This window comes from Macaca nemestrina, chromosome 2, assembly GCF_043159975.1.
Source record: "Macaca nemestrina isolate mMacNem1 chromosome 2, mMacNem.hap1, whole genome shotgun sequence".
In the NCBI taxonomy this organism is placed as follows: domain Eukaryota; kingdom Metazoa; phylum Chordata; class Mammalia; order Primates; family Cercopithecidae; genus Macaca; species Macaca nemestrina.
In genome coordinates, this window is record NC_092126.1 from 114,998,444 (window position 1) to 115,248,357 (window position 249,914).

Consider the following 249,914-nt stretch of genomic DNA (forward strand, 5'->3'; position numbering starts at 1 on the left):
TTGGGACTTCCCCCTAATAGAACCCATCTTTCTACAGGTGAATTTTGGGGTACCATGAATCTCAGAGGTTGTTGTGAGGGTGTGACATCATCCAAGTAGTCAGGGAAGCTCTAGGAGGGTGAGGAAACAGATGTTACAGAAGGGCAATGGCATCCTGGGAGGAGGGAATGGAAGAGGCTTCCATCACCAGGGGAGCTAGCTCTGGCCTTTGTGGCTCCAACTTTAGTGATATGAGAAATGTAAGTGCCTATGTTTTGGTGGTTGTGCCTTAAGTCTTTTAATTGGGGGTCGGAGGATGGAGGTGGGGGGATTAACAATAGGAGTGTTTTTTTTTAATCTGACCAACCTGACTGGTTTCTTTCTTCTCTCTTTGGTAGTCTCTGGGGCTCTCATGTGAACCTGTTGCAATTCTTGAGGCCAAATCTGCTCTCTGTGTCACCCAGAGAGTCCCAGCTAAGAGGCCAAATGGGTAAAATGCAAGACGTGAAGCTGGGAGGGATTGGAATGCTGATCTGACCTCAGGCTGCTTGAGAGAAGTTAACTAGCCTTTTAAAATTTTTATTTATTTTTTTAAGAGGCAGTGTCTTGCTATATTGCCCAAGCTGAACTTGAATTCCTGAGCTCAAGTGAGCCTCCTGCCTCAGCCTTCTGAGAAGCTGGGACTACAGAAATGTGCCACTGCACTTGGCTGGAACCAGCTTTTCAGGCATCCTTTGCCTCTGAAGAACCTAGGATGAAGTTCCTCTCACCTGAGGGAGCAGAGTATCTTCCAGAGGCTTTGACTGTGCTGTTTTCTAACCCATGAGCCTGCCGTTTCCAGAAGGGACACTCTATTAGTCTATTCTCACACTGCTATAAAGAAATGCCTGGCACTAGGTAATTTATAAAGAGGTTTAATTGGCTCATGGCTGTACAGAAAGCATGATGCTGGCATCTGCTAGACTTCAGGGGAGGACTCAGAAAACTTACATTCATGGAGGAAGGCAAAGGGGGAGCGAGCACCTCACAAGGCTGGAGTAGGAGGAAAAGAGAAGTGGGGGGAGGTGCCATACACTTTTTTTTCTTTTCTTTTCTTTTTTTTTTTTTTTGAGACGGAATCTCGCTCTGTCACCCGGGTTGGAGTGCAGTGGCCGGATCTCAGCTCACTGCAAGCTCCGCCTCCCGGGTTCACGCCATTCTCCTGCCTCAGCCTCCCCAGTAGCTGGGACTACAGGCGCCCGCCACCTCGCCCGGCTAGCTTTTTGTATTTTTTATTTTTTTTATTTTTTATTTTTTTTATTTTTTATTTTTTATTTTTTTGAGACGGAGTCTTGCTCTGTTGCCCAGGCTGGACTGCAGTGGCCGGATCTCAGCTCACTGCAAGCTCCGCCTCCCGGGTTTACGCCATTCTCCTGCCTCAGCCTCCCGAGCAGCTGGGACTACAGGCGCCTGCCACCTCGCCCGGCTAGATTTTTTTTGTATTTTTTAGTAGAGACGGGGTTTCACCGTGTTAGCCAGGATGGTCTCGATCTCCTGACCTCGTGATCCGCCCGTCTCGGCCTCCCAAAGTGCTGGGATTACAGGCTTGAGCCACCGCGCCCGGCACTTTTTGTATTTTTTAGTAGAGACGGGGTTTCACCGTGTTAGCCAGGATGGTCTCGATCTCCTGACCTTGTGATCCGCCCGTCTCAGCCTCCCAAAGTGCTGGGATTACAGGCTTGAGCCACCGCGCCCGGCTTTTTTTTTCTTTTTTAAAGACGATCTCACTGTTGCCCAGGCTGGTGTGCAGTGGCACAATCGTGGCTCACTGCAACCTCCACCTCCTGGGTTCAAGTGATTCTCCTGCCTCAGCCTCCTGAGTAGCTGGGATTACAGGCACGCACCATTATGCCTGGCTAATTTTTGTATTTTTAGTAGAGACAGGGTTTTGCCATGTTGGCCAGGCTGGTCTCAAACTCCTAACTTCAGGTGATCTACTTGCCTCGGCCTCCCAAAGTGCTGGGATTACAGGTGTGAGCCACTAGGCCTAGTCGGCACCATACACTTTTAAGCAAACACATCTTGTGAGAACTCACTCACCATCACCAGAAGAGAACCAAAGGCACGGTGTTAAGCCATTCATGAAGGATCTACCCCCATGATCCCATTACTTCCCACCAGACCCCATCTCCAACATTGGGGATTACAATTCAACATGAGATTTGGGTGGGGACACAGATCCATATCAGATAGCAAAGTGCCTTTTGACAGGCAGAACCCTTTCATTACCTCCAGAAAATAATATACATGGAAAATCAGGCATATATGTGTCTCAGAAGCCAAGGGGATATGTAAAAATGGGAAATTTGAGAACACCTGAAATCTAGGATTTTTTTTGGGAACACCTTCTGCAGACCTAATTCCCATCGATAGTTAGCTCCAAAAATAACTGCATCTGGTGTCTTAGAGGTGTGAAGGCCTAGAAGAAAAGGGAAGTGGGGACGAGAAAGGAATTGTTATCCTCTTGATTTCATGAATAAAATACAAAATCTTCAAAGAAAGATCCACTTTCATAATTTAAAACACCATTTTGTGGGCCGGACGCGGTGGCTCACGCCTGGTGGCCCAGCACTGTGGGAGGCCGAGGTGGGCCGGATCACCTGAGGTCAGGAGTTCGAGACCAGCCTGCTCAACATGGTGAAACCCCGTCTCTACTAAAAATACAAAAAATTAGCCGGGCTTGGTGGCGGGCGCCTGTAATCCCAGCTACTCGAGAGTCTGAGGCAGGGGAATCGCTTGAACTCGGGAGGCGGAGGTTGCAGTGAGCCAAGATCCCACCACTGCACTCCAGCCTGGGCGACAAGAGCGAAACTCTGTCTCAAAAAAAAAAAAAAAAAAAAAAAATCATTTTGTTAACATTCAAGTCTTGGGAAGAGGAGAAGAGAACCTGAGGCTGTAGCGGAGAGAGCTGTTATAGTCCCATCAGTAACTGGAGCCCACATGGCAGTAATTCCCAACTTGAGGAAGGAGAACCTGCATTCTTAACCTCCACTTGAGTGTCAACAATCAAGAAAGCCCCGTTTTGCTTCTGCTTCTCTTCCAGGGAATTCTGAAGACAGCTTAACAGGAAACAGGATGCTAGGTGGGGACCGAGGGTGAAAAAGGAAGAGTTACATGGTGCGCATAATTTCAAGGGCCCTTGAGGGCTGAGCACAACCTACGTTGGAGGCAATAGTAGCAGCAGCATTGGCAGGATCAGTAACGATCGTAACCCCAGTGTAGAGCTCCCTATCTCTGAGCGAGGTATTCGCATCACTTCATTCAATTCTAACAAGCCGCCTAGATTATTCCCAATGAGAAATGAGGAGAAACTGCGGCTCAATTGAGGCGCTAAATGGCTGGCGAGTGCAAAACCATTCCGTTGGACCCACCCCTAGAACCATTCTCAGGCAGCTTCTGGCTTGGGATTTCCGTACGGCATTCACTCCAGAAACGGTCCCATCCAGGCAGGAATCGCCGTACACCCGGCGCGGGGGAACTGCCTTCAGTCGGCTCTCAGCGGAACTTTCCTCTCCGCGGCGCGTGTTCCCGTCCGTGCGGTCGGGCGCGCGGGCCGGGAGGGGGACGCTTTCTGGCGCGGACCGCGAGCGGAGGCTGGCGAGCGCCGCCGCCGGTGGAGACCGACGCTCGGCCAGAGCCAGCCCGCTGCGCCCGGGCCTGGCCGGCTGCTTCCCGCCTCAGCCGCCGCCTCCGCCTCCGCCGCCGCAGACTTTGCCTAGGCGGGCGCAGCGGAACGTGAGGTCCCTCGGCCCTGCGCGGTCCGGCGCGGCCCGGAGCCGCGGCGCAGGAGGTGAGAGCCGGTGCCGGTTCCTCGCTCCCGGTCGGGGCCGCCGGGTCCCGCAACAATGGGGACCGACTGGAGACGCGGCCTGGGCCCCTGGCGTGCAGTGGCTCGGGGCAGCTAGATGGACCCAGCACCCCGGGCCTTCGGGACACGGGGTCCCACCCGGGAAACTCCAGTGACCGGAGGCTTGGCGGGGGTCTTGGGCCTCGACCCGGGGCCTCAGAGGCTTGATATTTGAGGATTTCGTAGCCGGGGAAGGGAGTCATAGGGACACGGAGACCTAACTGTGGTCGCCCTGCGCTTTTGGCGCTGGATGCTGGCGCCCCGGAGGATGACCAGAGCGCGGTGTGGGGTAGGGGAAGTATTTGGAATTTTAGGGGCCTCTGTGTGTCTAATCCCTAAGGCGCATCTGGACGCGTTTCCCGGCCACCCTCTCCTGAGGTCTGGGAATTTGGCAGACTGCGGTCGGGCTGGGGCAGAAGAGGCATTGAGAGTTTAGCTTGTCTGAGGTAACTGGTGATTAGTTCCTGGAAAGGCAGGAGCTCAGCTGGGCACAGGAGAGTTAAGCAGAGAACTGGATCCTCCGGGGCCTTGATGCACCCTGACGAGGAGTGGTTCTCAGGCAAGGAACTTATCAGAAGAGTGAGTAGTGACACACGGTGAGTAGTGCTAGCTGTCTTGTCGTTAGGGTGAGGCTGGTGGGAGTTGTGGTTTGGGGAGTGTAGACGAGGGTTGATAGGCTACTGAGATTGGAGAATCAGCTTTATTTGGGTCATGGTGGTGGCAGCCTGGGAGATGAACAAGGAAACTTTGCAGAGTGGGCTTCCTGATGGAGAATGACCTCTTACTGCGTGGGAGTGGGTGACTCATTATCTGTTAGGATTCCTGTTGCTTGCTAGGGATTGTGGCTGACTATATTGGTGGCTGAACATTGAGGTGTATGCAACTGGAAGGGTTATGTGGGGCTGGATGAGTTTGTTCCCATGTAGAGGACAGTGTGGACCTTTCTTTCTTACTCCAAGTCAGAGTGGTGGTTGTCGTTTGACAACATTTTAAGTAAGGAATTTCTTTGTGGTATTTGGATCCACAGCTTTTCTTTGTTCATTTTTTTCTTTCCTCCGTTGTTTTTGAATTGTGACTCATACTTTCTTTTCAGCACTGTGGCTATTGTTTGAAATGATAGACAAACTTAGACTTCATCATACATGTAAGTTCCAGGCGTTTTTAGTCCAATTCTTATAAATCTAAATTAATTTAAAAGCTTCTTTTCACTAATTTGTGTGCCATTGTTTAATGTGTGCAACACTAAAGAAGGATAGGAAAACCTTAACATTTATGTTGTTAAATGGTCTTTCCATGCTTAAATCCATGAAATTTCATCTTCTCTTACTGCCATGAAGTGAGTTTGTTGAATCTGTTAAATCTTAGTGACTCTCATTTCAGCATCCTTGTTTACTCTCACAGGACATTGTCTTCACTAGAAGTATTATCCATCTTCAGTGAATTTGGCCTGTACACTGTCTCCCTGTGACAATCTGTATCATTGAAAGACAGTACGCAAACTCCAACTCTGAGGCCTGCAGCTGTGGGCCAGAGCTCTGTATGTATTATTCAGGCAAAAGTTGGTGTGTTGGCTGTAGGTGAGGTATAAAGGGAACCCAACATGTACAGAAACAGTATCAGAATCATTGTACCTTCTGAGTTTAGAGTGGTAGGAAGTATAGCCTAACTGGAGTCTAGTATAAACTTTCAAGTGCAATGTTAGGTAATTCTGTTTTTGTTGTACTGAGAGTTCTCATTATGGTAAACATTATCTTTTTTCTTAAGCTTTAAATAATTATTTTTCTTCAATGGTATTCTTTCTCTCTTGGCTGGGTGTGGTGGCTAACACCTGTAATCCCACCACTTTGGGAGTCCGAGACAGGTGGATCGCATGAGGTCAGGAGTTCGAGCCTGCATGGCAGAATCCTGTCTCTACTAAAAATACAGAAATTAGCTGGGTGTGGTGGCATGTGCCTGTAATCCCAGCTACTCTGGAGGCTGAGGCACAAGAATCACTTGAACCTGGGAGGCAGAGGTAAAAATGAGCCCAGATTGTGCCACTACACTCTAGCCTGGGCGACACAGCGAGACTCCGACTCACAAAAAAAAAAAAAAAGTGGTATTCTTTCTCTCTCTCCATTCATTGTTTCATAAACCAACATTTACTGCATTATGCCAGGTACTGCTTTGGGCACCTCCAAAATGCTGATGGTATTTTTAACATTTTATTAGTGGTAGTTCCTGGTTTACATGTGGTTATAGGTCTTTGAAGAAAGAAGTGATTCAGGTATATCAAGCTTGTAATCAGTAAAGCCATTGAATAAAGTTTTTATAATGTATTAATTTTGACTGGTGACAGTTAATTATCTTAACATCTTCATGGAAAAAGTTTAGCTATCACTGTGAGTTCATGTTGATATGGGATTATTTTTGCATTATTTTATACACCTGTTAATTTTAAGTACTCCTGTAGACAAACCACAGGTAAAACATTTTGTTTTGGTGTATGTCTCAATGAGCAGTGATTTACAAATACTATATGTGTTCAGATTCCCTAGGAAGCCATCACACTCCTTCCCACTGTGGTTTTGGGAGCATGAAGGCGTTGCTTATCCCCTGTGTCTGGTTCACTGTATGTAGGCTGGGAGTGTCTGCTGATCACCTGGAGTGCTGTCCCTTGGAACAGGAGGAGTAAGATTGAGGTAAGGCTCAGTCTGTTTGAAGGTCACTTGTCTCTTCATTTTTACTGCATAAAATATAACGTAAATCTGAATGTTTTTGCTTTGTTACTCTTCATTCTGATTTAGTAAAATGAAATTCTGCCTTTTGCTGTCTTCTCTATCTCTCTGTGTATGTATCTTGGGCAAAAATAAATGAAGAAATATAAAATCAAGGTATTTAGATAATAAGTGAATTCTTCAAAATATCTCATTTTCTATCTGGACTATTCACTTGATCAAAGAAAATAAAAACTTGTTTATTTGTTGCCTTGAAGGCAAGGTGATTGCTTAAATAAATGTTTTTGGCCACTTCTTAGTTAAATGGATCAACTTCAGAAACTCTTGGAAATAAGGCTTAGAGTGTTTCTATTTCTTTAGAAAAAGCCTGAGAGAAGAAATGTCTGGTACAATGGGAAGAGCTTGGTTTTTGGAGTCTTCGCACTTTTTATTGCTCAATTTTTAACCCTGGATAAACTGTTAACCTCTCTGAGCTTTGGTTTTGTTTTGTTTTTCCATCTGTAACATAGGCCTAATACAGCCTTCTTTGCAGATTGCATTGAGGACTGGAGATGAGGGCCTCAAGCTTTGGGGGTGGTCAGTGCTGGCTGTCAGTAGTAGTTAATGTGTATTATTATATAGGACCTCTAATCTCAGTAGTATTAATAGTAGGAATGTGGCTGGGTGCTGTGGTGCTGTGCAGGGTTCAAGTGCCCAGTTTCTTTGTCTGGTGAGGAAGGCAGCTGTCTGTACCTCTTGGCACTCCGGACAGGTGAGGGAATTTTGAGATTGTCTTTATTCAGTGCTGGTAGGCAGGAGTCCACACTATAAAGTCCAAGGTGATTCCTGGCAGTAGAAGGTTTTTTTCCTGACAGTTCGTATGGAGAAACCAGGAGGTAACCGTTTGGCATGTTCTTTGGGAACTGTGGGCATTCCCATTGATAGAACACTACGGTGTACCAGGCAGCATTGTGTTCTGTATCGCCCCGATCAGGACATTTTTCTAGCTTTCTTCTGCTGGCACCAGAGACCTGGCTTTGGTGTTTTTGCCAGGAATTCTCCAGATGCAGGAGAGATTTGTCATCTTCTTTAATTGGGGCTACTTTGGTAGAATCTAGCACTCTGTTCAGGCATGTTTTTGATGAACAGACGGCTTACAGACTTAGTTATAGAATTTTCAGTTTTATTTTTTCCCAATAAGAGAGGAAAAAAAAAAGTCCCACTAATATTTAAGAGAAAAATAAGTAGAGGCCAGAAGTGATTTGAAATAACTGGGCCGGGCGCGGTGGCTCAAGCCTGTAATCCTAGCACTTTGGGAGGCCGAGACGGGCGGATCACGAGGTCAGGAGATCGAGACCATCCTGGCTAACACGGTGAAACCCCGTCTCTACTAAAAAGAATACAAAAAACTAGCCGGGCAAGGTGGCGGGCGCCTGTAGTCCCAGCTACTCGGGAGGCTGAGGCAGGAGAATGGCGTGAACCTGGGAGGCGGAGCTTGCAGTGAGCCCAGATCGCGCCACTGCACTCCAGCCTGGGCGACAGAGCGAGACTCTGTCTCAAAAAAAAAAAAAAAAAAAAAAAGAAATAACTGGTCTCTAATTTCTTGCAGTCTTGCTGTAGTCAAATGCCCCCTCCATTCTGGTGGTCTTTAATTCCAGATAAGAGTAAATAATATACCTCTGGTCTTGAACATCTAGACCCTGGCCTGTATCTGCTTCAGCATCTCATAAGGACCTTTATCACCTGGCCACTTCTTTATCTTCCTTTCTCCCCTGCCACAATTACTCTGGCATGTGAGGCTCAGTTATAGTGAACTCCTTGAAGGTCCCAGCATTCTCAGGCTATTCCTTCTGTGATACTTTGCTCTCCATTCTACAGCTTGGCTGACTCTAAGGCTTGAGCCAGGAGTTCAGGCACCACCTTCTCTTAATAAAAGCCTTCCTTGATTCCCTCCAGGTTCAGCAGAATGCCTCTCTTCTGTATGACATTGCAGTCTGTGCAAGCTTTTATAATCATTCTGTCCTGCTAAGGTTTTTTTTTTTTTTTTTTAATTATATTTATTTTTATTTTTTTTCCTCAAATTCCTTTTTACCATGTTTTGGTATTTTTTTGTGTGTTTCCCATACCTAGTTTATTACCTACTTGAAGGCAGGAGCTTGCCTTGTTTATATCCCAGCACCTGACCATTTCTGGCACAGGGTAGCTACTTGGCAAATGTTTGTTGAGTGAACAAATGAATAACCTTTGCTTATGAAATAACAGGAAATAATTCACCGTGGAGCTAGTGATGTGATGAGAGTTCTGACTTCGTGGCTGCATCTGATCCTGGCTGAAGCAGTATCTCCGCTTTTGTATTTCCAGGTTGCTAAAGGCAACACTTTGTTATGAGAATGTGTTGCTTATTCATATGTTTATAATTTTGAGGCTGGAGGGCTATTACTTGCTTTTTTTGGGTTTTGCAAACATTTCCTTTGGGAGAAAATGTGACAGTTCTTCATTGGTATTGTTTGATCTTCTGCAGGCCATTTATTGCTCTGAGTGCTTTGTCCTCATATGTAAAGAAGTGACTAGTTTGGGCCACAGGGTATCTAGACAACTAACTACTGGTGAGCCACCACCTGCTGGGAATGGGGAATGACCTGATTGATTGATTGATTGATTGGAGATGGAGTCTTGCTCTGTCGCCCAGGCTGGAGTGCAGTGGCGCAATCTAGGCTCACTGCAACCTCCACCTCCTGGGTTGAAGCTATTGTCCTGCCTCATCCTCCCAAGTAGCTGGGACTATAGGTACGCCACCATACCTGGCTAATTTTTGTGTTTTTAGTAGAGATGGAGTTTCTCCATGTTGGCCAGGCTGGTCTTGAACTCCTGACCTCAAGTGATCCGCTCATCTTGGCGTCCCAAAGTGCTGGGATTATAGGCATGAGCCACTGCGCCTGGCCTGGGAATGGGTAATGGATTTAACACTAGGATATTGTGACTTTTGCTGCCTGGTTGGCCTTTTGGAGACCTATCTGAGCTCAGTGTCACCATATTCAGGAAATACAATTATTTGAACAAACTTTATTCAGGGGTTAGAATTCAGTGACTGTAAAATTATCTGTATCCGTTTTCTGCTCAGTCTAATACTGTACTAATTCTGAAGTGTCTGGAGCTGTATGTTCTGAGTTACTTACCTAGAAATTACAGAATTGTGCCAATTTATTTACCCTCCTGGATCTTTTTTGTTGTTGTTTTGTTTTTGAGACAGAGTCTTGCTCTGTCACCCAGGCTGGAGTGTGGTGGCGCTATCTCAGCTTACTGCAACCTCTGCTTCCCGGGTTCAAGTGATTCTCCTGCCTCAGCCTCCTGAGCAGCTGGGATTACAGGTGCGTGCCACCATGCCTGACTAGTTTTTGTATTTTTAGTAGAGACGGTTTCACCATGTTGGTCAGGCTGGTCTCGAACTCCTGACCTTGTGATCTGCCTGCTTCTGCCTCTCAAAGTGCTGGTATTATAGGCGTGAGCCACCGCGCCTAGCCACCCTCCTGGATTTTAGTGGTAAAATAACTTGAGTATACTACCTAAATTACTTTGAATTAGGTTTTTTAAGATTTTTTTTAATTTTTAATTTTTTTTTTTTTGAGACAGAGTCTCTCTTTGTCACCCACGCTAGAGTAAGTATAGTGGCATGATCATAGCTCACTGTAGCCTTGACCTCTCAGCCTCAAGCAATCCTTTCACCTCAGCTTCTTGAGTAGCTGGGAGTACAGACATGCATGACCTTGCCTGGCTAATTTTTATATTTTTTGTAGAGGTCGGGGTCCCACTATGTTGCCCAGCCTGGTCTCAAACTCTTGGGCTCAAGTGATCTCTCTGCATTGGCCTCCCAATCAAATTAGTTTTTTTTTTTTTTTTTTTTTTTGAGACAGAGTCTCGCTCTGTCGCCCAGGCTGGAGTGCAGTGGCGCGATCTTGGCTCACTGCAAGCTCCGCCTCCCGGGTTCACGCCATTCTCCTGCCTCAGCCTCCCGAGTAGCTGGGACTACAGGCGCCCACAACCGCGCCTGGCTAATTTTTTGTATTTTTAGTAGAGACGGGGTTTCACCGTGGTCTCGATCTCCTGACCTTGTGATCCGCCCGCCTCGGCCTCCCAAAGTGCTGGGATTACAGGCGTGAGCTACCGCGCCCGGCCTCAAATTAGTTTTTATGGGTGATTAGACTGCATAGAAATCCCTATTGAAGGCTGGGTGTTAGGAAACTTATCAAAGCCTACATTAATTCTTTTTTTTTTTTTTTTAGAGACAGAGTCTCTCTCTGTAGCCCAACTGGAATGCAATGGCATGATCTCAGCTCACTGCAGCCTCTGCCTTCTGGGTTCAAGTGATTCTCCTGCCTCAGCTTCCCAAGTAGCTGGGATTACAAGCATGTGCCACAACGCCTGGCTAATTTTTGTATTTTTAGTAGAGACAGGGTTTTGCCATGTTGGCCAGGCTGGTCTTGAACTCCTGACCTCAGGTTATCCCCGCCCCCACCCCCCACCTTGGCCTCCCAAAGTGCTAGGATTACAGGCGTGAGCCACCACGCCCAGCCAAATGCAATTATTCTTTCATGCAAGTGATAAAATAGCAGACTGCAGAAAATAAAAGCATGTAAAGTAACTGTAGTTAGGTTAAAGATAAAAGTTGATATCAGATAAAAAGGAAAACTGAGGGCCAGGCACTGTGGCTCACGCCTGTAATCCCAGTACTTTGGGAGGCTGAGGCGGTCAGATCACCTGATGTTGGGAGTTCAATACCAGCCTGATCAACATGGAGAAACCCTATCTCTACTAAAAGTACAAAATTAGCTGGGTGTGCTGGCACATGCCTGTAATCTCAGCTACTTAGGAGGCTGAGGTAGGAGAACCGCTTGAACCTGGGAGGCGGAGGTTGTGGTGAGCTGAGATCGCGCCATTGCACTCCAACCTAGGCAACAAGAGCGAAACTCCATCGCAAATAAAAACAAAAACAAAAACACTGAGGCACTTTAAATTTGGCAGTAGCTGTTAAAAATCGATGACATTTTGTGAGCAGCGTCGAGATGTTAGGAGGAAGTTGTTGAGGCTGGGGGCGGTGGCTCACGCCTATAATCCCAGCACTTTGTGAGGCCGAGGCAGGCAGATCACCTGAGGTCAGGAGTTTGAGATCAGCTTGGCTAACATGGCGAAACCCCGTCTCTACTAAAAATATAAAAATTAGCTGGATGTGGTGGCGCACGCCTTGTAGTCTCAGCTACTTGGAACGCTGAAGCACGAGAATTGCTTCAACCTGGGAGGCAAAGGTTGCAGTGAGCCGAGATCTCACCACTGCACTCCAGCCTGGGCAACAGAGTGAGACTTGACTTTGTCTTTAAAAAAAAAAAAAAAAAAAAAAAAGGAAGTTGACATGGGAGGGTTGCTTGACCCCAGGAGTTTAAGACTAGCCTGGGCAACATAGTGAGACCTCATCTCTACATAAAAATTAAATAAAAATTAGCTGGGCAAGGTGACACACACCTAGAAGTTATGGGCCACATCTGAGCTACCAGTGTCCCAGTTAGGAGGCTGAGGTCGGAGGATTGCCTGAACTCCAGAGACAGAGGCTGGAGTGAGCTGTAATTGTGCCACTATCCTCCAGCCTGGGCGACAGAGTAAGACCCTGCCTCAAAAACAAAAAAAAGAAGGAAGATGTTATCATATAGGTTGAAAGTGATACAAACACAGAAAATTTCAGCCAGTGGAGGCACATTGGAGGTACTAACATGTGCTTATGGTTTTGTAGTACCATCAGTAGTAGGCAGAAATGAAAAATGTTTGCTTTACTGTGATAAGTATACTTTGCATACGTATTCTGTTTATAAAACACTTTTTTTTTTTTTTTTTTACATTTGAGACAGGATCTGGCTCTGTCACCCAGACTGGAGTGCAGTGGCATGATCTCAGCTCACTGCAGCCTCCACCTCCTTTGTTCAAGTCATCCTCCCTCCTCAGCCTCTTCAGTAGCTAGGACTAATGGCATGTGACACTGTGCCCAGCTAATTTTTGTATTTTTTGCAGAGAGAGGTTTTTGCCATGTTTCCCAGGCTAGTCTCGAACTCCTGAGCTTAAGCAATTCACCCACCTTGGCCTCGCAAAGTGCTGGGATTACAGACGTGCCCAGCATGTAAAATACTTCTTTTTTTTTTTTTTTTGAGATAGAGTTTTGCTCGTCCAGGCTGGAGTGCAGTGGCGCGATCCCAGCTCACCACAACCTCTGCCTCCTGCGTTCAAGTGATTCTTCTGCCTCAGCCTCCCGAGTAACTGAGATTACAGGTTCCCGCCACCTCGCCCGGTTAATTTTTTGTATTTTTAGTAGAGATGGGGTTTTGCCATGTTGGGCAGGCTGGTCTCGAACTTCTGACTTCAGGTGATCTGCCCACTTTGGCCTCCCAAAATGTTGGGATCACTGGTGTGGATCACTGGTGTGAACCACTGTGCCCAGCCACTTCCTTTTTTTTTTTTTTTTGAGACGGAGTCTTGCTCTGTCGCCCAGGCTGGAGTGCAGTGGCGTGATCTCAGCTCACTGCATGCTCCGCCTCCTGGGTTCACACCATCCTCCTGCCTCAGCCTCCCGAGTAGCTGGGACTACAGGCGCCCGCCACCTTGCCTGGCTAGTTTTTTGTGTTTTTTTTAGTAGAGACGGGGTTTCACCGTGTTAGCCAGGATGGTCTCTATCTCCTGACCTCGTGATCCGCCCGTCTTGGCCTCCCAAAGTGCTGGGATTACACGCTTGAGCCACCGTGCCCTGCCACTTTCTTTTTTTTGAGATGAAGTCTTGCTCTGTCGCACAGGCTGGAGTACAGTGGTGCGATCTCAGCTTACTGCAACCTCTGCCTCTCAGGTTCAGGTGATTCTCTTGCCTCAGCCTCCTGAGTAGCTGGGATTACAGGCACCCATCGTCATGCCCAGCTAATTTTTGTATTTTTGTAGAGATGGGGTTTTACCATGTTGATCAGACTGGTCTTGAACTCCTGACCTCAGGTGATCTGCCTGGTTGGCCTGCCAAAGTACTGGGATTACAGGCGTTAGCCACCATGCCCGGCCAGCATTTTCATATATATATTTACTTCATCCTCCCAACAACCCTGTGAGGCAAGTATCCCCATTATACAGATGAGGAAGCAAACCTGAAAAGGTGAAGTGACTTGCTTTCCAGTACACAGAGCTGATAATAAGAAAAGCTGGGAATTGCTGCCTGTTTTCTGATGCTAAGTTTAGATCTCTTTTTATATCCTTATAGGATATTGTTAGGGCTTCAGTTTGGCATGGCAGTCACCCCTTATTTCAGGCTGCTGGCCAATAGGGGATACTCACAAGGAAGATAGTGCTACACAGTGAGTAGAATCTCTGCTCTAGCGGCCCAGTAACTCTGCTTTTTTTTTTTTTTTGAGATGGAGTCCTGCTCTGTTGCCCAGGCTAGAGTGCAGTGGCGCTGCCTCCACTCGCTGCAGCCTCTGCTTCCGGGGTTCAAACGATTCTGCCTCAGCCTCCCAAGTAGCTGGGATTACAGGCACAGGCCGCCACGCCCGGCTAAGTTTTTTGTATTTGTGTTTTGAGACAGAATCTCGCTCTGCGCAGGCTGGAGTGCAATGGCGCGATCTCAGCTCACTGCAACCTCCGCCTCCTGAGTTCAAGCTATTCTCTCTGCCTCAGCCTCCCGAGTAGCTGGGATTACAGGCACCCACCACCACGCCCAGCTAATTTTTGTATTTTTAGTAGAGATAGGTTTTGCCATTTGGCCAGGCTGGACTCAAATTCCTGGACTTCAGGTGATCCACCTGCCTTGGACTCCCAAAGTGCTGGGATTACAGGCGTGGATCATCGCTCCCGGCCTAGCAGCCCAGTAACTCTGGAAGAGCTGGCTGCTGGAGGAAACTAGAGGGAGCTCTACTGTCTTCACAGATTGCTTAGTGGTCAGGAGAAAAATCCAGAACCAGGTGGAGATAGTTCTGCAATTGAGGCCCATGAAACAAGTAGGAGCCTTTCTCCTAATGTATATTGTATAGAAATTGGAAGAAAAAGACTGGGTGTGGTGGCTTATACCTGTAATCCCAGCACTTTGGGAGGCCGAGGCAGGGGAATCACCTGAGGTCAGGAGTTCGAGACCAGCCTGGCCAACATGGTGAAACCCCATCTCTACTGAAAATACAAAAATTAGCGAGACGTGGTGGCGGACACCTGTAATCCTAGGTAGTCGGTATTGCTGAGTCAGGAGAATCACTTGAACCCGGGAGGTGGAGGTTACAGTGAACTAAGATCACGCCACTGCACTCCAGCCTGGGTGATAGAGCGAGTCAAAAAGAGGGAAGAAAAATGGATGTATTCTGGCTTGAGCTCTGCTGTCATTGTGCCTTCCAGTACCACTGTCCCCCACACCCTATCTCTTCATTTTTCTTTCTCTGTGTTTCACCTACCTCCCCTACTAGCTTAGCTCTGGTTGGTCATGGTCCACAGTTCCAGTGTTCCTTCCCCAGGTATTAGAACCCTTTGCCTCCCTTTGTGCTCTGCCGGCTATGCTAGTTGCTATCTCTGAATTCTTTTGCCTGGCTGCTTTTCACTGCCCCTAGGCTGCCCATTCCTAGTGTTTCTGGACAGTCAGGAACATGTGCTATCTTGGTTGCTAGCAGTTCCTACTGCCTCACTTGAGCTGAGCTCTCTCTGCCCCTCAGGGTGCTCCTGTGCTGCCTCCTAAGGATCCCATTTCCTACAGCAGCTGTTTGCATGTTTCCCAAAGGTGCCTTTTCCCCAGGCGCTGAACCAGTGACCTCATTTTAGGGCTTGTGTTCGCAAATATTTTCCCCATTCTTTCTCTCACCATACTTTCGTCATCCAGTCTCTTGCTTTTAGAAAGTCCTTGACCTTTTTTCTCTGGTCACATAAACAATGTATGAGTACAGTAAAATTCAGGCATTTTTAAATAGAGAAAGGAAACCATAATTTGATATTTCATTGTTAACTACCTTGAATTTAGGCCTGCTGGGTGCAGTGGTTTATGCCTGTAATCCCAACACTTTGGGAGGCTGAGACGGGTGTATTGCTTAAGTCCAGGATTTCGAGACCTGCCTGGGCAACATAGGGAGGCTCTATTTCTACAAAAACACAAAAATTAGCTCAGTGTGGTGGTGCGCCCCTGTGTTCCCAGCTGCTCAGGAGGCTGAGGTGGGAGAATTGCCTGACCATGGGAGGTAGAAGATGCAGTGAGCTGCTATTGTGCCACTGCACTCTGGCCCAGGGCAACAGAGTGAGATCCTGTCTCTAAAAATAAATAAATAAATAAAGTCCAGGCACGGTGGCTTACACCTGTAATCCCAGCATTTTGGTTTGGGAGGCTGCGGTAGGCAGATCACTTTAGGCCAGGAATTCAAGAACTGCTAGGCCAACATGGTGAAACCCTGTCCCTACTAAAAATATAAAAATTAGCCAGTGTGGTGGTACATGCCTGTAATCCCAGCTACTTGGGAATCTGAGGCACGAGAATCCTTTGAACCCAGGAGGTGGAGGTTTCAGTGAGCTGAGATGGCGCCACTGTACTCCAGCCTGAGTGATAGTCATATTAACAGATGTGTGTACATGTGTAAGAGAAAGTAATTCCTTTGTACAGAAATGGGGTCACAGTCTATCTACCTTTCTGTGACTTTTTTTTTTCATTTAATCTTTTTTGTTGTTGAGACAAGGTCTCAGTCTGTCAGCCAGGCTGGAATGCAGTGGTGTGATTATAGCTCTTTGTAGCCTTGACCTCCCAGGCTCAAGCAGTCTTCCTGCCTCAGCCTCCTGAGAAGCTGGGGACACAGGTGCATGCCACCATGCCCAGCTAATTTTTGTATTTTTTGTAGAGATGGGATTTTTGCTATGTTTCCCAGGTTGGTCTTGAACTCCTGGGCTCAAGTGATCTGCCTGTGTTGGCCTCCCAAACTGCTGAGATTACAGGCATGAGCCATCGTGCCCGGCCTAATTTAATTTAATTTTTTTTTTTTTTTAGGTGGAGTCTCACTTTATCATCCAGGCTGTAGTGCAGTGGCGTGATATCGGCTCACTGCAACCTCCGCCTCCTGGGTTCAAGTGATTCTCGTGCCTCAGCCTCCCAAGTAGCCGGGATTACAGACGTGTACCACACGCCTGGCTAATTTTTGTATTTTTAGTAGAGGTGGGGTTTCACCATGTTGGCCTGGCTGGTCTCGAACTCCTGACTTCAAGTGATCTACCTACCTCGGCCTCCCACAGTGCAAGGATTACAGGCATGAGCCCCTGCACCCAGCCTGTAGGATACATTTCCTTTTCTTTCTTTTTTTTTTTTTTGAGATGGAGTCTTGCTCTGTTGCCAGGCTGGAGTGCAGTGGTGAGATCTCGGTTCACTGCAAGCTCTGCCTCCCGGGTTCATGCCATTCTCCTGCCTCAGCCTCCCGAGTAGCTGGGACTACAGGCGCCCGCCACCACACCCAGCTAATTTTTTGTATTTTTAGTAGAGACGGGGTTTCACTGTGTTAGCCAGGATGGTTTTGATCTCCTGACCTCGTGATCCACCCGCCTCGGCCTCCCAAAATGCTGGGATTACAGGCACGAGCCACCGTGCCTGGCCTTTTCTTTTTTTTTAAAGACAGGGTCTGACTTGCCCAGGCTGGAGTGCAGTGGCACAATGATCATGACTCACTGCAACCTGTCTCCTGGGCTCAAGTGATCCTCCCACCTTAGCCTCCTGAGTAGCTGGGATTACAGGCGCTCACTACTATGTCCATTTTTTGTAGAGATGAAGTCTCACTGTGTTGCCCAGGCTGGTTTTGAACCTCTGGACTCAAACAATCCTCCCCAGTTGGCCTCCCCAAGTGTTGGGATTACAGGTGTGAGCTACCATGCCAGGCAGGGAATCAATATTTTGAATCTTTGCCAATTTGAAGCCTAGGTAACTAATTTTTATTTATATTTCTTTATTGAAGAGGATGAGCATCTTTTCACGTGTTTATTTCATCTGTGTATTCATTTCTTGTCCTTTGTCAACTTTTTGGCTGATTTAATTTATTTTGTTGATTTGTGAGAAGTTTTTGACTATTACGAATTTTAACTTCGTTTTTTTTTTTTTTTTGAGAGGGAGTCTCGCTCTATTGCCAGACTGGAGGGCAGTGGTGCAATCTTGGCTCACTGCAACCTCCGCCTCCCAAGTTCAAGTGAGTCTCCTGTCTCAGCCTCCCGAGTAGCTGGGACTACAGGTGCCCACTACCACACCCAGCTAATTTTTGTATTTTTAGTAGAGACAGGATTTCACCATGATGGCCAGGATGGTCTCAATTTCTTGACCTCATGATCCACCTGTCTCGGCTTCCCAAAGTGCTGGGATTACAGGTGTGAGTCACCGCACCCGGCCTATCTTTGGTTTTAATAATAATAATAATAGCAGCTCACATACTGTATACAGGCATGCTTTGGAGATATTGCAGGTTGAGTTCTAGACCATTACAATAAAGCAAATATTGCAATAAAGCCTGTCACACACATTTTTTTGTTTCCCAGTACATATAAAAGTTACTGGGAACCCGGGAGGCGGAGCTTGCAGTGAGCTGAGATCCGGCCACAGCACTCCAGCCTGGGCGACAGAGCGAGACTCCATCTCAGAAAAAAAAAAAAAGTTACGTGTACAGGCTTGGCATAGTGGCTTATGTCCATAATTCCAGTACTTTGGGAGGTGGAGATGGGAGAATCACTTGAGGCCAGAAGTTCAAGACCAGTCTGGGCAGCATAACGAGACCCTGCCTCTACAAAAAAGTTTTTAAAAAGCCGAGTGTTGCAGTGTACAACTGTTTAGTCCTAGATACTCTGGAGGCTGAGGTGGAAGAATCACTTGTCAGCCCAGGAGTTTGAGGCAGCAGTATGCCATCATTGCACCACTGCACTCTGGCCTGGGCGACAGAACAAGATCTCATCTTAGAGGAAAGAAAGTTATGTTTGCACCATACTATAGTTTATTAAGTTCCTAATAGCATTATGTCTAAAAAAAGCAACGTACATACCTTCATTTTAAAATACTTTATTGCCAAAAAATGTTATCAATCACCTGAGCCGGCCAGGCGCAGTGACTCATGCCTGTAATCCCAGTACTTTGGGAGGCAGAGGCGGGCGGATCACGAGATCAGGAGATCAAGACCATGGTGAAACCTCATCTCTACTAAAAATACAAAAAATTAGCCAGGCACGGTGGCGGGTGCCTGTAGTCCCAGCTACTTGGGAGGCTGAGGCAGGAGAGTGGTGTGAACCCAGGAGGTGGAGATTGCAGTGAGCCGAGATTGTGCCACTACACTCCAGCCTGGGAGACAGAGCAAGACTCCGTCTCAAAAAAAAAAAAAAAAAAAAAAAAATCAATCACCTGAGCCTTCAGGACTTGGAATCCTTTTGCTGGTTGTGGATCTTGCCTAGACATTGATGGCTGCTGACTGATCAGGGTGGTGATTGCTGAAGATTGTGTAGCTGTAGCAATTTCTGAAAATAAGACAACAGTGAAATTCGCTGCATTGATCAGCTTTTCTTCTCATAAAAGAGATCTCTGTAGGCTGGGCGTGATGGCTGTAATCCCAGCACTTTTGGGAGGCCGAGGTGGGTAGATCACGAGGTCAAGAGACCAACATGGTGAAATGAGATCGAGAGCAGCCTGACCAACATGGTGAAACTCCGTCTCTACTAAAAATACAAAAATTAGGCCGGGCGTGGTGGCTCACGCCTGTAATCCCAGCACTTTGGGAGGCCGAGATGGGCGGATCACGAGGTCAGGAGATCGAGACCATCCTGGCTAACACGGTGAAACCCCGTCTCTACTAAAAAAAAATACAAAAAATTAGCCAGGCGTGGTCGTGGGCGCCTGTAGTCCCAGCTACTTGGGAGGCTGAGGCTGGAGAACGGTGTGAACCCGGGAGGTGGAGCTTGCAGTGAGCTGAGATTGCACCACTGCACTGCAGCCTGGGCGACAGAGCGAGACTCCATCTCAAAAAAAAAAAAAAAAATACAAAAAATACAAAAATTAGCCGGGCTTGGTGGTACGCACCTGTAATCCCAGCTATTCTGGAAGCTAAGGCAGGAGAATCTCTTTTTTTTTTTTTTTTTTTTTTTTGAGACGGAGTCTCGCTCTGTCGCCCAGGCTGGAGTGCAGTGGCGTGATCTCGGCTCACTGCAAGCTCCGCCTCCCGGGTTCACGCCATTCTCCTGCCTCAGCCTCCCGAGTAGCTGGGACTACAGGCGCCCACAACCGCGCCCGGCTAATTTTTTGTATTTTTAGTAGAGACGGGGTTTCACCGTGGTCTGGATCTCCTGACCTTGTGATCCGCCCGCCTCGGCCTCCCAAAGTGCTGGGATTACAGGCGTGAGCCACCGCGCCCAGCCAGGAGAATCTCTTAATCCATGGAAGCGGAGGTTGCAGTGAGCCGCGATCACGCCACTGCACTCCAGCCTGGGCGATAAAGCAAGACTCTCTCTCTCAAAAAAAAAAAAAAAAATTAGCTGGGTGTGGTGGTGCACAGGTGTAATCCCAGCTACTCAGGATGTAGGAGAATCACTTGAACCCGGGAGGCGGAGGTTGCAGTGAGCCGAGATCACATTATTGCACTCCAGCCTGGGCAATAAGAGTGAAACTCCATCTCAAAAAATAAGTAAATAAAAGTCAGATGAAGAAATCAAAATATTTTACCCAAAATATATTTCTTCGCTATATTTTGACATCTGCAAAGCCATTATTTGTGGTGGAAAATTTGCATCTGTAAAGAGTCTCTATGAACACAACTAGATCTTTTCCTTTCCAGGTTCTCCCAGTCCTGGAGAGATTACCTGAGAGTCTAGTACCTTTTAAAGGTCTGACTAGGAAACATTTGCCATCTATTGCCTCTAAGGGTACCACCTTTAAGACTTCATCTACATAATAAGAACCTTGGTCTCCACCTCCCTTGTCTTAACTCAGACACTCATTTCGTTTCTTTTCTTTTCTCTTTTTTTTTGAGACAAGGTCTCCCTCTCTCTACCAGACTAGAGTGCAGTGGTACGACGTCTGCTCACTATAGCCTCTGCCTCCTAGGTTCAAGCGATTCTCTTGCTGCAGCCTTCTGAGTAGCTGGGATGAAAGGTGTGTGCCACCATACCTGGCTAATTCTTGTATTTTTTGTAGAGAAAGGGTTTAGCCATGTTGGCCAGGCTGGTCTCAAACTCCTGGCCTCAAGTGACCCGCCCGCATCAGCCTCCCAAAATGCTGGGATTTCAGGTGTGAGCCATTGTGGCGGTCTCAGACACTCCTTTCTATTGATTCCAGGTTTTTAGATGATAACTCTTTCAGCCAAATGCCAATCAGAAAATCTTTTAATCTGTGATCTGTAAAGCCTCTCCCCTCCCCCACTGTAGTTGTGCTACCTTCTGGACAGAACTGATACATACTTCACAGATACTGAGATGATGTTTTATGTTTCCCTCAAATACATAAAACTGGCCGGGCACAGTGGCTCACACCTGTAATCCCAGCACTTTGGGAGGCCAAAGGGAGCAGATCACCTGAGGTCAGGAGTTGGAGACCAGCATGGCCAATATGGTGAAACCCTGTCTCCACTAAAAACACAAAAATTAACCAGGCATGGTGTTGCACACCTGTAATCCCAGCTACTCGGAGGCTGAGGCGGGAGAATTGCTTGAACCCGAGGGAGGCGGAGGTTGCAATGAGCTGAAATTGCACCAGTGCATTCCAGCCTGGGTGACAGAATGAGACTCCCCATCTCAAAAAAAAAGTATAAAACCAAGCTGTAACTCAACCACCTTTGGCACATGTTTTCAGGACCTGTTGAAACCGTGCCTTGGGCCATGGTCATTCATTTTTGGCTCAGAATAAATCTCTAATTATTTTACAGTTAGATTCATTTCATTGACAGTAATGAAACAGCATATGTCTGTATTTACCCCCAGACACAAGTACTTTACTTATGTCAACTTCAGTGACGGTGACAAGCTGAGATCAAAGTCAAATGGTTGAATGTCAGAGCCTCCTCCCTTAACTGTGGTATTACATGGCCCCTTTTGCATTCTAGTTTCAGAATGTTACCTTTCTCTATATTCATTCTCCCAGAAGAGATGGTCTTCATTGTTTTTTCAGTCTAACCCCTTGAATTGAATTTTATCTATTCCTGTTTTTTCTGTAACCTTGATTTACCTGTTACATCCTTTCTAAGGTCCTCCTATAGTTTTTCCTAGCCTTGATCCCCTCCCCTTTTGTTTTTCCTACATAACAGTAGGACCACAGTAACTGCTTAGCTCTGTGCCTCTCATGATAGCCTAGCCTTCTCCTTCCTGTCCTCCTTTGGTTTATTTTTTATCATCCTCTCATTAAGTTTTACTGCCATTTCCTTACCAACTGCTTTTTTGTTTTGTTTTGTTTTTGAGACAGGGTTTTGCTCTTTTACCCGGGCTGTAGTGCAGTGGTGCAGTCTGCTCCCTGTGGCCTCAACCTCCCTGGCCCATGCTATCCTCTTAGGCGGGTGTCACCATGGCTGGCTAGATTTCACTTTTTATTTTTTATTTTGTAGAGACAGGGTATCCCTATGTTGCCCAGGCTGGTCTCAAACTCCTGTCCTCAAGTGATCCTCCTGCCTTAGCCTCCCAGAGTGCTGGGATTACAGGTGTGGGCCACCTCGCTCAGTGCCAACCAGAAGCTTTATCTCTCTCTCTCTCCCTCTCTTTTTTTGAGACAGAGTTTCACTGTTGTTGCCCAGGCTAGAGTGCAGTGGTGTGATCTTGGCTCACTGCAACTTCTGCCTCCCGGGTTCAAGTGATTCTCCTGCCTCAGCCTCCAGAGTAGCTGGGATTACAAGCATGCGCCACTATGCCTGGCTAATTTTGTATTTTTAGCATAGACGGGGTTTCTGCATGTTGGTCAGGCTGTTCTCGAACTCCTGACTTCAGGTGATCTGCCCACCTCTGCCTCCCAAAGTGCTGGGATTAAAGGCATGAGCCACCACACCTGGCCTATATATCTCTTAATCCTTTATTGTCTGGCTTAGTCCTACATTCCTCCTGAGCAATATCTCTGAGGTGAGTTCCTAGTTGCCTGTACCAAAGATTCTTTTCCTGATGTTTATTCTCCCTTGTTCTGACTAACTTCCCCTTTCCCATCATCCTTGCTGGGAGGGATGTTGCACATGTGTGGCATACATGTACAGCTGTGGAGAGTATAGCATCATGAAGCCTCATGTACCTGTCACCCTGTTTCAACAATTTTCAATCCTTCCCCATCTTTTTCAATATATTCCCTAATTTTTGTTGTTGTTGACTTTTTTTTTTTTTGAGACAGGGTCTCACTCTGTTGCCCAGGCTGGCATGCAGTGGCATGGCTTACTGCAGCCTTGACCTTGCAGCTCAAAGGATTCTCCAACCTCAGCCTCCTGAGTAGTTGGGACTACAAGTGCACACCACCATGCCCAGCTAATTTTTAAATTTTTGTAGAGATGGGGTCTCACCACATTGCCCAGGCTGGTCTCAAAACTCTTGGGCTCAAGCTATCCTTCTGCCTCAGCCTCCCAAAGTGCTGGGATTACAGGTGTGAGCCACTGCACCAGGCTGTTGTTGGCATATTTTATTTTTTATTTATTTATTTTTTTTTGAGACGGAGTCTCGCTCTGTCGCCCAGGCTGGAGTGCAGTGGCGCGATCTCGGCTCACTGCAAGCTCCGCCTCCCGGGTTCACGCCATTCTCCTGCCTCAGCCTCCCGAGTAGCTGGGACTACAGGCGCCCACAACCGCGCCCGGCTAATTTTTTGTATTTTTAGTAGAGACGGGGTTTCACCGTGGTCTCGATCTCCTGACCTTGTGATCCGCCCGCCTCGGCCTCCCAAAGTGCTGGGATTACAGGCGTGAGCCACCGCGCCCGGCTGTTGGCATATTTTAAAGCTAGATCCTAGACATTGACACTGAGTGTTTATCTTTAATTAATAAGAATATTCTGGCTGGGCACGGCAGCTCACGCCTGTAATCCCAACACTTTGGGAGGCTGAGGTGGGCAGATCACGAGATCAGGAGTTCGAGACCAGCCTGACCAACATGGTGAAACACCGTCTCTACTAAATATGCAGAAATTAGCCAGGCGTGGTGGTGGGCACCTGTAATCCCAGCTACTCAGAAGGCTGAGGCAGGAGAATCGCTTGAAACCAGAAGGCGGAGGTTGCAGTGAGCCAAGATTGTGCTACTGTTCTTCAGCCTGGGTAACAAGAACGAAACTCCATCTCAAAAAAAAAAAAAAAAAAGAACATTCTATTTTATTTTTTTGAGACAAGGTCTCGCTCTGTTGCCCAGGCTGGAGTGCAGTGGCTCAATCTCTGCTCATTGCAACCTTCACCTCCCAAGGCTCAAGTGATCCTCCTCCTTCAGCCCCAGGAGTAGCTGAAACCACAGGCGTGTGCCATCATGCCCAGCTAATTTTTGTATATTTTGTAGAGAGAGGGTTTTTACTGTGTTGCCCAGGCTGGTCTAAAATTTATAAACTCAACCAATCTACCTGCCTCAGCCTCCCGAAGTGCTGGGATTACAGGTGTGAGCCACCACCCCTGGCCGATTTGTTTATGAATCTTATGAAGTCTGGCTTGTAAGCTGATTAGGGCAAAGTAGAATTTACTGATTGACCTAATCTGTGCTTTCAGAGCCAGTTTCTCCACCAGAGACGTGTGACCTGGTCTTATCTGTCAGTTGGCTCCTGTTTTAAATGTTTTAAATTTTTTCTTAGATTAAATGTTTGAAAAATTTCTTAGATGTTTAGAGGAAGACTATTTTTTTCTAATCAAAATTATGTGCCATATCAGCATCTTAAAGATCAATTTCATTTCAAAGTGATTTTGGCAAGCTTTTTTCCCTTGAAGGTCCACTTCTCTCTCTCTCTCTCTCTCTCTCTCTCTCTTTTTTTTTTTTTTGAGACAGGGTCTTGCTTGCTGTGTTGCTCAGGCTGGAGTGCAGTGGCATGATTATGGTTCACTGCAGCCTCAGCTGCCTGGGTGCAAGTGACTCCCCCCACCTTAGCCTCCAGAGTAGCTGGGACCACAGACATGTACCACCATGCCCGACTAATTCTTTAATTATTGTAGAGATGGGGGTCTTGCTATGTTGCCCAGGCTGGTGTTGAACTCCTGGGCTCAAGCAATCCTCCCACCTCTGCCTCCCAAAGTGCTGAGATTACAGGCATGAGGCACCATACTGGTATTTCTTTTACTATCCTATAAGTGGAATAGCAAAGAATGCCTTGTGAAGTATACAGTCAATACATTCCTTAATAGAAATCAACTGTGTAACAATAGCAGCATTAACAAATAGCCTATTTATTTTTGAGACGGAGTCTCACTCTTGCCCAGGCTGGAGTGCAGTGGCATGATCTTGGCTTACTGCAACCTCTGCCTCCCACGTTCAAGCAATTCTCCTGCAATAGCCTCCCTAGTAGCTGGGATTACAGGCATACATCACCACACCCGGATGATTTTTTGTATTTTTAGTAGGGAGTGGGTTTCACCATGTTGACCAGGCTGGTCTCGAACTTCTGACCTCAGGTGATCCACTCTCCTCGGCCTCCCAAAGTGCTGGGATTACAGGCGTGTATTAATGGCATGAACCACCATGCCCGGCCAACAATAGCCCACTGAAATGTGTCTAAATTTTATCTCCACTGATATTCTCCCCAGGTTATGCTCTCCAGCTTCCTAACCTCTCATAAGGAATCTTGAATCTTAATGAGGATAGAACGTTGGCTTTTTGTGCTTGCATAAATCTTTCATGTTACATAAATAACATGTAGAATATTTATGTCCCAGATATCTTAAATTTAGTAAGTTTGGTGTCTTATACTTGGTAACACAGTGCCTCCCCTGAGTGCTTCATCAGATCCAAACTGATTCATCCCACTGCCTCACTTGATTCCACTTGATTCTGAGTGGGTCTTTCCATCTGGGTTATTCTAGCTGTCTTAGAGCTCTTCCCTTCCCTACTGTTTTATCCACTCATTGTAGATTTGGTTTATCTAGTTTTGTCTGTGAGGAATGCATGTTTTCTGGGCTTGGGGCCAAATTTTTACTTAACTTTTGGGTAAAACTGTATCCCAGCTGCTGTTCTAGAGATGAACTCTCTGAAATCAGTTTTATTTGTTTAGGAACCAGATAGCACATATTATGGTGGAAGATATACCTATATTGAAAATAAAAACAATCTTGCTCTAAATGGAACACCGGTTGTCTGTATGAGAGCCAACATACTGATGAGTACTGGGCAGTTTCAGCTACAGGAGCTTCCAAATGGACTACAGATATGATAAGGCTATGTAGTATTTTCATAAGAGACACTGTTTAGTATGTTTCACATCTATATAGGATTTGTTTGTGATGTGCTGCTATTGAATGATTGCCATGTTGTATGCTGTGTGAATCCTCACAGCACAGAGCTGTGGATGCCATTATGCCAGTTGTACAGGTGAGAAACTAAGTGATTTGCTCCAGTTAAGTGGTGCTGTTAAACCAGGTGTCTGACACCAAAGAGCTCCCACCCCGTGATATACCTATGGCCCCTTCAGCAGCGTTGATAGTAAAAGCTGAAATATGTGTGGCGTCTGGTCTTCAGCCTGGGCTGGTGTTTGAGGAGGAGGTGACAATAGCACTGTAGGCCCTGGTTAGGGAAACCTGGAAAAGAAACCTCATATGTCTTTTACTCTTTTATTGAGGCTTGAAGAGCAGTACTTTACTAGCGTAGTTTATTTTACCTTCCAAGTAGTTTTCTTTTATTTATTTATTTATTTATTTATTTTTGAGATGGAGTCTCGCTCTGTCACCCAGGCTGGCGTGCAGTGGTGCAATCTCAGCTCACTACAAGCTCTGCCTCCCGGGTTCACGCCATTCTTCTGCCTCAGTCTCCTGAGTAGCTGGGACTACAGGTGCCCACCACCACGTCTGGCTAATTTTTTGTATTTTTTAGTAGAGACGAGGTTTCACTGCGTTAGCCAGGATGCGATCTCCTGACCTCGTGATCTGCCCGCCTCAGCCTCCCAAAGTGCTGGGATTACATGTGTGAGCCACCGCGCCTGGCCGCCCAAATAGTTTTCAAATCTGGCCTTTCCTCTGGCTTTTTAACTGGCCTTCTATTTTCAATCCCCCTTTATTCCGCCTTCCACATTTCTTCCAGCAAATTTTTCTTCTAGGCCATGTTTTGAATACAATGTGCTAAATACTGAGCCAGGTATCTTTATTGTACAATTTATATTCATTCACCACTTGATCCTCTTAAGAAAATTTGAAGGTAGGGAATATCGTCATTTTACAAGTGAGGAAACAAACTGTGGTCCAAAGAATTTAGGTAGCTTGCTGAAGCTCATGTAGCAAAATGAGCTGGTACTTGTTTTCAGTTTGAAACTGCTTTTAAGCATTAACATTCTGTGCCACAGAGTGACCTTTATAAAAGACAGATCTACTTATACCATTCAGCTCTTGCTTGGAGGCTAAAATCCTATCTCCTTAGCAGGTCTCCAGTTGCTCTATGTTCTTGACCCTGTTACTTCTCCAGGCTCATTTCCTACTCTAATCCCATACTTCCTACTTTATGCTTTAGTAATACAGACTTCTTGGATTTCCTTGAAAACATTCTGCTTTCTTGTTTCTGAATCATTGTTCATGAAATTCCCCTCCCCCCCCTTTTTTTTTGGTGAGACAGTCTCGCTCTGTCACCCAGGCTGGAGGGCTGAAATGTGATCTTGGCTCACTGCAACCTCCGCCTCATGGGTTCAAGTGATTCTCCTGTCTCAGCCTCCCAACTAGCTGGGATTACAGGCATGCACCACCACGCCCCGCCGAAATTCCCTTTTATCTTTTTCTTTTTTTTTTGAAACGGAGTCTCACTCTTTTGCCCAGCCTGGAGTGCAGTATTGCAATCACAGCTCACTGCAGCCTCAACCTCCCAGGCTTAAGCAATCCTCCCACCTCAGTCTCCTGAGGAGCTGGGACCACAGGAGCATGCCACCATTCCTCGCTAATTATTTTATTTTATTTTTTGTTCCCTATGTTGCCCAGACTGGTCTTGAATTCCTATGCTTAAGCAGTCCTCCTGCCTCAGCCTCCCAAAGTGCTGGGATTGCAGGTGTGGGTCATCACGCCTGACTTGGCTGATTCTTTGATTATTTATTTATTGTTGAGACAAGGTCTCACTTTGTTGCCTAGGCTGGAGTACAGTGATGCAATTGTGGCTCACTACAGCTTTGACTTCCTGGGCCCAAGCAATCCCCACACCTCAGCCTCCCAAGTAACTGGGACTATAGGTGTGTGGCACCCTGCCCAGTGAATCTTTTTTTTTGTCCCAAGACCGAGTCTCACTCTGTTGCCCAGGCTAGAGTGCAGTGGTGTGATATCGGCTCACTGCAACCTCTGCCTCCTGGATTCAAGCGATTATCATCCCTCAGCCCCCCAAGTAGCTGGGACTACAGGCGTGAGCCACCACACCCAACTAATTTTTGTATTTTTATTCTTTAAATATTTTAAATTTTATTTTTTTTGAGATGGAGTCTCGCTCTTGTTGCCCAGGCTGGAGTGCAGTGGCGTGATCTTAGCTCACTGCAACCTCCACCTCCTGGGTTCAAGCAATTCTCCTGCCTCAGCCTCCCAAGTAGCTGGGATTATAGGCGCCTGCTACCACATCTGGCTAATTTTTGTATATTTAGTAGAGACTAAATATACATGTTGGCCAGGCTGGTTTTGAACTCTGGACCTCAGGTGATCTGCCTGCCTGGGCCTCTGAAAGTGCTGGGATTATAGACGTGAGCCACTGTGCCCTGCCAATTTTTGTGTTTTTAGTAGAGACAATGTTTCACCATGTTGGCCAGGCTGGTCTTGAACTCCTGACCTCAGGTGATCCACCTGCCTCGGCCTCCCAAAGTGCTAGGATTACAGTTATGAGCCACCACGCCTGGCCAGCTAATTTTTTTGTTTGTTTTTTTGTAGAGATGGGGTCTCCCTATGTTGCTTAGGCCGGTCTCGAAGTCTGTGCTCAGCGATCTTTCCACCTTGGCTTCCCAAAGTTCTGGGATTACAGGTGAAAGCCACCACACCCAGCTTGATATTTTGTAGAGATGAGGTCTCACTTTGTTGCCCAGGCTGATCTCAAACTCTTGGACTCAAGCCATTCTCCCACCTCAGCTTCCCAAAATGCTGGGATTATAGGCATGAGCCACTGAGTCTGGCCAGAAATTTCTTGTCTTTGAAGTTCTTCCCAGTCATTCCCAGTCAGTACCTCTGCCTACCCCATTCCCTGGACATTACCTAACAGTCCAATTCTTTCTTCAAAACTCTCTTTGAGCCTCACTCTTAGTGTTTTTAGCCTTTCCTGACCTGACCTGTGTATCTTTGTGTCTCCAGTAGATAGTAGTTGTTTAATAAGTCTTTGTTGAGCTGAACAGAATCTTTGGAGATGTGACTCTCTAGAAGCAGACATTCCAGAGACCACCAAAGCTTCCACATTGGTAAGCTGTTTTGTAAATTTAAAAAACCTGAGTAGGTAAGGGTCAATTTCTGACTTGAAGGATATAAACCTATTAATAAGAGCATGTTTAGATTTTGGCACCTGGATGTGTTAGAACTATCTTTGTAGAACCATCTCTTCCTCCTTTTTAAACTTCTATTACTATTTAGTCTTCATTTTTGGACTAGTACCCTAGGAGACTGTCCCTTATTTTAATGGCTTTCATTTCATATGGTATAAGAGCTTTCCAAGTATTGGTTCTCATCCATCCCATTTACTTTTTCTCTGAAGCTTCATAGAACAGCCTGATCCATGCCTTGAGAGCCTCTTTATGTCAGGGTGCATAGAATGTGCATTTTAGTAGAACGACCTTCTGGTTTTTGCCACGGTTCCCTCCCCGGTGTGTTTATCAAAGATCATCAGGGTCAATAGTTAGAAAGTAATAATACCGTAGTATTTGCTTTATCATTTTGCAGAGAAGGGTTTATTTTTTATTTTTTTCTGTGTTTAAGCATTTGGTAATACATTTAGTGAGTTTCAACTGATTGTTAAGCCTGCAGATAATGAAAGTGTTGACTATCACTGACACTGGAAAAGGCCCAGGTGTGGGAGGATTAGTTATTAGGTGGTAGACTATCAGCTTGTTCTGCACAGATCGTGATCCCTTTTCTTTCACGGAGGTTTCTCTTAAATAATTCCCTAAATGTCCTGTGGTTATTTGTAAATCTTTCTTAAAACATGCCACTTCCTGTCAAGTTTAGAGGCAGCCCAGAGGGGGACAACTTATGGAAAGCAAAATTGAATAATTGATTTAGGTATCAATGGGCTTTTCAAGGTTTTGAGTCTGCTGGCTATAGTATTTTAATTCTGATGTTAATGACTTGTATAGATACAAACCCTTCTGAAGGGTTTGAGGCTGCTGCCAGTGCCTGGTAAAGCCTTAGGAAATCTCAGGCCAGGCTTCTTTTGTATTCTTCTCTTAAATTGCAATGAAGCAATATGTCTCTGCCTTACACAGGAAAACAGGGAATGCTTCACTCTGGGCCACAGAATACATTAGATTTGGAGTCCTGTAACTGCAGATAGGAGGTTTGTTATCTACTACTACTATGTAAACATAGACTCAGGAGTTAGGAATGGAGAGACTGGATAGGAGGAGGTATAAGGGGAGCTCTTAGGGGTCTGCCCTTTCCTTTAGCCATCTAAATAAGGCAAATTAGTATTATTAGGATTCAGCAAAACTTAGACATTGGCTTCTTGGCTTAACTATACTAGCCTGTTGAAGACACTGGCTCAGGCCAGGCGCAGTGGCTCACACCTGTAATCCCAGCACTTTGGGAGGCTGAGGTGGGCGGATGGCTTGAGCCCAGGAGTTCGAGACCAGCTTGGGCCACATGGTGAAACCTCATCTCTATTTTTTTTTTTTTTTTGATTTTCTGTTTATTAAGTTTTTAAAATTAAAAAAAAAAAAAAACTGGCTCAAATATAATAGGGGAAAAAGAGTTAAGAGAGAGCAGTCACAGCTTTGCAGGAGCATGTAGTACATGTTATTTATATGTTAGAATGCTGGTAAGAAACAGCTTTTCATTTGAAGATCACGTGTTTGATTCTTTTCTGTAAGTTCAAATGAGGGAAGCCTTATTTCTTCCCATTTTGTTGATGACACTCTGAAGTCAGTGTCTAGACCTGAGATTAGAACAAAGAGGCCTTTTCACTCCTGTACACTACTCACTACTCAGTCTAATTGCTAGTCCTCAGGTGCTTGGAGAAGCCTGCATGAGGTGCTAGAATGTCAAAAACATACTGTATAATTATTGTAGCAAAGGTAAATAGGCTTTAAAAAAAATACTTTCCAGCCTGGGCCACATAGACCCTGTCACTACAAAAAGTGAAAAAAAAGTTAGCTTAGTGTGGTGGCGCATGCCTGTAAGTCCTAACTACTGGGGTTGGGGGTGGGGTTGCTAAGATGGAAGAATGGCTTGAGCCTGGGAGGTAGAGGCTGCAGGCTGCAGTGAGCTGAGATCTCACCACTGTACTCCAGCTGCCTGGGTGACAAAATGAGACCCTGTCTTAAAAAATATATATATGTGGTGGGTGCGGTGGCTTAGGCCTGTAATCCCAGCGCTTTGGGAGGCCAAGGCGGGCGGATCATGAGGTCAGGAGATCGAGACCATCCTGGCTAACACGGTGAAACCCCATCTCTACTAAAAACACAAAAAAGGCCGGGCGTGGTGGCTCACACCTGTAATCTCAGCACTTTGGGAGGCCGAGACGGGTGGATCACGAGGTCAGGAGATCGAGACCATCCTGGCTAACACGGTGAAACCCGTCTCTACTAAAAATACAAAAAAAATTAGTCGGGCGTAGTGGCGGGTGCCTGTAGTCCCAGCTACTCGGGAGGCTGAGGCAGGAGAATGGCGGGAACCCGGGAAGCGGAGTTTGCAATGAGCCGAGATTGCACCACCGCACTCCAGCCTGGGTGACTGAGCAAGACTCTATCTCAAAAAAACACACACGGCCGGGCGCGGTGGCTCAAGCCTGTAATCCCAGCACTTTGGGAGGCCGAGACGGGCGGATCACGAGGTCAGGAGATCGAGAGACCATCCCGGCTAACACGGTGAAACCCCGTCTCTACTAAAAAATACAAAAAAAAACTAGCCGGGCGAGGTGGCGGGCGCCTGTAGTCCCAGCTACTCGGGAGGCTGAGGCAGGAGAATGGCGTAAACCCGGGAGGCGGAGCTTGCAGTGAGCTGAGATCCGGCCACTGCACTCCAGCCTGGGTGACAGAGCAAGACTCTGTCTCAAAAAACACACACACACACACACACACACACACACACAAATTAGCTGGGCGTGATGGCGGGCGCCTGTAGTCCCAGCTACTTGGGAGGCTGAGGCAGGAGAATGGCCTCAACCCAGGAGGCGAGCTTGCAGTGAGCCAAGATGGCACCACTGCACTCCAGCCTGGGTGAGAGAGTGAGACTCTGTCTCAAAAAAAATATGTGTGTATATATGTGTGTGTGTGTGTGTGTGTGTTTATACTTGTAGGTATTGACTACATAGAAATAAAATAGATTTTTATTTTTTGAGATGGAGTCTCGCTCTGTCACCCACTCTGGAGTGCAGTGGCGCCGTCTCGGCTCATTGCAGCCTCTGCCTCCCCAGTTCAAGCAATTCTGCCTCAGCTTCCTGAGTAGCTAGGATTACAGGTGCGTGCCACCTTGCCAGGCTAATTTTTATATTTTTAGTAGTGATGGGGTTTCACTGTGTTGGCCAGGCTGTTCTTGAACTCCTGACCTCAGGTGATCCACCCGCCTCAGCCTCCCCAAGTGCTGGGATTACAGGCGTGAGCCACTGTGCCCAGCCTAAAATAGATTTTTCCTTATTGATCTTTCATGTAGCCACCTTACTGAGCTTCCTTTTTTTTTTTTTTAAGACGGAATCTCGTTCTGTCACCCAGGCTGGAGTGCTGTGGTGCCATCTCGGCTGACTGCAAGCCCCACCTCCCGGGTTCATGCCATTCTCCTGCCTCAGCTTCCCAAGTATCTGGGACTATAGGCCCCCACCACCACGCCCGGCTAATTTTTTGTATTTTTAGTAGAGATGGAGTTTCACTGTGTTAGCCAGGATGGTCTCGATCTCCTGACCTCGTGATCTGCCTGCCTCGGCCTCCCAAAGTGCTAGGATTGCAGGCGTGAGCCCCTGCGCCCGGCACTGAGCTCCTGTTGTGTCTAGTAGTTTGACTGTGGATTTTCTATGTTGAGATAATGTAGTCCTTGACACTACAGTTTTCTTTCTTTGTTCCAGTCCCTTTGCCTTTTTTTTTCATCTTACGTATTGTAGACTCCAGTTTGATGTTGAGAGAAACACTCTGACTGACTGCATGCAACCTTATCTTGTTCTGAATTTAAAGGGTACGCTCCCAGTCATACTGTGTGGGGCTTGTTTCTAGTAGACTCCTTTTATCCAGTGGAAGTTTTCCTCATGTTTGCTAAGGGTTTGTTTGCTTTTGTAATCATGAATAGGTTCTGAATTTTATCACAGCCTTTTCTGTGTTTTTTTTTTTTTTTTTTTTTTTTAATGGCAGTCTCACTCTGTCACCCAGGATGGAGTGTAGTGGTGCCATCACAGCTCACTGCAGCCTCGAACTGCCAGGCTTAAGCTTTCTTGAATAGCTGTGACTATAGGCATGCACCACCATCTTTTCTGCATTTTTAGAGATAGTTATGTCTGTTGACCCTGTTGGCTCTTTCTTCTGTTTGATTTGTTCCTCGTGTGTTTGTATGTTTGGATTGTGAGCAAGACTTTATCTGTGGGAATCTCACATGGCCTGAGTCGAGATATGTGCCTGAGCTATTTTGCATTTGCTTCTAGGCAACTAAGATGTATCATTTGCCTAGGACCACTTTAGTTTTGGTTAATTTCTTGGACAGTGTAGGTAAGTATGTATTTAAACCTCAAACTGATTTGAGGGCCGACTGATGATTACAGGCTCCCATTTTGTCTCCATCCTCCAACCTAGGTTGACGCAGCTTTTATGTTGTCTTCTGTATTGGCTGGCAGATTTTTTTCTAGTTCATTCTTTCTTGAGATTTTAACTCCTTAAGGTCCTGGCTTTAGGTAGAGGTCATAGTTACTCCTTTTTAGCTTTTTTGAGCCCAAGGCATTATCTCTTACCTTTTATTTGTTCCTCAAGATTGGCAACCTCTTCTCCCAGAACTGCTGCAGTGTCAGCTCTCAAGAGTATTAGTCTATGTTTTCAGTTTGTTTTTCATTCTTGGTCCTTGGGGGTTTATATTACCTTTTTTATAAGCCCAGCTGTGAATCATTTAAAAAGGACAGTTACTATAATTTTATCCACATTTCTAGGTGTTTTGCATTGGGATAAGTTGCATGTTTTCTTTAACTGCCAAGGTACCAAGTAGGAAGTTCTTGTCCAACTTGTTAGATGTACCTTTTTCATTGTGTTATCTTGTTGGTTTCTACCAGTTATTCAAGTACTTCCTCTCAGTACTTTTTTTTGTTAACTTTTGCAATTTTTTTGTTTTTGCAGATAATAATTTTATAGGCTTTTGCTGCAAAAATGGAATCAGTAGGGAAGCTATAAAATGACATACTTAATCTTGGTTTGTGTTAATTCTGAAATTTGAAATGGGCGTATTTCATACTCATTGATCAAGACAGCAGCAGCACTAAAGGTGTTTGTAAAACGACATGGGTCGTTCTCATCCTTTTATGTGAATGGTGTTTTTCAGATTCTATCCAAGCTCAAAATACGTAATTATTCTTTTAATTTTAATATTTTAATTACTGTAAAGAGTAAACTCCAGTTGGTATAGTATTAATATGTAGTCAGAAATCTAAGTAGAGGCCTTTTCAGTGTGTCATATCCAAGCTAGCACAAAAAATAATTTAGTGCAGGAATAAGGCAGGAAAATCCCTTGAGCCCAGTTGGTTGAGGCTGCAGTGAGCTATGTTGGTGCCACAGCACTTGAGCCTGGGTGACAGAGCAAGACCCTGTCTCAAAAAAAAAAAAAAAAAAAAGAACAGGAATATCTTAAAAATGGGGATATTTGGATGTGAAGGTGCACTCCTTTCGAATTGTTATGGTAGCTCATGTTTTTTAGCTTTAGTGGGAGAGATGATGAGATTCTAGAAATAGAAGTGGCTGTGGTGTGGGGCATTTGGTAGTTTACTACTTCGTATGGCTGAGTGGCAGTCTCCAGCCCTGGTTTATAATGTTCTGCAGCTGTCATCATTGACTTAGCTGGGCCTTTTGTTCAGCTTCACTGTTATGTAACAGTGAGTTGCAGTCCTCATTCTTGTATGCTGTGGTGAGCAGAAGGGAGGATTAGCTCCTCATCCTGTCCTTTTTCTGTCATTCACTCCTCTTCCCTTTTTTGGACAGACATTTTTATTTTGGCTACAGTGCTGGGGAAATGTTCACTTGAGACTAGGTCACAAGAATGTTTAATAACTACTTGTTGACTGAATAACCGGAAGATTGTAACTTCATGAACCCTCCTACTCAAATGCAGGCCTAAAGTCTCTGTCCTTGAGTTTTGGCAGTTTTTTCTAGGTGTTCCACTTTTATTTTTCACTCTTAGTTAGCTAGATTGTCTGAGACAATGATTGGTTGCCAACTGTTATAGGTTGACACAGTGAGCACTGGTGAGGCAGGGATTTGGGGTTTAATTCCAGGCTGCGGCCCCATGGTTAGAAATCATGCAGACCTACATGGTACTCTTAACTGAGTATCCTTGAGCAGTAGGGTACCAGGTTGGAGCCTGTAGAAGTGTTCAAGGCAGGATGTGTAATTAGGGAAGAGAAAGGATTATAAATTTTCTGGTGGGGAATGTAGTGTTATCTTTCATTTTTGTATTAGGGATATAATTTTTTTTTTTTTTTTTTTTTTTTGAGACGGAGTCTTGCTCTGTCGCCCAGGCTGGAGTGCAGTGGCGCGATCTCGGCTCACTGCAAGCTCCGCCTCCCGGGTTCACGCCATTCTCCTGCCTCAGCCTCCCGAGTAGCTGGGACTACAGGCGCCCACAACTGCGCCCAGCTAATTTTTTGTATTTTTAGTAGAGACGGGGTTTCACCGTGGTCTCGATCTCCTGACCTTGTGATCCGCCCGCCTCGGCCTCCCAAAGTGCTGGGATTACAGGCGTGAGCCACCGCGCCCGGCCAGGGATATAATTTTATATTATGATATGTTTTAATTTGGTGTTTATTCAAATTGTCAACCTTAAATAATGCATTTCAGAGGATATGATTAAGTATGGCGTTTATTTGAGTGCAAAGCTTGAGGATGGCCATCTGGAAACACTGAGTCCAAACAAATGGGGTCAGCATTCCAAAGTGGAAGAGTTAAGGTTTCACTTACGTAGGTAGAGACAGAGAAGTTCCAGTAGGATTATAACGTTTTCCACAGAAGACCAATGCATATCTACAGCCATTTGATTGGTTATAGATTGCTACATTTCAAGCAAGATTACTTTATTACTTAATAAGTAGGGGCAGGGATCTGAGAGATCTTATCTCTAGTGCCACTGGTCTTCCTAATTGTTTATAGAAAAAAATACAGTAGTTATAGCTGCATGCCAAGTCACTCAGACAGCATAGCCACATTCCTCTCAAGGCTCAGAATAACTTAAAATTCTGACAGCTTTAAGTTTGAATTATTTATTTTCACGAAATGATACAGACTTCTTTGATGACCAAATAGGGTATTTTTGTTGATTCTCTCTCTATTTTTTTTTTTTTTTCCTAGATGGAGTCTTGCTCTGTCACCCAGGCTGGAGTGCAGTGGCACGATCTCAGCTCACTGCAGCCTCTGCCTTCTGGGTTTGAGCAATTCTTCTGCCTTAGTCTCCCAAGTAGCTGGGATTGCAGGCGCCCGCCACCATGCCCAGCTAATTTTTGTATTTTTAGTAGAGACGGGGTTCTACCATGTTGGCCAGGCTGGTCTTGAACTCCTGACCTCATGGTCCACCCGCCTTGGCCTCCCAAAGTGCTGGGATTACAGGCATGAGCCACTGTGCCTGGCCTAATTCTCTCTATTTTTGAGTCAAATAGGCTTACTGCTTTTTGTTCTTATCTGAGTTCTTTTATTTGATGCTTATATTTGTGCATCATAGTGGCTGGCACAGTGTCTTTTTAATTTATATTTTTATAATATGCTAGCATTTTATTTATCATTTGTTTTATTTTATTGTATTTTCAAGACACAGTCTCGCTCTGTTGGCTGGAGTGCAGTGATATAATCACAATTCACTGCAGCCTTGACGCTCTAGGCTCAAAATACTTCCACTTCACCTTCCTGAGTAGCTGGGTCTGCGGACATGCACCACCATGCCCAGCTGATTTTTTAGTTTTTTATAGAGACAGGGTCTCACTATGTTGCCCAGTCTGTTCTCAAACTCCTGGCCTCAAGTGATCCTCCTGCCTTGACCTCCCAAAGTGTTGGGATTACAGGCGTGAGCCACTGTGCCCAGCCTTTTTAATTTTTTTTTTTTTTGAAGACAGAGTCTCACTCTTACCCAGGCTGGAGTGCAGTGGCGCGATCTCAGCTCACTGCAGCCTCTGCCTCCTGGGTTCAAGCAATTCTCCTGCCTCAGCCTCCTGAGTAGCTGGGATTACAGGCGTCCACCACCATGCCTGGCTAACTTTTGTATTTTTAGTAGAGACGAGGTTTCACCATCTTGGCCAGGCTGGTCTTGAACTCCTGACCTCTCGATCCACCCTCCTCAGCCTCCCAAAGTGCTGGGATTACTGGCGTGAGCCACCGCACCTGTCCATCTTTAAAATTTTTATTTTTAAGAATCAGTGTTTTGTCATTGGTGTGGTGTCTTTATACAGAGAATGCATAGGCTTTTGTTTATTTATTTATTTTTGAGATGGAGTTTTGTTCTTGTTGCCCAGGTGGAGTGCAATAGCATGATCTTGGCCCACTACAATCTTTGTCTCAGGGGTTCAAGCGATTTTCCTCCCTCAGCCTCCTGAGTAGCTGGGATTACAGGCGCCCGCCATCGTGCCTGGCTAATTTTTATATTTGAGTAAAGACAGGGTTTCACCATATTATCCTGGCTAACATGGTGAAACCCCGTCTCTACTACAACTACAAAAAATTAGCCGGGTGTGGTGGCGGGCACCTGTAATCCCAGCTACCCGGGAGACTGAGGCAGGAGAATGGCGTGCACCTGGGAGGTGGAGCTTGCTGTGAGCTGAGATCGCACCACTGCACTCCAGCCTGGGCGACAGAGTGAGACTCCATCTCAAAAAAAAAAAAAAAAAAAAAAATGCTATGAATCTTTTTTTTTTTGAGATGGAGCCTCGCACTGCCACCCAGGCTGAAGTGCAGTGGTGCCATCTCGGCTCACTGCAACCTCTGCCTTCCGGGTTCAAGTGATTCTCCTGCCTCAGCCTCCCAAGTAACTGGGATTACAGGCGCCCGCCACCACGCCCAGCTAATTTTTTGTAATTTTAGTAGAGATGGCCTTTCACCATGTTGGCCAGGTTGGTCTCGAACTCCTGACCTTGTGAATCGCCTGCCTCAGCCTCCCAAAGTGTTGGGATTACAGGTGTGAGCCGCTGCGCCCGGCAAAAGGTGCTGTAAATCTTAAGCTCTCTTATTTCTATAATGCTGAGTTGTGTATGTGTGTGTGTATGTGTGTGTGTAGGAGCCTAAAACAGAAACAGAAAATGTGGGCACAGGTTAGAATAACTTTGTCCATAAAGTAATAGTGAAATATGTAATCTAGATGGATACATAAGTCTCTTTACAAGATTCTTCAGAACTGGGCCACATCCATACACAGAGGGAGGGCAAGCTGGTGAGTACAATTTCTACCTGCATGTGGGGTGCTGTTTATTTACATCATTGATCATGCCTAGAGCCTTCCAAAGACAGGCCAAGTGAGACTTTTTCCTCAGAGATGGTTCTAGTTCCTGCTGTGCTCAGAGGAAGAAGGAAAGAGACTCACCCCTTTAGAAGGTAGGCTTAATTAGCCTTTTTAACCCTAAGTCATTGTGTCTTAAAGGAAGTTTGTTACTAATTTGTTATTAACTAACTATAGAGAATGGTCAGTTAGGTTATATTTCAAATCTATCTTTTTTTTTTTGAGATGGAGTCTTGCTCTGTCGCCCAGACTGGAGTGCAGTGGCACAATCTCACTGCAGCCTCCGCCTCCTGGGTTCGAGTGATTCTCCTGTCTCAGCCTCCAAGTAGCTGGGATTACAGGCATGCACCACTACACCCGAGTAGCTGGGAGTATAGGTGTGCCAACACGCCTGGCTAATTTTTGTATTTTTAGTAGAGATGGGGTTTTGCCATGTTGGCCATGCTGGTCTTGAACTCCTAACCTCAGGTGAGCCACTGTGCCCAGCCCAAATCTGTACTTTGAAATGAGATGTTTTGGGATTTTTTAAGTGTTTAAATCTTTGGAGAACTAGGGACAGAAATATTTATTTTCTTCCTTGTAATTGTCTTTTAGAAAGTTATTTATTTTTTATTTATTTTTTAAAATTATACTTTAAGTTCTAGGGTATATGTGCACAACGTGCAGGTTTGTTACATGTGTATACATGTGCCTTGTTGGTGTGCAGCACCCATTAACTCATCATTTACATTAGGTATATCTCCTAATGCTATCCCTCCCTCCTTCCCCACCCCATGACAGGCCCCGGTATGTGATGTTCCCCACCCTGTGTCCAAGTGGGGACATTGTTCAATTCCCACCTATGAGAACATGCTGTGTTTGGTTTTCTGTCCTTGTGACAGTTTGCTCAGAATGATGGTTTCCAGCTTCATCTATGTCCCTACAAAGGACATGAACTCATCTTTTTTTATGGCTACATAGTATTCCATGGTGTATATGTGCCACATTTTCTTAATCCAATCTATCATTGATGGACATTTGGGTTGGTTCCAAGTCTTTGCTATTGTGAATAGTGCTGCAATAAACATACGTGTGCATGTGCTTTATAGCAGCATGATTTATAATCTTTTGGGTATATACCCAGGAATGGGATGGCTGGGTCATATGGTATTTCTAGTTCTAGACCTTTGAGGAATCGCCACACTGTTTTCCACAATGGTTGAACTAGTTTACAGTCCCACCAACAGTGTAAAAGTGTTCCTATTTCTCCACATCCTCTCCAGCACCTGTTGTTTCCTGACTTTTTAATGATCATCTTTCTAACTGGTATGAGATGGTATCTCATTGTAGTTTTGATTTGCATTTCTCTGATGGCCAGTGATGATGAGCATTTTTTCATGTGTCTGGTGGCTGCATAAATTAAATGTCTTCTTTTGAGAAGTGTCAGTTCATATCCTTTGCCTACTTTTTGATGGGGTTGTTTGATTTTTTCTTGTAAATTTGTTTAAGTTCTTTGTAGATTCTGGATATTAGCCCTTTGTCAGATGGGTAGATTGTAACAATTTTCTCCCATTCTGTATGTTGCCTGTTCACTTTGATGGTCATTTCTTTCACTGTGCAGAAGCTCTTTAGTTTGATTAGATCCCATTTGTCAATTTTGGCTTTTGTTGCCATTGCTTTTGGTGTTTTAGTCATGAAGTCCTTGCCCATGCCTGTGTCCTGAATGGTATTGCCTAGGTTTTCTTCTAGGGTTTTTATGGTTTTAGATCTAACATTTAAGTCTTTAATCCATCTCGAATTCATTTTTGTATAAGGTGTAAGGAAGGGATCCATTTCAGCTTTCTACATATGGCTAGTCAGTTTTCCCAGCACCATTTATTAAATAGGGAATCCTTTCCCCATTGCTTGTTTTTGTCAGGTTTGTCAAAGATCAGATGGTTGTAGTTGTGTGGTATTATTTCTGAGGGCTCTGTTCTGTTCCATTGGTCTATATCTCAGTTTTGGTACCAGTAGCATGCTGTTTTGGTTACTGCAGCCTTGTAGTATAGTTTGAAGTCAGGTAGTGTGATGCCTCCAGCTTTGTTCTTTTTGCTTAGGATTGTCTTGGCAATGTGGGTTCTTTTTTGGTTCCATATGAACTTTAAAGTAGTTTTTTCCAATTCTGTGAAGAAAATCATTGGTAGCTCGATGGGGATGGCATTGAATCTATAAATTACCTTTGGCAGTATGGCCATTTTCACAGTATTGATTCTTCCTATCCATGAGCATGAAATGTTCTTCCACTTTATTTCATTCAGCAGTGGTTTGTAGTTTTTCTTGAAGAGGTCCTTCACATCCCTTGTAAGTTGGATATCTAGATATTTTATTCTGTTTGTAGCAATTGTGAATGGGAGTTCATTCATGATTGGCTCTTTGTTTGTCTGTTATTGGCGTATAGGAATGCTTATGATTTTTGCACATTGATTTTGTATCCTGAGACTTTGCTGAAGTTGCTTATCAACTTAATGAGATTTTGGGCTGAGACGATGGGATTTTCTAAATACACAATCATGTCATCTGCAAACAGGGACAATTTGACTTCCTCTTTTCCTAATTGAATACCCTTTATTTCTTTCTCCTGCCTGATTGCCCTGGCCAGAACTTCTAACACTATGTTGAATAGGAGTGATGAGATAGGGCATCCCTGTCTTTTGCCAGTTTTCAAAGGGAATGCTTCCAGTTTTTGCCCATTCAGTATGATATTGGCTGTGGGTTTGTCATAAATAGCCCTTATTATTTTGAGATGCATCCCATCAATACCTAGTTTATTGAGAGTTTTTAGCATGAAGGGCTGTTGAATTTTGTCAAAGGCCTTTTCTGCATCTATTGAGATAATCATGTGGTTTTTGTCTTTGGTTCTGTTTATATGATGGATTACGTTTGTTGATTTGCATATGTTGAACCAGCCTTGCATCCCAGGGATTAAACCAACTTGATTGTGGTGGATAAACTTTTTGATGTGCTGCTGGATTCGGTTTGCCAGTATTTTATTGAGGATTTTTGCATCGATGTCCATCAGAGATATTGGTCTAAAATTCTCCTTTTTTGTTGTGTCTCTGCCAGGCTTTGGTATCAGGATGATGCTGGCCTCATAAAATGAGTTAGGGAGGATTCCCTCTTTTTCTATTGATTGGAATAGTTTCAGAAGGAATGGTACCAGCTCCTCTTTGTACCTCTGGTAGAATTTGGCTGTGAATCCGTCTGCTCTTGGACTTTTTTTAGTTGGTTGGCTATTAATTATTGCCTCAATTTCAGAGCCTGTTATTGGTCTATTCAGGTATTCAACGTCTTCCTGGTTTAGTCTTGGGAGGGTGTATGTGTCCAAGAATTTATCCATTTCTTCTAGGTTTTCTAGTTTGTGTAGAGGTGTTTACAGTATTCTCTGATGGTAGTTTGTATTTCTGTGGGATTGGTGGTGATATCTCCTTTATCATTTTTTATCGTGTCTATTTGATTCTTCTCTCTTTTCTTCTTTATTAGTCTTAGTAGTCTATCAATTTTGTTAATCTTTTCAAAAAACTAGCTCCTGGATTCATTGATTTTTTTGAAGGGTTTTTTGTGTCTCTATCTCCTTCAGTTCTGCTCTGATCTTAGTTATTTCTTGCCTTCTGCTAGCTTTTGAATGTGTTTGCTCTTGCTTCTCTAGTTCTTTTAATTGTGATGTTCGGGTGTCAATTTTAGATCTTTCCTGCTTTCTCTTGTGGGCATTTAGTGCTATAAATTTCCCTCTACACACTGCTTTAAATGTGTACCAGAGATTCTGGTATGTTGTGTCTTTGCTCTCATTGGTTTCAAAGAACATCTTTATTTCTGCCTTCATTTTGTTATGTATGCAGTAGTCATTCAGGAGCAGGTTGTTCAGTTTCCATGTAGTTGGGCGGTTGGGAGTGAGTTTCTTAATCCTGAGTTCTAGTTTGATTACACTGTGGTCTGAGAGACAGTGTTTTATAATTTCTGTTTGTTTACATTTGTTGAGGAGTGCTTTACTTCCAACTATGTGGTCAATTTTGGAATAAGTGTGATGTGGTGCTGAGAAGAATGTACATCCCGTTGATTTGGGGTGGAGAATTTTGTAGATGTCTGTTAGGTCCGCTTGGTGCAGAGCTGAGTTCAAATTCTGGAGATACTTGTTAACTTTCTGTCTCGTTGATCTGTCTAGTGGGGTGTTAAAGTCACCCATTATTATTGTGTGGGAGTTAAGTCTCTTTGCAGGTCTCTAAGGACTTGCTTTATGAATCTGGGTGCTCCTGTATTGGGTGTTTATGTATTTAGGATAGTTAGTTCTTCTTGTTGAATTGATCCCTTTACTATTATGTAATGGCCTTCTTTGTCTCTTTTGATCTTTGTTTGTTTAAAATCTGTTTTATCAGAGACTAGGATTACAACCTCTGCTTTTTTTTGTTTTGTTTCCTTGACAGATCATCCTCCATCCCTTTATTTTGAGTCTCTGTGTGTCTCTCTCTGCACATGAGATGGGTCTCCTGAATACAGAATACTGATGGGTCTTGACTCTTTATGCAATTTGCCAGTCTGTGTCTTTTAATTGGAGCATTTAGCCCATTTACATTTAAGGTTAATATTGTTATGTGTGAATTTGATCCTGTTATTATGATGTTAGCTGGTTATTTTGCTCGTTAGCTGATACAGTTTCTTTCTAGCATCGATGGTCTTTACAATTTGGCATGTTTTTGCAGTGGTTGGTACCGGTTGTTCCTTTCCATGTTTAGTGCTTCCTTCAGGAGCTCTTGTAAGGTAGGCCTGGTGGTGACAAAAATCTCTCAGCATTTGCTTGTCTGTAAAGGATTTTATTTCTCCTTCACTTATGAAGCTTAGTTTGGCTGGATATGAAATTCTGGGTTGAAAATTCTTTAAGAATGTTGAATATTGGCTCCCACTGTCTTCTGGTTTGTAGAGTTTTTGCCAAGAGATCTGCTGTTAGTCTGATGGGCTTCCCTTTGTGTGTAACCCGACCTTTCTCTCTGGCTGCCCTTAACATTTTTTCCTTCATTTCAACTTTGGTGAATCTGACAATTATGTGTCTTGGAGTTGCTCTTCTCGAGGAGTATCTTTGTGGCGTTGTCTGTATTTGCTGAATTTGAATGTTGTCCTGCCTTGCTAGGTTGGGGAAGTTCTTCTGGATAATATCCTGAAGAGTGTTTTCCAACTTGATTCCATCTTCCCCATCACTTTCAGGTACACCAATCAGACGGAGATTTGGTCTTCTCACATATTCCCATATTTCTTGGAGGCTTTGTTCATTTCTTTTTACTCTTTTTTCTCTAAACTTCTCTTCTTTCTTCATTTCATTCATTTGGTCTTCAATCACTGATACCCTTTTTTCCACTTGATTGAATTGGCTACTGAAACTCCTGTATGCATCACATAGTTCTCGTGCCATGGTTTTCAGCTCCATCAGGTCATTTAAGGTCTTCTTTACGCTGTTTATTCTAGTTAGCCATTCATCTACTGTTTTTTTAAAGGTTTTTAACGTCTTTGCAGTGGATTCGAGCATCCTCCTTTACCTCGGAGAAGTTTGTTATTGCCGATCGTCTGAAGCCGCCTTCTCTCATCTTGTCAAAGTCATTCCCTGTCCAGTTTTGTTCCACTGCTGGCGAGGAGTTGTGTTCCTTTGGAGGGGAAGAGGTGCTCTGATTTTTAGAATTTTCAGCTTTTCTGCTCTGGTTTCTCCCCATCTTTGTGGTTTTATCTACCTTTGGGCTTTGATGATGGTGATGTACAGATGGGGTTTTGGTGTGGATGTCCTTTCTGTTTGTTGATTTTCTTTCTAACAGTCAGGACCCTCAGCTATAGGTCTGTTAGAGTTTGCTGGAGGTCCACTCCAGACCCTGTTTGCCTGGGTATCATCCATGCAGGCTGCAGAACAGCAAATATTGCAGAACAGCAAATGTTGCTGCCTGATCTTTCCTCTGAAAGCTTCATCTTAGAGGGGCACCTGGCTGTATGAAGTGTCAGTTGGCCCCTACTGGGAGGTATCTCCCAGTTAGGCTACTCGGGGTTCTGGGACCCATTTGAGGAGGCAGTCTGTCCATTCTCAGATCTCAGACTCTGTGCTGGGAGAGCCACTACTCTCTTCACAGCTGCCAGACAGGGATGTTTAAGTCTACAGAAGTTTCTGCTGCCTTTTGTTCAGCTCTGCTCTGCCCCCAGAGGTGGAGTCTACAGAGGCAGGCAGGCCTCGTTGAGCTGCGGTGGGCTCCCCCCAGTTCGAGCTTCCTGGCTGCTTTGTTTACCTACTCAAGCCTCAGCAATGGCGGACACCCTCCCTCAGCCTTGCTGCCACCTTGCAATTCAGTCTCAGACTGCTGTGCTAGCAGTGTGGAAGGCTCCATGGGCGTGGGACCTGCTGAGCCAGGCGCAGGATATAATCTCCTGGTGTGCTGTTTGTTAAGACCACTGGAAAAGTGCAGTATTAGGGTGGGAGTGTCCCTATTTTCCAGGTACCATCTGTCACAGCTTCCCTTGGCTAGGAAAGGGAATTCCCCGACCCCTTGTGCTTCCTGGGTGAGGCTGAGGAAGTGTTGCAGTACTCTCTTAGCTTTGTAATCTGTGGATGGCTTACGTGTTAACAGCTCAGCGGAGGGTCCGTGTGACAGCCTCTTGCACCCACCCTCATAGTACCTGAGTTCTTGTTCGGCGTCCAGGAGGAATGAGGTTGCAGGAACGAATTGAAGGTGGTAAATGCGGGGGCTTTTATTGCTGAGGAAAGTAGCTCTCAGCCAGAAGGGGAGCTGAAAAGGGGACAGAGCGGGACTGTAATCTTTCCCTGTAGGCCTTCCCTGGCTGGACTCCTCTCCGAAGCTACACCATCAAGCTATCCCTCTGAAGTCAAACTGCTTTTCTGTGACATCCAAACATAGTCTCTGATGCACACCTGCTTCTCTCTCTGCTGGCTGAGCCTGTTTGTTTTTTTTTTTTTGAGACGGAGTCTTGCTGTGTCACCCAGGCTGGAGTGCAGCTGCATGATCTCGACTCACTGCAAACTCCGCCTCGAGCCTGGGGTTTTTATGGGTGCAGGATTGGGGGCAGGGCAGGCCTTGGTTGGTTTTGGAAAAGCATACATTTGGTTGGGAAAACGGATGTAAGTTCTCACTTTGGGCCGTGGTTCCAGGCTTGAGGGTGGGGCCCTTGCCAGGGACCTGCCCTCTTCTGCCCAGAATTTCCCTTCCTCCTGTTTCCATCAGTTTTCTCCTAATTCTCATTATCAGTTTTATTATTATTATTATTATTTTTTTTTTTTGAGACGGAGTCTCGCTCTGTCGCCCAGGCTGGAGTGCAGTGGCGCAATCTTGGCTCACTGCAAGCTCCACCTCCGGGGTTCACTCCATTCTCCTGCCTCAGCCTCCCTGAGTAGCTGGGACTACAGGCACCCGCCACCACGCCTGACTAATTTTTTTTTGTATTTTTAGTAGAGATAGGGTTTCACCTGTATTAGCCAGGATGGTCTCGATCTCCTGACCTCGTGATCTGCCCACCTCAGCCTCCCAAAGTGCTGGGATTACAGGCGTGAGCCACAGCGCCTGGCCATCAGTTTTATTATTACTTAAAATATGGAAAACAGTACATCTGAAACAAATTTGGTTCATGTGAGATTCTTGTCCTCCTTTGTGAATTGAGGGGGTGAAACTCACTACGTATTTCTATTTACAAACCCCTGTACCATTTAATGACTAAGTCATTAAATTAATAACTAGAAATGTGACATTTAGTAGTTTAAAGGTACAGTTTAGGGGCATGTGTTCTCAGGATCTCTGAGGCTGTATCACAGGCAAACAAAAAAGTTAAATAAGTAGTATATAGATAAAAAAAGGTACAGTTTACCTGTTGTGTTCCATAGTTTATTTTTACATGTGGGAAGTCAAGAAATTAATCTTCAAACTTTCTGTTGCACTTTGCAGATAGAAACTTTTTACCCTTATTTGCCACTTAAATCCTTGTACAATCACTTCTCCAAACAGCACCGTGGTGTTTCCAGCGTTAACAACCAATTGTCCGATTCTCTGGACAGCGACTAGATGTTCAACAGTCTTCAATTCTGACACTGCCGGGAGTTGGAGCAGATACCACAGGCTAAGGGCTCAGTCTTACAACACCCCCACTTTAGACACTAGTCTGAAGTCTTGGCCCACCAGTAACTTCTGACCAACCAGCTATGAATAGGGCATTCCCAAGACCCCTCCTCAGGTTTAATAATTTGCCTGAATGGCCCATGGAACTCAGGAACGCACTTTACTTAGGTTTACCTGTTTCTCATAAAGGATACAATTCAGGAACAGCAAAGTGGAAGAGGTGCCAAGGACAAGGTATGGAGGGAGTGGAGGGCAGAGCTTCTGTGCCCTATCCTGGAGTGTCACCCTCCCAGCACTTTGATGTGTTCTCCAACTTGGAAGTGCTCTGAATCTCATTGTTCAATAATTTTTATATAGCTCAATTTCCAGCCCTGACAACCCTACTTCTTAGAGTTCAGTGGGTGGGACTGAAAGTTCCATCCTGTAGTCCCTGGTCATTCTACGGACAGGGTCTTTCTAGGACTTTCCAGTCCCATCCTGAGGCTATCTAGGGGCCCCACCCCTAAGTTTATTAGCATAAACTCTGGTGTGATCCAAAGGGGCTGATTATAAATAACAAAAGACACTCCTATCACTTAGGAAATTCCAAGGGTTTTAGGAGTTCTGTGCTGGGAACCTGGGACAGAGACCAAATATCTTTTGTCTTATACCCAAAGCACCACAAAGGGCCTGCAGCTGACATTACCATTGATTTTAAACTGTGAGAAGCAGAGCCAAAAGAGTTTACTCCTGTCTTGAAGCTAAGTGCATAGAATGCCCAAGTCACTGGCAAAGTCACAGTAGAGAAGCGTTAATAACTATACAAATGCAATAATATTAGTATATTATTTTCTGTAGAATATTTTGAAAATACAAAAGTATGTATCACAACTTAGTAGTCATCCATTAGAACTTTTATTTGTAGTAGATACCAATTAAGGAAAAACTATAGTCTAGAAACAACCTGTATACCATGTAGGTGTAGCTATTTTAAAAGAATTAGTAATTGAAAAGCTAAAGTGACCAGTGTCAGCTCAGAAAATCAGCGGTGGTTGTTATTATTCTTATCGAGACGGGGTCTGACTCTGTCGCCTAGGCTGGAGTGCAGTGGTGCAGTCTGGGTCCACTGCAACCTCTGTCTCCTGGGTTCAAGCGATTATCCTGCCTCAGCCTCCCAGGTAGCTGGGACTACAGGCACCCAGCACCACACCCGGCTAATTTTTGTATTTTTAGTAGAAACGGGGTTTCACTGTGTTGGCAAGACTGGTCTCGAACTCCTGGCCTCAAGTGATCCACCCACCTCAGCCTCCCAAATTGCAGGGATTACAGGCATGAGGCACTGTGCCTATTTGCATTATAAAAGGATTCATGTAGAATTCCTGCAAGTCTTATTTAAAAGCTTTGATTTGTTGAAATGCTATTTCCACAGAGCTTTTTGGGATCATGTCTGGTGAGTAGTTTGACTAGATATAATCTTTGTCATGGATTTCATACTGAATGTTTGTGCGGCTATGAAGGGCAAAACATTTCCTCTGTGCACAGCTTGTATTGGTCTGGACTTGAAAGCACCCAGACTGAGCTCTGTGGCTCTGTGATAGAGCTCTCAGGAGAGGGAGGATCCTCAGAGGGCTTGAAATTTGAGAAGAGACTGGTAAGGGAGAATGGAGGCAGTGGTGATTGGGGAGTTGGAAGGATGAGACACTGAGCGTGGCTTGGCTTTTTTCCAAGCCTCTTCAGTCTCATTGTCTAGCAGATAAACCTGATCTGCTTTTAAGCTGTTCTGAACTCAGGGCTGATTTAGGCTTAGGGAATTCTGAGGAAAGTGGGCCCTCCATGTCCCTGCCATGTGGGTTCTTGTTTCTGTAGTCTTCTGTCCTCTTTTTTTCCTTCCTTCCTTTCTTTCCTTCCTTCCTTCCTTCCTTCCTTCCTTCCTTCCTTCCTTCCTTCCTTCCTTCCTTCCTTCCTTCCTTCCTTCCTTCCTTTTCCTTCCTTTCTCTCTCTCTCTCTTTCTTTCTTTCTTTCTTTCTTTCTTTCTTTCTTTCTTTCTTTCTTTCTTTCTTTCTTTCTTTCTTTCTCTCTCTCTCTCTCTCTCTGTCTCTCTCTCTCTCTCTCTCTTTTCTTTTCTTTTCTTTTCTTTTCTTTTCTTTCTTTTTTTGAGTCAGGGTCTTACTCTGTCACCCAGGCTAAAGTGCTGGGGTATGATCATGACCCACTGGAACCTTGAACACCTGAGCTCAAGTGATCCTCTGGCCTCAGCCTCCCAAGTAGCTGGGACTATAGGTGGGCACTAGCATGCTGGCTAATTTTTAAATTTTTTTGTAGAGATGGGATCTCACTATGTTGCCCAGGCTGGTCTCAAACTCCTGGGCTCAAGTGATCCTCCCACCTTGGCTTCTCAAAAGTTCTGAGATAATAGACATGAGCCACTCTGCCTGGCCAGTAATCACCATCTTAAGAAGTTAGAGCTGTGTGGAAAGACATAGGACTCACAGGTCAAATGGTAACATACTACATACACAGGAGGAAACACACAAACAAAGCCTTTGTTCACATGCAAAGAATTTCTTTCTCATTCTTGCGTCATCCCCTGTATCCAGAGATCTTATTTTTTTCCTCTTTTTATCACTTCATATTACACTGGTCTGATGTTTTTTGTTTTGTGTGTGTGTTTGTGAGTGAATTTTTCAGAGCTCAGCTTTCTAGAGGGTGGAGCGGTGTCTGTCACACAGGCTTCTTATAGCTCAAACTGTTGTCCCTGCTTTAGCTCATCTCTTCCTAATTGTTCTCTACCCTCCACCCCCCACAACTCTGCTGTTTTTTTTTTTTTTTTCCTGCTGGCCATGATTCCATGGAGAAGGAAACGAACCTTTCATTTGCTCCCCTCAGAATGGCCTTCTAGAACTTTACGTCTATTTACTCAAAATATCTGGGAATAATCCCGTAGGGGTGTGCTATTCAATGACTTCCTACTTGAAGGGCCTAAGCCAGGGAAGTCTTGAGGGGGGCCACAGAGAACCTCTCAGCTCTTGTCCATTTTAAACCAGTTGTGGATAGCAGATTCAGTGGTAAAGGTAAAAAGTTGACTTTGCAAATACAGCATTAACTTCAGTCATTGAGAAAGCTTGCCTTTGATGGCTACTTACGTATATAAAATAACCTATCAATAACACATTTGTAAAATACATATATCATTTATGTATCAGATTAATCTTATATTTTGTTGTTGTTGTTTTTGTTGGTTTTTTTTGGAGATGGAGTCTTGCTCTGTTGCCCAGGCTGGAGTATAGTGGTGTGATCTTGGCTCACTGCAACCTCCGCCTCCTGGGTCTCAGCCTCCCAAGTAGCTGGGACTACAGGCGCCCGCCACCACGCCTGGCTAATTTTTTCTATTTTTAGTAGAGATGGGGTTTTACCATGTTAGCCACAATGGTCTCGATCTCCTGACCTCGTGATCCACCCGCCTTGGCCTCCTAAAGTGCTGGGATTACAGGTGTGAGTCATCGCGCCCAGCCTGTTGTTGTTTTGAGACAAAACACTATTTTGTCTCACTGTTTCCCAGGCTGGAGGGCAGTGGCACGATCACAGCTTACTGCAGTCTCAACCACGGGCTTCCCAGGCTGGTCTTAAACTTCTGGACTTAAGCATTCCTCCCATCTTGGCCTCCTAAAGTGCTGGGATTGTAGGTGTGAGCTACCATGTCCGGCCTATTTGAAGACAATATGGAACAGTTCAGATATTTTATGATGTTCACATGTAATTTGGTCCTCTGCATATTAGATTTTTAGAATGTAAAAATTCTTGGTTGGGCGCGGTGGCTCATGCCCGTAATCCTAGCACTTTGGGAGGCTGAGGTGGGTGAATCACCTGAGGTCAGGAGTTTGAGACCAGCCTGATGAACATGGCGAAACCCTGTCTCTACTAAAAATGCAAAAAATTATCCGGGCATGGTGGCAGGTGCCTGTAATCTTAGCTACTCAAGAGGCTGAGGCAGGAGAATTGCTTGAACTCGGGAGGGGGAGGTTGCAGTGAACCAAGATTGTGCCATTGGACTATAGCCTGGGTGACAGAGCAAGACTCTGTTTAAAAAAAAAAAAAAGTAAATTTTTTTTCTTTGTGACACCTGAAAATTTGAGGGAGGAGATCATAGATCTTAGAGTTTTGTAGTCTTAGAACAGCAAAGACTAAGTTTTTTGTTTTGTTTTGTTTTGTTTTTGTTTTTTGAGACGGAGTCTTGCTTTATCTCCAGGTTGTAGTACGGTGGAGCAATCTCTGCTTACTGCAACCTCCACCTCCCGGGTTCAAGCGATTCTCCTGCCTCAGCCTCCCAAGTAGCTGGGATTACAGGCACGTGCCACCATGCCCAGCTAATTTTTGTATTTTTAGTAGAGACGGGGTTTCACCATGTTGGCCATCTCGATCTCCTGACCTCGTGATCCGCTCACCTCGGCCTCCCAAAGTGCTGGGATTACAGGCATAAGCCACCGCGCCCGGCTGACAAGTGGTAGCTTCTTAAAGGTTAATTGTAATACAGAGTTTGAAAAAATTACCTGAAGAAATTTTTTTGTACTTTGTTAACATAAAAATCCATTTTTTATCTTGCGCTTTGAATGGCTTTTTTTGTTGTTGTTGTTGTTTTTTTTTTTTTGAGACAGAGTCTTGCTCTGTCGCCCAGGCTGGGGTGCAGTGGCCGGATCTCAGCTCACTGCAAGCTCCGCCTCCCGGGTTTAGACCATTCTCCTGCCTCAGCCTCCCGAGTAGCTGGGACTACAGGCGCCCGCCACCTCGCCCGGCTAGTTTTTTGTATTTTTTAGTAGAGACGGGGTTTCACCGTGTTAGCCAGGATGGTCTCGATCTCCTGACCTCGTGATCCGCCCGTCTCGGCCTCCCAAAGTGCTGGGATTACAGGCTTGAGCCACCGCGCCCAGCCTTTTGTTGTTGTTTTTTAATTGGGGTAGCCTCTTGAGCCAGAGTGGGCTCAGAGATGCCCTGAATGTCTCTTTAAACTATAATTTTGACATTGTAGTTCCATTGAAAGGGTCTTGGGGACTCCCAGGGGTTCCCGGGCCATACTTTGAGAATTGCTGTTTTAGAATCTGGAAGAGATCTTGAAGATTAACTCAGGCCCATTTCTCCCTGGGTTGGAATAAGAGGAGTGATTGAAGCTGAGGGAGGACTGACTTGCACAAAGTCATGCAGCTAGTTACTCATAGAGCTATGGCTGGATTTAGGTTTCTTGACTGATTCTGTAAATATGTGTCTAGTGCTATGCAAGGTTCTGATTCCCTGGGGCCAGGCTCCATTGTGCTATCTTTTGGAGGTAGTTGTCTCCTGTGGAGAGAGTTGTCTCCTGTGGCCCTGGTCCAAGTCTTGAATGCATTTGTTCACCTTTTGTTTCTTATTTTCTCTTAAGTTTCAAATTGCCAAAATCATCTTTATATTTCCAAGTAAAATGTTGAGCTGTTATGTCAGTTTAGCTCTGTGGCTGCTTTGTGTGATCTAAATTTTTTTTAAGTAACTGATAGACACTCAAAAGGCATTGGGCTACTGGAGGTTTGAAGTATGCATTGGGTGTGATTGGAGTAGTGTCTGTTTTGCATAGGAAGGTGTTTGGAAAGAACTTTAACAATCCATGGTGGATCTCTCAGCAGACTGGAAGAATTCTGTGGGTACTTGGTGAGTACTATATAGTACTACATACACTATATATATATATGTGCTATATATACTATACTATATATACTCTATGGAGTAACTGAACTCTTTCTTTTGTCTTTAAATTATATAAATTCCTTGTCTAATTTTTTAAGGGTATTGACCAAAGCTTTGGACTGAATGTTTTCCTGATGTTCTTTTTAAAAATTATTTATTTATTTATTTATTTATTTATTTATTTATTTATTTATTTATTTTTTGAGACTGGCTCTATTACCTAGACTGGAGTGCAGTGGTGCAATCATGGCTCATTGCAGCCTTAACCTTCTGGGCTGAAGTGATCCTCCCATCTCAGCCTCCCAAGTAGCTGGGACTACAGATACACACCACCATGCCTGGCTAATTTTTGTTGTTGTTGTTGTAGAGATGGGGTGTTCCTATGTTGCCCAGGCTGGTCTCAAACTCCTGGGCTCGAATGATTATCCTGCCTCAGTCTCCCAAAGTGTTGGGGTTTTAGGAGTGAGCCACCATGCCTGGCCTGTTTTTCTACTCTTTTTTTTTTTTTTTGAGATGGAGTCTTGCTCTGTCACCCCGCTCTGTCGCCCAGGCTGGAGTGCAGTGGCGCGATCTCGGCTCACTGCAATCTCCGCCTCCTGGATTCCCGCCATTCTCCTGCCTCAGCCTCCCGAGTAGCTGGGACTACAGGCGCCCGCCACCAAGTATGGCTAATTTTTTGTATTTTTAGTAGAGACGGGGTTTCACCGTGTTAGCCAGGATGGTCGCAATCTCCTGACCTCGTCATCCACCTGCCTCAGCCTCCCAAAGTGCTGGGATTACAGGCGTGAGCCACCTCGCCCGGCCTGTTTTTCTACTCTTAAAAGACTTTCTTCCCCTTGTAAATTAGCTCAAATCCAGTGTTTTGTGTAGATATTCTTCAAGAAAAAAACAAGTCATTTGCGCTTGCCGTGGACTTGCTTTGAGATCATTTGACAGAATTTAGTACTACTCAAGGTCACCAAAATTAATGAGGACATGGCAGTCTGGGAAGGATCCTTTTATTTAAAAGGAACAATCATGATGCTATCAAGGACCATAATGACATCTTTGAAATTTCATGAGCTGCCTCACAATGATGAGACAGCGTGTATGCTCGGAGTCTTATGATTTCAATGTGAACTCTGCAAGTCTGGTGGTCTGCGTTGTGAACAAAGGCTTTGTTTGTGTGTGTGTTTCCTCTTGTTTATGTCCTAATATCCCCACCTTGCCATGCCTCATGTCTCTAAGGGCTGTGCCTGCATGATTAATTCTGCTGATTCTTGGCCAGGTACCACTCTACTGACAGGTGTTTTTGTCTTTGAACTTAGCAAAGCCGAACAACATTTTCCTTCACTCTCAAGATTGCCATGAGGTGCTAGGTTAGGATTGTCTGTGGGTTTCTTAATAATTACAGCCTCTTTTTAACAAACCCAATATATTAAACTGCAGACTTATTAAAACACTTAGGGGTTGAATATTTGCTTTTCAGAGTGGTCCTCTTTAGAATTCCTTTAAATAGCTAGTTCTCCAGTTTCATTAAAATATAATTTGATTCCCAGAATTTGCTTTGTAGGAACACAGGTCCTCATTAAGGTGCAGCATACCCATTATTGCTCTTGTGGTTTCTATGCATTAGAGGCAGAGCTCCTTGTCACTGGAGATTGAAGCAGTGTTTTCCCTGGAATGAGGAGCAAATGAGGGAGATGGATTATTTTCTTTATCACCCCCCCTCCCTCCCCCCACCAACCGTGTCTGTCTAACAGTTCTAAGAGCTGAGTACTGAATCAAGGCTGCCTTGTGTTCTGAAAGGCTATGCCCCCATAGAGGTATGTGTGTGTGAGGGTGGAGCCCCTTAGAGACAGAATACAGTTGACTGCTGCTGCCCACCAAGGCCAGCTTTTCCTCTGCCATTTTCACTTGTTGCCTGGGCCCAAGTGATCCTCCCTCCTCAGTCTCCTAAGTAGCTGGGACTACAGGTGCACGCCACCATGCCCAGCTAGTTTTTGTATATTTTGTAGATATGGGCATTGCTGTGTTGCCCAGGCTGATCTTGAACTCCTGGACTCAAGCAGTTCCCCCACCGTGGCCTCCCAAAGTGCTGGGATTACAGGCGCGAACCACCACACCAGGCTCTTTGTTGCCTTTTTTTTTTTTGGACAGGGGCCTGGGAGTCTCTCTCTGTTGCCACCACACAATTTCTTCCCTAGAATGACAGGCATTCAGATTACCTAAAAGTACTTGCTAATTAAAAATGGTTCTCTAAAATCAGCCAAGCACACTGCAGAGAAAACACTCTTTTTTTTTTTTTTTGAGATGGAGTTTCACTCTTGTTGCCTAGGCTGGAGTGCAGTGGCGGGATCTCAGCTCACTGGAACCTCCGCCTCCTGGGTTCAGGCGATTCTCCTGCGTCAGCCTCCTGAGTAGCTGGGATTACAGGCATGCACTACTATGCCTGGTTAATTTGGTATTTTTAGTAGAGATGGGGGTTTCACCATGTTGGCTGCGCTAGTCTTGAACTCCTGACCTCAGGTGATCTGCCCACTTCGGCCTCCCAAAGTGCTGGGGTTACAGATTTGAGTCACCGTGCCCGGCCAAAACACTCTTATCTCAAGGAGTCTAGGATGAAAGAGAGGGGTTATGCTGATTACAACTATTGACTTCCAAACACAGAGTAGTTATTGATGAATATACTAACATTCAGAAATCAATTTCACTGCAAATATTAAGAAGTAAATTTTACTTCCAAAGTTGTTGATAGCTAATTGATTTACTACTTCCTTTATGAACCAGTGACACAGGATAGTTAGTTATTACTTTCTTTCTTTCTTTCTTTTTTTTTTTTGAGATGGAGTCTCACTGTGTCGCGCAGGCTGGAGTGCAATGGCGCGATCTGGGCTCACTGCAAGGTCCGCCTCTTGGGTTCACGCCATTCTCCTGCCTCAGCCTCCGGAGTAGCCGGGACTACGGGTACCTGCTACCACGCCTGGCTAATTTTTTGTCTTTTAATAGAGACGGGGTTTCACCCTGTTAGCCAGGATGGTCTCCATCTCCTGACCTCGTGATCCGCCCGCTTCGGCCTCCCAAAGTGCTGGGATTACAGGCATGAACCAACTTGTCTGGCCCTTTTTTTTTTTTTTTTTAAAAAGACGGAGTCTCGCACTGTTGCCAAGGCTGGAGTGCAGTGGCGTGATCTCGGCTCACTGCAACCTGTGCCTCTGGGGTTCAAGCAATTCCCCTCAGCCTCCCGAGTAGCTGGGATTACAGGCATGTGCCACCATGCTCAGCTAATTTTTGTATTTTTAGTAGAGACGGGGTTTCACCATGTTGGTGAGGATGGTCTCAAACTCCTGACCTCGTGATCTGTCCGCCTCGGCCTCCCAAAGTGCTAGGATTACAGGTGTGAGCCACCACGCCCGTCCGGATAGTCATTTCTACAGAGATTTAAAATCTGCCAGGTCACTAAGTGAATGGTAGCTCAGCATTAGTTATATGAATTTGTATTTGTTGATCACATTTCTCCCCTGTCCCTTAATGCCCTTTGCAGATGTTTTTGAAAGTGAGTTATTGGCCGGGCGCGGTGGCTCAAGCCTGTAATCCCAGCACTTTGGGAGGCCGAGACGGGTGGATCACGAGGTCAGGAGATCGAGACCATCCTGGCTAACACGGTGAAACCCCGTCTCTACTAAAAAATACAAAAAACTAGCCGGGCGAGATGGCGGGCGCCTGTAGTCCCAGCTACTCGGGAGGATGAGGCAGGAGAATGGCGTAAACCCCGGAGGCGGAGCTTGCAGTGAGCTGAGATCCGGCCACTGCACTCCAGCCCGGGCGACACAGCGAGACTCCGTCTCAAAAAAAAAAAAAAAAAAAAAAGAAAGTGAGTTATTAATGCAAAAATTTAAATTTTATTACTAGATGCTTTCACAGCTGTTTTTTACTTTGTCTTAAGAGGCTAAGTACATGAACCATCTGGACACACGTACTCTTAATTCCTGTTATTTCTAACTCTGAACAATCCTAAAGTTCTAGTTTTCCAAAACTCTAAATAATCTAGTTTGCTTTTCTTTTCTTCTTCTCTGTTCACGAGAAGATAGATGTTATGTTTCAGATTATCTGAAGCTTAGTAAGAGATTGCAGTTCTGCAGTACTTTTTATGTTAAATGACTAGAGACTTGTACTTCAGTTTTTATTTTGGGAGATAGGAATTTGAGGATGATCTGATTGTTGATGTATTTATCTACAGCAGTTTGTCTTATAAAAGATGATTTATGGCCGGGCTCGGTGGCTTATGCCTGTAGTCCCAGCACTTTGGGAGGCCGAGACGGGCGGATCACGAGGTCAAGAGATCGAGACCATCCTGGCTAACACGGTGAAACCCCGTCTCTACTAAAAAATACAAAAAACTAGCCGGGTGAGGTGGCAGGCGCCTGTAGTCCCAGCTACTTGGGAGGCTGAGGCAGGAGAATGGCGTAAACCCGGGAGGCAGAGCTTGCAGTGAGCTGAGATCCGGCCACTGCACTCCAGCCTGGGCGACAGAGCGAGAGACTCTGTCTCAAAAAAAAAAAAAAAAAAGATGATTTATGGCCGGGCTCGGTGGCTTATGCCTGTAGTCCCAGCACTTTGGGAAGCCAAGGCGGGCGGATCACGAGGTCAGGAGATGGAGACCATCCCGGCTAACAGGGTGAAGCCCCATCTCTACTAAAAATACAAAAAATTAGCCGGGTGTGGTGGTGGGCGCCTGTAGTTCCAGCTACGGGGGAGGGAGGCTGAGGCAGGAGAATGGCGTGAACCTGGGAGGCGGAGCTTGCGGTGAGCCAAGATTGCACCTCTGCACTCCATCCTGGGTGACAGAGTGAGACTCCGTCTCAAAAAAAAAAAAAAAAAAAAGATGATTTACCTCTTCTCTGATTTTAGTATGAAAATTTGAGCCTGGGTGCAGTGGCTGATGCCTGTAATCCCAGCACTCTGGGAGGCCAAGGAGGGAGGATCACCTAAGGTCAGGAGTTTGAGACCAGCCTGGCCAACATGTTAAAACCCCGTCTCTACTAAAAATACAAAAATTAGCTGGGTGTGGTGGTACACACCTGTAGTCCCAGCTACTCGGGAGGCTGAGGCAGGAAAATCACTTGAACCTAGGAGGTGGAGGTTGCAGTGAGTCGAGATCGTGCCACTGCATGCCAGTCTGGGCAACAGAGTGAAACTGCATCTCAAAAAAAAAAAAAAAAAGAAAAAGAAAAAAAGAAAAAAGAAAAATTGAAATATACAGAAAAAATGGAAAGAATTGGCCAGTGAACTTACTAGTTAACATTTTGCTATATTTACTTTATCACAGAGCTACCCAACTAGCCATCTCTTTACCATGGTTTTTTTTTTTTTTTTTAACCCTCAAGAAGGAGTGACCTTTATAGCTAATGGTAAAGTGATGAGAGACAAACAGACATGCACAGTACCTGACACATGGTGGACATAATATAGCAGGTTAACAAATGACGGACTGAATGGGAATGAATGAATAACTTGGGTAAAACATAATTCTAGCTCCTGAGTACTCCCAGCCACTCCTCCTCTGCCGTTGGTGCTCACTCTACCTGGAACACACTCCCTCCAGATGTCTGTATGGCTTTCTTCCTTTCTTTTGGTTTCTGCTCAGTGAGAACTTCACTGACCTCCCCTATATAAACTAGCAGCTCCTCCTGCCACACACCAGCCTTGAGTACTCCCTGCATGCTTTGTTCTGCCTCCTTCTGTGTCCCCAAACTCTAGAATAGCACCTGCGATTATATACAGCTGTTCCTCCACGTACAGTGGGGTTACATCCTGGTAAATGCATCGTAAGTTAAAAATATTGTAAGTTGAAAGTCTGTTTAATACACCTACCTTACTGAACATCATAGTTTGGCCTAGACTACCTTAAAGATGCTCAGAACACTTAACACTGTCTTAGCCAGGCATGGTTGTATGTGCCTGTCATCCTAGCTACTCAGGAGGTCTTAAGCAGGAATATTGCTTGAACCCAGGAATTTGAGACTGCAGTGATCTATGATTGCGCCAATGTACTCCACCCACACTCCAGCCTGGCCAACAGAGCTGGACCTTGTCTAAAAATAAATAAATAAAATAAAGAGCACTTACATTGTTTACAGTCAAAATCATCTGGCAGCACAGAAAACTGCATACTTTATGATAGCATGGTGGATTGGAAGCTTCGGCTCGTTGCCGCTACTCAGCATTGCCAGAGAGTATAGTTTCATATGTTACTAGCCTGGGAAAAATTTAAAATTTGAAGTACAGTTTCTACTGAATGTGTGTCATTTTCGCACAATTGTAAGGTAAACCATTGCAGGTTGGGTACTCTGTGTGTATATATATGTACATATATATATATACACACCCACACATACATATATATATATATATACACACATATATGTATATGTATAAAGAAATATAGAGAGTTGGTGCTTAGGAAACAGTTGATGCAGGAAGGAATGAACAAATGGGAATTTTAAGGTTTATAGTTTTATTGTTATTGTTACTTTAAGGTGTTTTCTTGTCAAAATAGCCAAGAGATGTTTGAGCTATGCAGAGTCACCAAAACATGACTCAGAGCCAGTACACTCATAGAGAATGTTGTGATTTGGGTACGGTTAGCTTTCCTTTCTTCTTTTTTTTTTTTTTTTTTTTTGAGACGGAGTCTTGCTCTGTGCCCCAGGCTGGAGTGCAGTAGCGCGATCTTGGCTCACTGCAAGCTCCGCCCCCCTGGGTTCACGCCATTCTCCTGCCTCAGCCTCCCGAGTAGCTGGGACTACAGGCGCCCGCCACCTCGCCTGGCTAATTTTCTTGTATTTTTAGTAGAGACGGGGTTTCACCGTGTTAGCCAGGATGGTCTAGACCTCCTGACCTCGTGATCCGCCCGTCTCGGCCTCCCAAAGTGCTGGGATTACAGGCTTGAGCCACCGCGCCCGGCCAGCTTTCCTTTCTTAGAGAAGTTCCAGGGAATTCATGTTCAGCATTTTTTTATTTGTTTTTATTTTGGAGACAGAGTCTCACTCACCTCGTCGCTCAGGCTGGAGTGCAGTGGCGCCATTTGGCTCACTGCAACCTCTACCTCCCTGGTTCAAGCAATTCTCATGCCTCAGCCACCTGAATAGCTGGGATTACAGGTGTGTGCCACCATGCCTTACTAACTTTTGTATTTTTAGTAGAGATGGGGTTTCACCATGTTGGCCAGGCTGGTCTCGAGCTCCTGACCTCAAGTGATCCACCCACCTTGGCCTCCCAAAGTGCTGGAATTACAGGCGTGAGCCACTGTGCCCAGCTGGCAGTTTTTTCTTTGAAAGACTTGTGCTTCTAAGCAAAACCCTTGGTGATTCTGATGTCTCTTATCCTCCTCCTAGCACCCCTGCAGTGGACCATGAGTCGGTAATGCCCACTGAGGACCTCTGGGAGCCATGTCAGACGAATCTGCCTCAGGGAGCGATCCAGACCTGGACCCGGACGTGGAGCTGGAGGATGCGGAAGAGGAGGAGGAGGAGGAGGAGGTGGCAGTGGAGGAGTGTGACAGGGATGATGAAGAAGACCTGCTGGATGGTAAGTGGGCTCTACTGAGTGGCAGAAATTGCCTTATATTTTCCTCCAATGGAATTTTTGCTGGGAGACTTTGGTGTTTCCAGTGGGATTTCTTAGGCCATCCATAGTGAGAAGACACAGACTAGGAACTGAGATGCAATGAACTCAGCTGCTCTTTCCTAGGAAGTGGATTGTTGTTCCTCCACATAAGCTTTGTTTTACTGCTGAAAGAACCTTTAGCCTTTAGCTTGTCTCTGACAGATTTATGGACTCAGGTCCAGAGATTCGAGTGTTACATACTTGCCCAGGTTATGGAGGAGTCAATGGCAGAGTCCCTATGGTAAGACTTTGCAGTCTGGAGGCCATGGGCTCTTCAGGTAGATGTGAGGGTAACTGTGAGTGGTCTGTAAGTTTTCTGAAATTATACATACAATTCTGCTTGTGTGTACATGAGAGAATTCCCCAGGCAGAGATTCTCAGACAGTTTCACAACTTCAGAAAGGTCACTGCATCTCCTGCAGTGCTGCTCTACCTCTTAGCCATTCCAGTGACTATAAATTGCTCCTACTGGGAGGGCACTGCATCTCCATAGCTGGTAGGCCCCCTTTTGATGCCTTCTATTTGGTTTGCTCAGCTCACTCCTTTCTTTGCCCTCAGCTTCTTGAAATGGCATTGGACTTTTAATGTTCAGTCTAATGTTAGGTCATTTGGCCAGCCACAAGACTTCTCAATTAATTCCAGCCTTTTATGGCATGGGATTTAGTTGTTTGTACGCTTCCTACTGACTGAGGAATAGGGTTTTTGTCTGTTCATAGCAGACCCCCTAGTGGAACTGAACCTTGCATTAGATCATCTATTTACTTGAATCTGAAGGAACATAGGAAAATGCACTCCTGCCATTCTCCAGATTCCAGGAGGATGAGCACTGATCCTCCGTCTTTGCTGATGTTTACTATCTTCAGTTCTCATTCATCCTAACAGCTGTTATGTGGCTTGGGATCCATTTGCCCTCCTTTATACTGTCTAGAAGCCTCTCTCCATTTCTGCAGGGAAATGACCTTTCACTTTTATCCCCCCAATAGCATTTGCTGTCCATTGCTAGCTTATTCAGTTGGAGTCTTATTTCTAGAAAGTAGAATGAATAGAAACAATGGAAGACAGTAATGTTTGCTTGGTTCTTATTATTCCTGAGATGATGTTAGAGTCCCTAGATGTCAACATCACTTTTTGCTTTTCATCATTTGGGTTCTCATAACTGTATTTACAGACACCCTTAGAACTCCCATCAGGTTTAGATTGGATTTTAGATGCTTCTGGTGAATGTAATGGATTTATACACACTGTCTTCCCTGTTGGCTTCTTGGAATTCTCTTTTCCTTGTAAAATTGTTAATTATTCAAAAATTATGATATGCTTCTGCGGACTTTACTATTATTTAGAAATGACAACAATTTAATTGTGATTTGTCTCAGAATAGTGTAGCTGTGTAATTTGATTTTTTTTTTTTTTTTTTTTTTTGAGACAGAGTTTCTCTCGTTGCCCAGGCTGAGTGGAATGGTGCCAACTCGGCTCACTGCAGCCTTCACCTCCCGGGTTCAAGCGATTCTCCTGCCTCAGCCTCCTGAGTAGCTGGGATTACATGTGCCTGCCACCATTCCTGGCTAATTTTGGATTTTTAGTAGAGATGGGATTTCTTCATGTTGGTCAGGCTGTTCTCGATCTCCTGACCTCAGGTGATCTGCCTGCCTTGGCCTCCCAAAGTGCTGAGATTACAGGGGCGAGCCACTGTGCCCAGCCTTAAATACTTTTTTCAAATTTTGAAATGACTCATTTTTATTGAAGTTCAGAGTGATAAACAAACGTCCCATTAGGCACTATGTCCTGCTGTGCTCTGCTAGGTTAACTGACTTCTTGGAATTTGACTCATGGACCATCTTTTATATTTCACTACAGTGTTAGAGCCACAAAAGTAAAAGTGATACTTCTGTTACTTGTAGTGTCTTTTATCCTATTTTACCTCTTAAAGCCTTTTTTTTTTTTTTTGGTCGGCCCTGGCTGGAGTGCAATGGCGTGATCTTGGCTCACTGCAGACTCTGCCTTCCAGGTTCTAGCAATTCTGCTGCCTCAGCCTCCTGAGTAGCTGAGATTACAGGTGCCTGCCACCACGCCCAGCTAATTTTTGTATTTTTAGTAGAGACGGGGTTTCTCCATTTTGGCCAGGCTGGTCTTGAACTCTTGACCTCAGGTGATTCACCCCCCTTGGCCTCCCAAAGTGCTGGAATTATAGGTGTTAGCCACCAAGCCCGGCCTAAAGCTTTTCTTTTCCTCTCATGTTGAGCACTCTATGCAATTTTCCTGAAAAATCCAAGACCTGCCTATGTCTTTAGTCTTGTCCTTGCTGCCATCCCGTAGTCATGGGTAGAGCAGCTAGCTATTCTACCCTTAAGAGTATCTGTGAATAGGCTGGGTGCAGTGGCTTACACCTGTAATCCCAGCACTTTGGGAGGCCAAGGTGGGCGGATCACGAGGTCAGGAGATTGAGACCATCCTGGCTAACACGGTGAAACCCTGTCTCTACTAAAAATACAAAAATACAAAAAAAAAAAAAAAAAAAAAAGCCAGGCGTGGTGGCGGGTGTCTGTAGTCCCAGCTACTTGGGAGGCTGAGGCAGGAGAATGGCGTGAACCCGGGAGGCGGAGCTTGCAGTGAGCCGAGATCACGCCACTGCACTCCAGCCTGGTCAACAGAGCGAGACTCTGTTTCAAAAAAAAAAAAAAAGAATAGCTATGAATAATCTAGTTTTAGTTGGCGTAGTGTGATGTGGCCTTTTTGTTTTCTTAGAGCAGTGGTTCTCATCCTGGTATGATTTTGCTTCTTAGGGAACAGTTTACAATGTATGAAGACATTGGTTGTCAGGATTCTTGGGGATAGGGTAGGGATGTTACTGTCTTCTTGTGGATAGAGGCTGAAGATGCTATTAAACATCCTATAATGCATAGGAGAGCCCCCAGCTCACCTCAAAAATTATCTGTCCCAAATGTCAATAGTACTGAGATCTGAGAAACCCATTTCACAAAGGAAATTTACTTCAGCCCTTTTTATTTGAAGTTTCATTTCTTTTTTTTTTTTTTTTTTTTTTTTTTGAGACGGAGTCTCGCTTTGTCGCCCAGGCTGGAGTGCAGTGGCGCAATCTTGGCTCACTGCAAGCTCCGCCTCCTCGGTTCATGCCATTCTCCTGCCTCAGCCTCTGAGTAGCTGGGACTACAGGCGCCCGCCACCACGCCCGGCTAATTTTTTGTATTTTTAGTAGAGAACGGAGTTTTATCGTGTTAGCCAGGATGGTCTCGATCTCCTGACCTTGTGATCCGCCCGCCTCGGCCTCCCAAAGTGCTGGGATTACAGGCTTGAGCCACCGCGCCCAGCCTGAAGTTTCATTTCTAATGGATAACCATAGCTTACTTTTATATTTTTTGTCATAGTTTACACAAGCATGTGAACAATCTTATTCTTTTCAAAAAACTGTCTTTTGGCTTTGGTATATTGTGTTTGTTTTCTTTTTAATTTCTACTTTATTATTTTCTTTTCTATTTCTTTTGGGTTTATTTTGCCTTTCTTTCAGACTTCTTATGAATGTGTGTAGCTCATTAATTTTCAGATGTTTTTCTATATAAGTATTTAAAGCTTTCTTTCAAACTTCTTAAGAATGTGCATAGCTCATTAATTTTTAGATTTTTTTCTATATAAGCATTTAAAGGTATAATTTTCCCTATAAGCTTTAGCTCCGTTCCCCCATAAGCATTTTGACACACTTTATCATACTTAATTGTCTTTCTTTTTTCTTTTCCTTTTTTTTTTCTTTTGAGATGGAGTCTTGCTCTGTCGCCCAGGCTGGAGTGCAGTGGCGTGATCTCAGCTCACTGCAACCTCTGCCTCCTGAGTTCAAGCAGTTCTCCCACCTCAGCCTCCCGAGTAGTAGCTAGAATTACAGGCATGCACCACTATGCCTGGCTAAGTTTTTATATTTAGTAGAGACATAGTTTCACCATGTTGGCCAGGCTGGTCTCAAACTCCTGACCTCAGGTGATCCGCCTGCCTCTGCCTACCAGAGTGCTGGGATTACAGGCATGAACCACCACGCCCGGCCCATACTTAATTGTCTGGATAATCTTGTGTGTTAGGTAGGGTAGATACATTTTACATATGGGGAAACTGAGACTCAGAAAGGTGAGTGGCTTACTCAGTATAACTTAACAAGAAAGTGGCAAAGCTAGACTTTTGATCTTGAAGGCAGTGCTCTTTTTTCAAACCAATGCTGCTTCTGAGACCATAGATTCTTACAATACCCTTTCCTGTGATAATTTTGCTTTCTTTCCTAGTTTCTGCTTTGAGGGAAGAAGGTGATTGTTGATTATTGTAGAGCAGAGGTGGAAGGACAGTTAGAAGTAACTGCAGGTATAAGGCAAAGTAGAAGGCAAAGTATGGCAAATGCTAAGGAATGATGAGCTGTCTTATTAATGCACTGGACACAAGACGGGGATCACTGGAGTGAGACTGGAGAGATGACCTATGGTCAGATAGATCATGGAGTAGTTTAGAATTTGCTTTATAGGCAACATGGAATTGATGGGTGCTTTTCTTTTTTTTTGAATGGAGTCTCACTCTGTCATCCAGGCTGGAGTGTAGTGGCACAATCTTGGCTCACTGCAACGTTCACCTCCCAGGTTCAAGCGATTTTCCTGCCTCAGTCTCCTGAGTAGCTGGGACTACAGGCACCGCCACCACACCCTGCTAATTTTTTGTATTTTCAGTAGAGACAGGGTTTCACCACATTGGCCAGGCTGGTCTCAAATACCTGACCTCAATTAATCCACCTGCCTCAGCCTCCCAAAGTGCTGGGATTATAGACGTGAGCCACTGTGCCTGGCCGATGGGCACTTTTACTGAGGAGCATCCATCAGACCTTTGACTTCAGGAATGTTACTCTAGCACTGCATCAAAGACATGGACTGTATTGTAGATAGGCAGGATCAATTAGGTCTGTAGTAGAACTCTATGGGAAAGGGTAATGAGGATTAGAACTGTTTGTGTCAGTCAATCACACAGGAGAAGTAAATGGTCAGACTTGTTGCATTGGATTTTATAGGACTTGATGACTTATTGGATTTGTGGGGCAGATTGAAGAGGGATGGGTAAAAGCCTAGGAAGATGATGAGATCTTTTACAAAGGTGGGATGAACAGGATAGAGAGTGGATGGGGGAGTGAAAGCTATTTTTGGCTTTACTACAATAAGTCGGGGCATTGTTTCCTCCTTGATACTGACCTTTGTATGTTGAGTAGTGGGATAGTAGTGCAAGAACTGGTTATTATAGAACACAGAGGTTTGGCTGTTGGAGAATAGCACCATGACTTTTATCTTCAAACCAACCTTCAAGTGAGGAGAAGATAGTTCTTTTTGTTTATAACATGTTAAAGGACCCATGACATGTTGTGAGACATTTTAGATTTGGTTTTTCACCCCCCTCTTTTTCTTTTCTCCTGATATCTGTCCTTAGCTTTCTCTATTCTTTCAGAATAGTAGGGAAAGTAGGGTGTTAACATCTTTAGGGTCTGTTGTTATTAAAGGTAGAGGTTCAAAATTTGATACCTCTGGGATTGGCTTTCCTTATGTGATGGTTTTTCTTTCATTCATTCATTCTTTTTTTTTTTTTTTTTTTTTGAGATAGGGTCTCACCCAGGATCACTCAGGCTGGAGTACAGTGGCATGATCACGACTCACTGCAGCCCCCCCAGGGTCAGGTGGTCCTCCCACCTTAGCCTCCCAGGTAGCTGAGACTACAGGCGTGCGTCACCATGCCCAGCTAATTTTTAAAATTAAAAAAATATATATTATTTTATTTTGAGATGGAGTCTCACTGTGTTGCCTGGGCTGGAGTGCAGTGGAGCTATCTCAGCTCACTGCAACCTCCGCCTCCCAGGTTCAAGCGATTCTGCTGCCTCAGCCTCCCAAGTAGTTGGGATTACAGGCATGTGCCACCATGCCTGGCTAATTTTTGTGTGTGTGTTTTTTTTAGTAGAGCTGGGGTTTCACCATGTTGGCCAGGCTGATCTCAAACTTATGACCTCAAATGATCCACCCACCCCAGTCTCCCAAAGTGCTGGGATTACAGGCTTTTAAAATTTTTTTAAAAAATAGAGACAGGGTCTCTCTATGTTGCCAGGCTGCTCTTGAACTCCTGGCCTCAAGCAGTCCTCCTGCCTTGGCCTCCCAAAGGTGCTAGCATTACAGGCATGAGCCACTGCGCCCAGCCTGGCTAATTTTTTTTTTTTTTGCAGAGACAGGGTTTTGCCATGTTGCCCAGGCTGGTCTCAAACTCCTGGACTCAAGCAATCTGCCTGCCTCAGCCTCCCAAAGTGCTGGGATAACAAGCGTGAGCCACCGCACTTGGCCTGGTAATGGTTTTGGGGCTCCATATTTTCTTCTAGCTTAGCTTCAGGTCCAGTCTATTGCCCCACATGAGGTACTTTGGAATATTTAGATGAAAAGAACTCCTGGAATAATCCAGCCTTTATTTTAAAAAGTTTATTTCCAGTTGCTGCTTAATGTATGTTCCAGTGGATGTGAAAGTGTGGAATGATTGGATACATGTCGCAGGTAGAGTCCTATGTTTTCGTGGCTTTGTAAAGGGATTTTCCAGTGTATTGCTGGTTCATTGGCACGTTTATTTATTTCCTTGATGTCACTTGACTCTTTTTTGTTTTTTTTTTTTTTTTTTTTTTTTGAGACAGAGTCTCACTCTGTTGTCCAGGCTGGGGTACAGTTGCAGGATCTCGGCTCAGATTCCCAGCCTCCACCTCCCAGGTTCAAGCGATTCTCCTGCCTCAGCCTCCTGAGTAGCTGGAATTACAGGCACACACCACCACACCTGGCTAATTTTTGTGTTTTTAGTAGAGACGTGTTTCACCATGTTGGCTGAGCTGGTCTCAAACTCCTGACCTCAAGTGATCCACCCACCTCGGCCTCCCAAAGTGCTGGAATTACAGGCGTGAGTCACTGCTCCTGGCCTTACATCACTCTTTAAGCCTGCAGTAGACTCTTCCTTAATGGTTGATAGCTCTGTCAACTGTCCATGATAGGGAGCCCAGACTAAGAGAGTTGTCCAAGGGTCTGTCAGTCTGTACAAATGGCAAAAATCCTAATATTATTTCTCCAAAGTAGTTTCTTGCCCTCCTGCAGCAGAAAAACATGGGAGAAAAATAACAAGAAGAAACCTGGGCTTGAATATGCACTAAAGGTTGGAGGGTAAAGGAGACTGTTAGAATTTAATATGTTTTCTTTGTTTAACAAGAATTTTATGTTTCTTATTCATGCAGACTTATGGATCCAGTTCCTAGTTTCACTCCAGAATTTCAACTACTTTCCAGATATATGTCAAATCTTAGTTAATAATGAGATTCCCCTTCCCAGTACCACTTGCATTTCTTTTAGGCTACCCTTTTTCTCATGTGAATATTTGCAAGGAAAAGCCAGATGTCCCAGTTCTTTTCCTCCATTGCTTTTACTTTATTACCTGCGCTGGTTTCTTTGGTCTTTGGTTCTCCAAGAAGGTATCCTGAGCCACCACCATCCTTGTCTTCTGAGAACACTCTGCTCATCAAAACTGTTTGGCCTACATTGTGGATAGCCATGTTCAGCTAAGACAAGAGTAGGGCTTTTCTCGGCCAGGCGCAGTGGCTCATGCCTGTAATCCTAGCACTTTGGGAGGCTGAGGTGGGCGGATCACTTGAGGTCAGGAGTTTGACCAGCCTGGCCAATATGGTGAAACCCCGTCTCTACTAAAAATACAAAAATTAGCCGGGCGTGATGGCAGCTACTCAGGTGTACTGAGGCAGGTGCACCTGTAATCCCAGCTACTCAGGTGACTGAGGCAGGAGAATTGCTTGAACCCGGGAGGCGGAGGTTACAGTGAGCTGAGATCGCGCCATTGCACTCCAGCCTGGGGTACAAGAGCGAGACTTCATCTCAAAAAAAAAAAGAGTAGGGCTTTTGTCAAGAATTTTATTGTAAAACAAATCAAAGCCTAGACCAGAAACTACAGACATAAGTAACTTACTGGTTATTCTAAGAATGACTGCTTGCCATAGGGTTTTATTTCCAAAGTTAGTTCCTTCATTTGTGGTTGGGGATAACTGGGAGTTTATGGAGCTTTAGGATGAACTTGACAAACTTGTTGGAACGTCAGTTTTACCGGAAGATTGGTGAAGTGGTGTCAAGGTTAGGAGGTTTGGTACTTTAACTGGTAAAGAATTTAAATGTTTTTTTTATAATGAAAATTATGACATAGAAATAAAAATTCACATATATTTTTTAAGATGAAGTAAGATATTTTGGCCGAGCGCGGTGGCTCATACCTGTAATTCCAGCACCTTGGGAGGCCAAGGAGGGTGGTTCACCTCAGGTCAGGAGTTAGAGTCCAGCCTGGCCAACATGGCGAAACCCAATCTCTACTAAAAATACAAAACTTAGCTGGGTGTGGTGGCCCATGTCTGTAGTCCCAGCTACTTGGGAGGTTGAAGAACGAGAATCACTTGAACTCGTGAGGCAGTGGTTGCAGCGAGCCAAGATTGTGCCATTGCACTTCAGCCTGGGTGACAGAGCACAGTGGTGCTCGCCTGTAATTCCAGCACTCTGGAGGCTGAGGCAGGAGAATTGCTTAAACCTGGGAGGCAGAGGTTGTAGTGAGCCGAGATCACGCCACTGCACTCCAGCCTGGGCTACAGAGCGAAACTTTGTCTCAAAAAAAAAAGAAAAAAGAATGAATATCAAAATAATTATGCTGAGTGAAAGCCAGAACTCCTGAGAGAGAAAGAAAAAGAGCAAGAGAGTGAGAGAGAGAATAAGGAAGAATGTGGTATTAAGCCTAAAATAGCCATTTTTTATATATATATATATGGATAGCCATATGTGTGTGTGTGTATATATATATATATATTTCTAGGCATATATATGGATATGCCTAGAAAATACAAACCAATCCTTAATGACAGAAAGCAGCTTAGTGCTTCTCTAGGGATAGGATTAGGGGCTATATATATGTGTGTGTGTATATATATACATATGTGTGTGTGTGTGTGTATATATACGTATATATGTGTGTGTGTATATATACACACTGTTATATATATCTAAAAATGGCCGGGCGCGGTGGCTCAAGCCTGTAATCCCAGCACTTTGGGAGGCCGAGGTGGGTGGATCACGAGGTCAGGAGATCGAGACTATCCTGGCTAACATGGTGAAACCCCGTCTCTACTAAAAATACAAAAAACTAGCTGGGCGTGGTGGCGGGCGCCTGTAGTCTCAGCTACTTGGGAGGCTGAGGCGGGAGAATGGCGTGAACCCGGGAGGCGGAGCTTGCAGTGAGCCGAGATCACGCCACTGCACTCCAGCCTGGGAGACACAGCGAGACTCCGTCTCAAAAAAAAAAAAAAAAAAAATATATATATATATATATATATATATATATAAACCGATATATATATGGCTATATACATACACACACATATATACACATATATATATAGTGCCATATATATTAGTTTTCTTCCACAGTTCTTGGCTTCTAACTCCCATAGTCTTTGTTGCAGTCTTTTGTTATAATGGTGCATGTGTTAGGCCTCAGGGGGATATCTCAGGAAACAGAATCTCTCTGACCTACTCTTGCCATCCTTTTACCTGCCCCAAGGCAGGACTCTAAAATTCCAAGCCCCCCTTTCTAATTATGGCTCATAAGACCCTCATTCCAGAGAGGGTCCCACTTATACACTGGGGAAGTAATACTGACGTGAAGCTTCCATAAAAACCCTAGAGGGGATGGGCGTGGTGACTCAGGCCTGTAATCCCATCACTTTGGGAGGCCGAAGAAGGAGAATCACCTGAGGCCAGGAGTTCGAGACCAGCCTGGTCAACATGTTGAAACCCCATCTCTACTAAAAAATACAAATATTAGCTGGGCGTGGTGGTGCACGCCTGTAATCCCAACTATTCGGGAGACTGAGGCAGGAGAATTGCTTGAACCCAGGAGGCAGAGACTGCAGTGAGCCAAGATTGCACCACTACACTATAGCCTGGGTGACAGAGTGAGACTCTCCAACAAACAAAAAACCCTAGAGGACTGAGTTTGGAGAGCTTATGGATAGCTGAACATGTAGAGGTTTCTGGAGGGTGTCACACAAAGGGAAGGCATGGAAGCTCTGCACTCCTTCCCCCATACCTTACCCTACCATCTCCTCATCTGTGTCCTTTGTAATATCCTTTATAATACCAGTAAACGTGTTTCTCTGAGTTCTGTGAGTGGTTCCGGCAAATTAATTGAACCCAAGGAGGGGTTCATGGGAACCCCAACAGGAAGCCTATCAGCTGGTGTGTGTCAGGGGGCAGTCTTGGGACTGAGCACTTAAATGGATTTGATACTATCTGACATAGTGGGATCTGACATTATCTCCAGGTAGATAGTGTTATAATTGATTTGGAGGGCACCTAGCTGATATCTACTGCAGAATTAATTGGTCGCTTGGTGGTGGGGAGAAATCCCCACACATTTGGTCACTAGAAGTCTTCTGTGGTGGTGATTGTTGTTGTAGTGGTGTGAGAGCAGAGGAAAACCATGGTTTTAGAGTTTTTCCAAAAGAGAGTGAGAGAGCAAGAGAGAGAGAATACATCATGTGATTTCATTTGTATTAAAAGTCTAGAAAATACAAACCAATCCTTAATGACAGAAAGCAGCTTAATGCTTCTCTAGGGATAGGATTAGGGGCAGAGAGAGGAGAGAAGGACTTTAAAGGGGCATAAAAACTTTCAGGGTGACACATGATCATTATCTTGATTTTTATTAGTTTTATATAAATAGTATACAATCAAACCTGAATAAAGGTGGGAAAAATGTGAAAAAAAATTAAAAAAAATCCAAGTATCTTTTTTTTTTTTGAGACAGAGTCTCATGCTCTGTCACCCAGGCTGGAATGCAGTGACGCAATCTTGGCTCACTACAGCCTCCATCTCCCAGGTTCAAGCAATTCTCCTGCCTCAGCCTCCCGAGTAGCTGAGATTGCTGAAATTGTAGGTGTACCCCACCACACCCGGCTAGTGTTTGTATTTTTTACAAAAAAAAAAAAAAAAAAAAAACCGCTATTACTTTTGCACCAATCAAATAGTAGAGATAGGATTTCACAATGTTGACCAGGCTCGTCTCAAACTCCTGGCCTCGAGTGATCCACCCACCTCAGCCTCCCAAAGTGATGGGATTACAGGCATGAGCCACTGTGCCTCACCCCAAGTTAACTTTTTTTTTTTTTTTCCCAGACGGAGCCTCACTGTCACCCAGGCTGTAGTGCAGTGGTGTGATCTTGGCTCACTGCAACCTCCGCCTCCCAGGTTCCAGCGATTATCCTGCCTCAACCTCCCCAGTAGCTGGGACTGACTACGGGCACCTGCTACCATGCCTGGCTCATTTTTGTATTTTTAGTATATTTTTAGTAGAGATGGGGTTTCACCATGCCGGCCAGGCTGGTCTTGAACTCCTGACCTTGTGATCTGCCTGCCTCGGCCTCCCAAAGTGCTGAGATTACAGGCATGAGCCACCATGCCTGGCCCCAAGTAACTTTTAATATAGTACTCTGTCTATACCACTCAGTGGAATATATTATATGGGGAAAAAAACTGTAAAAAAATAAAAATCTTATTGCTGGCCACAATGGTTTACACCAATAATCCCAGCCCTTTGGGAGTCCAAGGCAGGAGGATCCGTTGAGCCCAGGAGTTCAAGACCAGCCTGAACAAAATAATGAGACTCCATCACTACAAAAAATTTAAAAATTAGCCAGGCGTGGTGGTGTGCAGCTGTAGTCCAAGCTACTCAGGAGGCTGAGACAGGAAGACTCATTGAGTCTAGGAGGTCAAGACTGCAGTGAGCTGTGATCATGCCACTGCACTCCAGCCTTGGTGACAGAGTGAGACTCTGTCTCAAAAAAATAAAGTAAAACCTTGATCTTTACTTAGATTTATTGTTTGTAATGAAACTATTTGAAACTATTTTGAGGCTGGGCGTGGCAGCTCACGACTGTAATCTCAGTACTTTGGGAGGCCAAGGCGCATAGATCACATGAGGTCAGGAGTCAAGAGACAAGCCTGACCAATATCGTGAAACCCCGTCTCTACTAAAAATACAAAAATTGGCCGGGTGTGGTGGCATGCACCTGTAATTCCAGCAGTTTGGGAGGCTGAGACAGGAGAATCGCTTGAACCCAGGAGGCAGAGGTTGCCGTGAGCCGAGATCGCACCACTGCACTCCAGCCTCAGTGACAGAGCAAGACCCCATCTCAAAAAAACAAAAACAAAACCCACCTATTTTGAGTAGGACTGGGCAAATAAGCAAATGTATTGATGCTGTTGGAAACAAGGTTCTCACTGGGGGACAGAAGAGATACAGATATGGAATAGGAGAACTGAAATTAAGAGTATTGTTATGAACACATGATTTTTAAAATAAATGTATTTCCTAACTAACTAATCACCATGCCCAGCTAATGTTTTTGTATTTTTAGTAGAGATGAGGTTTCACCATTTTGGCCATGCTGGTCTTGAACTCCTGACCTCGTGATCCACCCGCCTCAGCCCCCAAAGTGCTAGGATTACAGGCGTGAGCCACTGTGTCCACCTTTTTTTTTTTTTTTTTTTTGAGACGGAGTCTTGCTATATCCCCTAGGCTGGAGTGCAGTAGCATGATCTTGGCTCACTGCAACCTCTGCCTCAGGGGTTCAAGCAATTTTCCTGCCTCAGCCTCCTGAGTAGCTGGGATTACAGGTGCGTGCCACCATGCCCTGCTAATTTTTGTATTTTTAGTAGAGACGGGGTTTCACCATGTTGGTCAGACTGGTCTCAAACTTATGACCTCGTGATCCGCCCACCTCTGCCTCCCAAAGTGCTAGGATTACAGGCATTTGCCACCACGCCTGGCCAGAGATTCATTCTCGTATATTTGAATAGCTTATTCCCTTTCATTACTCAGTAGTATTCCACTTTATGGATATATATACCAATTTGTTTATCCATTTGGGTTTTTTTTTTTTGTTTTTTTTTGTTTTTTTGAGAAAGAGTCTTGCTCTGTCGCCCAGGCTGGAGTGCAGTGGTGCGATCTCGGCTTACTGCAACCTCTGCCTCAACCTCCTGAGTAGCCGGGATTGTAGGCGCCTGCCACCATGCCCAGCTAAGTTTTTGTATTTTTAATAGAGATGGGGTTTCACCATGTTGGCCAGGCTGGTCTTGAACTCCTGACCTCAAGTGATCTGCCTTCCTTCACATCCCAAAATGCTGGGATTACACACTTGTGCCACTGCACTCAGCTTCGTTTTCTTTCTTTCTTTTTTTTTTTTTTGGCCCAAGACGTTGCTTTTTTGTTTTTGTTTTTGTTTTCAGTTACAAATAAGACCACTATGAACATTCAGGTACAAGTCTTTGTGGGGCATGTGCTTTAATTTTGCTTAGATAATGGATTCTGCCACACTACTGACTATCCACATTATGGGGAAAAAATGGAATAGATTAAAACTGAGAATAGAACTTAGTGGCACTTTGCTAGAGATCTCCCTTTAGCTGAACCATTATCATTCAGTGAATAAGGTTATTCATCTGTCTCTGAATCTATGTGACTACTCTCCAGCTCACAGATCACCATATGATCTATAGGACTATCAGAATAGACTTTGTCAAAAGCATTAGTTGAAATTAATTTCTTGTTAGGTATGTACCTGGTAGTTAAAAGTCAGCTTGGAGTGAAAGTTGCTTGAAAAGCTGTGTAGCCCCATGAGTATCAAAGAGACCAGTGGGCATTAGGAAAGCAATAACAGTGTGTGACAGCAGCAGGGGAAAGAGATACATTCATCCAGGCATTCAATAATAATTATTGAGCACCTGTTCTTTGCCAGGCATTGTCGTGGGCATTGGGAATGGGGAACAAAAATGCCTGTCCTCATGGAATTTTCATTTTAGTAGGGAGAGATAGATGGTAAACAAGTATATAAACAATATATCAGAAGGTGTAAGTGTTATGAAGAAAGGGAGAGTAGGTAAAGTCTGGGGTGGTGCTTCTTTTTTAGAGACAGAGCTCACTGTAGCCTTGAACTGCTGGGCTGAAAGGATCCACCTGCCTTAGCCTCCAAGTAGCTAGGACTACAGGTGCATACCACCACTCCAGCAATTTTTAAAAAACTTATTGTAGAGAGGCTGAGACTAGTGGCTTATGCCTGTAATCCAAGCACTTTGGGACACTGAGGCGGGAGGATCACTTGAGGTCAGGAGTTTGAGACCAGCCTAGGCAACAGAGTGAGACCTCATTACTACTACAAAAAAAAAAAAAAAAAAAAAAAAAGCCGGGCATGGTGTCAAGCACTTGTAGTCCCAGTTGCTTAGGAGGCTGAGGTGGGAGGATCACTTGAGCCAGAGGTTGAGGCTGTAGTGAGTCAACTTTGTGCCACTGCACTCCAGCCTGGGTGACAGAGTGAGACTTTGTTTCAAAAAATAAATAAATAGGCTGGATACAATGGCTCATGCCTATAATCCCAGCACTTTGGGAGGCCGAGGCAGGTAGATCACTTGAAGTTGGGAGTCTGAGACCAGCCTGGCCAACAAGGTGAAACCCCGTCTCTACTAAAAAATACAAAAATTAGCTGAACATGGTGGTAGGTACCTGTAATCCCAGCTACTTGGGAGGCTGAGGCAGGAGAACTGCTTGAACCTGGGAGTGGAGATTGCAGTGAGCCAAGATTGTGCTGTTGCACTCCAGCTTGGGTGACAGAATGAGACTCTGCCTCTAAATAAATAAATAAATAAATAAATAAGTAAATGGGGGTCTTCAAGCCTACTGTGGCTTGGAAGGCTGCCTGAAAAATGAATGAATGAATGAATGAATGAATAAATAAATAAATAAATAATTTTGGGGGTAGAGGTGGGGTCTTGCTCTATTGTCCAGGCTAGTCTTGAACTCCTGGCCTTGAGTAGTACTCCCACCTCAGCCTTCCAAGTGATGGGATTACAGATATGAGCCTCTGCACCTGAGGGAAGTAAGTGGGCTACTCAGGTGGTTGTCTGGGGAAAAAATATTGTAGACAAGTGGAATAGCAAGAGGTTGGAGAGTTTGGGCAGAGGAGTGACACAATCTGACTTTTAAAAGATCATTCTGATGGCCAGGGGCCCCCGGTGGCTCAAGCCTGTAATCCCAGCACTTTGGGAGGCCAAGACGGGCGGATCACAAGGTCAGGAGATCGAGACCATCCTGGCTAACACGGTGAAACCCCGTCTCTACTAAAAAAAAATACAAAAAACTAGCCGGGCGAGGTGGCGGGCGCCTGTAGTCCCAGCTACTCGGGAGGCTGAGGCAGGAGAATGGCGTGAACCTGGGAGGCGGAGCTTGCAGTGAGCTGAGATCCGGCCACTGCACTCCAGCCTGGGCGACAGAGCGAGACTCCGTCTGAAAAAAAAAAAAAAAAAAAAAGATCAGGCCGGGCGCGGTGGCTCAAGCCTGTAATCCCAGCACTTTGGGAGGCCGAGACGGGCGGATCACGAGGCCAGGAGATCGAGACCATCCTGGCTAACACGGTGAAACCCCGTCTCTACTAAAAAATACAAAAAACTAGCCGGGCGCGGTGGCAGGCGCCTGTAGTCCCAACTACTCGGGAGGCTGAGGCAGGAGAATGGCGTGAACCCGGGAGGCGGAGCTTGCAGTGAGCTGAGATCCGGCCACTGCACTCCAGCCTGGGCGGCAGAGCGAGACTCCGTCTCAAAAAAAAAAAAAAAAAAAAAGATCATTCTCGCCGATATGGAGATAATTGCCTGTATGGGGGATAAGGGATCAAGCAGGGAGGCCAGCTAGGAAGATATTGCAGAAATCTAAGCAGGAGGTGATGATAGCTTGGTGGAGGTGGTGAAAGTAGTTGGATTCTGGATATGTTTTGAAGATAGAGCTAACTGGATTTGTTAGTCAAATGGATATAGATTGTATGAGAGAAATTAAGGATGAATTCCATGGTACTTGGACTGATAAACTGGAAGATGCCATTTTCTGAGCTTGGGAAGATTGTTGGGGAGGTACAGACAGGGAGCAGATAGGAGTTTGGTTTTGGAATCCATCGTTTAGGTTTGTAATCCATCAGGAATTGATTTTTGTGTGATGTGAGATAGGGGTCGAGGTTCATCCCCCTTTGCCCCAGTATGATTATCTAATTGATCCAGCACTCTGCATTGCATTTTTGTTGTACCCTTTGTTGTAAACCAAGGTATAGTGCATGTGTGGATCTGAACTCTCTATTTTGTTCCCACATAGCTTTCAGGGAAATGGGAGTAGAGGGGAGGTAGTGCAGTGTGGTGAGTTAGAGCATGGACTTTGTAGACAAATCAACCACTTGGAATCAAATCTTTTTTTTTTTTTTTTGAGATGGAGTCTCGCTCTGTCGCCCAGGCTGGAGTGCGGTGGCGCGATCTCAGTTCACTGCAAGCTCCGCCTCCTGGGTTCATGCCATTCTCCTGCCTCAGCCTCCCGAGTAGCTGGGACTACAGGCGCCCGCCACCACGCCTGGCTAGTTTTTTTCTATTTTTAGTAGAGACAGGGTTTCACCGTGGTCTTGATCTCCTGACCTTGTGATCTGCCCGCCTCGGCCTCCCAAAGTGCTGGGATTACAGGCGTGAGCCACCGCGCCCGGCCTGGAATCAAATCTTATCTTTACCCCTTAGGGCTTTGTGCAGTAAATGTCCTCATCTGTAAAATGGGAACAATTAGAGCATGATCTCCTTAATATGATTGTTTGATGACTGAATTAGTTCATGTTGTAAGGTGACTAAATAGCTGAAGAAGGATAATAAGCATTGCTGATGGGCTGGACCCAGTGCTCCTGCAGGAGTGACTGGAGTAGTTGGATGGCCTTGGATATGAGTGGGAATACAATGGAATTCCTCTCTAGAAGGGCTCATCACAGACTTGGGACTGGGGCTGTAGGCAATAGTCTGTTCTGCCAACCTTCCTGAAGGGAAATTGGTTAACTCTTCTTTGAATTGTTATCTTCTGAAGTCTTCCAGTGGTCTTCTTTTTTCTTTTTCTTTTCTTTTTTTTTTTTCTTTTTTCTTTTTTTTTCTCTTTTTTGGAGTCTCACCCTGTCGCCCAGGCGACAGTGGTGTGATCTCGGTCCACTGCAATCTCCGCCTCCCAGGTTCAAGTGATTCTTCCTGCCTAAGCCTCCCAAGTAGCTGGGATTACAGGTGTGAACTACCATACCTGGCTAATTTTTTTTTTTTTTTTTTTGAGACTGAGTCTTGATCTATCGCCCAGGCTGCAGTGCAGTGGCGCGATCTCTGCTCACTGCAACCTCTGCCTCCTGGGTTCAAGTGATTCTCCTGCCTCAACCTCCCGAGTAGCTGAGATTACAGGCCCCCACCACCATGCCCAGCTAATTTTGTATTTTTAGTAGAGATGGGATTTCACCATGTTGGCCAGGCTGGTCTGAAACTCCTGACCTCAAGTGATCCACCCACCTCAGCCTCCCAAAGTGCTGACTGAGATTAGAGGTGTGAGCCACTGCACCTGGCCTTCCAGTGGCTTTTGATACAATTAAGATTACAGAAACAGGATGTATTTGCTTGAATTTGAGGGTTTTTTTTTTTTTTTTTGAGACAGAGTTTCACTCTTGTTGCCCAGGTTGGAATGCAGTGGCGTGATCTTGGCTCAGTGCAGCCTCCACCTCCCAGCTGTCAGCGATTCTCCCGCCTCAGCCTCCTGAGTAGCTGAGATTACAGGTGCCCACCACCACACCTGGCTAATTTTGTAGTTTTAGTAGAGACAGGATTTCACTATGTTGACTGGGCTGGTCTCGAACTCCTGACCTCAAGTGACCCACCTGCCTCAGCCTCCCAAGTTCTGGGATTACAGGCGTGGGTCACTGCACCCGGCCTGAATTTTGTGTATTTTAAATACATCTAGTTTTGAATGTAGTTTCTCAAACAGTAATTATAATTAGAGACAGCAGCAGCCATTGCCTTTCTCTCTGCAGCTTTACTGATAGGCATGCAGTGTGGCAATGTTGGGCACACTGTAATAAAGTGAAAGGAACCTAGAGAAGGCTTTCTGGAGGAATAACCATTAAACTGAAACCTGAGAACATGAATTAAAATTAAGTCATTCGTAACTGTTGGATTAAGAGGTGGGGAAAGAAGGAGACAGCATCAGCAAAGGCCCAGAGACCTGTGAGAGCACTGCGATTTTGAGACTGAAGATCACTGGGCAGAAGCTGTGTGGGTAGAGGTGGTTGGAGGGAGGTAGTAGGTGGTCAGAGAGAAGGCAAGAGGTGAGCAATCAAAAGAACCCTTAAACATTTTAGATTTTTATCCTAAGCGCAAAAGGGATAGGTGTAGTGTCTTAAAAGGTCCTGGGTGGGTGAAGACTCACATGGTCAAATTCAGAAAGCTCACACTCCCTGCATTATGGGTTGGAGAGGAAACAAGTTAGGAGGCAGGGAGACTATGTGGAGGTTGGTGTAGGAATCCAGACCAGGTAGTAGCAATGGTACAGAGAGGAGTAGCCTGAGATACTTAGGTATACTCTTTAGGTACAGAATCCATGATGGACATAAGAAAAGGCAAGGATGACATTTTCTTTTTCTTGATGGTGACATTGTGGAGTGTAGGATCTTGAGAGAGCCACTGCTCTAAAAATGCCCTTCTAGCTTAGAGACTTTGTACTGTGTTCTTCTTTTCTTTGTTCTTTTTCTTTTCTTCTTTTCGTTGTTCCTTTCTTTTCACCCATCAGGAAGCAATGTTACACCATGGTCCCAGATAAATACATATTTTCTTTGAATTTTCTATCATCCTATGGAAAAAGTTTATTTTTTAAAATGTATGTATGTATGTATGTATGTATGTATGTATGTATGTATTTTGACACAGTCTTGCTGTGTCCCTCAGTCTGGAGTGCAGTGGTGCAATCTCGGCTCGCTGCAGCCTCCACTTCTCAGGTTCACACTATTCTCCGGCCTCACTCTCCTAAGTAGATGGTGTTACAGGCGCCTGCCACACATCTGGCTAATTTTTGTATTTTTAGTGGAAACGGGGTTTCATCACGTTGGCCAGGCTGGTGTCAAACTGCTGACCTCAGGTGATCCCCCCACCTTGGCCTTCCAAAGTGCTGGGATTACAGGCATGAGCCACCGCGCCTAGCCTATTGTTTTATTTATTATTATTATTATTTATTATTATTATTATTTTGAGACAGAATGTAGCTTCGTTGCACAGGCTGGAGTACAGTGGCACGATCTCAGCTCACTGCAACCTCCGCCTCCCAGGTTGAGGAGATTCTCCTGCCTTAGCCTTCCAAGTAGCTGGGATTACAGGTGCCCACCACCACGCCCTGCTAATATTTGTATTTTTAGTAGAAATGGGGTTTCACCATGTTGGCTAGGCTGGTCTCAAGTGATCTGCCTGCTTTGCCCTCCCAAAGTGCTGGGATTACAGGTGTGAGCCACTGCGCCCAGCCTGTTTTAGTTTTTAAATGGCCAGTCAGAAAAGGCTTTACCTGCCTTCTCTGACCAGAGTTTACTCTCCAGCTTTTTGCATTCACAGTGTTAAGATTTAGGGTTTCAACTAATGAGATAGTTCAGAAGGCTCATTACATGCATTAGTTTATTATTTTGCCAAGGCATGGCTTTAAATGATGCTTGCTTTATCCTTTCTCTTAGGCTGGGGTGTGGGAACTGGTAACTTGGCCCTGCCCTCCACAGCATATGCTCTTCAACCTACTCTATTCTCTACTCCTGAATCAGCAATTCTTATCATCATTAAGGTTCTGAAGGGATCATGTAAAATTTTCAGTTATACTTAAGTGCATTTTGTGGAGGAAATTATGGGCTATAGCAATATTCTTTAATTTGTGATTTTGTAAAGGTTTCTTATTTCTTCCTTGCCTCTTGTGCTTTCCCAGCATGGTGTTTGCTATGACATCTGATGCTCTGCTTGTGAAACCCCAGTCTTCATTCAGTCCTTTTTTCCTCAACTACTGAATCCTTTTGGGCATTTGTGTGTATGTGTGTGTGTGTGTGTGTGTGTGTGTATGTGTGGTTTGTAGTTTCAGTCCTTCAAAGTGTTCACCAGTCGAATGGAATAGTAAACTGAGTTCTGTTGCTTCCGCCCCCACACCGCACAGGTTACTAGCATGCTTTTGTTTGTTCATAGGATCAATTTTATTGTCGTCTTCTCTCTTAAGGTAACAGACATAATAGCAAAAAATTTGGAGGGATTATCACTTTAGTTTGTATACCTAAGTCCTCTCAAATAAAATAAGCAGAATGAGCTATTGTTCCTTTTTGCCCATTCCTTCTTAAAAGGGACAGTAGTTTCCTCTCCTAGTTTCTTCTCGATTGATGTGGCCACCTCTACACGGGGCCTTAGAGGAGTTTGTGTGTTATGGAAAGATTTGTATACTATTCCATATCTCTGTCACCATTTAAAATGGATTTGGGGTAAAAAAAAATCAGCCGGGCGTGGCAGCAGGCGCCTGTAGTCCCAGCTACTCCGGAGGCTGAGGCAGGAGAATGGCGTGAACCCGGGAGGCGGAGCTTGCAGTGAGCCACTGCACTCTACCCTGGGCGATAGAGCGAGGCGAGACTCCATCTCTAAATGAATGAATGAATGAATGAATGAATGAATGAATGAATAAATAAATAAATAAATAAAATGGATTTTGGGGAGGGAGAATGGGTGTGATTCTGCACTATAACATGAGGTATTACCTGGCTAAGCCCTTAGGGAAGGATCACAATCCCCCGAGGCTACAGATTTGTTCTCATTATTATTACCTGTATCTCATTCGTTATTAAAAAATGAATCTTTGGGGCTAGGCTTGGTGGCTCACGCCTGTAATCCCAGCACTTTGGGAGGCTGAGGTGGGTGGATCACTTGAGGTCAGGAGTTTGAGACCAGTCTGGCCAACATGGTGAAACCCCATTTCTACTAAGAATATAAAAATTAGCTGGGCGTGGTAGTAGGCGCCTATAATCCCAGCTACTCAGGAGGCTGAAACAGGAGAATCGCTTGAACCTGGGAGGCAGAGGTTGCAGTAAGCCAGGATTATGCCACTGCACTCCAGCCTGGGCGACAAAAGTGAGGCTTCATCTCAAAAAAAAAAAAAAAAGAGAAAGAATTAATCTTCTTTAATAATCTCCCCTTTTAGGATATAAAGATTCCTTTTGCTCCTCCAACTCTCAGCTCCCAGGCTCTCTGGAGATGCTAGGAGAGAGCTTTCTGTGTCTCCTTGAGAGAGGCCGCCAGTTAGAGCCCTTAAGAGGGGCAGGAAGCCCAGCACCGATTGATATGACCCTTATACCAGCTCTAAATCCAACACATCAGGCAACTGCAGTGTCTGGAACCATTTTATTCCTTGTAGTGCATAATATCAGGTGGAGGAATCACCGACCCTTTAGTGATTCTGAAGTTTCCAAGAATAATATGCTTAAGGCTTTAATTCTATTTTTATTTATTCCCATGTTTTATTCATACTTTGGGAAGTAAGCAAGAAAATATTGGCCGGGAGTGGTGGCTCACGCCTGTAATCCCAGCACTTTGGGAGGCCAAGGTGGGCGGATCACGAGGTCAGGAGATCGAGACCATCCTGGCTAACACGGTGAAATCCCATCTCTACTAAAAATACAAAAACTTAGCTGGGCATGGTGACAGGCGCCTTTAGTCCCAGCCACTTGGGAGGCTGAGGCAGGAGAATGGCATGAACCTGGGAAGTGGAGTTTGCAGTGAGCCAAGGTCGCGCCACTGCACTCCAGCCTGGGCGACAGAGCAAAACTCTGTCTCAGAAAAAAAAAAAAAAAAAAAAGGAAAAGAAAATATTTTATCACCTCTGTTCTCCTATTCAGATACCATTCCTTTAATAGATTTTTTTTTTTTTTTTTCCTTAGAGAGATGAGAGACCCTTGGAGGTAAAATTGTAAGAGGAGCTCTTAAGTGGTCAACCTATTGTCACTTGAATCCTTTGGCAGTGCCTGGAAGGAAGGGTTCAGATGGGTAACAGGGACCAAGGATTGCCTGTTGCCTTTTTTTTTTTTTTTTTTTTTTAAATTTTTGTGAGTACGTAGCAGGTGTATATATTTATGGACTACATGAGATGTTTTGATACATGCGTACAATGTGTAATAATCACATTATGGAAGATAGAGTATCCATCCCCTCAAGCATTTACTGTTTATGTTGCAAACAATCCAATTATATTCTTTTAGTTATAAAAGCTATAGTTCGATGCTTCAAAGTAGGTGGCTATGCCTTAACTGTATGTATATTTTCAGGCCGAGGGCCTCTTTCATCCTTGTCAAGGACATTGCAATCTTTGCTGTGTCTCCCCTCCCCTCCACTGCCCTTTCCTCCCCTCGCCTCCTTTCCCCTCCGTTCCCATCCCTTCCCCTTCCTTCTCCTCCCCTCTCCTCTTTTTTTTTTTTTTTTAATTTGATTGAGTCGGAGTCCTGCTCTGTTGCCCAGGCTGGAGTGCGGTGGCGCAATCTCGGTTCATTACAACCTCAGCCTCTGGGTTTAAGCAGTTCTCTGCCTCCGCCTCCCGAGTAGCTGGGATTACAGGTGCCTGCCACTACGCCCGGCTAATTTTTATATTATTTCCCATCCTTAATGTGTGGTGATGGCTATGTATAAGATTGCTTCTGGAATTCTGGGAGATGGAAGGAATGAGGGAAATCGAACTAAATATGTGATTCAGCATTTATGTTTGGCATAAGGACTTTGGTTAAAGACAGATAAAATTAGTGGATCTTTTCTCATAGCTGATGGAATAATGAAGTTGAGTGATTGGAGAAAGTGGGGGAGTACTTCTAAAAATCAGCTCAAGGCCGGGTACAGTGGCTCACGCCTATAATCGCAGCACTTTTGGAGGCCGAGGCGGGCGGATCACCTGAGGTCAGAAGTTTAAGACCAGCCTGGCCAACATGGCGAAACCCCATCTCTACTAAAAAAACAAAAATTAGCCGGGCATGGTGGACGCTTGTAATCCCAGCTACTTGGGAAGCTGAGCAGGAGAATCACTTGAACCCAGAAGGCGGAGGTTGTGGTGAGCCGAGATTGCACCACTGCACTCCAGCCTGGGCGACAGAGCAAGATTCGGTCTCAAAACCAAACCAAACAAACAAAAAAATAGAATCAGTTCAAATTTCTGAAGCAGTGATGCAGTGATGTTAGCTTTGGATATGTGAGATAACAGTGTTTTACATATTTTTAAGTGTTCTTTTTGTATTCTAGATATACTAATCCTTTGTTACTTATATTGTTAGTAATAGCTAGTCTGTGGCTTATCTTTTAACTTAGTTCATGATGGTCTTTGTTGTAAAAAAAAAACCAAAAACTAATTTTATTGTAGTCAGTTTAAGCAGTCTTTTCCCTTGTTTCATAGTCATTTATTTCATGAGTGAAAAAGTAAGGACATAGGAGAGGCATACTTTAAAGATTGGAATATGATTTTCATCAGTGTCTTTAGTTTTAATTTGGATTTTAAAATTTTGGACTTTTTGAAATTTTTCTTGATACTTCCCTGTCTATAAGATTTTAGTAGAACCGGGCATGTACTTTATTTTATTTATTTATTATTATTATTTTTGAGACGAGTCTCGCTCTGTTGCCCAGATTGGAGTGCAGTGGTGCGATCTCGGCTCACTGCAAGCCCTCCCTCCTGGGTTCACGCAACGCCATTCTCCTGCCTCAGCCTCCCAAGTAGCTGGGACTACAGGCGCCCGCCACCACGCCTGGCTAATTTTTAAATTTTTTTTTTTTTTTTGTGACAGAGTCTCGCTCTGTCGCCCAGGCTGGAGTGCAGTGGCCGGATCTCAGCTCACTGCAAGCTCCGCCTCCCGGGTTTACGCCATTCTCCTGCCTCAGCCTCCCGAGTAGCTGGGACTACAGGCGCCCGCCACCTCGCCCGGCTAGTTTTTTGTATTTTTTAGTAGAGACGGGGTTTCACTGTGTTAGCCAGGATGGTCTCGATCTCCTGACCTCGTGATCCGCCCGTCTCGGCCTCCCAAAGTGCTGGGATTACAGGCTTGAGCCACCGCGCCCGGCCTAATTTTAAAATATTTTTAGTAGAGATGGGGTTTCACCGTGTTAGCCAGGATGGTCTCCATCTTCTGACCCCATGATCCGCCCACCTCGGCCTCCCAAAGTGCTGGGATTACAGGCGTGAGCCTGGCCCCAGGCATATACTTTATATGTTTTCATAACTCTGTGTTATTCAGAAATTAAACTAGAACCCTTCACGTTATCATACGTAGTCTTTCTTCTTTTACTTCTAGCTGAGACGTTCCCACTTTGTGGCTGGTTTGCTGAGAACATGGTAATTCTTGCCTATGGTTGCAGTGGTGGCCAAAAATCATCATGATGCTAAGCAGAGTCAAAATTAATTCTGTCTTCAGCACAGGGATAGAATTTAAGATGGTTAAAAAGGCATGTAGGCTGGGCGTGGTGGCTCACGCCTATAATCCCAGCACTTTGGGAGGCCGAGGCAGGCAGATCATGAGATCGGGAGTTCGAGACCAGCCTGGCCAACATGGTGAAACCCCGTCTCTAGTAGAAATACAAAAATTAGCTGGGCGTGGTGACGCACACCTGTAGTCCTAGCTACTGGACGCTGAGGCAGGAGAATTGCTTGAACCTGGGAGGCGGAGGTTGCAGTGAGCTGAGATCATGCCACTGCACTCCAACCTGGGCGATAGAGTGAGACTCTGTCTAAAAAAAAAAAAAAAAGGCATGTAGTTGTATTTAAGAATGATTGTTTCGTTGCTACTGTTTTAGCCTTAATTCTGCTAAAGCAGTGATTCGCAACTGGGGGAGTGATTTGGCCCTGAAGGGGACATTTGACAATGTCTGGAGATATTTTTGGTTGTTACAATCAGGATGCTGCTACTGGAATCTAGTGGATAGAGGTCAGGGATGCTGCTAAACGTCCTACAGCACACAGGATAGCTTCTCCCACCACAGCGTTATCTAATCTCAAATGTTAGTAGTGCTAAGGTTGAGAAACCCTGTGTAGCCTTGCTATCTTTTAAAAATGGTCTGTAGTTGTTCCCATCCCTTGTGAGAGCTGAGTGGGAAGGCTGGCCATTTCATTTCTTCATTTTTTTTTTCTTTTTTTCTCTCTCTCTAGAAAAAGAGTTTTGCTCTGTTGCCCAAGCTGGAGGGCAGTGGAATGATCTTAGTTCCCTGTAACCTAGATGTCTTGGCTTCCAGCAATCCTCTCATGTCAGCCTCTCAAGTAGCTAGGACTACAGGCATGTGCCACCATGCCCGGCTAATTTTGTTATATTTTTTGTAGATACGGGCTTTTGCTGTGTTCCTCAGCCTGGTCTCAAACTCCTGACCTCAAGCGATCCTTCTGCCTCAACCTCCCAAAGCACTGGGATTAAAAACATGAGCCACCACACCTGGCTTAGGTTGTTTCTTGAGCAGTCAGAATGATCTTGGTCCCCTTGCTCTCAGATCTCTTTTTTTTAGACAAGATCTTGCTCTGTTGCCCAAGTTGGAGTGCAGTGGTGCAATTATAACTCACTGCAACCTTGAACTCCTTGGCTTAAGTGAACCTCCCATCTTGGCCTTCTAGTGGCTGGGAATATAGACATGTGCCACCATATCGGGCTAATTTTTTATATTTTAGTAGAGACAAGGTATCATTATGTTGTCTGGGCTGGTCTTGAACTACTGGGCTCAAGCAGTCTTCCTCTCTTGGCCTTCCAAAGTTCTGGGATTACAGGCGGGAGCCACTAGCGCCTGGCCTCTAATCCCATTTTTAAAGATTTATTTAGAATCCCCAGCTGCCTTTAATATTAATGCTATAATGATTTTTTTTTTTTTTGTCCCAGGGTGTAACTATGATGAGAATTTTTTTTTTTTTTTTTCCCTAAAGCTGGCTTCATGACTATTTCAAAGGTGAATTACATTTTGGTTTGCATGAGTTTTTTTTTTTTTTTTTTTTTTTGAGACGGAGTCTTGCTCTGTCGCCCAGGCTGGGGTGCAGTGGCCAGATCTCAGCTCACTGCAAGCTCCACCTCCCGGGTTTACGCCATTCTCCTGCCTCAGCCTCCTGAGTAGCTGGGACTACAGGCGCCCGCCACCTCGCCCGGCTAGTTTTTTGTATTTTTTAGTAGAGACGGGGTTTCACCGTGTTAGCCAGGATGGTCTCGATCTCCTGACCTTGTGATCCACCCGTCTCGGCCTCCCAAAGTGCTGGGATTACAGGCTTGAGCCACCGCGCCCGGCCTGCATGAGTTTTTAATTAGTTTTTTATTTTATTTTATTCTATTTTATTTTATTTTTTTGTGATGGAGTTTTGCTTTTGTTGCCCAGGCTGGAGTGCAATGGCGTGATCTTGGCTTACTGGCTTATTGCACCTCCTGGGTTCAAGCAATTCTCCTGCCTCAGCCTCCCAAGTAGCTGGGATTATAGGTGCCCATGACCATGCCTGGCTAATTTTTTGTATTTTTAGTAGAGATGGGGTTTCACCATGTTGGCCAGGCTGATCTTGAACTCCTGACCTCAGGTGATCCATCCACCTTGGTCTCCCAAAGTACTGGAATTATAGGCATGAGCCACTGCGCCCGGCCGAGTTTTTAATTTATTTAGGCCTCTTGGCAAATATATTGCCTTTGTATAACGTGAAGAATTAGGGAAAGTGTGGTCCACAGAGAATATCAACATGTGATTGCAGATGATAAATAAACATATTGAATAAGGACTGATATACGTCAGTGGATTTTTTTATTCATACATATTTTACTCTAGTGGCAAAATTTTTAAAATTTAAAAAATTTTAAAAACTCATTTAAAATTAATTATTGAATGCTTGTTATGTGACAGGCATTTTTGTCAGGCATAATGATACAATGGTGATTGAGATGGACATAATCCCTGCCCTCAAGGAGCTGCATTATAGACGGGGAGACAGATGACAAGTTTTTTTTTTTTTTTTTTTTTTTTAATTATACTTTAAGTTCTAGGGTACATGTGCATAATGTGCAGGTTTGTTACATATGTATACTTGTGCCATGTTGGTGTGCTGCACCCATCAACTCATCAGCACCCATCAACTTGTCATTTACATCAGGTATAACTCCCAATGCAATCCCTCCCCCTTCCCCCTCCCCGTGATAGGCCCCGGTGTGTGATGACAAGTTTTTAATCAAATTACTAAAATTGATAAGATCTTGGTAAGAACCATGTAGACAATAAAGGAGTGAGCCCCAGCAGTAGGGAGGAAGGGCCTATTTCAGCTAGAGTGGTCAGGAGTCTTCTGAGGAGGCAGCATTTGTACTTGTCTTTTCAAAACAATCAATTTGGTTGTGGTTTTGTTCTTTTTTTAAACTTATGTCTGGTTTATAAAGAAGATTACAATGTTTTTGTTCTTAACATTATTTTTCATTTCTCTATTTTATTAATCTGCTTTTTGTTTTCTTCCTACTACTTTTCTGGGGTTTTATTTCTAGTTCTTTCTCTCTTTTTCAAAAAAAGGTTTTTTAAAATTGATGCATAATAGATGTACATATTTGGGGGGCACATGTGATAATTTTGTACATTCATATGTTTCAAGTTCAAATCAGTGTAATTGGGATATCCATAACCTTCAATATTTGTCTTTATGCTAGAAACATTTAAATTATTCCCTTCTAGCTATTTTGAAATATACAGTAGAGTATTATATATCATCCTACTGATCTGTCAAAGACTAGGTCTTATTTCTTCTATTATACTGTATATTTATACCCATTAATCAATCTCTCTTCATCCTCTCTCCCCTACCTTTCCAACTTCTGGTATCTCTAATTTCTTGAGAAGAAAATTGATATCATTGACTTTTTACCTTTTATTCTTTTTAAACATGTTCATTTAAGGCTATGTATTTCCTCCTAAGCATAACTGTAGCAATATCATAAGTTTTTTTTTTTTTTTTTTTTGAGACGGAGTCTTGCTCTGTAGCCCGGGCTGGAGTGCAGTGGCCGGATCTCAGCTCACTGCAAGCTCCGCCTCCTGGGTTTACGCCATTCTCCTGCCTCAGCCTCCGGAGTAGCTGGGACTACAGGCGCCCGCCACCTCGCCCGGCTAGTTTTTTGTATTTTTTTTTAGTAGAGACGGGGTTTCACCGTGTTAGCCAGGATGGTCTCTATCTCCTGACCTCGTGATCCGCCCGTCTCGGCCTCCCAAAGTGCTGGGATTACAGGCTTGAGCCACCGCGCCCGGCATAAGTTTTTTTTAAAAAAATCAGCATTATTGTATAATTTAAATACAATAAAACTCACATATTTCACATGTATGTGACTATTGGTTGTATACATCCAGGTAATCACCACTATAATCAAGGTAAAGAAAATATCCACTGTCGGCTGGGCGTGATGGCTCAGCCTGTAATCCCAGCACTTTGGGAGGCTGAGGTGGATGGATCATCTGAGGTCAGGAGTTCGAGACCAACCTGGCCAATGTGGCGAAACCCCGTCTCTACTAAAAATAGAAAAATTAGCCAGGCTTGGTGGTAGGCACCTGTAATCCCAGCTACTTGGGAGGCTGAGGCAGGAAAATTGCTTGAACCCAGGAGGCGGAGGTTGCAGTGAGTGGGGATCGTGCCACTGCATTCCAGCCTGAGTGACAGAGTGAGACTCTGTCTCAAAAAAAAAAAAAAAGAAAGAAAAGAAAATATCCATTGTCCCAGAAATTCCTCTTTCTGGGAACTTAATTTTCCAGGCAACCAATGAACTGATTTCTGTCATTATAGATTAGCTTTGCCTATTCTAGAATTTGATATAAATGAAATTATACAACACATATTCTTCTGTGTATGGCCTCTTTTGCTCAGCGTAATGTCTGAGATTCATCTGTGTTGTTGCACGTGTCCATAGTTTGTTCCTTTTTATTGTTGAGTAGTATTCCAATTGTATCAGTGTACTAAAACTTGTTTATCCATTCACCTGTTGATGGACATTTGACTCTTATGAATAAAGCTGCTCTGAACATTCATCTAGAGATGGTTTGCTGTTTTTTTTTCAAAATTATAGATATGTTTTCGTTTCTCTTAGATAAAATTCCAAGAAGTGAATCGCTGGGTTATATAATAGATGTGTTTAACTTGATAAGAAACTGCCAAAGTGTTTCCCAGAATGATTATACCACTCTACTCCTGCCAGCAGTGTATGAGAGTTCCACGTGCCCCATATCTTTGTTAGCACTTGGTATGGTCAGTCTTACTAGTTTTAGTCATTCTAGTGAGTGTCAAATGTCATCTCATATTTTAAATTTGCATTTTTCTAATGATATTGAGCATCTTTTCACATGTTCATTGGCTATTTGTATGTCTCTTTTTGTAAAGTATGTTTCTCCTCATTTGCCCCTTTTTATTGGATTCTGTGTAGTCTTACTGAATTGTAAGAGCTTTAAAAATATATTCTAGGCCAGGTGTGATGACTCTAGGCCAGAGCTTTGGGAGGCTGAGGCGGGAGGATTACTTGAGGCTAGGAGTTTGAGATCAGCCTGGGCAACATAGTGAGACCCTGTCTCTTCAAAAAATTTAAAAATTAGCTAGGTGTGGTAGTGCTTGCCTGTAGTCCCAGCTACTCAGGAGAACTACTTGAGCAGGAAGATCACTTGAACCTGGGAGTTTCAGGCTGCCATGATTGTGCCACTGCACTTCAACTCTCATGACAGAACAAAATTCTGTCTCTAAAATATAAATACACCACATTTTAAATATATAATAAATAATGTATACTTAATACATACATGTTTCTAGATATATGTCTTTTTTTTTTTTTTTTTTTGAGACGGAGTCTCACTCTGTCACCCAGGCTGGAGTGCAGTGGCAGGATCTCGGCTCACTGCAACCTCAGCCTCCCGGGTTCAAGCGTTTCTCCTGCCTCATCTTCATGAGTAGCTGGGACTACAGGCACGTGCCACCACGCCCAGCTAATATTTTGTTTTTTTTTTTTTTTTTAGTAGAGACGGGGTTTCACTGTGTTAGCCAGAATGGTCTCAATCTTCTGACCTCGTGATCTGCCTGCCTTGGCCTCCCAAAGTGCTGGGATTACAGGTGTGAGCCACCACGACCGGCCAGATTGTGACTTGATTTTCTTTTTTCTGTCGGTGTCTTTTGAGGAGCAGAGGTTTTAGATTTTGATGAAGTACATTTTACCAGGTTTTTTATTTGTGATTTGAGCTTTTTGTGTCCTTCTTTATTAAATCTTTATTACAAAATTAGCCAGATGTGATGGTGTGTGTCTGTGGTCCAGCTACTCAGGGGCCTGAGGTGGGAGGATCGATTGCTTGAATCCTGGAGGTGGTGGCTGCAGTGAGCATTGATTGTGCCATCATACTCTAGACTGGGTGACAGACCAAGACTCTGTCTGAAAAAATAAAGAAAGAAGGAAAGAGAAACTATACTTAAAAAGTGTATCCAAGGAACTACAATGGAGAGCCACATCCATACATCAATTTGAGTTAGACAATAAGATCTTGGACTTTGAGCTGATGCTGTAATGACTTGGAGGGGTTCTTCAGAGAGGGAAGTGTATTTTGCATATGAGAAGAATGTGAGTTACTGTGGCCAGAGAGTGGAATATGACCGACTTTTTTCCATAGATGAATACAACAACATATTCTATCCCACATGCTTTTCTAGAGTTGACCTTGATAACTCCTCCAATTGAGAGGTGGGTTCTAATTTCCCTTGAACGTGGGTGGGAAAGGAGTTCCTGGAGCTGCTGTGGCATAACTCTAAGATTTTTCTAAGCTCTGTTTAATGGAGAAGGTCTGCTAGGTATGCCTTTAAGATCTTCAGGAGGTCTTTTATCTGTTGGAAAAGGTCTATGAGGCCCTATCTTTTTTGTTTGTTTGTTTTAGACAGAGTCTCACTCTGTTGCCCAGGCTGGAGTGCAGTGGCGCGATCTCAGCTCACTGCAACCTCTGCCTCCCGGGTTCAAGCAAATCTCCTGCTTCAGCCTCCTGAGTAGCTGGAATTACAGGTGCCCACCACCATGAGTGGCTAATTTTTTGTATTTTTAGTAGAGGCAGGAGTTCACCATGTTGGTCAGGCCGGTCTCGAACTCCTGACCCCGTGATCTGCCCACCTTGGCCTCCCAAAGTGCTGGGATTACAGGCGTGAGCCACTGCGCCTGGCCTAGGCACTATCTTAAATATTTCTGAGACTGTAACAAAAGGTCTCATAGGCCTGCTCTGGATTCAATCTCTGTTTTTTTTTTTTTTTGTTTTTTTGTTTTTTTGTTTTTTTTTTTTTGAGACGGAGTCTTGCTCTGTAGCCCGGGCTGGAGTGCAGTGGCCGGATCTCAGCTCACTGCAAGCTCCGCCTCCCGGGTTTGCGCCATTCTCCTGCCTCAGCCTCCTGAGTAGCTGGGACTACAGGCGCCCGCCACCTCGCCCGGCTAGTTTTTTGTATTTTTAGTAGAGACGGGGTTTCACCGTGTTAGCCAGGATGGTCTCGATCTCCTGACCTCGTGATCCGCCCGTCTCGGCCTCCCAAAGTGCTGGGATTACAGGCTTGAGCCACCGCGCCCGGCCCAATCTCTGTTTTTCATATTATTGCAGGTGACAAAAGTTGCTAAAGTTTCTGACACAGTGCAATGTGTCTCTGTCTTTTTTTCCAGCTTCCTTTAACGTTTTCCTTTACACTTTACCAACAATATCCTTGATGACCTATAGGCTTTTACTACCGGTCTCCTCATGGCCTTTCCAGTTTTCCATTCACCACCTTATCTCAAATACAATGTCATGGTTTAATTTTTTATTGTGTGGCAGGACCCATGTACCAAATTTCTATTTCAATTACTACTGTTGTGTCATAAATCACCCTGAAACTTAGTGGCTTAAAACTATTATTTCTCTTGGCTTCTGAAGGTAAGCAATTCAGGAAGGTCCTGGCTGGCAATCTAACAGCTAGTCTATCTACATTGCTCTTGACTGAATTTTCTGGGCTATGGATCATATTTTCCTGTTCTTTGCATATCTAGTGAATTTTGATTAAACAATGGTCTCTGTGCATTATGCATTGTAGAGACTGCATTCTGCTGTTGTCCTCTGTATTTTTGTAAACTAAGAGTGAGATCTTAAGGTGTGTTCAGGCTCCAGTGCAGAGTTTTTGGCACACATACATCGTAAGTTGTAGTGTGTGCATCCAGTTGCATCACATCAGGAGAAATATGGTGCGACTTTGAGTCTATTTTATTTTATTTTATTTTTATTTTATTTTAATAGACGGGATCTTGCTCTGTTGCCCAGATTAGAGTGCGGTGCAGTGGTATAACCTTGGCTCACTGTAGCCTCAACCTCCTGGGCTCGAGCGGTCCTCCCATCTCAGCCTCCTGGGTTGCTACAGGCCTGCAACACTATGCTCAGCTATTTTTTTTTGTTGTTATTTATTTTTTGTAGAGATGGCGGTTTCCCTGTGTTGCCCAGGCTGGTCTTGAACTCCTGGGGTCAAGTGATCCTTCCACCTCAGCCTCCCAGAATGCTGGGATTACAGGCATGAGCCACTGGGCCTGGTCCTACTGGTCTTTTTTTTTTTTTTTTTTAACTTTTAGGTTCAGGGGTACATGTGTGGGTTTGTTATATAGGTAAATTGCATCTCTCAGGAGTTCGGTTAGTCTTTTTTATACCATAGGAGAGAGAAGAGATGGAACCCCTGGAAAAAGAGTCCTGGAAGTGTTTGTACCTTGTGCCTTCATTGAATGTAATGTAGGAATTTTTCTTTCAAAGCTACTCATTTGCCTGGTCAAATTTATAGTGGTGGTGTTCATAATTCATTCCCAAGAAACTTACATAAGTGTTCTTTGGTGTTTATATAACTCTTGCGGTTACTGCTCACAGCTGGCTCACGTGAAGGAGAAAGTTCAGGGGCATTTGCAACTAGGTCTGATTCTGTAATCCTGAATTGTGGTGGTAATAGTCATTGACTTTTAAGCTATGCAGATACTAATTTAATTTACATTTGTTGTCTGTCAAAGCACATGTCTCTTTTCCTCCTTATTGAACTTTTTTTCTTTTCTCTCAGTAACTGTTGGTGGATTATAGTCTAGAATCTGGGGAAGGGCTATTTTTTGGAAGTTAAATTATTTTGCTTAGGTTGTAAATTCGCTTGATTCAGTGTTCAGAAGGTAAAAAAAGAACACATAGTGAAAAGTTACATTTTGACTGAAGGAAATTTAATTATAGAATTTTTGAAATAGATTTATTATTAAGAATAGTTTATTAAAGGTATAGCATCTGTTATTATGTAAAAACCATAATCATCATGAAACAGCAAAAATGAAGCACTTGAAAGACATTGATTCACATGACAATGAGCTTTAAATATTAGCACATCTGTAAACTAAATTCCTTTAATAAGCTAAAAGTAGTTGATGAACCCAGAAGCTGAGGATTCACTCAAAGAATGCTGGGTGGTAAGGAGCTGGTTTAGACGTGTATCATCTGTATAAGGCATGAGAATTAAATATACTGTGCCTGATGATTTTAAAATTGTTACTGCACTTGGCCATGTTCAGCCCCATGTCAGGCAGGAGTTCACAGTTGGGTCACAAGCCTTGTAACTTGGGATGAATGTTTGATAATAAATCTGTTGGTGATATTGAAAGGTCAGCAGGTTCTATTCTTTATCCTCCCAGGAACAGCCCATTCCGCAAGGCAGAAGCTAGAACAAGGAAATATAGCAGTTGGCAAAAAGTTCCCCCTGCCCAGCAGATCAATTTCAAACCCCTCTGGACTTGTGCTCTATTCTCTGACTCTGTCCTATCTGCTTACTGTCTAATCTTGCCTCCAACTGTTTCTCCAAGTGATTGCCCAATAAATTTTCTTGTGAAATAGAAACAAAACAAAAAAGACCAGGAGAGCATCAGGGGTCATTATCAGAACCAGGCCAGAGGACCTAGCAAAACACTAAGTTGAAGTGTGTCAACCCCGCCCCAAGTGTAGTTGGTATGTTGTAGGCCAAGCTGCAGTATTGGTGCAAGTAGTCATTTAGCAGTGGATATCCCCTCTTGGGGAGTCTGCTGCCCAGCCAACTGTTTGTTTGGGAGGAGGAATTTGATGGCCTCCCCTTTTAGGAGGGAAGAATTCAGGGCTGTGAAGTAGGAAGAAGTTGACAGCAGTATTATGTGAAATGCTGTGGAAGTGTTAGGTCTTTGGAGGGGTAGGGGGCCTGAAAGAGTGATAGTTCTTTTAAAGGAAAACAGGGAATTGCTGAACTTTCTCCTATGATGTTTCAGATGGAAATTGGAGAGCCCTGTTTGAAGAGGTTAGTGAATTTGGGAGGGCAACTAGTCAGACTTGGAGCTCTATTTTGAAACTTCTCTTTTAGTTCTCATGTCTGGCTGGGCACATAAGCAATGGCACTTTGTTTCCTCAGCAGGTAGAACATGTCCGTGAGCCAAGGCTTACACACACAGTACATTCCTAGTGCTGCTTGCCACCCTAGGCTCTGCTTTCTTTGGGAGGCTTTTTGTGGTAGGCCTACTACAGACCGGTGGTAATGGAGAAGGGGGTGTGACATTTTAAACTCTTGCCTATGTTAATGGTATTGCAGTGTCCCATCATGAGCATTTCTTGTCTGATGCCTTTCTTGACCGTGTCCCCTCTGCTTTTCGAAAAGCAAAAGCTGTCTACCTGAAACCTTCTCTCAGTTGAGGGCCAAGGAAGTTGCTGCCAGTGCTGCTGCAGGGGAGTGAATCATCCTGGGCATCCACATGTGAGACCCACCCATCTGTCCACTTTTACTCTAACCACATTAGCCTCCCCTCTCCACCCAAACACTAGGACAGTGGAAAGTAGAATGCCAGGAAGGAGAGGTTTGGGAGTAGTCTTCCCCAGGACTGGGGTTGACTTCTGTACCAGCATACAGAGAAGGATCTTAGATCCTCACCTAAGTCTCCCTTGGATGCGGAGCTCTAGGAAAGGCACAGGAAAGTGGTTCTTGGGTTGGAAGGTCCTTCCTGTTGCTGCTTTACTTCCTTCATTTTGAAGACCAGGTCTCGGTCTTCCCAAGGAAGCGCCCCAATGCCCAGCCAGTAAGCCTGGATTTGGTGTCTTTTCCTCAAGTGTTATTGCTCTTGGGCACTTTCCATATAGCATATGTGTTTCCCCATGTGGTCTGTTCCACTGTGCCTTGGCACAGGGCCTGGTACCTAGCAGATGCTCATATGTGTATTGGGCTAAATTGAAAGCAGGGAGCAGGAGAGGCAACAGTGGCTGGTTTGTAGTAGTCTCACATGGAGAGGTTTAACGTGAAAGTGTAGTCTACAATTTCATGGAGGCAGTATGTGTGTGTGTAAGAAACATTGATTTTGTGACAAGATGCAGTTTGCACATGTCATTTCTGCTTCCCCCTTTGCTTTCTTATTTCTGATCTTTGATTAGAATATATAGTTGAGATTTGAATTCTCACACAAATGTCAGCATGTCTGACCAAGGCCCCCGAGCTTTGCATGCTCCCAGACCGTTCAATGTGGTTGGGAGTATGGAATTCCACGGTGTTAGGCAGACAAGGGTTTGAAGAATACTATCTTCCACAAGATAACCGTTGACATCCCTATTTTGCAGATGTGGAAACTGTGGCTCAGAGAAGTTGCGTCTGTAAACATAGAGCTACAGGATTTAAAGGCAGCACTGCCTGAATGCAAAGCTCATACTTTTAACTGCCTGCTCCTGTTTTTCTGCTTATTTCTTATATTCCCATGGGCAAGTATTTTTAACTTTTCAGGGCTTCAGTGTCTTATATTTAGAATTAGGGGAGCAAAGTCTAAGCGTAGTGGCTTACGCCTGTAATCCCAGCACTTTGGGAGGCCAAGGCGGGTGGATCACGAGGTCAGGAGATCAAGACCATCCTGGCTAACATGGTGAAACCCATCTCTACTAAAAATATTAAAAAATTAGCCGGGCGTATTGGCTGGTGCCTGTAGTCCCAGCTACTCAGAAGGCTGAGGCAGGAGAATGGCGTGAACCCGGGAGGCAGAGCTTACAGTGAACTGAGATTGCGCCACACAGCACTCCAGCCTGGGTGACACAGCGAGACTCCATCTCAAAAAAAAAAAAAAAAAAAAAAGAGGGGAGCAAAAATTCTCATGTTTAGAATTAGGGGAGCAAAACTCTTGTAGAGTTATTATAAGGGAGAAAGGAGGCAATGTAAAAAACTAAATCCATACCTCATACCTGGAGTAGTAGTAGTCATAGTAAAAGCAGCAGCTGTTTTTTGTTTGTTTATTTGTTTTTTAAATGTAGTGTTTACTATGTGGCAGGCACTGTTTTAGTTCTTTCTTTCTTTTTTTTTTTTTTTTTTTTAGATAGGGTCTTGCTCTGTTGCCCAGGCTGCATGCAGTACAGTGAGTGGTGTGATCATGGCTCACTGCAGCCTCCACCTCCCAAGCTTAAGCAATCCTCCCGTCTTAGCCTCTTGAGTAGCTGGGACTATAAGCGCATGCCACCATGCTCATTTTAATTTAATTTAATTTCTTTTTTTTTTTTTTTTTTGTAGAGATGGGGTTTTGCTATGTTGCCCAGGCTGGTCTCAAACTCCTGGGCTTAAGCTGTTCCCCGACCATGGCCTCCCAAAGTGCTGGGATTACAGGCGTGAGCCACACTTGGCCTGTTTTAGTTCTTAATTTAGGCTATCTCATAAAATCATCACCACAACCCTTAGAGGTTACTACAATTGTTCTCCTCCAGTCCCTTTATAAACATGAACAGAAAGGTATAATAAGGGGCATAGCTGGAGTTCACACTCCATCGGTCTGGTTCCAGTGTCCTTACTGCACCCCTATGCCATGTTAACTCTTAGCAAACATTAGTTTTGAACTTCATGCTGTTCTAGAATCTGGCATCAATCTGAAAGGGACCATAAGGAAGCTGGAGTAGTAATATGACAAGGAGGAGGCCATACCAAGCTATGGAAGGTGAGCAGTAACATGGATACTCATGATTGCCTGATTCAGCCAGTGAGTGGTGAGACAGCCCATATGTTATTTCTTAGTAGTGACTGAGTGCATAGGATGATGATGACCCATGGTACATCATTCTTTTGGCCTAGGGACATCAGCCTACAGGTTCATTCATCAAGACTTAATGACAGCCCGACGTCTCTTTACCAAAGGCTCTCAGGTTGAATGTTTCTTACCCCAAAGACCCTTGACTGCATACTCATAGAAAAAAAAATTGAATAAATAAATAAATGGGAGGCCGGGCACAGTGGCTCACGCCTGTAATCCCAGCACTTTGGGAGGCCGAGGTGAACGGATCACTTCAGGTTGGGAGTTCGAGACCAGCCTGACCAACATGGAGACACCCCGTCTCTACTAAAAATACAAAATTAGCTGGGCGTGGTGGTGCATGCCTGTAATCCCAGCTACTTGGGAGGCTGAGACAGAAGAATCGCTTGAACCTGGGAGGTGGAGGTTGAGGTGAGCCGAGATCGCATCATTGTACTCCAGCCTGGGCAACAAGAGCGAAACTCCATCTCCAATCAATCAATCAATCAATCAATCAATAGGACAATTCTTCCTTACAGAAAAATTCCAAATAATAAATGTAGAAGGAAAGAGGAAAATAGAAAACCACCATTAACATACTACAATAATAATTAGTTCTAGGTAAGACCCATTGATGAACGTTAAAATTAGTGGGTAAGGCTTGGTGCAGTGGCTCATGGCTATACTCCAAGCACATTGGAAATGTGAGGCAGGAGGATCACTTGAGTCCAGGAGTTTGAAACGAGCCTGGCCAACATATCGAGACCTTGTCTCTACAAAAAAGAAAAAAAAAATTAGCTGGGTGTGATGGCGTGCACCTGTAGTCCCAGCTACCTGAGAGGCCGAGACTGGGAGATCTCTTGAGCCCAGGAGTTTGAGGCTACAGTGAGCTGTGATTGGGCCACTGATGCCCAGCCTGGGCATCAGAGCAAGACCCTATCTCTAAAAAATAGTGTTACAGTCATGAGAGACCAGAATAGACTGAGAAGCTGCTATAGTTTAGGGGAGACTAAGGTGATATGACAGCTAAATGCAACATGGTATCCTGGATGGGATCCTGTAACAGAAAAAGGATATTAATGGAAAACTGGTGAAATCCAAATAAAGTCTATAGTTAAAAGCAAACAATAAGCCACCAGCCCCCTGACTGCACCCCTCAAAAAAAAAAAAAAAAACTAACAGAAAAACCCCACAAAGCTCCTGGTTCCTTCCTGCCTAAGATCCAAATAGCATTGTCTAGAGCACCTCAGTTCTGGCATTTATATTCTAGTTCTGAATTCCTGTTACCTTTGGGAAAGACCTTTTGGTTGTGTAGTGCTTATGTCTGGGAAGCTCTGACGAATTTGGGGACAGGCTTGTGGTCTATGTGACTCTCAAAGCCTGTCTACCCATTGAACAGAATGCTACTCAGCAGGCTGAGGACAGGGGTGTGCACATGGATCCGCCTACTCCAACCCCAATCCTTGCTGGTACTGGATGTTACAAATGACATTCCCGCTATCAGGAATCTTCCCTGGACCCCCAACCTTTTTTTTGTGTGTTTTTTAATAGACGGAGTCTCACTCTGTCGCCCAGGCTGGAGTGCAGTGGTGTGATCTTGGCTCACTGCAACCTCCGCCTCCTGGGTTCAAGTGATTCTCCTGCCTCAGCCTCCCGAGTATCTGGGATTACAGGCACCTGCCACCATGCCTGGTTAATTTTTGTATTTTTAGTAGAGACTGGGTTTTGCCATGTTTGCCAGGCTGGTCTCGAACTCCTGACCTCATGTGATCCTCCCGCCTCAGCCTCTCAAAGTGTTGGGATTACAGGCATGAGCCACCACGCCCGGCCCCCAACTATCTTTTAAGGTATTACCTTTAGACATTCTGCTTATCTTTCAAGGCCTGACTCACATTTTACCTCCCATATAGTTCCTGCATGATCATCACATGTATTAGTGTCTTTCAAATTCCTGTGATGTCGTCAACCTTAAAGTTCTTTGTATCTGTTGATCTGCCCTTCCTGTGATATTTAGCACACCTTGCCATGTTGAGTCTGTGTGTGTACATGCCCTGTCTCCCTAAGCAGAACACAAACTTCTTGAAGGGAAGGAGTCTTACAAAACCTTCTAAACTTCTTGAAGGGAAGGAGTCTTAGAAATATCCCTTGAAGCATCTAGGATAGTGCTTGCCATAAGCCCTCATGAAATGACTGGCAAGTTTGAATGAGTGAATGCTTTACGACACTAAAAGGAGTAATATTGTCCCTGTTGGCAGATGAGAGGTGAATGGACTTGCTTAAAGTCATACAACTGATTATGAGCTATATTTGGAGCCCGGCTGCTCAGATTGTCCCTTTCTGAGCATTCTGAGGCCATGAAACTTCCTCACTCTGATCATAGCACTAAACTATAGTAAGAGTGATGGCTATCATTTGTTGTGGGCTTACTCTGGGCCAGGCTTGGTTCTAGGCATGTACACTATTCAGTCCTCACAATAGCTCTGAGGTATGGGCCTCACTATCCTCATTTTGTAGATACATCCACTGATGTTCAGAGAGATATAAATAATTTGCCTTAGATTCCCAGCTAATAAGTTGCTGAGTTGAGATTTGAACCCAGGTGTGTCTGGCATCAAAACTCATTCCCTCTCACCCCTGTAAAGCAATGTCTTTCCCTTTGTTTTTTCAGACCCATCCCTGGAAGGCATGTGTGGCACTGAGCATGCCCAGTTGGGAGAAGATGGGCAGCAGCCACCGCGGTGCACTTCAACTACCTCATCTCAGTCTGAGCCTTCAGAGCAGCTTAGGCACCACCAAGGCAAGAACCTAGTCTCAGAGGACCCCAAAAAGAAGAGAGCTCAGAAGCCCTCCCACATGAGAAGAAACATACGGTGAGCTGTGCTCTGTGTAAGAGGAGAGGGAAGGGAATAGAGGTTTTACCTTCATCTTAAGGCTGTCAGTAGCAGAAAGACTGATTTGGGAAGGAGAATTCTCTCTCCAAAGGAGAAAAGTGTCAAGTGTGTGTCTCCATTAATAGTGAAGGTGCAGCTCAGGATCACTGGACTTGGGCTTTCAGAGGACTGTAGGGAGAATGAGAAAGGCCTTGACCACTGTGGGAGGGTGTTCTACTCTTTGGAGACCCCAGGTGGCAGCCCAAAGATGATAAGGTGCTCTCAGCTGGACTTTCCGGTTTTTCCTCTATTTTTCTTATGTCTCAAAACAAGACTTTACAAGTTGAGTTCTCATCTTCTTAGATGTCAAATTCTAATGGTAGAGGACTGTCTGACCCAAAGCAAGGCTCCTTCTAAGAGCAAAAATGTGAACTTCTTTAACTGTCCAAATCCCCAACAGTTCTTCCTTCTATCAAATAACAATATGTGCCATTGAAAGGAAATGAGTGATATCTTTTTCTCCTTCTGCCTCCACTTAAAAAAGAATAACAATAATGACAACTTGAAATATTACTCTGAGTTTGAAAATAATATAAAATCCCTGTAACCTTAGTTTCTTTTCTTTTTTTAAAATTTCTTTTCTTTCAATTTTTTGAGATAAAGTCTCTCTCTGTTGCCCATGCTGGAGTGCAGTGGCACAGTCTCGGCTCACTGTAACCCCCACCTCCCGTGTTCTAGCAATTCTTGTGCTTCAGCCTCCTGGGTAGCTGGAACCACAGGTGTCCGCCACCACCCCTGGCTAATTTTTGTATTTGTAGTAGAGACAGGATTTTGCCATGTTGGTTCAACTGGTCTGGAACACCTGGCTTCAAGTGAACTGCCCACCTTCGCCTCCCAAAGTGCTGGGATTTCAGGCATGAGCCACTGTGCCCGGCCAATCCTAGTTTCTTTTCTACATGACAATACTATTATTATTATTTTTTTTTCTTGAGATGAAGTCTCACTCTGTCACCCAGGCTGGAATGCAGTGGTGTAATCTTGGCTCATTGCAACCTCTGCCTCCCAGGTTCAAGCGATTCTCCTGCCTCAGCCTCCTGAGTAGCTGGGACTACAGGTGTGCACCACCACACCTGGCTAATTTTTGTATTTTTAGTAGAGACGGGGTTTTGCCATGTTGACCAGGCTGGGCTCGAACTCCTGACCTCAGGTGATCCACTTGCCTCAGTCTCTAAAGTGCTGGGATTATAGGCGTGAACCACTGCGCCTGGCCAACAACACTATTTTTAATACTGCTTTTCAGCTTCGTGAATCAAATATTACTCTAGTTTATTCTTGATCTGTTATGTGGAGAGATGAGTTGGCAGGGGCATCTGTCAGGGAGTTAAATAATATGGAAAGTATGTTTTTCTAGAGCCATCTGAGCTTGATGTCCTATTTTTTTAATGCTGTTCCTTGCATGGGTGTGGTGAGGCTGATGTGGCTTCTCTTTCTCCTGCCTCAACTCTCTGAGATCAGCAATGGCTATTTCTCTCTTTAGCTTGCCATTACATTGCCCAAATCTTAATTGAACCCAAGTGCTGTCTCTTATGTGAATGTTTAGAAAGCTACTCCGGGAGGATCAATTGGAGCCTGTTACCAAAGCAGCACAGCAAGAAGAGTTGGAAAGAAGGAAGCGCCTGGAGCAGCAGAGGAAAGATTATGCAGCCCCTATTCCTACTGTTCCGCTGGAATTCCTCCCTGGTAAGCAGTGGACATGGCAGGGAAGGCCCTTTGCTTCAGGAGGAAGAAGCTCTAGGTGCACACAGTGGTCAAAAGCAGATCTGGAATAAGATTGTGGCCTCTTGGCTGGGCGCTGTGGCTCACGCCTGTAATCCCAGCACTATGGGAGGCTGAGGCAGGCGGATTGCCTGAGGTCAGGAGTTTGAGACCAGTCTGGCCAACATGGTGAAACCCCATCTCTACTAAAAATACAAAAAAAAAAATTCGCCAGGTATGGTGGCGTGCACCTGTAATCCCAGCTACTAGTAGGCTGAGGCAGGGGGAATAGCTTGAACCAGAGAGGTGGAGGTTGCAGTGAGCTGAGATTGCGCCACTGTACTTCAACCTAGGCGACAGAGTGAGACTCCATCTCAAAAATAAATACATAAATAAATAAAAATAAAATGATTGTGGCCTCTCAGGAATCCTTTAAAGTCATTCAGCTTCTTGAGACCACACAATCAGAAGAAAATCATCTAAAAAGCTAAAATGAATAAAAATGTACTCTTTAAATAGGTTTTTATCTAGATTTTTTCTCATAACTTTGGATTTTAACTTGCCAAAAGATTGGGACCTTTTCTAGTGGTCAGGTGGATAGCAGGAAGAAAAAACCAGTAGAGAAAGGGAATTTGGAAGGAGGGCTGAGGTTTTTGAGATGGGCTCTGTTTCTCTTCTTGGTGGATACTCCCCAAGAGAGCTATAAAAGAAAAGGGGTGGTGGGCCGGGCGCGGTGGCTCAAGCCTGTAATCCCAGCACTTTGGGAGGCCGAGGCGGGTGGATCACGAGGTCAGGAGATCGAGACCATCCTGGCTAACATGGTGAAACCCCGTCTCTACTAAAAATACAAAAAACTAGCCGGGCGTGGTGGCGGGCGCCTGTAGTCCCAGCTACTCGGAGGCTGAGGCGGGAGAATGGCGTGAACCCAGGAGGCGGAGCTTGCAGTGAGCCGAGATCGCGCCACTGCACTCCAGCCTGGGTGACACAGCGAGACTCCGTCTCAAAAAAAAAAAGAAAAGGGGTGGTGAATTGTTTTGGGAAATATGTTAGAGCCAAATGTGGTCTTGACATCGTTCCCTTCCATTTTGCTTTTCCTAGAGGAAATTGCTTTAAGAGCAAGTGATGGTCCCCAACTGCCTCCTCGGGTCTTGGCCCAGGAAGTCATTTGTTTGGACAGTAGCAGTGGCAGTGAGGATGAAAAAAGCAGTCGAGATGGTAAGATGAAACCAGGTGCCTCCCTTTCTCCCGACCTGGTGTTCATGCTGAGATTGACTGTACTTTGAAAAGAGTCCAGTCCTTCCTCATTCAGTTTGGGATGTGGCTTTGACTAATTTCCCTGTGTCTCATTGGTAAATATAAGTTTTTTGCTTGTCTTAACTTGAGCTGAAAGAGAGAAATAGTAAAAGTCAAAATTTTAATAAGTGATGAGAAGTTCTAACTTTAAGTTTCTGTAGTCTTCTGCTCTGTGTGCAGTAAATTATCTTCACTCCCTGGATTTTTGGTTTTGCTTTTTTTGCTGTCTCAGAGGTGATAGAACTGAGCTCTGGAGAGGAGGACACTCTGCATATTGTGGACAGCAGTGAGTCTGTCAGTGAAGACGATGAGGAAGAAGAGAAGGGTGGCACCCATGTCAATGATGTCTTAAACCAGCGTGATGCCCTTGGGCGGGTCCTTGTCAACCTAAACCACCCTCCAGAGGAGGAAAATGTCTTCCTTGCCCCACAGTTGGCACGGGCTGTGAAACCTCATCAGGTACAGCAAACCTTGACTGTTTCTCCTTTTCCTTTTTGTTTCCTTGTTATGAACATTGCCTGCTGGTGGTTATTAGCGTCACAGCCTGTGAAGTACTTGTTTGGTACCAAGAGCAGCTTGTTCAGCTATTGAAAAGACCTGCTACTTCCTTCCAGCAGTTGATGCTTCAGGATTCCTGATGAATAGGAAGGGATGGGGAAAGGGAAGAGACAAGCTTCAGGTTTGCCCTACCCCGTAGAAAGCACTGGATCTCTTGACCTAATAATTTGAGCCTCTTTCTGTGGGATCCCATGACTGAGGTGGTCTCTGGCGAGCAGTGCTTTGATTAGGAAGGTCTGTATCTAGAAGAGATGTGAGAGTCAGAAGATGGAGGGACTTTCTGATAGGAGGGAGTAGAGTAGTTTGTGTTGATCCAGACCCTGGAACCAGGACTGGTGAGTAAAAGTTCCATGAAGACAGACATTGACTCAGTTTACAATTAAGAACTTTTTTTTTTTTTTTTCTGAGACAGGGTCTTGCTCTGTTGCTCAGGCTGGAGTGCAGTGGCACAATGTCTGCTCGTTGCAGCCTTGACCTCCCTGGCTTAAGTGATCCTCCCTCCTCAGCCTCCCAGGTAGCTGGGATTATAGGCCTATACCACCACACCCAGCTAATTTTTTTTTTTTTTTTGTAGAGATGAGGTTTCACCATGTTGCTCAAGCTGATCTTGAATTCCTGAGCTCAAGTGATCCACCCGCCTCAGCCTCCCCAAGTGCTGGGATAACAGGCATAAGCCATTGTGCCTGGCTGAGAACTTTTTGTTTTTGAGACAGACTCTTGCACTGTCGCCCAGGCTGGAGTGCAGTGATTATGACTCCCTGCAGCCTTCACTTCCTGGGCTCAGGTGATCCTCCAACTCAACCTGAATAACTGGGACTATAGCCTCATGCCACCAAGCCCAGCTAATTTTAAATTTTTTTGTAGAGACGAGGTCTCACTGTGTTGCCTAGTCTATTTTTGAACTCCTGAGCTCAAGTGATCCTCCTGCCTTGGCCTCCCAAAGCATTAGGATTATAGGCATGAGCCACCGTGCCTGACCTAGTAACTGTATTTTTGTACCCATTAACCAACGTCTCTTCCTCCCCCTCCTCTCCCTTCCCAGCCTCTGGTAATTACCATTCTATTTTCTACTTCCATGAGATTGACTTTTTTAGCTCTCCCACATGAGTGAGAATGTGTGATACTTGTCTTTCTGTGCCTGGCGGGTTTCATTTAACATAATGACCTCCAGTTCCATCCATGTTGCTGCAAATAACAGGATTTCATTTTTCATGGCTGAATAATATTCCATTGTGCATAGGCACCACATTTTCTTTATCCTTTCTTCCACTGATGGACACTTGCGTTGATTACATATTTTGGCTATTGTGCATAACTCAGCTTAAAAACTCTGCTGCTGCTGTTGTTGTTTTTGAGATGAAGTCTTGCTGTGTAGCCCAGGCTGGAGTGCAGTGGCACAATCTTGGCTCATTGCAATCTCTGCCTCCCAGGCTCAATGATTCTCCTGCCTCAGCCTCCCAAGTAACTGGGATTATAGTTGTGTGCCACTGTACCCGGCTAATCGTTTGTATTTTTAGTAAAGACGGGGTTTCACCATGTTCGCCAGGATGGTCTTGAACTCCCAACCTCAGGTAATCTGCACACCTTGGCCTCCCAAAGGTCTAGGATTACAGACATGAGCCATCGAGCCCAGCCTTAAGAACTCTTTAACAGGCCGGGTGTGGTGGCTCACACCTGTAATCCCAGCACTTTGGGAGGCCGAGGTGGGCAGATCACCAGGGCAGGAGATTGAGACCATCCTAGCCAACATGGTGAAACCCCGTCTCTACTAAGAATACAAAAATTAGGTGGGCATGGTGGTGCATACCTGTAGTCTCAGCTACTCTGGAGGCTGAGGCAGGAGAATTGCTTGAACCTGGGAGATGGGAGGTCGCAGTGAGCTGAGATCGCACCATTGCACTCCAACCTGGGTGACAGAGCGAGACTCTGTCTCAAAAACAAAAACAAAAACAAAAAAACTACTCCTATGGAATGGGCTGCCTTAAGAGGGTGAGCTTCCCAACGCTGAAGGAAACCAGACTGACTGAAAGATCCTGTCAGGAATTTGACACTACTGATTCATGCATTACATGGGGCATTACACTGTACTAGTGAATGCTTTTCTGTTTTTTCCAAGAGGACTGTCACCAGCAAATAGACCAGTCAAGGTACAGGGAATCTTCTATGGCCATCCACACCTGCTATCTATTATAATGCCTTCTCATTTACTTAATTCTTACTAATTACAAAGTGAGTAAAAACTGGAGCCCTCATCTTTTTGAGCCCCTCTGACATTTGTCTTTGTCCCTTGTCAGATTGGCGGAATCCGGTTCCTTTATGATAACTTGGTGGAATCCCTGGAGAGGTTTAAGACCAGCAGTGGCTTTGGCTGTATTCTGGCCCACAGCATGGGTCTGGGGAAAACTTTGCAAGTGATCTCTTTCGTCGATGTCCTCTTCCGCCACACGCCAGCCAAAACAGTCCTTGCCATTGTGCCGGTAAGAGTTTTTGGGAAGGCACCACTTAAGTCACTCCTCTGAAGAGCTCTGCGTTAATGCCTTTACTGGGCACCAAAAGGCTTGATGAGCTCAGCTCTGAGTTTGTTCCATAAAACTCTCTTTTTGGACTTGGCTTTCTAATAGGTTAATACTCTTCAGAATTGGCTGGCAGAGTTCAACATGTGGCTTCCACCTCCTGAAGCCCTCCCGGCTGACAACAAGCCTGAAGAAGTCCAGCCTCGGTTCTTTAAAGTTCACATCTTGAATGATGAGCACAAGTAGGTGGCCTGCCCTTTCCTCTCTGCCCCTTTCCTTTTAGACTTCTGTCCGGGATCTGATGTTAAGGCAGTCTCTTTGAGTATGTAGCCTGTGCATCCAGATTTGTTTTGGTTTCTTGATGTGTCACTTTCTCTGTTCTTGCTACTCATTTTTTTCTCTACCTAGCTTTTCAGGAAAGCCAGAGTTAAGTAGCCTGAGAAATTTCCTGTGTTCTGCTTTAGGAGGCTTTTATATCTTGAAAAATATGTGGGGATGGTCATATTTTCCCCATGCATATTGTAGTAAAATTCAGCACGAAACAATGGATCTTTCCATTGTCAGATTTTTTTTTTTTGTTTTTTGAGACGGAGTCTTGCTCTTTCACCCAGGCTGGAGTGCAGTGGTGCGATCTCAGTTCACTGCAACCTCCGCCTCCTGGGTTCAAGTGATTCTCCTGCCTCAGCCTCCCGAGTAGCTAGGTTTACAGGCGCCCACCACCATGCCCGGCTAATTTTTGTATTTTTAGTAGAGACAGGGTTTTGCCATGTTAGCCAGGCTGGTCTCGAACTCTTGACCTCAGGTGATCCACGCACCTCGTCCTCCCAGAGTATTGGGATTATGGGCGTAAGCCACCGTGCCTGGCCTCTACTGTCTAATTTTTTACTTATTACATTTCACTTTTCTTAAAAACCTAATCATTAGTCACTTCTTTTAGGCACTGGTCTGCAGTTGACCTTTAATGGTACAACTCCCAAAGCTTTGAAAGGTGTAAGCCTTGCTTTGTTTTAGATTTAAATAAAATTATCTATCTATGTATGCCATAAAGTCAACCTGATTTCCAAAAGTCTAAAGCTATTTCTTGGTTCAACAAACCAGCTCTATATGCTAACCTTTCCCCTCATTGGTATGGATAATTGAGAAGGTAGACTTACTGTATTTTTTGCAGAGGGTGCCTTTTGTGATGTTTGGACACACATAAAAATGAGGAGATGATGAGTTGACCTCAGGTGGTTGCTCTGCTTTCTTAGATTTCAGGACTTTTAGTCCACATGCAATCAATGAAATACAGTGAGGGCTCTGGTGTTTGGAAGTGGAGTGACTTACTGAGGGTCATCTGGTCTCTTCTCTTTCCTCTTTACTGTTTGTGGCTCTTTATTCACTTGAGCCCAGGCAAGTAAACTGCAGAATGTTGCCCTTCCTTCTGTGACCTTGTATTTATCATGGGATTGAAATGCTCCTTCAAATGTTGAGTTGTAGTCATGCGTGAATATCCAAGGGGATTTTCATTTTCTGTTGCCTTATGTAGTTGAATTGCTATGTTTCTTGTTGTTTAACCACCATCAATGATCCAGTTCATCCTGAGTGCAATTAGTTTATCTGAGATGATGGGAGGTCCTTGGGTGGTAGGCTAGCTAGCCCTGTGCTTGCTGCCACATGAAATCTTTGGTAATAAGAAGTTCTGAATATACATCAACACAGCTTTGATTGTGAGCAATTCTTCCTTGGGAGCAGTGGAAACAATAATTCTTGAGATATAATTCACATCTCACACAATTTTCTCTGTTTACCTTGCAGGACAATGGCATCTCGTGCTAAAGTAATGGCTGATTGGGTGTCAGAGGGTGGGGTGCTACTGATGGGGTACGAGATGTACAGACTCCTCACTCTGAAGAAATCATTTGCCACAGGTAGACCGAAGAAAACCAAGAAACGTTCTCACCCAGTCATCATTGATCTAGATGAGGAAGATCGGCAGCAGGAGTTTCGGAGAGGTGGGCAGCCTATCCCAGGAATACTCTTGTTGGTGTTTCACGAAAAAAGAAATCATGTCTACTAATAGCACCTAGTCAGATGCAAAGGGCATTATTGATGTGAATTGTTATCATGGATCAAAAATCCTGGTTCCCAAGATGAGTAGGATGACTTCCAATGGCTCTTAGAAGGTACTGCTTTCTCTGCCAGCTGTGCAGTTATGGTTAGGCCAGGCCACACACTGGCTTGGGGGAGATTATTCCTCTGTTCGTCTGTCCCTGTTTCTCTCACAGAACAGTTGGAATAGTAACCATTTCCTTTACCACTTTCTAGAGATGTTCTGAGAAAGCATGAAGAAAATATAAAGTGTTTAAATCACTAATATAAAGACAAAGTAGTAATACTATTGTTTGTGAATTTATAAAAAAGAATGTATCCCAGTTGCTTTTAGTGAAAACCATTCCTGTCATAGTTCTAATTCTACTCCATCTTCTAAGGGGCCTTTGCTCATTTGTGAAAGAAAGTTTTTAAGGGCTCAGAGGCCATTTCACTTTATAAGTCTCTTCATCTATGAGATTATGTTTGTTTTAGGTTTGCTTCTATGGTAGAGCTGGGATGAATTTGCCATTTAGCAATGACTGGAGAATAACTGCGGGAAGACCCTGTCCTTTAGCTAGCTCTTACCAGCCAGCCTTCAGATGGAGTCAAGACACTGGCAATGGTGAGAGCCCACTAAAGTGTCTGGATTATTCCCATTGGTTTCATCCAGATGCATTTTTAATCCTAGGCTGGCACTCTGTAAGGTCCCTCTCTCTGCTGCCCAGTTGGTCCAAGCCCTAGGAATGCAAGTCAGTTATACTTTTCACATAAAGAAAAACAAAGTAAGGAAAGGAACAGGGGAAAGGGATATTTATTGCAAGAGTTAACTGCCAGATTAGCGTCATACCAAGTCATACCAGTCATATCCAGGAGCTTGAATGGCTGGCACCCTCTCACCAAGGGGGGCTGACTCTTGCTTCCTGCTTCCTTCATTTCTTCTGTCTCCTCCAGGGTGCACCCCTACTTCTCATATTATTGACTAAGAGCAGGCCCTGTCACCCTCTGACTCCGGATCCTCTTCCCTCCCTAGAGTTTGAGAAGGCTTTATGCCGCCCTGGCCCTGATGTAGTAATCTGTGATGAGGGACACCGCATCAAAAACTGCCAGGCCAGCACCTCACAGGCTCTGAAGAATATCCGCTCTCGCCGCCGGGTGGTGCTGACGGGGTACCCTCTGCAAAACAACCTCATTGAGTACTGGTGCATGGTGGACTTTGTGCGCCCAGACTTCCTTGGCACCCGGCAGGAGTTCAGCAACATGTTTGAACGCCCTATCCTGAACGGGCAATGTATTGACAGCACACCTCAGGACGTCCGCCTCATGCGGTACCGGAGCCATGTCTTGCACAGCCTTCTGGAGGGCTTTGTGCAGAGGTGAGCCATCCTCAGGGTCCTGCTTCCTGAATTTTCAGAGGGCCCTGTTGCCAAGGGCATGCCAAGCCTGTTATATAGGATAGGATGTTGGAGTAGGAGGGCCCCTTCCCTGAGGCAGTAGTAAAACTTTGCTTCCTGTGACAAGCTAGCAGATGGTGGATATCTACTGTTTCAATTCTCTGAAAGTTTGGCCTAGAAGTGCTTCTCTCAAAAGTTATCTTTAAAGGTACTGGAGACACCTCTCTTGCTGAGAGAAGCAAGAAAAAGGTACCATTCTGCTGACTTACTTTAGGCTAGTCTAAAGCAGATCCCTCATTTTTCCTTGTTGAGATGGCATATGGAGCGAAAGCTCAGAGAGGCAGCCCAAATTAAAGTAAGAACCTCAGGTTCCCCTGTCTCTGTCATGCAGTCAGACATGACCTGGGACAGGTCACTCTGCCTCTTAGTGTTAGTTTTCATCCTTAAGATGAGTTTCTTCTTGCTTGTTGAACCGCTCTGCATTATTGCAAGGCTGCAGTGCATGTTGAGATCCTCAAGAGGGAGGTGTGGTAGGAGTGCAAAAGGCTCTGTTTTTATCTTGCTCTGACCCCTCCTGGCCACACTACCTTGCCATTTCTGATCTGTTTGCCTCCGTAGGAGAGGCCACACTGTGCTGAAGATTCATCTCCCTGCCAAGGAAGAAAATGTGATCCTTGTGCGGCTCTCCAAGATCCAGCGAGATTTGTACACGCAGTTCATGGATCGCTTCCGGGACTGTGGTAGCAGCGGTTGGCTGGGGCTGAACCCCCTTAAGGCATTCTGCGTGTGTTGCAAGGTGCATTGGGGCCTCAGGAAAGATTGAGATGGGTACTAAGGATACACATGGTCCCAAGGGAGTTACTTCTACTGAGAGTCTTCAATAAAGGAAGAATAAAGTGAGAAGGGGCCACCTCAGTTCACTGCACTGGAGGTTTGGGGGCTCTAAGGAGAGAGGTGCTGGTTGTGTACCACATAACTCCTGGGGGTGCCATTCACACAGTGTAATATAACTGATGCTTCCTGCAGTGTGCAACTCAGCTGCACAACTTATTATACCAAGGGGGATAATGGAAAAATACTGTGGGGCAGTGTTTTTGACTGCTAGCATAATCAGAATTCAAGAGATATATAGCTTAGACAAGTTATTAGGGATACCTTCCGTTGGATTCCATACTAATCATATTGAGATTGCTTTCATTGTTTTGTTGAGGGACCTGTTTCATTGACCTTGTACCTCTACCTCTGGCTACTCTTTAGCAGACCTGTTAGGTATTATTCTTAATTGGCCACTGCTTTGATAAGTCAGCAGAAGGTATGTGTCTGAGCTTAGGAGGGGTTTCCAAATATTTCTTTTATAGCCACAGTGCTGAGTCAAGGCCAGGAAACTAAGGCAAACATGTTCTGTGATGATGCTTTGGTGTCACTGCATCCTTCCTTCTTCCTTTCCTCTCTTCTCCTGGGAGTTCTCAACTCTTGCTAGGAATACTCCCTGAAATGATATGTGATTGATCTACTATAAGTCAGATACATTTTTGTCTATAGTTTTATACAGTAGCAGACTGTAGTCACACGGTGAAACTGGAACATTCTTACTCTTATTTGAATAAGAATGTCAAAAAGGCTTGTGACAGCTTTTTTGATTATGTAGCAAACATACTTACTGGTATGGCTCCTGGTATGAATGTTCCCATTCATGTGTCATGGTGACCAGAACTGGCAATGAAAACAAATATGCAGGCTCTTTGGCTGTGAAGGGCTCTGACTTTAATTTTTGGTGTGACAGTGTTTACTGTGGGACGTGTGTGTTTGAGTAAGTATGTGTTTCCAGACTTCCTGGGACACCCTTGCATTGTTCTTTGTCCTGTGTCCCCTTTCCCTTTCCTTGAACCTCAGATCTGGAATCACCCTGATGTGCTGTATGAAGCCCTTCAGAAGGAGAGCTTGGCCAATGAGCAGGACCTAGATGTGGAAGAACTTGGCTCTGCGGGGACCAGTACCCGCTGTCCACCACAGGGAACAAAAGGCAAGGGGGAGGATAGCCCCTTGGCTTCCTCAGTGGGAGAGGCAACCAATAGCAAGTTCCTACAGGGCGTTGGCTTCAACCCTTTCCAGGAACGAGGCAACAACATCGTCACATATGAATGGGTAAGTCAAACAGATCCTTCAGGAACCATAAACTATTGCTGAGAAGGGGTGGTGCAAGTCCTGCATGGGGAAAGGGTAGGGATGCACGGCTAGGGTCTCTTTATGGAATTACAAAGGTGGCCAATGAGCTGCTGCCTTGGAAGGAAAGAATTTTATTTCTAGTGATCTGACCTTGCACCTGCTCCAAGCTGCCTTGTTTCTCTCTTGCAGGCCAAGGACCTTCTGACTAATTACCAGACTGGAGTCTTAGAAAACTCTCCCAAGATGGTACTGCTTTTCCACCTGATTGAGGAAAGTGTGAAGCTTGGGGACAAGATCCTTGTGTTTAGGTAGGATGAGAAACTTCCAGTTGAGGCTGTGTGTCTGTGGTAAAGAATGACAAAACCACCACAGAACAAGACCAAGGCCACCGCCCCCCCACAAGTGCTTATTGTGAGGACCTTCTTGCATGTTGTCTGTCTCTTGGAGTTTATTTCATTGCCCAATTTGATTTCTCCACAGAGAACAATTTAGAACCCTAGGTTAGCATTGGAGTCTAATCTTTCAAATTCTGGCCTGTTTTTGTTTACTTTGAGAGCTAAGGATAGTTTTTACATTTTTAAAGGGTTATAAAAAACGTACAAAGAATATGCGGCAGAGACTCTATGTGGCCAAGAAAGCCTAAAATATTTGCTGTGTGTCCTTTTACGGAAAATGTTTGCTGACCCTTGGTTTAATCTTCTGTCCCTCCCTAACCTTTTATTTTCGGTTTTAAGCTTTGTCTGTAAAGCCAAATAAGTGATGTAGTTTGCTCCAAGTTATATTCTTAGTCTGGCTAGAGCTTTGAGTCTCATTAAGACTTGACTCCCCAGGAAAATGAAGTTGATTGCTTCTCCTCCTTTATAATCTGACCAGATTATGCTCCAAGAAGAACCAAGTGGCAGGAGCCTGGCTCAGGAGCCTCAGAGTGAGGGCTTCCACATGTGACACACTTTGAGAGGACAGCAGTGATTCTAGCTTGGGGAGAGCCTAGTGTTGATTTTATGGATCACTTCTAAGGACACTGGCTCTCATGATATCTTGGAAGCAACTGAGTGATTTTGTCTCTCTAGTAAAACCCATAATCATATCTGATGTATATTCATGCAGTGGTAGTGTTTAATGCTAAATGCTATTTGTTACTCTGCATTGAGCTAAACCCCAGAAACTTTCAACTGTGGAAGTGAAGAATGAAGAGAGTATTTTTTCAGTGTGGTGGTAGTCATAAGTATGTGGATGACTCTGCTCCCATTATGTGCTAGAAAGGATACCCTTGGTTGTTCTTGGTAGAGTTACCTCTTTCTTTTTCTTTTTCTTTTTCTTTTTTTTTTTTTTTTGAGATGGAGTTTCACTCTTCTTGCCCAGGCTGGAGTGCAGTAGCGCGATCTTGGCTCACTGCATCTTCCACCTCCCAGGTTCATACGATTCTCCTGCTTCAGCCTCCTAAGTAACTGGGACTACAGGCACGTGCCACCATGCCAGGCTAATTATTTTTGGATTTTTAGTAGAGATGGGGTTTCATCATGTTGGCCAGATTGGCCTTGAACTCTTGACCTCAGGTAATCCGCCCACCTTGGCCTCCCAAGTGCTGGGATTACAGGCGTGAGCCACTGTACTGAACCTAGAGTTACCTCTTTTTTTTTTTTTTCCTTTTTTCTGAGACAGAGTTTCACTCTTGTTGCCCAGGCTGGAGTGCAATGGTGTGATCCTGCACTGCAACCTCCGCCTCCCAGGTTCAAGTGATTCTCCTGCCTCAGCCTCCCAAATAGCTAGGATTACAGGCGTGTGCCACCACACCCAGCTAATTTTTGTATTTTTAGTAGAGATGGGGTTTTGCCATGTTGGCCAGGCTGGTCTTGAACTCCTGACCTCAAGTGATCCACCTGCCTTGGCCTCCCAAAGTGCTGGGATTATAAGCTTGAGCCACTGTGCCCAGCCTAGAGTTACCTCTTACTAGTGCTAGGTTCTGGAGCTCCCATTGTCAGAAAGTTGTACAAGAGTATGAACCTATTGGGAACAGTGTTCCCTCAATTCTGGGAGCCATCTGAACAAAATGTTTTCCATTTCAGCCAGAGCCTTTCCACCTTGGCTCTCATCGAGGAATTCCTTGGAAAACGAGAAGTGCCCTGTCCACCTGGTGCCGAGGGGCAAGGAGCACAGAAGTGGGTTCGAAACATTAGCTACTTCCGTGAGTTCGTTGTTGCGTTGTTCTTGAAGCCTTGGCAAGGTCTGCTTAAGGGTTTCCTTTCCTTCTCTCTCTTTTCTTTTTCTCCACTCCATCAAATGCATAGGAATATTTGTGATTAGCCAAGGAGCAGGGGAATACTAAGAGCCAGTCGTTGCGTACAGGGTACTGTACTAGGGGCTGGGGGATTGAGAGAGATGGGAGAGTATAGAGAAATAGAAGGCATAGGCCTTCTCTTCATCTGAGATATGACAATTCAAGAACAATTGAGTGCCCTAACTGGGGTTCTAAGGAGGATAGAATCACTCTGGTGAGGATGATTGGCCAAGGTGTCTCAAAAATGGGGAGGATTTGAATATACAGGGCTATTGTTGCCTGAGGATCATTCCAGGCTGAAAGATCAGAGTGAACACAAGCCTAGATCATGCATTCTCTGTGGGGGAGGTAATACTTTAAAGGGCTGAACTTTTTTTTTTGAGCAGAGGGTGGAAATCTTAACTTTTAAAATGTGTAAGTCACAGATATACATACAGTACATAAACAGATATACAGTATATCTGTGGTATTAAATTTCATGGAGGACATAGTGTCATTGGGGAAAAAAAATCATTCCTTAGTGGGGTGGTAATGAAAAAATAGTTGAGAAATACAGACCTCAGCACTGCTGACATTTGGGCCAGATAATTCTTTGTTTTAAGGGGCTGTCCTGTATATTATAGGACATTTAGTAGCATCCCTGGTTTCTACTCACTAGATGGCAGTAGTGACAACCAAAATATCTCCAGACATTGCCAGATGTCCTGTGGGGAGTGGGAGTGTGGAGAAATCGCCCTCATTCCACTGCCCTAATGGAAGGATTTAGAGAGCTGGAAGTTCAGGGAGTAGCAGGAAGACCCCCAGCACAAGGTGTGGCTCAGAGCTTGCCCTATAACTCAGTGGTGAGCTGTGCTTGGAAACTGTTGGAACTCAGGTTGGAAAGGTAGGTTTGGGTCCTGACATAGAACCCCAGTACCAAGCAATTAAACTGTTGCTACCTACAACAGTAGTAATTCAGTTTTCCAGGTGGTATTTCATGCCCTTAGTTTTGCTGTTTACTCAAGATGATAAGTGTTACCCTTACTATTTATGTTTCTTAACTGAAGTTTTTTTTTTTTTTGGGAGACAAAGTCTCACTCTGTTGCCAGGCTGGAGTGCAGTGGCACGATCTCAGCTCATTGCAGCCTCCGTCTCCCAGATTCAAGCGACTCTCCTGCCTCAGCCTCCCAAGTACTGGGACTACAGGCACAGGCCACCACGCCCAGCTAATTTTTGTATTTTTAGTAGAGACGGGGTTTCACCATGTTGGCCAGGATGGTCTCGTGATCTGCACACCTTGGCCTCCCAAAGTGCTGGGATTACAGGCGTGAGCCACTGCCTCCGGCCCTAAAGGCTATTTTTTCTCCCTCTTTTGAGCTTCCCACCTTTCATTCATGTGTTTCATCCTACTGTTCCAGATGTATTTCCTTTATGTCTCCTTACAGCAAGTTCTTAGCCTCAGGAGCTTGTTAAAAATGCAGATTCCTAGTGGAGGAACATAATCCATATCAAAACACAAACTCTTAGTCCTTCTGCACTCACCAGGACTCACAAGACTGAGGCAAGAGGTCACCTTGAGCCAGTATTTTCCAAATTCCCTAGGTGATTACTATACACTCTGAAGTCTAGGATTCTTGGCTTTAGAATTGACCTAAGAACTAAAGGGGAGAAATGTAGTTTATAATCCATGGTGCACCTGAGAATCACCTGGGGATATTTTCAAATTGTAGATGCCTGGGCCTTACTTACTGTAGGCCCATGATATGTCCAAGGGGTGAGATCTGAGCACTGTTGTGTTTCTGTTTGTTTTGCTCTTTAAAAGACATTGCCCAGTGATTTTGCTGTGTATCCTTGCTCTAATATATCCACTTCTTATGGTTTTCCTTCCTCCTAGGGCTAGATGGTAGCACCCCTGCCTTTGAGAGGGAGCGGCTCATTAATCAGTTCAATGATCCCAGCAACCTCACCACCTGGCTGTTCCTTCTTTCTACAAGGTGAGTGGATCCCAAGAAGTGAGGTCAAAGGAATCTGTACAGGCTGTTGGCCACCTGGGCTGGTACCCCAAAACTCCAAGTTCCCTCAGAAGAGATCAGCTTAGATTTGTAATTGTTTTTGGGGTCAGAGAGGGGACTTCAAAAGGAAATTAGGTTAGCAGGGCAGTCATGATGGTATCATAAAATTTTTTGAGACCTTCATTAACAATGGTTGTGGCTCATGCCTGTAACCCCAGCACTTTGGGAGGCCAAGGTGGGAGGATTGCTTGAACCCAGGGGTTCAAGACCAGCCTGGGCAACGTACTAAGACCTTGTCTCTACAAAAAATCAAACAATTAGCTGAGTGTGGTGGCATGCGCCTGTGGTCCCAGCTGCTTGGGAGGCAGAGGCAGGAGGATGGCTTGAATCTGAGAGGTTGAAGCTACAGTGAGCTCTGATTGAGTCACTGCACTCCAGCCTGAGTGACAGAGTGAGACCCCGTCTCATTTTTGAAAAAAACAAACAACAGCAACAAAAAATACCCAAGGGTTTTAATTGGCTTTTCTCTCAGGAGTGTTATGAGGCTTAGATGATGTGGTGAATGTGAAAGTGCTTTAAAAAGGAGAAAGTGCAAGGTAACTGTAAAAGGCTGATGGCATTGTCTTATGCCAAGCAGCTTGAAGGCTGTGCTGCCTTCTGCCATCATAATGCCCTTGGCAGGCTGTGAGCCAGTCACTCTTCTAAGCTGTTGGACTAAAAATAGTGGAAACATCTGTGTGCAGAAGTTTCCCCTCACCAAGGAACATCACTCCAAGGCCAGGATGTGGGGGCCTTACTTGGTACAGAGAAGAGGAGAGTAAGTTTTCTTTCTGAGCTGGTAGACACTTTCATGTTGGATTTCAGGGCACAATTTTCAGTGCTTGAGGAATGTACTGTTTATCAGCAGGACAGCAAAATCCTTGAGTATGTTGTGCTTAGGGCTTAGGACAGAGTAATATTGGGGTAGAAGTCACAGAAGGCAAAACTGATTTGAAAACCTTTTTTAAGACTAAAGATTCTGTGATTGTTGGCTTGTCTTTTAAAGGGCCGGATGCTTGGGTGTGAATCTGATTGGTGCCAACCGAGTGGTGGTGTTTGATGCTTCCTGGAACCCTTGCCATGACGCCCAGGCAGTATGTCGGGTATACCGTTATGGCCAGAAAAAGCCCTGTTACATCTATCGCCTTGTGGCTGATTACACTCTAGAAAAGAAGATCTATGACCGTCAGATTTCCAAGCAGGGCATGTCAGGTGGGCCATCTTCCAGACTTCAGAGAGGCACATCTATACAGCCTTTTAGTATCAAGGGTGGGAGAGGAGGAGCAGGATATGGGAACACAGGCAGGCTTCGAGAAAGCCATCATTTCCTCCTATCTCATTCTGATTCACATTGCTTAAAAGGTAATTGACCTCAACTTGTTGAAGGTGAGTTTAATGATAACAAACCAAGCTCGTTATACAAGTTCTCCCCTTATATGATGTTTCCAGTGTCACCAGGACCTCAGACCTAGTCTTTGACTTTCAGATATGGGATGACTTTTCATTATTAGTGACAGTTATGCTACTTCTCTCTGTTGACCTTTACAGTTTTTAATGCGGTGTGCTGACTTTCTCCATGTTTTTATCCTTCTAGATCGGGTGGTGGATGATCTAAATCCAATGCTGAACTTTACCCGGAAAGAGGTAGAAAACCTACTGCACTTTGTTGAGAAGGAGCCAGCTCCCCAAGTTTCCTTGAACATAAAGGGGATCAAGGAGTCAGTCCTGCAACTGGCTTGTCTGAAGTACCCTCACCTCATCACCAAGGTAAGAACTTGGTATGCATGCAGTCCCCGGAGTGGGAATCTCTGTCAAGGGAGGCTTGTCTTGTAAGCTTGTTTTCTTCATCCAAGGTGATGTTTCATGCAGGTGACTTGGACTCAAGGGCTTCTTTTTCTTGCCCCACTCAGTCCCCCTCCCTTTCCCCAACCACTTACCCCCTTCCCTAATCTGGTCCTGGGAGTGCTAAGGTTAGCCATGTATAATAATTTGGCCAGTGTGAGTCTTCTTAGCAGAAAGAGAGGGGAAATTTCTAAAAATGTAGTTTGTTAATTATCTGAACTCCCCCATTCTTTTGATAGGGAAGGCAGGCTTTGATGTCTAAAGCTGGTCCTAGGTTAGAGCTATAAATTACACTCTTGACAGAAAGACAGTAAACCAGCCTGTGTATCTATGAGCAGTCTCCTCACTAGTGCTGGAGACAGCCAGCTCTTTTCTTGGTCTTAAAGTAAGGCTCATTATCCATCAGCCATATTGGTAACTAAATCAACATCCTCCTGTGTCCCCAGGAGCCTTTCGAGCATGAGTCATTGCTCCTGAACCGAAAGGATCACAAGCTAACCAAGGCTGAGAAAAAAGCAGCAAAGAAAAGCTATGAGGAAGACAAACGCACGTCAGTCCCCTATACCCGCCCATCGTATGCGCAGTATTACCCTGCCAGTGATCAGAGCCTGACCAGCATCCCTGCCTTCAGCCAGAGAAACTGGTGAGTTGATGCTTCCTGGAACCCTTGCCATGATGCCCAGGTGGTATGTTGGGTATACCGTTATGGCCAGAAAGGGGAGGGTCTCCTGCTGGGCCAGGCACAAACACCTTTCAACTTGTTCATATTTTAAACAAAAGCAGAGCCTACAACTTGTTCCTTGACTGCTGTGAATTGACAGGCTCTGCTCTAGGGTAGGTGTGAAAGTAGTTCAGCAGCCCTGGTGTTTTGAATGGTTCTGGTTTTGACTGCCCTAGCTGGAAAAGTGAGCTGCTGGCCCATGACCCAGGAGAGTCCTTCTGGACACCTGGATAGGAGTCGGGGATAAAACTTCCCAAAAAGAGGCCCAGCCATTCCACACAGGTGCATCTTACCCCTAGCACCTTAGTTCTAGGCCTCACTTAGCAGTGATGTTCAAGGATAAAGGATCTGTTCTCTCAGATTACAGTCAGGGAATCCTGCTGCTCCTAAGGGGATTCATTCTATGTCTGTACCATGATCTGGAATCAAAAAATCTCTTTTTTGAGTACAACATCTAGACTTGTTCAGAATATTAACAGAATAGAAGCCAACTGCTAAGCAGAGAGAGAGGCTCCTTGTAAGATATTACAGAACAGTTATCTAGGTTTAATTTTTTTTTTTAATTTCAAAACAGTGCCTCACAGCTCTCACCCTCCACTTACTGATCAGATCTGCTACCTGATTCAGTAGCTTGCATTTTTAATTATTTGATTATCTTGAATTAAAAATAATTATTTGATGTGAACAGATTTAAATTTTCTTTCTTTTTTGCAACAGGGTGTTACTCTGTTGCTAGGCTAGAGTGCAAGGGTGCGATCACAGCTCCCTGCAGCCTCGACCTGCTGGGCTCAAGTGATCCTAACACCTCAGCCTCCCAAGTAGCTGGGACTACAGGTGTGCATCACTATGCCTGGCTAATTAAAAAAATTTTTTTGGCTGGGCGCAGTGGCTCACGCCTATAATCTCAGCACTTTGGGAGGCCGAGGCGGGCAGATCATCTGAGGTCGGGAGTTCAAGATCAGCTTGACCAACACGGAGAAACCCCCATCTCTACTAAAAATACAAAAATTAGCTGGGTGTGGTACCGTGTGCCTGTAATCCCAGCTACTTGGGAGGCTGAGGCAGGAGAATTGCTTGAACCTGGGAGGTAGAGGTTGTGGTGAGCCAAGATCGTGCCATTGCACTTTGGCCTGGGCAACAAGAGCGAAACTCTGTCTCAAAAAAAAAAAAATTTTTTTTTTTCTTTTAGTCGAGATGAGGTCTCACTGTGTTGCTCAGACTGGTCTAGAACTCCTGGGCTCAAGTGATCCTTCCATATCAGCCTCCCAAAATGTCATAATTACAGGCATGAGCCACCATGCCCAGCCTAAAATTTTTTTTCCTTATTAAGATTCTCATGTTAAAAACAAACAAGCTGCAGCTCCCAGCATGATCGATGCAGAAGTCAGGTGATTTCTGCATTTCCAACTGAGGTACCTGGTTCGTCTCATTGGAACTGGTTAGACAGTGGATGCAGCCCACAGAGGGTGAGCCAAAGCAGGGCAGGGCATCGCGTCACCTGGGAAGCACAAGGGGTCTGGGGATTTCCCTTTCCTAGCCAAGGGAAGCCGTGATGGACTGTACCTGGAAAATTGGTACACTGCCACCCAAATACTGCGCTTTTCCAATGGTCTTAGCAAACGGCACACCAGGAGATTATACCCCGTGCATGGCTCAGTGGGTCCCATGCCCATGGAGCCTTGCTCACTGCTAGTGCAGCACTCCAAGATCGAACAGCAAGGTGGCAGCCTGGCTTGGGGAGGGATGTCCACCATTGCTGAGGCTTGAATGGGTAAACAAGCAGTCTGGAAGCTGCAGCTGGGTGGAGCCCACCACAGCTCAACCAGGCTTGCCTGCCTCTGTAGATTTCACCTCTGGGGGCAGGGCATAGCTGAATAAAAGGCAGCAGAAACTTCTGCAGACTTAAATGTCCCTGTCAGACAGCTCTGAAGAGAGCAGTGGTTCTCCCAGCACAATGTTTGAGCTCTGAGAATGGACAGTCTGCCTCCTCAAGAGGGTCCCTGACCCCCGTGTAGCCTAACTGGGAGACACTTCCCAGTAGGGGCTGACTGACACTCATACAGCCAGGTGCCCCTTTGAGACGAAGCCTCCAGAGGAAGGTTCAGGCAGCAATATTTGCTGTTCTGCAGCCTCCGCTGGTGATACCGAGGCACACAGCGTCGACCTCCAGCAAACTCTAACAGACCTGCAGCTGAGGGACCTGACTGTTAGAAGGAAAACTAACAAACAGAAAGGAATAGCATCAACATCAACAAAAAGGTCATCTACACCAAAACCCCATCTGTACGTCACCAGCATCAAAGACCAAATGTAGATAAAACCACAAAGATGGGAAGAAACCAGAGCAGAAAAGCTGAAAATTCTAAAAACCAGAGCACCTCTTCTCCTCCAAAGGATCACAGCTCCTTGCCAGCAACAGAACAAAGCTGGACAGAGAATGACTTTGACAAGTTGACAGAAGCAGGCTTCTGAAGGTCGGTAATAACAAACTTCTCTGAGCTAAAGGAGGATGTTCAAATGCATTGCAAGGAAGCTGAAAACCTCGAAAAAAGATGAGACAAATGGCTAACTAGAATGAACAGTGTAGAGAAGACCTTAAATGACCTGATGGAGCTGAAAACTGTGGCATGAGAACTATGTGACGCATGCACAAGCTTCAGTAGCCGATTTGATCAACTGGAAGAAAGGGCATCAGTGATTGAAGATCAAATGAGTGAAATGAAGTGAGAAAAGTTTAGAGAAAAAAGAGTAAAAAGAAACGAACAAAGCCTCCAAGAAATATGGGACTATGTGAAAAGACCAAATCTACGCTTGATTGGTGTACCTGAAAGTGACAGGGAGAATAGAACCAAGCTGGAAAACACTCTTTAGGATATTATCCAGTAGAACTTCCCCAACCTAGCAAAGCAGGCCAACATTCAAATTCAGGAAATACAGAGAACACCACAAAGATACTCTTCGAGAAGAGCAACCCCAAGACACATAATTGTCAGATTCACCAAGGTTGAAAGGAAGGAAAAAATGTTAAGGGCAGCCGGAGAGAAAGGTCGGGTTACCCATAAAGGGAAGCCTGTCAGACTAACGGTGGATCTCTCGGCAGAAACTCCAGTAATTGGAGACCAGCCTTGGCAACATAGTGGGACCCAATCTCAAAAGAGAAAGTCACTCTCTTTCAAAACTTTCAGACTTTACTTCTGTCATTTCCCAAGATAGTATTGCTCAGGAATGGTCTCTTCTCTTTTCCTCCACCGGCGTCCCCCTCTTCCCCCGCCCCCTCTTTTTTGGGCTTTTCTGTGTAACATCAGGAGTGGACTAAATCTGAGCCCAGTGAGAAAAGCCACATGGAGAGATGTGACAAATGGTCCAGGCTGGCTATAAGGAGATGTCAGCTTTGTTTCTGGCTTAGTTCTGGCCCTATGGGGGCACCAGCTTCTCACAGCATTTGATGAGTTCATGATCCTGCTGAGTTTTTTTTTTGTCCACATGGGTACATGTGAGGAACACTTCTTACCCAAATTCTTAGTCTTAGTGCCTGCAGGGTATGAGGCTTGGGCTGGGTTTCTGTTACACTGATACCTGACCAGGGCCTCTAACTCCTGCCAAACCATCCTAGGAAGACATTGGGGAAACAGGCCAGATAGTACAGGTCTGGGGCCCATCTGGGAAGTTGGAGGTCCACAGGGACAAAGGGCTGACCAAAGGGGCCTTTAAAAACCTAAGAGCAATGTGTTTGAGGAGTCATGCAGACCAGCTCCAACAGCAGAGTGGTATAAAAGTGTTATTTTATGTGCCAGTCTTCAGTCAGATGAGGAAGAATGTATCAGTCCAAGGGTTTCCACATCCCCCTGCCTCCGCCCCAGGCCCAAAGACAAAAGATGCAGACTTAAGAAAGCTTGTAGACAGGGACTTTTCAAAAATCTTAAATCAGTAGAAGCCTAGCTTTTGTACACAGTGCTTTGGCAGCTGCTGCTTTTGTTGTCATGACTGGAGGGGCACTTTGAGGGTTGGTCCAGGCTGGAGCTAGGATGAACTCAAATGAAAAGTAATGCAGAAGAGAGAGAGAGGTGTCTGTATTACTTATTGAGACTCAAGGTTTCAGAGAGAAAGTAAAGATGTTTAAAGTTGGGACACTATTTTTTAGGATCACCTAAACATGTGTCATTACATGGCCCATTTTCCATGGGTGAATGGGGAAAATTCTGCCCATCTCAACTTAACATACGCCGTGGTCAGGAGAACTTTTCCTGCCTTATTGCATCTTGACAGCTTCCTGGCTTCCCTTTAGGGACTAACTCCTAGTGTAGATAGTCCAGGTTCTAGAGGAGCAAATACTGTCTTGCGTGTCCAGAAAATATTATTCCACCAACATCTGATTATCCTTAGACTTTGACAGATTTTATCCCTCTGCCTCTTTTGCTACAATTGAGTCCTGCCTTCTAGTCTCCTTTTGAATTAACCAGACCCTGCAGATTCTTCTGATCCTTCTCTGAGCAGCAACTGATGGTGTAGAATGGGACAGCCTAGAGAGGCTCTGTAGCCTTTGGAGAAAGGTAAGAGTTGTTCTGGCAAACTCTTTTAGTGTCCTTGTCTTTCTCTTACAGGCAGCCAACTTTGAAGGGTGATGAAAAGCCTGTGGCCAGTGTTCGTCCTGTACAGTCCACCCCCATCCCCATGATGCCCCGGCATGTCCCACTGGGAGGCAGCGTAAGCTCTGCCTCCAGCACAAATCCATCCATGAACTTTCCAATCAACTACTTGCAGCGTGCAGGAGTCCTTGTGCAGAAGGTGGTCACCACAACAGGTGGGAACTCCTGGGTTCTGTGGCAGAGCTGCTGTCCCTTTTAAAATGACTTTGTTCATTTAGGAAGTATCTATTAAACACCTTTTGTATTTTTGACCTTACTACACTTGGCACTGTTGATAAAAAATAGGGAAGACAACAGTCCCTGGTCTTGAGGAATTTGGATTCTAGTGAAATATCTTGAGAATAACAACACAGAACTGGGTTTTCTTGGATTTGGTGGGTGAGATAGACTCTGAGCGCTACAGGAATTGTGGAAATGTCACTGGAACACAGGGTCGGTCTCAGGTTCTTACAGAGCTGTGAATATGCTGAACCCTGCCTGACTGTAGAGCCATCTGGGTTTAAAAGACAGCTGTCAACCTTTGTACATAATTAGAAGACCTGAATTGTCACTTGCTCTACCTTTGCGAGTCTGATGTAAATTGAGCATGGTGGGCCAGTCAGCAGTGGTGGGAGGTAGCCAACCCATCCACTCCAGGAGCTTGTTCTGTAATTCAGTATGATTAAGATGGAAAACATTTTGTGATCCTGTTTTTTATCTTGTTATTTGGAAATATTTGTTATATATAAATTATTATTATTATTACTTTTTTGAAGATGGAGTCTTGCTCTGTTGCTCAGGCTGGAGTGCACGATCTTGGCTCACTGCACTTCCAGGCTCAAGTGATTCTTCTGCCTCAGCTTCCCTAGTTGCTGGGATTACAGGCATGCACCACCATGCCCAGTGAACTTTTTTGTATTTTGGTAGAGATGGGGTTTCACCATATTGTCCAGGGTGGTTTCAAACTCCTGAACTCAAGCAGTTCACCCGCCGTGGCCTCTCAAAGTGCTGTGATTACAGGTGTGAGCCACTGCACCCGGCCAATATATAAATTTTAATGAAAAGATCTTAACTGATTTTTCTAAGTAAAAAATTTGAAACGAGTGAAAAAGAGAGCCCCTTGTAATCCTATTATCTACTAATTCTTGAAAATACTGTTTCCCAGGTGTGGGGTAATGCCAGCAAGGAAGAAGATTAGGCCATTTTTGGAGCCTAAAGTGATGTGGAGCAGATACGTGCAAATAGTTTAGGGAGGAGGAAAAAAATACACAGAAACAACCATCTGAACTAAAACATTTTTCACACCAAAAACTATGAATTTCTATTTAAATCAAGGGAAATTGATTACAAAGATAATCAGCTCAGATTTCTGGCGAGGTTCCTGTTTTCATAGTATTCTTTGTTTAGATAATTGTGAAAGATCCTGCTTGCTTTACCTTCCTTGGTTTTGGACCTATGCCCCACTGAGAGGCTGTAGGGAAACCAGTGAAGAACTGGGGTAGATGTGGGACTTTGCAATTTCCCCCCCTCCTTCAGTCAGGCCCCGTGCAATCTAAATTTAAGATCTGTGTTTTTCCTAGATATTGTTATTCCTGGACTGAACAGCTCCACAGATGTACAGGCAAGAATTAATGCTGGTGAGAGCATCCACATCATCCGTGGGACAAAAGGTAAGAGCCTGACCAAGGACCTGTGCCCTGCCTTTGGTTGAAAGTGCTGGGCTGGGAAGAATAATAAATATGTATGACTTGAGCTAGACAGGGCATAGGAATCATCCCATTAGGATGTCACATTCAGGAACTGAATGAGAAAATAGCATTTGTAGGAGCTTAGGGGAGTTGGGTTGAGCCCATAGGATTATTAGTCAGTGGTTTAAAAGAAGGAAATTAAGGTCCCTACATTTCTCTATCTTGCTGTCCTTTTTTTTTTTTGAGACGGAGTCTCGCTCTGTCGCCAGGCTGGAGTGCAGTGGCGCGATCTTGGCTCACTGCAACCTCCACCTCCCAGGTTCAAGCGATTCTTCAGCCTCAGCCTCCCAAGTAGCTGGGACTACAGGCACGTGCCACCACGCCCAGCTAATTTTTGTACTTTTTTTTTTTTGTTTAGTAGAGACGGGGTTTCATTATGTTGGCCAGGATGGTCTCAATTTCTTGACCTCATGATCCGCCCACCTTGGCTTCCCAAAGTGCCGGGATTACAGGCGTGAGCCACCATACCCGGCCCTTACTGTCATTTTTATGAGAATCTTGGGATGGGACAAGTAGACACAAGGAGACCAAAATTGGAAGGAAAGAGCGGTGGAATGGGTTATAAGCCTACATATATTTACCCACTTGCTTGGAGCAGGGTGGGAGTCCCCTGATAGGAAATGTATTATGTGGATGAATTACACATGGGTTGCATGATAGAATTTTTGCATGTGGTAATTTGAAAAGTCCACATCTGCCTCTGTCTTCCTTACAGAGGGACATGAGATTGGTGGAATAAAAAAGCTGGGCTGAACAGTGTTGAGACACAATCTAAGCCTGTTTTTCCCCCTCTTTTCTGCACCCACATCTCCTAACCAAGCCTGTTTTACATATTAGCCTTTAAGCCCCATGATTGTGTGAGGCTCTTTGAGACTTTTTGTTCAGTAAAGAGATTTTGCCCTAGCTTCTATTGGATTAGAATACCTTTGAGGTTAGGGAAAAAGTGCCATGAAATACCCGGACTCACAGAAAACACCATTCCCAGCCTCCTTACTGGATTCTTCCTAGTCTAGATCCCAGCCCCCTTTACTGCTCTCTTCCTAGTGTATAGCAGGAGTCACCAAACTCTATGCCCCATGGGCCAAATCTAGCCTGCTACCTGTTGTAATATCTGCAAGATAAGAATGGGTTTTACATTTTTAATTGGTTGAAAAAAAATCAAAAGAGTAATATTTTGTGACATGTGAAATTATATGAATTTCACATTTCAGTGTCCATAAAAATTTATTGGAGAACAGTCATGCCAAGCTATTTTTGTGTTACAGCAGCAGAATTGAGGAGTTTATGACTTATAAAGACTTTATGACTTATAAAGCTCTTATAAAACTATCTGGCTCTTGTTTTTGTTTTGTTTTGTTTTGTTTTTTGAGACGGAGTCTCGCTCTGTCATCCAGGCTGGAGTACAGTGGCGTGATCTTGGCTCACTGCATGCTCCGCCTCCCAGGTTCATGCCATTCTCCTGCCTCAACCTTTCAAGTAGCTGGGACTACAGGCGCCCACCACCACGCCCAGCTAATTTTTTGTATTTTTAGTAGAGACCGGGTTTCACCGTGTTAGCCAGGATGGTCTCAATCTCCTGACCTCGTGATCCTCCTGCCTCGGCCTCCCAAAGTGCTGGGATTACAGACGTGAGCCACCCTGCCTGGCCCAAAAACTATCTGGCTCTTGTAAAAAAGTTTGCCAACTCCCAGCCTAAAGGCAGCACTGACATTCAAGGAGGTTGATCAAATGACATACCCAAGGCTGAAGAGAAGATAGATTAGTGCCTTGTGGGAATAGAATGCAGGTCTTTCTTGAATTATTCCTACTAGGGGAGAGAGGATATTGAAGCAATAAGGTTCCTTCCTTCCAGATCAAGAGGAGGACCTGGGCCAGAGTGCCTGGGAACATAGGATGCCAACTTACTCTCTTTTGTAGTACCTTATTTATTTCTCCATTGCATTGAACCCTTCCTGATACTTTGTGGTGTAAGTCTCTGTCTCCCTCTAGAGACTAAGCTCCATGAGACAGGGACTTTTTCTGCCTTGTGCATTCTAGTGTCTAGAACAGTGCCTGGCACATGGTAGTCATGTAATCAATGTTTGTGAAATAAATGAATAATTATGAGTCCATAGCTCAGTCACCCCACTCCTTATTTCAGGGGTCTTGGGAGATGGTATAGCTAATTGCATAGCTATTTACAAGCCCATGGCGCATAGCCTGGAGTTTCCCAGGATTGGCTGTATTGAATGTCTGCTTCTAACTGTCTTCCTCATGTCTATTCTTAGGGACATACATCCGTACCAGTGATGGACGGATCTTTGCTGTCCGGGCAACTGGCAAACCAAAGGTTCCTGAAGATGGTCGGATGGCTGCCTCAGGTGTGATGGCTTTTACTTTCCATTTTACTTTTCAAACATTCGTTTGCTTTATTTTGGTTAGGTATTAACTTATTATGTGAACAGATAATATGTACATGGTTCACAATTCAGAATGTACACAAAGAGGTAAAGTGAAAAGTAAGGTTTTTTTTTTTTTTTTTTTTTTTTTGAGATGGAGTTTCGCTCTGTTGCCTAGGCTGGAGTACAATGGTGTAATCTCGGCTCACTGCAACCTCCGCCTCCCATGTTCAAGTGATTCTCCCGCCGCAGCCTCCTGCGTAGCTGCGATTACAGGAGCATGCCACCACACCCAGCTAATTTTTGTATTTTTAGTAGAGATGGGATTTCACCATGTTGATCAGGCTGGTCTTGAACTCCTGACCCTGTGATCCGCCTGCCTCGGCCTCTCAAAGTGCTGGGATTACAGGCGTGAGCCACCACGCCGGGCCATAAGTTTTTCCTCCACCATGGTCGCAGCCATCCATTGCTCCTCCTTTTTTTTTTTTTTTTTTTTTTTTTGAGACACAGTCTTGCTCTGTCACCCAGGCTGGAGTGCAGTAGCGCAATCTCAGCTCACTGCAACCTCCGCCTCCCGGGTTCAAACGATTCTTCTGACTCAGCCTCCCAATTAGCTGGGATTACAGGTGCGTGCCACCACACCCAGCTAATTTTTGCATGTTTTGTAGAGATGGGGTTTCACCATGTTGCCCAGGCTGGTCTTTTAACTCCTGACCTCAAGTGATCCACCCACCTCGGCCTTCCAAATTGCTGGTGTTAAGGTGTGAGCCACCTTGCCCAGCCAACTTTCTTTGTATTTTTAAAACAAATGCTAACATACCATAAAATACTATTTACTCCTTTTTTCACTTACCAGTAATAGTTTATTCCTTATCATTTCTTCTAGATATGTCTCCTTGAAGGTTCGCACAGGATGAGCTATAACACAATGTATTAACTAGTTCCCTGTCAACATACATTTTGATTATTATACTCCACCATCACTGACAGTGGTTTTTCAGAGGTGGTTATATCTATAGGATATGTTCCTTAAAGTGGGATTGCCAGGTCAAAGGGCGTATGTGTGGCACATGAACAGTGTTAAGAACTCTTGCCAAGTTCCCCTCAGTGGGAGTGGTTCTCATTGAATCCTCCCACCCCAAGCTAGAATTCTAGAGGGCTAGAATGCTCTTATTCCCTGCTTTGTATTATGGAAATTTCAAATTTTCATACATACAGAAAAGTTGAAAAATAGCACCATGAGCACCCATATATCCTGCACCTAGATTTAATGATTGTTGGTTTTCATAAACCTTCTTCTTTCTCTCCCTCCCTTTCTATTATTTGAGTCATTTGTAAGTTGAAGATATCATGTCATGTTTTTCATCATGTCATTTTATCTCTAAGTACTTCAACATACATCTGCTAAGATTAAAGATATTCTCTTCCTAGCCACAATATCATTATTACACTAAAGAAAGCTAACAGTTCCATAAAATTACCTAGTATTCCAAAATTGAGATTCCTATTTGTCCCAGTTGTCTTTCATAGCTATGGATTTTGTTTTGTTTTCAAATCAGAATGAAGTGCTTTTTAGCTTGATTTTCCTCTTTCTCCCACACTGATCACTGACTGTCTCTTACTGCCAGAAAAAGTTTGACTAGTTTTAAGAATGATCTCTTAGTGTTTCATATCCCTTATCTCATAGGATTTACTTTGGTATACTTTTACAGTTTGGGGAACTGGGATGCAGAAAAGTTACATGTCTTGTCATAGATAGACTTATTTCTGGGGTCAAAGAATTTCTTTCATTGTGACTGGAAAAGGTTGACTGGGTGATGTTGTTTAGACATCAAACTATTATAATTTTGGGGACTACAGGATAGGATTTTTTTTAATGGAGTTTTCTCCTCCACCCTTCTTCTCTCCCTGGCCACTCTGGTTCTCAGTTACCTACATTTTGTCCCCAGGTTCCCAGGGACCTTCTTGCGAGTCCACAAGCAACGGCAGACACAGTGCCTCATCACCCAAAGCCCCTGATCCTGAGGGGCTGGCCAGGCCCGTCTCTCCTGACAGCCCAGAGATCATCAGTGAGCTTCAGCAGTATGCAGATGTGGCTGCTGCCCGGGAATCCCATCAGAGCTCCCCAAGCGCCAGTGCCGCCCTGCCTGGCCCCCCGGCCCAACTTATGGACAGCAGTGCTGTTCCTGGGACAGCTCTCGGAACTGAGCCTCGACTAGGGGGTCATTGCCTCAGTAGTTCCCTCTTGGTGACTGGCCAGCCCTGTGGTGATAGGCACCCAGTGCTGGACTTAAGGGGCCACAAGCGAAAGTTGGCCACACCACCTGCTGCCCAGGAGTCATCCCGCCGGCGGTCCAGGAAGGGTCATCTGCCAGTCCCCGTGCAGCCGTATGAACACGGGTATCCAGTCTCTGGCGGGTTTGCCATGCCACCCGTCTCCTTAAACCATAACCTCACCACCCCCTTCACCTCCCAGGCTGGGGAGAACTCCCTGTTTATGGGCAGTACCCCCTCCTACTACCAGCTGTCCAATTTGCTGGCAGATGCCCGCCTGGTGTTTCCAGTGACTACTGACCCTCTGGTGCCAGCAGGCCCCGTCAGTTCCTCTTCCACGGCTACCTCAGTCACTGCCAGCAACCCCTCCTTCATGCTCAACCCTTCTGTGCCAGGGATACTACCCAGCTATTCACTCCCATTCTCACAGCCACTCCTGTCCGAGCCGAGGATGTTTGCGCCTTTTCCTTCCCCTGTCTTGCCCAGCAACCTTTCGCGGGGCATGTCTATCTATCCAGGCTACATGTCCCCACATGCAGGCTACCCAGCTGGTGGCCTTCTACGGTCCCAGGTGCCTCCATTTGACTCTCATGAGGTCGCCGAGGTGGGGTTCAGCTCCAATGATGATGAGGATAAGGACGATGATGTGATAGAGGTCACTGGGAAATAGCTGGGGAGCCCCTCCCCACCTCACTTGGGGCCCCCAGCAGGTTGCCCACCAAGCTGGAAGGCAGTGATTTAGACTTTTTGAGAATAGGACACTTGGCAGGAGGGAAAAGGAAGAGGACAAAGGAGGGTGGTTGGCCAAAGTGGCAGAGCTCTGTTGCTGTTTAACAAAAGAGGCAAAAAAAAAAAAAAGGTCCAACAGAGCAGCAATAGTGGGAAATCAGGGACCCAAAACAGGGATGGAGGGGCAGTGCAGCCTCTTTTCCTTCCTGCCTTGCTTATGCTGTCTGCTTGCTTACTCGCCCATCTGAGTGTAGAAGCGCACATCCCATTTCTGTTTTTGGGAACATTCTCTCCCAAGAGAGCTGCCTTACTAGGTGACTTAGCTTGGCCTGGGGAGGGGATTGAAGGGAGGGAGAATGAGTGAGAGAAGGAGGGTGGGTAGCAGGAGCAGACTGTGATCCCATGTGAAGTGGGGTCTTTTTAGGGGTTGGGAAGGAAGCTGACCAGGTATGTGTGTTTGTGAGTGTGTGGGTGTTTATGTATGTATGTTTATGTATGTATGTATGTATATGTATGGAACAGAGCAGGGGTGAAGGTGGGAGGGGAGGGAGGGAAGAACTAAGAGGGAAACTGAAAAATGAATTTATCTTTCTTTAAATGGAAGTCAGTTTGGTGGTTCATGGCACCTATTAGTGTGAACATCAGGGTGAGCCCAGAAGAGCCATGGAAATCACAAGTTTCCTTCTAGATGGGTGAAGAGAAGGCCCAGCTAACTCAAGTGTCTGGTTTTCAGAGCCACATTTGTGTGAGAATGTGGGGAAATTCATGAGAGAAAATGGGCATTACCAATCTATGTCTCTTAACCCCGGTGGCTATCTCTGAGCAGCTCTCCCTTTCCAGCGTGGAAGGTTGTCTGTGTGCAGAGGCTGGGAGGGAGAAGCACTGCAGTATGTGAATGAAAGGTCATAGAGTTGTGGCTGGAAAAGACATTTTTCACCAGGGTGGAACTGAGCCTCCAGCTGCCTATCCTGGTAGTCTTTCCTGTTTCTTTCCTTCCCCTTTAGAGAGCTCCATGTTAATTTATTTCTTATGGGCAATTATTTATTACTTGGACTTTTCATGTGTCTTGTTTATTTGGGGGTGGGGTGGGGGGAGGTTAGGGGTAAGGAGGATAGGAGATAGAAAGGGAAGTTTTAAGATATCCCAGACCCTATAGCTACTGGTGAAAAACAATCCTGGATGGATGGTAAATTGACCAGGGAAAGAGTTAGGTTTGACGAAGGTTTGGATTAAACAACTATATTTTTGAGAGATGGCTTTTCAGGAAGATCAGGGAATCCTGAGACTGGATAGTTAGTGGAGGGTGGGACTCATTCCACAGAAATTGAAAGTTGTGATCATAGTTTGCAATTGGAAAGTAAGAGACCCCAGATTTGGAGCTATATCCTCCTGGGATGACCTTAGAGGCTGGCTGTCTATGCCAAATAGTGAAGCTGTGGATAGGTGGTTGCTGGGTTGAGGGATTATTGATTTCTTGTTAGGAAATGTCTTCAGGTAGTCCATGTAGGCCTGGTGTCTGCTGCCTCCATATTTGAAGGAACATGGAGGAGCCCTTTCTCTGTAGGAGCCCTAAGTCTGGGTTTTACCTTAACGCGCCAGTCATTCTGGGTCTCCCATTATTGCCATTGCCAGGGGAGGGTCGTCTAGTCCTTAAGCATAAACACTGGCTGTCTTCCTATTGGTGTCCCTGCCCCCTCTGTATCCACCACCCCAAGACTTTGCCAGACGGTTCTTTATGATGAACAAACTTTGGCTTTAGAGCTTTACCACTTACCCATGGCTCCCTCCTTACTGGGCAGGTGCTGTACCTGCCTCTTCCCAGCCCAGAAGGCAGCTTAGTCAGGTTATCCCAGTAGTAGCTCCTGCAGTTCTTCTGACCAGCCCATTTCCATCTTTGGAGGGCCTTAGCAGACTCTGGGGTATTGTCCTCAGAGAAGAGACAAGGACATGATGGATGGGATGCATGTGTATATGTGTGTTTGTCTGCTGTCCAATAACACCAAAAGTGGAACTTAAGAAGCTTTGTGTTTTCATAAGCACCCTGCCAGACACTTAACTCTTCTACTCATGGAAGCCTTAGATCTACAATTTAGCTATGCAAATTATTTTAATAATTTAAAAATAGCAGTTCCAACCAGTGCTTTCTCTTTCAGATGCATCCCAAGAATGGATGGTGAAGGGACTCAGTTGGAGTGGGCTCTCAGGTTGAGGCTGGTGCAGTAGGAGTGAGCTAGACTGAATCTCCAATTTACAGGACATACTCAGAACCTGGGTTACACTGATGCCTCTCAGGCCCTGGAGCACTGGGATCCCAGAGACGCATGTGTGCAAGTGTGTGTGTGTGTGTGTGTGTGTTTTGTCGGGAGAAGGGGGTATTTCTGTGTTCACTTCTAGGAAATCACTGTACCAACCTCCAAGAATCCGGAAACCTTCCCAGCCGGGAACTGAAACCATTCCCTGGAGGGATGGGCTTGACTTTTGAAGTTGACAGAAAGTAAATGGGTATTCTGAGAGACAGCACATGCTTACTCTCTACCCAGTGTTCCAGGGACTGGGTCTTGCTTCTACTCAGCAGAGGCCATCATTCTGAGAGGCTGACCTGACTAGAGAAGACTTTCTCTCATATGTGTAGTTTCTATTGTGTAGAGGGGTTGGGGGTGGGATCATGGGAAATTGGAGTGCTACCAGGTCCGTGGTTTTTGCTTTTTTTTTTTTTTTAAAGAAAAGAACCTGAAAACACTTCTGACTTTTCCGCTGTCTCTTTATGTGTGCTGGTAGGCAAATGTGCATGCATACCAAACATAAGCATGTTTGTGAGGGAAGCGGGAAGTATCTCAGAGCCTAAGAACCATGTTTTACAGTTTCTTTGATCATAAACACTTGGTGGTGTCTTCCACCCACCATCCAGGCCTGAGTGGGGGTTGTGGCTGGTAATAAGAGGGAGGGCAGAAAATCAGGCCTAGGTGTTTTCCCTTACCATTGTCTTCATGAAATGTTTTCAAGGGCCTCTCAAGCCCCATTCATCTGGTTTAGCCAAGTTCTCAGCCTGGGGAACACAGTACTACTTAATGATTCAGGTTTACCATTTATAGTGATGCTTGATTTCCTTAATATATTTGTAGATAAAAATTGAACAGGGACAAAGTAGCTATTTAAGAAAGGAAGTGAACCATGTTGGGTCATATCATTTTATTTAGATTGGATATCTATGAAGTCCACACTTTGAGTTATGCTTCTTAGCCATATATCTCATCATCTCCTGATTTAAGGATAATTCTGTCTGGTCCTTGGAGCTCTCTTCCCTAAGAATTAGTGTGTGGAGTCTCTATATGCTTGTGATTCACAACTAAATATGAAATTTCTCAATTCAGGAGCAGGAAGCAAAGTGCTGGGGTAAAGTTTTGCAGATTGGTTGAAACACTTAGCCAAACTTAAGTGACCTGGGTAGGACCATCACTCCCAAAGTTGTCAGCAGAGAAGGGCCCTCTGTGTCAGTCTATTCAAGCCTGGTATTGTTCTGAAATTAAGTCCTTATCCCATGGAGAAGGTCTTCTGGGGGCTTTACATTCTTTGTTACTAGTGTTCTGGATATTACCTTCTGCTTTCCACTTCTTTTTTTTTTTTTTTTTTTGAGATGGAGTCTTGCTTTGTTGCCCAGGCTGGAGTGCAGGGGCATGATCTTGTCTCCCTGCAACCTCCACTCACGGGTTCAAGCGATCCTCCTGCCTCAGCCTCCCAAGTAGCTGGGATTACAGGTGCACACTACTACGCCCAGTAATTTTTGTATTTTTTAGTAGAGACGGGGTTTCACCATGTTGGTCAGGCTGGCCTTGAACTCCTGACCTCAAGTGGATCCGCCTGCTTTGGCCTCCCAAAATGTTGGGATTACAGGCATGAGCCACTGCTCCCAGCCCCCACTTCCTTTTGATTTCTCAGAAGATCAGTCTTTCCCTTCTGAGCCATGGCCTTCTGTGCACCCAGCTCAGTGGCTCTTCACCTCCAAAACTAGGTGAAGTCATCCTTCCCCAAAAGGACACCGGGGAGATGTTCTGGCCCTCTGCTGACTACTCCCAGGAATCAGTATCTCAAGGACTATTTGAGAATGCTGTGCTCTCCATTGGTCACCTTCAGACTCTGTTCCCCTGCTGCCAGCTCTTCTCTTCTGCCCTGTGTATTTTGCTGTGATCCCCTTAATGGCTTTTCTGTGCTACTAGCTTGGCCCTAGGCCTTTTATGAATATCTGAGTCTTATAACGATGAACTTCTTGAGCAGGCAGTGTCCAACTTCTTTGCTCTTCAGGGACCTGAGTGTGCACCTTTCGCTTTTGCAGGTCTATTTGACATAGTAATCTAGTGCGTTGGGGAGGGGTAGCCAAGCAGGCTGCAGTGTCTGCAATGCAGAGGGCTTGGGGAGGTTTGGGTACTCTCTGCTGCCACTACTGGGATGATATTCAGAAGAGAGAGGACCTAATACTGTGACCGGACCCAGGACCCTCCCTGGAAGAGAGCTCAGCCCAGCTGTGTGTGTGTGTGTGCGCGCGCGCGTGTGTATGTATGTGTGTGCTGTGCTCATCTGCACCTGGGTGTAAAATGACTGTTATCTGGTTGTGTTACTCAGGGTGGGCTGGGGACTCACCAGAAGAATCCCCCCCAGCCTGCCCAAGACAGGTTTTTCCCTTGTACCATCTTCAGAGAGGTCAGGGGAAGAGGGTCCAGGTGGGTTAAGGGGGGTTGCTATGGACAACCACTAAGACCAGACTGCTGCCAGGAGGAGTGGGGGATAATGAGGTGGCCCCAGGGTCCTGGCATCTGGCTTTGGTTTTCCGTCTTCTTTCCTCAGGACGCCCCTGAGGCCTGGGACCTGTGCCTGGCTTTGAGGAGCATCTGTGGCTGGGTGATCCAGCTGCTGGTGTGATCATGGGCTTCCCTCCTCTCAGCAGGGCAGGCGCTCCTGCGCCAGAGACTGGGCAACTGGCTGTTTCTATGACGTATTTATTTTTACTTGTGTTTCATGTCACTTTTTTAAAAAAAAAAGCAAACAGAACAATTGTAAGTCAGTATAACTGCCTATCAGTTTTCTTTATTTCTCTTTTTGTAAAATAAAATTTAAACTCAAGAAGGCAGTGTTGCTTGATCAAGGAATTGTCTGGATAGCTGTTTGGCTGGGTGGTGGTGAAAGGAATAGATCTTAGAACATAGTGGGCTCTGGGATAGCCCTTGGGTGGTGAGATAGGCAGGAGCAGAAGAAGGAAGACTGCTGGCAGGCTCTTTGTTGCAGTGGGGTTCACTGGGCTTTTTCTGCTTTTGTTCACCTGAAGAAGGATGTATTACCAGGCTCCAGGGGAAACAGCAAGCTGACTTCAGAGTGGCTTGAAGCTAGCTAGTCCTCAGCCAAGGCAAGACCAGTGAAGGGGCAGCCCTGACTAGACCAGTGAGTGGCTGGGGATTGGGCACAGTGCCTTCAGAGGGTGGGAGATGGTGTGTCTGTGAGTGGCTGGTGGCAGCGAAAGCATTCTTACTGCATGTGTATTCTCTGATTGTCATCCGTGTTGGGGAATCTAAGTCACTGGCCCACAGAGTTAACCAGAGCTTTGGAGTGTGAGAGGTGGGGGAAAGAAGGGACAGTCTACTCCAGCTTCCTGTTTAATTCTTCAAGGGGAGGGGCCCTGGGGAAACAATTTTCTGGAAATGTACAAAGAAGGATAGAGAAAGAATCTCTGTAGTGATTCCTTGGACAGAGGAAGGCAAGAGGAGATGAAGGCCAAGTCTGGACTCATGATAGGGGAATCTGTGCTATTGGGAGATAAGATTGGGGGTGGAGGCCGAGCGTGGTGGCTTACGCCTGTAATCCCAGCACTTTGGGAGGCCGAGGCGGGCGGATCACAAGGTCAGGAGATTGAGACCATCCTGGCAAAACATGGTGAAACCCCGTCTCTACTAAAAATGTAAAAAAAGGCCGGGCGCGGTGGCTCAAGCCTGTAATCCTAGCACTTTGGGAGGCCGAGACGGGCGGATCACGAGGTCAGGAGATCGAGACCATCCTGGCTAACACGGTGAAACCCCGTCTCTACTAAAAATACAAGAAAATTAGCCGGGCGAGGTGGCAGGCGCCTGTAGTCCCAGCTACTCGGGAGGCTGAGGCAGGAGAATGGCGTGAACCCGGGGGGGCGGAGCTTGCAGTGAGCCGAGATCGCGCCACTGCACTCCAGCCTGGGGCACAGAGCAAGACTCCGTCTCAAAAAAAAAAAAAAAAAAAAAAAAAAAGTAAAAAAAAAAATAAGCCGGGCGTGGTGGTGGGGGCCTGTAGTCCCAGCTTCTCGGGAGGCTGAGGCAGGAGAATGGTGTGAACCTGGGAGGCGGCGGAGCTTGCAGTGAGTGGAGATCGCGCCACTGCACTCCAGCCTGGGCGACAGAGCGAGACTCTGTCTCAAAAAAAAAAAAAAAAAAGATTGGGAGTGGAGGGTGGTAGCAGGTGGCTGGGCGAACTTGTTTCCTCCAACTTGTTAACAAGGGGTTGGAGTAAAGAAAGTGCCTTGCAGAGTAGGCTGCTGCCTCCTGGTGGCCAGCCGCTGCCTTGCAGGGATCCTGCCAAGGGACTTCACTTGGCACTGTTGGAAGCAGCCTGAGGTGAAGCTGGGCAGGCTGATGTGATGGCCTGCAGCTCCAGTCACCAGCGGACTCTCCTTCCACAAAAGAGGTGCTGAAGCTCCTGAGGCACATGCTGAACTCTGATGTGGGGCTCTAGAGTTCCCCAGTCAGGCTAAAGGAAGTGAGCAGAGAGAACAAGATAAAGAATGGGCACCTCCTTATAATGGTTTCCTGGGAAAAGCTCACCACCTTCTGAGAAGCAGGAGAAATGACCACGCAGACCCCGCAGGCTGTCAGTCTCTGAGCCTGGGCCATGGCCGCTCGTTGTGTCAAAGGAAATGCTTCTAAGTGTGTAGCCCGCCTGCCTGGGGCACCTAAGCTGAGGGTTTGACCATGTGCTTGATGTTCATAGGTAAAACAACTGCTGCGACCTGCACTGGCCCAGCCCGGAGTGCCTGTGAGGGTCCAGCTGCCTGTTCTGCCAGTGTGCCTAGAGAGCTGGGACAGGCTTGGCCCTGTGGATAAAGTTCAATCTCCCCTGCCTGCAGAAGGAAGAATGTGAAGCACAGGGAAAGGAAGCTGGGATTCTGACTGCCTCTGTGTGCCCAGCCTGCTCTTTGCTGGTGCAGTAGTGGGGATCCACAAGGTGAACCACCCTGTGACTGCTGACTTTTCCCACCACCACCTTCGTGGTGTTCCCATCTGCTGGATCCCCTCCCAAACATCAGTCCTTGTCAGGATACCAAAGTAGCTCTTGGCCTCGCCGGTCTTGTAGCCAAGCTTAGAAGCATAGTTGTCACGTTCCCCACCTCCCACCAAAAGTCCGGGACTCTCACTAGGGGAGCGTTTTATCTTTGGGCCCCTAGAAGAGTGCTTTGTAGTTTGTAGGTCCTCAGAAATTTGAGGCGAAGATTGAACCAATCATCAAGGAGCTTACACTTGATGTGGGAATCACGTAAGTTATCGCTAAACCAGAAAAGTAGACCAGCCTCCCCCAGCTACAACCCGGGCACTGAGGGAGGAGCCTGGAAGAAGGGCATTCCCATGGAACGTGAACTCCAGGAGGGCGGAGCCTTGGTTTTGTTCACTCTATCCCCAGCCCCTAGAACTGTCCTGGCAAGGAGTGATAATAAGTGTTGCATGGATGAATGTACTCACGGAAGTGGGAATGGGTGGACGGAGGCAGGAAGCAGATATTTGCACTACGCAGAGATTGGATCCACCAGTTTCTTCCACGAGCCCAGACTGGGCTTCAGCTTCCTCAGCTGTGTATGCCTTGCTTGGTTCCCAAGTCTGTTGTGAAGCCACAGTGAGAGAAAGTGGCAGGACTAAAGGTGGTACAAATGCCAGAGGCTGATACTGCTGTGCTGCACCTCCTTAGCCTATACAAATTCTCCTCAGCCCCAGCTCCCTGGTCCCCAGCCTGGCCCTCTACTGCGGACCACTGGGCTGCCTCCCGTACCCAAGCCTGGGCCAGGCTGTCATTATGGTGCTCCTGGCAACCCAGATGCCGGGGGGGTGTTGCTAAATCAACCTCAGCAACCGGATAGTTTGTTGGAGGCGGGAAGGTACGCCGTGGGTTCCGCCGCAGCTGGCGCTGGGACTAGGCGCACGCCCGTTGCCATGGAGACGGGGTGGGGCAGGCTCCGCTCTCGGGTTCCCGCGCGCACGCGCCCACGGCCACGGCCACGTCCCGCCGCGAGAGGGGGCGGAGCGAGCGTGCGCGGCGGGCGCGCGCAGGCTCCGTAACCGAGCCCTGAGCCGCCTGCGCGGATCGGCGTCCGCAGCGGGCGGCTGCTGAGGTGAGGGCCGGGCCAGAGAAGAGGCATACCCGCTGGGGCGTAGGTCTGGGACCCCTGTCCGCCCTGGCGCGACCTCAGGACTCCCCGTGTCCCCTCCGTGACCCCCGCGGCCCGGGCCGCTCTTTGCATCGTCTTGCCCACAGATGGCCTCGGCCGGGTCCGAGGGCCTGGATGCGACGTTGGGGCAGCCCCTACTCTTACGGGCAGCCCACTGCGGCGGCCACCGGTGCAGGGCATGCCCCGGGGCCGTGGAGGTGGGGGAAAGAGGCGCGAGTCGCGTTTTAACTCCGCCCCTGTCCCCCAAGGCCGCGCCTCGCAGCCTGGGCTGCAAACTTTAGCGTCCCTTAAGTTACAGATGTGCGTGGGGCTCCGTGAGGAGGTGGGCGAAGAGAAAGGCTCTGAGTAAATAGGCGAGGCCCGGGATGAGCAGGGGCTGGAATCCGAAAGTGGGAGGCGGCGGTCCCCGACCCACCATAGTCCACCCGCTGCCTGCTAGCACCGAAGTTTAGCCTAGGACTGGGGCCGTTTAAGGGCCCGGCCCTCCGCCGCCTCGCACGTGAGCGGCACCAGGAAGCCGGCTGGGCGCAGCCTTCCCTGACGCTCGCCGGCACCGGCCGCACGCGTTCATGCCGGGCCTCCGAGCGGAGGGGAAACCGAGGCTAGAGGGAGGGCGCAGTCTGCCCAAGGTCGGCGGCAGCGGCAGTTTCTGAGCGCCAAGTGTGGTTGGAGCCCTCCAGGAAGAGGGGCGTGACCAGAGCTCCAGTGAAGAGCCCTGACCTTGTAAAGCTAGGTTTAGCTTCTGATTTCCCCCAAAGGGTTTGAGAATGGGACGACGGTGCTTTAGAGGCCCCGGTAGGCTTTCCCTGAGGAGGGTAGTCAGGGCACGATGGTCGGCTCAGTGGTTATTTCCTGGGCAGGGGTGGCTGTTCTTTCAGCTCCCAGCACTGGAGCGCTCGGCTCCTGCCGCACTGGATGCAAGCAGTTACTAAAAGTGAGCCTGGCATTTCAGGTGAACTCCCAGACCGTCTTCCTTTACTTTTGAATATAGGGGAAATTCATGTTACCCCTCCCCGTGCCGACCAAGCCTCTGAGACGCACAGGTGCATTCTCCCCCGCCCCCTTTCTGAGCAGTTTGGGAAGTGAGAGGAAGAGAAAGGTAGATACTAAGTTTCCTTGAGGAGACAGGAAGTGTTCAGCTGAAATGGCAGATCAGGGTGAGAGTCTGTCATTCCCAAGGCAAGTGGGGGCCTAGATGCTGAGAGTTTTCCAGCTTTGGGCTCAGAGATGTCCAACAAGGATTTAATGCTTGAGCCTTTCTGGAAGCCAGTCACCAGAGAAGAGAGAGAAAGTGGAAATGGGGGCCTGGAGTCAGAGTGTCTGGGCTTGTGTTGCCTGCATTTTGGTCCACGTGGCTCTGTTTAATACCTGGTGTTACCTTAGGCAAGTCTCTTAACCTCTAACCACTTGTACCTTTAGCCTTACCTACCTCTTGATTGCTTTAAGGTAATGAAGTAGCTGTGTTTCAACATTTAGACAGTGCCTGGCATATAGTAAGTGTTCTGTGGAAGATTTCTCATCATTATCAAAGAAAATTGGAATGAAAGTAACTGGAGATGAGTAGGACAGGCAGAAAAGAGAGAGATACTGATGGGTAGAAGCACAGATGGGTGAGACTAGTGGGCAACACCTCAATTTCCTGACACCAAAAGTTTAGAAATTTACTTTGCCTCTTTGTGAGCAAATACTGTGTGCTCATTGACTCCAAAGACAGTTTTTTTTTTTTTTTTTTTTTTTTTTTTTTTTTTTTGCATAAAATCAACACCCAGCACCCACAGGGAAGAAATAATTACACAGAGCTAAGTTTTCCACAAAGCTGCAGTGTGGCCTTTTCAGCTTCAAAACTTTTTAAATGTTAAATATTACTTTTAAATAATTGAGGTGGGAATGTCCCCCCAGTGGGTCACATGGCTCCCTTCCTCTTTAAACAGTCTTCTCTGGGCTGTGATTTATTCCCCCCGCCTGGGCAACTCAGGTCAAGCCCTCCTTGTAAGAGGGTTAGGCCTCTGACCCCAAGCTGCCTGAAGACCTAGGCAGCCTGCCTTGAATAGCTCACACACTGGCCTCTGTGTTACGTTCCTGGGCCTGCTGTTGAACAGCTTCTTTTCCTCTTATGGATAATTGTTACTTCTTCCTGCTATGCGACTCCCCTTTTAGCAGCCTTTTCCTCTTACTCCTCACTGTTTCTTCTATGGGCTGGAAAATTGGGATGAAGCTTGTTAACATTGGTGGTTCAAGTCTGGAAAGCTTAGTGTTGGACTTTGTTCTAGCTGCTCAGGCTGTTTTGCTCTGGTCTTTCCTCTGGTTCTGGATGGGTGAGCTTGCTGGATTGCAAGGTCCCTGAAGGCCAGATGTACTTAGAAAAGGAGAATTTCTTATGGAATTCTCTTCCTGAGGCACATTTTCCCTCACGGGTTTTTGTTCGGTATGGTTTGTCTCCCTGTTCATTAATAAGTGTTTGAACCCTAGCATTTGCCAGTCCTCCCTCTGGCAGTCCTCCCTGAGGCTTGCGGAGGCTGGGCTGGTGGCGTGGTTCAGCTGTGGGGAGGAAGAGGTAATGTGGAGGAAAGGCAGGCTGGCTGGTATCTGGTGCATCTTGGGGGAGACTTTTCAGGGCCAGGAGTATGTCTCTGGCTGACTCACTCCTGTGCCCCTCTATGACTCAGTTTCCCCAGGTATGACCAGGGCTGCCAGCTCACAGGTAGAGCTGCTCTGAGATCCTCACCAACTGCGATTAAGAAATAAAGAGGCTTGTGGCTTCAGTCATCCTTTGTAGCTCCCTTCTAGGTCACTGTGTGTGTAAACACCTCTGGCCCCTCCCCTCTCTGGGTCAGAGCACCCAAGGCAGGACTGAGGAGGTTGGGCCAGAACTGCTTGGCGGGCAGGTGGGCACATTGTCAGAGCAGGCTACCAGCCTCCTCTCCCTTCTTTCTCCTTTACAGCTGCCTTGAGGTGCAGTGTGGGGGGTCCAGAGCCATGTCGGACCTGCTACTACTGGGCCTGATTGGGGGCCTGACTCTCTTACTGCTGCTGACGCTGCTGGCCTTTGCCGGGTACTCAGGGCTGCTGGCTGGGGTGGCAGTGAGTGCTGGGTCACCCCCCATCCGCAACGTCACTGTGGCCTACAAGTTCCACATGGGGCCCTATGGTGAGACTGGGCGGCTTTTCACCGAGAGCTGCAGCATCTCTCCCAAGCTCCGCTCCATCGCTGTCTACTATGACAACCCCCACATGGTAAGGAGCCTCCATAGGGTTCTGCTCCATTGATGGACCTGGTGGGCCAGGGCTTCTTTGGGGAGGGTAGTTTTGGTTGCTGAGGAAAGGGTGGGAGAATCTTCAAGCTGGCTTTCACACCCCTCCTCTAAGAGCTTGAAGCGCCTTCCAGATTTAGCCTGGACTTCTGCTCCCAGCATCCATATGTGGGCTTTCTGTTTGCCCAGGTCTGGTTCCCCTTGCCCATGGCTAATTGTGGATTTCCAAATGCAGTGGACTATACCACCATGAATCCCTAGCTTCTGCCAGGACTTTGGTCCCCTGCCTCCTCTTCTTGTCATCCCTCCTTCCATCTCCATTTGGGGCCAGTGCTCTAAGGCCAAGCCATTCAGATTCTGCCCACTCTTTGGGGTTACATCTTGCTGTTTCTGTGCTTTCCATCCCTCAGCTCTCCTGCCATAGTTGTAGGCCCTTGAGGGCTGAGAGGGCAGTCCCTGGGCATGGGGCTTGGAATCTTACCTCTTCAGCCATTCTGATGCCCCCCAACCCAGTGATATGGCATTTCCTTAGACCTCAAGCTGCCTAGTTGGGAGATGGCCTAGGGGGCTAGTGGAGCCAGATGAGCTACTAAGATTGTTCAGAATGCTGATGTCAAAGACTAATCCAGCATCACTAGCACCCTGTGGGCGTCTGGCTGTTCTTACAACCTATGGTGAGTCAGAGCTTGCCAGTGTAGCCTACTGCTATGCTATGGGGTGGTGCTGCCCACAGCTGGATGGGCTGGCAGCTCTGTCAAGGGTTCTTCAGCCTCTAATACTAAGCTGTGCCAAACCAAGCATTTGGAATCCCCAGCTCTGATTTCTTTGCCTGGAGAGCTCAAGTGGACAAGCCCTGCAGCCTACCCAATGCCTGCTGACTGGCTCACTGGGGCACTAGTTGAAACAGGGTGTGCTGGCTCCCTGTCTGTGCCAGGTTCTACTCTACACCTACACTCTGGAGATGAATCAGACCTGGCTGTGCCCTCAGGAAGCTGTGTGGCTGACATGTCAGCCCCACACAAGTGATTCTCCAGCAAGACACTGTGCTTGATGTCCACAGAACTTTGAGCTGTAGGTTCAGGGAGGCTGCCATGAGTCTGCTGGGGAGGCTCAGAGAAGGGGTAGATGTCAACTGGGCCTTCTCACGTAAGTAGAATTTTTGCTCTGTTGGGAAGGGGTACTTGGCTAAGAAAACTGCGACAGCAAGAGCCTGAAGACATGGGATGACCGGAGAATTGTGGTTAGTAGACATGTCGTGGGTGGAGAAAGGTGGAAGGGTTTGCTCAGCCAGGTGGTAGGGAAGTACAGCAGGTTGAAGAGAAGGGTGTGGCACAATTTGCCACCTTTGTTTTAGGAAGTTAGCTGAAGGGCAAGTGGAGGAGGGAAGGAGATGAGGCAGGAGGCCATAGAAGAGATTGGGCTGGGCCCAGGTGAGAGGTGACATGGGTTGGTTGAGGTTTTGCAGTCACATGGCCAGGAGATGGCACTAACTGAAGTTGGGAGCACTGGAGCCTGAGTGAGATGGGACAGACAGTGGGCTATGGGGAGCTCCTAGATCAGATGTGTGACCCTCACCCCTTCAAAGGCTCTGTTGTGTAAGCCCCTGCTCCTCCTTCCACACCTGGCCCTGTCAGAGCCTTCTGCAAGGAGAGTCCTTGCATCTGGCTCTCTTCCCATTGGCATGTCTGCCTGTTCTGGAATCAACATGTTGCCTCTTGGGTTGGAAGTGCTAATTCCTGGATGGGAAAGGGCTAAGGCAGCAGGGTACTCTGGGGTCAGTGCTGGAGGCTGGTCTAGGGAAGAGTGAGATGGAAGAAACCTGCATGGGATATTCTGGCCTGGCCACTGCCTCCTGCAGCTTTCCCAGAGATGTGGTGGACCCCATGGGGTGGGCCCTGGGTCTCCAGGGTTGGTTGGTCATAGTCTGACTTGGGTGCTTGTCTGGGGGACTGTGGCCTGAGAGCACAGCCTTGAGGCTAGCAATCCCGAGTTCTGATTCTGTCCCATCACTATCCTGCTGAGTGATCTTAGGCATATCACATAATCTTTCTGAGCCTGTATTTCCTTGTCTGCAGAGTAATGATAAAATACCTGCTTCATAGTAGACTGAGAAGAGTTAAGTGATATAGGTGAGGCATTTATCCCAGCACTTAGCCCTCAACAGATGCTTAACAACAACAAAGACAGGTGGGAAAACCACTTGTGCTAACATGTGCTGAGAGGTCAGACTGAGCAAACCTAGACCCTTGGCCTGGCTGTGGTCATTTGGCTGGCACAGAGGATGATGAACAGGTCAAGATGGCCCTTGTGACCCTGCCCCTCCCAGTCCTGGGTCAGTCCGAAAGACACCTGTGTCCCCATTTAGAGCTACATCACACTCTGGCACGTGGGATGGCTCAGGGACACTTGGGTCCCCATCTACTGTGGGAGCTGGTCATTGCATTCTCTGCCTGACAGAGATTGTAACAGGTTCAGGGAACCATGGACCCCCAGGCTTCAGGTACTCGTGGCTATCACAGACTGGTCCGGAAGGACCTGAGGCCTCCTGGTCCACAGTCCCTATTATGGAGGGGAAAACAGGTTCAGATAGTAGGAGTAAGGTGCTGATCTCATACGTTTTTGTTTTCATTTAACAAATATCTGAGCACCTGCTCTGTACGAGGCTCTGTGTTGGGCACTAGGGTACCATGGGGACCAGGACCTGCCAGTGTGTGGGTGTTAGGAGCCTAGAGGAAAGGCCCCATTCTGGTCCTGGAGTGGGCTGAGAACCCAAGCTTTTTGCCCCCTAGGCTGCCTCCACCAGCAGTATGCAGTCTGGGGCATGCTCTGGTTCTCAGAGAAAGAGAATAGAGGCTGACCTGTTGAGTGTCCCATCCCCATTGTGTCCTTCCCTTGCCCAGAGCAACAGGTGCCAGTATCTGCTTCTCTGTGAGTGTGGAGAGGCAGTGAGGCTGTGTCAGTCTCTGTGAGTGGGGTGGTGAGTAACCAGGTGAGAGGTGCCACCTTTAGATGCTGCCCACCCCCATGAGGTGTGACGGACAGTTCCCTAGGCATGCCTTTTCCTGTCCTCAGCTGGGCAGGGAGGAAGCTGGTCCCACCTAGGCTGGGTGTGGACTCAGGAAGTAGCACAAGAAAGGGTACCACTAAGGTGGGACAGTGGCAGTTGCTGTGGACCTGTTCATAGTAGCTGCTGCTGGAGCTCTTAGCCTTGAGCCCTGGAGTCCTATATGGGAAGAGGCTGCAGGTCTGGGTGAGTGGTTCCTGTGAGGCAGGAGGAAGGATTCCATTCTCCATCCCTGAAAGCCTTGGCATGGTTGGGGATGGGAAGGTAGGGAAGAAGTCTCTTGGGAAGTGGACAGACCCTGGCAGGGGCTCATGGGTGTACTCACCCACCTCAGAGCCCAGCATTCATGGAGTGTGGGCCGTTCCTCTTCAAGGTATGCAAGGGAAGGGGGATGAGTTCAGAGATAAGGGTCATGTGTAGGTGGATATCAGTCACAGATCTGCTACCTTACACACACTGGTCCATACTGCCCTTGCATGGCTGAAGAAGGGTCCTGACTAGAAAAACTGCTCTGCTCTCAGCCCTGCTTCTGGGGTGGGTGCTGGGGGCTTGGAAAGTGACTTCAGGCTCCCTTTTTGGGCCTTGTCCCTCTGGGAGCCTTCAGTGTTGGAGGGGAAGGAAGGAGCTGGGAGGACCCTGAGTGCCTCGCTTGATCCTGGCCTGCTCTGGCCCGTGGACAGGCCCTAGTAGATGGGCTGCTGTCACTGTGCCTGTGGGCCCATCCTGTCTGCCAGGCTGGCCCTTTACCTCCTGCCCCACTCCGTGCCACCACCACTTCCGCTGCTGTGTTTGGGACTTAAGCAACCTGCCTGCTTGCTTGTTTGGGGAGCCTGGCTGGGGCAAGAGGAGTGTGGCAGCTAGTTCAATTTATGTGGACCTGTATTTGCTGCTTACACCTACCACCTAGGAGGTGGTGTTTGCTCCAGGCATGGAGTGGGTTGGGGAACTGGTGGTACTTGCTTCTGCCTTTAGTAAGCAAGACTGCCATCAAAGCCCCCTTTCCCCTAGTCCAGTGAGAACCAAGGCCCAGGGCCACTAGGTCTGCAGGGGCTGAGGCTGGTGAGAGTTCTGACATAGGCCTGTGTCACACTCCCTCTTCCCTCAGTATGTGTGGAGAGGAGGCTCCCTGCCCTCCCTGGAGGCACTTAGTTTGGATGGAGCCTGGGAAGGGGTGAGGGAGCAAGATTTCCCAGGACTGACCTCCTCAACAAGGGCAATGGGAATGTGGGCTGGGATGTTTCCTGAGGGCCCAGGCTGCCCCCTATCCTGGTTACTCCATGGTTATTTTCTGCCAAGTGGAGTCCAGGCATTTGCTGTGCAGCAGGTTAACTATGTGGAACAGGTCTGGAGGCACGAGCTCCTCTCTGCCCACTAGAACTGTCCTTGAGGTGAGGTGAGATGAGGTGTGAGAGGAAGGGGCTTTGGATTTGCCCTTATAGGTTTGAATCAAGGCTCCACTGCTAACCAGTGTGTGACTTTAAGTGACTCACTTGGCCTGTCTGAGTCTATCTCCTCATCTATCACATGAGAATAAAAGAATCCCTACCTCAGGGTTTTTGTTTTATGGGGGCTAATTGATAAGTATATGGTCCAATACCCAGCCCTTAATAGGTGGGTATCACACTTGACATCCAGTCCTGCCTGAGGACCTCATGCCACTGGGACTTTGTACTTTTAGGGACCCTGCCTGCCTTTCTGGTTTAGTCCCAGCCTCCTGCGGGTTGTCTGGGCAATGTGAGGTGGCAAAGTACAGGGAAAAGCCATTGTGAAGCCTGCTCCTTGCCAGGGCCAATTTCTCGGACTCTTGGATGCCTCTGGGTTGTGTAGTGCAGCTCTGAAGCTGGTCTGCTTGGGTTTGAATCCTGACTTCAGCACTGCCTTGCTGTGTGATGTTGGCTGAATCAGGAACAGGGGTGAAAACAGTACCAACCATAGAAGCCTGTTTGGATTTAATGAGCTTAGGCTTGGAAGGCAGCACCTGGGGAAAGTGGTGAGTGCCTGGTCAGATATCAGCTATTTTTAGGATTCTGTTTGAAGGTGTAGGGGTATAGAGGAAGGTTCCTGAAAGGTTTCTAAGTAAACTCACCTTTGAGGGCTGGTATCTTGTTGACTCCTCTCTTTCCTCCCGAGCCTGAAGAATGAGTCCTGTCCTCTGGCCTGGCTGTCTGCATCATCTCATGTCCTGACTGGTGCCTGTCTCCATGTGCCTTTGGGCGTAAGCGTCCCAGGGAAGTTGGGGGTTGGCGTGTTGACCTGTAGTACCTAGGAGGGCAAACGAGGTCCCATATCAACCCTGTAGTCATGGGCCAGTGCAGCTCCTCTATTCCCTTGGGAGTACCAGTGCAAATGAAGGGCCCTGCCTCTAATTTCCCCCTTAACTTGGGTAGCTCTGGGTCAGTAGGCTGGCATGGGAAGAGTAAGGGCAGCCCTCTGTGCCTGGGTTTGAGAGATGGTGCTGCTGTTCCTGTCAGGTTGTGTAGGTTGTGGGCCTGGGGTTGGCTGTTTCTATTAACCCTGAACCCAACGGCTACATTTGGTCTGGGCCGCTGACACCATTTCTCATTCCTGCATCCTGAAAGATTATCAGTCTTGTCCAGTTCCCAGACTCATCAAAGTCTTGGCTTGGCAGGGGCCCTGAAGTGGCTATCTTCACTATAGCCTCACACAACAGGGTCAGCAGGGCACTGTGACACCACTCAGGAAGGGCCAGTGGGGCCAGCCTTAGGACTAGTTCAGACCTGAAAGCTTCAGGTTCTAAGCAGATTGCCCTCTTCTCCCAGTAATGGGACTTAGGAGGCTTCTCTGCCCAAAGGAGATGCTCTGGGGTCTGGCATGCCTCTATTGTTTTCCTGGTACTCTTGCTTTGAGGACACATCCTGGATGGGCTTGTCTTTACCCCGAGTGGTGGTGGGCCTGGCCACTGCCCTGTTTCCTGGGTGTGGTTCCTTGTAGGTACTAGTTCTGATCCAATTCTTGTTCTGGGCAGAGGTACCCAGAGAAATAGCTGATCTGGGGAGGAAGAGGAGCAGGCAGGTAGAGCTGGGAGGCCCAGGCCTGTGTCCTAGGGTTAGGCCCAAATAAAGATACTGCACTGAGCCAAGGTGGATGGGGTCTCTTGCCCGTCGGGACATCCCAGCCTTCTGGGTGCTTGACAGCCTTAGTAGGCCTTTTCCCTGGAGGCGGGTCTGGGCTTTACTGGGAGGCCAGGAAAGCTTTCTTCTGCCACTGGATCAGCCTTGCCACTCTCTGGGTTATTTTAGGGCCTGTTCCATTTCCTTCTTGCTGGTGCCTTGTTCAGCTGCTTCCCAGCTTCAACTTTGCATGGGGCTGCTTAGTGGGTGGTAGGCTTGCTGAGGGACCTTCTAGGCTCCCACTTAGGCCAAGGCAGGGGAGGGGGTAGGAAGTGTTCTTACTTGTAGAATTAGGGGGTTGCTCAGCCAGGAAAGGAGCTGCTGTGCCCCACACACCTCCTGGATCCTAGGAGCCCTGCCTTCTTAGCTCCCTTCTTCCACTGTGACAGGAGCTCCACCTTTTCTCCAGGTAGAGGGAGAGGAAGTTTGTTACGGTGCAGGGCTTGTGTGTGCATGCATGTACTGTCACTGAGCATGCCTCAAGAACTTTCTGTGTGCGCAGGATCCTGGACCTTTTTGCCTAGAGGCCTGGAGTAATGGAGAGAGATGGGGAGGCCATCAGTTACAGTGCAGCACAAGACCTTCTCCCTGGTGGGTACTTGGGATCAGAGAGGAGGGGCTGCTTGGTGGAGAGCAACAGAAGGCTTTGAAGGAGAAAGTTGAGCTGAGTCTTGCAGGATGGGCAAGAGTTTCCCAGGCAGAAGGGACTCTGGAATAGAGTGAAGAAGGACATTTCAGACAGAGGAAGTAGCTTACGCAAAGGCAGGAAGCATGGGAGGACGTGGCATGTTTGGGGAGCTGCAAATAGTTTCATGTGGGTGTGTGTGGGGGTGTGGCGGGTGAGGAGGCTGGCAAGGCGGGCTGGGCCAGAGCCTGGATCCATCCCTCCCTCTGCCATGCAGACACTCCGTAGGTGCCTGCCCATCTGAGCTGTGGCCCCTGCTGGGGCCTGAGGCTGCAGAAGGGGAGTGCAAGGTGAGTGTGTGGGCAAATTCATGCAGTATTATGTAGGCCACTCCAAAAGAACCTTGCCTACTTGGCTTGTGAATTTAGTTTCATCCTAGAGGTAAATTGGGAGCCATTGAGCGGTTCTAAGCAAGATGACCACATGTGTTCTGTTGCCTTTTGGCTACTGAAGAGGATGTTGAGCTGGGAGTCCCATGAGGGCTGCTGAAGCGTTCCCAGGAAAGACCCTGGAACTCAAACCCAGGCAAGCCAGCAGTAGAGAGGAAGAGATCAAGTGACCTTCCACTTGTTTCTCCATGTGACTTATGTAGATGTTTCTTTTGCACAGCACAGGTTGGTAAGGTCAGGGACATGAAGATAGGCTTTGTGGCAGGCAGTGTCCCTTGGCTTGTCAGCAGGAGGTCCACCAGGTAACTTCCTGCCTATATCTGGTCATGCTCAAGTCTTGGCCTGTGAGTAGGGCAGTTGCACCATCTAGAGACAAGAAGTGGTATTGCAGTGGTCTCCTGTGCCTCTGGGTGGGGTGGGAGGAGTTTTAGGCCAAGAGAAGTGACTGTGTGCAAGGTAGACTTGTGGAGGTCAAGAGAGTTTACAGCAAATTATTGGGGGAGAAGAGAGTGCCACTGAACCACTCTGAAAGGCTCTCCAAGAGGGCATTTGAACCTGAAGGACAGGCAGGGAGGAGCTGCATATTCAGAGGTTTGGTTCGCTGGGCATTCTAGGCCATGGACAGTTGTTTGGACTGTGTCATAGCTACTAATAACCAACAATTATGGAGCACTTGCTGAATGCTGGGCCCAGGCTAAGCTCTCGTGAAGTTTCTTGTTTAATATGGCAGTTCTGTAATAGGTATTGAGGAACTGGGGCTCCCAGAACCCAAGGGTCTTGTCTAGAATCACACGACTCAGATTCACACCATGGCTTGCCTCTATCAAGCTGTGTTTCTGACCACTATACCCTGTTGCCTGCTACTAAAGCTCTGAGCCCGGTTTGGATGCCATAGGATTCAAGGGGGCTGCAAGGAGACCAGAGCCACAGGCAGTTGAGGGTTACCGTTAGGGTCTGCTTAGAGGTGAGAGCCTGGAATAGGTGCCCAAGTCCCAGGCAAACTGTGACTAAAAGGAAGGGCTGGGTTGGCTTCAGCAGAGGAGGCCATTCAGGGCTGAGAAACCCCCAGGGGATTTCAGAGAGGGCTTGGAAAGGGCTGTAATGGGAGGGAGAGGTGAGAACAGGTAATAATGACTTCACAGTGCTGGGAAGGAGGGGTAGGGACAGGAGTAAGTGGAGGTAGAGGGAGAAGCCTGTTTAAACTTAGGGGTCATCCCTGTGAAGGTGAACTGCTGGCAAAAAAAAAATTTTTTGTGGTGGGTGGGGAGAAAGGAGCCTTTAGAGTTGAGCAAAACCCAGGATTGAGGGTACAAGGTCTGTGCTGAATCTCTTGGATTTAAGATCACATGCCTCTGAGGGCTCAGCCTGAAGGCTGGTACAGACTTAGGCACCTGGAAAGCTGACATGGGAAACAGGGAGCAGTAGGTGAGACAAAGTGAGGCCTCCTGATGCCAGGAGGAGAAATGAGTACTGGGTCTTGCAGCCTTGGGTCAGTCCTAGGAAGTGATGGAGGCTCACACGGGAGCCTTACATGGCTAAGGTTTCTGGGAGCCAGAGGAGGGAAGTTAGGTAGGGAGAGGAGCAGAGTGGAAAGTGCAGGCACTAACAACCTATAGAGACTTGAAGGGGAACCCAGTGGTCTTGGCTTTTAGCCAGGAAGGGACTTAGGAAGTGGGATAGGTCCTTGGATGGGCCATGGGTTGGAGAAGAAGTCTAGAGGCTCTGGTGATGGTAGCTGGCCCTACGAGAGGGATGGGGAGGATGATGTCTTCACAGAATTTCACCAGCAACCCAGAGGCCAGTGATCCCAATTCTGTGTCCTGACAGGTGCTTCCTGCAGCCCCTCCAAAGCCACTTGCCAGGTCCTGACCCTGCAAGCATGTGTACACACACACACACACACACACACACACACACACACGTTCACACACACACACACACGTTCTTGCTTTCCTAGGGCATGACCTTGGAGGGCTCTGAGCTCTTTATTCCTACTCCTCAGTTTTGCTCCCTTGCCTGCCATAATGTCTCTGCCCATGAAGCCTGCTCTTCTCCAGGAGATAGGAGGGAAATGAGCTAATAGGATTGTGCTGGACCCAGGCTGAAGGATCAGCCACTGTACAGTTCTGCTGGTGGCCCTGGGGCGTGGGGGCTGACAGCGGGTCTCATGGTGGGGTGGAATGGCCCCCTCAGTGGAGGCATGTGGAGGGTGATGGTCAGAGGTCCTCTCTGTCCTTCCCTCTCCTGGCCTCTGGGAGGGCAGAGACCAAGTCTAACCCCTCAGCATGATCCCTGGGTTTCCACAGGGCGTGGCCTGTTTGTTGAAGGAATAGATGAGAGTCCTGTGGTACGATGCCACAGGCAGGGGCCATAGGTGGGTTCCAGTAAGAAAACAGCTAGCTCTGTCCTGGTATCTGGGGCTTCATGGCTTGTCAGAGCTGGTGGTTGTTTTAGGCCTGATCTGGCACAACTCCAGGAGGAAGGAGGTCTGAGGGCCTCCTCCCTTTGCCCAACTCTCACACCCATGCTTTGCTTCCCCAGGTGCCCCCTGATAAGTGCCGATGTGCCGTGGGCAGGATCCTGAGTGAAGGTGAGGAATCGCCCTCCCCTGAACTCATCGACCTCTACCAGAAATTTGGCTTCAAGGTGTTCTCCTTCCCGGCACCCAGCCACGTGGTGACAGCCACCTTCCCCTACACCACCATCCTGTCCATCTGGCTGGCTACCCGCCGTGTCCATCCTGCCTTGGACACCTACATCAAGGTGAGGCACAGGCCTGGGGTGTGTGTGTTGGGGACAGCCAGGCCCCTTGGGTGGAGCTGAGGAGGCCTGCCTAGAATGGGAGGAAGAGGTGGTTTTGGCAGAGCAGCACCCTGGGACCCTCATGGAACAGGTACCTGTGGAGCTAGGAAGATGGGCAGAGGTTGTTGGCATCTCTTTCAGATGCCCAAGATCTTGTGGGAGCCGGAGCATATCCCAAGAGCATGGAGAGCTTGTTCATAAACCTGGTCTGGTTAGTTTGGCTCTCTGGCTTTGACCAAAGACATCCTTAGTGCTTATCCCACACTCTGGCTCAGATGAATGGACAGGCCACTTTATTCTCATCCTGCTGGAGGCCTGCACAGCAAGGACCTGAGGCTCCCAGTGTCTGGGCAGGCCCCAGGTAATCATGTATTGCCCGTGGCCCTGCCTCTGCATGGGCTTATATACCTGCTCCCAGAGGCCAGGGCTGGGGCAGCAGTGGCAGGCTCTGTCTCCTTTACTTCCTGACTTGGTCGCTGGCAATGCTGGCAGCCCAACCTTCCTGGAGGAAGGAGAGCCAGCCACCAGGTCATCTGACAGGAATTTCTGTGTCTACAGAGATATATTTTGTAAAAACATGCCCTGTTACACATCCCTCCTCCCCTAAACGTTTTGTAAACTTGGGTGCTAGGGAAATGACCCCAGTTGGGTTTGGACGTGATTGTTTGTTCATTCATTTAACTTGTATTTATTGTCTGTGTGCCAGGGGCTATAATGGGCACAATGTGAATGAAACATTGGTGCATGAAACAGACATTCACAGTGGGGTGATGAAGATAGGTAATAAATGTCAGACAAAAATGGGACATGTGCTAGAGAAGGAGAGGGTGAGAAAAGTCAGGGAACCAACTTGGACAGAATGATCAGGGACAGCCTCTCAGAGGAGACAACCTCAAGGCAGAGTCCTACAAGAGCCTTTAGAGAGGAGATAAGAACTTCTAGGCAGAGCTTTGATCTACATGCAGCAGGAAGTCACTGCAGTGTTCCAGCCAGGAAAATAACACAGTTGGAGCCACGTCTGTACAAGATGGGCTGTCCCATATCTGGGCAGGGTGGGACTGGACCATAGACCTGGGACCAGGTGGAGATGCTTAGACCTAGGGCTGAGGAATTAGCCTAGGAGGCTGTCATGAATCCCATTGTAAGTGGTGGCAGCTTGGGCAGGCCCAGTGGCTACAGAGATGTGCACAAGGATAGAGATTTACAATCACTTTTGGGATAGAACTGATGGACTTTGGGTGGATTCGCTGTTGGGGAAGGAGAGGCAATGAGGGAGTCACAGAGGGCTCTGCTCCCCTCTGGCCTGGGCAGGTGGGCAAGCGTGTAGTGATGCTTTTCACTGACATGTGGGAAACTGAGGGAGGTCCTGGTTTTGCGGGGAAGGTAGCTATTTGGGCTATGTTAGGGGAGCTGCCTGAGATACATCTAAGTTGGGGGGTGTGGAGTCAGCAATGGTATGTGTGGCCTGGAGTTGAGAAAAGGCTGGGCTGGTGGATATATTTGGGGACATCAGCCTGTTGGCAGTATTTGACCTGGGAGGCTGCCCTGTGCCTCCCAGCCTCTGTGGGGCCAGGTAGGCGATAGACAACCTGTGGCAGCAAAGGCTGCACAGAGGGTGTGGCCAGTGTGGCAGGGGTCAGGGAACAGGACAAGAGAGTCAGTGGGAGTGAGAGCCTGGTACACTTGGAGGATCCTTGCAACTTTGTTCACCAAAGCAGCTTGGGGAAAGGGACAGAGTGTTGATGATGGAAATGGGAGCTCAGATGTCCCTGGAGTCTGGTGTTGGGGCTGAGGAATGAATAAATGAGGCCCTGGGTCACCAGCTGTGTCCTTGGTGGTCAAGGACAGGTTTAAAGAATCATGAGTGAGAAGACCTGGAAAGGGGAGGGCTGTCACAGTGGTAGGGCAGGGGCACAGGGAAAATAGAGGGGAGTTTCCTTTGTGAGCTGGAGGGTGGTGGCCAGAAGGGGTGCTGGGCAGGATGTGCTTGCCTGGCTGCGGTTGGACTGGAGGTGGGAGTGGGCTGGCTGGTGGTGTGGGCAGGAAGGAAGATACCAGTGCCCTAGGCCTGCTTAGTGTGCCACCTCTGGGGAGTCCTCCCCCATTTCACTCAAGGAAGGCCTCTCCAGTCCTGTCAGTGCCATCCTCAGCCTCATGGGCCCGTCTGGAGGGGCACCCCTGGGAAGAGACTTCTTGGGTTCCAGACCTCAGAACAGGACGTGTGGCATGTGGTGTGGTGGCGAGCAACTCAGCCACCAAAGCCTTTTCCTGGCTTCAGGGGTTTATTTTTAGACACCTTTGTCCAAATTTCCCGGCCCCTGACAGTTTCACAAGTTGCCTGGTTTTGACGTCACCTCTTTGATGAAAGCCCTTCCTCCTTCCTCCCCGCTCCCATGGGAGCCTGTCAGCTGTGCTCCTAGAGTGGGGGTTGAGGCAAGAAAGCCAGGGATGTGGGGGAGAGCAAGGGGCTTCTCCCCTGTGAGGCATGCTTGTGTGGGCTTGGCCATCAGCAGGGAAAGTAAGATAGAGACCAGCTGCCCACAGAAGAGGCATGGCCCAAGGTCCTGGGCTTGTATTGGCAGCAGGGTGTGGGGGTTGCCTCTACTCCTGTGTTTAGCCTGACCTTGCGTCTTGGGGAACAAAGCCAGGGGAGAGATGAGGAAGGGGCTAGCTCTGTTTGCTGGTCACAGCCTGCAGTGGACAGGGGTGGCCCTGTGCCTCTCTCAGCCCAGGAGACAGCAAGGAGAGAATATAAGGTTCCCTTCCATCCCTGCCTTCATCTCCCCTGCCCTGGGGTCAGAGAAAGGAGATTACTAATGAGACTGGGTGCTTCTGACTGTAGCACCAACAGCTGACTGCCTTTAGCTGTGTGTGTGTGCATGTGTGTACACCCTTCTTTTTTCTCTCTGGATCTGGGACTGCTGTGAAGGTTCTTCAAATGGAATGACAGCAGCCATCAGCTTTCTGTTTTGGCAGGGGTGAGGGAGGCCAGGAGCCCTGCTGCCAGGAGTTGCGGGGGGAGGATGTGTCAGGCTCACCAGCCTCTCTAGAGGCTGGGTGAGGGGCAGGGGTGAATGGATCTTAGCTTTGGGTTTGAGAGGTGGAGAGCAGCTGCTGTCCTGGGAGTTGCAGATGTGCCTGAGCCCGGGACCAGATTGGTCTCATGGGACAGAGGGACCTGAGACCAACAAACCTGAAGTTCACAGTGAGAGGCCCAAGGAGAAGCACTTGTCAGGACTCTCGGGATTCTGGAAGGGATGGCTGATCTCAGCTTTCCTGGTTTGCATGGCAGCCTCTGGCTCTCTGGCTAGCCTTCCCCAGCTTGGCAGCCTGGCAAACTGCTATAGGAGCTGGAACTCTGCCTTTCTCCATATAAACTGCTAAGGGCCCCCAGGCTGAACACTCATTCCCCAGGAATCCATGGGTACCGTGTGACCATCACTCCATATGGAAGATGCCTCAGCTTTATCAGGCTGCTCCCCTGGAGTCCAAGGAGGTGGCCTCTAGTACAGGAGGAGACCACTCCCCAAGTCCCAGGAAGGGGGTGTCTTCTGGAAGCTGCAGGATGGAACAGAACTTGTTTGAAATTGCAAACCTGCAGAGGAGAGATGGGGCCCAGATGTGAGCCCAGAGCAATGGGCAGAGGCCCCCAAATTCACCACAGTCTTAATGAGTGTCCAGGGAAGGCTTCGGACACATGGAACAGACCAGGACTGAGGGATGGGCCTGGGAATTCCATGTGTGGGATTGTGTGTGTAAGGTCTCTAGTGCAGTTTGCTCATATCTGTCTGTAGCACTTGGTGGGACAGGCCATTGAGAGTGCTCCACTGGCATAGCCAAGCCCCCATACCTGACTTCTCTCCCAGACCCGTCCAAAATTCTTTTCATAAGTGCCCTTCCCCGTCATCTCTGATTTCAGGGAGTTTTTAGGGGAGGGTCTTTGTAAAATGGTTTGATCTTCTTCTCCCAAGTTCAGGGTGTTACAGGGCATTGTTCATGTAGTGGCTGATTGGCTGGGGAGTGCAGGTGGCCCTGGAGGTCAGACTAATGTCTGACCATCCACCATCAAATTGGAGAAAAGTGTGTGGGGAGGGGTCACCGAGGGGATGTAGTAAGCCTCTGAGGGGAACCTTGGTGGCTGAATTCTGGGACAGCTGGGTTGACTGGGACTGTCTTACCAGGGGCTTAAAGGGGATAAGGCCAGGTGTGGTGGCTCATGCCTGTAATCCCAACACTTTGGGAACCTGAGGCGGGAGGATCACTTGAGCCCAGGAGTTCAAGACCAGCCTGGGCAACATAAGTGAGACCCTGCCTCTAAAAAACAAAAAACAGAAAAAAAAAAATTAGCCAGGCACTTATAGTCCCAGCTACTCAGGAGGCTGAGGTGGGAGGATCGCTTGAGCCTGGGAGGTCAAGGCTGCAGTGAGCCATGATTATGCCACTGCACTCTATCCTGGGTGACAGAGTGAGACTCTGCTCAAAAATAAATAAATAAATGAAGGGGACATGGTGGCTCACACCTGTAATCCTAGCACTTTGGGAGGCTGAGGCAGGTGGATTACTCCAGCTCAGGAGTTTGAGACCAGCCTGGGCAACATGGTGAAACCTCATCTCTACAGAAAAAAAATACAAAAAAATTAGCTGGGCATGGTGGCATGGACCTGTGGTCCCAGCTAGTCGGGAGGCTGAGACAGGAGAATTGCTTGAGCTCAGGAGGCAGAGACTGCAATGAGCCACGATCACGCTATCGCACATCAGCTTGGGTAACAGGAGTGAAACCCATCTCAAAAAAATAAAAGTAAAAACATTAAAAAAAAAAAAAAAAAAGAAGGAAGGAAGGAAGGAAAAGGAAGGAAGCAAGGAAAAGGAAGGAAGTAAAGTAAGGAAGTAAGGCAAGGACCCCAGACCATAGTTCTCAGACTGCTCTGACTGTGCTGAGGTGCCCTGTGGCTATTAGCCTAGGGTGGAGGCTGTACTCAGACCCTTACCTGCTTCACCTGAAGTAGTTCTGCCTGTGCGTTTTACAACCCAGGTGTCTTGAGCTTTTGTTTGGAAGGGAGCTTCTGAGGCTCAACTGGTTTGAAAACCTGTCCTAAGAGAGGTGCAATACTGGGCAGATGCCACCTCCAGTCCCGCCCACTGCATGTCTGTTCTCGATCCTGAGGATGCTGTAACTGCAGTGTGAGTGGATCTGGGAGGCACCAGGGCCCAGCCCTTGTGCAGGTAGGGCAGGGGCTCCAAAGAGACGCACTTGTCTTGAGGGGAGTGTGACTGATTGGAAGCTGGACCCGGAGGGACCCTGGGGAGCTGCAGGTTGGAGTTCTCCTGGGGTGGTGGTGACTGAACTCCTGAGTGGTGATAGCATTATGGGGCAGCCATCTTAGAACTAAGGCCTATGGGCCCCAGCAGGGTGCCTGTGGAAGTGGGTCAGCCTGTTGAGCCGTGGCTGTGAGGAAGCTCGAAATAGCCTGGCCACAGCCTGTGTTCTGTCCAGTGGGAACAGAACCCCTTGTGTTTGTTTCCCCTTAGTCTGCCTCAGTGACCCTGAGGGAGTCAGTGGGTGGGTCTGAGTCCACGCTGGGGTCAAAACACCAGTGCAGAGCAACAAGGCCACGGCAGGGAAAATACTGGTGAGGACGCCACGCACGGTGGCTCACGCCTGTAATCCCAACACTTTGGGAGGCTGAGGTGGCTGGATCACCTGAGGTCAGGAATTTGAGACCAGTCTGGCCAACACGGTGAAACCCCATCTTTACTAAAAGTACAAAAATCAGCTGGACTTGGTGGCACACGCCTGTAATCTCAGCTACTCAGGAGGCTGAGGCACGAGAATTGCTTGAACCCGGGAGGCAAAGGTTACAGTGAGCTGAGATCACAACACTGCCCAGTGAGCTGAGATCATGACACTGCCCTTCAGCCTGGGTGACAGAGCAAGACTCCATCTCAAAAAAAAAAAAAGCAGGTGAGGAAGCCCTAACAGGAATGTGAAATCTGCGGTCATTTCCCTCTTCCTGACTGTCACCTTTGCCAGGCTAACGTGGGAGGCTTCCAAACTTTATTTTTAACAAGGGAGGCCCTCTTGGCATCTCAGCTCAGTCACTTATTCAGCAGTTATTTACTGAGGTCTCTTGTGTGTGTCATTGTTCTGTGCATGGAGGAACCAGCTAGGAGGCATGATAGAGTCCTCATCAAAGCCAGCATCCTCATTGTTTTACAGATGGGGAGGCTGAGGCCTAGGGAAGGAAGGTGCCCCAAGGTCAAGGGATGGAGCAGTGGCTGAGTCCAGACTGGGTCCCTTAGGCTGAGGATCGTTCTGATGGCTACATGCCTTTTGCCACTCGTCCTATACATAAGTGGGGCTGGAACCAAGAGGCCGAGGACTTGTCGTCAATTTGGCAGGGCACCATCCCGAGCATATCCCAAATCCACTTGATCTTCTTTCTCCAACCCTGGTAGTCACAGTTGGGGGCTGAGGCTTCAGGTCTAGGAGACTGCTGGGAGAGCCGAGTCTAAGCATAAGAGGAGGCTGTGTACCTGCTTGCCCAGCAGGCACTCACTAGTGCCCTGGGCACAGGAAGCAGCTGCTGCAGGCACCTTATCAGGCCTCATGTCCACACCCTCAGTGAGGCAGAGGCGGTTCTATTCCCAGGCTTCCCTCCCTGGATCTCAAGGGCTGGTTCACCTGCTGGTGCTGCCACCTGCTAAGTGGCCTGTTCTGGCACAGGGAGGAGGGCACTTTTGACAGCATCAGGACCTGGAGCTGAGTGACAATCCTCCAGCACTCTTTCCTCCTCCATCTCCTCCAGCCACAGAGCCTAGCCATGACTGGGGTTGGGGAGGGGAGGGATAGATTCACTGGGAAAGGCAAAACAACCCTTGTAGGGTGGTGGTATTTGGGTTGCACCTATAAGGTGGGCAGTGTTCCCCAGGTGGCAAGGCATGTCAGGCAGAGGTACTGGCTTGGTGGCAGTCATGGCTTGTGTATCCAGTGAGACTGGAGTACAGGAGAGGAGCGAGTTTGGGCCTAAGAGATTAGGCTGGGTCCTGCAGGCACTAGGGAGACACTGATGGCGTCTGAGCAGATGAGTGACAGTATCCAAGCTGGGATTCAGATCAAGTCTCTTGAGTACCTGGGAGATAAGGAGGAAGAGCCAGAGGCCACAGCTAAATTCTGCAAAAGGATAATGCAAGTTAGCAGTAAGCAGCAGTGACTTTTCATTCCCAGATGTCCCCAAGCCAAGAGGCGATCCTCCCACCACATCAGGGCTTGGCTTCCCTGGCCCCCTTAGGGAGCTACCCTTGGGTGTTGAGGTGTTGAGGGCCAGGCCTCTCCCTTTTGTTGGCCTAGGCACTGGAACCTGCTCCTTAGCCTCTCTGGCTTTACCCCACCTCCCTCCCTTCCCCCAGGAATGAAAGCACAAAGCCAGCCTTTGCTGGGGCGGCGTGGGAGCCACCACTCTCAAAATACCAGCTCGGATATTGTAGCTTGGCAGCCCTGCAGGACCCTGGGGGCTGAAGCTTGTCTGGATGGTGCTGTGGGGTTGGGCTGTCACCAATCCAGAGGGAGCCTTCTTCCCCAGGCAGATGGAATTTACTTATCAAGGAAGAATTCTGTTGCTCTTCTCCAGGAAGCTCAAGATTGGAATTAGGGAGAGGAAAGAGATTCCAAGGAAAGAACTTGCAGTGCACCCCCTCTCCCCCAAGCAGAGCAACTTCTCCTTCAGCTGAGCCCTCAGATGAGGAGAGGCTAGCTGTCTAGTTATGCAGGTGGGAAGGAAAGGACTTCCTGAGGAGTGGAGCAGAGGTCAGAGGTACCAGTTGGAGATGAGAAATTCAGGGCCTTTTCCTCTCCCTCTCTTCTGTCCCCTGTCTCCTCTGCATCCCCACTTGCCCACTTGTCCTTCCCCTCTGGCAATTCCTGACTCCTCTGGCTCTCAGGTGCTTGGCTTCACAGCTCCATCTGTACGAGCAGCCTTCCTGCTGCTGGATAATCATCAGCAACCAGTTTGTCAGCTTGTGAGCGGGACAGGGCTCAAGGTCCTTGACTACACAGACAAGCTGCTAAGAGTGCTGGATCTTGGAGAGGGGGTGGGCTGTGGAGCCTGCGATGGTAGGGCCATCATCTGGAAGGCTGTAGCTCTCCTCCCAGATTTGCAAGGGAGAGCGATGGGATCTCAGGGCTGACTCACTCTGTGCTCTAACTGAGCTCTCCTTGGGGTACGCACTCCCGTACTCTCCAACGCTCTGGTCCGGCCACACAAGGGCCCAGGCCCGAGAAGGCCAGAGTAGGGCTGAGCCAGGGTTGTATCTTGGCCCTCTGGGCCTAGAGAAAGGTAAGACTGGGTATGGATGCAGGATTAGGGGCCTCCCAGTCCATCTGGGCACTGAGGTGCTTCAGAGCCTGTGTCCCATGTGCCTGCTTAGAAGGAAACATTATTTCCCCACCCCTCAATACCCCAGACTGCCCTGGTGCTTGACTGCTGCCTAGGCCCTCCTCCACGGGCTGCCCAGGAAGCCAGGGTCTGCGTCGTGCCAGGGAGATGAACAGAGGTGTAAATTGTGTGGCAAGCTGCCGGCTCTGAGGTGAAAATGAAAAGTCTTCAGGCAGTGGCAGCAGCAGACGCAGCAGGCTGGGGTGCCAGGCACAGCACACCGTCTCCCGCCCCACTCTCCCTCACACCTTCCCCCTTCTGCAGTCTTCCCCAGATTCCCGCCCAGGCCTGGACCTGCCTGCCTGGCTCCTCTGCCATTCCCTGCCTTTCAACACAGGGCTCCCAGACTGGCCCTGGGTTCATCCTAACCCCAAGAGGGCTGTTATATCTCGTTTCCCTTATGTTTTCTTTTTTTTTTTTTTTTTTGAGATAGAGTCGCATTCTGTCACACAGGTTGGAGTGCGGTGGCACTATCTTGGCTCACTGCAACCTCTGCCTCCCGGGTTCAAGCAATTCTCCTGCCTCAGCCTCCCAAGTAGCTGGGACTACAAGCATCCACCACCATGCCCGGCTAATTTTTATATTTTTAGTAGAGATAGCGTTTCACCATGTTGGCCAGACTGGTCTCAAACTCCTGACCCCAGGTGATCCACCCGCCTCGGCCTCCCAAAGTGCTGGGATTACAGGTGTGAGCCACCATGCCCGGCCTCCATTATGTTTTCTAATTGGCTGATCTGCTGCACAGAAAAATGGGCTGTGCTTGAGTTACCTTTGTGACTTAATGTTCGTAGTAGTCCCTCCATTGAGTCTTTTTGGGTTTTCTGAGTATACAGTTTTCTTATCTTCACATAATGGTGTTTTTATTCATCGTTTCCAGTTCCTCACTTCTTTTGAGATCATCTATTCTAATCTCTTCCTTTCTTTCCCTTTCCTTCCTTTCCTTCCGTCCCTTCCTTTCCTTTCTTCCCTCCCTCCCTCCCTCCCTTCCTTCTTCTTTTTTTTCTTTTTCTTTTTCTTTTTTGAGAGAGTTTTGCTCTGTTGCCCAGGCTGGAGTGCAGTGGTGCGATCTCAGCTCACTGCACCTCTGTCTCCCGCGTTCAAGCAATTCTGCATCAGCCTCCCAAGTAGCTGGGATTACAGGCACCTGCCACCACACCTGGCTAATTTTTGTATTTTTAGTAGAGTTAAGGTTTCACCGTGTTAGCCAGGCTGGTCTGAAACTCCTGACCTCAAGTAATCCACCCGCCTTGGCCTCCCAAAGTGCTAGGATTACAGGCGTGAGCCACCACGCCTGGCCAAAGAGGGAAAGAGGGAGGGAGCGATAGGCCAAAAGCCTACAGCACCTGGTGTGCCCAGTCTCCCATCCAAGTACTAACTAGACCCGATCCTGCTTAGCTTCTGAGATCAGACAAGATCAGGCGCATTTAGGGTGGTATGGCTGTAGACCCTTTATTTCATACTTGGGCAAATTGAGGGCCAGAGGGAAGCTACGCATTTGTCTAGCCAAGCCAATGCCCTAGGCTCCTGCCTGGGGTGCTCTCTGCCACGTCCTACTTCCTCTCTCTCCCCTCCCTGGCAATCCTGTCTTACTCCCTATCTCCTTTGCCTGCCATTTTCAGAGCTTTGGAGTCTCCTGGTGTGAGAGGAGAGTAGAGAGAGGGGAAGTGCTCACCAGCCCTTCTGCAGGCTCTCCCTGTTGGTGTGGCAAGGCCCCAGAGCACCAACAGACAGGTCTAGCTTCTGGGCCAGAGGCTTTGAGGCAGCCTGGTGGGGGTGAGAGGAAAGTTTCTGGGCAGAATAATAACCTGCTACCTTCTAGCTGCAGCCTCTTGCTATACCTCCCCAAAGCATTCACATGCCATGAAGACCAGCTACCTGAGGGGCCTCCAGGGTCTGAGCCCCCACTTGCAGGGACTGCTGTGTGCAGGCAGGTACATGTTGGTGTCTGTAATTAAAAACGAACATGCATCACTTTGCCCAGCAAGGAGACGCCACCACCTCGGGTGGGATGCAACAGCTGCTTTCTGGCTGTGCAGCTGCCTGGGTGTCCAGCCTGGCACAGAAGGATAGATAGGATTGGGTAGCTCAGGATGAACAGTAAGGCAAGGCCCAGGGCCCCTCAGCCAGACCTCATGCCTTTCTGGGCCTAGAGCTTAGGTAGGAAATGTGACCCAGTCCTTGGCCCACACGTTGCCTCCTTCTTTTGGGCATTTGCAGCCACCTAATTCTAAGCAAACCTTCAGCCTCTGGGTAGCCTGGGAGTGGGACCCATCATTAGCCTCCATCCTGGGCCTGACCTCTTCTGTCTTCGATTTGCTCCCAACGCCTAGATGAAGCCAGGGCACAGGGTGATGTCCTGAGTACAAAGCACTAAATGAGGATAGTTCAGGTCCTCTCTCATCTCTTTTCTTCCTCTCCCATAATTCAGAAAGACCTGCTGGGGAGGCACTGTGGGTCCTGTGGGGAAACCTTGGCCTGGTGTATCAGTCTTGCCCTGTTGTGGGAGCCCTTAGCTGAATGGGCTAAATGCCTGCACCCTACCCAGGAGACGAACTGAGGCTGAGGTGAGTTGGGAGTGTGTGGCGTGTCCCCAAGGTAGCCGAGGCAGTGGCACTGTGGCAGCCTGTGTGAGGTGGGTGAGCTGCTCCTTCCCTTTTTTACCAGCTCTCCTGAGTGGGTGAGCAGGTGTTGGTGCAGGGTGGGGTGGTGGTGGGGAAGTGCTGGTGTTTGGGGTCTCTTAGAAATTCCTGCATCATGGGTGGTGTCACAAGTCCCCATCTTGTTTCTGCATGTGGAAGACCCAGGTGGGAGGGAAGGCCCAGAGGTGTGTCTGAGGGACTGGAACTCTGAATCCAGTTTCTGGCAGTCATTGGCGGCACCTTGGCATGATTCACTGACTTTTGCCTGTTAGGTGGAGAGGAATGTGAACATCTGCAACTTTCCCACCTTGGAAAGAGGCTTTATGGCCTCCTTGGGTCTGTGTGTGGGAGTGAGCTGCTCTGGGCTGTGGGTTTGTCAGATGGCCAGTGGTGTCAGTGGCAGAGCATGTTCTCATGTCCTGGCAATGCTTCCACACACTTCTGGCTGTCTGGGCTGTGGAAGGGGGTGTGCCAGGGGTAGGAGGACCCCAGGCCCACCCAGGCTCTTCACCAGAGGGGCCAGCCCAGTGTGACCTTGAGCTAGTGTCCTTGGCCGTTGGCAGTCTGCTCTCCAAGGGCTCCCTGGGGCTAGCTGAGGTAGAGGCAGCTGGCCTCGCCTTCCTCCAATGATTTTCCAATATTTACTGGCTCGTTGACATATTGCCCGGGCCATGGCTCCTACCGCGCAGCAAGGACCTGAGAGCCAGCCCATGGTCACCCTCTCTTCCCTCTGAGGTTGCACCTGACTGGGAGGGAAAGGGCTTGTCCTCTCTGCCTAGTCACTCAGGGACAGAGCATATAGCTCGTCCTGCCCCTCACCCTCTATCCCCAGCCCCCACTAGACTCGTTTTTGCTCAGTGGGCAGAGCATGGAAGGGAGAGCAGTCTCCCAGGAAGGGCCAGGGCCAGCTACAAGCCCCTTCTCTGCCTGTGGGCCTGGCTTATAAGTTTGCTCCTTTGCCTTCTTCCTGCCCCTTCTCTACCCAAGTCTGAATTTTGGTAGGACCTGGTGTTACAATGATTTGGGGCTGAACAGTCAATGGCACTTTAATTAGCTCCATGCCTCCCTCCAGTAGGGAGGAGCAGGGCCCCCAGGTAACAGTGGGTAGGACCAGGCTAGTTTTGGGCCTGAGGCTGCCCCTCCAGGGGTCTGGGAACAGGCTGTAGGACCTGGTGCTCCCTGTGTGGGATGCAGTGAGGAGGGAGAGCTGGGCAGAGAAGGAAGGGCTGTGTGGCAGGGACATGGTTTTCTCTCCATCCGCTGTCTCCCTTGTTCCTCTATTCTCCCCGATGGCTTTGAGATGAAGGCGATGGCAAGGATGGAGGATGCAGTTTCCATGGCAACGGGGCTGTCCACAGCCAGGCAACTTCAGAGCCCGGCTCTCCGGAGGAGGCAGATGCGCAGAACAGCCGCAGACTGCCTCCCGCCTGCCAACAAGGGGGCTGGCAGAGCAGGTGGCACCGGGTGGCAGCCTGGTGCTGCCCAGCCTAGGGGAGAGGGTGGAAAGAGCAGTACTCCCTCTTATCATCTTGTTACTGCCAAGTTCCTCCAGAAGGGAAGCTAGGGAGGTGGCTTGAGTGTTGAGAGGGGTTGGGGTAGGGTCCTTGTTGTCCCTGGAATCTCTGGGTGGACACAGGCTCTGGCCTCTGGGATCTTCCCCAAAAGCCAAATGTCTGCTGCTCTTGTGATGGCCACTCAGCTGCTACCCTTTGGACCCTTTGTCCAGAGTGTGAGGATGTTGGTGAAGGCCATGCCCTGACTAAATTCAGGGATCCTTTTCTTCCATCTAGCTACTGGGGAAGGACCTGGATCTTCTTCAGGGGACTCCCTGCCCCTGGCCTCAGTGACCTGGCCCAGTTTCCTGAGTGGGGCTCAGGTTTGGCAGATGCCTGCCTCTAAGTGCTGGCATTGGAGGGGCCCCAGAGCCTGACAGCTCCTGCTTCCTGACACTGTGATCTTGTTTAGCATCCTCCTGGAGACCAAGGCTGGAGTGGGTATGTGGGTGGGTAGAGAAGCAAAGACAGCCATCTGTGTGTTTAGAAATGGGAGGTGTCAGGGGCATGGACTCTTGAGATGGAGGAAGCCCCAAGGGCACCCAGGTTGGCAAAGAAGATTTGAATCCAACTATTAAAAAATAATGACTTTCCTTCACTGACCTTGGAAGCATCAGGGTTGGGGTGTTCTACTTTGCCGTTGAGCACATGGAGACTTAGGATGAAAGGCTTTGCCTGGATCACCCGTGGAGTCAGAGGCTGAGCCACAACCAGACCTGGGCCAGGCCATCCACCTCCCACGTGGCCTCCTAGATGCACCCTTCCTCCAGCTGGCTGCTGAGGGTACTAGCTAGATAAACCTTTCAGGCTCACTCCCCTTTCCCTTTATCATCCATGGGCTTGCTTTTAACTGTTCTTTGCTTGCTTGCTTTAGTTGAACGAGGTTCCTCAACCCTAGGGTTGGCCAGGCAGGCAGACAAGTGGAGTCCTGGAATGGCTTCTCCTTGCCAGGCAATAAGTTTCTCATTACTGCTAAGTGGAAGGCTCATTTCAGAGCTCATGGTGAGAGCGGGGCGAGTGCTATAAATAGTCATGTTGTGAAGGTTGGCGGGTGAGCAGTGACAGGGCAGGGGCCTTGCAATCATCTTAGTGGGTATTTGTGCTCCGTCGCAGGAAAGGTTGGAGGGCAGACCGTGAGTGAGAAGCACTTGACCCCCTGTTCTGGCTGTCACTGCCCGCCTCAGGGTGGCTCTGGCATGTCTGTGCCCCTCCATACACATCAGAGCATTGGATTCTGTGTCTAGGCAGAGGGAGGTGGAGTGCCTTTTGGAACTTGGGGCCCAAAAGGTGGTACATCAGCCCATTGCGTAATGTCCTGTGCTAGATCTACTTGTCTTACCTGCCCTTCCAGTCCAGGGTCTCCCTCCTACCCATCAGCTAAAACCCTGGGTTTATACGTGAGGAGGTATGGGAACCACACCTGATAGTCTCAGAGGTTGATATAGATCTGAACTAGCAGGGGAATTAATGGGAGTGGAAGTGGTGTTTAACTGGCCTTGATCCTTGTTCAGGGTCTATAGTAGCATGTCTGCAAGAGCAAGGGCTGGAGGCCTAAGGACTGAGGGTACTGGTCTTCTGATATCTATGGGTCAGTCAGCGTTGTCCAGGGTGGAGAGGAGGTCAGGGCCAGGGGGTCCTGGGATGGAAAGTCTGGCAGGTGAGACTTTGGCTTGGGCACATGGGGTCCCTATCCTGGGGTGATCCAGGGGTGCCAAGCTTTATGGCTCTGTGAGACCAGTGCCTCCTGGAACAGATTTCTGGTCTCAGATGTACACATAAGAGAGCAGTGCCAGGCTCCTGGGTTCTTTTACCGCTTGCCCTAGGGTGTCGTCCTCGGTCTTCAGACTATTATTGCACTTTGGACTATGGGGCCCTGCTGTTAGGGTGATCTATGTGTGCCTCCCTCAGCAGGGCTTTGGAACTTGGAAGAGGTTGAGAGGCAGAACCAGCCCCTGGGACGGAATAGGTAATAGACAGTTCTGGGGGCCACCCAGGGACAAGTGAGTCAGGGGCCCTGTAGGGCTCATTTTACCTTTTGCTACTCTCTGACTAGGCACGGAAGCTATGTGCCTATCCTCGGCTGGAGATCTACCAGGAAGACCAGATCCATTTCATGTGCCCACTGGCACGGCAGGGAGACTTCTATGTGCCTGAGGTGAAGGAGACAGAGCGGAAATGGCGGGGGCTTGTGGAGGCCGGTGATACCCAGGTGGATGGCACAGGTACAGAAGGTGGGGTATGAGGATGGGGCTCTCCTGGAGCTCCTCTCTTCTGGACTCCGGGGGCTTGGTTGAGGAGGCTTCTCCCTCTCTGGGTTGGCACTGTGGGTGTCAGGCTATGCTTGGCAGAGGGAGGAAGGAGACCCACCTACCGGAGGACCCACATGTGGAGTTGCCTATTCCCAGACACATGGATCTACATAGATCTGGATTCACACACATTACCTCCTGGCAACACAGATACAAAGACCCTGCCTGGATTCCCTCCAGATGCAGCAGGAGTACCCTTGGAAACAAAGATCACAGACAACTTGATGTTCATGAGAGGGGGCTGAGGCTGCTCAGGAAAGGAGTCCCTTGGGTGGGGCTCAGCAGGAAGTAAGATTGGCATAGATCTGGAAGGTAAGGAAGGGAGCAAAGTGTTCTCCTGTCCCTCAGTACGGGCCCCACCCAGAGCCAGCTGCTTTCTCCCTGCCAGGGAACAACCAGGGAGCATGCAGAGGGGAGCCAGGAGATCCGTCCCCTGCGCCATCCTCCAGGGCCAGTCCACACTCCTGCTGGCAGCCTCAAGGCCCCAGGTCCAGGCTGGAAGGCTGCTTGCCTGCCCACCTGTCTGCAATGATCTCTGTGACCCCGGGCTGTCTCAGGCACAAGGGGATCTGCTGGGTTACATCCCAGATGGTCCCAGGGGACCTTATCCTTGGCCAACCTGGTGGAATTTGTGACTTCTAGGAGTGGTACAGGGCTGTGGGGAGAGGAACTGTCCCTCCTCCCCTCCTTCTTTAACAGATGATCTGCCCATCCAGTCAACAGCCAAGGTCACCCTAGGGAGATGTGTGTCAGCTAGGGCTGGACAGGAGGGTACTGGGAGCAGTCTCTACTCCCTAGGGGCCTGTGTCCAACACAGTTAACTTCATCTGCCACTTAATTACCTCCATGGGGTACAGCTCCCTTCTGCCTGGTAGTGCCCAGCAGACACTCTTCAGTTCCCCTACTGTGGGCACAGGACATGGCACAAGGTCAGCAGGCCCAGGCAGCCTCCAGGGCAGGAAGACAGAGTGCCTTCACTTTCCTGTGACCTCCCTCTGCTGCCAGCCTCCCCCTCCTTGACCCACCCACCCAGCTTCCTTCCCTCCCAAACACTGCCTGCCAGGGACGTTGAAGGACTGCTTGGCACCCGCTACAGCTGGCTGCAGCAGCGGCTCCCACATTCCCCAGCTCCTCAGCCTGTTTTCCTCCCCTCCAGCCCGCCCACCCACTCCCTGGTGTTGGGACCAAGGGGTCTGCCCGCCTCTCACAGGGCCTGTCCTGACACCCCAGAGGGACTCGGTGTTTGCCCGCCAGGTGCATGCCACTGACACAGCAGTTGGTGGTGGGTGCATGCAGGGTGTCTGACTGCCCAAGGCTTGGCCTGTCCCTGCCCACCTCCCTGCTGTGGCCCCAGCTTGGGCTGAGAGGTGAAAGGGGGTGATTAGCTGCCTTGTGCCTGTTACTACATTGATGTATTATTTAGCTCCAGAGAGGCGATGAATATTTGATCATCTTGCACTGGCTGTGGGCAGAGTGGGAGGGAGGGATTGGGGTGAAGAGGGTGGACTTCAAATCCCCTGCCTCAGCAGCCCTGGGGATTTAGATAGGGCCCTGCCTTGCCTGGTATCTTCTCCTCAGGGATGCAGGCATGGGACTCTTGGACCTCCTCCTGTGTAGATCTCAGTGGGGCTATAGGGATGCTACTTCCCTGTATTGCTTTTTTTTTTTTTTTTTTTTTTTCTTCTTCTTCTGAGGCAAGGTCTGACCCTATCGCCCATGCTGGAGTGGTGCAGTGGCAAGATCTCAGCTCACTGCAACCTCTGCCTCCCGGGCTTAAGCTGTCCTCCTACCTCAACCTTCTAAGTATCTGGGACAACAGGTGTGCACCACCACGCCTGGCTGATTTTTGTATTTTTTATAGAGATGGTGTTTTGCCATATTGCCCAGGCTGGCCTTGAACTTGTTAGCTCAAGTGATCCTGCCTCAGCCTCCCAAAGTGTTGGGATTCTAGGCATGAGCCACCATGCCTAGCTGGATTCCTTTTTTTTTTTTTTTTTCCCCTAAAGATGGAGTTTTCCTTTTTTGCACAGGCTGGAGTGAAGTGGCATGATCTTGGCTCACTGCAACCTCCGCCTCCTGGGTTCAAGCGATTCTCCTGCCTCAGCTTCCCGAGTAACTGGGATTACAGGTGCCTGCCACCATGCCTGGCTAATTTTTGTATTTTTAGTAGAGATGGGGTTTTGCCATATTGGCCAGGCTGGTCTGGAACTCCTGACCTCATGTGATCCCCCTACCTCAGCCTCCCAAAGTGCTGGGATTACAGGCGTTAGCCACTGTGCCTGGCCTCCAGCTGAATTCCTTTGCTTGAAGTGTATATATGTCCCCAGGGGCTGTCTTCATCTCAGCAGGCTGTCCTGGCCTGAAGGTGGCACCCCTAGGCTCCTTCCTCTGAACACTCCTAGCCTAGGAATTGGGTGGTAGGAGGTAGCATGCTGGGAAGCAGGCACATTCCTGTACCTGGGGTCCCAAGAGAGCCATTGAGTGGGTGGGCAGACAGAACATATAGTTTAATAGGGCCAGGGAGAAACTGTCTCCCTCCTTTGCTCTTTTCAGGCCTGCAGCCCCTAGGGCACTGATCATTATTTAAGGAGCAGTGAGGGCCTGGCATCCTGTCCCCTGGTCAGAAGAAACTACCCAAAACTCATTCCCCCACTTCTCCCCTACTGCCTCATTCACAGGCCCCTGTCCTGGGAGCCACACCTGGGGCCTCAGCAGGAGGGGAGCCCTGAGCCAGCAGCCTGGGCTTCTAGGACTTACCTCACCTCTGCCAGTAGCACCCAGAGGGCATATTCTGGGGGCTGAGTGGGTGGTAGGGGTAGGGAGAGACCCCAAATTCCCCCACCTCCTAATTCTCCCACCCCTAACCTAGGCCCCAGCTGAGGCTCAAGAAAAGCCCCAGGCTGAGTCCAGGTGCCAGGCAGACCCCAGCTGCACCTAGCTTGGCTCCAGCACCATGGAGACAGCGACTGGGGAAGCTGGCCCACCCCTCACCTGTGATGTTTGACAGCTGACCCTCTCCCCATCACACATGAAGGGTAGCAGATCCACTCTCTCCCAGTCTGGATTCCTGCACACAGCAGGCCTGAGCCCTGTGTTCCTCCTTGCTACCCCAGCCTGCATTCAGTGCCTCTGATCCAGGGAGGTGAACCCAGGGGTTGTTCCTGGACAGGGCAGATGAAGGGGCTGCTTGTTTGGAGGATGTATTGGGGGTGGAAGGAGCAGGTTAGAAGGGGTTTGGGCCATCAGCCTGGCTCAGCACTGGTTTGGGGCACCCCAACCACCAGCAGAGTGCTCTCATCATCCGCTTTTGCTATCTTGTGGTTCAGGAAGCACCAGTCGTTGGGGGTGGGGTGGGTAAGGGTTTCTCAGGGTTGGCCCAGGCATAGGGAGAGAAAGCCAACATGTTTTATCCCAGCACCCTCCTCCTTGCAGCTGGTTGAGTGTTTCTCAGGCCTTCTCCATCCTGCTCATACTTCAGCTCCCCCCTCAAGTGGGGACCTGGTGTGGGCCAGAGGCAGGGGCCTGCTGACTCCCTGGATGCTGCTCCTGGGAGTCCTGCATGGGGGAGGGCTGCAGAGGGGCCTCCTGCTGTATTCTGCAGTCCTCATGCCCTTGGGTGATGTTCTGTAGCTGGCCCTGGATACATCTCTCTCCAAGCTTGAAATGGGGTTGGGGGAAGGTGGAGGGGACACTACTTGGGTCTCTTTGTTCTATCTCAGCTCCTCACCTCAGGGCTGAGTGGCCCTTAATAAATGTAGGGGGAAGGGCAGCAGGCTGTGTGGAAGTGCAGGGAGCTGAGGCTAATTCAGGGTAGGGAGAGGAGTGCACAGCTACCTCCTCCCTCCCTCCCCGCTCTTTCCCTCTGCCCTGTCTGTGCAGCCCCAGTCAGGGTAGAAGACAGAGGGCAGCTGGAGCGAGCCCCCTGAGCCCAGGAGGCTGCATTATTCATGAGTGCACTGTGTGCTGAGTTGCCTCTCCCTGGAGGAGAGGCTGGGGTGGTCCTGGCTAACCTGTGCTCCCTTTTCCTGGCCATAGGAGCTGACACAATGAGTGACACGAGTTCTGTAAGCTTGGAGGTGAGCCCTGGCAGCCGGGAGACTTCAGTTGCTACACTGTCACCTGGGGCGAGCAGCCGTGGCTGGGATGATGGTGACACCCGCAGCGAGCACAGCTACAGCGAGTCAGGCGCCAGCGGCTCCTCTTTTGAGGAGCTGGACCTGGAGGGTGAGGGGCCCTTAGGGGAGTCACGGCTGGAACCTGAGACTGAGCCCCTGGGGACTACCAAGTGGCCCTGGGAGCCCAGTGCTCCTGAGAAGGGCAAGGAGTAACCCGTGACCTGCACCCTCCTGCAGTGCAGTTGCTGAGGAACTGAGCAGACTCTCCAGCAGACTCTCCAGCCTTCTTCCTCCTTCCTTTGGGGGAGGAGGGGTTCCTGAGGGACCTGACTTCCCCTGCTCCAGGCCTCTTGCTACGCCTTCTCCTCACTGCCCTTTAGGCTCCCAGGGCCAAAGGAGCCAGGGACTATTTTCTGCATCAGCACCCAGGGCTGCCGCCCCTGTTGTGTCTTTTTTTCAGACTCACATCGGAGCTTCCAGGACCCACAATAAAGCCAATGATTTACTTGTTTCACCTGGATTTGGGTTGTGTATTTGTTTGTTAGTTCTGCCTTGGTTGGGGGTGGTGGGGAGTGGCTGTACAGATAGGCTGGGAGTGGGAAGGAGCCTCCCCTCCCCAGGACAAAGAACAGAGGGAACATGGCAGGTACCCTGGGGTCGGGGGAGGAGGGGTGTTAGAGATCCTCCACCTCCTACTCTGTGACCCCAGTGGCCAGCTGCCCCCCCACTGCAGTTGCCAGAGAGCAAGCAGAGCCTGGCTTGGGTGAGAGCTGAGCATGGGGTACCCTCCAGGGCTCAGGAGTGGGGAGCTCACAGCCTGTCTTCGTCTGCCTCCAAGGGATGCCTTTGTGTCTGTAGCTCTAGTGTGCCTGCACGCTGGTACTTCCCCAGTAGGCGAGGCTGCCCCACTGTGCCTACCAGTGTCTGTGTACCTGTGTGTGTGCATGTGCCCCCATGCTCATGCATTTGGCTCTGTATAACCACGGATGGGGCTGCTTGGGTAAAGCTGTGCCCAGGTGAGCATCAGGGTATGATTGTACCTGAGCGTGGCTGAGTCTGTGTGGATGGCTGTGTGCCTGTGTGAGTGTGTGTGTGTATTGCTGTGCTTTGTGTCTGTGTATGGTTGTATTATAGGAGCACGTGAGGCCATCTAACAGCATCTCTATGGGGTCTTTGTTCATATACAACTGTGTGTGGCTGTGTGTGTAACTGTGTGTGTGGTGATGTTCATGACATTCATGTATAAAGCTATGTGTTTTGCTGTGTCCACATATAAAAGCTATGGCTCTGTGCAGCCGTGTATCCATAATTATGGCGATGTATGTGTGGACATGTTTTGGTGTACAGCTATTTGTGGCATGTCTGTGTGAGCAGCTGTATATATGTGGCTGTGTCCACATGTGCAGCCGTGTGTAGACATGGTCACATCTTAGGGGCAGGGGTGTGCCCATGTGTATTATTGCTGTCTACAAGTATAGCTGTGTGTGGTTGCATGTTTACATGTACTGTGTATGTGGCCATGTCCACATGTACAACTGTGTGTAAGGCTAGGTGTATGTCCTCATCTGTGTGCACACAGCTGGGAGTAGTGGCTGCCTAGCTGTGTGTAACTGTGTGTCCATGAGCTGTGACTGTGCAGCTTGTTTGCTGCAGGCCACATCATGGGCTTTTCTGGCTGGTGCTGTACATAGCCATATCTGTGTTTACAGCCCTGTGCCTTTTGTGAGGCTGACTTGTAGAGCTGGTTGGGAGTGTGGCTAGAAGGAGTGTGTGACTCCTCACCTCAGCACCCTCCTGCTGTCAACAGAGGCCTGGCCCATTGCTCACCTACCCCAGGGAGCGGTTGCTCTTCAACAGCCAGAGAGGGTGAGAGCAGCCGGTGGCAGAGTTGGAGGTAGAAGACAGCATGTCTGTCTCCCACTGCCACCTTGTCTCCTGTTAGTGATGGGGCTTGTGTTTGTTTGGGTTTGATGTATCTGTTTTGTTTCAAAGCTGTGTTCTTTCCACAGCAGCAGGGCATCGGGTTTCTGTGTCCAGGGAAAAAGCTCGTCCTTGGTGATCACCCCCGCCCCCCTACGAACTGCCACATGCACAAGTGGGTGTATGTATCTGAGGGGTCTGGGCTTGGCATGTTCATTAGCATGTATCTGAGCTGGGCTTTCTTCCACTGACACTTGTGGAAGAAAGGGCAGTGTCAGGGGAATGTGTGTAGGGGATGCCATGCCCCTTGGCACTTGTTAAGTGTATGCACATGTTAGGGGCAGATAGCACAGGCTCTCTAATCCCCATTCCTTCAGCACAGTCTGGCACTACAGCTTATCCACTACCCTCTACCCAGGGGCATCCTTCCCCATCCTGCTGTGGGAGGGAAGAGTCAAGAGCATCTTCTCAGAGCTGTCCTCCCTCTGCTTGGGCTCCAGCTCTCACTCCCTCCTACGCAGCAGCCAGTTCCAGAAGCCTTTCCCCAGGCCCCTCCCCTCCCAGATCCCCCTGCCATCCCTAACACTCCCTCAGGGTTGACCCTAGTACTTGGTTCTGCAACCCTTCCTGCAGGTTGCTCTCTCCTTGCTTAAATACCCTTTTTACATGGGAGTGGGTGGCAGGTTTAAAGGGCATCTGCAGGAAGGAAGAGGAAGCCCCATTCTCCTCTGACCTCTCCCTTCCCCCAATCTTTTCCTCTTAGTGACTCGGGCTCCAGCTCTCACAAGGGACTGAGGACATATGCCTCAACCTCAGGCCTGGGATGTGGACCCAGCTGAAATGGCTGGGTGGGGAGAATAGCCTCCACCCGTCTCCCACGCGCCCCTTTACCTATCCCCCAGAGGCACCCCTTGCACTAGGGCCAGCTCCTCCAGGGCCAACTCCTCCACTCTGCAGTAGCACTATGTGAACCTGTCGGGGCGCAGTGACCTCCCCACCCCGTGCCCCGTGGCATCCCCCCGCCCCGCACCTAGGTGGTAGTCTGACTATGGAGCGGAGTGGGCCACCAAGCATCTGCTCCAGCGCAGAGCGAGAGCGCTCGGGGATTCAGCACCACGAGGCGGACAGCTCCAGGTCCTGAGGTCCCGAGAAGAGCAAGAGCGTGGAGGGTCCAGAGGCAGACGGAGGCCGGGTTGGGAGCAGGAGACCCGGAGTTGGGAGGAACGGAGGAGGGGCTGGGGGCGGGCCGGGGCCGGGGGCGGGGCGGGCCGCGATTGAAAGCGGCGGGGTGAGCGGGCGGGAGGAGAGCGCAGGGGCGGAGAGCGCAGAGCCAGCGAGCAAGCGAGCGAGCGGGAGCCGGAACCCCGCGCCCCCAGCTCCACTCCGGTTCTCTCCGCGCCAGAGCCGGGCGCGCCAGGTAGGGTGAGCCGGCGGTGCCGCTGCCGCTGCCGATCGTTTTGGCCCTTACCTTATGTCCCAGGGCCCCGCGGGCCCTCGAGTTGTGGGGCGTCCGCACTGGGGTGTCCAGACAACGTTCCTTGCGAGCTCTGGGAGGCGGGAAGACAGCCCCGGGCGTCCCGCCTTTCTTCTCCAGAAAACGCAAGCCCCGCATCGCGCTCTCCCATTCCTCCTGCTCCAACGTCCTCTGGTCCTTCTTTCTGTCTGTGCCTCCGTCTTTGTCTCAACCTCTCAGGCTTGCTCGCTCCCTGCCCAGATTTTGTGGCCCAGGCCCCCGGCTGCCTGACTCCGGGTTTCTGTCCCCTTCCTGCCTCTGAGCTTCTATCTGGGCCTCCCCTGTGGGAGGCTTGCGACTTGACCAGTTTTGGCCTCAGCCCCCATCTGGGTCCCTGTCCCCATCTGTGCTGGTCTTCCTCCCCGCTTCTCCCTCGCTTGCCTGGGTGAGCTGCTTCTTTCCTGATCCCCAGAGGAGCCCAGTGCCCCTGCCCTGGGGAGGGGCAAAATGGAGAGGCCCAGCCTCCGTGGCCAGCACATGGGGTCCCTGAGTTAGTTGCTGCCTTTCTTCAAACTCAGTTTCCTTTCCTGTTCTGAGGAAAGAGGTATGTCCCTCTCCCAGCCTTTCCACGCCCATGTGATTGTGAGAGCCTTGTGGGGTGTGTGTTTGGGAAGGCAACTGGGGTACAAATGATAGGACACAGTGGGGAAGAGACAGGGAGGGGGTCTCTGAGGGCCATGGCTAGGGTGGGCAGGACCCTGAAGCTGAGGATGGGGGAGATTGGAAATGGTGACTTTCTCTGCTGGGTTGGGAGTGAAGAGAAAACAGAGGCACAAAGTCTCAAACAGCGTTCTACATAGAGCTAGAGAGTCCCGCACTCTCACCCTCAGCACTGTTTGGAGACTCTGGCCCCCAACCTTGACACACACATACATGAACATCTGCTTGCCCTGTTGACTTAGGACCTTGAGCCACTTGGGTACCCTCCCTGAGGCCAGCCATTCTACCTTGCTGTCTCATTCCCAGGGCTTAGTGTCTCTATTTCTTCCTCAGTCAGGAAACTGTGGGGATGGCTTTTTAAGAACCACAGGCTAGGACCCTTGGGTGTTCACATGGGCTCCAGTCTCCCCACGGGTTGGAGACTGTCCCTTAGAGACTGTCTTTTCCTCTTCCCTGGTGGGTCCTTAGACAGCAGTTCCTTCTCTCTGGAAATTCAAGGCTCAGGATGGGGACCTCTGAGTTTGTAACTCTGACATAGTCTGTTCCAAAGGTATTGACCTCAGGATCCTGGGAGGTTTATACTGTTCTTGGACACCCTTTGATTTACAGAGGGGTCAGCATTGGCTAGGGTCTCCTGTCCTCTGCCTGGGACTTCACTGCTTGCATCCCTCCCCACTGCTGAGTTTGGTAGGTGAATAGGGCCCATCTCTCACCCAGCTGAGGCCAGGGCTGAGAGACAGGCCCAGGGGAGTCCCAGGAGCTTCTCAACCTACTTAATGACACCATCCTGTCCCTGGTTCTTGAGTACCCAGGAAAGGGGCTTGTGGGGAGGCAGTCAGAAGGGGCAACTGCTCTCAGGCTCCACTTTTCCTGGTCTGTTTTTCTGTCTTTCTGTATCTCTGCAGGAGCTGGGTCCCTTCGCATCTCTCTTCTTGTCTGTCCTTTCCTGGTCCCTGTTTCCTCCTCTCTTTGCCTTCGCTGCTTCTAATCTCATCCCCTGGAGACCCAGGTCTGCTGGACCCATCCATCCCCTTTGGGGCCATGGGATCACTGCTTGGGCTCCTGGCACTGCTGCTGCTGTGGGGTGCTGTGGCTGAGGGCCCAGCCAAGAAGGTGCTGACCCTGGAGGGAGACTTGGTGCTGGGTGGGCTGTTCCCAGTGCACCAGAAGGGCGGCCCAGCAGAGGACTGTGGTCCTGTCAATGAGCACCGTGGCATCCAGCGCCTGGAGGCCATGCTTTTTGCACTGGACCGCATCAACCGTGACCCGCACCTGCTGCCTGGCGTGCGCCTGGGTGCGCACATCCTCGACAGCTGTTCCAAGGACACACATGCGCTGGAGCAGGCACTGGACTTTGTGCGTGCCTCACTCAGCCGTGGTGCTGATGGCTCACGCCACATCTGCCCCGACGGCTCTTACGCCACCCATGGTGATGCTCCCACTGCCATCACTGGTGTTATTGGCGGTTCCTACAGTGATGTCTCCATCCAGGTACGTGGAGGCCACCCAAATGGGGGCTAGGGAGGGAGGCCAGAGGTGGTGACCCAGAATTCCTGCTGAAAAGGGAAACTAGAAGCTTCCCTGCAGTAGCTTTTACAGAAGCTAAGAAAGTGCCCTGGTCACATAATGGCGGTCAATTTTTAGAGACTGTGCAGGAGAACATCTTACTCCTATTACTCCCACCACACACACCCTACACACACACTCACACACACACACACCCCCCCACACACACCCTACACACCCTCACACACACACACCCTACACACACACACCCACACACACCCCCCACACCCCCACACACCCCCTACACCCCACACACACCCACACACCCCACACACACCCACACCCCCACACACCTACACGCACACCCACACACCAACACACACCCCATACACACCCACACACACACCCACACACACCCCACCCACAGCCCCACACACCTACACACACACCCACACACCCACACACACCCCATACACAACCACACCTCCATCCCCACACATACCCCCACCCACCCACACACCCCCAACACACCCACCCACACACACCCCCACACCCACACCCCAAACACCCACACCCCCACACACACCCCCACACCCACACCCCAAACACCCACACCCCCACACACACCCCCACACCCACACCCCAAACACCCACACCCCCATACACACCCCTACACACCCACACCCACCCACCCACACATGCACCCCCACACACACCCACACACCCACACACACCCACAACCACACACCCCATACACACCCACACACCCACACCCATACCCACACCTTCACACCCCCCACACACACCCACACCCCCCACATACCCCCACACACCCACACCCCCCCACACACACACACCCCACACACCCCCCCACACACACCCCCACACCCCCCCCACACACCCATACACACCCCCACACACACCTCTCACACACACACACCCTCACCCTTGATGTTAAACAACCCTGAGGGGCTTAATAGCCAGGTCTCCCCACTTACTAACTGCATGACCCTGGCACGTTATTTCTCTTTTCTGTGTCACAGTTTCTTCCTTATAAAATTGGATTCACAACACTTTTTTTTTGTTTTCTTTTTTGAGACAAGATATTGCTCTGTCTCCCAGGCTGGAGTGCAGTGGTGAGATCTCAGCCCACTGCAACCTCTGCCTCCCGAGTTCAAGCGATTTTCCTGCCTCAGCCTCCCAAGTAGCTGGGATTACAGGTGCCTGCCACCATGCCCGGCTAATTTTTGTATTTTTAGTAGAGACCAACCTGACCTCACCATGTTGGTCAGGCTGGTCTCAAACTCCTGACTTGAGGTGATCCGCCCACCTCGGCCTCCCAAAGTGCTGGGATTAGAGGCGTGAGCCACTGTGCCCGGCCCACAGTACTTTCTACTTTTAGGTTTGCCATGGAAATTTAATGAGTTGATACATGCATTGTATGTATCGGGGGGCCTGACAAGTCATAAGGGCACAGTTGATATTAGCTGCTATTATTTTTAACCCATTTTATAGATGAGGAAACCAAGGCTCAGAGAGAGGTGGGCCACATTCAAGGCAGTGGTGGAGGGGAGCTGTGAAATCGGCTCTTGGCCAAGGGACTCCTGACTTGTCAGATCATCTCTGCCTGGATTGGAGAGGGGTGGCCAGATAGAATCCAGGAGTGGCCAGAGGAGAGAATCAGGGCAGAGGAGTCAGGAGGAAGATAAACAGAATGTGTTGGGGGAGGGCACCAGAGAGTCTTCAGGGGGCACAGGATTTGAGGGGGGTGGGAAGGGTGGGGAGCCAGCTCCCCTGCCCTTAGCCTCCTACTTTCCCACAGGGGCCAGCAGAGGGTGCCCTGTGGTTCAGCTTCAGCAGAGGCTGCTGGCCCCGCTGAGCCCTCTGCTGCTCCCAGGGCTGTGCCCAGCTGTGATCCTCCTGTCTCTGACTGGGTCCTATCTCTCATCCAGATTCCCGCTTGCCAAGTGCCCAGCACAGGCTGCTGGAAGATGTGGCTGGAGCTAGGATCAGGGCTGGGGGGACATAAGGTAGGCCTTGGCTGGGCCTCAGCTTCCTATAGGAGAGTGACTGAGGGCATTGTCGTGATGGAGAGGGCCAGGCCCCCTATCCTGGAACAGTTGTTCAGGAGAAATGGAGCAGAAGCAGCAATCAGAACCCTGGAGTCAGTTACTGGCCTGGAGTCGGGGAGGCCTGGCCACGCTGTCCACTGCTGGGAGTGGATTATCTGTCCTGCTAGTCCCAGTCACTGGAGGTGGCTAGGCAGCTGTCCTGCTAGTCCCAGTCACTGGAGGTGGCTAGGCAGCAGCCTGGGGAAATGTGGCTTGCTAGCATCTACGTCTGCAGCCCTGGGTTGGGGCAGGGATGAGTTGGGTGGCCTCCTACCTGCTGCTGTCTTCCAGGACCTCTGCTGACGTTTTTCTCCACAGTTCTCCTTAGGGCCCATGTATTTATCTCCAGAAGTCCAGTTACCTGCTTGCCATCCCGAGCTGCCTGCCTCCTGGATCAGGACCCATGCCTCAGCAGTGGTCTGCTTCTCCCTTGTCCTGATCAACATGAGGCTAGCCTGTCACCCGTAGGCTGCACCTACCTGTTGATATTCCCCCCTCATGGCTGCTCCTTCTCTCTTGCCCATGTCCCTATCATCTTCCCTTTGCCAGGCACTGTGGCCTCCCATGCATTATCGTTTTTATCCTCTCAGCAGCCTTGTAGGGCAGGGACATGAAACTGAGGCTCAGGGAGATTTGCCAACTCCAGGGGCCCAAAGGTAGAACGTGTGGGAGGGGAGGAGACATTGAACCCTAGACTGTCAGAGCCATAGGCTGTATCCAGTTGCAACACAAGACTCACCCTCTGCTGTAGAATCTGAGCCGTGCTCTGCTTTCACCTACCCACCCTCTACCTGGCCCTTGGCTGGATCCCACTCCTGTGGGACCTGAGGGTGGAAGATGGGGTGCCAGGAAGCCAGTGGTAGAGCAGAAGCCTTGTTTATTTAAGACTCACGCATCCAATGGAGACCAAGCCTTGGACTATTAGGGTCATGGGACCCTGGGATCTGTGTCTTTCTTCCTGAGGGAACCTTTCCTTCTTTCTGTATCATTCTGTCAGATTGATTCAGGGGAAGGGCTACCAACCCTCAAATAAGTAGAGAGCCAAAGAGCTCTGAGTAGCCAGATGCCATCTCATGCCTCCCTCTGCCCCAGTGTAGCCAGGTGCCAACCTCCCTCCACCCAGGCCTTCCCTTGGCCCCCCTGCCATGTGTCTAAAAGGGGATGGCAGAGGGGATCAGGTGTGGCTCACGACCCTGGTGTCTCAGCCCTGGGTCTTCTCTCCCTCAGCCCTTGGAAAGATATTTAAAAAACTCCCTACCCCACAGGGAAGACTGTCAAGTCGGGATGCAGGGCTTTAGAGAGGGAGCCTTTAGGGCTGACCTTGCGGACACTTGACACCAAGACCTGCTAGCTGTGGGGGATGCACCTGTCTCTAGTGTTTGATCTGACCTCTGATCTTTGCCTTCTCTAATCCTCCCCCAGGTGGCCAACCTCTTGCGGCTATTTCAGATCCCGCAGATCAGCTATGCCTCCACCAGTGCCAAGCTGAGTGACAAGTCCCGCTATGACTACTTTGCCCGCACAGTGCCCCCTGACTTCTTCCAAGCCAAGGCCATGGCTGAGATTCTCCGCTTCTTCAACTGGACCTATGTGTCCACTGTGGCGTCTGAGGGCGACTATGGCGAGACAGGCATTGAGGCCTTTGAGCTAGAGGCTCGTGCCCGCAACATCTGTGTGGCCACCTCGGAGAAAGTGGGCCGTGCCATGAACCGTGCAGCCTTTGAGGGTGTGGTGCGAGCCCTGCTGCAGAAGCCCAGTGCCCGCGTGGCTGTCCTGTTCACCCGTTCTGAGGATGCCCGGGAGCTGCTTGCTGCCAGCCAGCGTCTTAATGCCAGCTTCACCTGGGTGGCCAGTGATGGCTGGGGGGCCCTGGAGAGTGTGGTGGCAGGCAGTGAGGGGGCTGCTGAGGGTGCCATCACCATCGAGCTGGCCTCCTACCCCATCAGTGACTTTGCCTCCTACTTCCAGAGCCTGGACCCTTGGAACAACAGCCGGAATCCCTGGTTCCGTGAATTCTGGGAGCAGAGGTTCCGCTGCAGCTTCCGGCAGCGAGACTGCGCAGTCCACTCTCTCCGGGCCGTGCCCTTTGAGCAGGAGTCTAAGATCATGTTTGTGGTCAATGCAGTGTATGCCATGGCCCACGCGCTCCACAACATGCACCGTGCCCTCTGCCCCAACACCACCCGGCTCTGTGACGCAATGCGGCCAGTCAACGGGCGCCGCCTCTACAAGGACTTTGTGCTCAACGTCAAGTTTGATGGTAATGTTGTTGGCCAGTGTCCATTGGCCTGCTGGCTGTCAGAGGATGAGGGGAAGCAGGCCTTCAGCTTCCATTCTTTTGCTAAGGAAACAGTAGAGTGAAAGTAAAGGACTCACCCAGGAGTGGCATCAGAGCCAGGGCAAGGATGCTAGGCAGAGAGGACTCCAACTGAAGCCAGGGCTGAGGTTCCACTTTCTTCCAGAGAGTAGACCTCTGGCCTGGTCCTGCCATTTTGAGGGTCTCTGGCTCCTCCTTGGGCCCTGCCCTCTATCTTCTATCTCCTTATCTTGCCAAAGGTGGAGACCAGGAGACCTCAAGCCCATTCTCAGGCACCAGTGAGAGTTAGAATCAGTCTGGCTTGAGGGTGAGCATCAGGATGACACTATATTCTTTCTTTCTTTCTTTCTCTTTCCTTCTTTCTTCTTTCTTTCTTCTTTCTTTCTTTCTCTTTCCTTTCTCTCTTTTTTCTTTCTTTTTCCTTCCTTCCTTCCTTCCTTCCTTCCTTCCTTCCTTCCTTCCTTCCTTCCTTCCTTCCTTCCTTCCTTCCTTCCTTCCTTCCTTCCTTCCTTCCTTCCTTCCTTTCTTTCTTTCTTTCTTTCTTTCTTTCTTTCTTTCTTTCTTTCTTTCTTTCTTTCTCTCTCTCTCTCTTTCTTTCTTTCCTTTCTTTCTCTCTCTCTCTTTCTTTCTCTCTCTCTCTTTCTTTCTTTCTCTCTCTCTTTTTCTTTCAGAGATGGGGTCTCACTATATTGTCCAGGCTGGAATGCAGTGGTTATTCACAAGCACAATACAGCCTCCAACTCCTGGGCTCAAGTGATCCTTCTGCCTCAGTCTCCAGAGTAGCTAGGATGACAGGCATGTGGCACTGCGCCTAGCTTCAGGGAAAATTTCTATTCCTAATCTTGATTTTCCACTCAAGGTGACCTGAAAGTCTCCTGAAATCAAAAGTTATTTTAACAAGAGTGCCAGCTTTAAGAGAAGTGAGTGCTACAGATCATCACTATGCTTCAGGAAGAATCACCATGGGAACAGTGGGAGACAAAACTTGGAAGCCCTGGCTCAGGGTTAAGATGAAGAGTAATTCCAATAGAAGTGACATTCAGAGTTATGCTACGATCAGCGTAGGGGTTAGGGTTGGAGTCTGGGGTCCAATTGGGCTGATGTTAGAGCAAGGCTAAATTCAGCATGTTTGACTTGAGTGGCATTTATGGTAGGGCTAGAGTTGGATTTTGAGAACTTTTAGGCTGAGTAGAAAGAGTAGGTACTTGAGGGGACCTGGGTTTGAATCTAGGCTGCACTATTCACTCATGGGGCCTTAAGCATGTCTTTTGCTTTCTTGAACCCTGATTTCTCACGGGCTGGGGATGGCTGTAAATTCTGGCTAGAGCCTGGCTGGGAGATGTGAGGGATGAAGTGGGAGTGGAGAGAGGAAGTGATTTTCCAGCCACTGAGCACATTCTGGCGAATGGCAATGGTTGCAGGTGACCTCTGAGGTTGGGATTCAGTTTGCACCAGGATGACTATTAGGACTGGGGGTGCTGGAGGTGGGGTTGTTGTTGGGATTAGTGGGGACAGGATTGGAACTGAGACTGGGTTTAGCCTTAGCATTGAGTCTGGGGAGAGGGCTGTAGTGTATGTTTCGATGAAGTTGGGATTTGGGGCCTGGGTTGGAAAGTGTTGGATAGTACTAAAGTTGAATTTGGGGAGTCATGGTTGGGGACTGATGTGGGCATTAGGTTTTTGGAGATGTCTGGGCTTTAAGGCTGGGATTACATTTGGCATTTAGGGTTGGGGTTTGATGTTGGAGTTTAGGAGTAAGACTGTTGTCATCTCTCATTTAGAAAAATGACTGGGGTCAAGACAGGATTTAGTATTGGGTTAAGGATTGGAAGGGCTAATGGTGGCCTTAGCTCTGGCGTTTGGGTTCCATGTTAGGGTGGATGTTGAGGTCACATCAGGGTAACACACTAGTCCAATCTTCTCTTCCTTCCCTTCCCCATCCTAGCCCCCTTTCGCCCAGCTGACACCCACAATGAGGTCCGCTTTGACCGCTTTGGTGATGGTATTGGCCGCTACAACATCTTCACCTATCTGCGTGCAGGCAGTGGGCGCTATCGCTACCAGAAGGTGGGCTACTGGGCAGAAGGCTTGACTCTGGACACCAGCCTCATCCCATGGGCCTCACCCTCAGCCGGCCCCCTGCCTGCCTCTCGCTGCAGTGAGCCCTGCCTCCGAAATGAGGTGAAGAGTGTGCAGCCGGGCGAGGTCTGCTGCTGGCTCTGCATCCCGTGCCAGCCCTATGAGTACCGATTGGACGAATTCACCTGTGCCGACTGTGGCCTGGGCTACTGGCCCAATGCCAGCCTGACTGGCTGCTTTGAACTTCCCCAGGAGTACATCCGCTGGGGCGATGCCTGGGCCGTGGGACCTGTCACCATCGCCTGCCTGGGTGCTCTGGCCACCCTCTTTGTGCTGGGTGTCTTTGTGCGGCACAATGCCACACCAGTGGTCAAGGCCTCGGGTCGGGAGCTCTGCTACATCCTGCTGGGTGGTGTCTTCCTCTGCTACTGCATGACCTTCATCTTCATTGCCAAGCCATCCACGGCAGTGTGTACCTTACGGCGTCTTGGTTTGGGCACTGCCTTCTCTGTCTGCTACTCAGCCCTGCTCACCAAGACCAACCGCATTGCACGCATCTTCGGTGGGGCCCGGGAGGGTGCCCAGCGGCCACGCTTCATCAGTCCTGCCTCACAGGTGGCCATCTGCCTGGCGCTTATCTCGGGCCAGCTGCTCATTGTGATCGCCTGGCTGGTGGTGGAGGCACCGGGCACAGGCAAGGAGACGGCCCCCGAACGGCGGGAGGTGGTGACACTGCGTTGCAACCACCGCGATGCAAGTATGTTGGGCTCGCTGGCCTACAACGTGCTCCTCATCGCACTCTGCACGCTTTATGCCTTCAAGACTCGCAAGTGCCCTGAAAACTTCAATGAGGCCAAGTTCATTGGCTTCACCATGTACACCACCTGCATCATCTGGCTGGCATTCCTGCCCATCTTCTACGTCACCTCCAGTGACTACCGGGTGAGCTACCTGCCACAGAGGTCAGGGGAGATGGGACACCAGACCCTCTGTTTCCTGGTATCTTATTTAATCTACTGGTAGCTCTGGGGCTCCAAGAGGTTAAATGCCCACTTAGGGGACCACAGCTTGTGTGGATCCCAAGGGGAAGGTGGGAGGGCTGAATAGGGCCTAGGGAAATGGCCAGGGAGGTGGGGAACTCGAGTTAGAGAGAGCTGGGATTTCAGGACTTGCATGTCATCCCCTATCCTGGGAGGAAATAGGGGTGCAGAAATATGTTCAAATGAACAGGGTTCTGCCCTGCTCCACTGAGGGGTCAGCTGCAGAAGGGGTTGCGAGATGAAGCCAGGGAAGGCAGGAAAGATGAAGCAAGGTGGGTAGGGGAGGAGATCTGTGGTATAGAGTTGAGAAAAGCTAAAGCAGGTGAAAATTGTTCCCCAGTTGGTGGCTTCTGAGCAAATTTGGTTCCAACTGGCACTGTGTCTCAATGGTCTCCCCACCTCCAAGGGGCAATGACTGCTTCAGATAGGGTGGTCAGGGAAGCCCTGAGGAGGTGACAGAAGAGCTGTGTCCTGAATAAGAGGGTCATCTTGGTTAATCTTCATGACTTGAGTAAGCTCCATGGCTCTCCCATTTTACAGATGAAGAAACAGAGACTCAGGGAGGTTCAATCCCTTGCCCAAGGTCACTCAGCTTGGCAGTGCAGAGCAGGGTCTGAACTGCAGAAAAATTGAGGCGAAAGCCCCGGCAAAGGCCCCTTCCCCAGGACAGAGGTGTGGTGGCACAGTGCTGGGGGCCAGGGACCGCTGGGCTTGGCTGCTCTGCTTGCACCTGCTGGGCCACCTGCTTGGGTGGTAGAGGCCAGGGCTGGGGAGGGATTCTGCTCTAACTTAGCCTGTATTTGCATATGATTTGCATTTGCATGCCAATCACAGGCAGCTAAGGACTCACCTGGGACACACACTGTACCCATACATGCATGCACACACACACACTTGTACACACAGACATAGCCACATGCATGCACACACACATATCCCACATACACACACTCGTTGGCACACACACACATATCTTCCTAACAAATGAATCCATATCCATGCACCCTACACTCACACACACATACACTCATGCAGACACCTGCAGAAATTCACCACCCCACATACATGCACTTACACAGATATACACACCTACATGCATGCACTCCATACCTGCACCCCCTCAAATGCACACACCCCTGTGCATACATGCACCCCTGCATGTTCTCCCCTTCAGCTGGAACTCTTGTCACCCTGGGAAAATGGTCTGGGTCTGATGCTGGGACTGTGCCCAATTTTCCTAGCAATGCTTTGGGACCTGGCAAATGGACCACAGCCCAGTGTTGGATGCTCAGTCTCCCCTACTCCCTCCCCCACAGCCCGGGCAGGGGATCCTGGGGTCAGGCCCAGGTCTTGACCTGTGCCTGTTCACCCACTCACCCACCGCAGGTACAGACCACCACCATGTGCGTGTCAGTCAGCCTCAGCGGCTCCGTGGTGCTTGGCTGCCTCTTTGCGCCCAAGCTGCACATCATCCTCTTCCAGCCGCAGAAGAACGTGGTTAGCCACCGGGCGCCCACCAGCCGCTTTGGCAGTGCTGCTGCCAGGGCCAGCTCCAGCGTTGGCCAAGGTCAGTGTCGTAAGCAGCCCTCTCTGCCTGTTCCCCTCTCCCTGTCCAGCTCCTTGGGTTGCTGAGATCTCTTGTCTGGGGGTGAGGTGCCCCTCAAATGACACTGGCAGGAGAGGATGGGAGAAGGGAGGGGAGGCTTCCCTCACAGCCCTGCTTCCCCGCTGCCTGCCCTCCATGGAGGACCTCGGAGGTGGCCCCAACCTCTGGCTTCCTTTTCTTAGGGTCTGGCTCCCAGTTTGTCCCCACCGTTTGCAATGGCCGTGAGGTGGTAGACTCGACAACATCATCACTTTGAAGACCCCATACTCCCGCCCTGACACAGCTGCTCCTGGAAACCTAGTGCAGACCCGCGTCCAGGGCCAGGAGGAAGTTGGCTGGAGCACTGCAATAATTTATTACCCACCCCATGTCTGCCCCCAAAGTCACTTACCCACCTCCTTACCCCAACTCTTCAGACTCAGAAGTCAGGAGCCTTGGCCGGGAGCCTCTGCAGTGGCCACGAACTGCCGTTGTAGCTGTGTTTCATCCTGGCCAGGCCCAGGGCTCGGAGAGGAGCAAGCCAGGGTCCAGTCTGTCCTGGACCGGGGTGGCGGAGGACGGCAGGCCCCAGTCCTAACCAGCAAAGGTGCTTCCAGCCCAGCCCCTCCCCCTATCTAGGGCCTTTTTTATTTTTTATATCAGTTACTCTGGGATGGGGAGGGTGGTTATTGTGGGGGCTGCCCCTCCCCCACACAGTAGTTTGTCCTGTCGTTTATTTTGTATTACCTGTAAAGAAAGTGGCTTTATTTTAAAAAATCACTCTTTGCCTTTGACCCAGCAAGGCCCCTCATGCCCTCCACAGCCTCCCAGCCATCATTCTGCTAGTGTTTAAACATCGACTCTGCTCTGCGCCTGATGTTAGGACCTGTCTGCCACGGAGACAGACCCAGCCCTGCCTGGTGGGGAGATGGAAAATGAATGAGCCATGCTCCCTTAAAAGGAGCCACTGCAGACTGGCCCAGGCATCCTGGGGTTGGATGGGGGCTTTAAATGGATAGAGATGAATGAACAGGCTTATCTGGCAGTCCAGGGGTTTCCCTGGGGTCCTGGCCTCCACGATGGTGTGGGTGATGGAGCAGGAGTGACCTCCGGGAATAGTGGGCTTTCCCCACAGCTGGCCAGCCTGGCACTGGATCCTCCAAGTGTATGGAGCCACACCAAGCATTTGGTGCAGGGGGAACCGAGAGGAGGCATGGACTGAACGTCGCCTGTTCACATGGCACTTACAAAGGCAGAAAGAGCTTTTGGGGAGAGGGGGTGGGTGAAGCAGGGAGGGCAGAGGCGGAGCAGCTGGAGACACCATCTGCTGTCAGGCCCAGCGAGAAGTCAGAAAAGGGAACCTTTCTTCAGTCCGCGGAGGAGCTCTGGCCTGGTGGGCCGGTTGAGGAGCCCAGAGCCTTTGGGCATCTTCGGAGTTTGCTGTCAGGGTTCACCAGCAGAGGGCGCTAAGGTACATGACTGTGGCCAGGCGACCGCTGCCCTCCTGTGGCCTAGAAGGCAGCGGGCACCGAACCGGAAAACAGCAGCTTCTGGAGAGTCCCCAGACTGCGTGGCGCAGAGGGACAAAGTCCTGCATTAGCCAGCAGCCCAGGGCATTTGTTATTTTTAAGTGAGCCCATTTGCATCCACAGGCTGGCAAGGCTGTGGAAATTTGGGTAAACAATTTAAAAAACAAAAACAAAAATAAACAAAGAAAATTGCAGGAACAGCCAACATCTGGGATGTACGAATGACAAATGAAATACAGACTGCGCAGTTAAATTTGAATATCATAAACAACGAATACTCTTTTTTAGTATAAATATGTCCCACACAATATTTGGGACATACTTATATTAAAAATTTTGGTTATTTATCTGACATTCAACTTTAACTGGACATCCTGTATTTTCATCTGTTCATTTTGGCAACACTTTTGGGCCAGTCTGTATTCTAGATCCCCCAATAACTCAGGCCTGGGTGCTTTCCCCAGTGGCTGGTCACCAGGGAAATGCACCCCACAGTACCCGCAGCCCCAGCCCTCACTTCCAGTATGGCCTTTTCTGGGTCTTCCTGCCAAACTGGACTCTGAGGACATTTGCCCACCATGCCCAGCACCCAGACAAATGAAGACGGGGCTCTGAACCCCTTGTACCCGAAAAGCAACCCTTCTTCATATGGCTCAGGAATATTTTCCTTAAAATGTAAAACAACAACAGCAACAACAAAACAAGTAGTTACGAACATGGTTCGCAGCTAAAAAGGTTCAAAGGGTATCCAGTGAGGAATCTCCTTCTATCCCTGCCACCCATCTAGCAGGGAGAGCCAAAGGCCTGGGGGCCAGGGAAGTCCAGAAAGAATTCCTAAGGACCAGTCCTCACATCTGCCTGTCACACCTCTTTTCTTCCGCCTGCTCCTCTCATTTCCCCTTCCCGCATTTGTGAGAGCGGCCTTCTTATTTTTTGTCCTGTTGTCTCAATGGCTCCACCCCTCAGTCATGACCCATACACCTGTATTACATGATCCCTCCCACCCATCCTTATTGTGTTGTGGGCAGCAAATCTTGGCCTTCACACCTCAGCTGTCAGTCCTTAGCACACATTACTAAGACCTGCCAGCTTTCTCCAGTCCCCGGAGGAGCTCTGGCCTGGTGGGAGCTCCAGGCCAGAGCTCCAAGGCTGGGAGTCCTGGGATATGGAGTGGCCTGGCTTTACATCTCTGGATCTCCTCTTCTCCAATACCATAGTCCATGTCCTACAAACACTGACCCATCTGCTTGCGTTAGACTTGGAGTCCTCAAAGGAGAGCTCTTCCCCTTGTGGAGACTGAGGACCAGAGGTGTCCAGCATTTTGTGTTCTCTTCCACCCTAGGGAGGCACCCATCATGGTGAATTCACTGTCTGTGAGTGTAACTACCAGGTTGCTTTACTTGGATAGCCAGAACTTACACTGGGACATAGGTGTTTCTCCCATGGCTGTGTTCGAAGGCTCTCCCAGATCCACTTCTATCCTTTCCCCTGTCCCTTGCATTGGTCCTGTAAGACTGCAGAGTAGCCCTCTCCCTGTCTGGGTGGGCCTGGCTCTCTCTTACTGAACCATAAGCTCCCGCAGCTTGGGAAAGGGTGGTTCGGGCCATGCTGCTCTTGGCTCCCCAAGTCCTGACATGGGAAAGGGGGAGGGGAAGAGTCATGTTACAATGGCAGCTCTGACGATGCCCGCTTCCCACATTTGAGCCCTGTCCAGCAGCAGACCCTTGCGATAGCACACCAAAATCCAAGAGGAAGTGGATACATTGGACAAAGGGACTGGGAACAAAAAGTGGAGCCAAGGGATGACATGGAGCTGGGAATGAGATTCAGAATCTGCCATACCCCAGAGCCCTGAAGGTGGACACTGCCTAGAGCTGCATCAGGCCAATGCTCTCCCTTGTTCTCCCAGCCCAGCCTGGCTGCTCATCCTTCTCTCCTGGGCTAAGGGGTCATGGGAGGCAGAGGGGAAAGGAGGGACCACTGAAGGTCTCAAAACCCCCTCAAGATGTCTCTGCCTCAAGTTCCAGCAGAAAAAGGAATGGAGACCACTGCTCCTACCCCCATGAGCCAGCGGGGAGTTCAGCACTGAGAGATGAGACTTCTCAGCCTGTGGGAGAGAGACTAGATGTGGGGAAAGCGGGGGAAGGAGGAAAGGGTGCATGTGCACGTGTGTGCGCATGTGTGGATGTGTGTCTCTGCACGTGTGTGAGAAAACAGGAAGAGGGAAATGGAGGGGACTGAGGGTGAGGGGACAGGAAGCGAGGAGCAGGAGGAGGAAAGCAAAATAGGGACGTGTTAAACCCCAAGGCCTCCTGCCAGGGGGTCAGTTTTTTCTTTAAAAAAAATTACTTTATTCTTTCTGTGAAAACAGTATATGCTCCCTACAAACAGCTTAAGCGTTGCAGAAAAGTACAAAAAGAAAAAAGTATTACCTCAAGTTCTATCATTCAAATATAACCGTCATTAACATTTCTGGTACAGCATCCTCAACATATTTCTATGCATTTTTACAGATAGGAGAGATAGAAATACTTTCATAAAAATGGGATCATACCATATGTCTATTTTTTTTAGCAAAGATTTAATTTTACTTGACTCTAATTGAAGAAAATGAATCAGAAGTAAAACAAGAAATTCTTGAACTCCACATTGATGCACCATGAGATATTTTTCCTCCTTGAAAGATCCTTCTAAGTTTAAGAAAAGGGATGGAGTGACATTCACAGGTAAACATTCCATCAGTCTCAGGGGATCTGAGGAGAGTTAGACCTGTGTTGTCAACCTTGCAATGTGAATGGAAGGAGTCATCTCCTGGGGAAAGCGGGAGTCTGCTGACCCAAGTGGGTCCGATGCACACTGCTCCTGGTCCTGGGATTATGGACTGAATGCCTGTCATTCATGCACAGCAGCCACACTCAACAATGGGAAGGAGGCAGGCACCATACTGAAGCATGCCTGGGGAGGGATGGGTCCTTGAACCTACCTACTCTGTCGCTGTCATGGATGTTACTTCTTTCCTGATTCTTTCTCTTCCTCCCCTCCCCTCCCCTCCCTTCCCCTCTCCTTCCCTTTTCTTTCTTTCTTCTTCTTCTTTTTTTTAAATATAGAGACAGGGTCTTGCTCTGTCCCCCAGGTGGGGATGCAGCGGCACTATCATGGCTCACCGCAGCCTCAAACTCCTGGCCTCAAGTGATCCTCCCACCTTGGCCTCCTGAAGTGTTGATATTACAGCCATGAGCCACCTCGCCTGGCCCTGATTTTTTCTAGAAACATTATAGTTTTTAGATTTAGGTCTTTGGTCCTTCTCAAAATAACTTTTGTGGGTGAGATAGGGGTCAATATTATTTTTTACCCATATAGATATTCAGTTGTTCCAGCATTGTTTGTTGAAAAGACTTTCCTCCTATACTGAATTATACTGGTAATAACCCTTGCTTTAAATCGGTGGACCATAAGTGGGTGGGTCTATTTCTGGATTCTGTTGTGTTTTGTTGATCTACTTGTTTATCCTAATAAACACTACATTGTCTGACTTACTATAGCTTTATGGTAATTTTTTTTTTTTTTTTGAGATGGAGTCTCACTCTGTTGCCTAAGCTGGAGTGCAGTGCTGTGATCTCGGCTCACCGCAACCTCTGCCTTTTGGGTTCAAGCGATTCTCCTGCCTCAGCCTCCTGAGTAGCTGGGATTACAGGCATGTGCCACCACACCTGGCTAATTTTTGTATTTTTAGTAGAGATGGGGTTTCACCATGTTGGCCAGGCTGGTCTCCTGACTTCAGGTGATCTGCCCACCTTGCCCTCTGGAAATAATTTTCTTTTTTTTCGGTTTTTTTTTTTTTTTTTTTTTTTTTTTTAGACAGAGTCTTGCTGTTGGGTAGGCTGGAGTGCAGTGGCACGATCTCAGCTCACTGCAACCTCTGCCTCCCAGGTTCACGCCATTCTCCTGCCTCAGCCTCCCAGGTAGCTGGGACCACAGATGCCTGCCAGCACACTCGGCTAATTTTTTCTATTTTTAGTAGAGACAGGGTTTCATTGTGTTAGCCAGGGTGGTCTCGATCTCGACCTCATGATTCTCCTGCTTCAGCCTCCCAAAGTGCTGGGATTACAGGCATGAGCCACCGCACCTGGCCTGGAAATAATTTTTTAAAGTATCTTTTCTTTTTCCAGTTGTTTGTTGCTAGTGTATAAAAATACCATTGATTTTTAAAATTATGTCAAATTATATATGACATAAAATTTACCTTTTTAACTATTTTTAAAATTACCTGATGTAGGTTTAGAATTTTTTTTTTTGGTAGTGAGAACACTTAAGATCTCTCTTAGCAATTTTCAAGTATATGTCATTATTAACTATAGTCACCATGCTATACAGTAGATCTCCAGAACTAATTCTGTCTGATTGAAACTCTGTACCTTTTGATCGACAATCCCCCATTCCCTTATTCCCCCCAGACCCTGGCAACCACTATTCTACTCTTGGTTTTTATGAGTTTTGACTTTTTTAGATTTCTCATAAATGTGAGATCATGCAGTATTTGTCTTTTTCTGCCTGGCTTATTTCTCTGAGCACAATGTCCTCCAGGTTCGTTTATGTTGTGGCAAATGACAGAATTTATTTCCTTTTTAAGACCGAATAATATTTGATTATATATATATATACTACATTTAAAAAGTTCATTTATTTGTCAGTAGACACTTGGGTTGGTTCCATATTTTTGCTATTGCAAATAATGTTGCAATGAACATGGAGGTGCAGATATCTCTTGAAAATACTGACTTCATTTCCTTTGGTTATACAGGAAGGAGTAGGATTGCTGGGTTATATATATAATAGTTCTATTTTAAAGTTTTTGAGGAACCTCTGTACTGTTTTCTATAATGGCTGCACAGTTTACAGCCCTACCAACAGTGTGTGAGGGTTCTCTCTCTCTTTTTTTCTTTTTTTTTTGAGACGGAGTCTCACTCTGTCACCCAGGCTGGAGTGCAGTGGCTCGATCTCGGCTCACTGCAGCCTCTGTCTCCTGGGTTCAAGTGATTCTTCTGCCTCAGCTTCTCAGGTGGCTGGGATTACAGGTGTGTGCCACCATGCCCCGCTAATTTTTGTATTTTTAGTAGAGATGGGGTTTCACCATATTGGCCAGGCTGGTCTAGAACTCCTGACCTCAGGTGACCCGCCTGCCTCAGCCTTCCAAAGTGCTAGGATTACAGACGCAAGCACCACACCTGGTCAAGAGTTCTCTTTTTCTTACATCCTTGCCAATGCTTGCTGTCTTTTATCTTTTTTAATAATAGCCATTCTAACAGATGCAAGGCGGTATCTCATAGTGGTGTTCATTTGCATTCCCCTGATAATTCGTGATGTTGAACACCTTTTCATATCCCGTTTGTCATTTGTATGCCTTCATTTGAAAAATGTCTATTTGGCCCAGTGCAGCTCATGCCTGTAATCTCAGCACTTTGGGAGGCCAAGGCGGGCGGATCACTTGAGGTCAGGAGTTTGAGACCAGTCTGGCCAACATGGTGAAACCCTGTCTCTACTAAAAATAAAAAATTCGCTGGGCCTGGTGGCGCACACCTGTAATCCTAGCTACTGGAGAGGCTGAGGCACGAGAATCGCTTGAACTTGGGAGGTGGAGGTTGCAGTGAGCCGAGATCACGCCACTGCACTCTAGCCTGGGCAACAGAGCAAGACCCTGTCTCAAAAAAAAAAGAAAAAAAAGAAAAGAAAAAAGAAAAAGAAAACTGTCTATTCATGTTCTTTGCCCGTTTTTAAATCAGGTTTTTTTTGTTATTAAGTTTTATGAATTTATTACCTATTTTGGATATGAACTCCTTATCATATATGGTTTGCAAAGTTTTTCTCCGATTCCTCAGGTTGTCTCTTCACTCTGATTTTGTGCTTTGCTGTACAGGAGCTTTATAGTTTGATGCAACCCTATTCGTCTAGTTTTGCCCTTGTTGCCTGTGCTTTAGGTGTCATATTCAAGAAGTCTTTGCCTAGACCAACGTCAAGAAGCTTTCCCTGTGTTTTCTTCTAGTCATTTTACAGTTTCAGGCCTTATGTTAAAGTTTTAAAGCCACTTTGAGTTGACCTATAGTGTGACATAGGGTCCAATTTCATTCTTCTTCATGTGGATACCCAATTTTCCCACCGTCGTTTATTGACGAACTGTTCTTTCTCCATTGTGTGTTCTTGGGAACTTTGTTTTGACTTAAAGTCTGCGGGTGAATATACATAGGTTATATGCAAATACCATGCCATTTTTTATATAAGGGACTTGAGGATTCTCAGAGTTTGGTATCCTTGGGGAGTCCTGGAACCAATCCCTCATAGATATCAAGGGACAGCTGTATAATTTGAAATCAGGTAGTGTGAGGCCTCCAGCTTTGTTATTTTTACTCAAGATTGCTTTGGTTATTTGGGTTATTCTGTGGTTTCTGTGAATTTGAGAATTTTTTTTTTTCTATTTCTGTGACAAAAATGCCACTGAAATTGTGATTGCATTGAATTTGTAGATCACTTTGGGTAGTATAGAAATTTTTAACAATATTAATTATTCTAATCCATGAACATGGATTGTCTTTCCATTTATCTCTGTCTTCAATTTCTTTCATTAATGTTTTATAGTTTTCAATGTACAGATCTTTCATTTCCTTGATTAAATTATTCAATATTTTTGTTTTTCACATAGGATTAAATTTTTTGGTGTAGTTCATTGTTAGTACAGTCGTGAACCTCATAATGATGTTTCATTTGACAGATTACATATACATGGGCGTTCCCATCAGATTCTAATGGAACTGAGAAATTCTTATCACCTAGTGACATTGTAGCCATTACAAGGTGATAGTGCAATGCATTCCTCACGTGTTTGTGGTGATGCTGGTGTAAACAAACCTACTGTGCTTCCAGTTGTATAAAAGTATAACACATCCAATTATGTACAGAATATATTACTTGATAATGATAATAAACAACTATTGCTGGTTTATATATTTACTATAATATACTTTTAATCATTATTTTAAAGTGTACTCCTTTTACTTATTAAAGAAGTTAATTGTAAAACAGCCTCAGGCAGGTCCTTCAAGAGGAGGTATTTCAGAAGAAAGCATTGCTATTGTAGGAGATGACAGCTCCACGTGTGTTATTGCCCCTGAAGACCTTCCAGTGGGACAAGATGTAGAGGTGGAAGACAGTGATATTGATGATCCTGACCCTGTGAAGGCCTAGGCTAATATATGTGTGTGTGTGTTTCACAAAAGGCTTAAAAACAAAAAAGTTTAAATAGAAAAAAAGCTTATAGAATAAGGACATAAAGGAAATATTTTTGTACAGCTATACAACGTGTTTGTGTTTTTCTTTCTTTAGAGATGAGCTCTTGCTATGTTTCCCAGGCTAGATTCAAACGCCTGGGTCAAGCAACAGCCTCCTGAGTAGCTGGGACTACAGGCACATACTACCATGCCCAGTGTGTGTTTTTGTTTGGAGCTAACTGTTATTACAAAAGAGTCAAAAAGTTAAAAAAAAATCAACAAGCTTATAGAGGAAAAATTATAGTAAGCTAAGGTTAATTTATTATTAAAGGAATAAAAATATTTACCAAATACATTATCATAGCCTAAATGTACAGGGTTTATGAAGTCTACAGCAGTGTATGATAATGTCCTAAGCATTCACACTGACTCACCCAGAGCAACTTCCAGTCCGGCAAGCGCCATTCATGGTAAGTGCCCCACACAGGTGTTCCATCTTTTATCTTTTTTAAAAAATCATATTTTACTGTACCTTTTCCATGTTTAGACACACAAATACTAACCATTGTGTTACAAGCACCTATAGTATCAGTACAGTAATATGCTGTACAAATTTGCGGCCTAGAAGCAATAGGCTATACCGTATAGCCTAGATGTGTCATAGGCTATACCATCTAGGTTTGTGTAAGAACACTCCATTATGTTCACATAATTATGAAATTGTCTAATGACACATTTCTCAGAGTGTGTCCCCATTGTTAAGTGATGCATGGCTGTATATTAGAAGTGCTACTGACTTCTGTATGTTGATATTGTATCCTACAGCTGTACTGCATTTGTGTATTAACTCTAACAGTTTTTTTGGTGGAGTCTTTTGGGATTCTATACATAAGATGAAGTCATCTGCAAACAGAGACAATTTTACTTCTTCCTTTTAAATTTAGATGCCTTTAATTTTTTCTTCTTGCCTGATTGCTCTGTTTAGGACCTTTAGTATCTAGTATGTTTAATAGAAGCTGTGAGACTGGGTATCATTTTCTTATTCTTGATCTTAGGGGACAAGGTTTCAGCTTTAATCATTGGGTAGATGTTAGCTGTGGTCTTGTCATACATGACGTTTATTATGTTGAGGTATCTGCCTTGTACAGCTAATTTGATGAGAGTTTTTATCACGAAGGGATGTTGAATTTTGTCAAATGTCTTTTCTGTATCTGTTGAGATGATCATGATTTTTATCTTTCATTCTGTTAATGTGGTGTATTGCATTTATTGATTTGTATATGTTGAACTCTTCTCACATCCCAGGGATAAATCCCACTTGGTCATGGTGTTTGATTCTTTAATGTGCTGTTGAAATTGGTTTGCTAGTATTTTGTTGAAGACGTTTGCATCTATGTTCATCAGGGATATTGGCCTGTGTCTTAAGTCCATTTTGTGTGGCTGTAAAGGAATTCCTGAGACTGGGTAATTTATACAGAAAAGATGTTTATTTGGCTCATGATTCTGCAGGCTGTACAAAAGCATGGCATCAGCATCTGCTTCTGGTGAGGACCTCAGGAAGTTTTTAATCATGCTGGAAGGCAAAGAGGGAGCAAGTATGTCACATGGTGAGAGAGGGAACAAAAAAGAGAGGAGGGTGCTGCCAGACTCTTTGTAATAATCAGATCTCAAGGGAACTAATAGAGCGAGAACTCACTACCACAAAAATGGCACCAAGTCATTCACGAAGGATCTGCTCCCATGATCCAACACCTCCCAGTAGGCGCCACCTCCAATATTGGGTATCAAATTTCAATATGAGATTTGGAGGGCATAAATATTCAAACTGTATCAGCCTATAATTTTATTTTCTTGTAGTGTTCTTATCTGGCTTTGGCTTCTGATTAATGCTTGCCTCATAAAATGAGCTTGGGAAGTGTTTCCCCTTCTTCAGTTTTTTGAAAGCATTTTGGGGAATACCGGCACTAATTCTTCTTTAAACTTTTGGTAGAATTCACCCACGAAGACATCAGGTCCTGGGCTTTTCTTTGTTGGGTGAGTTTTGATTACTGACTCAATCTTTTTACCTGTTATTAGTCTGTTTAGATTTTCTTTTTCTTCATGATTCAGTCTTGGTAGTTTGTAAATTTCTAGGAATTAATTTATTTCTTTTAGGTTATCCAATTTGCTGGTGTATAATTGTTCATAACAGTCTCTTATGATACTTTGTATTTCTGCAGTGTCAGTTGTAATGTCTCTTTTGTTTATAATTTTATTTATTTGAATCTGCTTTTATTTCATAATCTAGCTAAAGGTTGCTCAATTATGTTTATCTTTTCAGAAAATCAACTCTTAGTTTCATTGATCTTTTCTTTTCTTTTTTTTTTTTTTTTTTTTTGAGATGGAGTCTCGCTCTGTCGCCCAGGCTGGAGTGCAGTGGCACAATCTCGGCTCACTGCAAGCTCCGCTCCGCCTCCCGGGTTCACGCCATTCTCCTGCCTCAGCTTCCCAAGTAGCCGGGACTACAGGTGCACGCCACCACGCCCGGCTAATTTTTTTGTAATTTTAGTAGAGACGGGGTTTCACCATGTTAGCCAGGATGGTCTCGAACTCCTGACCTCGTGATCTACCCGCCTGGGCCTCCCAAAGTGCTGGGATTACAGGCTTGAGCCACCGTGCCCGGCCTCATTGATCTTTTCTATTGGCTTTCTAGTCTTTATTCAATTCTGCTCTGATCTTAATTGTTTTCTTCCTTCTGCTGATTTTAGGCTTAGTTTTTTCTTCTTTTTCTAGTTCTTTGAGGTGTAATGTTGGGTTGTTTATTTGAGATCTTTCCTTTTCTTAATATAGACATTTACTACTTAAACTTCACCCTTAGAACTGCTTGTGCTGCATCCCATGAGTTTTGGTATGTTGTATTTCCATTCTCATTTAACTCAAGAGAGTTTTTGATTTCCCTTTTGATTTATTCTGTGACTTATTAGTTGCTCATATGTTGATTAATTTCCACATATTTGTGAATCTTCCAATTTTCCTCCTGTTATTGATTTCTAGCTTCATACCATTGTGGTCAGAAGAGATACTTGATAGGATTTCAATCTTCTTAAATTTGTTAAGACCTTCTTTGTGGCCTGACATGTACTCTATCTTGGAGACTGTATGTGCTTGAAAAGAATGTGTATTCTGCTGCTGATTAAAAAAAAGAGAGAGATGGGGATCTCGCTCTGTCTAGGTGACAGAATGAGACAAAATGAACTTAAGACACAGCTACATAAGCTCACTGCAGCCTTAAACTCTTGGGCTGAAGCAATCTTCCCTCTTCAGCCACCCAAGCAGCTGGGACTATAGGCACACACCATCATGCCCAGCTAATTAAAAAAAATTTTTAAGAGATGGGCTCTTACTATGTTGCTCGGATTAGTCTCAAATTCCTGGACTCAAGAGATCCTCCCACCTTAGCTTCCCAAGTAGCTGGGATTACAGGTATGAGCCACCATGCCAAACTCTGCTGCTGATTATTTAATATGATTATTTTGGATGCTTTGTTGGACATTTTATAGATCTTCATTTCTTTAGAGTTGGTTAGTGGTGCTTTATTTTGTTCATTTGGTGGTATCTTGTTTCCCTGATTATTCATGATCTTTGTGACCTTGCATTGGTATCTGTGCATCTGAAGAAGCAGGCACTTCTTTTAGTCTTTACAGACTGGCTTCAGCAGAGAAAGCCCTTCACCAGTTAGCCTGTCCAGAGATGCGGGGCAGGCAATTGGACTTGCTGCTGGATTTCTCTGCAGGCCGGTCTGCTGCCTTGGTCAGCAGGTGGGTGGGCTTGATGCCTGGCTCTGTAGGGTTGAACCCGGAGCCTAAATCCACTGGGGCAAATCTGGAGCTAGGGTCTGCTGGGTGGGACTGGGTTCTTTTTTTTCATTTACTTAGGATTTAATGTGCTCTTCTTTTTCTAGTTTTCCAAGATGGAAGCTTAGATTATTGATTTTCTTTTTTGATATTTGCATTCAATGCTATAAAATTCCCTCTAAGCACCACTTTTATTGCATCCAAAAAAATGATGTGTTGTATTTTCATTTTCATTTACTTCAAAATATCAAGTTTCTCTCAAGATTTCTTCTTTGACCCAAGTGTTATTTAAAAGCTTGCTTTTTAACCAATCTCCAGGTATTTTTGGGTTTTCCAGTTATCTTTCTGTAATTTATTTCTAGTTTAGTTCCATTGTGGTTTGAGAGTAGACATTATATGATTCCTATTCTTTTAAATTTATTGAGTGTGTCTTAAGGAGCAGAATGTGGTCTATTGTGGACAATGACCATGTGAGTTTGAGGAAAATGTATATTGTGCTGTTACTGGATGAAGTCATCTATAAATGTCAATTATATCCAGTTGATATTTGGTGCTATTTTCAGTTATGCACTTACTGACTTGCTGCCTGCTGGTTTTGTCCGTTTCAGATAGAAGGGAGTTAAAGCCACCGACTAGAATAGTGGATTTATCTCTTTTTCATGGAGTTTCCTTAGTTTTTGCTTCATGTGTTTCATGCTCTGTTGTTAGGTACATGCACATTAAGAATTATTTTGTCTTCCTGAAGTATTGACCTGTTTATCATTACGTAGTACTCCTCTTTATCTGCTATAATTATGCTTGCTCAGAATTCTGCTGTCTGAAAGTATATAGCTACTCCATCTCTTTTTTTGATTAGTGTTAGCATGTATCGTTCTTCATCCCTGTTTATAAATTTTAATTTTAATTTTTTAAAAATAGAGATGAGGTCTCTCCATGTTGCCCAGGTTGGTCTCAAACTCCTGACCTCAAGCAGTCCTCCAGCCTTAGCAGCCCAGAACGCTGTGATTACAGGTATGAGCCACTGTGCCTGGCCTCTTCATCTTTTTTCAATTTATGTAGGTCTTTATATTTAAAGTGGGTTTCTTATAGGCAACATATAGTTGTGTCTTGTGTGATTCACTTTAACAACCTCTGTCTTTTAGTTGGTGTATTTAATCCATTGAAATTTAAAGTGATTATTGATATAAATAACTATTAGGTTGGTGCAAAAGTGATTGCAGTATTTGCCATTGAAAGTTATATCTGTCAGATTCATCATTGCTTTCTATTTGTTGTCGTTTTTCTTTGTTTCTGTTTTCCACTCTTTTTCTGCCTTTTGTGGTTTAATTGATCATTTTGTGTGATTCCATTTCTCCCTTTCCATATCAGTAATACTTAGCATACCAGTAATACTTCTGTTTTTTAGTAATTGCCCTAGAGTTTGCAAAATACATTTACAACTAGTCCAAGTTCACTTTTAAGTAAAACTATTCCACTTCATGGGTAATGCAAGTATCTTATAATAAAGTACTCTTAATTCCTCCCTCCTATTCCTTATATTATTGCTGTTGTTCTTTCACTTCTACATAAGCTATAATCATTAAATACATTGTAGCTATTGCTATTATTTTGAATAAGCTGTTATCCGTTATCAATTATAAATTAATTTATTAAAGTTCTTATTTTACCTTCACTTAATTATTTCTAATGTTTTTCCTTTCTTTCTGTAATCTGAATTTCTGATTATATCATTTTTCTTCTCTCTGAAGAATTTCTATTGATTGATTGATTGATTGATTGAGACAGAATCTCAGTCTGTCACCAGGCTGGAGTGTAGTGGTGTGATCTCGGCTCACTGTAACCTCCACCTCCTGGGTTCAAGTGATTCTCCTGCCTCAGCCTCCCAAGTAGCTGGGATTATAGGCATGCGCCACCATGCCCAGCTAATTTTTTGTATTTTAGTAGAGACAGGCTTTCACCATGTTGGCCAGGATGGTCTCGATCTCCTGACTTCGTGATTCACCCGCCTCGGTCTCCCAAAGTACTGGGATTGCAGGCACGAGCCACCATGGCCAGCCTCTCTCTGAAGAATTTATTTTAACATTTCTTGCAAGTCAGGCCTACTGGCAAAAAATTCCCTCAATTTTTGTGTATCTGAGAGAGTTGTTATTTCTCCTTCCCCTTTGAAGAATAACCTCAAAAGGTGCAGAATTCTGAGTCAATGATTTTTTTTCTCTCAACTCTTTAAATATTTCACACCGTTCCTTTCTTGCTTGCATGGTTTCTGAGGAGAAGTTAGATGTAATGCTCATCTTTGCTCTTCTATAGGTAAGGTGTTTTTCCCTCTGGCTTTTTTCAAGATTTTCTCTGATTTTCTGTAGTTCCTTCCTTCCTTCCTTTCTCTCTCCTTCCTTCCTTCCTTCCTTCCTTCCTTCCTTTCCTTCCTTCCTTCCTTCCTTCCTTCCTTCCTTCCTTCCTTCCTTCCTTCCTTCCTTCCTTCCTTCCTTCCTTCCTTCCTTCTTCTTTCTTTCTTTCTTTCTTTCTTTCTTTCTTTCTTTCTTTCTTTCTTTCTTTCTTTCTTTCTTTCTTTCTTTCTTTCTTTCTTTCTTTCTTTCTTTCTTTCTTTCTTTCTTTCTTCTCAGAGGTTTGCTCTTGTTGCCTCGGCTGGAGTGCAATGGTGCAGTCTCTCAGCTCACTGAAACCTCTGCGTCCCAGATTCCAGTGATTCTCCTGCCTCAGCCTCCTGAGTAGCTGAGATTACAGGCGCCCACCACCATGCCTGGCTAATTTTTGTATTCTTAGTAGAGATGGGGCTTCACCATGTTGGCCAGGCAGAACTTGAACTCTGGACTTCAGGTGATCTACCTGCCTTGGCCTCCCAAAGTTTGGGATTACAGGGGTGAGCCATCATGCCAGGCCTGCAATTTCAATATGATATGCCTAGTTATAGTTTTGTTTGTTTTGTTTTGTTTTCTTTGGTTTTCTTGGCATTTATCATCCTGGTGTTCTCTGAGAGTCCTGGATCTGTCGTCAGTGTCTGAAACTAAATTGGAAAATACTTAGTCATTATTGCTTCAAATATTACTTTCTGTCTTGTTCTCGTTTTCTTTTCCCTCTGGTATTCCCATTATGTGTATGTTTCTTACATTATATAGTTGTTTTGCAGTTCTTGGATATTCTGTCCCATTTAAAAATCTCATTGCTTTTCAGTTTTAGAAGTTCCTATTGATATATACTCAGGCTCAGAGATTCTTTCTTCAGCCATGTCCAGGTTACTAACGAGCCCATCAAAGTCACTCTTAATTGTGTCACAGTGTTTTGGGTCTCTAACATTTTCCTTTTATTCTTTCTTAGAATTTTCATCTCTCTGCTCACATTATCCATCTGTTCTTGTATGTTATCTACTATTTCCATTAGAGCCCTTAGCATATTAATTACAATATTTTAAATTCCTGGTCTGATAACTTAAAATTTTTTTTAAATTTTATTTTAAGTTCTGGGATACATGTGCAGGAAGTGCAGGTTTGTTACATAGGTTTAAACATGTGCCATGGTGGTTTGCTGCACTATCAACCCATCACCTAGGTAATTAAGCCCCACATGCATTAACTATTTTTCCTGATGCTCTACCTCCCCCTACGCCCCGCAACAGGCCCAGTGTGTGTTATTCCCCTCCCTGTGTCCATGTGTTCTCATTGTTCAGCTCCCACTTGGAAGCGAGAACATGTGGTGTTTGGTTTTCTGTTCCTGTATTAGTTTGCTGAGGATAATGGCTCCCAGCTCTAACCGTGTCCCTGCAAAGGACATGATCTCATTCCTTTTTATGGCTGCATAGTATTCCACAGTGTATATGTACCACATCTTCCTTATCCCGACTATCATTGATGGACATTTGGGTTGATTCCATGTCTTTGCTATTGTGAGCAGTGCTGCAGTGAACATACATGTGCATGTATCTTTATAATAGAATGATTTATAAGGTCTGATAACCCTTACAACAAAAAAATTACAAGGCATAATAAAAGACAAAATACACAGTTTGAGGAGAATGAACAAGCATCAGAATCAGGGTTAGATATGGCAGGAATGTTAGAGAAACTGTGGTATACAGGCCTTTAGTAATGGAGTGGTAATGTGTATGGGGAGGGAAAGCATTGTCTAGTTCTGTGATTAGGTTTCAGTCTTTCGGGGAGCCTGTGCTCCTGGACTGCGAACTTCACTGGTGTTTCTGTTTTCTTCTTCCTTAGGTGGAACAGGATGGGTGGAAGGGTCTAGAGTTAAATATTTCCCTTGCCCCCAGTTGGTTAGTTTCAGATAAAACCTGAATAGGTTAGGCTCTGGTTAAAACAGTTTCCCTTGAGGGAGGGTCTCATGAAGACCAGAATGCTCTGCTGTGTTTCAAAACAGTTGCTCTCCCCCTCCCCTATCAGAAGCAAAAGGGATTTTTTTTTTTTTTCTCTAATCTTTACTCTGATTCCTGGTAGAGCTACTGGAGGTAAAACCCACAGAGTGTGGGCAATCCTTCACCTAAGACTGGCCCCCTGGAGTTTTAACCTATCAGAAACAACCATGAGGAGGCTTTAGCATTTTAGGTTTTTCTACCCCGGTTTTGGTTTATTCATAGGTTTCTGCCATGGTAAGTTGTAATTTTCATTCTTTTTTTTTTTTTTTTGAGACGGAGTCTGGCTCTGTCACCCAGGCTGGAGTGCAGTGGTGCGATCTCGGCTCACTGCAAGCTCGGCCTCCGGGGTTCACATCATTGCTCTGCCTCAGCCTCCTGAGTAGCTGGGACTACAGGTGCCGCCACCACGCCCAGCTAGTTTTTTTTTGTATTTTTAGTAAAGACAGGGTTTCACCTTGTTAGCCAGGATGGTCTCGATCTCCTGACCTTGTGATCCACCCGCCTTGGCCTCCCAGAGTGCTGGGATTACAGGCATGAGCCACTGCGCCCCGCCGGTAAGTTGTAATTTTCTGTATCTGCTTGTCTCTCTTCAATTTGAGGGGCAGCAGCTTGCCCTGTGAGCTCGATTCACTGATGGATATATAAAGAGTTGTGGATTTCCAGTTTGTTCAGCTTTTTATTTTGTTAGGGCAGAGTGATGACTTTCAAGCTCTTTACATGCCTGATTAGAAACTGGAAATCCTTGTCTTTCACGTTCGCCCTCCACTTTTAAAAACTGTGGTAAAACACATGTATCATAAAATTTACCTTCCTAAGCTTTTTAATATGTACAGTTTAGTGGTATTTAGTGCTTATATATTGTGCAACAATCACCACCATTCATCTTAGAACTCTTCATTTTGCAATACTGAACCTCTGTACACATTAAATAGTAACTCCCAATTCTCCTTCCTCTCAACCCCTGACAAACATCATTCTACTTCCTGTCTCTGAGTACCTTATATAAATGGAAACATATAGCATTTGTCTTTTTGTAAAGCACTACTTCACGTATCGTAATGACTACAAAGTTCATCCATGTTGTAGCATGTGTTAGGATTTCCTTCTTTTCTTGTCTTTTTGTTTTTTGAGAGGAGTTTCGCTCTTGTTGCCGAGGCTGGAGTGCAGTGGTGCGATCGCAGCTCACCGCAACCTCTGCCTCCCGAGTTCAAGTGATTCTTCTGCCTCGGCCTCCAGAGTAGCTGGGATTACAGGCGTCCGCCGCCACGCCCGGCTAATTTTGTATTTTTTTAGTAGAGACGGGGTTTCTCCATGTTGGTCAGGCTGGTCTCAAACTCCCGACCTCAGGTGATCTGCCCACTTCAGCCTCCCAAAGTGCTGGGATTACAGGCGTGAGCCACCGCTCCCAGCCAGAATTTCCTTCTTTTTAAAGGCTGAATAATATTTTTCTGTAATACACCAAATTTTGCTTAAGCGTTCGTCAGTTAATGGACATGGGTTGCTTCCACCTTTTGGCTATTGTGACTAATAATACTATGAACACGGTGTACAAAAATCTCTTCAAGATCCTGTATTCAATCATTTCGGGTATATATCCAGAGTTTGTGAATCATATGGTAATTCTATTTTTAAGTTTTTGAGGAACTGTCATACTGTTTTCCACAGCAGGTGCGCCATTTTGCACCTGCACCAGAAATGCACAAGTGTTCCAACTTTTTCACATCCTCGCTGACACTTGTTATTTGCAGTAATTTTGATAGTAGCCATTCTAATGGGTGTGAAGTGGTATTTCATTGTGGTTTTGATGTGCATTTCCCTACTGATTAGTGATGTTGAACCTCTTTTCATGTGCTTATCGGTTATTAATATATCTTCTTTGGTGGAATGTTTATTCAAGACTTCACCTTTTTTTGAATAGGTTCAGGTTTTGGTTGTTGTAAGTTTTAGGAGTTTCCTATATATCTGGATATTAATCCCTTATGTAATTTGCAAATATTTTTTCCTATTCCATGGATTGCTTTCTGTGTTGATAGTGTCATTTGATGCACAAAAGTTTTTAATTTTCATAAGGTCCAATTTTTCTGTTTTTCTTTTGTTACCTCTCTTTCATGTGAGATGAAAGAAATCATTGCCAAATCCAATGTTATGAAGCTTTCCTCTTATGTGTTCTTCTAAGAGTCTTAGAGTTTTGGTACTTACAGATCTTTGACCCATTTTGAGTTAATTTGTGTATGTGGTGTTAAGTAGGGGTTCAGCTTCATTCTTTGGCATGTGGACATACAGTCTTCTCAGCATTATTTGGTGAAAAGATTATCCTTTCCTCATTGAACAATCTTGGCACCCTTGTTGGAAGTTAATTGACTGTATATGCAAAGGTTTATTTCTGGGCTATTTTATTCCATTTGTTTGTATGTGTGTCTTATTGCTAGTCCCGTGTTTTTTATTTTGTTTTGTTTTGAGACAGGGTCTTACTCTGTTGCCCAGGCTGGAGTGCAGTGGTACAATTTCAGCTTACTACAAACTTTGCCTTCCTGGTTCAAGTGATTCTTCTGCTTCAGCCTCCCGAGTGCTGGGACTACAGGCATGCACCACCATGCCTGGCTAATTTTTGTATTTTTTGGTAGAGATGGGGTTTCAACCATGTTGGCCGGGCTGGTCTTGAACTCCTCACCTCAAGTGATACACCATTGTCAGCCTCCCAAAGTGCTGTGATTACAGGCTTGAGCCATCACACTGGGCCTCCCATGTGTTTTGATTACTGTAGCTTTAGGGTAAGTTTTTTTTTTTTTTTTAATTCTTTTATTTTACTTTAAGTTCTGGGATACATTTGCAGAACGTGCAGGTTTGTTACATAGGTATACATGTGCCATGGTGGTTTGCTGCATCTATCAACCCGTCATCTAGGTCTTAAGCCCCATATGCATTAGTATTTGTCCTAATGCTCTCCCTCCCCTTGCCCCCTACCCCTGACAGGCCCTGGTGTGTGATGTTCCCCTCCCTGTGTCCATGTGTTCTCATTGTTCAACTCCCACTTACGAGTGAGCACGTGTGGTGTTTGGTTTTGTGTTCCTGTGTTAGTTTGCTGAGAATGATGGTTTCTAGCTTCATCCATGTCCCTGCAAAGGACATGAACTCATTCTTTTTTATGGCTGTATAGTATTCCATGGTGTATATGTGCCACATTTTCTTTATCTAGTCTATCATTGATTGGCATTTGGGTTGGTTCCAAGTCTTTGCTATTATGAATAGTACTGCAATAAACACAGATGTGCATGTGTCTTTATAGTAGAATGATTTATAATCCTTTGGGTATATACCCAGTAATGGGATTGCTAGGCCAAATGGTATTCCTGGCTCTAGATCCTTGAGGAATCGCCACACTGTTTTCCACAATGGTTGAACTAATTTACACTCCCACTAACAGTGTAAAAGCATTCCTATTTCTCCATAGCCTCATCAGCATCTGTTGTTTCCTGACTTCCTAAGAATTGCTATTCTAACTGGCATGAGATGGTATCTCACTGTGGTTTTGATTTGCATTTCTCTAATGATCGGTAATGATGAGCTTTTTTTCATGTTTGTTGGCCACATAAATGTCTTTTTTGAGAAGTGTCTGTTCATATCGCTTTAGAGTAAGTTTTGAAATCAGAAAATCTGAGTCTTCCACTTTTGTTCTTTTTAAAGATTGTTTTGGCTATTTGGGGTCCCTTGAGAGTCCATATACATTTTGGTATAATTAAAAAAAAATCTTCAAGAAACGTTGGGATTTTGATAGGGATTGCACTGAATGTGTAGGTTACTTTAAGTAGTATTGATATCTTAACAATATTAAGTCTTCTAATCCATGAACATGCAATGTCCACATTTTTAAAATGTCTTCTTTGTTGGGTGGGGTGGTTCATGCCTGTAATCCCAGCACTTTGGGAGGTTGAGGAGGACAGATTGCTTGAGCCCAGGAGTTCTAGATCAGCCTGGGCAACATGACAAAACCCTGTCCTTACACACACATATATATACACACATATATATTTACAAAAAAATTAGCAGCCATGGTTATGTGCATGTAGTCCCAGCTACTCGGGAGGCTGAGGTGGGAGAATCGTCTGAGCCCAGAAAGTCGAGGTTGCAGTGATCCATGATTGTGCCACTACACTCCAGCCTGGGTGATGGAGTGAGACCCTGTCTCAAGAAAAAAATTTCCTCTTTAATTTTGTTTAGCAATGTTTTGTGGTTTTCACTGCACATGTCTTTTGCCTCCTTGGATCCATTAATTCCTAAGTTTTTTCTTAGATGCTATTGTAAATAAAATTGTTTTCTTAATTTCCGGTTCATATTTTTCATTGTTAATGCATAGAAATGCAACTAATTTTCATTCATTGATTTTGTATTCTACTACTTTGCTGAATTCATTTATTTAGTTCAAACATTTTTGGGGGGTCAATCTTTAGGGTTTTCTACATATAAGATCATAACATCTGTAAACAGAGACAATTTTACTACTTCTATCTCAACATGGATCCCTTTTTTTTTTCTTGCCTAATTTGACTGGCTAGAACTATTTTAATAGAAGCAGCAAAAACATCCTTGTCTTCCTGATTTTAGAGGAAGAGCTTTCAGTCTTTTACCATTGACTATGATTTTTTATTGTGGGTTTTTCTTGTATCACTTATATAGTGTTGAGGTAGTTTCCTTCTATTCCTCATTGTTGAATGCATTTACCATGATGGGGTGTTAAATTTTGTCAAATGCCTTTTCTGCATTAATTGAAATGACTCTGTGTTTTCCCCACTTCATTCTGTTAATGTAGTTTATTACATTGCTTTATTTTGATATGTTGAAACTTCCTTACATTCCAGTGTGAGAGGAAAATATCTTGGGCCCCTAAAATAACTAAAGGGAAAAGTCAAGCTGGGAACTGCTTAGGGCAAACCTGCCTCCTATTCTATTCAAAGTCACCTCCCTGCTCACTGAGATAAATGCATATCTGATTGCCTCCTTTGAAGAGGGTAAACAGAAACTCAAAAGAATGCAACCATTGTCTCTTATCTACCTATGACCTGGAAGCCCCCTCCCATCTTCGAGTTGTCCCATCTTTCCAGACTGAACCAATGTTCATCTTATATATGTTGATTGATGTCTCATGTCTCCCTAAAATGTATAAAACCAAGCTGTGCTCTGACCACCTTGGGCACATGTCATCAGGGCCTCCTGGGGCTGTGTCACAGGTGCTTATCCTCAATCTTTAGGGTTTTCTACATATAAGATCAAATTAACTTTCTTATTTATTTATTTGAGATGGAGTCTCGCTGTCGCCCAGGCTGGAGTGCAGTGGTGCTATCTCAGCTCACTGCAAGTGCCACCTCCTGGGTTCATGCCATTCTCCTGCCTCAGCCTCCTGAGTAGCTGGGACTACAGGTGCCCGCCACCATGCCTGGCTAATTTTTGTATTTTTTTTAGTAGAGACAGGGTTTCACCATGTTAGCCAGGATAGTCTCGATCTCCTGACCTTATGATCTGCCTGCCTCAGCCTCCCAAAGTGCTGGGATTACAAGTGTGAGCCACCGCGCCCGGCCTAAATTAACTTTCTAAATTAACTGAGACCTGTCTCAAATTTTTGGGATTCACAGAGGAATAAATCCCATTTTGTCATGTTGTATAATCCTTTTAAAATGCAGTTAAGGCCGGGCACGGTGGCTCAAGCCTGTAATCCCAGCACTTTGGGAGGCTGAGATGGGCGGATCACGAGGTCAGGAGATCGAGACCATCCTGGCGAACACGGTGAAACCCCGTCTCTACTAAAAAATACAAAAAAAACTAGCCGGGTGAGTGGCGGGCGCCTGTAGTCCCAGCTACTTGGGAGGCTGAGGCAGGAGAATGGCGTAAACCCGGGAGGCGGAGCTTGCAGTGAGCTGAGATCCGGCCACTGCACTCCAGCCTGGGCGACAGAGCGAGACTCCGTCTCAAAAAAAATAAAAATAAAAAAATAAAATAAAATAAAATAAAATGCAGTTAAATTTGATTTGCTAGTATTTGGTTGAGGATTTTTCTGTCAATGTTTATAAGGAATATTGGTCAATAGTTTTTGTTTTTTTTCTTAGAGTGTTGTGTCTTTGTCTTTGGAATCAGTCCAATGTTGGCCTCATGGAATAAGTCAAGAAGTGTTCCCTTTTCTTCAATTTTTTTTGGGGGAAGTTTGAGCAGAATGGTGTTAGCTCTTTAAAGGTTTAGTTAAATTCACCAGTGAAGGCATCAGGTTGAGGGTTTGCTTCGTTGGTACGTTTTTTCTTTTTTTGAGGAGGGACAGAATTTCACTCCATTATCCAGGCTGAGTGCAGTGGCATGATCACAGCTCACTGCAGACTTGATCTCCTAGGCTCAAGTGATCCTTTTGCCTCAGCCTCCTGAGTAGCTGGGACCACAGGTATGCATCACCTGGCCTGGATAATTTTTGACTTTTTGTAGTCAAAAATTGAGATGAGGTCTCACCGTGTTATTCAGGCTGGTCTTGAACTCTCCTGCCTTGGTCTCCCAAAATGCTGGAATTACAGACATTAGCCACCACAGCTGACCTTCCTTTCATTTTCAACCAATTCAAGTCTTTGGATCTAAAGTGAGTCTCTCATAGGCAGCATATAGTTGAATTTCCAGAGATGGTGAATTCCTCTTCAAAGGGTTTAATTGTGTAATGGCCTTGTCCTTGGTTCGGAGGTCTCACCTCCTTGTACTTTCTTGTTTCTAGCCTGCAAGCAGCCCTCCCACTCTTGTTGTGCCCTGACTTGCCCAGACATGTCCGAACATGCCTTGTTCTGTAGCAGAGGGACCACTCCTACCCGCTCCCTCCCTTGCGAATCACACGTTTACCCTAATTGGAAAAGTTTAAGTCTTAGCCAATGGGGGTCAGCTTAGATTGTGCTGTCCAACCCTAGCCAATAGGGGAAGGACACAGGGATAGGGACCGTGTTAGGGATAAAAACTCCTTCTCTTCTTTGTTCAGTGTGCTTTCACAGTGGCCAGAAATGCGAGTGGCACCCTTCTGCAGAAGTAAATTTGCATTGCTGAGAATTCCTTTGTTTGAGTGCCTGTTTTCCTTGCAACTCCAAGCTCTTGTTTCTAACAGGATCATAGTGTTTGAAATCAATTCTGCCAACCTCTCTGTCTTTTTCTTGATTTTATGTATTTACATTTAGCTTCATTGCTGATAAGGAGGGACTACTTCTGTCATTTTGCCATCTGCTTTCTATATGCTTTATAACTTTTTTTTTTTTTTTGAGACGGAGTCTCTCTCTGTCACCCAGGCTGGAGTGCAGTGGCCGCACCTCAGCTCACTGCAAGCTCCGCCTCCCGGGTTCCCGCTATTCTCTTGCCTCAGCCTCCCGAGTAGCTGGGACCACAGGCGCCCGCCACTTCGCCTGGCTAGTTTTTTGTATTTTTAGTAGAGACGGGGTTTCACCGTATTAGCCAGGATGGTCTCGATCTCCTGACCTCGTGATCCGCCCGTCTCGGCCTCCCAAAGTGCTGGGATTACAGGCTTGAGCCACCGCGCCCGGCCGCTTTATAACTTTTTTGTGCCTCATTTTCTGCATTACTGTCTTGTTTTCTATTAAGTTTTGATTTTTTTTGTAATGAAATGTTTTAATTCCCTTTTCATTTACGTTTTTTTGTATACTCTTCAGATATTTACTTTGTGGTTACTGTGGGGATTACTTCTAACATCCTCAAGTTGTAATAGTTAATTTGAGCTGGGTGCGGTGGCTCAAGCCTGTAATCCCAGCACTTTGGGAGGCCGAAGCGGGTGGATCACGAGGTCAGGAGATCGAGACCATCCTGGCTAACCCAGTGAAACCCCGTCTCTACTAAAAAATACAAAAAAACTAGCCGGGCGAGGTGGCGGGCGCCTGTAGTCCCAGCTGCTCGGGAGGCTGAGGCAGGAGAATGGCATGAACCCGGGAGGCAGAGCTTGCAGTGAGCTGAGATCCGGCCACTGCACTCCAGCCTGGGCAAGAGAGCAAGACTCCATCTCAAAAAAAAAAAAAATAGTCAGGCGCGGTGGCTCAAGCCTGTAATACCAGCACTTTGGGAGGCCGAGGCGGGTGGATCATGAGGTCAGGAGATCGAGACTATCCTGGCTAACATGGTGAAACCCCGTCTCTACTAAAAATACAAAAAACTAGCCGGGCGTGGTGGCGGGCGCCTGTAGTCTCAGCTACTTGGGAGGCTGAGGCGGGAGAATGGCGTGAACCTGGGAGGCGGAGCTTGCAGTGAGCCGAGATCACGCCACTGCACTCCAGCCTGGGAGACACAGCGAGACTCCGTCTCAAAAAAAAAAAAAAAAAAAAAAAAAAAAGTTAATTTGAATTTATATGTGCTTAACTTTAACACCACGAAAACTGATCCTATATGCTTTGTCCTCACCCATTTCAGTTATTAATGTCACAAAATTACATCTTTTTACATTTCATCTGAAAACCTGTTTTTTAATTTTTATAGTAAACAAAATGTGTAGTTACAAATCAAAGGTACAATAATACTTTTATAATTGCCCATGAACTCCCTTTGTTTGTTTTGGAATTAAAAAAAAGTTCTCGGCCGGGCGTGGTGGCTCAAGCCTGTAATCCCAGCACTTTGGGAGGCCGAGACGGGTGGATCACGAGGTCAGGAGATCGAGACTATCCTGGCTAACACGGTGAAACCCCGTCTCTACTAAAAAATACAAAAAACTACCCGGGCGATGTGGCGGACGCCTGTAGTCCCAGCTACTCGGGAGGCTGAGGCAGGAGAATGGCCTGAACCCGGGAGGCGGAGCTTGCAGTGAGCTGAGATCCGGCCACTGCACTCCAGCCTGGGCAACAGAGCGAGACTCCGTCTCAAAAAAAAAAAAAATTTCTCTCAGTTAAAAAAATATATCACAGTCCATGCAGCCTTGACCTCCTGGGCTCAGGTGATCCTCCCACCTCAGTCTCCTGACTAGCTGGCACTACAGGCATCCACCACCATGTTTGGCTTCTTTTTTAGAGGTGGGGTTTTGCCATGTTGCCTAGGCTGGTCTTGAAGTCCTGGGCCCAAGCAATCTACCACCTTGGCCTCCCAAGTTGCTGGGATCACAAGCTTCTCTCACTTTTAAAGAATAGTTTTGATGCATATAGGATTCTTGATTGACAGATTTTTTTCTTTCAGCACTTTGAGTGTATCAGCCCACTGCCTTTCAGCCTTCAAACTTTCTGATGGAAAATCTTCTCATAATCTTGAAATCACCTTTGTAAAATTTATAACTGAGGAAATTATGACAGTGAAAGAGATCAGACCTAACTGACTCCATCTTGCATCTTACTTTTAAACTGCCTCTGTTCATTCCTGGGCATAGGCAGAACTAACCTTGGGTAGGAATTTAGTTTATAGTTTGACTCTGAAACAAATTGATAATAGTCCTTTCCCGAAAAAACCTGCTTCTTGCCTGGAGACCAGTCTGCTTTTGTAGAACTAGAAAATTAGCTACAAGATTAGAAATTAGTGTTGGGGCCAAGCAGCCTCCAGCTTCAAGAGTCTGAACTTCCCCAAAGTGCTTCTGGGAATAACATCACTGTTGTAAAACCTAAGATCAGTACTTGAGATATTTTGAAGACTCTACACTTAATGCACCAGATGACACCACCCAGACCAGTAATCCAGCTCAACCAGTTTAGCAATCCCACCCAAGAACAGAAGACAGCAAGAAAAACACAACTTGTCTCCCTAAGGAAAAAAATCAAAAACATTATTTTGAAGACTTGTAGCACGAAAAATTAGAATTTGATTCAAACTGTAGAAAAACAATAAAAATTGAAAAAACATTAGGCAAGACTAGAATCTAACAACAGGTGTACTATAGTTTTGAAACAATTTTCCTCTCTCTAGTTTCCCACTTTTGCTAAAGACAAATCATAGTAGGACTTGTTTACTTTATTATATTTGGCCTAATTATTTGTATACAGTGCAGCAAGAATAATTATTTTTTACATAGTCTTTTAAATTGGCTTTGATGCAACTGTATTCCATGGAGGAATCTCAGGGAAGACTTTTATAAAGCTGAGCCCAGCCATGGATTTGTGCCATCAAATACCTTTGAGTTGGGTTGATCCTCTCCTCTTAAGGTTCCAAGATAAACTTGGGGCTCCTGGACCTATTAGAAACTGACATTCTTTATCCAACCACAGGTCAGGAATCCTGTACAGGGGCTGTGTAGACAAACGTATGAGGTCAGTTTTTCCAACGGGCTTTTATTGGCTCCATAAGTCAAGTCTGAGTCCTTAAAGGAAAACACATCATTCCAGTCAAAGTCTTGGTAAAATAACCAGTTTCTCCAATTGTATCATGTTACAGACAAAAACAGGTTCTTATTGCACTTATGCAAATAACTGTATTGTTGTAAGTAAAGAATACTCACAAATAGTTTCCAAATTTTGGAGAAATCACATAGACAGAAACAAATATGCTCCAAATTTTGTTCATAGGAGTATACTTTACTCTGTTGTTAAAAGCTGTCAATAATTTAAAATAAAAGTTTTCTTGACTCTGAAAAATAAAACAAAGAGTCAGCAACATTTAAGCAAAAAGTTAAAAAGATTACTTTAGTCTTCTACTAGTTCAGTTCATGCAGTTATCTTCTGTTCTGCTTGATATTCATGAACATTTCAGTTATTCAGGAGAGTCCTGAAAGATTTTTCTCTATTCTAATGTCACAATCTCCAAAGTTATCAGAAACCTGCATTTAAGAACACCTGTTAGAGTTCTGTAAGTGATTATAATATAATAGGTGATTATAATTATTATATTATAGGTGATTATAAAACCACCTTCTAAGGAGGACCAAAACAAGACAACAATTGTCCGTGGATGAAAAAATGTTTTAGGGCAGCCATAGTTAAAGACACAATTTGACAAGGAAATGTGTTACCTTTGTGGCACAAAATAATATTTTTTAAAATTAAACTGGGTTTGATTTTTTCTTTTTTTAGACAGGGTCTCATGTTATCACCCAGGGTAGAGTGCAGTGGCAACATGTTAGCTCACTGCAGCCTCTACCTCCCAGGTTCAAGTGATCCTCCTGCCTTAGCCCCACTAGTAGCTGGGACTACAGGCATGCACCATCACAACTGCCTAATTTTTTTGTAGAAACAAGGTTTCACCATGTTGCCCAGGCTGGTCTTGAACTCCTGAGCTCAAGAAAACCACCCACCTCTGCCTTCCAAAGTGCTAGGATTATAGGCATGAGCCACCACAGCCAGCCAATGGCATGCAATAATTTAACATAACAATTATTACTGATAATGTACACTAACTCATATCAAAATTATAGGAGTTTCCTATGATTTTGGAACACATACCAATAATATATTTATACAAATACAGCCTAAAGAAAGCCAAACACCATTTCATATTTGACAATGTTTCCTGTATAATTTTTATACCCAATAAGCCAAATTAAGTCATTTTTGGACTTAAGGGAGCCTGATATCTTAAAGGATTAATTAGACCAGAAAAAGATATAATTTATAATTTGATTTTGGAAAGTTTGTCAAATAGCAAAGGTTTAAAACACTTGATATTACTGGCCATTGTAAAATAAGTCATTCATTTTACCAAAGTAATAACTCAAGGAATTCAAAAAGAAAGCAAAGACCTCATTGTTTAAGAGGAGACTTAACTTTCCAAACAATAAGCCCTAATTGAAACAGCATGAAGCCAATTAAATGTGTTTTCCAAAATTTTATAAACAACCTATAAAATTTTAATCTTGACCACAAGCTATAACTTCCATAAGCCTTTCACAACCTAAATTTAAGAAGTGGTTAATGTGTCAAGAAAACCTTGTTAATCTGACATGGTCCCATATGCTAGTCTTGCATCAGTTTGCCTTTGACATTAATGAGTAATTTATAGAGAAACGGAACTTATTTTATCTCTTAAAATCAGCCCTTACAATCTCACATGCCCATCTCTTCTGCAATAGTCCCTAGGCCTTGAGGAGCTGAATCGTTTTAATTTCTGGCTCTGTGTTTCAGGATTGCAGTTTATTTTGATTGGCATCTTCTACCAGGCCTGAAGATGGGGATTTAGTTGCTGTCAGTGTTTAAAATTTAGCAGGACTTGGTGTCCTTTTTAGACCCAGGAGTCAGAGCCCTATAACTCAATGTTGTAAGTACTTCAAAAACACATACAGAAAGATACATGGAAGTAATAACCTTAATAAAAATTTTTTTAAATCTCAGTTTTTTTCCTTAGCAAACCAAAACTTAATAATATTGTGACAACTTGATCATGTAAAAGTTTTGTTTTTAAAAAAATTTTATTACACAGACCATTCATAACATGCTTGGAGTTTCTGGTTTATCCTGAATATCCCTCCTTCTTAAACAACATTTTAATGTAGGACTAAATTTACCATACAAGATTTTTCTCAAATAAAATTATTTTTCTTTCAGCTTTCTTATAAAAAAAAACCTCTCTATTTTTATAACTTTCTTTACATCTCTTTTATTTCCTCATTCCTTTTACCTTGTTTTATACATGACCTTTAAATAAGTTTTGAATTAGACAAAAATTTTTCACCTTTTTTTAAGGGACACAGGTTTTTTAAGAATGTTTTCCTACAACTATATTTTTACTGGAAAATACCCAAATAATGAAATATCTATTATTTAATTTAATATAACTTTAGATTCTAAATTATGATGAATTTGTCTATAAGTATTTATCCTATTACATTTACCTAATTATTTTATTTTAATTGTTTACCTAGATTATTTATGAAAGCTGTGATAGTCATCAGTTTTTTGTTTGCTTGTTTTTTTGTTTTTTGTTGTTTTTTGAGATGGAGTTTCACTCTTGTTATCCAGGCTGGTGTGCAATGAGGCCATCTCAGCCCACTGCAACCTCTGCCTTCCAGTTTTAAGTGATTTTCCCACCTCAGCCTCCTGAGTAGCTGGGATTACAGGCATGCACCACCACAGCTGGCTAATTTTGTATTTTTAGTAGAGATGGGGTTTCACCATGTAGGCCAGGCTGGTCTAGAACTCCTGACCTCAAGTGATCTGCCCACCTTGGCCTCCGAAAGTGCTGGGATTACAGGCATGAGCCATCACACCTGGCTGATAGTCATTACTTAAAGTTATGGAACTGCTATTGCAAAATTATAACTGAGTCAGTAAAAAAGATTTAACCGCCGGGCGCGGTGGCTCAAGCCTGTAATCCCAGCACTTTGGGAGGCCGAGACGGGCGGATCACGAGGTCAGGAGATCGAGACCATCCTGGCTAATACGGTGAAACCCCGTCTTTACTAAAAAATACAAAAAAAAAACTAGCCGGGCGAGGTGGCGGGCGCCTGTAGTCCCGGCTACTCGGGAGGCTGAGGCAGGAGAATGGCGGGAACCCGGGAGGCGGAGCTTGCAGTGAGCTGAGATCCGGCCACAGCACTCCAGCCTGGGTGACAGAGCGAGACTCCGTCTCAAAAAAAAAAAAAAAAAAAAAAAAAAAAAAAAAAAAAAAGATTTAACCTAACTGACTCCATCTTGCTGTTAACCTTCAGGCTGTTCTTGTTCATTCCTGGGTGTAGGCTGAACTAACTTTGGAAAGAACTTAGTTTATAGTTTAGCTTTGAAACAAAGATAATAACAAATCTTACTGACTGTGGACTAGCCCACCTAAAACCACAAGATTAAAATTATGGTAATCTTACTAAATTCAAGATGTAGCTATTTTTATTAAACCAGTATCAATGTCTTATTTATTAAAGATGACACAAGCAAGGATCATTCTGTTTTGGGTTGGGTTTATAGTTTTACAACCCCATGCCAAATTTTGACACTTTATAGTATTTGGCAGTGATAAGTATGAAATTGCTTAATAAATGCAAACAAAAATGTATGCTGGCAAAGTCTTAAGACATTTCTAATATTATTTTACCAATAATTTAAAAGCCAGCTTATTTACTGAAGATTTTACTTAAGTCATGTGAAATTGAAATAGCATTAGGCTAGTCTTTTTTCTTTAGTATCTGATTTAAGTGCTTTTATTTATTTATTTATTTATTTAGACAGAGTCTCGCCCTGCTGCCCAGGCTGGAGTGCAATGGTGCAATCTCAGCTCACTGCAACCTCCATCTCCCAGGTTCAAGTGATTCTCCTGCCTCAGCCTCCTGAGTAGCTGGGATTACAGGTATGTGCTATCATGCCCAGCTAATTTGTATTTTCAGTGGAGATGGGGTTTCGCCATGTTGGCCAGGCTAGTCTTAAACTCTTGACCTAAGGTGTTCTGCTCACCTTGGATTCCCAAAGTGCTGGGATTACAGGTGTGAGCCACTGTACCTGGCCTTAATTATTTATTTATTTAAGCCAATTAATTAGAGCTCTTTTGCATATTTTTAGTAGTGAAATACTGTGTACACAACACATAAATATATAGATGTATGAGGCATGCCAATAGAAATACATCTTATAAATTCATAAAGACCTTCTTTTTTTTCCTTTTTTAAAATCTTACCCTAGGCAGTCATCAGTTAAATAGCTTTGAATGTGTATATTAAAGGAAACAACTCAGGTGAAAATCAGATAGCAAAATTTACATCATAAGGTATGAAGAAAAAGTCTGGTGAGCTAGAGGGAAATTAAAATGAATTTAATTGCCAATAGAACATAAAATTATAGAAGTCTATTATAAAGGCCTTCAAATATATACACACACACATATACATACACACATACACACACAAAGATTCTATAGTTTTTACTTCAGTACTTTAGCCATGAGATTAATACAAGTTCACCAGTTTGCAAAAACAAATAAACAAACAAATAGATCTGTTAGAGTCAAACAGTGGTTTTTATCTTAGTAGAAAAGTAACAGCAGATTTGGCTGGGTGTGGTGGCTCATGCCTGTAATCCCAGCACTTTGGGAGGCTGAGGCAGGCAGATCATGAAGTCAGGAGTTTGAGACCAGCCTGGCCAATATGGTGAAACCTCATCTCCACTAAAATTACAAAAATTAGCTGGGTGTGGTGGTGTGCAGCTGTAGTCTCAGCTAGTTGGGAAGCTGAGGCAGAAAAATTGCTTCAACCCAGGAGGTGGAGGTTGCAGTGAGCCAAGATCACACCACTGCAATCCAGCCTGGGCAACAGAGCAAGATTCTGCCTCAAAAATAAATAAATAAATAAATAAATAAATAAATAAATAAATAAATAAAAGAAACAGCAAATTTCAAGAAAGCAGAAAAGAAAATAGAGAAAAAGGGGACCTAGGAACACTACAGTTTGCAGGTTGGCCTTAAGGCTCTTTTTCCTTAATGTAAATGTGCACAAAGACCATGTTGTTTCCATTTTATTCTGGCAAGTAGAGGTACCATAAAACCTACAGAGTGCTTGAAAGGGGGTCATTCTCCTTGTTTTCTCCTAATTCTTAGATTATTTGTGTCCCGCTTTTTTTTTTTTTTTTTTTTTTTTTAAAGGAGGAGCTGAGCTGTGGCCTAGGGTTTTTTGTGTGGCGGATTGATGTGTGCTGCTTGCAAGATTCCACAGTGAGTGTCACCACTGAGTTGTTTCCACCTTCTTACATGTCTCAGTTTCTCTCTCCAGAGGTCTATAACCTCTGAGAGGGCCACCAGGTGAGCAGTTCTTATATGCATTTTCTGGATGAGCCATTTTTAAAATTAATTTTTGTTAGGGATTTCCCAGGGCCATGGCATGGGGGATCAACCCCCCAGATACTACCACAAAGCCCCCAGTCACCTAGGGGCACCTTTCAACTGGGAGGAGCACATCCCCTTTCTCTTTGGATCTGAGAGAAACTCAGTCTCTCATTAACCAATGAAAACACCAGTTCAGTTCCTCACACAAATATGCACAGAGAAACTGAATTAAGATTAATTTTGGGAGAAAAAGCAATAGAAAAGACCCTGTAGAATGCACATCTGAACTAGAATTAGGATCCTTAACCAACAACTTCCTAGGAGAGAAAAGAAAAAAAAAGAAAAACAGCCAAGACTACTTCTTGTAAACTGTTCAGCCACCTGTAACTGAATAGCTCTCGTCCACCATTATACATGCTAAGGTCAAATCCTCTCATAGTGCAAAATCATCTCTGGTACTCCCAAAGCCAAAGAGGTCAGGTCATGCAATACAGGAAAACAGAACTTTAGACCTCAAAGGAATCTACCCATGACTCTTGAAACTCTACAAAGAAAACCAAACACCCCAAAAGGGGGTGAGTAGCACTTTTGTTCTGAATTCTTCAAAGGGGTTCAAGTCATTAGAAGCCTTCTCTAGACTTTTTGGTATTGCAGGTGGCAAAGGGGGAAGAAGGTATAGGGCAGAAGAAAAGTAAAAAAAAAGAACAATTTTTTTTTTTTTTTTTTAACACAGGAAGCAAACACAGAAACCAAACACATGGTTTTTTGTTTTCTCTATTTTTTTCAGTTTTGCAGCTGCAAGGACTTTTAGCCAAATTAGAGAGACCTTATTACCCATAATTTCAAATTCTCACTCAGATTTGACCAAGGCAGGTAGAGTTGTCAAATCCAATGGGAGAAAGACTGGAAGAAAACAAAAATGAAAACCCCCAGCAATATGATAACTGAGTGCTCTAATGGTAAGGAGAAATTAAGACCAGGTGGTTCTTAAACTTTAGCCAAGACAAAACCCCAATTCAGCTTGTTACCTAGGGTTGGGTCTCAGGCTGAAGACTGTTTTCTACCATCCTAGAAGCAGGAAAACTCAAACTCATCTTCCCTGCTGGGAGCAAGCTCAAACTATAAAAGAGTTACCTGCCTTCCGTCATCATGGAAACAACAAATCTTGCCTTCCTTGTTGAAAGCAAGTAAAACTCAAAAAAAAAAAAAAAAAAAAAAAAAAAAAGGAGATGTACAGCAAAACAAACTTTAGCTCTCCACCAAATTTTGAGAGACCATCTGGAGGGGTGCTCCTAGACCTCAGCAAATTGTCCTATTAGTTTGAGCTATAAAGTTAGCTCATGTTGACACCAAGCACTGACAGGAAATTTGTCAAAGGTCAGGCATATCTCCACCCAGAATCCATCCATGGTTACCAAATGTGAATCCTGAAAATTTGAGACATGTCTCAGTTAATTTAGAAAGTTTATTTTGCCAAGTTCGAGGATGCGTACCCATGACATGGCCTCAGGAGGTCCTGATGACATGTGCCCAAGGTGGTCACAGCACAATTTGGCTTTATACATTTTAGGGAGACATGAGACATCAATCAACATATGTAAAATAAACATTGATTCAGTTTGAAAAGGAAAGGTGGAACAACTTGAAGTGTGAGGTGCAGAGAAGGCTTCTAGGTCACAGGTAGGTGAGAGACAAATGGTTGCATTCTTTTGAGTTTCTGATTAGCCTCTCCAAAGGAGGCAATCAGATATGCATTTATCTCAGTGAGCAGAGAGGTGACTGAACAGAATGGGAGGCAGGTTTGCTCTAAGTAGATCCCAGCTTGACTTTTCCCTTTAGCTTAGTGATTTTGGGGGCCTAAGATATTTTCCTTTCACACTAGGCATATGACGAATAATGTAGTAACTCTGGAAATTAGATTCTCCCCCTTTCCCAGAGTTTGCTAGGAGGAGGGATGCAAGGGGATAGTAAAGAGCCATCTTTGAGGTCAATAACAGAACAGAATAGTGAGTTGTGGAAGGGAGTATTGAAGATAGGAGGGTGTGTGGGTTTGGCACTATAGGGTGGAAAGGATGACATGATTAATAAGATGAAGATCCTGAACCAACCTGTATGAACTGTCCGGTTTCTGGACAGGTAGGATAGGGGAATTGTAAGGAGAATTTGTAGGCTTTAAGAGGCATTGTTGTAACAGGCAGGAGATAATGGGCTTTAACCCTTTTAAAGCCTGCTGTGGGATGGAATATTGGCGTTGAGTAGGGTAGGGGTGATTAGGTTTTAATGGGATGATAAGGGGTGCATGATTGGTTGCCAAGGAGGGAGTAGAGGTATCCCATACTTGTGGATTAAGGTAGGGAGACACAAGGGGAGGATGCAAAGGAGGCTTTGAACTGGGGAAAAGGGTGGTAATGAAGTGTGGCTGTAACCCAGGAATAGTCAGGGAAGCAGATAATTTAATTAAAATATCTCATCCTAATAAGGGAGCTGGGCAGGTGGGGATAACTACAAAGGGGTGCATAAAAGAACGTTGTCCAAGTTGGCACCAGAGTTGGGGAGTTTTAAGAGGTTTAGAAGCTTGGCCATCAATACCCACACCAGCTATGGAGGCAAGGGAAACAGGCCCTTGAAAAGAAGGCAATGTGGAGTGGGTAGCCTCCATATTGTTTAAGAAGGGGACGGACTTACCCTCTACTGTGTTACCTGAAGTGTTTGTGATGGTCCAGGAGGCTTCCGAGGCGATCAGGCAGCATCAGTCTTCAGCCGCTAAGCTGAGAATATCTGGGAAGGAGTCAGTCAGAGAGCCTTGGGCCAGAGTTCCAGGGGCTCTGGGAGTGACTGAAGGGTGAGTTGGACAGTCCGTTTTCCAGTGGGGTCCTGCACAGATGGGACACGGCTTAGGAGGAATCCCAGGCTGTGGGCATTCCTTGGCCCAGTGGCCAGATTTCTGGCACTTGAAGCAAGAACTTGAGGGAGGAGGTCCTGGAGGAATGCCTGACCACTGCGATTTAGGTGTTTTGAAGTTCTTGTGTGCTGGAGATGTGGCTGGGGTTTCTCTCGCAGTGGAGGCAAGTAATTGCAACTCCGAAATACGTTGCCACTTGGCTGCCTCTTCTCTATTATTGTACACCTTGAAGGCGAGGTTAATTAAGTCCTGTTGTGGGGTTTGAGGGATGGAATCTAATTTTTGGAGCTTTTTCTAATGTCAGGAGCGGATTGGGTAATAAAACGCATATTGAGAATAAGATGGCCTTCTGGCACCTCCGGGTCTAGGTTGGTAAATCTTCTAAGGGTTGTTGCCAAAAGGGCCATGAACTGGGGTGGGATTTTATATTTGATGAAAAAGAGCCTAAATGCTAACTGATTTGGGAGCGATCGGATAAAGAAAAAGGAGTGTTAACCTTGGCTGTACCTTCAGCTCCAGCCACCTCTCTAAGAGGAAATTTTTGGGCAGGTGGGGGACGGCTAGTCACAGAACGAAACTGTGAACCAGACCAGGTGTGAGAAGGGGAGGTGATAGAAGGATTGTAGGGTGGGGGAGTAGAGGCTGAGGAAGAATTGGGACCTGGCTTCACCTGGAGAGGAGCAGCCTGGGGAGGAGGGGAAAGGTCAGATTGGTCTGTAGAAAAGGAGGATTCAAAGGACTCAGAGCTTGGGGTGGAGATTGAAGGAACAGACAGGAGAGAAGAAATATTTGGGACAAGTCACACTGGGAGCAGAGATGAGGGAGGGACCAATGTGTAAAAGAATGCCTGGACATCAGGTACCCCAGACCATTTGCCCATTTTATGACAAAAATTATCTAGATCTTGTAGGATGGAGAAATCAAAAGGGTCACTTTTTGGCCATTTAGAACCATTGTCGAGTTTGTATTGGGGGCAAGTAGTATTGCAGAAGAAAATAAGGTGTTTAGGTTTTAGGTAAGGTGTGAGTTGAAGAGGTTTTAAGTTCTTGAGAACATAGGCTAAGGGGGAAGAAGGGGGAATGAAGGGTGGAAGCTTGCCCATAGTAAAGTTTGAAGAGAAAGGTAGAGACGTGGAGAAGGGAAATGTGAGTGAGCAACCAAAGCAGGCATCCCCACAATTGGTTTGCCACCAGAGGAGTGTGGGTGAATAATCAAGGGAGGTGTCCCCATGGTGACCAGACACCAGTGGAATGTGGGTGGATGATCAGGGCGGGCATCCCTGTGATGATCAGACAACAGCAGAACATGGGTGAATGATCAGGGCAGGCATCCCCGTGGTGACCAGACACCAATGGAATGTGGGTGAATGATCAGGGCAGGCATCCCTGTGATGACCTGACACCAATGGAATGTGGGTGAATGATCAATGTAGGCATCTCCGTGATTATCAGACACCAAGGGAAGACTGTCTTCCCAAGTCCATGACCGGTGCTGGAGTTTTGGGCCCACAGATAAAATGTGTCTCCTTTGTCTCTACTAGAGAGGAAAAAGAACTGGAATTGGAAGTGTTATAGATAAAGTTTCAGCGCCACAAAAGAAATAGCATTCAAACATAAAATTTTCTTTTTAATTCTCAGCAAGGGAAGGTACTCCTATAGAAAGGTGCACTCTCACAGATGGAGCAATGGTGGGTGCACACCTGGACAAGGGAGGGAAAGGGGTTCTTATTCCTGACACAAGTGGTTCCTACTACTGTGTTGTTCCCCTATTGGCTAGGGTTAGACTGCACAGGCTAAACTAATTCCAATTGACTAATTTAAGGAGAGTGACAGGATGAGTGGTTTGGTGGGAAAAATGGTTATTAAATGAGTCAGGATGGAGAATGAATCAGAATGAGTCAGGGTGGAGTAGGTAATCTGAATGAGTAGAATGAGTCAGGGTGGAGTAGGTAATGAGTCAAGGTGGAGAATGAGTCCGGGTGGAAAGGTTGCTTTACGAGGAGGTTAGGTTTAAAAGTAGAAGGCAAATAATTGAACATACCGACATATTAATTATTTGAAGAGAAATTTAGAATTCAAATTTGACAGAAGTACGGGGAGATTGAAGGTAGCAAGAGAGGCTGGAGAAGAAAGTGAAGAGACCACTTACCCAATTTGAAATTGGTGAGACATTCCTTAGGCTGGTCTGAGGACCCGAGGTTGTAAGTGGATCTCCTCACAGAGTGAGGGTGAAGACAGGGGACCAGTCTCGTGAAGGAGTCCCCCTGTCCCGGGTCTTTGGCACCAAATGTTATGCGCCTCTGTGCGAAGAGACCACCAAACAGGCTTTGTGTGAGCAATAAAGCTTTTTAATCACCTGGGTGCAGGCAGACTGAGTCCCAAAAAGGAGTCAGCAAAGGGAGTAAGGGTGAGGTAGTTTTATAAGATTTGGGTAGTAGTGGAAAATTACAGTTAAAGGGGGTGGTTCTCTTGCAGGCAAGGGCAGGGGTCACAAGGTGCTTGGTGGGGAGCTCCTGAGATTCATTGTCTAGGAGAAGGAATGTCACAAGGTCAATTGATCAGTTAAGGTGGGGCAGGAACAAATCACAATGGTGGAATGTCATCAGTTAAGGCAGGAACTGGCTATTTTCACTTCTTTTGTGGTTCTTCAGGCCATCTGAATGTATATGTGCAGGTCACAGGGGATATGATGTCTTAGCTTGGGCACAGAGGCCTGAAAAACCAGACTCAGATGGCAAAAATCTATGCTGTCTGAGTTTGGTTCTGTAGCCTGCTTTGTCTCTTTAGACTGTGGGTGTTTTTATTTTACATTTATTTATTTATTTATTTATTTATTATTATTTTTTGAGATGAAATTTCTCTCTTGTTGCCTCTGCTGGAGTACCATGGCATGGTCTTGGCTCACTGCAACCTCTGCCTCCCTGGTGCAAGTGATTCTCCTGCCTCAACCTCCTGAGTAGCTGGATTTACAGGTGTCCACCACCATGCATGGCTAATTTTTGTATTTTTTAGTAGAGATGGGGTTTTGCCATGTTGGCCAGGCTGGTGTCAAACTTCTGACCTCAGGTGATCCACCCACTTTGGCTTCCCAAAGTGCTGGGATTACAGGTGTGAGCCACCACACCCAGCCTTATTTTATTTATTTTTTGCTACGCCTTGTAAGAGGTAAAGAGAACCGAAGACCTTCGTGTGAAGTTTTATGATTATCTGGTTCAACATTAGACTCTCTTTCTGTGGTGTGGCTGTAGTGGCCAGAGTCAAAAATTTCCTCAAGTGTCCTTGTTTTTGTCTTCTCTGCTATCTTTGGCTTTCCCTACAGACTTCCTAGAGTCAGAGCTTGCAATTCTTTTAACTGTAGTCGTTTGTTGTTATACAGGCATCCTGTTGATATGGTGGTAAAATGTAGTGGGAAGGGAAGCATTGTAAAATCGTATGAGCAGGTCTCAGTCTTTCAGTGAGCCTGTGCCCCTGCGATGTGACTTGCACAAGTGCTTCTCAGCACAAGCGCTTACCATAGATAAGACAAGAAGGCTAGAGAGGGCTGAGTTGAGTATTTTCCTTTCCCCTGCATCAGGTAGGCTTTGGTGGAATGCTTTCCCTTGAGGGCACCTCTTTGTTAAGGTGGCCAGAACCCTTTGCATATATTTCAAAATGGTTACTGTTTCCATGCCCCTACTGAAGGGGATAGTTCCCCCATCTTCACTGTAAGAACTCTGTGGGGTTCCTAGAGGTAAAACTCATGAAAGTGAATGGGGATACTCATAGGGCTGGGTCCCAAAAGGTTTTTATTTCTCAAGCTAGTGCATACCCCAACTTAGCAAATAGTCAATTATTCTTTAAGTCTTCCTGTCTGTTGTGATTCTTTATATTCACTTATTTCTCTAGTTTTTTTTTTTTTTTTTTAAATGCAGTTTTGCTCTTGTTGCCCAAGCTGGGGTGCAATGGCATGATCTCGGCTCATTGCAATCTCTGCCTCTTGGTTCAAGTCATTCTCCTGTCTCAGCCTCCCGAGTAGCTGGGATTACAGGCATGCACCACCATACCTGGCTTTTTTTTTTTTTTTTTTTTTTTGTAGAAATGGGGTTTCTCCATGTTAGCCAGCTGGTCTTGAACTCCTGACCTTGGGTAATCCACCCACCTTGGCCTCCCAAAGTGCTGGGATTACAGGCATGAGCCACCATGCTGGCCTATTTCTCCAGTTTTGGGGGCACTAGTTTGTCCTGTGAGGTAAATTCTCTGATAGATCTAGGAAGAGTTGTTTATTTTTGTTCAGCTTTTTTTTTCTTTTTAATGAGGATGGGAGTCATCACTTTCATGCTCTTTGCATGTGAAACCAAAAGTGAACCAGAAACTAAAAGTGAACTATACCTTTTATTTTTTAACTTGATTTTATCTTATTGTGGTAAAATGCTTAACATAAAATCTATGCATTTGGTTTTTTTTTTTTTTTTTGAGACGGAGTCTTTGCTCTGTTGCCCAGGCTGGAGTGCAGTGGCGCGAACTCGGCTCACTACAAGCTCTGCCTCCTGGGTTTACGCCATTCTCCTGCCTCAGCCTCCCGAGTAGCTGGGACTACAGGCACCCGCCACCTCGCCCGGCTAGTTTTTTGTACTTTTAGTAGAGACGGGGTTTCACCGTGTTAGCCAGGATGGTCTCGATCTCCTGACCTTGTGATCCGCCCGTCTTGGCCTCCCAAAGTGCTGGGATTACAGGCGTGAGCCACCGTGCCCGGCCTATGCATTTGGTTTTTACTTGTCTTATTACATTGCCCGGGACCTCCAGTGCAACACTGAATAAAAGTGAAAATAGACATCTTGTCTTATTCCAGATAATGGAGAGAAAATATTCAATATTTAAACTGTTGGGACCAGGCCCCCAAATCTGGCCGTAAACTGGCCCCAAAACTGGTCATAAACAAAATTTCTGCAGCACTGTGACATGTTCATGATGGCCATGACACCCACCCTGAAGGTTGTGGGTTTACTGGAATGAGGGCAAGGAATATCTGGCCCACCCAGGGCAGAAAACCATTTAAGGTGTTCTTAAACCACAAACAATAGCATGAGCAATCTGTTCCTTAAGGACATGTTCCTGCTGCAGATAACAAGCCAGAGCCCATCCATTTGTTTCAGCCCATCCCTTTGTTTCCCATAAGGAATGCTTTTAGTTAATCTGTGATCTATAGAAACAATGCTTATCACTGGCTTGCTGTCAATAAATATGTGGGTAAACCTCTGTTCATGGTTCTCAGCTCTGAAGGCTGTCAGCCCCCGATTTCCACACTTTATATTTCTCTCTCTGTGTATGTGTGTGTGTGTCTTTAATTCCTCTAGTGCCACTGGGTTAGGGTCTCCACAACTGAGCTGGTCTTGACAAGTGGTGCCCATATGTGGGGCTTGAACCCAGGTCTAAGTGTCGCTGGAGCAATGGTTGGAGAATGTGGAACTAAGCTGGAGGACACCTGAGTACTCTTAAGCAATCCCCATGGTGAGTAAGAAGGGGAGCTCAGAAGCATCAGGGTAACAATGGGGCAAGTGTGGGCTCTGGTTTCTTCCACCTTGGAATCTTTTCACACTAATGATGAGGAGGAAGGAAAGTATAATGAAGTAACAGAAGAGATAACAGAACAGGTTTATTTGCCAGCTAAAGCTAACGTGGCAAAGGAGGGAGAGTTTTGTCCCTAACCTTCTACACTCCCTCATTATTTTGAAGAAAAAGAGTGGCCTGACCCTCAATATCTTTCTTTTCCGGAGGACACTGGGTGAAAAGTCATTGCCCCAGTGACTGTTCAAGCAGTGCCTTGAGTGACTGCTCTCAGTTCTATTCAGGCAGGAATTCAGCAAGCTAGATGAGAGGGTGATATAGAGCCTTGACAGTTCCCTGTTATAATACACCCCCCAGATCAACAGGGAAATATTATAGCTACATTTGAGCCTTTTCCTTCTAAATTACTCAAAGAATTTAAACAAGCTATTAATCAATATGGACCAGTTTCTCCTTTTGTAATGGGGCTGTTAAAGAATGTTGCTGTCTCCAGTCAGATGTTGCTAGTGGGGATGGTAGGATTACTTCTAGGTAGAGCTAGTTTAAATTTAAAAGGAGTGCAAGTACAAACAGGAGTCATTGATTCAGATTACAATGGGGAAATTCAAATTGTTATATCTACTTCTGTTCCCTGGAAAACAGAGCCAGGAGAGCGTATAGCACAGCTCCTGATTGTGCCATATGTGGAAATGGAGAAAAGTGAAATTAAACAAACAGGAAGATTTGGAAGCACAAATAAACAAGGCAAAGCAGCTTATTGGGTGAATCAAATTACTGATAAACGTCCAACCTGTGAAATAACTATTCAGGGAAATAAATTTAAACGTTTGGTAGATACAGGAATGGACATTTCAATCATTTTTCTATAGCACTGGCCATCCATGTGGCCAATTCAACCCACTCAACATAGTTGGAGTAGGTTAAAGCCCCTGAAGTATATCAAATTAGTTATATTTTGCATTTTGAAGGACCCGATGGACAACCTGGGACTGTTCAATCAATTATAACTTCTGTACCTATAAAATTATGGGGGAGAGATTTGTTACAACAATGGGGAGCACAAGTTCTAATTCCAGAACAATTATATAGCCCTCAAAGTCAACGTATGATTCATGAAATGGGGTATGTCCCTGGTATGGGACTAGGAAAAAATTTGCAAGGTTTGAAGAAACCATTTCAAGCGGAAAGATAAAGTTCCCACCAAGGTTTAGGATACCATTTTTGAAGGTGGCCATCGTTAAGCCTCCAGAACCTATACCTTTAAAATGGTTAACAGATAAGCCAATTTGGATAGAACAATTGCTGCTGAGTAAAGAGAAACTGGAGGCTTTAGAGGACTTAGTTACTGAACAATTAGAAAAACGACACAGCTCCAACATTTTCCCCTTAGAATTCTCCAGTTTTCATAATAAAGAAAAAATCAGGTAAATGGAGAATATTAACTGACTTAAGAGCCATTAGTTCAGTTATACAACCTATGGGAGCATTGCAGCCAGGACTGCCTTCTCCTACTATGATTCCAAAAAATTGACCTTTAATAGGCATAGATTTAAAAGACTACATTTCTTTACTATCCCCTTAGCTGAGAAAGACTGTGAATGGTTTGCATTTACAATTCCTGCAGTAAACAACTTGGAACCTGCTAAGAGTTTTCATTGGAAAGGGTTGCCACAAGGCATGTTAAACAGTCAAACAATTTGCCAGACTTATGTAGGGCAAGCAATTCAACCTACTCGTAAAAAATTTTCATAGCGTTTCATTATTCATTGTATGGACAATATACTTTGTGCTGCCCCCACTCAAGAAATATTACTCCAATGTTATGATCACTTGCAAACTTCGATTTCTCGTTCTGGTTTAATTATAGCTCCTGACAAAATTCAGGCTACTACTCCTTGTTCCTGCTTGGGGACCTCAGCAAATGACACTACAATAGTGCCACAGAAAGTAACCACACATAGGGATCAATTGAAAACATTAAATGACTTTCAAAAATTACTAGGGGACATTAATTGGATATGACCCGCTCTAGGCATTCCTACCTATGCTATGAGTAATCTATTTTCCATCCTTAGAGGAGATCCTAGTCTCACTAGCTCTCGGCAATTAACAAAGGAGTCTGAGGCAGAGTTACAGCTGATTGAAAAGCAAGTCCATAAAGTTCAAATAAATAAAATAGATCCAGAGAAGACTCTAGATTTGCTAATTTTTCCAAAATATCATTCACCTTGTGTTATTGTCCAAGAGCAGGACTTAGTAGAATGACTTTTTCTTCCACACACTAATTCACAGACTCTAATTCCTTATTTGGATCAAATTGCTACTATGATAGGAAATGGGAGAACTTGGATTGTTAAATTACACAGATATGATCCTGGAAAAATTATTGTCCCTCTCACGAAGGCACAAATACAGCAAGCTTTTATAAATAGTCTTATTTGGCAAACCCATTTAGCTGACTTTGTGGGTATTCTCGATAATCATTTTCCTAAAACAAAATTATTTCAATTTTTGAAATTAACTAAATGGATTCTCCCTAAAATAACTAAATTCAAACCAATTGAAGGTACTGAAAATGTCTTCACAGAGGGGTCTAGTAATGGTAAAGTCTCTTATTCTGGATCAAAAGGTAAAGTGGTAAAGCCTCTTATTTTGGATCAAAAGGTAAAGTTTTTCAGATGCCCTGTATTTCAGTTTAAAAAGTGGAGCTTGTAGCTGTAATTGAGGTATTGACTGCTTTTAATATGCCTATTAATGTGATTTCTGATTCTTCATACACAGTTCATTCCACACAATTAATTGAAAATGCTCAGTTATGATTTCATACAGATGAACAACTGATGACTTTATTTACCCAACTGCAAAGAGCAGTCAGTAGTAGAATGCATCCTTCTTATATCTCTCACATTAGGGCTCATACATCTCTTCCAGGACCTTTGACTGCAGGGAATCAAATGGCTGATCACCTAGTTGCTACTGCAATATCTAATGCCAGACACTTTCACAATTTAACCCATGTTAATGCCTCTGGTCTCAAATGCAGATATAGCATTACCTGGAAAGAAGTTAAAGCTATTATCCAGCAATGCCCAACTTGCCAAATGGTGCATTCCTCATCTTTTACAGGAAGAGTTAATCCTCAAGGATTGGAACCTAAGTCTCTTTGGCAAATGGACGTCATACATATTCCCTCGTTTGGGAGACTAGCTTATGTACATGTATTTGTGAATACCTTTTCTCACTTTTTCTGGGCTACATGCCAATCAGGGGAGTCTTCTGCCTGTGTTAAATGTCACCTTTTGCAGTATTTTGCAGTGATGGGCATTCTAGCTTCTATTAAAACAGATAATGCCCCAGGCTATACTAGCCAAGCTCTAGCTACATTTTTCTCTATATGGAATATTAAACACATCACTGGTATCCCATATAATTTTCAAGGACAAGTCATAGTGGAAAGAACGAATCTCTCCCTGAAACAGCAGTTGCAAAAGCAAAAAGGGGAAAACAGGGACTACAGGACACCCATATGCAATTGAATCTAGCATAAGTGGCTTTAATTTTTTTGAGCCTGCCTAAAGACCAGATGCTGTCAGCAGCTGAACAGCATCTACAGAAACCAGTTGCAAAGACAGAAGCAGAACAGCTGGTTTGGTGGAGAGATCTGATAACAAAAAGTTGGGAAATAGGTAAAATAATAACTTGGGGTAGAGGTTATGCTTGTGTTTCTCCAGGACTGAATCAACAGCCAATTTGGGTGCCATTGAGACATCTAAAGCCTTACTATGAGCCATATACCAAGGAAGAGATTTTGGGAGGATCCCAAAGACCCACCAATTGAAGCCATGTCAAGACTTACACTGAGGAGGACCCCAACTGTCATGAGCAATACCTGTCGAACACAGCCACCTACCTGGGGAAAGATCAAGAAGCTGTCACAGATGGCAAAAGAAAACCTGAAGAAAGCGGGACAACCAGTCACAATGAATAATTTAATGATAGCCATGATAACGGTGATCACCATTGCCATGAGTATTCCTTCAACAAGGGCTGACACAGAGAAGAATTATACTTATTGGACATATTGGCTGGCAATAATGCCTGGATGTAATCACTCTATGGCACAGTTACACATGCTTTCTGGTCTCAGTATTTACCATAATAAATCCACTCCTATAATTGAGGCATCCTGCCCTCAAAAACCTATTTGTAAACAGAATTGGACCTGGCCAGGAATAATGAACATACTTGTTTAGGAAGATTGCATTGTAGAACAGGCAGGGGTGCTGTGCAATGATTCCCATGGAATCATTATTGATTGGTCCCCTAAGGGGATGTTTAGCTTGAATTGCACCTCTCAGTCTGCATGCCATGGCCACACTATGTTCAGCTAGTCTGAACAAAATGGTCAGATGGTAGAAATGGTAAGAAATATAGCAAGAGTTCCTATTATCTGGAAACATGGCAGTATAGTGGCACCTCAACCTCAAATGACATGGCCCACTGTAGGAGCTAAACATAAGGATTTGTGGAAACTATCAATGGCTTTTAATAAGGTCAAAGTTTGGGAAAGAATAAAAAAGCATCTAGAAGGACACTTTACAAACTTGTCTTTGGATATTGCAAAATTAAAAGAACAAATATTTAAAGCATCCCAGGCACACCTGACCTTAATGCCAGGAACTGGTGTGCTTGAAGGAGCTGCAGACAGATTAGCAGCTATTAACCCATTAAAGTAGATAAAAACACTTGGAAGCTCTGTGATTTCAATGACTGTGCTTTTAATCTGTGTTGTTTGTCTTTGCATAGTCTGCAGATGCAGCTCCTGACTCCTGAGAGAAGTAGCTCACCGTGATAAAGCCACCTTTGCTTTTATCATCTTGCAAAAACAAAAAATGGAGACATGTGGGAACAGGCCCCCAAACCTGGCCATAAACTGGCCCCAAAACTGGCCATAAACAAAATTTCTGCAGCACTGTGACATGTCCATGATGGCCATGATGCCCATGCTGAAGGTTGTGGGTTTACCGGAATGAGGTCTAGGAATACCTGGCCCACCTAGGGCAGAAAACCGCTTAAGGCGTTCTTAAACCACAAACAATAGCATGAGCAATCTGTGCCTTAAGGACATTTTCCTGCTGCAGATAACTAGCCAGAGCCCATCCATTTGTTTCGGCCCATCTCTTTGTTTCCCATAAGGAATGCTTTTAATCTATAATCTATAGAAACAATGCTTATCACTGACTTGCTGTCTATAAATATGTGGGTAAATCTCTGTTCGTGGCTCTCAGCTCTGAAGGCTGTCAGCCCCCTGATTTCCCACTCCACACTCTATATTTATGTGTGTGTGTCTTTAATTCCTCTAGTGCTACTGGGTTAGGGTCTCCACAACTGAGCTGGTCTCGGCATTTGAATACTAAGTATAATATCACTTTTAGGTTTTCTGTGGATGTCCTTTATCAGATTGAAAGCATTTCCTTTTATTCTTCATTTTCTGAGATTTTCTATTATGAATGATGTTGAATTTAAAAAAATAATTTTCTGCACTTATTGAGATAATCATATGGTTTATCTCATCCATACTATTGAGGTTAAATTACATTACTTTTTCAGCTTTATTGAGATACAATTGACAAAAATTATACATGTTTAAGGTGTAAAACTTCATGTTTTGATATGTGTATACATTGTGAAGTGATCACTGCAACCAAGGTAATTAACATATTTATCACCTCACAGTTACCCTTTTTTGTGGTGAGATCACTTAAGATTGACCCTCTTAGCAAAATTCACATAGACAATACAGTATTGTATATATAGTCACATTGCTGTTGATCAACTCTCCAGAATTTATAAAACTTTACTCTTTGATCAACATCTCCTCATTTGCCCCTCCTCTCAGCAACTAGCATCCACCATTCTACTCTTTGTGTCAACAAGTTTGACTATTTTAGATTCCACATATCTGCGAGATCATGTAGAATTTGTTGTTCTGTTCCTAGTTTATTTCACTTAGCATAATGTTCTCCAGGTGCATTCATGTTGCTGTAAATGGCAGGATTTTTTTTTAAGTGCTAAAAATTATCTTATTATATATGTAAATAGGAAATAGAAAATGTGTGAGAGAGATATAGTGAGTATATAGTGAATTTTTATATAGATAAATTTATAAATATGCATCTGTCTCATCCATATATATATATATATATAAATAAAATAGTGCAGATGTTTTTTCAATTTCCTTTGGATATATGCCCAGATAAGGATTGCTACAAACAGTGTATAAGGGTTCTCTTTTCTCCACATCCTTGCCAACATTTGTTATCTTTTGTCTTTTTGCTAACAGCCATTCTAATGGGTGTGAGATGATAGCTCATTGTGGGTTTCATTTGCATTACCCTGATAATTAGTGATGTTGAACATATTTTCATATCCTATTGGCCATTATGTATCTTCATTTGAAAAATCTGCTTATATCCTTTGCCCATTTTTAAAATAGGGGTTTTTTTGGTTATTAAGTTGTATGAGTTTATTATGCATTTTGGATTTGAGCTCCCTATCAGATATAGTTTGCAAATATTTTCTCCCATTCCATAGATTGTCCCTTCACTCTGTTGATGTTGTGCTTGCTGTGCAGAAGCTTTTTAGTTTGATGCAATACCATTTGTTTATTTTTACACTTGTTGCTTGTTTTTTTGGTGTCATAGTCAGAAAAATCTTTGCCTAGACCAACGTCAAGAAGCCTTTCCTCTTGATCTCTTTTAGTAGTTTTACAGTTTCAGGTTTTGTCTTTAAGTTTTAAAGTCACTTTGAGTAATTTTTTTTTTTTTTTTTTTTTTTTTTGAGACAGAGTCTCACTCTGTTACCCAGGCTGGAGTGCAGTGGCTGAATCTCGGTTCACTGCAAGTGCCGCCTCCCGAGTTTATGCCATTCTCCTGCCTCAGCCTCCCGAGTAGCTGAAACTACAGGCACCTGCCACCTTGCTTGGCTAGTTTTTTTGTATTTTTTAGTAGAGATGGGGTTTCACTGTGTTAGCTGGGACGGTCTCGATCTCCTGACCTCGTGATCCGCCCATCTCGGCCTCCCAAAGTGCTGGGATTACAGGCTTGAGCCACTGCACCCAGCCAAGTAATTTTTGTATATAGGGTGATGTATATAGGGTTCAATTTCATCGTTCTGCATGTACATACCCAATTTTTCCAATATTGCATATTAAGGAGATTATATGTTCCTATTGAGTGTTCTTAGTATTGTTGTTGAAAAGCAACTCACCATAAATGTGTAGATTTAATTCTGAGCTCTCTATTCTGTTCCATTGGTCTGTTTTTATGCCAGTACCACACTGTTTTGATTACTATAGCTCTGTAGTATATTTTGAAATCAGGTAGTATGATGCCTCCAGCTCTTTTCTTGCTCAAGATTGCTTTGACTATTTGGAGTTTTGTAGCTTTATGCGATTTTCAGGATTTTTTTCCATTTATGCCAAGAATGCCATTGGTGTTCTCATAGGGATTTCACTGAATCTATAGATTGCCTTGTGTAGTCTGGACATTTTAACAATATTAATTATCCAATCATGAACATAAAACATCTTTCTATTTGTCTACGTCTTGTTTAATATCATTCATCAATGTTTTACAATCTTCTGTGCACACGTCTTTCACTTCTTTAGCTGAGATTATTCCTACATCTTTAAAAAAGTTATTGTAAATGGGATTGTTTCTTGATTTCTTTTTTTGGATAGTTTGTTGTTAGTATATAGAAATGCTACAGTCAGTCATGGTGGCTCACAACTGTAATCCTAGCACTTTGGGAAGCCAAGGAAGAATTGCTTGAAGCTGAGGAGTTCAAGACCAGCCTACGCAACATAGCCAGACCCTGCCTCTGTGAAAAAAAGAGGCTGGGCATGGTGGCTCACACCTGTAGTCCCAGCACTTTGGGAGGCCTAGGCAGGTGGACTGCTTGAGCCCAAGAGTTTGAGACCAGCCTGGGCAGCATGATGAAACCCCATTCCTAAAAAAAAAAAAAAATTAAAAATAAGTTAGCTGGGCATAGTTGTGCATGTCTGTAGTCCCAGTTACTTGAGAGGCTGAGGTGGGAGGATCACCTGAGCCTAGGAGGTTGAGGCTGCAGTGAGCTGTGATTGTGCCACTGCACTCCAGCCTGGGTGACAAGAGTAAGACCCCCATCTCAAAATAAATAAATAAATAAGAAATACTACTGATTTTTGTATGTTAATTTTGTATCCTGCAATTTTACTGAATTTTTAAATTAGTTCTAACAGTTTTTCATTATTGTTGTTGAGTCTTTAGGAATTTTTAAATATTTGATTATCTCATCTGCAAACAGATAATTTTACTTCTTCCTTTCCAATTTGGATGCCTTTTATTTCTGTTTCTTATCTAATTGCCCTGGCTAGGACTTACAATACTATGTTGAATGGAAATGATAAGAGTGGACATCCTTGTCTTGTCCTCAGTCTTAGAAGGAAAGTGTCTGAGTCCATTTTGTGTTGCTGTAAAGGAATACCCAAGGTAATTTACAAAGAGAAGAGATTTATTTGGATCATGGTTCCATAGGCTATACAAGAAGTGTGGCCTCAGCATCTCCTTCTAGTGAGGAACTCAGGAAGCTTCCAATTATGGCAGAAGGTGAAGGGAGAGCATGCATATCACATAGTGAGAAAGGAAGGAAGTGAGAGAAGGTTGGTGCCAGACTCTTTTTAACCATCAGATCTTGTGGTAACTAATAGAGTAGAAGTCACCCATTACTACTAGGACAGCACCACGCTGTTCATGAGGGAATCTGCCCCCATGTCCCAAACACTTCCTACCAGGCCCCACCTCTAATATTGTAGATCAACTGTCAACATGATATTTGGAGGGGACAAATATCCAAACTATATCAGAAATATTTCAGGTTTTTCCCATTGATTACAATGTTAGTTGTGTGCTTTTCACATATGATCTTTACTGTGTTGGAATGTTTCTTGAATACTTCTTGAGAATTTTTATCACGAATGCATGCTGAATTTTGTCAAATATTTTTTTCTGCATCTATTGAGACAATAATGTGTTTTTAATCTTTCATTTTGTTAATGTGGTGTATCAAGTTTATTGATTTGTGTATGTTGAACCATCCTTGCATTCAAGGGATAAATCTCACTTGATAATGGTGTATGATTCTCTTAATGTGTTATTTAATTCAGTTTGCTAGTATTTTATTGAGGATTTTTGCATCCATGTTCATCAAGAATGTTGTCCTATAACTTCCTTTTCTTGTGATGTCTTTGTCTAGCTTTGGTATCAGGGTGATGCTAGCCTCATGAAATAAGTTTGGAAGTGCTTCCTCTTCTTTTTTTTTTTGGAAAAGTTTAAGAAGAATTGATATTAATTCTTCTTTGAATGTTTGGTACAATTTACCCATGAAGCCTTCTGGTCCTGGGCTTTTCTTTTTTGGGAATTTTTCAATTACTAGTTCAATCTCCTTATGCATTATTGATCTACTCAGGCTTTCTATTTCTTCTTGATTCAGATTTGATATGTTGTATGATTTCAAGAATTCATCCATTTTTGATAGGTCACCCAATTTTTTGGAGTATAGTTGTTCATAATAGTCCCTTATGAAACTTATTTCTGAAGCATCCATTGTAGTGTCTCTGCTTTCAAGTCCCATTTTATTTACTTGAGTTTTATTTCCATTTTTCTTAATCTAGTTAAGTCTTTGTTAATTTTGCTTATCTTTTCAAAAACCTAAGTCTTAGTTTTGTTGGTTTTTAAATATTTTTCCCATTCTCGATTTATTTTTGTGCTAATTTTTTATTATTTCTTTTCTTCTGGTAACTTTGGGCTTAGTTAGTCTTTCTTTTTTTAGTTCTTTGAGGTATAAAGTTAGGTTATTTCAGATCTTTCTCCATATTAAGTGAAGGTATATGATATGGTTTGACTGTGCCCCCACCCAAATCTCATCTTGAGTTGTAGCTCCCACAATTCCCACATGTTGTGGGAGGGACCGGGTGGGAGGTAATTTAATCATGGAGGTGGGCCTTTCCTATGCTATTCTCATGATAGTGAATATATATCACAAGATCTGATGGTTTTACAAGGGGGAGTTTCCCTGCACAAGCTTTCTTCTCTGGTCGGCCACCATTTGAGACATGCCTTTTACCTTCTGCCATGATTGTGAGGTCTTCCCAGCCATGTGGAACTGAGTCTATTAAACCTCTTTCTTTCATAAATTGTCCAGTCTCAGATATATCTTTATCAGCAGCATAAAAATGGACTAATACAATATATAATACTATAAATTTCTCTCTTAGTACTGCTTTTGCTGAGTCTCAGGAATTTTGGTAGGTTGTGTTTTTGTTTGTTTGTGTGAAGATATGCTTTTAAAATTCCTTTTTGATTTCCTCTTTGACACAATGATTGTTCAAGAGTCTGTTGTTTAGTTTTCATGTAGTTGTAAATTTTCCTTTTTTTTAAAACTATTACTGATTTCTAGTTTCAATTCTGTTGTGGTCAGAAAAAAATACACGAAACAATTTTTATCTTAAATTTGTTGACTTGTTTTTTGACTTAACATGTGATCTGTTCTGAAGGATGTTCTGTGTACACTTGAGAATGAAAGTATATTCTTCTGCTGTTGGGTAGAATGTTCTCTATGTTTCTATTAGGTTCATTTGACCTATATTGTTGTCCAAGTCAGCTGTTTCATTATTGGTTTTTCTGTCTGGATGTTTTATCCATTTCTAAAATTAAGGGTATACTCAATATAATCCACAGGCTTTAAAAAAAGTGGGGTATAGAAGTCCCCTGATATTATTGTATTGCTATTAATATCTCCCTTTAGATTTGTTGATATTTGCTCTGCATGTTTAGGTGTTCTGATATTGAGTGCATTTACATTTAGAACTGTTATATCTTCCTGTTGTGTTGGCCCTTTTATCATTAGATAATGAATTTCTCTGTCTCTTGTGACAGTTTTTTTACTTAGGAGTCTATTTTGTCTAATATTAATATAGCTACCCCTGCTCTCTGTTGGTTACCATTTGCATGAAATATCTTTTTCCATTCCTTCACTTTAAGCCTATCTATGCTCTTAAATCTAAAGTGAGTCTTTTGTAGACAGCATATTGCTGGATGTTGCTATTGTTGTTTGATCCAATTGGCTACTCTATGCCTTTTGTATGAAGAGTTAAATCCATTTAAGTTTAAAGTGATTATTGATAGATGAGAACTTACTATAGCCATTTTGTTGTTTTTTGCCTGTTTTGCACTTGTTTTATTCCCCTCTTTCTCTCTTCTTAGTTTCCTTTGTTGTTTGATGATTTTCTGTAATGTTTTGTTTAAATTCTTTTTTTTTTTTTTTTTTTTTTGAGACAGAGTCTTACTCTGTCTCCCAGGCTGGAATGCAGTGGCATCATCTAACCTCTGCCTCCTAGGTTCAAGCAATTCTTGTGCCTCAGTCACCTGAGTAGCTGGGATTACAGGCATGCACCACCACACCCAGCTAATTTTTTTTCCTATATTTTTAGTAGAGATGGGGTTTTGCCTTGTTGGCCAGGTTGGTCTTGAACTCCTGACCTCAAGTGATCTGCCTGCCTCAACCTCCAAAAGTGCTGGGATTACAGGCATGAGCCACCGCACCCAGCCTAAATTCTTTTGTTTAAAGTTATATATCTATTAAGAGTTTTTTTTTTTTCTTTGTGGTTATCTCTAGGTTTGCATAAAATATCTTGTAGTTATAACCATTTATTTTAATTTGATAACAAGTTACCTTCAATTCCACATAAAAACTCTACACTTTTACTTCCTGCACCCACTTTATGTTCTTGTAGTCTGCATTTGCTTTTTAAAATTTTGTGTATATATTAACAAACTTTTTTTCGAACTTCGTGTTAGGGTTAAAATATTTTATGCCTCATAATGTTACATTATTGTATATTTTTCTATGTATTTACCAGTGAGATTTATGTTCTTATATGCTTTCACATTGCTGTTTAGCATGCTTTTATTTTTTATTTCAATTTGAGGAACCCCCTTAAGCATTTCCTGTAATGCAGAGCTGGTGGTGATGAATTCCCTCAGTTTTTTTTTTTTTTTCTTTTCTGGAAGGAGTTTATCTTTCCTTCATTAAAGAAAATTTTTTCTTTTTTCTTTTTTTTGTTTATTTTTTGGCGGGACAGGGGATGGAGTCTCACTCTGTTGCCCAGGCTGGAGTGCAGTGGCCCAATCCCAGCTTACTGCAACCTCCACCTCCCAGGTTCAAGTGATCCTCCTGCCTTAGCCTCCCGAGTAGCTTGGATTACAGGCATTTAATAGAGATGGGGTTTCACCATGTTGACCAGCCTGGTCTCAAACTCCTGACCTCAAGTGATCCACCCACCTCAGCCTCTCAAAGTGTTGGGACTACAGGCATGAGCCACTGCGTCTGGCTTTTTTTCTTCTTTTAGAGACAGGGTCCCACTATGTTGTCCAGGCTGGTATTGAATTCCTGGGCTCAAGTGATCCGCCCACCTTGGCCTCCCAAAGGGCTGGGATTATAGGTGTGAACCACTGCGCCCGGACTCTCCTTCACTTTTAAGGATTGCTTTTGCTAGGTACAGTATTCTTGGTTGGCAGTTTTTTTTTCTTTCAGTACTTTGAGTATCTCATTCCACTCTCTGGGCTTTTAAGTGTTAAAATGGTAAACTGAGACTCAACAAAATTTTAGAGTTTATTTGAGCAAACAGTGATTCATGAATTGGGCATCTTCAAACCAGAAGTGGTTTGGGAGCTTGACTAAGAAAACAAAAGGAGGCCAGGCACAGTGGCTCATGCCTGTAATCCCAGCACTTTGGGAGGCCGAGGTGGGTGGATCACAAGGTCAGGAGATTGAGACCATCCTAACATGGTGAAACCCTGTCTCTCCTAAAAAATACAAAAAATTAGCCAGGCGTGGTGGTGGGTGCCTGTAGTCCCAGCTACTCAGGAGGCTGAGGCAGGAGAATGACGTGAACCCAGGAGGCAGAGCTTGCAGTGAGCTGAGATCATGCCACTGCACTCCAGCCTAGGCGACAGAGTGAGACTACATCAAAAGAAAGAAAGAAAGAAAGAAAGAAAGAGAGAAAGAGAGAAAGAGAGAAAGAGAGAAAGAGAGAAAGAGAGAAAGAGAGGAAGAGAGAGAGAGAGAAAGAAAGAAAGAAGAAAGAAAGAAAGAAAGAAAGAAAGAAGAAAGAAAGAAAGAAAGAAAGAAAGAAAGAAAGAAAGAAAGAGAAAGAAAGAGAAAGAGAAAGAGAGAGAGAGGAGGAGGCTTTTACAGGACAAACACAGAAGTAAAGCAAAGAAAATATGTGATTAGTTAGAGTTATACAGTTGCCTTATTTGATCTATCCTACTGGAAGTTTCCTAATTATATATTTGTTGGCTGCTTCTGATTGATTTAACTTAAGTTCTTTTTTTCATATAGTCATGTACAAAAAATAGCTCAAGTTAAGTTTTGTTTATGTTTGTGAATCAAGCAAAATTAAGGTCAATTATGAGGCCTAATTCACTTTGTTCTGCTTAGGGATTTTTTGGGCCTTGTCTTTACATAATTTGCTTTAACACAAGGTCTGCTGAGAAATATACTGATAGTCTTATGGAGGTTTCCTCACATGTGACACATTGCTTTTCTCTTATTGAAAAAAATTCTCTCTTTTGTTTCTGACTTTTGAAAATTTAATTATAATGTGCTTTGATATAGACCTCTTGATATAGACCTCTTTATATTCAACCTATTGAGGTATTTTGGATTTCTTGAATGTGAATATCTATTTTCCTCACCAGATTTGGGAAGTTTTCAGTCATTATTTCTTTAGATTATCTTTCTGCTCTTTTCTCGTTCCTTTCTCCTTCTGTGACTCTCATCATGTATTTATTGGTTGTCTTGACAGTGTCTCATATATGCTGTAGGTTTTCTCCACTTTTTTTCAGTCCTTTTTCTTTTTGTTCCTCTGACTGGATAAATTCAAGTGACCTATCTTCTAGTTTGCTGATTTGTGCTTCTGTCTGTTGTTGAAGTTCTCTATTGTGTTTTTCATTTTATTTATTAGATTCTTTAGCTCCAGAATTTGTTCAGTTTTTATGATTTTGATCTCTTTCTTGAACTTATTGTTTTGTTCATGCATCGTTTTCTCGATTTTGTTGAGTTACCTGTGTTCTTTTATAGGTTACTGAGTTTAAAAAACAAAACAAAACAACAGTCATTTGAATTCTTTGTCAGGCAATTAATAGGTCTCCATTTCTTTTGGGTTTGTTACTGAAAATTTATGTGTTTCATTGGTGGTGAAACATTTTTCCTATTTTTTGTGTTTATTGTAGCCTTGCATTGATATCTGCACATTTAAAGAAGTGGTTACCCCTTCCAGAATTAATGGATTAGCTTCAGTTTGGAAAGCTGCACTCACCTGTTGGTGAGCATGAGGACATCAACTGGATGAAGTATATGGCTGAACCAAGTCTGAGGACAGGTGGGGATGCCAGTTCTGAGGACATATGGAGTATTGTTCTGAGGGCACCTGGGATTGCTCATTCTGAGGGTGTATGATAGCACCAGTTTCAGAGGTACATGGTAGTACCGATTTGAGGGGAGGGGCATGGCAACACTGAGTCCAGGGACATATCAGCACTGGATTTTGTGGGCATGAAGTAGCACTGGGTCTGGGATGCCCAGGGATGGTGGCACAATGGCTGATAAAGGAAGGAATAAAGTGGCTTCAGTTCCAGGGGCTCTGCTCAATACTGATTACAGTGCATGGATGGGAGTGCTAGGTCCTGAGTGTGGATGTATACACAGTGGTGCCAGGTTCAGAACACAGGTGCACTCATGGTGGCATGGCATGGGCTCTGGATGACTCTGTCAGCTGGAATCCACGTCTGTAAAGACTGGAGATCCTCAACAGTATGGAGTGTCACTGTGGTCTTCAGTGATGGAAGCTGCTGGGGTTTTCCTTCTCTCCTTTTCCTCCACAGGGCAAAATTGTGGCTAAAGAGATTCCTCTTGGCTCTGAGCTATGCCAGCCTAGAAGATGGGGGATGGGGTGAAGGTAAAATGATTTTTCACTTTTCCTCTGTTTTTGCGCTCCACTGGCTTACTGCATTTTCTTAACTATACTCTGGAGCTCTCACAGAGCTATTTTCATCCCCAGATTGCCAAAGTATTGTTTTTGTGGGCATCATGGGAGTTCCCACTAGTTAACCATCTTGCTAATGGTTTTATGGGTATTATGGGAGCTCCCCATAGTTAACCATCTTGCTAATGTCACTCCCTTACATTGAATTTTTTAAAAAGACAGTGTCGGCTGGGTGTGGTGGCTCACGCCTGTAATCCCAGCACTTTGTGAGGCCAAGGCCAGCAAATCACCTGAGGTCAGGAGTTCAAGACCAACCTGGCTGATATGGTGAAACCTCTTCTCTCCTAAAAATACAAAAATTAGCTGGGCATGGTGGCATGTGCCTGAAGTTCCAGCTACTCAGGAAGCTGAGGCAGAAGAATCACTTGAACCCGGGAGGTGGAGGTTGCAGTGAGCCGAGATCATGCTACTGCACTCTAGCCTGACAGCCTGAGTGACAGAGCAAGACTCGTCTCAAAAAAAAAAAAAAAAAAAAAAAAAAAGACAGGGTCTTGCTCTGTTGCACAGGCTGGTGTTCAGAGGCATGATCATGGTTCACTGCAACCTTGACCTCTTGGGCTCAAGTGATCAACCTCCCAAATAACTAGGATCCAAGTGTGTGCCACTACATTTGGCTGCTAAAAAAACAATAGAGATAGGTTCTTGTTATGTTGCCCAAACTGATCTTGAACTCCTGGCCTCAAGCGATCCTCCCACCTTGGCCTCCCAAAGTTCTAGGATTACAGGTATGAGCCACTGTGCTTGGCCTGAATTGATTTTAAATGTTAAATGGAATTGCCATGCTAGATCATTTTACTGTAAACTGGGTTTTACAAGGAACCATGTTTCCCAGAATCCTGTTCCATGTGTACTTCTGAGTGACAGTCAGTCCAAAGTGAAATTGCATAAGATTCAAGAAGTGAAAGTGAAGCAGCATATATTACTCTTTAAAGGTTGACATTGGTTAGCAATTAAGATTCATGTGCAGGCCGGGCACAGTGGCTCACATCTGTAATACCAGCACTTTGGGAGGCCGAGGTGGGAGGATAATGAGGTCAGGAGTTTGAGACCAGCCTGACCAACATGGTGAAACCTCGTCTCTACTAAAAACACAAAAATTAGCCAGGCCTGGTGGCACGCACCTGTAATCCCAGCTACTCAGGAAGCTAAGGCAGGAGAATCGCTTGAACCCGGGGGGCGGAGTTTGCTGTGAGCTGAGATCGCGCCACTGCACTCCAGCCTAGGCGACAGAGCAAGACTTGTCTCAAAACAAACAAACAAACAAACAAAAAAACAACAAAAAAAAAACAATTCAAGTTCAGACCTGTTGAGGGGATTCCAATTTGTCCTCATTTTCTTACTCTGCATCCAGCTCTCCTTCCAGTCAGTCACGCCGACCAACACTGGCCTTAGGCCCAACCCCAGATGCTTTGCTGCAAATCACAAAGGTAGAAATCACAAAAATTAGCTACCTTCCATGGAATTCTATGTTAGTCTCCACTCCCTCCCCATCAGTTCCCATCCAGCAGCTGGACATGCTTACTTTCTAGAGTTTTCTGTAAGCTCTGACTTACTCACTTTTACCAGTACTGGTTAGTGACTTTTCTCTGATCTTCAGCTCTATTTTTTAGATTTTTTTACTTCTTCAATTCCTCCCACAATTGTGTAAGGTCTATTTCTTCTATTATATTTTAAAACAGAATATTATTAAGAGCAGTCTTAGATTTACAGAAAAGCTGTATGGAAAGTACAAGTTGTCGTATACCCTCTCTTCTCTCTCCACTCGCAGTTTCTTCTATTAATAACACCTTGCTTTAGTGTGGTACATTTGTTACAACTGATGAACCAAAAATAATACATCATTATTAATTTAAGTCCATAGTTAACATTTGGGTTCATGTTTTGTTTTGTACAGTTGTATGGTCTTTGACAAATGCATAATGTCATGTATCCACCATGACCTATAATACATTTTTTATTGCATACTGCTCATGGTGGTTCTTCTTTTATTTCATGCCTTTGGTGTTATATTTAAAAAGTCATCACCATATACAAGGTCATCTAGCTTTCCTCCTATGTTATCTTCTAGGAGTCTTACAGTTCTGCATTTAGATTTTGGTCTATAACCCATTTTGTTTAATTTATTGCCAAGTATTTTATTCTGTTTGATATTTTAAAATTTATTTATATAAATGTGTGGGGTACAAGTGTGATTTTTTACACACAAGTTAGAGCTTTAGGTTTTCCATCACTTGAATAACATACATTGTACCCATGAGGTAATTTCTCATATTTGATGCTATTTGATGGAATAAGTTTTCTTGATTTTATTTTTGGATGTTCATGGCTGATATGTGGAAATACGATTTAATTGATTTTTGTATATTGATCTTATATATGCAACCCTGATAAACTTGTTTATTACTTCTAATCATTGTTTTTGAAGATTCTTAAGGATTGCTACATTGGCAATCATGTCATCTATGAGTAAAGATAGTTTTATTTCTTACTTTATAATCTGAGTTTGATGCATTTAATCCTTTCTTCCCTCTTTCCTCTCTCTTTGTACTTCCTTCTCTCCATTATTTCCACTCTTCCTTCTTTTCTTTCCCTGATTGCACTAGCTAGAATGTTTATTATGTGTTGAATACAGGCAGCAAAAGCAAACATCCTTGCCTTTTTACTGATTTTAGGGGAAAATCATGCAGTCTTTCACAATTAAGTATGGTGTCAGCTGTAGATGTTTCATATCTGCCCTTTATCAAGTTAATATTCTCTTCTATTCTTTGTGTTTTGAGAAATTTATGAATGGGCATTCGATTTTGTCAAATGCTGGCTTTTTTGTTGTGTTTTGTTTTTTGTTTTGTTTGTTTTTTGAGACAAAGTCTTGCTCTGTCACCCATACTGGACTGCAGTGTCACCATCTTGGCTCACTGCAACCTCTGCCTCCTGGGTTCAAGCGATTCTATTACCTCAGCCTCCCAGGTAGCTGGGACTACAGGTGCATGCCACCATGCCTGGCTAATTTTTTTGTATTTTTAGTAGAGACGGGGTTTTGCCATGCTGGCCAGGCTGGTCTTGAACTCCTGACCTCAGGTGATCTGCCCACCTTGGCCTCCCAAAGTGCTGGAATTACAGGTATGAGCCACTGTGCCTGGCCCAAATGCTGTTTTTGTGTCTATCAAGATGCTCATTGTTTTTCGCCTTTATTCTATTTAATATAATATTGAATTAATTGATATTTGGATGTTAAACCAACTTTGAATTCCTTGGATAAATTCTACTTGGTCATGGTGTAAAATCCTTTTATATATTGCTGAATTTGGTTTGCTAATATTTTTAAGTCTTTTTGTATATATGTTCATGAGACATATTGTTTGTAGTTTTCTTTTACTGTAATATTTTTGCCTAGATTGTATATTATTTCTTCTTTAGATGTTTTGTAGAATTCACCAGTGAAGCCATCTAAGCATGGACTTTTCTTTATTGGAAAATTTCAAATTAATAATTAAATTTCCTAACCTGGGCAACAGAGTGAGACCCCTTCTGTACAAAAAATATTTTTTAAAAAGTTGGGCATGATGGCACATGCTTGTAGTCTCAGCCACTCAGGAGGCTGAGGTGGGAGGATCATTTAATAGTGCCACTGTGCTCTGGCTTGGGCAACAGAGGGAGACCCTGTCTCAAAGAAATTAATAATAATTAAGCATCTTACTTGTTATTAATCTTTTCAGATGTTTTGTTTCTTCTTGAGTGAGTTTTGGTAATTTGTGTCTTTGCAAGAATTTGTCTATGTAACATAAAGTGTCCAATTTGTTGATATTGAGTAAGGTCAGTAATGATGACCCATCTTTTATTTCTGATTTTGGTAATTTGTTCTTTTTTTTTTCTTGGTAACTGTAGCTAAGGATTTGCTAATTTTGTTGATCTTTTGAAAGAACCAACTTTTGGCTCCGTTGTTTTTCTGTATTATTTTTCTGTTTTCTATTTCATTGACTCTATGATTTCCTTCTCTGTGCTTGATCTGGGTTTAGTTTAGTATCCTTTTTCTAATTTCTTAAGGTGAAAACATAGATTATTTATTTGAGACTTTTCTTCTTTTATGAGTGTTTAGTGCTCCTCCTAAACACTGCTTTAGCTTCATCCCATAACTTTTCAACAATTTTGTTTTTTTTTAAATTCAGTTAAAAAATTTTTTTTTGATACAGGGTCTCACTTTGTTGGCCGGGCTGGAATGCAGTGGTGTGATCATAGCTCACTGTAGTCTCAACCTCCTGTGCTCAAGCAATCCTCAGACCTCAGCCTCTTCAGTAGCTGGGACCACAGGCATGTGCCACCATGCCCATCTAATTTTTTGACTTTTTGTATAGGGGAGGTATCACTGTGTTGCCTAGGCTGTTCTCAAACTCCTGGGCTCAAGCAGTTCTTCTACCTTGGCCTCCCAAAGTGTTGGGATTACAAATGTGAGCCACCATGCCTGACTAGTTCAAACTATTTTAAAACTTACCTTGTAATTTCTTCTTTGAACCATGGGTTATTTAGAAATCTATTCTTTAATTTCCAAATATTTGTGCTTTTTCAAGACTTTTTTGTTGTATATCTTTAGTTTAATATCTTTTCATTTAATTTTAAATTAAATTAATTAAATAAATATCTTTAATTCTACTGTGGTCAGAAAACATGTTTGTTTTGGTTTCAATCTTTTAAGATTTATTTAGATCAATTTTGTGGCCCAGCATATGGTCTATCCTGAACACTGTTCCATGCGTATTTGAAAAGACTATGCATTCTGCTGTTGTGGGGTGGTTTTCTATAAATGTCAGTTAGGTTGACTAGTCCATGGAATTGTTTAAATCTTCTGTAATCATAATGATTTTCTGTCTAGTTGTTCTGTCAATTATTGAAAGAGGAGTATTAAAACTTTTGTATTAGTTTGTTCTTGCACTGCTATAAGGAAATACCTGAGACTGGGTCATTTATAAAGAAAAGAGGCTTAATTGGCTCACAGTTCTGCAGGCTGTACAGGAAGCACAGCAGCTTCTGATTCTGGAGAGGCCTCAGGAAGCTTCCAATCATGATGGAAGGCAAGGCATCTCACAGAGTGGGAGCAAGAACAAGATAGAGAGTGACATGGGACGTATTACACACTTTTAAACAACCAGATTTCATGAGAACTCATTACTATCACAAGAACAGCACCAAGGGAATGATGCTAAACCATTCATGAGAAATTCACTCTCATGATCCCACCAGGCCCCACCTCCAACACTGGGGAATACAATTGAACATGAGATTTGGTGAGGATACAGATCCAAACCACAAACTATATCAACCTCCAACTTGTTGCGTTTTCTCTCTCTCTCTCTCTCTCTCTCTCTTTCTTTCTTTCTTCTTTTTGGGGGCAGGGTCTGGCTCTGTCACTCAGGCAAGAGTGCAGTGGTGTGATCTTGGCTCATTGCAACCTGTGTCTCCCAGGCTCAAACCATCCTTCCACCTCAGCATCCCAAGTGACTAGGACTACAGGAACATGCCTCCATGCCCAGCTAATTTTTATATATTTTGTAGAGACATGGTTTTGCCACGTTGCCCAGGTTGGTCTCAAACTCCTGAGCTCAAGCAATCCTCCTGCCTCCATGTCTTCTTTGGTAGCTTGATATCTCATTTCTTTTTATCACTGAATAGTATTACATTGTATGGATGTATCACAATGTGTTTATCCATTAACCTATTGAAGAATATCTTGGTTGCTATTATAAAAATTTGAGTGCAGATTTTGTGTGGACACAAGTGCAATTCATTTGGGTAAATACCAAGAGGCACAACTGCTGTATCAAATGGCAAAACTTTACTTAGTTTTTTCTGTATTTTGTTGTTGTTGTTGTTTGTTTGTTTTTTAAATCAAACTGACAAACTGTCCTCTGGAGGGGCTATACCATTTTGCATTCCCATTAGCAGTGAATGAGAGTTCCTGTTGCACCATATCCTCATCAGCATTTAGTGTTGTCAGTGTTTGAATTTTGGCCGTTTTAGTAGCTATGCAGTGATATCTTATTATTTATAATTTTGACTTACAATTCCCCAATGGCATATCATGTTCAACAACTTTTTATATGTTTACTTGTCATCTGTATATCTTCTTTAGTGAACTGTTTGTTTAGATTTTTTTTGTTCATTTTAAAATTGGTTGTTTTCTTATTGTTGATTTTTAATATTTTTAAAAAATATTTTTTGGACAACAGTCCTTTATCAGATATGTCTTTTGTAAATGTTTTCTCCTAGTTTGTGGCTTCTTTTTACTCTCTTAACAGTGCCAAGAAGTTTTTAATTCTACTTCATCACTTTTAAAATTTGTTAAATTTTTCCATCATGGATCATGCTTTTGGTGTTGTATCTAAAAAGCCATTGCTGAAAGCAAGGCCACGTAGATTTTTTTCTATGGTTATCTTCTAGGAGTTTTCCAGTCTTATACTTTACATTTAGGTCAATGATCTCTTTTGAGTTGATTTTTGTGAAAAGTATAAGGTCTGTGTCTAGATTCTTTTTTGGGGGGGGAGGGGGGCATGTGAATATGCAGTGTTCAAGCACCATTTGTTGAGAAGACTATCATTTCTCCATTGAATAGCATTTGCCCCTTTCTCTATGACCAGTTGACTGTATTTTTGTGTTTTTTATGGGTTGGTCTATTTTGGGGTTTTCATTTTTGTTCCATTAATTTATTTGTCTATTTTTTCACCAGGCCCACACTGTCTTGATTACTGTAGCTTTTTTTTTTAATTTTTAATTTTTAATTTTTTATTATTATTGTACTTTAAGTTCTAGGGTACATGTGCATAACGTGCAGGTTTGTTACATATGTATACTTGTGCCATGTTGCTGTGCTGCACCCATCAACTCATCAGCACCCATCAACTCGTCATTTACATCAGGTATAACTCCCAATGCAATCCCTCCCCGCTCCCCCCTCCCCATGATAGGCCCCGGTGTGTGATGTTCCCCTTCCCGAGTCCAAGTGATCTCATTGTTCAGTTCCCACCTATGAGTGAGAACATGCGGTGTTTGGTTTTCTGTTCTTGTGATAGTTTGCTAAGAATGATGGTTTCCAGCTTTATCCATGTCCCTACAAAGGACACAAACTCATCCTTTTTTATGGCTGCATAGTATTCCATGGTGTATATGTGCCACATTTTCTTAATCCAGTCTGTCACTGATGGACATTTGGGTTGCTTTATAGTGACTCTTGAAGTTGAGTAGTGTTAGTTCTCTCTCCCCCTCCTCCTCCTCCTTCTTCTTTTTCTTCTTCCTCTTCTTCTTCTCTTCTTCTTCTTCTTCTTCTTCTTCTTCTTCTTCTTCTTCTTCTTCTTCTTCTTCTTCTTCTTCTTCTTCTTCTTCAGTATTATGTTGGCTATTCTGGGTCTTTTGCCTTTTCATGTAAACTTTATAATCAATTTGTTGCTATCCACAAAATAACATCCATTTTTATCAGGATTGTGGTAGATCTCTACATCAAATTGGAAAGAACTGAAATCTTAACAGTATTGAAGTTTCGATTCATGAATATGTAATATCTCTCCATTTAGATATTCTTTGATTTCTTTTAATAGGGTTTTATAGTGTTCCTCATATAGATCTTGCACATATTTTGTTAGATTCATACCTAAATGTACTTTTCTTTCTCTCTTTTTTGGGAGTTGTCCTAATGTAAATGGTATATGTATTTTTATTTAAAAACTTATCCATCTTGGATAACTGAAACTATATCCATTGAGGGATTGTGTTTTAAATTTCAGATTGCAATTGTTTATTGCTGGTATACAGGAAAACAATTTTTGCATGTTAACCTGTATCCTGCAACTTGTTGTACCTATTTAGTAGTTCTAGAAAAAGCTTCATTTTTTATTTTAATTGTCTGTAATTCTACTTCAATTCTATATTCTGTCTCTTGGCTAAAATAGTAATCTAATGAATTTCTACAAACTCAATCACTTCTCTTTGTTTCTCAGTCA

At 45.7% G+C, this 249,914-nt stretch overlaps 2 protein-coding genes, 1 long non-coding RNA gene and 2 pseudogenes across 17 annotated transcripts; 2 read left to right on the forward strand and 3 right to left on the reverse strand.

Annotated features, from left to right (window-relative positions):
* Window positions 1-1,488: 1,488 nt before the first annotated feature.
* On the reverse strand, window positions 1,489-3,617 carry LOC105480507 (uncharacterized). The gene is made up of 3 exons (XR_986489.2): window positions 3,390-3,617; window positions 2,906-3,096; window positions 1,489-2,437 (listed from the first exon to the last, which is right to left on the reverse strand). It is a non-coding gene; the product is annotated as an uncharacterized lncRNA (long non-coding RNA).
* Window positions 3,618-3,624: 7 nt separating this feature from the next.
* LOC105480508 (RAD54 like 2) lies at window positions 3,625-171,472 on the forward strand. 14 transcript variants are annotated; one of them, XM_011739490.3, is made up of 27 exons: window positions 3,625-3,808; window positions 6,394-6,546; window positions 59,634-59,826; window positions 99,561-99,762; window positions 101,363-101,502; window positions 102,616-102,732; window positions 103,043-103,269; window positions 105,663-105,845; window positions 105,990-106,123; window positions 107,679-107,875; window positions 108,985-109,327; window positions 109,964-110,141; window positions 111,239-111,490; window positions 111,701-111,819; window positions 113,578-113,696; window positions 115,663-115,762; window positions 116,826-117,031; window positions 117,414-117,586; window positions 118,108-118,304; window positions 122,984-123,183; window positions 124,588-124,677; window positions 127,023-127,115; window positions 129,083-129,533; window positions 141,525-141,816; window positions 151,644-151,865; window positions 166,582-166,750; window positions 170,873-171,472. In XM_011739490.3, exons 3-27 carry the CDS (start codon window positions 59,688-59,690, stop codon window positions 171,163-171,165), a joined length of 4,836 nt encoding a protein of 1,611 aa, XP_011737792.3. In that variant the 5' UTR covers window positions 3,625-3,808; window positions 6,394-6,546; window positions 59,634-59,687; the 3' UTR covers window positions 171,166-171,472. The 14 variants fall into 14 exon arrangements, 12 of the variants coding, with proteins under 12 accessions (XP_011737792.3, XP_011737797.3, XP_070947893.1 ...); XM_011739495.3 differs by having other exon boundaries at window positions 6,485-6,546; XM_071091792.1 differs by lacking the exon at window positions 3,625-3,808 and adding an exon at window positions 3,908-4,154.
* On the reverse strand, window positions 82,121-82,226 carry LOC112426469 (U6atac minor spliceosomal RNA; annotated as a pseudogene).
* Window positions 161,668-161,782, reverse strand: LOC112426443 (5S ribosomal RNA; annotated as a pseudogene).
* Window positions 171,473-174,192: 2,720 nt separating the features above from the next.
* LOC105480509 (glutamate metabotropic receptor 2) lies at window positions 174,193-186,463 on the forward strand. Of its 2 annotated transcripts, XM_011739501.2 has the most exons (6): window positions 174,193-174,289; window positions 175,951-176,536; window positions 180,085-180,922; window positions 182,925-184,000; window positions 185,485-185,665; window positions 185,887-186,463. In XM_011739501.2, the coding sequence occupies exons 2-6, from the start codon at window positions 176,087-176,089 to the stop codon at window positions 185,958-185,960; spliced, it is 2,619 nt and encodes an 872-aa protein (XP_011737803.1). In that variant the 5' UTR covers window positions 174,193-174,289; window positions 175,951-176,086; the 3' UTR covers window positions 185,961-186,463. The 2 variants fall into 2 exon arrangements, with proteins under 2 accessions (XP_011737803.1, XP_011737804.1); XM_011739502.3 differs by lacking the exons at window positions 174,193-174,289; window positions 185,887-186,463 and adding an exon at window positions 184,639-184,770 and having other exon boundaries at window positions 174,343-176,536; window positions 185,485-185,567.
* Window positions 186,464-249,914: the final 63,451 nt, after the last annotated feature.

Coding starts and splice junctions, on each gene's coding strand:
- LOC105480508 (XM_011739490.3), top strand. CDS start 59,688: ATGTCAGACGAATCTGCCTCAGGGAGCGATCCAGACCTGGACCCGGAC. Junction 99,763..101,362: donor CACATGAGAAGAAACATACG/GTGAGCTGTGCT, acceptor GTGAATGTTTAG/AAAGCTACTCCGGGAGGATC. Junction 115,763..116,825: donor CTGTTCCTTCTTTCTACAAG/GTGAGTGGATCC, acceptor TGTCTTTTAAAG/GGCCGGATGCTTGGGTGTGA.
- LOC105480509 (XM_011739501.2), top strand. CDS start 176,087: ATGGGATCACTGCTTGGGCTCCTGGCACTGCTGCTGCTGTGGGGTGCT. Junction 180,923..182,924: donor GCTCAACGTCAAGTTTGATG/GTAATGTTGTTG, acceptor TCCCCATCCTAG/CCCCCTTTCGCCCAGCTGAC. Junction 184,001..185,484: donor TCACCTCCAGTGACTACCGG/GTGAGCTACCTG, acceptor CACCCACCGCAG/GTACAGACCACCACCATGTG.